The sequence below is a fragment of the Gopherus flavomarginatus genome, chromosome 6, assembly GCF_025201925.1.
Source record: "Gopherus flavomarginatus isolate rGopFla2 chromosome 6, rGopFla2.mat.asm, whole genome shotgun sequence".
NCBI lineage: Eukaryota > Metazoa > Chordata > Testudines > Testudinidae > Gopherus > Gopherus flavomarginatus.
Genome location: NC_066622.1, coordinates 24983668 through 25240276, shown reverse-complemented (window position 1 = coordinate 25240276; position 256609 = coordinate 24983668). Strand labels below are relative to the sequence as shown.

Genomic DNA, 256609 nt, shown 5'->3' with positions numbered 1-256609 from the left:
TGCACAATTCAGAACTGATATGCTCTGCTACTACTTCACTTGCATCCATAGAGACTCTGGAGGCTTAAATTACCATGCATTCAGATAATACTAGCTACTCTACTAAGTACCGCAACAGGAACATTTCAACAAATGACAGAGGAGGTGACCAAAATGTCACAATGCTGTTTCCCCTTCATTATTTTTGTGAAAGCACGTCTGCTACCTAAGCAAAGATTGATTACGTTTTCAATTACTGCATCATAGCAGCAAAAAAGGAGACTTTTTACAATAAAGATAGTATACTTTCCACACATACTAAATATTTTTGATTGCCCACATCTCCCTTCAACCCTCTAGTGGATAGCGGAAGATTTTTGTGAACAAAATATTCTTGCAGTTTGAACACGCAGACTATCTGTAATACGGTTCACAGGAAATGTATTTGCCTGTTACCCTGAAATAATGCCTGGCTGTGTATAGCTTGGGTTTGAGGAAAGTTGGTCTTGGAAAAGTATTGGACTAGGATGCAGATCTCTGTCAATTCCCAGCTCTGCTACAAACTTCCAAATTACCTTACCAAAACAACCTCCCGCATACAATCATCACATTTTTCAAACTGATCTCTCCTCAAATACTTGCAAATATAGATGGAACTTGCAGTATGTGTGGAAAATTAAAACAAAATTTAAAAAAACCACAAAAACCAAGAAATTAACAAACAAAAATCAGGACCTTTTAAACCAGGGTGAGGAGTGAGTTCCAGAATTAGGGGCCCCTCATGGAAAACATTGTCCCACTATCTGTCTCTTTAGAACCCACCGGTTACCACTGCTTTGAAAGCAACACACTAGAAAAGATGCAGACTCTCAGATACAGTAAGCAGGCCCCACTGATGTAAAATAAACACGTGTAAGTATTTGGGAGATTGGGGCCTTATCCATTTCCTCTCTAAATTTAAATCCTATTATTTTCATCTCTTTCCATAAGGAAGTCTCTCCATGCTGCTATTCAATATAATTGCTGATCTCTGGACCCCCCCTGTTTCTGCTGTGTCTTACTTGACATTGGCTGACTATTGTTCCAGGTGAGTGTGTACTACTGGTTTATATAATAGCACTATAATATTATTTTCTACATCATTCTTACACCAGGAGTTCTGAACTTTTTCTATACTGCAGGCCAATTTTCCATATCAGGACCTGCATGTCAGCAGCACCCCACTCATTTAGCTAGGATCAAGCTATAGCCCCTTCCCATTTTGCAGTTTGAGAAAGGCAAGGTGGTTATGACTCCCAGACAAATGCTCACAACTTCCAGTGTGAATACCTCTTCATTACACATCCAAATAATTTGTTTGCCATTTTGATCATCACTGTACAATAATCAGATCTTTCCACTCATAACACCCAGATCTTTTCCCTGAATGATTACAGTTAATTTGGAATTCATGGGAGCCACTGCAGCAAAAGATGCTGAGATTTTGAGGCAGTCCTTAGGACCTGAGAAACTCCCTGATATCCTGAGACATTTAGACCAGGAGGTTAGGCAGGTGTGGACATGACTCAACTGCCACTTAATTCCATCGGCCTCAAATAAATACCAATTGCCTAGGAAGAGAAATGTTATTGTGCTCTCCTTTCCATTTCCGTCATCCAATATGGTTATATAGTGTGGCGTTATTGCCCTTAACTATGATGGCTGTCATCCATAAAATTCTATGGGCTTCCTGACCTTAACTAAGATGGCCACTAAAATGGCCACATTTGCCAATACCTAATATGGCTGCCAAATCTTACTGCCTTTTATGCCACAGTGTGGCAAGGGGTGGTTTGCCTACATTAAGCATGTGCCAGCCAATCAGTTTTTTTTTTCCTGGCAAGCAATCTACAACTGCACATTCTGATGGGTATTGGACATCCCTTGTAAAATACCCATCCACCTGTTTCTACCCTGGACCTAAAGAGGGACACTTTCTGAGAGGTACAGAACACCTCATAAAATACCCACATGGTGGTTTTGTTTGCGTGGCCTCCCTAATTCTGCTTTACTGAAAATATTTATTTTTATTCATTTATTTTTGTGTGTTTGTTTTGTAAGTAAAAAGACTGCTATCTGGATAATACCATAGCAGTGGATGTTTTAATTAGCTACTACTGTAAAATTATAAATATGTACATTGAACTTAAATATGATAATTAATGGAATTTCTCCACTACATGTTATTCTCCATTCCATTCTGCCATTTTCCTTTACATCTTTCTTCTATTTCTTCATCTCGATTAACTCAAATGCCTACAACACCAATGATTTTTCTCTTCAATTCCTTCCTCAAACCCTCTTTCCTTTCTAAGTAGGATCTTTCTAAAAAATTCAAAGAAAAAAAGCTATTTGGCAGGAATTCTCTGCTCACACCCTTCTCTCCTTTTCATCATCAGAATTTCCTCCGTGTGATGGGACACACCCACATCCCAGTGATAGGCTACCAAGTATTCCTGTACCCAGGTAGTGCCAATTACGTGCACCTGCAGAACATGTGCCACTTGGAAAAGGCAAAGGTGACATTCTCTCTTTCCCCCTTCGACAACGAGTGCATTGCCCAAAATAGGATGACCAGATAGCAAGTCTGAAAAATCGGGACGGGAGTGGGGGGGCGTAATAGCCTCAGGAGGCCATATTTAAAAAAGCGCCAAACATCCTACCCCAGAAGGAGAGGCTGCTAGGGAGCTCCAGTACTAAAGGGAGCCCAGCCTGAGGCAGTGGCTAGCCTTTCCTCTCTCCATTCCTCTTTATCCCTCCCCAACACTTTGAGGTACAGACTAACACTACAATCCTGATACAGTGAGGGACCCAGGAGGGCTGCTCCTAACTTGTGTCAGGACCCGGGAAAAGCCACCAGTGACTAGAAGTAATGGAATTCAGAAACGATGTTGGGAGCGAGCTGAACTCCTGCTGGGAACAGAGAGATTGCCCAGGACTGGGGGCGCCCATAAGAGACCCAGGGGCAAGAGACTCAAAGAGATTTTGGTAGAGCCTAGGCTGAGAGTCGGACAGCTACACTCCTTTGTCTCCTTTTTTACCACTCTTTCTATCTTTAAAATGTCCTTATTATCTGGTTCTCATCTCTAAATCTCTTTCCTCAAATGAATCTGAATTCTGTTGCACTTTCTATCACTTCCTCCCTCTCCCTGGGCCCCTTTATTTCCTTCTTACTTTCATACAGCATACCTTAATACAGTAGCCTAGATAATAAAAACTCCTTAGAGAACTGATTTTCAACTTGTGGTGTGTGGGCCTCAGTCATATGGTATATGGGTAAATTTGAGGTATAGGGTAAGAATAACAATCTACTAAAAATCACTGATGACAATTATGAAGGTGGTATGCCAAATACTTTTGAGTCTTGAAAGTGATATGCAATGTTTTGAAGTTTGAGAATCAATAGTGTAGATCCATCTTGCTTCTACTAGGACATACCTATTACACTTTTATTTCCAAAAACATGCCCTCTTATTTTTCACCTTAGATTTGACTTCCCTGTCCCTAGCTCCTTATTTAATCTACTATCTCCTGGCTTCTGCACCACTCCACTCAGATCACTTTTCTTGCCAAGTACAAAAACCTTATTGTCATTTTTTTTCTGCGTTGACCTTTCCGTTACTGTCAATCACTCCCTCCTCTGCTTGGGCTTTTGATTCATCCAGTTCCTCCCAACCTCACTGATGGTTCACTGTGTCTCTTTCAAATGGTTGTTTCTCATTCTCCTCACCTTTCTCCAATGGTATCCTTCAAAGCTCTGTCCTTGATTCTCTCTTCTTTCTATATACCCTGCCATGGAATGATCTTATCTCCCACCATGGCTTCAATTTCTAGTTCTTTAACCATCTTCTGCTAGATTGCTTTAGATAGGAAACATAGCCAAGTGAATAAACCACTAGACTGGGACTTAGGAAACCTGGATTCTCTTCATGACTCTGCAATCTTCCTTGCTCTGTGCCTATCTGTGAAATGCAGATAAAAATGTTGACTTCCTTTCTAAAATGCTTTTAGATAGGCTTATGAAAAGCATTATATAAGAGATAGGTATTATTATATTGCTGATTAAGACTATGAGTTTGGTATGGAAATTTGTAGTAAATTTTACAGCAGAGGTGTGGGGAACAGAAGTTTCCCCAGGAATTGAAATTAGGGGGGGTGTTCGAATTTACGGGGGGGGTGTCAGGGCCAATGAGATATATCAAAAAGCTATGAATAAAGTAAATATTTTGTTAGGATAATGCAAATTTAACATAAGGATAATGCAAGTTACACCAAAACACATAACAGGTCTAGATTTCTAAAAAATATAATTAAAAAAATGTATTTAATTTAAATTGACTTTTGAACAGTAAGCCATCATGGGATAAGAGGGAAGTCCTCTCATGGATCAGAAACTGGTTAAAATATGGGAAACAAAGGGTAGGAATAAATTATCAGTTTTCAGAATGTAGAGAGATAAATAGTGGTATCCCAGAGGGGCCGGTACTGGGACCATTACTATTCAACATACTCATAAATGATCTGGAAAAATGGGTAAACAGTGAGGTGGCAAAATTTTCATATGATACAAAACTATTCAAGATAGTTAAGTCCAAGGCAGACTGCGAAGAGTTACAATGGGATCTCACAAAACTGGGTGACTGGGCAACAAAATGGCAGATGAAATTCTATGTTGATAAATTCAAAGTAATGCACATTGGAAAACAATCTCAATTATACATACAAAATGAAGGAGTCTGAATTAGCTGTTAACACTCAAGAGAGAGATCTTGGAGTCATTGTGGATAGTTCTCTGAAAACATCCACTCAATGTGCAGCGGCAGTCAAAAAAGCAAACAGAATGTTGGGAATCATTAAGAAAGGGATAGATAATAAGACAGAAAATATCATATTGCCTCTATATAGATCCATGGTATGTGTACACCTTGAATACTATGTGCAGATCTGGTCACCCCAACCCAAAAGAGAGAGACTGGAAATGGAAAAGGTACAGAGATGGGCAACTAAAATGATTAGGGGTATGAAACAGGAGGAGAAATTAAAATGACTGGGAATTTTCAGATTAGAAAAGAGACGACTAAGGGGGGATATGATAGAGGTCTACAAAATCTTGACTGGTATGAAGAAAGTGAATAAGGAAATGTTATTTAATCCTTCACATAACACAAGAACTAGCAGGTTTCAGATTAGCAGCCGTGTTAGTCTGTATCCGCAAAAAGAGCAAGAGTACTTGTGGCACTTTAGAGACTAACAAATTTATTTGAGCATAAGCTTTTGTGGGCTACAGCCCACTTCATCAGATGCATATGTAAGCAAAGTCAGGATGAGCTCTACCCTGACATCTGGTGGTGAATTATGGAAAGTGTGGAAAGAATTTCAGGAAGTGTGAAATCTCAGGTATTTGCATGGGCATGCCCGCATAGCCCAAGGCAGCCTGGGATGGTTATTTTGACAGCTCTGGTATCCCCAATTTCTTTGTTATTGGGGCAGGATAAATAAAGTGTTGCCACCTGATTATGTGAATGAGGAACTATGAGACTGCTTTATGACAGAGATGTTCTCAATATAAATTAAGTGACACTTGCTAGACAAGGGACATGGGTTCCAAACTCCAGTGAATTGAGAGAGGTTGGGGATTGGTGTGTGTACCTGATGGTATGGGCCCCTTTTGAGGGCCTGGAACACCAATTGCACATCCTCCTCTCTCCACTATAAAAGAGTAGAGCTAATTTTAATTCCATTAGGAGTCCATCTAGAGACTGCTGAGCTGAATTCATGTTGGGCCAATGGTGCACCAGCACCAGGGCTCCCCTACTAAGAACTGAAAGACCTGAGATCACTGAGTGCTGTGTTAACTAGTAGGGGAGCCTGAAGACCTATCGTTAAGCGGCTGGCAGAGCGGACCAGTTTACAGCATGTTGGAGCAGCCCATGGAACAGTGAGCGGAGTGAAGCGGTTTGCAGGGATGGCTGGAGGAGCAGCACAGCTGGTGTAGTGGAGCTGGTCGTGGTGAAGGCTGCAGCAGAACTCCACGGAGAGACGGAGCAGTTGGCCCTGGCCCACGTAAGGAGCCCCTTAACACCTTGTGTGGACTTCTCCTCCCCATTTCCACCCAGGCTGAGGGGTAAAGCTCTGCAGATAAACTTTTCCTTCCTTTATTAAAAGGATTTTGCTACACTCAGACTCCGTGCTTGCGAGAGGGGAAGTATTGCCTCCTAGAGGCGCCCAGGGGGGTGTGGTATGTAAGTGTCCGAGGTCACTAGGTGGGGGCTCGAGCCAGTTATGCATTGTGTTATTGAAACGGAACCCCTGGATGCTGAACCTGGCCCTTGTTGCTGCCAACTCAGAGGGGCAGAACGGTTACACATAGAATGGAACATATAGGGAGGAGATACATATATGTACAGAGAACATGAAAAGGTAGGAGTTGCCCAATCAACTCTAAGGCCTTGGCTACACTGGAGAGTTGCACCGCTGGTGGTGGCTTTACAGTGCTGCAACTTACTCACCGTCCACACTTGCAAGGCACATACAGCGCTGTACCTCCCTGGATACAGCGCTGGCTGTATTCCTCCTCTGCCTGGGGAATAATGACTGCAGTGCTGGTGATGCAGTGCTGCTCCACCAGTGTGGCCACCAAAAGCGCTGTTATTGGCCTCCAGAGGTATTCGAAGGTATCCCAGAATGCCTGCTCAGCCACTCTGCTCGTCAGTTCAAACTCTACTGCCCTGGCCTCAGGTGACCCATCCTTTAAATGCCCTGGGAATTTTAAAAATCCCCTTCCTGTTTGCTCAGCCAGGTGTGGAGTGCAATCAGTGAACCTTTCCAGGTGACCATGCCTCCACGCGCCAAACGAGCCCCAGCATGGAGCAATGGCGAGTTGCTGGTCCTCATCAGTGTTTTGGGGGAGGAAGCTGTGCAGTCACAGCTGCGCTCCAGCCGTAGGAATTATGATACCTATGGGCAGATATCAAGGGCCATGCTGGAAAGGGGCCATGACTGGGATGCGGTGCAGTGCAGGATTAAAGTGAAGGAGCTACGGAGTGCCTATTGCAAAGCCTGTGAGGGAAACCGCCGCTCTGGTGCTGCCCCCACGACCTGCTGTTTTTACAAAGAGCTGGACGCGATACTTGGGGGTGACCCCACTGCCAATCTGAGGACCATGATGGACACTTCAGAGCGGGGGGGGGAGGTGGAGGAGAAGGAGGAGGAGTAAACTGAGAGTGAGGGTACTGGGGTGGGAAGAGACACCCCAGAGTCCCAGGAGGCATGCAGCCAGGAGCTGTTCTCAAGCCAGGAGGAAGGCAGCTAGTCGCAGCAGCCGGTACTTGGTGAAGGACAAGCAGAGGAGCGGATTCCCAGTAAGCGGCTTTTATTTTCAGGATGGAAATGTTTTGGGAGAGGAGGGAGGGTTAGGGCTGCATGCATGCATGCCTAGATGTGGAATAGCCCATTGATGTGGTCTATTACGTCGCGGTAATCAGCCTTGGTAATCTCTTCAAAAGTTTCAGCCAGAGCGTGGGCAATTCGCTTCCGCAAGTTTATAGAGAGAGCCACTGTGGTCCTTGTCCCAGTCAGGCTAACGTGTCCGCGCCACTGTGCCACGAGGGGTGGGGGAACCATTGCTGCATACAGGCAAACTGCATAGGGGCCAGGGTGGAATCCGCATTGCTGTAGAAGACCCTCCCGCTCTTCCCAGGTGACCCGCAGCAGCAAGATATCTTCCAGGATTAACTCCTGTGGAAAATGTTGGGAGAGTGTTCACTGTAGGTGTCCCCTGCAGCAGTTTGCTTTCCCCAACGCACAGAAACCCCAGCACAGCCTGAAGCAATCATTCCCCCTTCCCAGGTGACCCGCAGCAGCAAGATAGCTTCCAGGATTAACTCCTGTGGAAAATGTTGGGAGAGTGTTCACTGTAGGTGTCCCCTGCAGCAGTTTGCTTTCCCCAACGCACAGAAACCCCTGTACAGCCCTGAAGCAATCAATCCCCCTTACTCACCATTTCGGGGCTCCTGTGGGTTATGTGCGCTCTCTTTGGTATGGGAAAATTATGCTAAAGTGAAGACTGTAAACTCCTTCACTGTCTGGGAATAACTGTCTGAGATATAAACAATGCTGCGTCTGTTAACTGTAGCCTTTTTTTCCTTTCCACAAACGACTTTGAGTTCTCAGCTGCCCCTGTTAACAGCGGCTCAAAGACTCCAAAACCTGTGGAAGAAGCCGCGAAAAAGCAAAGACGACCTGCTGCAAACAGTTACGGATCACTCTGCCAGAGAGAATAAAAAACTGCAGGATTGGAGGGAAAGGGAAAGCAGGATCCGCCAGAGAAACGCAGCGGCCAGGAAGAAAAGCACAAAGCAGCTGATAAGCATCCTGGCACGCCAAGCGGACTCTATCCAGGCGCTCGTAGCCATGCAGGCACCGCCCCCCCCCCGTCCCAAAGCTCTTTCCCTTGTGCCCCAATGTCAGCTCCAAACCCCCTTCCCCAGCATCCAGGTTCTTACCTCCACCAGCTGCCTCCAACACCTGTACGTTCACCAACCAGCCCTGAGAACTACGACCCTTACCCTCTGCGCTCAACCCCCATCACCATGCAGTATAGGCATCCTGAAGTGCAGCAGTCATTGCACAGCACTCCAGACATGACATATTCAAACCTGTGACTGTACAGTTCCCCACCACACCCCCCTGCCCTTTTAGGTTCCCAAAATGTTGTGTGTTTGTAAATAAAGTTATTTTCTTTTCAATAAATGAATTCTTGGCTTTGAAAACAGTCTTTATTATTGCAGAAAGTCAAAGATACCTTAGAACAGGAAAGAAACAGGCACTGCAAATCAACTTAGGAAAAACAGATTCCTACTAACATTGTAACCACTGCACTTCACTCCCGTGAAAGTCACCAAACATTACTGTTGGTTTTCAGCCTCAAATTCCTCCCTCAAGGCATCCTTGAACCTTGAAGCCCTGTGCTGGGCCTCTCTAGTAGCCCTGCTCTCTGGCTGTGCAAATTCAGCCGCCAGGTGTTGAACCTCAGAGGTCCATGCCTGACTGAATGTCTCACCCTTCCCTTCACAAATATTATGGAGGGTACAGCACGCGGATATAACCGCAGGGATGCTGCTTTCCCCCAAGTCTAGCTTCCCATACAGAGATCTCCAGCGCCCTTTTAAACGGCCAAAAACACACTCCACAGTCATTCGGCACCGCCTCAGCCTGTAGTTGAACCGGTCCTTGCTCCTGTCAAGCTTCCCTGTATATGGTTTCCTAAGCCAAGGCATTAACGGGTAAGTGGGGTCTCCAAGGATCACAATGGGCATTTCAACGTCCCCTACTGTGATCTTCTGGTCTGGGAAAAATCTCTACCTGCTGCTTCCTGAACAGGCCAGTGTTCCGAAAGATTCGTGCATCATGCACCTTTCCAGGCCAGCATGTGTTAATGTCAATGAAACGCCCACGGTGATCCACAAGCGCCTGGAGAACCATAAAGAAATACCCCTTCCGATTAATGTACTCAGATGCTAGGTGGGGTGGTGCCAGAATAGGAATATGCGTCCCATCTATCGCTCCTCCACAGTTAGGGAAACCCATTTGTGCAAAGCCATCCACAATGTCCTGCATGTTCCCCGGAGTCACGGTTTTTCTTAGCAGGATGCGATTAATGACCCTTCAAACTTGCATCAAAACGACTCCAACGGTCGACTTTCCCACTCCAAACTGGTTCCCGACCGATCGGTAGCTGTCTGGAGTTGCCAGCTTCCAGATTGCAATAGCCACCCGCTTCTCCACCGTCAGGGCAGCTCTCAATCGCGTGTCCTTGCGCCGCAGGGTGGGGGCGAGCTCAGCACACAGTCCCACGAAAGTGGCTTTTCTCATCCGAAAGTTCTGCAGCCACTGCTCGTCATCCCAGACTTCCATGACGATGTGATCCCACCACTCAGTGCTTGTTTCCCGAGCCCAAAAGCGGCGTTCTGTGGTGCTCAGCATTTCCATCAAAGCCACAAGCAATGTCGTGTAGTACGCGTTAGGCGACTCGCAATCATCGTCAGACTCCTCATCACTTTGGAGCTTAAGGAATAGCTCAACCGCCAAACGTGATGTGCTGGTGACACTCATCAGCAAAGTCCTCAGCAGTTTGGGCTCCATTTCCCACAGAAATTGCGCTGCACAGAAACCGTTGGGGGAGTCACAGTGGCGCCAAACGTGGACGGAAAAACAGGGACTGCTGGGATGCAAAGCGATGCATCACGGGGCGTTGGGACAGGAAGCGGAATGACCCGCACCCTTCCGTCCCCTTCCCACAACCCACGGTGCCAAAATGGGACGAGGTGATCTGTGGGATAGCTGCCCATAATGCACCACTCCCAACAGGGCTGCAAATGCTGCAAATGTGGCCACGCTGCAGCGCTGGTAGCTGTCAGTGTGGCCACACTCCAGCGCTTTCCCTACACAGCTGTACGAAGACAGCTGTAACTCCCAGCGCTGCAGACCTCCAAGTGTAGCCAGGCCAAAGAGGCTAATTAATTAAGATGAGCTATTATCAGCAGGAGAAAAAAAACTTTTGTAGTGATAATCCAGATGACCCATTTAAGACAGTTTGACAAGAAGGTGTAAGGATACTTAACATGGGGAAATAGATTCAAAGTGTGTAATGGCTCAGCCATTCCCAGTCTCTATTTAAGCCTAAATTGATTGTATCTAGTTTGCATATTAGTTCAAGTTCAGCAGTTTCTCGTTGGAGTCTGTTTTTGAAGCTTTTCTGTTGCAAAATTGCAACCTTTAGATCTGTTACTGAATGGCCAGAGAGGTTGAAGTGTTCTCCTACTGGTTTTTGAATGCTATGAATCCTGATGTCAGATTTGTGTCCATTTATTCTTTTGTGTAGAGACTGTCTGGTTTGGCCAATGTACATGGCAGAGGGGCATTGCTGGCACATGATGGCATATAACACATTGGTAGATGTGCAGGTGAACGAGCCCCTGATGGTGTGGCTGATGTGATTAGGTCCTATTATGGTGTCACTTGAATAGATACGTGGACAGAGTTGGCATTGGGCTTTCTTGCAAGGATAAGTTCCTGGGTTAGTGTTTTTGTTCTGTGGTGTATGGTTGCTGTTGAGTATTTGCTTCAGGTTGGGAGTGCTGTCTGTAAGCAAGGACAGGTCTGTCTCCCAAGATCTGGGAGAGTGAGGGATCATCTTTCAGGATAGGTTGTAGATCTATGATGATGTACTGGAGAGGTTTTAGTTGGGGGCTGAAGGTAATGGCTAGTGGCGTTCTGTTATTTTCTTCGTTGGGCCTGTCTTGTAGTAGGTGACTTCTGGTTACTCTTCTCGCTCTGTCAATCTGATTTTTCATTTCTGCAAGTGGTTACTGTAGTTTTAAGATTTCTTGATAGAGATCTTGTAGGTGTTTGTCTCTGTCTGAGGGATTGGAGCAAATGCGGTTGTATCTTAGAGCTTGGCTGGAGACAGTGGATCGTGTGGTGTGTCCTGGATAGAAGCTGGAGGCATGTAGGTAAGTATAGCGGTCAGTAGGTTTCTGATATAGGGTGGTGTTTACGTGACCATTGCTTATTAGCACAGTAGTATCAAGGAAATGGACCACTTGTGTGGATTGGTCTAGGCTGAGGTTGATGGTGGGATGGAAATTGTTGAAATCATGGTGGAATTCAAGGGCTTCTTTTCCATGGGTCCAGATGATGAAGCTGTCATCAGTGTTGAGTAGGGGCATTAGGGGAATGAGAGCTAAGGAAGTGTTGTTCTGTCAGCCATAAAAATGTTGGCATAATGTACCCATAGCAGTGCCGCTGACTTGAAGGTATATATTGTCCCCAAATGTGAAATAGTTGTGTGAGGACAAAGTCACAAAGTGCAGACACCAGGTTTGCATGTAACTAGTTCACAAAACTGGGGTGGGGTGGGGTTTGGGGAAATTCAAGGGGGATGTAGGGAAATCACTGGTGGGAAAAAATAAGTCACAGAAAAGTCACTAAATAATGTAGGTTCTGCTACATTAACATACACAAGAATATAGCACAGGTACTGAAGGTGAGGCTGGAACATGTTGGAGAGAGAGCTCACCTCACACTAATCCTGCAGCAGAGGCTCCTGTCCCATGCAGCTAGGCCTTGCTCCCTGCTCTGGGAAATGCAACCTGGTGTATGGGGTCACATCACAGCACCATTCAGGTTTGGCCAGCCTGCCCCTATGGAGATGTGAACAGGCCAAACCTGAGTGGTGTTGTGACCTCATGTGCCAGATCTCAATGCCACTCAGTTTGGGAGGCCTAGTCAAATGTGTTTTTTACAGTCATTTCCAATATTTCACGGACAATTCAAATTCATGATTTCTGTGACCACCATGACCTGTGACAAAATTACAAACGTATTTGATGACTCACCAATCTCTGTCCTCTCCTGGCCTTTCCTCTTCAGTTCAGTCATGTCAATGTCTTTTCCACATCTTATTCTGTAGCAATCAGAAGCTGTGATTGCAGTGAGAGATTCCAAAATATAGACATATTGCACAACATTTAGCAAGTAAGCGCTGTAGCTTTCATATCATGTTGGTAAGAACATAAAAATTGAGGCTAAGGCAAGAAGAAAAAGACACAGGAGATCGTAACAGGAGGAACTAAATTTTTATGTGCATGAAAAGTACACTTAGGTTTATAAGTGCAGTCCTGCCTTACAGCTTTATTTAAACTAAGATGGAATGCAGCCCCATGAAATGGGTGACTTTTTAGCAACTACCTCACTGTGTGTGTGGAGAAAGGGCACTGGGGCCCTGCTCAACCACACTCACTTTCAGGAGCAGCATCTCTGAGTCCCGACTGCTCTACTTTCGTCTAATCCTTCCTCAATGGAACCTCCTTCTCCAGCCCTAGGGCGATGGCTTTTTCCCTCCTCTTCCAGCAGCCCCAGAGCAACATCCCTCTTCTCTGTGAAACATCCCTCCACCAACTCTTCACGGAGGACAACGTTCCCGGGAGCCAACCTCTCGGAAAAGCCTCTCTCGGCCCCGCCCCACGCCCCACGCTCCACGCGCCGTCCCGCTTCCCCTCGCTTCTCTCTCTCCAACCCGGAAGCGGAGCCCACAGGAGACATCAGGGTCAGGGCTGGGGAGCAAAGTTCCGCCGAGGCTTCATAGTACATAGCACGCAGGTGCGCGCGCTCCACATCTGCGCACTGCTGTGCGAGCGAGATCGACGCCTGCGCAGGAGAGGGTAGGCGGTCGCTGGCTGAGCCTTCGGTCAGGCCCAGTTCAGAGCGGCTCCTCCCTCTCCCGGGTGCCAGCCCCCTCCTTCCTCTCCCCGGCAGCGCTGCTGCTGCCGCTACTACACCGGGTAGGTTTCCAGTCACTATGGCGGCTGGGGCTGGGAAGGTAAGAAGGGAGGGAGAGGGGCGCTCGCTTGCTCCTCTGCCGGTCGCTGGGCAGGGGAGTCCCGGGCCGGGGCCGGGGGCCGCCAGGCTGGGGCTCAGCCTGATCGGGTTTGTTTTGGTTTTGCAGGTCAGAAGAAAGTTTTCGTTGTCGGCGGCCGCCTCAGAACGACACTGAGCGGGAGGCATCCGGGCCCGGCCTCCAGGCCTCTCCCGTAGCCGGAGCAGGGCCAGCCCCGCTGGGCCAGCGGAGACCCTGCTCCCCAGGAGAGAGCGACAAACGGCATCCCGATGCGCAGCCACCTGCGGAGACCCTGAGGGGAATAGATCCCTCCCCCTTTGGCCGGGCGGCGGGAGACCTGACTTACTGTAGCTAGCCCCCGTCAGAGACACCCCCTGCCCTCCTAAGGCAGCCTTCCTCACTGAGACATCCCGCCCCTCTGAGGGGCGATTCCTCCTTCTGTCAGTCCAACCTTCGTGAGCTCCTGCAAACCCCCTGTCTGCCACCTCTCCTCAGAGTTGAGGAGGCCCTCGCCCCTTCAGTTCGTCCTGCAAGACCCTTCCTCTGTTTCTCCCCGGGTGGAGAACAGTTTGAAGCCCTTCTCCACCCTTTATCAAATTCCCTACCTGAGTGACCGATTGAAACTCTAGCCTCGGGTCAGTTTTTTTCTGGTGTAGGGGAAGAGAACAGTGTAGCTTTGCTACCTCTGGTCGAGGACCACCCATCCTACTTTATCTTACTGTCTGAAGAAGATGAAATGTGGACTGTCATGTGGATCAACTAAACGGACTGTCTTTTGTGGAGCGAATGCTTCATACGCATTCTCCAGCTCTTGATCTGGGCTCTGAGGCTGGCTAGACGCTAAACCTTTTTTATCCCTTGACCCCAGCCCCCTAAATCTTTCCTTGCTTTCATGCTGCATTGGTCAAAATTTTGGTAAGTGCTGTTTACGGAATAAAAAAAAAGAAGGCAGTCTAAATCCCCAACACAAGTATTTGTGTGTGACTCATCTACTTGGATTTAAAGACATCTCCACCTTCTTCTTCTTGCTTCTCATCTGCAAAGTCAGATGTTTGTTCCTGTTCTTCCTGATGAGCATGGATTGAAAGTTGCACCTTCTAGATTTTTTTCAGGGTGCCGCTGATACTGTTAAAGGACATAATGGGGCTTTTTCACTGGATTATTGCCAGAATCAGTTTACACACTGCAACAATGAGTTGTTAGGCATGTACAGGTAACATTTGTCCTGCTTTGATGTAAAATTGCTGGGGAGATTTGGGATAAAATTTTGTGGAAGGCAGTCTGGATCAGGAAGAGTTTCTCTTCATCCCTGTTTGGCGTGACATCCCCAATCTGTCCTCGATGCCTTCAGCCTTGGCTATCTTCACTTGCCGCCCGAACTCTCACCCATTTCAGGAGCGCCATGTCTACCTGGACGAGCCTGTCAAAATCGGCCGTTCGGTGGCTCGCTGCCGGCCAGCTCAGAATAATGCTACTTTTGACTGTAAGGTGCTGTCCAGGAACCATGCTCTTGTCTGGTTTGACCACAAGACGGGCAAGGTAAGTCCATTTGTGTTTGTAAGGGAGAGAATAATTAATGAAATGCTAAATTATTTTAATCAACGGTTGGGTTTCTGCAAATTCCTGTAAATTGCAACTGGCTTTGGCCTGCTAGTTTCTCTCTAAATAGTCAGTATGGTCACATTTGAAGCAAGTAAGGTGTATGTTGTTATCAGGAATTCTGATTTTCAGTTAAATTGATAAAGCCCTGCTAAAGGAAAAGCTTGAGAACAGGATTCATTAAACATTATAAAAACAAAATTGTTAGCAGAGGGAACTGGTGGATCCTGAAGATTTCCCTTGTTCATTCCTGCAAAAGTATGATGTCAGAAGTCTTATTCTATGTAATACAAAAACTGAAGTATAAAACTTGAAAAAGTTATGGTAAGCAAATACTTATTTTGGAAACTTGTTACTTTAAATTTAGGGAGCACTTCTCTAAGAGAATTGTTGCTTTTCCTAAAGCATAGTTCATTGATATAAACAAATGTTTAATCTCTCATATGTACAATGTATTTTATATTAGGTAAAAGGCTCACAATTTTAGTGGTAGAACATGTCATTTTGAGCAACTGTCCCAAAAACAAAGCATTATAAATGACTAAAATCTCTTTTGTATGGTATTCTATGTACTTGCACTTTTGAAGGTTGGACAAAATATTTTAGTATTAACTTTTATGTGCTATCAGCATAACATTACCTGCAGTGATTATAATTAATGGCCTGTTAAATCTGCTCTCATTGCTAGTGAGATGGAGTTAAAATATGCAGTGTGTTATCTTAACCTGGGCCTGGCCTTCTAAAAAAGGCAGGGGGTGAGACTCAATGACCTTGTGGGGGAGGGATAGCTCAGTGGTTTGAGCATTGGCCTGCTAAACCCAGGGTTGTGAGTTCAATCTTTGAGGGGGCCACTTTGGGATCTGGGGCAAAAATCAGTACTTGGTCTTGCTAGTGAAGGCAGGGGGCTGGACTTGATGACCTTTCAAGGTCCCTTCCAGTTCTATGAGATGGGTATATCTCCATATATTATTATATATTAAATAAGGATCACGGCTGTCATAAAATGAAGTTTAGAAGCTTTGTTATACTTGTTTTGTCCACTAGGGACTGACCTGGGTTAAACAAAGCTATTTTAAGCTGTCATGTTAAATTTCAATTGCTAAATAATAGCAAAAGCTGTGCTTTGTTCACAAGTGTCGGTCACTCAAAAAGCAACGTGCTTTAAAAATGAGTATTAAAAATTTCCTGGCCTAGTGCTTCCTTATTTACTATTCAGTTTTGTACTCTGATGCTTCTCTTATTGTATATGTCCTTCTATGAAGTACTTTTCAATAATTCAGTTCATTGTAATAGAATAGTCATGTAACCAACTGTTTTAAAGTGTGACCCAGCATAAGAAACAACATGGTACAGTAAGAGTTCTTAAATCTTCTGATAATTACCATATGTTATTCAATACTTAGACATGATGGGACAAGTAAAGAGTTTAATTTCTTAAGGCTGGGTTGTGTCATGACTTTGAAGTTGCTTACACATAATTATCATGAACTACTATTTATGTGAATTAATATTTTACTGGATTTTTTTTATATTCTGCATAATGCAGTATATGAGATACTTGTCACATTGGAAATAGCCATTTCGGATCATAACATCAGTCTATAAAACTTAATGTTTTCAATTTGAGATTATATATGTGGTCTTTCCTGTTTGACATAGTGGGTTGGACTCAGTCACCTAAAATGTTTGTTCCAATCTAGTCTAGCATTTCTGACATACATTTTTGGCATATAATGCCTTCCATCCTTTCTCAGTGCTTTGCAAACGTAATTAAGCCTCACAACAACCTTGTAAGGTCAGTGAATGTTTTTACAGATAGTTAAACTGATGCACAGGGTGACTTTGATGTTGGGCAAATCAACTAAATTGATGGCAGAGCTTACGACATAGGCAACTGAATTATTTTTAATCAAGAGTAGTTAGTTTTAGACTCACTAACAGAAATCAAATAAATGAGTTTTTAAATTGCTTTATTTTCTTTGCATGACTCTGGATTTGTAATGGTTTACTTAAACTTTCATTTTTAAGTTACAGGTCTGGATTTGCCCAGATTGGTAGTGAATAAAAGATGTAGGCATTTGATGGTGGATGGGCGTATAACATACGAGGAGCTGGCCTTGGTTAAGTACTTCTGGACAGATGTCCACATAATAAACCCATCACCGTAACTGGTGATTTCATTGGTAGTTTTGGCAGATACCCAGGAATGAATGGAGAATCCACTACATTTTCTTTCTTGAAGGTGGTCCTCTTCTGAAACAGGGTTGAAGCATGCTGGTGTAACAACATGGGGCACCTTGAATTGTATACCGGTATATGGCTGAATGGAGGATTTCAGTCTCAGGGTCTGCTTGGATTCCTATATGAGCAATAAATTGCAACAAGTTAAGATGGTTTTTTTGAGGGTGGGGGAGAAGAGAAATGCTCTGTAAGAGAATGTAGTTTTAATGATATCACAATATGATTGCCTACATCTGGGTCCCTTACAATCTGGTCTAGCAGTTATGACTGGGCTGGTGTCCCCAAGTCATGGACAGTCATGTGGTCGTAATCAATGAACAGGGGTTGCAGTAATTGCTAGAGCTGGGAAGGACAGGCAAGAGTCAGGATCAGCATCAGGCTGGAGTTGGAAACTGGAGAATAGAAAGTGAGCTGAACTCTGGAGTTAAACTTCTGGCCTACTGCGTAGTTGTTTAGACAACATTCTGGGACACCATCCAGGATCAAATAGTGAGCATGGGCCAATCAGAAGGCTGCAGGATGCTGTCATTCTGGACCTTTTGGGCAACACTTCCTATGGTGTCTAGTCTCTACCATGCTCCTTGGATGTGGCTTTGTAGGGCCTCTAAGTGACGATGTGATAACATCAGCTATCCTAAACTCTGCAGACTTGGGTTCTAGTCCCAAGGATTCATGCAACAATAAATACAAACGTAGTGAAAAGGCAGCTGGAAGACAGATACATATAGCCCTTGAATTTTCCTTTATGATCAGTCACAAAAATATTCAGCTATATTGCTTATAATTCCTTACTCTTACAAAACCTGCAGTGCTTGCAGAATGCAAACAAAAACACAATAATTAAACATGCTAGTAACGTTTGCACACAAACGCTGAAATAACGAATGGTTAGCAGAGCCAGCCATTATAATAACCACTCTTACCCAGGAATGTCATTAGCCTAAGATCTAATGTCTTTGTCTTACTGATTAACGTAATACTGTAATCATTTCTCAGAAGCTTGTAGATGGAATAGAACACCTTATTAAGTCGACCTTTTGTGACAGTTTAGGCAGCAACTTAAAAAATATTTTATAACGGGGAGAAATTTTCATAGAAGTGCATCGCAAGTGGCATAATGATTTGAGGTATCAGGAAACTAGCCTGATTTTTTTTTAAACAGGAAACCATAATTTCGATAATCATTTTAATTCTATTTTGCATTTGTGCTTTTTAGTTACTTTGCTTTTCTTTTTCTTTTTTTAAAAGTTGATTTTCATCAATTTGTAACCAGTAAAACATATTGATGTGCAAGTAAATATAGTCTTCACAGTAAATTTGGTGCTTTTTGGTAACCAGGAGTCTAAATTATATTTATTTATATTTATTTAAGTAATTATATATCTCAGTATACATTTATTCAGATTTTTAGTTATGTTAGACATGCATCATTCACCATTTTCTAAATAAGAAGAACTTTTTACTTGTAATTTGTGTCAACTCTCTTTGGATGGAAATTGGAATTCAGTGAGAAGTGGACAAAAGACAGCATTTAATTCTTTTATTAGAAAATGACCTTATGTTCTGAATACAAGAAAAAAGTTTATCAAAACATGTTTTACATTTAAAACTGATTTAACTTTTAAAAACCATTTGTAGTCAGTGAATTGATGTCACCATGTCCTTCAGGATTTTATTAAGATGATGTTTATATATATAGTGTGTGTGTGTGTGTGTGTGTGTGTGTGTGTGTAAAAAAAAAAAAAAAAAAAGTGAACGGTACAGGGCGAACTCATCCTCCCACCTCGTTTTTATTCATAGATTGGAAGAAGAAAACAAACTTTTCTGCTTTTTCAATTCTAATTGGTTTCTCAGTTTGGGCTCTCTGTACTTGCGGAAGAGGCTACTGCTGGTTTAGCGCTTGAGCAAGCTCCGATTCCAGGTGCTTAGTCAATGGCTTGACTTTCTTTTGAAACTTGGTGACAAACATACTGCTTGCATATTTTGTTATTTAAATAATTTAAATAATTTTAATAGATTATAGTGTTTAGGCTTTAATTTAAAATTTCAATTTCAAAGTAATTTACATACGGTTTATTTATTTTATTTTTATTTTATTTTTTTAAAGAAAACTTATTTTTATCCATCCTGGATACCAAACTTGTTTGAGAATGACTGGATGCCATACTGGTTTGGGGCTGCTACATGTGCTACACTAAATCACTGTTTAAAAATGTCATGGAACTTTTTGTTGAAAGATTTCAGTACCATACTTTGTATAGTGTGCTTTACATATGTGTGAAAAAGATGTAAGCTTCTTTGGGCTGGCAGCTATGAAAGACTAAAATAGTATTAACAGTTTGAAAAAAAAATGGTGTGTGAAAGTGGGGACAGGTTTTGAGGGAAATCAGTAATAGAAAGCCAAGTGAAAATAGGGATTAAATAGGGTTTAAAGCAGTGGTTTTCAAACTTCTGTACTGGTGACCCCTTTCACATAGCAAGTCTCTGAGGGCGACGACCCCCCCCTTATAAATTAAAAACACTTTAAAATATATTTAACACCATTATAAACACAGGAGGCAAAGCAGGATTTGGGGTGGAGGCTGACAGCTTGCGGACCCCTCGCTGCCCACCTAAAATGTAATAACCTCGTGATGAGAACCTTTGGTTTAAAGGGTCACATGTAACTAAAATCTGCACTTCTGTCTGAAAAAAAATCACTGTTAGAAGTTGCAATGAAGATCACTGTAACAAAAAGGGGATGGAAAAAAAATCTTAGAAAGTTTCCTTTGTATTTGGCAGCACTCTAAGAATAGCCAGTTTTACTGTTTTCCTTGGGTAGACAGTAATACCCTGCTTTGGTTGTGCGGTTTCACTCAACAGTAGAGAGGAAAGAGAAACATAAAGTTGTTAAATCATAAAAACTGGTCTTAAGCTTTTGGGAGCAAGTACTACCTGAAACTACTTTTAACTTATTTTTTAAATATTACAGATTGAGTCATCACTTTAAGGAGGGCTTGGAAAGAGAGGGTGGGTTACTTAACACATGGGAAGCGGCAGTTTGTCCCAAATTTAGGGCTGGTATAAAAGGAGGTCTGAATTAGGGTGAGAGAGGAAAAAGGTGTGCTAAGTCTATGAAATTCTTAATAAAATAATTGTTCAGCATCCTTTTACTTCCACTCCTAAAACATATCCATAATATATAAACTATTCACATGTAAAAACTTTTTTAAAAATCTGTTTACTTTTAATACTATCTCAAGCCGTGAACTACTTTTGCCTTGAAAAATTGCAACTTCAAATACTGTAGAACTCTGAGTGTGACTTCCTCCTGGCTGAAATGTTGGAACACTTCCAATTTAGAGTCCTTGGTGGAACCCTGAACTTCCCTTCAGATACTTAGGCTTTCAGAAAGGTCCTTTCACCAGAGGCTTTTAAAGGAACTAAGTAGCCATAGGGTGAGAGACAAAGTATTGTCATGAATCAAAATACAAATACAAAATACAAGAGATGGGGGGGTGTCAATTTTTCATGAATGCAGAAACTGAAGTGGGTTGCCATGGAGTTCAGTACTAGGACAGGTGGTGGTTAATGCATATACAGTCTGGACAAGGGGTTGAATAGTAAGGTTACAAAGTTTGCAAATGTCAATTATTATGTTAGTCAAGTCCAGAGAAGCCTAGGAAGAGCTTCAGAGGGACCTAACCAAGCTAAATGAATGGGTACTGTGATGGTAGGTTAAGTTTTAATGCTCATAAAGGAGATCATGCTAGATGACCTGGTCTTAAAAATCTGTGGGGAAAAATGAGAACTAATAATAAACAGTATCCACTCCAGTAAAGGATCTGGGCATCACTGTGGACAGATGAGTGAAAATCTCTGTCTAGTGGGAGCTGAGGCTTAAAAAATAGCAAACAATGTCAGGATACCTAAGGAATGAAGAAGAATATAAAAATATTATAATATCATTATATAAAGCAATTGGAATACTATGTTGAGTATATATCACCCTGTATGAAAAAGGATCTTGCTGAATGAGAGAGCTCTTTCAATGTGTCTGCTGAATATTCAAAGCTTCAAAAATGGCTTTAGTTAATGCTGTGAAAAAGGAAAGAAAAAACTCTATCCCGTGCAATTGACTATAACGAGTAGTATACATATAATTAAAAAAACTGATTGTAGTACAATAACATTTCAGAGTATTAAAACCGAATAGTTAAAAATAGGCTTGTTTCACTATGTTTGCAGTTAACTCTGGGTTTCTGTAAATATAACCTATGAAAAAACGTTGTCATTTTCGTTTCAAATCACTTTTATACTTCCTGGTTAACATGTGGTCTTCGGATTGTTGTTTATATTGGGATTACAAACACTACAGGTGGATGTTCATTTGCAGGAATTTCAGCCCATTCTCACTGGGCAGAAGATGCCCACACACATTGCTTTTCACCCACAGCATCTCCGTCACCAGTCTTAGGGTAGGGAAAATGAGATGGTGCTGACTGTTCCTTGCTAACAGCTCCTTTCCCTTATGCAGCTCTTTCTGTTTGCAGTGGAGGAGCTTATTATCTAAAAATGTTTCCAGCAGTGCATGTTCAGCAACTCTGGTAAACAGGTGACCCTGTAGGAATGATAAACAAGTAATGGTAGTGCAGTGACTGTTCAACTGCATTAGACACTAAACTAGATTTTCTGCAGGTAATGTCAATTTTGTGCATATATTCTGTGAGTGGGCTTTCAAAGGGCTGCAGAATCACTTCGGGTACGTCTGTATTGCAACTAGGCACCACAGCTGGCCTGTGCCAGCCAACTTGGGCTTGCCCGGCTCAAGCTGTGGGGCAGTCTCATTGCAGTATAGGCTTCTGGGCTTGGGCTGGGCCTGAGCTCTGGGACCCTCCCACCTTGCAGGATCGTAGAGCCCAGGTCCCAGCTCAACTCCAGAAGTCTACATTACAATGGAACAATCCTGCAGCCTGAGCCCTATGAGTCTGAGTTGGCTCGCACAGGCCCGCCGCAGGTTTTTGATTGCACTGTAGACATACTCTTGGTGTCTATTTAGCTAATCCAAACATTTTATACAGGGTGCTGTTAAAAAAAATCAACTGGGGCACCAGGCAGATCTCCTGGTTTTGTAAGATCGAGCTTCTGGACCTCATACTTGTTTATAATAACCACTTATTGAAATTTTGTGAGAGACACCTCAGTAGCACTTCTCACAGGCTTTCTTCAGTTCAGCTTTTTGCTTTTCCTTGTTTTGCAGATGTTAGCTGTGATAGCTGACTGAACTGCATTCCAGGTGTGTGTGGGGGGGGAAGAGGTTTGGTTTTTTTTTCTTCCCCAAATGCACTAGATATCAGTCACAACTGCTCCTAGCAATGCTATTCTCTGTTCTGCTAAGTTTTGCTGTTACTTTCAGGTGTTTTGAGGAAAATGCAGCCTGGCAACAAAAAGTGGGGGTGGCATTTAGATTATTTGTAAGGCAAGTTTTCTAAATGTCAACAATTTTTTGTAGTATACATGACTCATTTTACATTTTAAAACTTCAATATTTACGCAGACGGTCTTTAAGAACCAGGTATTTGAGATATTTAGTGTTTTGAGTTGTGTGTTATTGCAGCTGGGAGAAAATATCGTGATCTTGTTGGGGAAAAAAACTAGTAAAGATACTCCAGATTTTTGAAGATGTTAACACATGAACATTTCGTATTGATAAATCCCTTATAACGCTGACTCTTAAGCAGTGGTTCATGGGCCAGCAGTGTGGGTGAGTACTTGGAAATCCCTTTCTGAACACAAGACACAAAGCTGAAATGAGCCTCAGAGCTGTTGCGCCCTCCCACCTACTATCATAAGCACCTCTGTTGTACAATCACATTAATAAATTTGTCCAGCTCTCTGTCTCTAGCAGAAACTTCCTTGTGATTTCCAGCCTGAATTTGTTCATGCCTAGTTTATATGCATTTGTTCTTGTCAACGTTGTCCTTTAGCTTAAATAGCTTTTTCACCCTCCTTGTGTTTATTGCCCTGCTGTATTTATAGAAAGCAATCATATCCCCTTCTGTCATCTTGTTGTTAGGTTAAACAAGTGAAGCTCTTCTAGTTTCCTCTCATACTATAGTCTCTCCATTCCCCTGATCATCCTGCTAGCTCTTTTTCTGTGCCTGTTCCAGTTTCAATTCATCTTTCTGAACACGGATGAAGAGAATTGTACACAGTATTACAAATGAGATTTTTACCACTGCTTTGTGCAATGGCATTAATATTTCTCAGTCTCACCTGATGCATCCTAGGATCACACTGGCGTTATTCACAGCTGAATCACATTGGTGGCTCATAGTTGTACAGTGATCGAGCAACACACCCAGGTCTGTTTTCTCCTTTGTCATTTCCAACTGATGAGCCCCCAGCTTGTAGATGAAATTTCTTATTATTAGACGTTTCACTTTTGTACTATCAAATTTCATCCTATTTCTGTTAGTCCAGTCTTCAAGGTCATCCAGATCTTCCTTTATAATTTTCTGCTCCTCCTCCTCTGTATTGTTGAGGCCTTCCAGCTTTCTATCATCAGCAAATTTTATTAGCATATTTCTACTCTGTATGCCATGGTCATTAATGAAAATATTGAATAAAATTGGTCTCCAGACTAGTTGTTGAAGAACTCCCCTAGTAACTTTCCTCCAGTCTGATAGTTCACTTGTCAGCACAACTCATTGCCTTCTCCCCTTTGGGTAGTTCTTTATCCACAGTATCATTCTTGTGCTAATTTAACTGATAATTTCCCATGTGGTACCATGTGAAATGCTTTACTGAGTCCAAGTATGTTAGACCTACAATAGAACCTCTGAATTATGAACACCTCGGGAATGGAGGTTGTTTGTAACTTTGAAATGTTTGTAACTCTGAACAAAATATTACGGTTGTTCTTTCAAAAGTTTACGACTGAATATTGACTTACTATAGCTTTGAAACTTTACTATGCAGAAGAGAAATGCTGTTTTCTCTCTTTTTTTTTTTTTTAAGTAATTTACATTTAACACAGTACTGTACTGTATTTTGTTTTGGATTTCTTAAGTCTCTGCAGCTTCCTGATTGTGTACTTCTGGTTCCAAATGAGGTGTGTGGTTGACTGGTCAGTTCATAACTCTGGTATTCGTAACTCTGAGGTTCTACTGCACTTCATTACCCTTATCTAAAAATTGGTTGTTTTATCAAAGAAGGAAATCAGGTTTGTTCGGCATGATCTCCCTTGGCAAATCAGTGTTGCATCAGATCCCCTTTACTGTTTGTTTACATTCATGGGCATATTCTTTCCTTCACAATTTGTTTTAAAGCCTTGCATGCTACTGAGGTCAAACTAATAGGACTGTAATTGCCCAGATCATTTCCCCCCCGCCTTTCTTAAATATACAACATGAGTTGTTTCTCCAGCAGTATGCTGCTACCTCTGAATAAACAGATGTATTAAAAATCCTTGCTACTGGACTAGAAATCTCATGTGCCAGTTCTTTCAGTATTCTGGGATGGAAGTTATCTGGTCCTTCCCTTCTCTCCCCAACATCCCCGATTTGAGCTCTTTAAGCTTTCATTCCACCTCAGATGTGTTAGTTTCCATTTCTATATACTTGTTTCCATCAGCTATCCTGCCTTCATGCCTGTGTTCCATATGATCATCCTTAGTGAAAACCAAAGCAAAGTATTCATTTAATTTTTGGGCTGTACCTATACTATCTTTAACCTCCATCACATCCACTGAATAGGGTCCCAGCCTCATCCTTCCTTATTCTCTTTTTACTTATATAACTAAAAAACCTTGTAATTTATTTTAGTTTCCTTGGCAAGAGCTCATTCAGCGTCACTTTTAGCAATTCTCACTTTATTCCTACATTTTCTAACCTGCAGTAGGTGGCTTTTTGTGCTGATCAGTCTCTTTTTCCATTCCCCAAAGCTCTCTAATACTCACCTGGATGAATAGCCACCTGCAAGAGAGTGTGAAGCTTTCCTCTCTAAGTTGTGTGGTTGACTGGTCAGTTTGTAACTCTGGTGTTCATAACTTTGAGGTTATACTGTACCTTTACTTAAAAATATTGATTTGTAATTTTTAAAAAGAATATGTATATCCAATTTTATCCCTCCTCTAGTTTTTATGTGGTGTTTGTCTGATAATGTAAGCTCTTTGGAGCAGGGACTGTGCCTTTGTCAGTCTTTATAGAGAATGTAGAATAGGAGCTCCAGTCCTGATTGTGAAGACTCTGGGTGCCACTTAATAGAAATGTTAAATACGCAACCTTGTCTTGAACTTTCAAAACTACTGGGGCTCAACATATGTTCTCTTCTGGAATTTAAAATAGTATAGAAACAGATGCTGTTCATCATCTTGCTAAGGTAATTTCCCAAAGACATAATGGTTGCTAAAAATTATGCATCCTTTTCGGAAAGCAATAATATCCAAATAGCACTCTTCAAATATAGTGTTACTGTGATTGGTTATCTTATTTGAAACTCCTTCAAAGAACAGAAAAGATCTATAAAGACAAAAGGCTCATGTTTTCTCTTAAGGCAAATTTGAATTGTGACTTGTTTACCTCCTGATACTGACTTGCATTTCTTCATAACACAAGCTGAGATGACTAGACAGAATATGCTACTATCATAGAATCATAGATCTGTTATGAATATCTTAACTGTAAGAGAGAGTCAGTCAACTGCATTTTTGTAAAACAACCTTCTACTACTTAAGCTGCTGTAGCATTTCAGTGTAGACACTACCTATGCCAATGGGAAGGATTCTCCCATGGGTATAGATAATACACCTCCGTGAGAGGCAGTAGCTAGGTTGATAGAAGAATTCTTCTGTTGACGTAGCGCTGTCTACAGCAGGGGTTAGGTCAGCTTAATTATGCTGCTCAGGGGTATGGATTTTTCATCGTTAAGACAACTTAATTTTCTCCTGTAGAGCAGGCCTTAGAATCCTTATGAAAGTAACTGACTTTTTTTATTTCAAACTACAGTTATTTTTAAATGGAGAGAAAATAAGCTCTTTGGAAAGGCAACTAGAAATGCTTTTGACATTAGGCTTTTTCCCACCATATGGATTCTTGGGATGGACTCTTTATTTTGGTATCTGAATTGTATATCCTCCATTTTACTGTAAAATCATTTCTATTCAGTATTTAAGATCTAATTATCTACATAATGTAAGGTGAACTGTGAATGGAAACCAGTGAAAAGTTCTTAAAATCTCACTTGGCATTTAAGCCACTTGAAATTTCTGTACAGACATTATGCAAATGGAATCTGACAATGCTTCAGTAAAGTGTACTTTATGAAACACTACATATCAGTAAAGTATTTTAAATCTCTTTTGTTGAAACTGAATTATCGAACTAGCATATGCAAAGTGCAATGCTAATTTTATTTTTTGAAATGTGAGAAGAATAGTATTTGGTTATGAAAGCCTGTTGTGTAGACAACATAACTTTTTGAAAAATCACTGACCATGGTAGACATCTCTAACTAGCGATAAATTTAAAATGTCATTTCATAGAGCTCTTTCATTAACTCTTACTAAAGTTGTAGGAATTTTTCTCACTTAAATGTGAAATGGCTTTGAGGATAAGTAGTTTTGGTATTTGTATATTATTAAGCTCTAGAATATACAGTGTGACTTGAGGAGCTTTCATTTTTGTAACTTTTCAGGTTGTTTATTCATTAAAAGCTTAGTTACGGTGTCCATCCATTTTTTAGAAGTCATATGTCCACATTGCAACTCACCACCACAACTGACTTCTTCGGTAGTCTTGTCAGAGAGGTCAAACATTGAATGAAAATGGAGACAGAATCACCCTAAGTGCTAAAGGATTCAACCAGTGCAGACTCAGACATTCTAGTAGGGCAGCGTAGAGAAGCTTGTGTTGCCATTGCTTTGTATGCTTTTTCCAAGGATATAGGACTTTAGGCCTATAGCTGTTTGCCTGGCAGGAGCAGCCCTGGAAGTTAACCCAGTTAAGCAATATCATTTTCATCATTTAACCAATTAACTTTTTTAAACACTATTTATAGCCCTAGTTTCTGCTAAAATTTACTTGATGGAAGAAAATGAAACATCAAATGATCAAGTTCTGTAAGAGTGGAAATAATAGAGTACTTTCGCTTGATGGCTCTCAACCACTACTTCCTTTTTAAATATTCAAGGGGAAACTGATTTTTTTTTTTGTCTTCCTCTTCATTTGAACATTTTTTCCTAGACTACACATGCTAGAGAGAGGGCACAAAAGCCAGGAATACACATCTACACCAAAAAGAGAGAGAGACCTTCACAATCTCTGAAGCAACAGAAAAAACTTAAATGTAAGGGTAGCAAGTTGACATTAGATACAGCCACAGTAATGGTTGAGCGGGGCATTTCACAGAAATACAAATTCTATCTGACCCTAAGTCAGCTGTTTAGAATGTGAGTAGGGATCTTAGTGCTTTATGAAAGGGAGACATAGTAAACCTGTGTTTCTAGTGACTATTAAATGTAATGGTACAGAATTTATAGTGCATGTGTCATAGAAACCCATGTTCTGTGTTACCGATATTACTGAACATTTGAAGGCACACTTCTTCCTACGGTCTTTCCTCATATATTCATCCTAACTTTCAATTAAATTGTCTTCCAGACAGTTGATTGGAACTCTTAAAAATATCTGTATGGTATACCGACACCCTCTGACTTCCAAATTTGAACACAAAAAGGAAAATGGAAGAGGTGCTGCTCATTGATGAAAGTGGAAAACTCCGTAGTTTTACCTGAACAAAATGTATGCACTGACGCATTAACCAACAGCTTTCTCTCAAAACTTGAATTCTGTCTGCTCTTGGATATATATGCAAAATTTTCACTGATTTCAATGGGAAGTCTACATTTATATGTAAGAGCAGAATTTCGTCATTAATATCTATTGTCACAAATTGGTGGACTTTGTTTTATCCGTATGTTTCTATGGGGCTAGTCAACTGTAATATGCTCCACTTAGGGCCAACTCTGCTAATGGACTATCACTTGGAAGTTTTTGTTAGTGCAGAATGTGTTTGCCTGCCTGCTTTCTGAATATTATAGTCCAACAAGAACATAAAATATCCACCTAATGCACAGGGTGCTGGTTATCTTATAAATTAAATCCAGGTGGTTGTCTCCAAACCCAGGAATGGTGTAAGTACTTCAAGCTGTCTTACTTTTAACACACTTAGTATCTGCGTTCATCTGAAATGTTTACGTGCTCTTTCCCTAGAGTAAATGTGAAAGGACCCTGAAGCAGTGTATTTCCAGTAACAGGCCCTTGAAATGCATCTAGGTATCCGGAATTCATCTAAACTGTAGTCTGAGTGCATTTGGGAAATGCTGTCAGACGTCTCTTGAACTAGACTCTCTCTTTTTTCTAGCTCTTGGCTTCGGTTCCCTTACTTTTCTGCCCTGTTGACCGTGTGCATGGGCTTGTCAACACAAGGAAATAGATCAAAATAGCTAGTTATTCCTCAGTAGCTGTCTCAGAATAGCGCTATATTTGGACACTCGAATTCAGAATGAAAGTCACTTTATTCAGAGAATAATTTGTGCTTCCAAAGTGAAATAATTATTTTATGGAATAAAGTGACTTAGGCTGATGAGCTGACCTGCTGGCCAGGGACAGTAAAACCATGCCCCAAAGCTACTGCTCCACCTTTTTTCACAACTTTGTTATTGTCAAAGTTCAACACAACGCAGATGCCTCATAGCTCCTTCGGGTCTTATCCCACTCTTGTCTTCCAGGCTTTGCAGCCCTTACAGGCTTGCCTTCAGGGTTTCACGCTCTTCCTGGTTGAGACTTCTCCCCACAGGCAGCTGCTGATTCCTACAGGTGTTTCTTTTCCAGCCTTCTGCCTGCCAGCTGCAGCTCAGTGGTCGCCCTCTCAGCTGCTGTACCTAAAAGGCAGGAAGTCCTATATATGACTTCCTGTACGGCACATAACTAGGAGCAAGCATTTCCATTTCCATCTATTACAAAATGGGAAGAAGGTGGGCAGGGTAGTACAGGCTTAGGCTGTATGTTAATACTAAAGTAGTATTCTGCCTCTCTGCTATTGACCCTAATGACAACTCCTGTTTTTGAAATCTAAAACTAGTATTTTTGGCAACTACACCTGCGTACCCCTTTTTCTTTGTGACTGCAGTGTTATGTTTACAAAGGCTGCAATATGAAATCTTCACTACTTTTCTGTATCTTTCAAAACTACATCTGTTCAAGGGTTTATGAATCTTACTTTATAATAGCCTTAACCATACAAAACAGTTTCAGAGATTAGATCTTGTTGGTAATGTCATACCTCATGTTTTAACTTGCTAGCTGATGCTTAAAAGCAATTTTTATAATGCTGCTGTAACAATTGGGAGCAAAAACTTTAAATACTTTGCAAGATTTAACTTTGTATTATTGACTTTATTATTCTGTTGTGTGTTTATTCATGTATTGAAGCAGAGTGGAGACTTTAGTAATCCATTGGACTCTTATACAGCATACCACTTTTCATGTAGAGGCAAGTTTTTAATTAATAGTGAGTGGTCCTTATACTGGTGTACTTTTATAATTGTGACTGAGAAATTACGCTAAACATTGAATACAATAGGGGTTTAATGCCCAGTGTAGTGACCATATGGGTTTATGATTACTAGTATTGCTGTACCATCTAAGGGTATATCTACACCGCACGCTAAGCCCAGGCTCTGACTCAAGTTTGAGTCCAAACCCTCCTCCTATGCACACGCAGATCAGTGTGATTGAGGTCAGTAAGCACTCAGGACCATAGTGGGCAAGTTATGTGGGCCTATGGTGCCTGTGCTCTATCAATATTTAGAAACGTGGGCCTGGCTCCACCAATGTGTGGGATTGCTGTGCTTTGGGGGGGGGCCACGCTTCAGGGGGATGCAGAGTCCAGAGTAGCCTGGGGGGGTTGCGGGGAGCCCGGTGCTGGCAGCAGCGTGTGACTTGGCCCCAGCACTCCTTGTCCCGCCGGCCCGGGGCGGTTGTCCCAGTCTGTCCTATGGATGTTCTGAGCACCACCAAAAATTATACAAACCTGGCACCCATGCTCAGGACTTGGGTCCTAGGACCCTGCTGGCAGGGTGGGTCAGAGCCTGAGTTCTTCTGTGACTTGGGTTCAAATCTGGTTGTTTTTCATATGGATGTAGCTGAAGCTGCAGACTGGAATCTGAAGTCTCCATAGTCTAGTATGGACATGTTAGCATGCCGGAGACCTGAGTCCAGCAATTTTAAACCCAGATTTACAATGCGATGTGGACATTCAAGCATGGGCTTGGAAGCACCAGGTCTACGAGCCCAGGTGTCATAAACAGATAGCTAAGGGTTAATGTCTCTTTCACCTGGAAAGGAGTAACCTGAAACACCTGACCAGAGGACCAATCAGGAAACAAGACTTTTTCAAATCTGGGTGGAGGGAAGTTTTGGGTGTGAGTTCTTTGTTCTTTGTCGTGTGTCTGACCCTCTCGGCTATGAGAGTGATTTTTCTATCTCCAGCTTTCTAATCTTCTTCTGTTCCCAAGTTGTAAGTACAAAGATAGGAAGACCATAAGTTTGTTTTTTTGTATTTACATGTGTGTAGTTGCTGGAATGTGTTAAATTGTATTCTTTGTGGATAAGGCTGTTTATTCATATTTCTTTTAAGCAATTGACCCTGTATTTGTCACCTTAATACAGAGAGACCATTTTTATGTATTTTTCTTTCTTCTTATAAAGCTTTCTTTTTTAGACCTGTTGGAGTTTTTCTTTAGTGGGAATTCCAGGGAATTAAGTCTGCAACTCACCAGGGAATTGGTGAGAGGAAGAAGTCAGGGGGAAAATCTCTTTGTGTTATATTTACTAAGCCTGACTTTGCATACCCTCTGGGTGAAGAGGGAAGTACTTGTGTTTCCAGGACTGGAAACGGGGAAGGTGGAGTCCCTCTGTTTAGATTCACGGAGCTTGCTTCTATGTATCTCTCCAGGAACCCAGGGAGGGAACACCTGGAAGGGAGAAGGGGGGGGGAAATGGTTTATTCCCCTTTGTTATAAGACTCAAGGAATTTGGGTCTTGGGGTCCCCAGGGAAGGTTGTTGGGGGGACCAGAGTGCCCCAAAACACTCTAATTTTTTGGGTGGTGGCAGCTTTACCAGGTCCAAGCTGGTAACTAAGCTTGGAGGTTTTCATGCTAACACCCATATTTTGGACACTAAGGTCCAAATCTGGGAATATGTTATGACACCAGGTCCTACAGACTGGGGTTTACCATGCAGTGTAGGTATATACAGTAGTCATGGACTGGGACTCCAGGTCCCTTTATAGCCTTTAAGTCAAGGTCCACCATCTGTATCTGGGTCTGAGACATGCGCTGGCTACCTATGTGATATTTGTACCTCCTCATTACTGCTAGTAGATTTATTTACTGATATCACTGGGATTGAAGCTACTGCCAGAATTTTTTGTACAGAATCAGAATATTATGCCACCACCACGTTTGCAGCAGTGCTACATGTACAAGCCATTTTGCAACAATATGATGATCTAATTGACTTGCAGCGTACCTGTGCTGTGTCTTAACTTCAGTAACACCTGAAAAATTGTACTATAGGTTGTCTGTCTGTGAGACAACAGTCAAGATGACTTTTTTTAAAAAATATCCACTTCATGAATTGTAATTAACACAGTAGTTTGTCTCTGACCTTCCTATTAAAAAAATTAAAATATTGTTACCGGTTAATACTTTCATGTTGTTTCATGATGCAGCATGATGTGCTTCTGACTTATTGCCTATTTCAGAATTGCATAGTTTTAGAGCTATGTAGAAACTAGCTTGTTGATTTCATTAGATGAGAAGGGAAGATTTTTTTTCATAAACAAGGTGTAGATTTGGTGACATGAGTGCAGTGTTATCAGAATTTCAAATAAAGCATAAAACAGTGCACTCTCTGTGACATGGCTCTGAAAGTAAAAATAAAAGGACAAATAATGTTTGAGTGAAGAGCTTTTTATAAAGCTTATGTAGGTTTTCAATGTTTCAGTTCTAGCTTTTTTAAAATATTTGGCAACATGTGTTAGTCTTTATATTCTATATAATTCACAAATATGAATTACTCCCACTGCTGTGGCATGCTGTTCTTCCACATTTTTTCAGCAAATATTGCAGTCGTCTCTACTGTTCACAATGAAAACTTTTTTTTTTTTTCTTGAAGTTTTTTGATTCATGTGTATTGTGTACTGTGTGCTCCTTTACTCTTGGAGAAGTGCAAGTGCTTAGAAAACATACTTTAAAAATGCCTTGACTTTTTGCTTAATGAATTGTTATATTTTGCATTTATCAAACAGAATTTTTTTTTCTATGGTCTGGACCAGGATTCGGCAGCGTTTCAGAAGTGATGTGCCGAGTCTTCATTTATTCACTCTAATTTAAGGTTTCGCGTGCCAGTAATACATTTTACTGTTTTTAGAATCTTTCTATAAGTCTATAATATATAACTAAACTATTGTTGCATGTAAAGTAAATAAGGTTTTTTAAATGTTTAAGAAGGTTCATTTAAAATTAAATTAAAATGCAGAGCCCCCTGGACCGGTGGCCAGGACCCGGGCAGTGTGAGTGCCACTGAAAATCAACTGGCGCCTTCGGCACACGTGCCAAATGTTGCCTACCTCTGGTCTGGACACTCCTGTTCTCTAAAAGATAGATAGATACAGTGTGGTGGTTTTTTTTTTTTTTTGTTTTTTTTTTTTGGTGGACATTATCAGCAGATCATTGTAGTCATTTTAATAAAAATAGCATTTGCTGCTGCTTAGTGGAAGATAACAGAATTAGGACTATCTAAAGAAAAAAAGCCTTCTTACAGACAGATTGAAAGCTTGACTGCAATACTGATAACACACATGCACGTACTCTGAAGTGGCAGAACCAAAGGGAAAGATTTGTGAATTTATGTATGTAGTCAATGGTTAGTTCATCTTTCAGAATGACTACCCAAGAGCGTAGGTTTTCAAACAGCATTACTCCTCTTGGAGAACTTGATTACCTGTATTATGCAGTATTTTACCAGATGTTCTTACACTACATCGGATGACAACATGCTAAGATTCTCTTCTGTTTAGGTTGTTGATACTGAACTAATCACTATGTATCATCTGAGCAATTTACAGGTCAGTCTCTCCATATTCAAATAAATCAATTATTCCTTTTTTAGGTAACTAAAATTACTGTTAATTAGATGAGAACAACCATAGGAACACCCCTCCCATCCACCCCCCCAAAAAAAGAGAGAAATCAGATTAGTACAATGAAGGGATTCTTTATTTCATTTGGGAGTTGAGTCTCTAACTCAGCTGCAACTATCAGCCAATTTACAAAGTGGATGAGGTAATATCTTTTATTTGACCAGCTTCTTTTGGTGAGAGAGACAAGTTTTCAAGGTTTGAGTGCTCTGACTGGAGCTTGGGTGCTGAGCCTAGGGAAGGGATGGGCTTCAGATCTCAAGCCCCAACTTCAAAGCACTGCCTACATAGCTACAGTATTTTTAGAGCACTAATACAAACCACGCGAATCTGAGGGTACGTCTCCAGTACGAAATTAATTCAAAATTATTTTATTCGAATTTTCAGAATCGAGTTCATACATTCGATGTTATGTGTCCCCACTAAAGCGCGTGAATTAGGCAGAGTGCGTCCACAGTACCAAGGCTAGCATCCAATGGCGGAGCGTTGCACTGTGGTAGCTATCCCACAGTTCCTGCAGTCTCTGCCACCCATTGGAATTGTGGCTTAAGCTCCCAGTGCATGATGGGGCAAAAACATTCTTGCAGGTTTTTCTGGGTGTGTGCCGTCATTCACTCCTCCCTCTGTGAAAGCTACGGCAGACGCCATGCTGCCAGCAGACGGTGCAGCACGGTGCACTGCCTGTCTCCTGGTACCTTGAATCCACTTCGAATGTTCTCTCCTTTTTCTATCTACTCTTTCATCTAACCATTTCCCGCTGTTTCTTGGCCATCATGAACAGAGGCTCACAGCTTCCACTGCTTTCTCCAGATTGTCTGTTCTGGGCTCCTATGGAAGCTACAGAAGGCAACAATTCCCTGCTGTTTCTCTGCCATCGTGAACAGAGCTGCACAGCTTCTGCCACTAACTCTGCTTTCGCCGCTTTTTCCATGTTGGTGGTCCTGGGCTCCCATGGAAGCTACAGAAGGCAACGATGCCCTGCCGTTTCTCACATTCTGCTGCAAACTCTGCTCATGTTTCCACCGCAAACTCTGCTCTTGCCACTTTTTCCATTTTGTCAGTCCTGGGCTTCCATGGAAGCTACAGAAGACACCAATGCCCTCCTGTTTCTCGGCCATCGTGAACAGAGCCGCAGAGATAATCTGGAGAAAGCGGCAGAAGCTGTCCTGGGCTCCCGTGGAAGCCACAGAAGACAACCATTTACTGCCTTTTATCAGCCATCTTGAACCGAACAGCTCATATTGCGCCCTTTTTCAAGGATTACCCATGCAGGCGCCATTGCACGGCAAACATGGAGCCCGCTCAGATCTCTGCTGCAGTTTTGACCATTGTAAATACCTCGCGCGTTATCCAGCAGTATGTTCAGTACCTGCAAAACTAGGCGAGAAAATGACGACAGTGCAATTTACTATACTGATGGACATGGACAGAGATGTTCCTAGATGCATGGCATGTGGCGATTGGGAGATCATGATGGCATTGGGCCAGGTTCATGCCGTGGAACACCGATTCTGGGCCCGAGAAATAAGCACAGACTGGTGGGACCGCATAGTGTTGCAGGTCTGGGATGATTCACCAAAATGAGAGCAGCCCTCACAGTTGAGAAGCGAGTGGCCATAGCACTGTGGAAGCTTGCAATACCCAACATCTACTGGTCAGTCGGGAATCAGTTTGGAGTGGGCAAATCTACTGTAGGGGCTGCTGTGCTGCAAGTAGCCAATGCAATAATTGGCCAGCTGCTATCAAGGATAGTGACTTTGGGAAATGTGCAGACCACTGTGGATGGCTTTAATGCACTGGGGTTCCCTTACTGCAGTGGGGCGATAGACGGAACGCATATCTCCGTCTTGGCCCCGGCACACCATGGCAGCCAGTACATAAACCGCAAGAGGTACTTTTCCATGGTGCTGCAAGCACTGGTGGATCACAAGCAGGGCCGGCTCCAGGGGTTTTGCCGCCCCAAGCAGCCCTGCCGCCCCTCCCCCCCAAAAAAACTCCAAGATCGCAATCTGCGGCAATTCAGAGGGAGGTCCTTTGCTCCGAGCGGGAGTGAGGGGCCCTCTGCCAAATTGCCGCCAAATACCTGGACCAGCCGCCCCTCTCCGGAGTGGCCACCCCAAGCACCTGGTTGCTAAGCTGGTGCCTGGAGCTGGCCCTGATCACAAGGGATGTTTCACCGACATCAACGTGAGATGGCCGGGAAAAGTGCATGACGCTTGCATCTTCAGGAACTCTGGTCTATTTGAACAGCTGCAGGAAGGGACTTACTTCCCAGACCAGAAAATTACTGTTGGGGCTGTTGAAATGCCTATAGTTATCCTCAGGGACCCAGCCTATCCCTAAATGCCATGGCTCATGAAGCCGTACACAGGCAGCCTGGACAGTAGTAAGGAGCAGTTCAACTATAGACTGAGGAAGTGCAGAATGGTGGTAGAGTGTGCTTTTGGATGTTTGAAAGGGAGCTGGCGCAGTTTACTTACTCAGTCAGATCTCAGCACAGCCAGTATTCCAACTGTTATTGCTGCTTGTTGTGTGCTCCACAGTATCTGTGAGAGGAAGGGGGAGAGTTTTTATGACGGGGTGGGAGGTTGAGGCAACTTTCCTGGTGTTCAGTTTCGCACAGCCAGACAACAGAGTGATTAGAAGAGCACAGCAGGGCTCACTACGCATCAGAGAAGCTTTGAAAGCCAGTTTCATGGCTGGCTGTGGTGTGACAGTTGTGTTTGTTTCTCTCGAAGTTACCTGCAACCTATATATATGAATGGAAATAAAGTCAAAATTGTTTAAAAACTGTTCTTTATTATTTGATGCACAAGACGTTGAGAGAAATTAGAAGGTAGACTGTGGGGGGAAGGGGGTTTGAGTTAGGGGTTGGAGGAGGAGGGAAGGACAAGTCCAGAAATGATATCAAAAGTTCGCATATGCCAGCTTTCCGGTGCTTGGACGATCCTCTGGGGTTGAGTGTGTGGGTCCCCGTAGCCTCCCCCCTCATGTTCTTGGGCATCTGGGTGAGGAGGCTACGGAACTTGGGGAGGAGGGAGTTTGATTATACAGGGGCTGCAGCGGAAGTCTGTGGTCTTGCTGCCTTTCCCGCATTAGATCCACCATACAGCGGAGCATGTCAGTTTGCTCCCCCATGAGCTTGACGATAGTGTCCTGCCTCCTCTCATCGTGCGCCTCCCTCCTCTCTTCATGTTCCTGTAATGCTTTATGGGACTCTGCAGTTGTTTCCTCCATGCATTCAGCTGGGCCCTATCAGTGTGGGAGGACTGCATGAGCTCGGTGAACATGTCATCCCGAATTCGTTTTTTCAGCCTTCTAATCTGGACCAGCCTCTGGGACGGAGTAAATAGGGGCTGTGTTGAGACATTTGCACCTGCAGGAGGGGAAAAAGGAAGGATAGTATTTTAAAAAATACACACAGAGAACAAAGGGGGCACTTTGGTGTGAGTAAGCCATCACACAAGTGCAGGCAACTGAATTCATCTTGCAGGCAGCCCCTAGGGGCACGTGGGGTTCTGCTTCTTCTACATTCATTTCAATGCTTTCAAGCTGCTGGGCCCCCTTTTCCACAGCAAGCAATCCCTGGTGGGTTTGCCATATAAAAGGAGGGCCGGTGGGCTCTCTGGGATGATCACTGCACACAACAACCACACTCCCTACCCCTGCCCCCCGCTACATGGCTCTGATCAGGCTCAGAGCAGGGATGAGCCATTTACACTAAACGCGAACAACCCAGCGTGGCTGGGTTCCCCCCCCCATCCCCCACCACGTGGCTCTGATCAGGCTCAGAGCAGGGATGAGCCCTTTACACTAAACGCGTGGCTCCGATCAGGCTCTCACTCACCAGAAGTACCTTCTCCAGGGTCATGGAACAGGAACCTGCCTTGGGAATGAGAGGAGGCTGTTGGATCCAGTGTTAAGATTAATTCCTGGTTAGGAGGGAAAACGGATTCCCCACTTGCTGCCTGTGCACTGTCCTTGTCCAATGTCTCTTCCTCCTCGCTCTGTGCAACTCCCCCCTTGCAGGTGTCCATGGATAGTGGTGGGGTAGTGGTGGCATCGCCCCCCATAAGTGCATGGAGCTCACGGTAAAAGTGGAATGTATGGGGCTGTGACCCAGAGCGCCCGTTTGCCTCCCTGGCTTTTTGGTACGCTTGCCTGAGCTACTTGATTTTTGTACGACACTGCTGTGTCCCTGGAGTAGTCTCTTTCCGTCATGGCCCTGGAGACTTTAGCGTAGGTATTTGCGTTCCTTTTTTTGGAACATAGTTCTGCCATAACAGACTCATCTCCCCAGCATGCAGTGAGATCCAGTACCTCCCATTCAGACCATGCTGGAGCTCGTCTGTGAATCTGGGACTGCGTGATCTCTTGTGATGTTGGACTCTGCATGGTCAGCTGTGATGTTGGACTGTGCTGCTGGTCACCTGTGCTGCTGGTGACCGAACAGGAAATGAAATTCAAAAGTTCCTGGGGCTTTTTCTGCCCAGCTGGCTAATGCATTGGAGTTGACAGTGTTGTCCAGAGCAGTCACAAGGGAGCACTCTGGGATAGCTCCCAGAGGCCAATAATGTCAAATTGCCTCCACAATACCTTTAACCCAGGATTGCGATGTCGATTTAAGCGCTGCTCCACTTGCCAAGGAGGTGTACAGAAATCCCTTTAAATCGAAAAAAACTGTTTGGTCATGTGGATAGAATCATTTTTTTTTCTGAAGTAACTTGGCTAATTCCGAAGTAACAGGCTAGTGTAGACCAGGCCTGAGTCTGTCGATCCAGGCTGAGAGACTTGCTGCCGAGATACTGGTTAAATCAGTTCATAAGTGTTACTATTCTGCCCAGTGGAACAGTAGAGAGACTCCTCACTATTCCAAGGTAACTCCCACTCTTATAAAATACATTTGTTGTTTAATGTCTACAGATACAATTTCTGAGGTCTGGTCTTGTGTTGAAATTTTCACATAATTTATGTTCCATACAGTTTATCATCTTCCTTGAAGACCTGACCAATCTTGTCTATATTTGAACCTATGGCTTTTATGGAAATCAGGTAATTCAAACTGGATGTTTATTTCTTTAGGCAAATCATCCCGTGAAGTCTAACGGCTCAGTTGCACTGTGTGTTAATTTTCTCACTTTCTTCATAAATCTGCATCTCGCATTCGTTCACTTCATTTATTTTCTAAGCATCTCCCCTATTTGGGTTTTGTAATAGGTGTTAGAACTAGTAGACACAAAGGTCTGTTCTTCTCTGTGCAGTGCTGATCTGTTTCTTCAAACTACAAGAGATTTAGTATTTGCTTTCAAAATATAAATGGCATATACTGTACAAACCCTAATCCTCAAGGCCTCTTCTGTTCTATTCTCTTTCCATAAGAGAGAAAACTCTAGCACAGAAAAGCTATGTGATTTGCCTGGGAGGCACTGTGTAGACCAGTGGATTAGTCATAAAAACCTGGGTTCTAATTCAGCTTTTATTCTAATTTGCAGAGTGAATTTGGGCAAGCTATTTGAGTAACTCTGAACTTCAGTCTCCAAATCTGCAAAATAGGAATAATGTTTACCTATTTCGTAGGGGTATTGTGAGACTTAATGAGTCTCTGTAAAATGTTGTGTAAATGCAGAGCTGTACTAAGACATATCAGTAGTGTAGGTGAGAATGAAACTAGATCTGTTTGCTCTCTTTGCTGTGCTTAATTCAGTAGGCCTAAGGCTGAGGAAAGAAGGGGCAGAGTGAGGGTTTTTATATCATGTCAGTGTTTTAAGGCATTTAACTATGCATTGAACAACTTGTTAGCTGTATCAGCTCTTATTTGCACTCCTTAGTGTAATTGAAGATTCTTCTGTATATTTAGGTCTACGTTTTCCAATATTTAACACTCAGAAAAGCTCCTGTTACTCAGGGGCTGTTTACATGCCAATTTTGGGCTGTATCTTGCATATTTAAGGCTTGTATATTTCAAGTAAATTTTTCAGTGTAATACACACTTCTTGTTAACTCCACTTAATACATATAAAAATGTTTCTCTTTTGAAAGAAAAGAACTGAATTTGAGAACTTGAATTCTGTGTCTTAAAATAAAAATGCAACTAGGGAAAGAATGAATTAAAGTCTGGCTGGGCTAGGATGGCTTTAAAACAGTTTAAGCAAAAAGTGGGTTTCATAGCTTCATTTTGCCTCTCACCCCAACAAAAATCAACAACCCCACAATAAAATACAAAAAAATCTAGTAGAAGGAAACCACTAAATTATCAAGAAAAAATAATGTCCTGAAGTGGTTATGTGTAAAATTGCTTGGGAAGTGAATAGGATGAGATATAGATTCTGCTGCTGCAGCAGCAGCAGCAGCAAGGGGAAACTGACTTGATTATTTATTCTGCCATATTTTATTATATCGAGTGAATTGGAAAGGGGAATGCTTTTTAAATCTTTCTGAAAAGGAAGATAGATTTGTACTGTAAACTAAAAACATGGTCTTGAAATACAGATGGCTATAAATTATTGGTTAGGAAGGATGAAGGAGAATTTTATCTAATGGTTGACATGTATGGTATCTAACAGCCTCAAATGTTTCTGCTAATATTGTAATTTTTAGTGGTTTGTTTTTTATGTAGCTGAATTGAACCTCCCATGTTCATAGTTTGTCTAAAACTGAGTATTTTTTAATAGCTGAGAGAGTGGGAGAAGGGCAAAAGGGAGAAGGGAAAAGGTCATATCGCAAGAGAGGACAAAGAGGAGGAAGCGAAGGGGTCAGTAAAGGGGAATACAACTCTTATTCCCAAAACAAGAAATTCAGGCCTTGGAAGTGCTGGTAGAGGGGTGAATCAAAAGGCAAAATATTTTTTAAAAATAATCAGAGCATAGTGGTGTTCTAACTTTTTTAAATCTTTGTAACAGTGGGATACTGCCACTTTCTTATAAAATGTTGACATGAACCATGAGCAGTGAAATGTGCTGAATTTGTGTGAAAACTCAGACAGATTTATTCTTTTTATTATTTTGGATAGTTTACAACTCATGTTCTCAGGTTTGTTTCCAAGGAAGCTGGGGCTGTGATACTGAGTGGGAAGAAACTAACCTTCTACTTTTTCACCACTTCTTCCTTTACAGTCTGTCTCTCTTACTTGAATAGTTAGACATGATCTCTAATTCTAACAGCACTTCTCACTAGTAGTGTTATGTGTGATTGTCGGTGGGACATCATATTTCCCTGAGACAGAAACAGGGCCAGCTCCAAGCACCAGCTGATCAAGCAGGTGGTTGGGGCAGCAACTCCAGAGTGGGGCGGCACTTTCAGGTATTCAGCGGCAATTCGGCGGAGGGTCCCTCACTCCTGCTTGGAGCGAAGGCCCTCCCGCTGAATTGCTGCAGATCACGATCGCGGCTTTTTTTTTTTTCGGCTGCTTGTGGCGGCAAAACCCCTGGAGCCAGCTCTGGACAGAAGGGTAGTGATAAACTTTCATGATGTCAGTTAAGGAGGATTACAAGCACTGTATATGATCCTGTATCCTGAAATGAACCCTGTCTGCTTTAAATTTACCAAGTAAATGATCTGAGATTTTTCTGTCCCAGTTAGTGTATAGGTTGCATATATATGCATAGTATAGCACAGATGACTATGTGGTATGACTTAGGGTGGTGGAGTGAGGCTCCTATCTTTTCCTTATTGAATGTCTTTGTGTGGTTTAAGTTCTAGTGGAGTAAGAACTCCTTACACTACAGCAGAATATGGTATCAGGAAATCAACTATCAGCAATATTAGGAAAAGCTAGGAAAAAATAAAGCAATTTGCGAAAGAAGCCAAAGACGACGGAGCAGTAAAAAGCAGGTATATTATATGCAAAGCTGCTGCTGATTTTGATAAGGCAGTGCATCTGTGTTTTGCACAAGAGTGATGTAAGGTAGTCTTTCACAAGTGGAACAAAGTGTTTAAAAAATAGCAGTTGGAGAAAATACCTCTATCCCTCCAAGCACTGCACTGGCTGTAGTAAGTAGAGTTGACATAGTGATGTTTGCAAAGGAGCAAGATTTCACACTTTTGTGAATGAATACCAATGGAAAAGGGAAATCCCCACTGGCTTTAGCAGTAGCCATCAGAGTGACCTGATCTTTACAGGATTTGAAATTCTTTTCTGATCTGTCTGTCAGAGTCTTGTTTGGAAGCAGGCACCAGTACAGGCCCATCTAATTGCAGTTAAACATTTGGTTCTGGGTAAGTTCATGCTTATTCAATAAATGATTTGAAAGTGTTTTTAAAACTCACCGGCAGCATTCAAGTCAGTTGTCGTAGACTCTCTTCTATATCTCATGCCGATTTTTTTTTTCTTAAATACCAACAGAGACACCCTGTGCTTGCTTTTAAAGTGGTCCTCACCTTTGTCTGGATAACCTTTGCCTTTTTTGTAACCGTCACACTGCTTATAGGAGTGCCTTTAGATCGCTCTTATGCAAAACACAGATGCATTGCCTTATCATCATCATCATCATCATCATCATCATCATCATCGCATATAATGTACCTGCTTTTTACTGCTCCGTCGTCTTTGGCTTCTTTCGCAAATTGCTTTATTTTTTCCTAGCTTTTCCAAATATTGCTGATAGTTGATTTCCTGATACCATATTCTGCTGTTATGTTGCTGAGGCTAACACCATCATCGAGGTTTTTTTTAATATTTGTCAGTTGAAGGTATGACATGTTTGTGCTTCTCGCTGCTTGCCATTTTGCTTAGTCATACAGTACAGTACTTGAAATCATTTCAGAAGCCAGTGAAACTGCCATCAGATGTTTTACTGCAAGGTCAATAACATGTCAGATTAAACTTCTCAAAAAGCTTCCTCATGTGATCCCATCTAAATACAGCCTAAGAACTATGGGTAAGACTTTCAAAGGCGTCAAAGAGGCTGAGTCGCTTGGGGAAATGTTCTCCCAATACTACCCCTGTGCTCTTTTATATACTCTGCAGTCAGTGCCTTTCAGCTGTGCTTACTTTTAAGATTTAATACTGGTGGCACTGCTTGGTTTGCAAGGAGCTTCCTGCCCTATTCCTGTTTCTTGCCTTTGGGATGTGCGGGGCAGGCCTACCCTGCACTTGTGGTGCTACAAGCCCCAGCCCTCGGCTGCCTCTCCCCAGGTGTGCACTGCCTGCACTCCAGAGGCAGCACAGAGCAGGGAATGGCCACCAGCCTGCCACTAGTGCCTCTCCCTCCCCTGTCACTCATGCTCCCAGATTTGCTGGCAGGACCTAGGTACGCAGCCGCGGGCTAAGCTTGGGCTGCATCAATGGGTATGCAGTGCAGGCTTTGGCCCTTTACAACTGAGATGCTCCTCCAGAGTGCAACAGGCCGGCGGTTCGTTCTCCAGACTAAGCTTCAGTCGCAAAAGCAGCAGCTCCCGCCCCAGTGCTGGCAGCTTCCTTGCAGCATCAGTAGCTTGGGCTGCAACAGTTTCTTTCCCAGGTTCAGACTAATCTTGCAAACTTGTCCCCCTTCTGGCCGAAGGGGTGGGAGGTGAAAACGGGAAAGTGGTGCAGACCCCACAGTGCTGTTCTTGCTCTGCCTGCTTGGGCTGTGGAGGCTTAGCGAACCCTGCTGCTCCCCGGGAAGTGGAAGAGGGCTGCCTTCCTGTGCCAGAGTGAGCAAAATGGGATACTCTTCAGGGCGAACTGCTAGGATCGGGGGCTCACAGCAGTGCTTGCAAATCTCAGCATTTTCACCTCCTACCTGTAAGTAGCTGCCTCATGCATGGCGAGTGGGGGTGGGGACAGGTAGCTGGTTCTAGCCTCCTGACTGCAAGGATGATGAGCAAGGCACCCTGTGAGGTATGTGCTCCACTTCCCTAAGGCCAGTCGTGCATCTGGATAGACTGCAGACAGCAGGTTCAGATTCATCTCCTTAAGGAGAGCGCTGTGAAAGTCCAGACGTGCCTGCATTTAAGATGTAACACAGTCACGGTACGGTATTTGCTGTTTTTGTCTCCGCTGCTGCTTGATTGCTTACTTCCAGTGCCACATAGTGTGTGGTTGACTGGTGAGTGTGTAACTCTGATGTTGGTATCTTTTGAGTTTCTACCGTAGTACTTTGGGGACCCCACAGTGGAGAGTTGGACGAGAATCTTCTGAAAGTGACTCTAAAGGAAGAATTAGAGAGTTGGGAGGTAGAACTAGTTGACCTAGTCATGAAAACCAATGGAGGGTTAGATATTTTGATAAGGAATATGTAATCAAAAGCAGCAGAGAAGTTAGTGAGGAAAAGGATAGAGCACAAGCCCTTGAATGTGGCTGAGAAAAGATGAGCAGATCTTTTGAAAGCAATTTTGGTGAATGGAGAGAAGGAAACCAGACTACAGGAGATCCACGATTGAAATGGAGTAAAGGAGCATGAGGCATTGGTTGAAAATATCAAGTTTTGAATTTGGAGACAAAGAAAAGAAGGGAAATGTTGCAGAAGTAGATGAAGTCAAGAGTGTCTTTTGAAGATTGTGGGGGGCAACACTAAGACATGCCTTATGGGGAACTGCCCAAGAGAGAAGAAAAGGTGGAGAAGGAAGAAAAGAGGGTGAAAATGGAGGCAAGGGAGCTAGATACCTGGTGGAGAGCAGCTGGGAGAAGTAGTCATTGATGCTGATGGGGAATAGAAGTGATCTCCTTCATCTCTCTTAGCAGTTATCCTAACAGATCCTGCTGATATTTTCAGAAAAAATATCTACAAGATGTTTAGCAAAGTGTGGGAGGTTATCGCAGATTTGTCTGGCCTCCCCTTGATGGTGGTTTGCCAGATTGGAGTGAGGATCCAAACACTGAATTCCCCATGTGCTTTAAGCTTCTTTGGGTCTCTGTAGACTGTAGCACTGGTCCTCTCTGGTACGCTCTGTGGGCACTAAGAACAGGAGTACTTGTGGCACCTTAGAGACTAACAAATTTATTTCAGCATAAGCTTTCGTGGGCTACAGCTCACTTCTTCGGATGCATAGAATGGAACACACAGACAGGAGATATGCTAACACGGCTGCTACTCTGAAATCTGTGGGCACTGACTCTTATCTCTTCACAGAAATGGGGCTCTTTAGACCACTTGCCTAAGGTGGACTAAGGAGCCAGTGCATAACCCTAACTCAGTAGCTTAAGCACACCCTTTCCCAGTACTCTACTGAAAGGTGTGAGCCTTCTGGCTTACCTCAAATGGGTGGGGCATGGGGGAAGAGGGCACATGGTAACTGTGGCATACACAGGTCTGTCTCATCTTACGCTGGGGTTACGGTCTGCGGTCAGCGCATAAAGTGAAAACTGCGTATAGTCAAAATTACATGGAGTGTAATGGCGTGTGGAATCGCCTGCACTACAGGAACAGTATTTCAATTGTTATTTTTCTTTTTTTTTCATTTTTGCCAACTGCGTAAAGCTGAATTCGCACATGTTAAATGCGCACAAGACGCGACAGACCTGTACTATGGCAGTGTTTCTCAAACTATCGTACTGGTTACCCCTTTCACATAGTAAGCCTCTGCGTTTGACCCTCCCCCCCCCAAAAAAAATTAAAAACACTTGTTTATATATTTAACACCATTATAAATGCTGGAGGCAAAGCGGGGTTTGGGGTAGAGGCTGACAGCTTGTCACCCCTCGCCCCATGTAATAACCTCGCAACCCCCTGAGAGGTCCTGACCCTCAGTTTGAGAACCCCTGTATTGTGGGCTTCTGATCTTAGATTTAATCAATAAACACCAATAAGGCAGTCTGATAGAAAAAAGAGAGAAGTTGGTGTTTATTGGATAAATACTGGAAAAATACCAGAAATGGTTACTTGTGTCTAAGGGCTTGTCTACACTGATCAGTAATGTGAACTACAGGGGTGTGATTTCTAAAACACACCAACATATTGCCCATTAATTGGTCTGTGTAGACCCTGATGGTAAGCATTAAAGGCTCCCTAATACACTTTAACATAATGCCGTTTGAAACAGAATTATGTTAAAAGTCACTAGGGAACATTACAAAGATTACTCAGGACAGTATATAATGTATAATATTACTCAGTTCAGTATGTAAAAAAAGAGCCTCAAAGCTCCCTAATTTTTGGACAGCTACATAAAATTAAAATGGCTACAGAATAAACCTGGAAAAATGAAATTTAATAGCTCCCCTTGCCCGCCCCCCCCAAAAAAAAAAGCTATGCAGGTGACACACACTTTGCACAGAAGTCTAACACATTATTACTCTTTAGTTAATCACAAAATATATACAGAGTATAGATCATTTAGAGAACAACAAACAAGCTAAATGCAGTGCCTCTCACTTGCTCACCCATTCCTTAGGAGTCCTGGGTAGTCATCCGTGTTCAGGAAAGCCGGGTTCCTCTCAAGCTGCAGCCTGAGCCCAACTGTCTACATGACAATTGAACAGCCCCACAAGCCTGAGTTGGCTGGTGCAGGTCAGCCACAGGTGTCTAATTACAGTGTAGACATACTCTTAGTTTGAGCTGGTGAAAATGGCTGAAGAGGGCTAAGAAATTAGCTCCTGTCCTCTTCTTTAAACTTTCCAGAACCTCAGGTGATCTCCTGGTCAGCCTCTACAGGTGACCTTGTTGCTAGGTGACCTCTCCACTGCCAAACCAGTTCCTCTAGGCAGGGATAAGCCTTTTGTCTAGTGGCTACATTTCAATGGATTAACACTTAATTCAGTGACTCTTTTTTGTTAGCCCTTTGCCACTCACCCTTGGAATTCTAGTCCAACATGAAGGCAGAAAAACAGAAGACATCTAGCTCCCATTCAACATGGATTTTGCAGCTTGGTAAAGATACGTACTAAGAGTTGATAATTTGACACAGAGTTAATAAATTGGGCAGAAAGATTCTCAAAATCATCACAGAGGAGGGGTGTGCACAAGAGGGCAAGCAGGGGCACCGACCACCCAGTTAGTGGGGGCACAGAACTCCTCCTGGGCCGGGATGGGGAGAGCGAGCACCTCAAGTCCTGGGCCGGACTGGGAGATCCAGTTCCTCCAGCTGCCGGGGGAGAGCGAGTTCCTCTGGCCGCCAGGGGATGCGGGGAACAGAAAATAACCCTCCAGAAGCAGCCAACTTTTTATTCCTGTGCATGCCCCTATCCCAGAGGGTGTCAAAGATAGCAAATCAAATGAGGTTGTGGATGTGTGAATCAGTGACGGTGTCTGGCAAGAAAGGTGTTAGAACAAACCTGTAGCAGCCCTGTGACCACACATCCTTCTCTTTTTCCAAAGGCGTTAAGTGTAGTTACTGGAGTGGAGGGAACAGATGTTGAGATATGAGCCAGACTGGAGGTTGAAAAGAGGTGTTATGTTGTGGGAGAGAGTGTCAAAGGATTGTGGAGTGATGATGATCCACAACTGAGTTGGGAGTGGAGGGTACTGAGCAGTATAGATATCATGCACTATAATTGATTGGAGGTTACATAAGGACCAGGTGGAGGCAAGTGGACAATGTTGAAGGAGGCAAAGTGGTGTTAAGAGAGGAATAATGAAGACTTCAAAACAATTAGGATTGCAGATTCTAGATTGCACAGCTGCTTAAAAAACACACACACAATCTGCACTGTCACTTCCTCATTTTAAAACACGTCTGCCATTAAGGTTAGGTGCTTGAAGAGCAGAATTGCTTCTTGTTAGGGAGGGTCTCAAGAAAAAAGGTAATCTAATATTAAGGTAATGGGATTTTTAATTGGAAAAAAATGCTTAATTTACTAAGAGTTAGTTGTCTACATAACTTGTTTAAGAATGTATATTTCATTTCACTTTATTTCACTTGGCTTAGTTGTGTGTAAATGTAGGGTTAATGTGGGAAATAATCTCTCTTATCAATAAGAGATTCACAAGCAGCATTTGTAATATGCCTTTTTACAGAAGAACAGTAATGTTGTTAAGCAGTTCCACAGTTGGTTTGATTTATGTACCAATGTAGTTGATCTCCAGTGAAGGATGTTAGAATTAACAGTTTTATGGTATTTCTAAAATGAAATCACTGCTGAATTCAATAAGAAATAAGGAATGCAGATTCTTTGATTGTTTGTTTTTTTTAATCATTTGAACATGGACTGAATAATATATATTGGACCAGATTTGGACTATTACACTCTTTGGAGACTTTCATGTAGTAACTTTTAACTGTTTTAAATCCCACTTTAACAGATTAAGATGCAAACTTTAAAAATTAAAAAAATGGGTTTGATAGTTGTTTGCATTGCTGCTGCATTGCTATTGATTTGCATTTTGACTATACGCACAGAACTACTTCTGTTCACTTGCATATTACTCCATTACAACTAAAAATTTTATCAGTGTACACTTGATGTGTTTTTTGGATTCTGTAGTTTATGCAAAAATACACCAGGCCATTATACAGCATGGTTCAAAACTTCTAATTTAAATTAAAACAAACATGCTTTTAATGGGGAGCAACTCTTATACTATGGAATAAACTTGATTTGTTTATAAATACCATTTTGAATACTAGAATCCTGTAATCTGGGCATTTGCTAATCCATTTATTATTAATAACTATAAAATGCAAATATATTTTTCAGAATAAGCATTGCTTTGACCAATTGTTTTCTCCATTGGTATGTACTTGTAAAATTCTAATAGATTAATCTAAGCTTTAAAAAAGATACATCACTTGTTAACATTTTCAGGGAAAATATTAAAAGGTAGCTTGTCAGAATTCTTGGTTTACTGATGTACTAGCAAAAATCCTGTTAAAATCCACTTATTGAACAAAGGTGAATATTTATAAATCAGTTTAAGCATGGAAGAAATAAATTACTCAACTTTTGCTTCTAATCCAGGGTTAGGTCATCTCTTATTTTACAGTGAAAAACATTATACTCTAGCCTTCCTGCTCACTGTTGATTATCCCCAGGCATTGCAGACTCAAATATATTTCCTGTTAAGATTCCCTCCGAGTCCTTGACTCATTGGGTGCAGCTCCTGCTATGAGGGTGGGGCAAAAAATATTTGTAAATCACTCCCAGCAAATGAAGCTAAAAAGAAGAAATAGCACAGGTGGCAATGATTCTTGGCTGCACTTTATTCCTGCTGAGGCAAGTACCTAACCCATGGAGTCAGTTATGTTGGGTCACAGGCCTGGTGTAGCTATACCACAGGGGTAATGAAAAAATATTGCAGTGTCTGATAGCTGTTGTTTCTCTTAGATGTTTACTGTAGTGTCTCTTCCTGATATTATCTCCCTTAGGAGAGTAACACGTGAAAACTGAGCAAGAAATGTATTCTATGCTCAAAGTGTGTGTATTTATTTAGAGGAAAAAAAACCAACCTGGATGAAGATTAAGAAAGTCCTTAAATATTTCCTAAATTGTGCCATAGTCAAAGTGTTGATGAAACTGTCTGCAAATGCTTGTACTAACATATGAATTTAAACTAAATGCACATTAGTAAATATTTAAGAGAAGATAGAATTCTGGTAGAGTTGTGAAAAGCCCCCTTTTTTTTTCTGCTGGAAAAGAGTTTTTTAGGGGTTTTCACTCTTAGAATTAGTCACTATGGAGTATTTATGGGAATATTTAAAATGAAGTTTCAACTGTTGTTAGAGATTAATGTTTCTAGTATTAAATGTGCAAGGAAAAACTTCAGAGGAAGTGAAGAGAACATCAAGGTTCCTCATATGCCTATTAGGAAACAAGTTTTAGAAAAAGTGGGGGAGGGGAATGGGTGAGACTCTTGATAATGAATGAGGTGTGTGCTTTGTGGGTGAAATCAACTGTCACTAGCTGAAGAGAGGTGACTAAGGCCACGTCCAGACTAGGGGAGGAAAATTGATCTTAGATACGCAACTTCAGCTACGTGAATAACGTAGCTGAAGTCGAATTTCTAAGATCGAGTTACTCACCCGTCCAGACGGCGCGGGATCGATATCCGTGGCTCTCCGTGTCGATTCCGGAACTCCGTTCGGGTTGATGGAGTTCCGGAATCGATGTAAGCGCGCTCGGGGATCGATACATCGCGTCCAGACTAGACGCGATATATCGATCCCCGAGCAATCGATTTTAACCCGCCGATACAGCGGGTTAGTCTGGACGTGGGCTAAGTGGAGTTATAAAAGCAGCAAAGAATCCTGTGGCACCTTATAGACTAACAGACGTTTTGGAGCATGAGCTTTCGTGGGTGAATACCCACTTCTTCAGATGCATGTGGTGGAAATTTCCAGGGGCAGGTATATATATGCTAGCAAGCAAGCTAGAGATAACGAGTTCAGTTCAATCAGGGAGGATGAGGCCCTGTTCTAGCAGTTGAGGTGTGAGTTATGTGGAGTTATGAACTCTAGGGAGGGTAGGCTTGCTAGAATCTAGCTACTACTTAGAAGCTGGAGACGATTTCTAATAACTTGTTCCTATATAAAGCTAGCTAGTTGAATTTAATTTTTCAGTTTTGAATTATAAGTGTTACTCATTCTAATTGTGATATATGCAAAAGCTGCGTGTCAATACTGCTAATGATATTCATAGTTACCAAGCAGCATTCATTTATCTGACAAAACTTGAAGAAAAATGGTAGGAAACAAATAATGGAATGCAAAGAAGTAAGAACAACAGAATTATTTTAAAATGAAAATATTTTCAATAATTAGGTAACAGGATTTTCACTCACTTGAAAAAGTGCAGAAATTGTTTCTTGATATTCTACAAGATCCAACTCTACTAAATTGGAAGAGCAGAATATAGAGTTGGATCCTGCAAGTAAGATGTTTCCTACACTGTTGTGATGTACCAGTGATGATTTAGGTCTTTGTTCTCGGCTTCCAGTGGCTGATTCATTCAGGAACAGTGTATTCATCTGACAATCAAAGGAAAAGATGAACAATTATGTCATTAAAAAGCTGAAAGGCAAGACTTGAACTAGAGCAGCTCAGTATAACACTACATCAGCAGTTTAAAGAAATTATAGAAGCACTTTACACTGTATATATTCTTCCAGATTAATTTTAGATCCACTACTAGATGTTGTAAGTAAACAAAAAAAAAGGGGGCGATGGGAGGGAGGTCTGGTAGGATGACAGTTAATCAAGGATGAAAAAGGTTAAATATTATAAAGGTTAGATATACGTATACAGAAGTAAAATGTATTCTTTCTTTTCATATCTGAAAAAGAAACTGCAAATTAGTGTGTGAGCTGGTGAAGATGCCATAAAAATGCAGAGAAAAATATGGCAAAAAGTTTTTTTGTCACTCAGTGAAAATAAAACTTCAGCACACTATTAAACCTCAATGAGAAAAATAATCCTAATACATTCCTAAGTAACTTAGACTCATAGACTTTAAGGTCAGAAGGGACCATTATGATCATCTAGTCTGACCTCCTGCACAATTCAGGCCACAGAATCTCACCCACTCACTGCTGTAACAAATCCCTAACCTATGTCTGAGTTATTGAAGTCCTCAGATTGTGGTTTGAAGACCTCAAGCTGCAGAGAATCTTCTAGCAAGTGACCCGTGCCCCATGCTGCAGAGGAAGGTGAAAAACCTCCAGGGCCTGTGCCAATCTGTCCTGGAGAAAAATTCCTTCTAAACCCCAAACATGGCAATCAGTTAAACCCTGAGCATGTGGGCAAGACTCACCAGCCAGCACCCAGGAAAGAATTGTGAAAGATGGGGGGAAAAACCCACCAAAAAACCCTCAAACACTTGTCCATCTTTATGATTGGTTGGCTGGGAAAAAAGCATGATTGATTTCCCAGATGCATAATTACACTTGGTAGAATGCAAGATTCTGGGCTTGATTGTCCTTTCACTTTTACAACTGTAACTACAGTAGAGTACTCAAATGACAGGGGGCCAGTTAGGGTGTAAACAGGCATTTTTAATTTTTGGACTGATGGCTGCAACTTTAACACTTTAGACAAGGTATCAGACAGTAACTCTAGAGACAACCCATCTGGACATCAGTACAAGGAGAAGCAAGCAGAAGACAGCCTCTACAACCCTCCCTAGAAATTGAAATGCAGAGCCTCTCAATCTCTCTAAACTAAAGATTGTCCAACTCACCTAAAGAAGCCTCATGTGAATCTTTTTATTTAGAGGCTTGCCAAGGTTGAGATCCTGGGCATGCTGCTACCAAGGAATTATCAGTGTCTTCTAAAAAAAAGAACAGGAGTACTTGTGACACCTTAGAGACGAACAAATTTATTTCAGCGTAAGCTTTCATGGGCTACAGCTCGCTTCTTCGGATGCATAGAATGGAACACACAGACAGAAGATATTTATACATACAGAGAACATGAAAAAGTGGAAGTACGCATACCAATTGGAAGAGTCAGTGTCTTCTAACATTGTTCAAGAATCCCTCACTCTTCCCCCAATACTTGGGCAGGTGAGGGGTTTGATGCCTAACTTGCAGTGGGGGTGGATGTGCTTTCCCTCAAGCCCTTTAGTCCCATGCCCTCCCTCCTTTACTAGCCACACTTTAAGAAGTGGAATTCTTCATCCTAACTGCCAGGACCTACTGCCCACAGTTCAAATTGTGTGAATCAAATGCATAACAGTGTCAAAGACCTGTATCACAATCCTAGCCTTGACACCAACTCTTAGCCCAACTGAATCCATAGATAACATTGCAACTTCACCCCAGTATGTCAGGAAGTCAGTTAACAAATCTCACCTGTGCAGTTAACTAACACATTGCAGTTCTGCCAGCGCAAACTGAGAAGTGTCTTGAAGTCCAGATGACCCAAAAAGAATAATAGAATCTAGAATCTGAACCATGCCATGTTACTAGTAATTCAAACCTGTTAAACAGCCCCTGTCAGAAGCTGTTACAGGTGAGGAAGGATAAGATTTGAGGTGATGCGAGATGAAGCAGGAGAATGACTTACTGCTTCTTTGCATGCACTCTATGCATCTGAAAAAGTGGGTTTTTTAACCCATGAAATCCTATGCCCAAATAAATCTGTTAGTCTTTAAGGTGCCACCTGACTCCTCATTTTTGTGGATACAGACTAACACGGCTATCCCTCTCATACTTGCTTCTTTGCAAAACCCATTATGGATAGACCCATCTTGGTTCGTGTTACAGTTGATGGAAATTGTGCAATGAGGAGTCTTCTCATAAGAGAGCCCACCTGCCTGGCCACTGTGGACAATGCCCCTAAGCTGCGTGATCTGTTTTCCCGAGTGCTGGCTGCAGTGGCTGGTGTTTCTTTACTGATGTAAGCAACAGAAATACTTAGGTAGTCCTAAAGGCCCCAACCTTGTTGGGGCTCTGTTATGGTAGGTACTGTGCAAAAATAGAATAAGAATGCTGCCCTAAAGGCCTAGGCTGTCCTAAATTTGTATCTAACTACTGTCATTATATTGAAATTTGTACTATGTGAGAGAAGGACTTTGATCAAAACATAGTTCACGTTTTACACAAAGGTCACTAAAGGCACTTAACTATTGAAGGATGTTTCAATAGAGAATTTACAGATTACAGGCTGACACTGTAGTCAGAATTTCATTGGAAATCTGTGAAGGCGCTTATATCAAAGATCATTGTATCAGAATTGAGGAGAAGTTTAAGTAAAATCATGGAGGACAAGACAATTTCAGAATTTTCGTAATGTTTTAAAAAGATGTGCTCTCTTTTGAACAATCTCTAACAAGTCAGACATATTTTTAGCACATGGAAAGCTGATTTTATCAAAATGTCATCATAGACACATGCAGCAAAAACAAATAAGTTGGGAATTGGTATCTAGTGCAAATACAAAAGGATAGGCCCAACTAGTTAATATGCCAGGAATTCAAGACATGAGGACAGAATTACTTGGACAATGAAGACTTTTCATTTTGGGCAATATGCATGTATCTTTATGGCTTGAGGAATAAATATGTTTATGAAGTTTATACAGAAATTAAATATAGTGTGTTTAATTTCCTAAAAGTTTTGTGGTTTTTAAAAAAAAATGTTTTTTCCTAGGGTGGGGGCAATTGGGTTCTTCTGGGTTGAGGGAAAAAAACTTGGAATCCACTGAAGCATAAACTTGTGAGTCATGGGTTATTGGAGTTAATTAATGGTGACATTTTACACTGAGAAACCCTGATTCCCAGCATCAAGGAGTTAATCCTGTTTGTGTCATAGAACAGGCTTTCAGTTGAATTAAGCGCTAAAACAAAGGCTTAGGTGCTTCTCTTGTATCCTTTATCGCATACAGATTTATCTATGTATAGTAATGCTTATGTGGAATGGGGTAATGGAGAACTATTTTAAAGACCAATACGGTATGTAGCAGAGTTTTAGCTGTTACTGGGCTATTTATAAGTCTGTACCAAAGTTAGCAATTAGAATATATTTTAATCAGTCAAAATATCTTAATTTCTGCATCATATCATGTAAATATACCTATTATGCTGACAAACGTGAGAGCTGCTAAATGCATTTATGCATTGTGAAGTATTGTCTACAGTTGACCTAGTTAATGCATTTCTATCAAATATAAGAAGGGTAACCGTGTTAGTCTGGATCTGTAAAAGCAGCAAAGAGTCCTGTGGCACCTTATAGACTAACAGACATTGGAGCATGAGCTTTCATGGGTGAATACCCACTTCGTTGGGTGCATCTGTTAGTATATACGGTGCCACAGGACTCTTTGCTGCTTTTATCAAATATAGTCACTTTTTGTGTGAATTTTGTTTTTAATTAGGAGAGCATTACATTAAATGGAAAAATATACGTAATATTGATTACTTGAATTGATAGCACCTAGGGGCTCCAGTCTGGTTTAGGAACCCATCACAGCAGGCACTGTACAGATGTATACTAGGAGACAGTTCCTGACCTGAGGAGCTTACAAAGTACGTTAACAGAACAAAAGGTCTGAGGGAAAACTGAGGCATAGAGAAATGAAGTGACTTTCCCAAAGTTTTCGAGGGTTTGTATGTGTAGGGATGGTGAGGTATCAGTGATTTATAGCTTTTGCATCTTTAACTTTTATAATATAAAAGGATTAAATAACTCACTGTAGGTGTGGCTGGTAGCACCACTTCTTGAGATCTCCAGACTCTCTTTTCTCACTGTAATGCTGTGTGTTCAGTTCTTTATAGTTTTATCTAACTTATTAAAAAAAATTGTGATTAATCACATTGTTAATAATAGAATACCATTTATTTAAATATTTTTGAATGTTTTCTACGTTTTCAAATATATTGATTTCAATTACAACACAATACAAAGTGTACAGTGCTCACTTTATTTTTCATTACGAATATTTGCACTGTAAAAAACAAAAAAAATAGTATTTTTCAGTTCATCTAATACAAGCACTGTAGTCCTATCTCTTTATCATGAAAATTGAACTTCTGAATGTTGAGTTATATAAAGCCAGTCACTCAAACAATTTGTTTATATTTGCAGGAGATAATGCTGCCTGCTTCTTATTTTCAATGTCACCTGAAAGTGAGAACAGGCATTCATATGACACTGTTGTAGCTGATGTCGCAAGATATTTACATTCCAGATGTTCTAAAGATTCATATGTCCCTTCATGCTTCAACCACCATTCCAGAGGGTATCCATCCATGCTGATGATGGGTTCTGCTCGATAACAATCCAAAGTAGTGCGGACTGACGCATGTTCATTTTCATCATTTGAATCAGATGCCACCAGCAGAAGGTTGACTTCTTTTTTAGTGGTTTGAGTTCTATAGTTTCCACATTGGAGTGTTGCTCTTTTAAGACTTCTGAAAGCATGCACCACACTTCATCCTTCTCAGATTGTGGAAGGCACTTCAGATTCTTAAACCTTGGGTCGAGTGCTGTAGCTATCTTTTGAAATCTCATATTGGTACCATCTTTGCATTTTGTCAAATCTGCAGTGAAAGTGTTCTTAAAACGAACAACACGTGCTGGGTCATCATCCAAGACTAGTAAAGCATGAAATATATGGCAGAATGCAGGTAAAACAGAGCAGGAGACATACAATTCTCCCCCAAGGAGTTCAGTTGCAAATTTAATTAACGCTTTTTTTTCAACGAGTGTCATCAGCATGGAAGCATGTTCTGTGGGATGGTGGCTGAAGCATGAAGAGGCATACAAATGTTTAGCATATCTGGCTCGTAAATACCTTGCAATGCCGGCTACAAAAGTGCCATGCAACCGCCTGTTCTGACTTTCAGGTAACCTTGTAAATAAGAAGTGAGCAGCATTATCTCCTGTAAATGTAAACAAACTTGTTCGTCTTAGCGATTGGCTGAACAAGAATTAGGACTGAGTGGACTTGTTGGCGCTGAAGTTTTACATGGTATTGTTTTTGAATGCAGTTATGCAATGAAAAAAATCTACATTTGTAAGTTGCACTTTTGCAATAAAAGTGTACTATAGTGCTTTTATAAGGTGAATGGAGAAATACTATTTCTTTATCACTGATAGAGTGCAAATATTTATCAAAAATAATATAAAGTGAGCACCATACTCTTTGTATTCTGTTGTAATTTAAATCAATATATTTGAAAATATAGAAAAAGATCAAAAAATATTTAATATATTTCAATTGGTATTTTATTGTTTAACAGTGCAATTAAAACCATGATTAATCATGATTACTTTTTTTAATTGTGATTAATTTTTTTGAGTTAATCACATGAGTTAACTGCAATAAATTGACAGTCCTACTTTTAACTGTTTGGGTTGACATTTTCTAGCTGTCTCTGGTTGAGTTCTTTGGGTAAATTTCCGCTGAAACAGTTCAGCTGTTTCTGAAAATTAGGCTAGGAAAAATTGTGATGTTTTGCCTATGTTAAATTTTGGTAACCGTTCCTTTGGAGCAGGGATGTGAACTTTGGCAAGGGGGTAGCCTTTTTTTGCAGAAATGTGTCTTTTGCGATTCTTGTAAAAATCTGTCTAAATTTGGCCTTTGAAAAATTGACAGCTCTCATGTGCACAGTAGACTTCTTAGATTTTTAGTAGCTAAATTTCCTGAAGATTCGTTTCACACAGGGCATGCCCCAGCCCTGGGCTGAGCAGAACTTTGCAGTTCCAACTCTGGGTTGCTTTGGGCTGTGCTGGGTCCGGGCCCCTGAACTGAGAGCAAGGACTCTATGCTGTGCTCTCAGTGGTCCACTGTTGAACCCAGGTAATCTGCAAAAGAAAGGTACATGAATTGATTGCAGAAGGGATGAGAGCTGGATGCGTGGAGGGCAATGTGGGAATAGATGGGGGCAAGGAGCTCAATTGAGGAGTGTGTGTGTGTGTGTGTGTGTGTGTGTAGACTTACGCCAGCTTGGAAGGAAGAAGTATGTGTAGGGAGGCAATTTACATGTTCCTGGAATACCTGACATTCCAGCACTTCCAGGAACAGTGTAGGCTCATCCCTGCCAACATAGCCTTGTATGCATGGTGTGTGCAAGATTGTGCCCACACAGGCGCTGCTGTTTTCCACAGCATACCACTCCTTGAGCCTGACCTCACATGCACCATGTGTACAAGGTCATACTGGTAGGGCCAAAGCATTGGCTGTTCAAAATGGCATCCTCCATCTGATACTGGACAAAACCATGTTCAGTACTGGACAGGTACAAACCAACCAAAAAAAGGACTGTTTGGTATAAAACTCTACAAAGATGTAGAAAACTCTCATTAAAGATATGCTGGTGGTGGGCTTACAACTGGAGGCAAAGTTGGCAGTGGGGGAGAAACAGGTTGGCTGAGAAGTTGGGATAGGAGAATTATGTAGACAGAGACTGGGCCTCAGACTAGAAGCCTAAAGAATGGAGACTGTCACTGGCGAGGTGAGGAGAATGGGACTGGGACAGGGAGACTGGTAGGGAAGAGAAGGCTGGGACAGGTAGGAGGGAACTGGGCAGAAGGGATTACTGCTGGGGGCAAAAGTCTCTACCTACTAATCTTCAAAGAGTGGAATGGCACCCGAGATGCCTCATTTAGGCATTCCTCTGCTGAGAGCATATACCTATGAAATGCACTGGCAAAGTGTCTTCTCTCTAGTATTGGTCCACATGGAGAATGACAAGGTTACCTCTGCACCCTTAATTTGCACCCCCCATATGCATACACTGATACACTCTTGAATTACATGATCACATACTATTTTTTCCACAGGTTCCCTACTTCATTCAGTACATAGGGTGGGACCTGCAGGGCTGTGGAGTCAAGGAGACTGTTCTCTGTACAGAGCCTGCTTCATTTGTTGCCTATATGGCAATTTCTTGCAATATCACTGAAAAAACATTATTGAATTAAGTTTAAGTAGCTTTGGAGTCCGTTGTGTTAAATATGCGAATTATATGTATTACCATGGCATTGTATGTAACTTCTGTATAGGGGAGATGTGACCAGTATAAACGCTGGCAAGCATTATGAGCTTCAAAGGACTATTTGAGACAGTGTGCCAGACAAGAAGAAACATGTGGAGTAAACAAAGTTATGTGGTTTTCCCAGGAAATCTCTAGAGGGAGATGTATGCAAATGTACCACCTCCAGTTGTGAAATAATTGAATATTTTGCAGCTTTGCCCTGAGGAGACCTTTCTCTGCTGATCAACTGTCACATCAATACCAAATCAAAGGCCCAAACTGTATAAAGGAAAGAGTGAACTATTCACGTGTGTTCTTGTTCTGAGCAGAAAGCTGTTATGAACTTGTAACCACAGAAAAACCCCTTGGTGTAATGTGAAGGACTGACCACCTACCCGAGTCCTTGCTGGAGTTGAGGGTGATCTCTGGTAAGCTTTTTAGAGTTGCATGTAGGTTATTGTATTGTTTTTCATTTGCTTTCTCTGTAATATGTACATCTTTAAGAATAAATTTGTTTGCTTAGAAAGAGTTGTCTGCGAACTTATAACTGGGCAATTACACTATAGCCTCTAAGGAGAAAGTAAAGTGCAGAGGCAAGCCTGTAATGAGGTCCACAGATCCAACCCACCTTGAATGGGCTGTTTGTCGGGTAAAGATAAGAGGTTAAAATTGGCTTTCAACGTTTGTTCTTTGCAGCATTGTTCTACTTAGTTGTAGTGTTTTAATTTTCCTTGTCGATGTATTGGTTAGGATTTTCCTAGGCTATGGAAGTGTCTCAACCAACAGTTTCTTAGAGGTGGAGGTTTAGTCTCTCTAAGGCTGCATTGAGCAGAGACCCAGTGTCATGGACTAATGAGGTCCACAAATCCAAGAAAGGAAATTTTCAGTTAAGTCATGGATTAATTGCTCAGTTCCATGTTTGGAAAGAAGCAGAATGGTGTACTTGTATCACATGAGGCTGATGAGGTACTTTCAAGTCAGTTAGTAACTAAAGCTGAATGCAATGCAATGGTTTGTAATATCCAAGAGGTCAGTCTAGATGATCTAATGGTCCCTTCTGGCTTTAAACTCTGAATCTGTGAATGAGGAAAGAAAAATGAATAGCTGTTCACTAAGTAGCACAGGCCATTTTGTGTACTGAATGATGCAGGGGTGCTCTGGATAACGGTGCAGATGGATGAACTATATGATCATGTAATTAAAGATAGTATCATAACGCATAATACACAGAAGGGGACTGAATTAAAATTGAACAGGCGACTGTAATTCTGGCATTTCTTAACTTTTGAGTGCTTGACTTTGCAATCTTAATGTTCTTTCAGTGTAATTTTTTGTGTAAAATATAACTTACCCAACAAACTTCATTTTAAAATGGGGTTTCTATACACAAGATATACTTGACAAACCCTGCAAAAGCAAGAAAATGAAAAGTTAAGCTACTTAACAGCATATACTCTGTATTTTCTTCACTCACAGGCACATACATTACTTATAACTACCATATCCCAAAGACAAGGCACTGCATCCTCAGCCTTGGGCACCTTTTTGCCCTTCTTCACACTTACCTTTACTGGATTATGTTCCCCTCCGTGTTAGTAGATGTGCATATTCGTACTAATTTTTATTGGGAATGGGTAGTTTGGTAAAGGACTGTGAGTAGTAGGGCTATTAAAGGGGGTGATGGAAGGCTGACCTCCGTAAGGGGCAGAGTTATAGTTGTGATGTCTTCTGTAATGTGTGGTAGTTGTGGTGATGGTAAGATGGTAATGGTAAGGTGTGTCTCTGTGTGTGCAAGGGTTGAAGATATGTACTGCTAAATGGTTTAACATTTGATTTTCTTGCCTTTGTGGGTTTCTATCAGGTGTTTTGTGCATTCATTTGCTAGATTTTATTTTTAATGCTTAATTGAGAGTAAGGATTGCATTGGGGCATTGGAGTCAGACGTATAGGAGAAGTAGGAGTGCATCTCCTGATGGAGATGGTGCATGAGTCCTTCTGTGTTGTTGGGTTAAAGATGACAGAAAAATGCACTTCCAGATAGTGAAGATTTTAAGGGCACCTGGCTACTATCAATGTTTCAGACTTGCATGGACAGTGGATAAACTTCGTTATAATGTGAATATAGGCTAGAAACAATCCTAAATCCAACTTTTATAAAACTCCAAAGCTACCTATTGCATCAGACTTAGGACTTGACTTTTCTCCAGATTTTGTGTACATTGATCAGCAGTGAAAAGTAGGACTGCTAAGGAAAAAAATTCAGTCCAAATTCAAAGGTTTCCTAATGATAACATTTTATGGAGAGAAAACAAAACCTAAAGAATGCATATAAAGGTCACAAAAATTAAAACTAAAATTTTTCATCGGTTGGCCATTCATTTTAAGAGAAGAAACAGATTTATGCCCAATTTCAAGCCCATTTGAGAATCCAGCTGTAACTATGGAGGTATAATAATACATATATACATACACAAAAAATTGTTGAACATTATTTAGTTTGTAAAGTCAAATAATCGAAAATTAGGAAATCTCAGACTGACTGTTTTGCCTGTGCAATCTTAATTCTCCAGCCTGTGCACTAGGAGTCCTGTTGAAAAAAATAGTTGTAATTACTGATTAGACACTATCATAATGCCTGTGCCCGCAGGGAGCAGAACTAAGTTTGCTCTGGCTATCTTAAAACTGATATTTCCTAATTTTTAATTGATTGACTTTGCAATCTAAATGTTCTTTTAACATAATTTTTATATGAAATGTAACAGGACTTTTAAAGGGAAAAAGCTAAGAAACCTTCTATTTACAACGGTAACAACCCCCTCAATCATCACCTGTAGGGTTTGAAACCTGAACCTACAATGCAGTTTGAGCTACAGGCGTTAATTACCTTAGCTTGCAGCAGAAGAAGGCTGTTATTCCAGAGGGTCGCATGTGTTTCTGTCTAGGGCAGGTGGAGAGCCCAGCCCATCTCAGCTTGGCTTGGCTTCCAGCCCTCCCATTTCACCCATCTACAGCTCTCAGGTGTTCCCATTGTGGTAGCAATGGTAGTGTTGCTGCTGCTCTTATTTTGGTGGTCACAGGAGAACCCAGTTCTTACCAATGTTTGTGTTCAGCTACTAATTTTGGTGATCTGAAAATTTTCCCCAAGGGATGCAAGGAGGGGAGGGTAACTTATGAACAGTTTAATTCAACTAAACCTGAATAGAATTTCCTGGGACAAAGAAAAGACACTTCTCTAGCCCGAGGGATTACTCCTTTCCTAATTTCAAAGGTCATCTGCAAACAGTGGAGGTACTGGAGCTTTTTCAAAAAATTGCATAAATCTTTTATAGTGTAAATTTAGGCAACCTGAATATAGGCATCACCACCAGCTCTCCCCCTATGAATATATACACACGCACATTCTGAACAAACAAATTTTAATGTATGTATTTTCAGTAATTATATAGATATAATTAATGAACAATCTACTGGTTGTCACTTTAATATTATTATTATTATTTTGGCTTTGTTCCAAGTCAAGCTGTAATAATTAAAGAAGAAAACCAGAGTTTGCAGCGTCCAAAGCTAACTAAAGCTTATTAAGACTCTGTATAAATACTAATTTAATTATAGGTAGCACAAAGGATTAGCAGACTTTCTTTGATCAAAGTATAAACAGTGTCAAGTGCAACTGTTAAATTTAGGATGCTGTGAGTAACCAGCATGTTGAAGTGTTGAAAAATATTTAAATAGTCAAATATAACACATTATGGAGGTATTGTCTAAATTGTTGAGGGAAATTGTTTTATTTTAATTTTGAGGACTAAGATATTATCACGTCATGGACCATATAATATGTAATTTTTTGTAAATTAGGAAAGCATGTTAAATCACAACAGAATTAATCACCTTTAATACATGTTAGTTGATTCAGCACTGTCAACCACCTGTGGTAATTTTGAGTGAAAGGTTCTGTTCTTTCCTTAGCAAGTGAGAGGCACTTCATCCGCATACTGTTTAATACCCTCTTTTTTGGAAATGTATTACAACCAAAATATATTTCTTATAGTGGCTTCATTGGGAACCCATCTCTCTCACAATGTCTCAGAGCCTGGGCTCTAGTCGGAGCCTAAACATCTTCATTGTGGTTGTATAGTCCGGCAGTCCAAGCCCCGTGAACCTGAGTCTGCTGCAGATCTTTTATTGCGGCGTAGATGTACTCTTAGTTACCATGTGTCTGGTTTCCTTCTCACTCTCATCAGTGAAAATCATGAGTCACTATATTTGAAGTCAGTGGTGTTGCACCTGTGTAGAACAGTATAAGCAGTGGGAGAATTGGGCCCTTTGGTTCCAGGTCTAGGAGAAAAAGAATAACTAAGGCCTTGTCTACAACTGGGGATTTCAGCCATAATTCACCAGTCCTAGCTGTGTCAGGTTGGATTCAAAATAGAAAAGGCAGATGTTGAAGCGTCTTAGAGATTCGGAATGTGAGAAGCAATGCAATCAGAGACAGATCAGTGGGCAGTGAGATGGTCAAAGGTGTGTGGTAATTGTAGTCTTCTCACATGACTACCATCGCCACGTATATAAGGTGTGTGTGTGTATATATATAATTTCATCCTTAATCAGGTTTCAAAATATTCAGCCACGTGCTTGTCTTGAAGTACTTTGTGATCTCAAAGGAAGTTCCAGAATAATTTGCCTTTGTCCAGGGATGCTGGGATCCTTTTATTGCTTACTTTAAGAAAGTCTTGATCAGGAGTTGTTTCATCAGATCTAACCTTCTAGCAGATTCTCTTCACCCTTGCTTTGTTGGAGTTATGGGAGGAAATGTTAAACTTCCAAATGTCAAATTTATCTTCTGTGCTGGAAAATCAGTTCTACATATTTGCAGCCACACCCTTCTATGACTGAGGTCTCTTTCCAATTAATTATGTTCATCTGTTCTGTGGAATGCTGAACTTTCAGAATACTGGATGGATGGAAATTTCATGAAGAATGTGATGTTTATAGCAAATCTCCTTTCCAATAATAAACATTTACATGGTACTATTTTTTTAAATTAGTAGGCTTAATATCAAAACACCTATATAGGTGTTTAGATTTAACATAAAACTTTGTCACTATCCTCCTTTGTTTATAACCCTAAAGGGGTGCTAACTCTCCCCAGAGAGTACATTTACTTTTGACTGAAGTTGCTGTATAGACTTGGATTTTTCTGCATTAGGAAAGCTTTTGAAAAAATTGCCACAGTTGCAAATACTGGCTATCACTGCTTTCAGCATCATGACTCTTAGGCCTTACCTTCAGTGGATTTCAGCCACCGCCATAGCTGTATTGGAATTGTCCTGGCAACACAGGAAGAAAGACAAGATCCAAGCAGTGTGGTTTAATTAGGCTGCAGCTTTAGTAACTCATCTAAGAAATACCTGACAATAAATCATACAGTGTAGGTTATCACACTTTCTTAATTGTTCCCACCTCTTTAGGGGCTGCTGTCAGCTTGTCCCTTGCCCATTGCTAGGACCCTACTGCCTTCCTCCTCCGTGAGGGTTAAATGGAGCTGGGGAAAAGGGGGGTTGATTCTCTGCTCTACCAAATGTTGAGTCCCCACCGTTTCTCTGACTTCCTTAGGAAGTGCCTTCCCCCAAGTTTGCTTCCAGCTCTGGTTTAGTTTATTATGGAACTGGACGCTCTGTGGAATGAGTACCTGCTCTAGACACCTGCCACAAAAAGGCACTAGCAATTAGCTTGACTGCCTCCCCCCTATCCTGAGGCAAGTACATGGATAGTTAACATTGCCTTCCTAATAGTGGCCCAAAAATATCTGCTCCCCAGTCAGATAAGTGTGCCTCATTGTCCCTAAACTCAGGTTCCCATAATGATATTTCTTGATTGCTAATTACTGATCTTCCCCATTCAGGTATAAATTTAATCATCTCATGGTTCACACACCTTCTACTTTTGTCAGCTGGTGGAGGCTTGTCAGCTCCCTGCTGTATTCTTCAGTGTAACGTTTTGGATGAAATTATAATTCACACCAGGAAAAGGTCCTGGATCTGCCTCAAATCCCTCGATGATCAAGTCAACCCCTGTACAAATTTCCAAGAGATTTTCATGAAGGTGGATGAAAATTGGTGGCTGCTTCCCGGCTTCCAAAGAATGTGCAAGGGGCATCAGCATGTTCGAAGAACATGCACCTCCTTCCGTGTCAACTCAGGATTGCTTCACCGCTAAGCCCCAACTATAAACCTTGAGTTTAGCTGGCACACCCACTGTTGTGCCTAGTGTACAATACTGTGTCTGCAGATCCCCACACCAGCTCACGTGACTTGTTTTCTGATTCTTGAAATTGAATATAGTAAAATTAGCTATTTACACTACTAGACTCCAATCTTCCACCTGAGACTTCACATTTGTCCTAGACACATTTTGAGTATTTACCTGCCTGAGCCGCTCGACAAAAGTTGAGCAGCTTTTGCTGCCCTGATCCTGAATGAGTGGAAATAGAATTCATATGTGTTTTGCAATGATGGGGTTCCCTATTTGCAGTAGGGCAATAGATGGCATGCATATCCCTATCTTAGTACCAGACCACCTTGCCAAAGAGTACATAAACTGAAAGGGATACTTTTCAGTGGTGGTGCAAGTGCTAGTGGATCATAGGAGGCATTTCATCAACATCAACGTGAGATGGTCACGAAAGGTGCATGATGTGTTCCTAAGGATGTGCACAGGTTTGTTCAGAAAGCTGAAATCAGGGACTTTCTTTCCAGACTGCGAAATAACCATTGATGTTGAAATGCCAGTCATGATTCTAGGAGACCCAGCCTACCCCTTGCTTCCATGGCTTATGAAGCCATGCACCGGCCATCTAGATAGTAGTAAAAAGCGGTTCAAAAATAAGTTGAGCAAGTGCAGAATCATGGTAGAATGTGCCTTGGGGTGTTTAAAAGTTTGTTGGCAAAGTTTGCTTACTAGAGTAGACCTTAATGAAAGCAATATCCCGATTGTTATCACGGCCTCCTGTGTGCTCCATAATATCTGTGAGGCAAAGGGAGAGATCTTTTCACAGGGGTGGAGCGTGGAGGCGGATAGACTGGCGGGTAATTTTGAGCAGCCAGATATCAGGTCAATAAGAAGAGCCCAATGAGGAGCTCTGTGTCTCTGGGAGGCTTTAAAAACCTGTTTCAGTAATGAGCCAGAGTAATGTGCACCACTTATCTGCACTGTGCCTTCCCTTACCATCCTCTCCATTGCATCAGTTTCCCTGTATCTCCCTCTCCCCATGCTTGGATTAAATTGAGTATTTCATTCTCAAAACACTGACTTTTATTGCACAATCATAAAGAAATGGGAAGAACAGGAAAATAACTAACTTAACCTTGGGCAAACGGTGTGATAAAATTGGGAGGGGAGAAACCAAGTCAACTTGTCTGTGAAAGCACAGAAGTTTTGCCCATTAAAAGTCTTTGAATGATCACCTTCTGTTCTTAGTACCCTCCCCCAGTGTTGAGTGAAAGAGAGACTGCACCTTCCTCCACGTTCGCTCCCCCCCAACCTCCTGAACATTTCGGGGAGGGGGAACAGGCCAGTATTTGCAGGCCATTGTGCAGGGGCTTCAGAGGGAGTCTAGTCTCAAGCTGTTTTTCTTGAAGCTCAACCAGATGCCTCAACATGTCTGATTGGTCCTTCATAATCTGCAGCATCTCATCCTGCATGGCATGCTCGTGCCCCTGGGATGGTCTCCTGCTCTCCATGTCTATGTCCAGTTTTTCAGACAATTAAATCCTCCAGGCTCTGAGCTCTGAATCAGCTGTCTTGAAAGTGTTCATTATCTCGTTGAACATGTCGCCATGTGTTCTCTTTTTCCATCTTCTAATCTGCTGTAGCCTCTACGCCAATGTGGAGGATGTGCTGAAGGCCAAACTTTCCACTGTAAGACATGGAGAGCACAAGGCAACTATTGTCAGTGCATATCCTGTGTCTGGTACAAGGTTGCTGTTTAAAGGTAACTCACCTTATTACACTTAAGTAAGAGCCAGAACATAATCAAAATCCCTAGCTATTCAACAAACTGGTTTGCTGTTCCAGTCCTGGTGAGTGTGGCCCAGAGGCACTGGCAACAGGTCTTGTGCTGCAACTTGTGGGAAACCCACGTTGGGAGCATAGATGGGTAGGTGGACAATTCCCCCTCCCCTTAGGAACATGGAGATTGCTTTGAGATCAGGAACCAGCATTAAGCCTCCCAAATTGCGAGCTTTGTCCAAGGTGTCTCCGGGAGGGGGAATTGTGGCAATGAGAGAACACAGAAAACCCTCCTCTCCCCCCACTACCCTAAATGTTGCTGGTAGCAGATGTCCTGGACTTGCAGATTCTGAGGTCATTGATGATCCCTGCCACCAAAACCACCAACATGTTGACTGTGGTTAAAGGACCGGAAATCACCATGGGTGGGGGATCACATGCTCTATTGTTTGTGCTATGAGCACTTTTAATGAAAACTTCCACTGTCTCTCCTAGGTCACTCTGTGATATCAGTCTTCTGAGGGTAATAGAGGTGGCAAGGGAGCAGGTGCTGCAAGCATCTGGGTACAGACCTGTTCCTTATGCTGCTATGCTGTGTACTGCAACGATGCCGGCAGAGTTAATACTAGAGTGGCATGTGAAAGTGTCCTACTGTGGTGGAATAAATAATGCAGCCCTCCCCAAAATCCTTGTGCAAAGGATTGCAGAGATCTCCATGGAGGATTTCCAGGCCCTCCCTGTGCACATAAACAGTCTTTTCTGGGAGGCACCCTCTGCCAAACTGGAGTGGCCACTGGGAAGCAGATACCCACTGCACCTGACTTTTTTCTTCAGATTAAACATAAAATATAAGAGTATGTAACTCCTACAGTTTGATTGGACTTGCATACTCACCGGAGGTGCCTTCCCTGGCATCATGTTTGGTCAGCATGCTGTCCTGCGACTGGCTGGACTGCTCCGGGGTTAAAAATAGCTCCTGGTTCTCAGGGAGAATGGATTTCCCGCTTGCCTGTCTCCGCTTCCCCTCCTCTTCCTTGTCCAGAATGTCCTTCTTGTTGTTTACTGAGGTGGCCTGGGACTCAGATTCCTGAGAGGTATCCATGCTCCATTTGTGGGTAGTGGTGGGGTCGCCACCGAGAATCGCATGCAGCTCCCTTGCAATGTAGAAGCAGCATGTCTGTGGTGCAGAACCAAAATGACTGTTCCCTCCCTTGTCTTCTGTTATGCCTGCTGAAGTTCTTCGATTTTTCACACAGCACAGCTGCATGTCCCTAGAGTAGCCCTTCTCCCACATGCCCCATGTGATCTTTTTGTAGATGTCTGCGTTTTTTCAGCTGGATTGACGCTGTGCCTGCACAGACTCTTCTCCCTACAGACAAATAAGATCCACCACCTCCTGTGTACTACAGGCTGGAGCGCGTTTGGGGTGTTGAGTCACTATGGTCAGTTGGGCTGGCAAGCTCACCACGCTGATCAAACAGGAAATGAGAATTCAAAAGTTCCCGAGGCTTTAACAGGGTAGGGACTGTTTCCTTTGTACCTGGCTGCTGTGCAGCAGAGTTGAAAACCATCTCCAGAGTGGTCAGTGAAGCATTGTGGGACATCTCCTGGAGGCCAGTTCTGTAAACTTACACAGTACTGTGCCTAAACTGCCTCTCTGTCGACCCATCAACATGGAATTAAGCACTGCGCCTCTCGTGGAGATGGAGTAATTAAGTGGATGTTACAGGCAAGTTAGGTTGGTGGAAGGGACCTGGGTAGTTTAGACCATATATTAGGTCAACGTAAGGTGGCATCCATCAACCTAAATGTGTGGTGTAGACTAGGCCTCAATATGAAGCAGTATAGCATCTGGAAATGACTTTAATGCATCTGTTCGTAACTTTCCAAACTTGTAGATATTCAGAGCTTTGTGTGCAACTATGAATTGATAGGAATCTCATCTCTTTCATGCTGCTGCTTTAGGAAAGACATAGATAAGTGCTGCAATTGCTCATGGAGAAAGTCTTAAAAATATGAAGGAGGGGTGAAGTAGTTGAGACAGCCCCTTCTCATCCCGTTCACAATCAGGAGATGTGGGAAGGGCAGAACTCGTCCTCCTCTCTCTGTCAGTCTGGAAGGAGGAGAGAGGCTTTGTATTTGATACTGGTAGGTGACTAAGACCAAAAAATGAATCTCCTGAGTAGGATCCAGGTACAGCATTCTGTTATGGTTTTTAGCACTTGATCTTTTTCCAAACATCTTGGGTTGAAGTTGGGGGCTTGGGTTCTTTTTAGATTCTTGCCTCGGACCTCACTGTTGGTGCACACCTCATTTCTCCGATTTTCTTCTGATTAGTAGGTCTAGTCTTCTGGCTAATAGATGCCTGATAATCTTTTAAAATTCTGCTGTATTCATTTGTTATGCAGCTTTTACATTTTAAAAAGAACAGTGGAAAAGATGATTGTTTAATTTGCTTCCTGTTGCAGGAAAAATTAGTTACTCAAACATCTCAAGGGACATCAGGCTTCTTCAGATAATCAAAGTTTTGTAAACTATGAACACTTTTTCTGTACAAGCTTCACATTCTGAGGATGCAGAAAAATGGGTCATGTTAATTTTGGATAATTAGGCTCACCCTTTTTTCCTCAAACACTTATTTAATTCCTTTCATTTGATAAAATTGGGAAAACTCCTGTAAACTGGTTGATGTTTCAGGATTTCCTTTATTAACACATGTAACAGTGTTTGTTCCTCCTTTACCTTCTTTGTCTATCAACTATAGAGTTTCCAGCCTAGGTGCTGGAACTAGGGGTGCTTCTGCACCCCCATGCTTGAAATGATTTCATTTATATTATTATTTTTGGGGGAATTCTGTGCCACTGTGCAATACAGAATTTTGCAGAAATTCACTTTGTGCATGCTGAATATCCTTTCCTCTACAGAAATGGTTTGCAGTACTCTGGATGCCACTAGGGGCCACCGGACCCAGCAGAGCCAAGCTCTTGCACAGAAAACACTGCTGGTGGGAAGGGGTAGGAGCTAAAAGGTTCCTGACAGCTGCAGTTCTCAGCATGCTCTGAGGGGAAGAGAGGGTGGCATGCAGGAAACTTCGTGCAAGCCTGGGACCAAGCATCAGACTGTTTCTCCGTCTGGATTCCTGGGCTCTGAGGGGGAAAGAGAGTGGGTGTTTTGGCTGGGGGGGTCACAGCTGGGCTCGGGGGAGGGGGTGCAGGTATCTGGGTTGGGAGAACCCACAGCTGGGCTTGAGGGGGAGGAGAGGGGTGCAAGTGTATTGGCTAGGGGGAGCCTGCAGCGGGATTGTGGGTGTCTGGCCCCCCGGCTGGGCTTGGCGGGCGGGAAGGGGGAAGAGAATCACGAACTGGGTTGTCATAGGCATTTCTTTAACTCTTGCCTCCAGGGGGGATTTTTGAGCATGTCTGTACTGTTACGGACATACTTGCTGACTGATATTTTGAAATGCATTACCAAAATAATTGAAACTGGTGTAATTATGTAGTTTTATTTTGACAAAATTTGAAGAATTTTATGGAATTTTAAAATATTGTGCACATAATTTTTAATTTTTTGACAGAGAATGTTTAATGTTTTGGTGCAGAATGCCCCCAGGAGTAGTCAGATACATGGTTTACAGTTTAGTTCAATGGCTCTCAGCATTCCCACTATAAATTGTTCCAGCATCCCCACCTTCCAGTGTTTTTTCATAAAATGATCAAGTGTTCCTTTTGTTAAATGTCATGGATCTTCTAGTTCAGTTTAATTCAGTTCACATCTGATTTTAATAATTTCAGACTTCAAATTTAAAAAGTTTCTAGGAGAGATTTGGCGTAGGGACAGTTTCTTAATTTAGAATGAAGCTCTGTCAAAACAAGGTAGAATTCATATCTGACCACTGCCGTCTTAAAAGAAAGACTAATATTTTTAGTCATAGTCATACATTACAATTTACTTAATGCAGAGCAAGTCAATAAAATAATTGTCAGGTTTAACCACTTCCTCTTGGTCATGACTTTAAGATTAGAAAGTTGTTTGCTATCTGAGAGATTTTAGCAACACTTTATTCTCTAGTACAGGAATTCTGTTGAGGTTAGCAACATTTCCCACTGAAGGGGAGAATAAGTTAATTTTAAATCTTTGATACAGTGGTATTCTACCTATGGAAATCAAGTTAAGGACTGAAAGAGCTATGGGGGGAAACTTGTCTGTGCCGAGCTACCTCCCTCACTTTCTCCGTCAAAACCAGCACAGTGTACAATTGAATTTTAGTATTGCTGGCAGTTCAAATAATTTTTACTAAGTGTGTTCATCACTAAAATTTAAACACATTTCACCCACCCGAACCTCTTTCATTTTGTAGTTGCCCATAGTAAGTAATAATCCTAGCTCTACTCAATTCACTACTCAAGTCATTAGAAAGTAAATTGTAAGAGAACACAGCTGATGATAATGATAGCATTATATAATTTCTTGTTTCTTCAAAACATTGTATTTTCCTAGGTATTTAGCCTTCAGAGCTCGGTCTGAGGTTTCTTCTCTTCGGTCTTTTAAAGCTATAGTTGGTCAGAGTATGTCGGCTCAGCCTCTTTAGGTGGAACTGCAGAAAATTTATTTTTGTATCTTTTGAATAAGTCCTTCTTCCCAGGAGCAGTAATGTAAAATACATATTTTGATCTCTTAAATCAGATTTTGCCAATTAAACATTTTGAAGGCATTTCCTCATCAAATTCTCCCCCAAATCATTCTGAACCAAAATTATGTTATACAACAAGCTGATTGGTTATCTCAAGGCCATGTAGTGAATAACAATTTCTCAGGAATTTGGCCTGTGGTTGGATGTTTTATTAATGTAAACTAAAAGGACATTTGCAGTGCGGGGAAGCTCAGACTTGAGCTTAACTAATCCAATTTAAATTAAAAACAAAACTCAGTCTTATCCATGTCAATGAGGGTTGCTTTTTGTTGGTATTTTTTTGATTTGACATATTTCACCTTACATTGTTGCTTATGGCTGGGAATTCAACACCTGCCTCCTCTTCTGAATGTCTGAATGTTAACAGACACAAATTTAATCCTTCATGTTTCCCACTCCTATAAGTACTTTTACTGAAATGATGAAGTGTATCAGCTACCTGTTGTACAAACAATTGCAAGGTTTTATTGACCTGCATGCAAGGTCGAATAGGAGTGGCTACTGCCGGTATTAAGCTGGGTCTTGCTGGGCAACTGATTGTCTGCTCCAAAAGTCTTCATGTATTGAGATCCATTAAGATCTTTTAATGATTTATAAGATCATCAAGACTTGTTCTGTTCACCGTATGACACAGCTAGGGGAACTTGAGACATGATTGGCACTCATACCACCAATATGGTAGCAGTACCCGGGTGAATGTCTTAACAGGCAATTAGTGGTGTCTCCCAGAGATCCTAAAATCTTGGGGAAAATCAGTGCATTGAAAAGAAGCTAGCTAAGCTTAAAACTAGGTGAGCTAGATAGGTGGTTAGGTTTCTCTTTTCCCACCCATGAAGATGCTCCTGACAGATAGTGTCCAAGGTAGTATCTGTCCTCGTATTGTTAAGGTATTAAAGGGTCTCAGTATCCTGTTGGACCCATCATTGTTTCAGAGCAGATTATAGACAACAAATGCCGCCTTCTGTTTTTGACTAACTAAAATATTGTACTCGTTTTTTTCAGATGAAGATCCTAATCACATTGAAACCGATGCTTATCACCTCCTAGTTGGTCTGTTGTTGCACATTCTATCTGGGGATTAAGGTAAAGGGCAGGCAGAAGTAGTCACTATTTTAGGCAAGAAAAATTCATAACATTGTACCAGTTCACTGCTTGCTCACAAAGCTCTCAATTCAGTTTCTGATTCACTTCAGTCCTAGTTCTTACCTTTAAGCTCATGACTAGCTTCTAGCCCATTGCCTTTAAGACTGTTTCTTCATCAAAGAACCACCAAGACAATTTAGCTTGATGGGAATGTAAGGTAGTGTGGTACTTACAGAAGCTGCTGGATGATTATTATTGCCACAGAGGACTGCTTTGGACTTCCTTATCACCGGAGGTCAGTCCAAACCTGGCTGTTCTTAAAGTATGTTGCAAAATTAACTCTTGTATAAGTCTTCTCTAGCTAATAATAGCTTCAGAATGGCCAAGAGTAGAGATGAGGAAGACTAGAAAAAAAATCTTCCTTTCATTAACAGTTTCTTAAATTTGGAAGGAGTGGAAAACAGATATTTTAAATAATATAATTTGGCACTTTATATAAAAATTTCTTATTCAGCCCCTAGATACTTCTACAGTGATATGTTCTTTAGAAATGTGAGTGGTGGCATTTTTACCTTTTTCCCTAGTTCATTTTTTTCTTATAATTCATCTGTGTGATTGCAAATGCTGCTGCTTAATGAGAAAACAAGGTGGCACTATCCTGTGAGAGAAATTTCATGAAATATAATCAGGATGTAAAAGAGCAGTTCTTGATACTCTGTCAGCTGATCTTGGAGAAGCAAGTCTGTTTTGGACCTAAAAATACTTTTCAAAAAAGTTGTGAAGCGGGGAGAGACATGTTCATTGGATTAAAGGCAGTAGTATATGTTTGAATCTCAACACCCTTCTTGCACTGGAGATCTCTCTCCCTATAGATGGAGACAAATGTTGAATACAATGTGAAATTCTGTGGGTTGTCTTGCATACAAAGTTACAGTTTTTAAAATACCATAAATCAGTGTTCGTGTGGCTGTGCTATCAATTTTAACTTCTGCTTAGCTGCTTGAATATTCAGATCGAGGGATTTATATTATGGCTTGCTGAAATAGTGGAGGCTAAACTGACAGGAAATGTTAGAACAGGTTAGATGATTGGCTCTTCAAAGACTTCTGAAGGGAGTGACTGAAGTTGTGGCTTAGTAATGGAATTGTGGGTTTAGTCTCAATGGCCGTGTCTACATTAGGAAGAGTGGGACTGGTAACTATAAAGATAGAAGGGATGATGGTGATCATCTAGTCTGACCACTTCCATGACACAAGCTGTAGGATTTCCCTGAATCAATTCCTGTTTGAACTACTGCATATATTTTAGAAAAATATATAATCCAGATTTTAAAATTTCAAGTGATGGAGAATCCACAACTACTGTTGGTAAATGGTTCCAAAAAATTATTACCCTCACTGTTAAAAAAAAATTGCTTCTAATTTTGAGTCTGAATTTGTCTAGCTTCCACTTCTAGCCATTAGATCTTATTACACCTTTGTCTGCTAGATTGAAGGGCCCTTTGCTATCAAATTGCTCTTCCCCCATTTAGTTATTCATAAATAAGGCTGAGAGTCTGTCACGGAGGCCATGGAAGTCACGGATTCCGTGACTTTCTGGAACTTCCGTAGCTGGCAGATGTGACTGACCGCAGGGCCATCTAGGTGGCGGTCTCGGGCCGCCCCCCCCCCTCATGCCAGCAGCAGTGGTCCCTCCCCCTCCCCGCCAGCAGCGGTAGGGGCTCCAGAGGACACCCCCCCATCATTGGTGGGCCCCGGAGGACACACACACCACCAGCACCAGCGTGCACTCTGGAGGACACCACCTCCCAGCACCAGCAGGTGCACCAGATCACCCCTCCAGAGCAGCAACTTTGCCCCCAAAGGACTCCAGAGCACCCAAGATTTAATCAAGGGTATACAGTACAAATAATGGACAGGGCTATGAATTTTTGTTTATTGCCTGTGACCTGTCCGCGACTTTCACTAAAAATATCCATGAGTAAATCTTAGCCTTCTAAACTTTGATGAAGTCATCCCTTAAGCTTTGCTTGGGTAAGCTAAATAGATCGAGCTCCTTCAGTCTCACTCGAAGTCAAGTTTTCTGATCTCGTAGTCTTTCTCATTGCTCTTCTCTGAATTTTGTCTTACATTTTTCAACATTTTTCTTGAATTGTGGACACCAGAACTGGACGCAGTATTCCAGTAGCGATCATACCAGTGCCAAATACAAAGTTAATTAACCTCTCTACTCCTAATCAATATTCCTCTGTTTATACATTCAAGGATATGTTAACCCTTTTGGCCACAGCATCTTCACTAGAATAAGACAGGAGATCTACTTTACTCACTTCACCTCTCTACAAAGGAAAAAGGACTGTAAGCTGTCTAAACTCCTACCTGCCACATGGGGCCACAACCGTGGTACCCCTAACCCACCCAGCAATATCGTCAATCTATCCAACTACACACTCAGCCCAGAAGAAAAGTCTGTCCTATCTCGGGGACTCTCTTTCTGCCCTGCCACCCCCACCAACATGATACAGTTCTGTGGCGATCTGGAAGCCTACTTTCGCCGTCTCCGACTCAAAGAATACTTCCAAGACAACACTGAACAGTGCACTGATACACAGGTGCCCTCCCACCAACAGCACAAGAAGAACTCCACATGGACTCCTCCTGAGGGTCGAAATGACAGTCTGGACCTATACATTGAATGCTTCCGCCGGCGTGCACAGGCAGAAATCGTGGAACAACAACATCGCTTGCCTCACAACCTAAGTCGTGCAGAACGCAATGCCATCCACAGCCTCAGAAACCACCCTGACATTATCATCAAAGAGGCTGATAAAGGAGGTGCCGTTGTCATCATGAACAGGTCTGACTACCAAAAGGAGGCCGCCAGACAACTCTCCAATACCAAATTCTACAGGCCACTTCCCTCAGATCCCACTGAGGAATACACTAAGAAACTACAACATCTACTCAGGACACTCCCTACACTAACACCAGAAGAAATCAACATACCCCTAGAGCCCTGACCAGGGTTATTCTATCTACTACCCAAGATCCACAAACCTGGAAATCCTGGACGTCCCATCATCTCGGGCATTGGCACTCTCACTGAAGGACTGTCTGGATATATGGACTCTCTACTCAGACCCTATGCCACCAGCACTCCCAGCTATCTCCGTGACACCACTGATTTCCTGAGGAAACTACAATGCATTGGTCACCTCCCAGAAAACACCATCCTAGCCACCATGGATGTAGAGGCTCTCTACACAAACATCCCACACACAGATGGAATACAAGCTGTCAGGAACACTATCCCTGATGATGCCACAGCACAACTGGCTGCTGAGCTCTGTGCCTTTATACTTACACACAACTATTTCAAATTTGATGACAATATATATCTCCAGATCAGTGGCACTGCTATGGGCACCCGCATGGCCCCACAATATGCCAATATCTTTATGGCCGACCTGGAACAACGCTTCCTCAGCTCTCGTCCACTCACGCCCCTTCTCTACCTACGCTACATTGATGACATCTTCATCATCTGGACCCACGGGAAGGAGACTCTGGAAAAATTCCACCACGATTTCAACAGCTTCCACCCCACCATCAACCTCAGCCTGGACCAATCTACACGGGAGGTCCACTTTCTTGACACCACGGTGCAAATAAGTGATGGTCACATAAACACCACCCTATATCGAAAACCTACCGACCGCTATGCCTACCTTCATGCCTCCAGCTTCCATCCCGGGCACATCACACGATCCATTGTCTACAGCCAAGCACTGAGGTACAACCGCATCTGCTCTAACCCCTCAGACAGAGACCAACACCTACAAAATCTCCACCAAGCATTCTCAAAACTACAATACCCGCATGAGGAAATAAGGAAACAGATCAACAGAGCCAGACGTGTACCCAGAAGCCTCCTACTGCAAGACAAACCCAAGAAAGAAACCAACAGGACTCCACTGGCCATCACATACAGCCCCCAGCTAAAACCTCTCCAACGCATCATCAAGGATCTACAACCCATCCTGGACAATGATCCCACACTTTCACAGGCCTTGGGTGGCAGGCCAGTCCTTGCCCACAGACAACCTGCCAACCTGAAACATATTCTCACCAGTAACTGCACACCGCACCATAATAACTCTAGCTCAGGAACCAATCCATGCAACAAACCTCGATGTCAACTCTGCCCACATATCTACACCAGCGACACCATCACAGGACCTCACCAGATCAGCCACACCATCACTGGTTCTTTCACCTGCACATCCACCAATGTAATATATGCCATCATATGCCAGCAATGCCCCTCTGCTATGTACATCGGCCAAACTGGACAGTCTCTACGATAAATGGACACAAATCAGACATTAGGAATGGTAATATACAAAAACCTGTAGGAGAGCACTTCAACCTCCCTGGCCACGCTATAGCAGACCTTAAGGTGGCCATCCTGCAGCAAAAAAACTTCAGGACCAGACTTCAAAGAGAAACTGCTGAGCTTCAGTTCATCTGCAAATTTGACACCATCAGCTCAGGATTGAACAAAGACTGTGAATGGCTTGCCAACTACAGAACCAGTTTCTCCTCTCTTGGTTTTCACACCTCAACTGCTAGAACAGGGCCTCATCCTCCCTGATTGAACTGACCTCGTTATCTCTAGCTTGCTTGCTAGCATATATATACCTGCCCCTGGAAATTTCCACTACATGCGTCTGAGGAAGTGGGTATTCACCCATGAAAGCTCATGCTCCAAAATGTCTGTTAGTCTATAAGGTGCCACAGGATTCTTTTCTGCTTTTACAGATCCAGACTAACATGGCTACCCCTCTGATACTTGAGCATCTTGCTAGGAGCTCAGGTTAAGCTAATTATCTGCCATACCTCCCCAAGTCTTTTTCACAAGCACTGCTTTCCAGGATAGTCTCCCATCCTATAAGGATGACCTGCATTCTTTGTTTTTGGTATATGACTTTGCATTTGGTTATATTAAAATTCATATGGTTTGCCTGGACCCAGCTTACCAAGTGATCCAGACAGCTGTCAGTGATCTCTTCTTTATTTTCCATGTCCCTAGTCTCTGTCATCTGCATACTTTATCAATAATGTCTCTTTCTTCCTGGTCATTGATAAAAATAATGAATAGTTATTAGGCTAGAACTTACCATGATGTAATCTCTAGTGATGTAATTTTGCTCTCTTGAATAAAATGAAATTCTCGTAAGAAGTGCAAAATCTTATAATGGTATAACAGTTATATTTTAACATTGTGTGAGAATTTGCCTTTGGAAGCATAAAGCAAAGTCTAATGTGCCTTCTGAGAAGTGACCTAGAACTTTTAAGTTTGAAGTTGTCAAGGCTGATTCCTCACTCTGGCACTTTGAGTGCAGAGGGTGGGGGCCCGCAAGAATTCTAAAAATTTAATACTGACCACTCCAGGCTTGTATTAAACTCCCCAAGGTTACAGCTTTTCTCTGACCTAGATTTCCAGAAAGCCATTGACAAGATCCCTCACCAAAGGCTCTTATGTAAATGAAGTTGTCATGGGATAAGAGGGAAGATCCTTTCATGGATTGAGAACTGGTTAAAAGACAGGGAACAAAGGTAGGAATAAATGGTAAATTTTCAGAATGGAGAGGGGTAACTAGTGGTGTTCCCCAAGGGTCAGTCCTAGGATCAATTCTATTCAACTTATTCATAAATGATCTGGAGAAAGGGGTAAACAGTCAGTGGCAAAGGTTGCAGATGATACTAAACTGCTCAAGATAGTTAAGACCAAAGCAGACTGCAAAGAACTTCAAAAAGTTCTCACAAAACTAAGTGACTGGGCACCAAAATGGCAAATGAAATTTAATGTGGATAAATGTAAAGTAATGCACATTGGAAAAAATAACCCCAACTGTACCTACAATATGATGGGGGCTAATTTAGCTACAACTAATCAGGAAAGATCTTGGTGTCATCGTGGATAGTTCTCTGAAGATGTCCACGCAGTGCGCAGAGGCAGTCAAAAAAGCAAACAAGATGTTAAGAACCATTTAAAAAGAGAGAGAGGATAAAATGGATGTTCTTCTTCGAGTGATTGCTCATATCCATTCCAGTTAGGTGTGCGCGTGCCGCGTGCACGTTCATCAGAAGACTTTTTTACCGTAGCAACACTCGGTGGGTTGGCTGGGCGCCCCCTGGAGTGGTGCCGCTATGGCACCGGATATGTACCCCAGCCGACCCAGCCACCCTTCAGTTCCTTCTTACTGCCCGTGTCGGTCATTGGAACAGTGGAGTGCAGCTTAGCTGACCTCCACTCCCCTAGCTACTCGTAGTTTCTCGTTCGTTATCGTGTATACAGTTGTAATTCTTATATATATTATATTTATTTATATATAAGAATTTTATATATATATATATAGTTATAGTTATAGTTATACGTTTCTTCCTGATAGCATAGTTAGTTTAGTAATAGTTAGCGGGGTTCGGGGAGTAGCCACTTCCCCGCACCCGGTGCTGGAGCCCATGCCCGGCTCACTGGATTTCAAACTGTGCTCGGCCTGCTACAGGCCGATGCCGACAGGAGATCCGCACAACTCCTGTTTGAAGTGCCTTGGAGAATCGCACTTGACAGCTAAGTGCCTCATTTGCAAGGCTTTCAAGCCGCAAACAAAAAAGGAGCGGGACATCAGGCTTAAACAGCTCCTCATGGAGGCGGCTTTCACCCCTCCACCTTCGGCACCGAGCCTGGTCAGTCGGTGAGCAGAAGCACCTCCGCGGCACCAAACCGCACTGGTACGCCCAAAGACTCTCGGCACCGGACGTCGCTGGTGCCAAAGTCAGCTCCTTGACATCCCTTCTCCCCGAGGTTGAGGAAGGCCAAGACTCCTGCTGCTTCGGCACCGCCCGCACCGCAGCCAGAGAGTATGCCTAGGTTGGATCGCCCAGCGCCGACACCCGCTGCGACACCGACTAAATCGGCACCGTCGATTCTGGTCCCACAAGGGCTGTCAAGTCCGGCGCCTGTTAGCTCCCCGGAGTGTGCTGCAGTAGAGCTCACCATGCCATCCACCCCAGATGCGTTCTCCGCGGTGAGGGACCTGATTGCCTTGACAGACTCGACACTGCCTCTACCCCCAGCACCGCCGGTGAGGATAATACAATCCATAGGCAAGCCGACCTTGATTAGACCACACTCTGTCAGCGCAGCGGACCGGCACCGCTCACGATCGCAGTCCCGCAGACGTGCCAGGTCCAGACGACGCTCCTACTCTCTACGCCGCTCGCAGTCGTGGCACCGTTCTTCTACATGGCACTGGTCAGACTCGCGGCACCGGTTGGACTCTCGTTCACCGGCTCACTACCCGCGGCACTGCTCCAGTTCTTGGCACTGCTCCAGGCACCGTGCCTCCCGAAGCCATTCACGACGCCGGGATTCGAGATCTCAGTCGACCTCCTGGCACCGATCTGGTTGCAGGTCCCGCTCTTGATCCCTGTACCGATATACGTCCCGGCACCGTCCCCGATACATAGGGGAGTGAGGTCCATTGGGACATCTGCACAAGGCTTCTCCACTCCTCCATGGCCATCCAGACATACGTCGGTGTCCTCCCACGCGGACAGCTACTATGGCCAAGACCGCGATTCTGATGTGCCCCCCGGAGTGTTTCAAGAAGCCTGATTTCAGGACCCAGGACCTCACCAGTAGTCCTTTTGGACACCTTCGGCGTACCGCTAGGCCCAAGGTGCTCTGCTAGTTCCGGCCCACTCCGCTTCATCAGAGCACCGAGCACCAGAGGCCACAGTTAGCCGTCCTCCTCCACCCGGGACGGAGGAGTCATTAGTTCACCCACCCGGTTCCCTGGTGCCGCTGGAGCAGGAACCGGCACATGAGCAAGAGGCCATACAGGACCCGCTTGTCCCTGGCATCTCATTCTTTTCCTCTCCAGATGAGGCAGTGGCAGGGACTTCCTCCTCGGGGCCGCCTCCAATAGACCTAAGAGCCCATCAGAACCTCCGCAGGAGAGTAGCGCTAAACATGAACCTCCATGTGGAGAAGGTCCCGGAGGTCGACGACCCTGTACTGAGCATCCTGTCATCAGATACCCCCACTAGGGTGGTTTTGCCCTTTTTATCAGGACCATCCAGGCCACTGCAGACAACTTATGGCAGTCCCCAGCCTCCATCCCACTTACGGCAAAGGGAGTCGAGCGTAAATATATGGTACCCTCTCAGGGGTACGAGTATCTATATGTCCACCCTCCTCGCTAGTTGTCCAATTGGTTAACGAGAGGGAGCGCCATGGCCAACAGGCGCCAGCCCCAAAGTCAAAGGAGGCTAGGCGAATGGACCTACTTGGCCGCAAGGTGTATTCGGCAGGCGCCCTGCAGCTCCGGGTGGCAAATCAGCAGGCTCTACTAAGCCGTTATAGCTACAATACCTGGGCAGAGGTGGGTAGATTTACAGAACTACTCCCCCTGGACTCCCACCAGGAATTCACTGCATTTCTAGAGGAAGGGAAAAAGGTGGCCAGAACCTCCCTCCAGGCTTCTCTAGATGCGGCCGACTCAGCAGCCAGAACTCTGGCCTCCGGTATCACCATGAGACGCATCTCATGGCTACAGGTTTCCAACCTCCCGCCTGAGTTACAATATACCATCCAGGACTTACCCTTTGATGGTAAGGGTCTGTTCTTGGAGAAGACTGACCCCAGGCTACAAAGCTTGAAAGACAACAGGGTCATCATGCGTTCCTTGGGCCTGCATACACCTGTGACCCAACGCAGACCTTTCCGTCCCCAGACTCACCGCCCGTACTTTGTGCCCAGACACAGGCAAGACTTTAGCAGACGGTGCGGGTGGAGTGGCCGTAGACGCCAGTCCGGACCCCAAAGGGGCCAAAACCATGGGCCCTCAAAACCACCAGCGGGTCTGCCTTTTGAAGGTACGCCCGAGGACAGCATACCAGGTTCAGGACAGGATCCTTTTCCTCCCTTCTCCAACCGCCTCTCCTACTTCCTCCTGGCATGGTCCCAATTGACCTCAGACCTCTGGGTCCTATGCATGGTGAAACAAGGAAACCACCTCCAATTGTTTCATCCCCACCTTCCAACCCAGTCCCTCTTCAGGGACCCCTCTCACGGGCAGTTCCTCCTACAAGAGGTGCAGACGCTCCTCACTATAGGAGCAATAGAGGAGGTTCCACAAGACAAAAAGGGCAAAGGATTTTACTACCATTACTTTCTGATCCCCAAGTCGAAAGGTGACCTCAGGCCCATCCTAGACCTTCGAGGCCTCAACAAGTTCATGATAAAATTGAAGTTCCACATGGTCTCCCTGGAGACCATTATCCTGTCCTTGGAGACTGGTATGCTGCACTCAATATGAAGGACACATACTTTCACATCGCCATTTTTCCTCCACACAGGAGGTATCTTCGCTTTGTAGCCAACCACCAGCACTTCCAATTTATGGTCTTCCCTTTTGGCCTTTCCACGGCCCCAAGGGTGTTTGCAAAGTGTATGGCCGTAGTCGCCGTACACCTCCGCCAATGTCGGATACACGTATTCCCATATCTGGATGACTGGCTCATCAGAGGGACCTCCGAGACACAGGTCAGGCAGCATGTAGGCATTGTCAGGGACCTATTCACAAGCTTAGGCCTGATGCTCAATACGGAGAAATCCACACTGGTCCCCACACAAAGGCTAGACTTTATAGGAGCTACCCTGGACTCCAACCTAGCCAAGGCCTACCTACCCCAGCCGTGATTCCAGGCAATGGCAACGATCATTCGAGGTCTGCAGAACTTCCCGATGACCTCAGCTCACACCTGTCTCGGTCTCCTGGGTCACATGGCTGCCTGTACTTATGTGACCAAATATGCCAGGCTCCGCCTCCGACCCCTCCAAACGTGGCTCAGTTCGGTCTACCTCCGGGCAGGGACCAAATAGACACAATAGTCACCATTCTACCAAGCACCCTACGCTCCCTCGACTGGTGGCTAACCCCCTCCCTGGTATGTGCAGCGTTACCGTTCCATCTACCACAACCCTCACTGTCCCTGACGACGGACGTGTCATCTCTCGGATGGGGGGCTCACCTCGGACACCGTCGTACCCAGGGCCTTTGGTCATCGCAGGAGCTGACGCTTCACATAAATGTCCGAGAGCTGAGAGCGGTCCGTCTGACGTGCCAGACATTCCAGCAGCATCTACACAGCCGTTGAGTCTCAGTGTTTACAGACAACACAACGGCCATGTATTACATCAACAAACAGGGAGGGACTCGATCTTCCCCCCTCTGTCAGGAGACCATCTGACTCTGGGACTTCTGCATAGCACACTCGATAGACCTGGTAGCGTCTTTTCTCCCAGGGGTTCGGAACACTCTAGCGGATCAGCTGAGCAGATCCTTCCTCTGTCACGAATGGTCGATAAGACCAGATGTTATTCATTCGGTCTTCCAGAAGTGGGGCTTTCCCCACATAGACCTGTTCACCTCTCGCACAAACAGGAAATGCCAAGCGTTCTGCTCCTTCCAGGGTCTTTCACCGGGATCAATCTTGGACGCATTCCTCATGTCGTGGAAGCACCGGCTGCTCTATGCCTTCCCACTGTTCCCGCTGGTTCACAAGATCCTGATAAAACTCCACAGGGACAGAGCGCACCTAATCATGATCACGCCAGCGTGGCCCAGACAGCACTGGTACACGACACTGCTCAACCTGTCCATAGCCAGCCCAATTACCCTGCCTCTCCACCCGGACCTCATAACGCAGACCACGACAATCTTCACCACCCGGACCTGCAGGCCCTTCACCTCACGGCGTGGCTCCTGCATGGCTAAACAGATCGGAGTTACTCTGCTCCGCTCCGGTACAACATATACTCCTGAGTAGCAGAGAGCCTTCCACTCGGTCAACATATCTGGCCAAGTGGAAACGTTTCTCCTGCTGGTGTGAAATGCAGAATACTGCTCCCTCTCAGGTCTCGATCCCCACTATCTTGGACTACCTCTGGTCCCTTAAGCAGCAGGGCCTGGTGATATCTTCTCTGAGGGTGCACTTGGCGGCCATCTCCACATTCCATCCAGGAGAGGGTGGCCACTCTGTGGTGTCCCACCCTGTAGTTACTAGATTTCTCAAGGGCTTGGAGCGCCTCTACCCCCAAGTACGCCGCCCTGTCCCTACCTGGGACCTCAACCTAGTCCTAAACAGGCTTGTGCTTCCACCATTCGAGCCGTTGGCAACTTGCTCGCTACTATACCTGTCCTGGAAGACAGTTTTTCTAGTAGCCATCACATTGGCCAGACGGGTCTCTGAACTTCGAGCGCTTACGGTGGACCCACCACATACTGTCTTTCACAAGGACAAGGTACAGTTGCGACCACATCCGGCGTTCCTCTGCAAGGAACATCTTCCTTCCGGTCTTCTTCCTGAAGCCTCACTCATCTCGATGGGAACAGCAGCTACACTCCTTAGATGTCCGTAGGGCGCTCGCTTTTTATATCGATCGGACGAAGCCCTTCTGAAAATCCCCCCAGCTCTTCATTGCAGTGGCTGACCGGATGAAAGGCCTACCTGTCTCCTCCCAGAGGATCTCCTCTTGGGTGATGGCGTGCATACGCACATGCTATGACCTGGCTTATGTTCCCTCGGGCCATCTCACTGCACATTCTACCAGAGCTCAGGCTTCATCAGCCGCCTTCCTGGCCCATGTACCAATCCAGGAGATATGTCACGCAGCTACCTGGTCCTCCGTCCACACCTCTGCTTTGCACTATGCTCTGGTCCAACAGTCTAGAGATGATGCAGCCTTCGGCTCAGCGGTTTTGCACTCTGCCACATCTCACTCCGACCCCTCCGCCTAGGTAAGGCTTGGGAATCACCTAACTGGAATGGATATGAGCAATCACTTGAAGAAGAAAAGACGGTTACTCACCTTTGTAACTGTTGTTCTTCAAGATGTGTTGCTCATATCCATTCCAAACCTACCCTCCTTCCCCATTGTCGGAGTAGCCAGCAAGAAGGAACTGAAGGGTGAGTGGGTCAGCTGGGGTATATATCTGGTGCCATCGCGGCGGCAGTCCAGGGGGTGCGCAGCTAACCCACCGAGTGTTGCTAGGGTAAAAAAGTCTTCCGATGAACGTGCTCGCGGTGCGCGCACACCTAACTGGAATGGATATGAGCAACACATCTCGAAGAACAGCAGTTACAAAGGTGAGTAACTGTCTTATATCTTATCGCCCTTATAAATCCATGGTATGTCCACATCTTGAATACTGTATACAGATTTGGTCTCCTCATCTCAGAAAAGATATACTGCCATTAGAAAAAGTTCAGAAAAGGGCAACTAAAATGATTAGGGGTTTGGAACGGGTCCCGTATGAGGAGAGATTAAAGAGGCTAGGACTTTTCAGCTTGGAAAAGAGGAGACTAAGGGGGGATATGATAAAGGTATATAAAATCATGAGCGGTGTGGAGAAAGTGAATAAGGAAAAGTTATTTACTTGTTCCCATAATATAAGACCTAGGGGCCACCAAATGAAATTAATGGGCAGATTTAAAACAAATAATAATAATTTCTTCACACAGCGCACAGTCAACCTGTGGAACTCCTTACCTGAGGAGGTTGTGAAGGCTAGGATTATAACAAGGATTAAAAGAGAACTAGATAAGTTCATGGAGGTTAAGTCTATTAATGGCTATTAGCCAGGATGGGTAAGGAAAGGTGTCCCTAGCCTCTGTCTGTCAGAGGGTGGAGATGGATGGCAGGAGAGAGATCACTTGATCTTTATCTGTTAGGTTCACTCCCTCTGGGGCACCTGGCATTGGCCACTGTCGGTAGACAGGATACCAGGCTGGGTGGACCTTTGGTCTGACCCAGTAGGCCTGTTCTTATGACCTTGGATGGGTAGATGCTGCCACCACCCAAGTGCAAAAACCCTTGGAAAATCCAGGAAGGTGCACTTGGGAATTCCTTCCTGTGAGGTACCGTCAAGCCGTTTCACCCCCCGCCATCCAGGGAAGAGCTGAGAAAGAAAACAAAGGAAATCAGCTGTTGCTACCAGTTTATTAAACAAGGTGTGCACAAACCTCTTAGGACACAAAATCCAATCCTGTTCTTAAAAAAGGTAAATTTTATTTAAAGGCAAAAAAAAAAAAATTATATATATACACATTGAAAAACTCAGGCTATTGCTAGATTTAAAAAACCCACTTAAAAATTAAGCATCAAGAATAACCCCCTTGGCAGGGAGAGGGATAGCTCAATGGTTTGAGCATTGGCCTACTAAACCCAGGGTTGTGAGTTCAGTCTTTAAGGGGGGCACTTAGGGATCTGGGGCAAAATCAGTACTTGATCCTGCTAGTGAAGGCAGGGGGCTAGACTTGATGATCTTTCAGTGTCCCTTCCAGTTCTTTAAGATAATCATTTGGGGTTAGCACAGAGGAGTACACAAGCCATAAAGAAATAAACCAATCGCGTCTTCCTAGACATTTCCTGATCTACTTACATATCTGGGGGTTTCAAGTGAGTAGTTTCTGGGTATAATTCGGATGATTTTTCGTACCTGACCCCAAGCTTCTTACAGCATAGTTCCAGCCTTATCTCTGCTTCTCCCCTGAGAACAACAGAGACAGACAAAGTGGAAGTTTTTTCCCAATCTTAAAAAGTTCTAGCCTTTCCATTGGCTCTTTAGGTGCCCACTCCCTTCCTTTTACCTATGCAGGGAGACTTTTTAACCCTTTACAGGTAAAGCAGGGAGAGAACAACTACTAAGAGGGATTTTATAGCTAACTGGGTGGGTGGGTGTCCATAAAAGGAAGGCACCCTCTCCTCTCATTTATCACAAAAGTAATGAAAAATAAATTGAGACAAAGGGATGGCCTTGAGGTTAAAACACTAGGCTGGAATTTAGAGCATTTGGAGTAATTCCTAGCCCTGCTACAGATTTTCTCGTCTGGCTTTGGACAAATGATTGAATCTCCTTGTGCCTCAGATTCCTGTCTGTAAAACTGAGATACTTCCTTTCTCCCAACTTTTTGTCTTTTTCTATTTAAATTGTACGCCATTTGGAAGCCTCTTTCTGTGTGTATGTGTACAATGCTTAGCTCAGTGGGCCCTCTATCCCAACTGGGGACTTGAGGTACTATTGTAATATAAATGTGTGTTGCTCTCTGTGTTGCTATGGACTTTGCCTTTTATAATGGTATAATTTATTTTTAGTTAAAGCAATTTTCTGATATTTAAACGTTCTTTAGCTTTAAGTCTAAGATCAGTTTAAATTACTCTTATCCAAGAGAGTTTTATACAATTAGTACCACTTCTAATTTGGAGCTTTTTCTGTTATCCTCTTCCTGGGTGGAATTACATCACTTCTTCTGAGGCTGTTAATCAACTTCCATAACCTGTTTTGTTTTCTTTGTGGTTTGTTTAGAAAGGGAGAAGTTAGAATGTTAAGCAACAAACTTTAAGAATACACTATAAAGAAAAGGAATTGAATTTGAAATTAATACTTGTATTGACTCTGCCCAGCATTTGTAGCAAAAGGTTAATTTCCCAAAATTCTTATGTGAACCACAATGACAAAATTAAGGAAGGAGAGATGTTTAAAAAGTAGTAATTAGTAACTATGGTGACATATGTCTTATTGCAGCAAGTCAGTCAGCTATATATAAACTAAAGTACTTGTAAATTAGAACTCCTCCTCTAGATCTGGCTGTCTTCAAAAATATGCCTTTTACATCAAAATTAGTGACATTGATGTTAAAAGAAGTCTATTTTTGTAAAGTGTTCTCATATTTTCTGGTAAAATGTTTTATCTTTTTGGAGGGGAGGGTGAAGTATCACACGAAACTGTTCCTTTTAATATCTGGTCGCTATTTGCAATTTAATGGCCCTACCTGAATGATGCAATGGATACCTGAATTTTTTGGAAATTTTACTTTCTGAACTTCTGTTTATATTCAGCACTTTAGTTTTTCCAGAGAAGAGTGGTGCCAGGTTGTCCCAGCAGAGGAGCTTGGGCTGAAGTTGGAGCAGGGGGCAGGAGGAAGAGCTGGGGCTAGAGAGGGAATGATGACAGAGCTAGGGTCGGGGCAGAGCTGTGGCTGGGTGGCACTCCCTGCCCCCATCCCCGCAGCGTGCCCCCCAAATGTTCCTCCATGCCCCCTCAGGGGGCGCATCCCACAGTTTGGGGACCACTGATACTGAAAGATTATTTTTCCTCTATAAGAGGAACAACATTATTGTTTAGCATGCTATTGGGGAGAGGAAGACAGCCTCAGGCCACATTTTTCTCAGTGTCTCTTTAATTTTCTTACTGGATTGACAGTGATCTTATGTGCTGCCTTAATGCAATTCCAGGTGTTTGGGAATCATTCTTCCACAGTTTGGTTGCCATTTTCTGATTCTGCTGATTTTGCCGGTTGGATAAAGTTTACATAACCCAGCTTAAAGAATGAGGAGTCCTTGTGGCACCTTAGAGACTAACAAATTAATTTGGGCATAAGCTTTCATGGGCTAGAACCCACTGCATCGGTTGCATGCAGTGGAAAATATAGTAGGAAGATAGATATACATAGAGAACATGAAAAAATGGGTGTTGCCATACCAGCTATAAAAAGACTAATCAATTAAGGTGGGCTATTATCAGCAGGAGGAAAAAACCTTTTGGCCATTTATCATTACTGATTATCACTACAAAAGTTTGTCCCATTTTCCACACATTATGGAGAAATATAAAAACTATAAACAGCTGTTACACAAAAATATTGGCCTGTATACTAAGAGGTTAATAGTTTATGACCACTCAGATATTCTTCTCAAATGTTTCAAGCTTAAGCATTACTTCTTTGTGTTTTGTAGCAGCAGCAGTTGGGTTCTTGATTTAAGAGGATAGGGCTGATTTGCACAGGATGGTTTACGTTTTCCCTATGCAGTAGCTGCAAAGCAAGCAGTCTTATTTGACTTGCTCTTGTAAGTTTTAATGCAGTCTCCAAATGAGAAACATGTTAGATCTTTGGAGTAACCTTGTCATTTTCTAAGTTTGGAGAGATGGACAATGAATTCTGCACACACTTCAGTAGAGTTGGGTTCTGTGCTAACTCTTTATAGAGCAGCATGTGAGGGAGGCTGAGTTGTGGCTCCTAGGGCCAGTGGTAACAACGGGTGTGCGAGGTTGCAGTTCCTTTTTAATCCGTTAGCTATAAAATCAGCCACTGAGCTGTTCTTTGCTCTGCCTGGAAATTAGGGAGTTGATTTTTGTGCCCACCCAAACCCACTTTACTTTGGTGTTCTGTAACAAGTGTTGTGTAAATCTGACACACAGAAATCAATTGAGAAAAACCTAATACCATTTAGATTAATCCTCCAAAGAGAATAGCTTTATTGTATACCAGCTGTCTCAAATCATAAGCTGAGGAAAACTGTCCTACAACAAGAGAAAGGAAACAAACATTGCCTTTCAATAGCCAGGTACAGAGATTCTAACAGAATGTCAACCGACAGCAAAGTTCAGATCATCAGATGAGCAAAATGCTTTCTTATATCTCGGGAACGTTCTCTTCACTCTGGATTTTTGCTAGCTTACAAAGTGTTTTGACTGGCAGAAATTTCTTGATTGGACGTTAGTTTAATCACTTGAGAAATGAATTCAAGACTTAAAGTTGGGAATTCTGCTTCCTTTAATTCATTCATTACAAACTTCAGGGTCCTGTGCTCTGTTCTAGTAAGCACTTCTGCAAAGTTGAAGAAACTCAAAATCTGTGGAAATAACAGGAAATCTTTTAGTAACATTCCAAGTTGGCAGAAGTATGGTTAAGGTATTCCTGGGGGAATTCTGCACCACTGGATGCACCACTGCATGTGTGCAGAATTCATGGTCTCCCTCCACCCCCCAGTTTTTTCTATGGATTCTGCTGGTGAAGCGCTGTAGTTACATCTTTTGCCCCACCAGGGGCTGCTGTGGCACTAGAAGAGAGGGCAGCCAGCAAAGAGGCTGTGTTCCTCACAGTGGGGCCAGGTGAAGAGGCACAGGATGGACAGAGCAAGGCATACAGCGATGCTGGGAGGTCACAGATTGAGGTTCAGAAAAGCTAGTGGGGGTGACAGCATTGAGCCAGAAGCTGAATGGGAGTGGGGCTGCAGGGACACAGGGATGGGAGAAGGAGGCTGCACAGATACAAGAGGGACGGGGGCAGATGTGCCTTACTGAATGGGAGGGATAGGGGTCATCCAGGATCTTCATGGTGGAGACTCAACTCCCTAACAATCCACAACCTCCACCCCCCAAAAATGTGTTCCATACTTCTCCCACCCACACCCAACAACCCTCCAGGTTCACTTCCATGCTCCTTCCCTCTCCCTCAGCTTCTCCCATTACCCCCCGAATCCCCCCAGGACTTTGCACTGCTTTTGAGGAGTGCGAGAAATAGTAATTCCTTTAAACTACGGTACAGAAATCTGAGAGTCCTGTATTAATATCTTAGTAAGGAATCTATTTGTGTATGTTTAAAAAAAAATCCTTAATCTTTTTTTTGTTTGTATTGTTATAGACATATTTGCTGACAGGTATTTTTAAATAAATTACCAAAATAATTGATACTGGCATGATTATATTGTGTTATTTTGACAAAAGTTTGACAGAATTTTGCAGAAGTTTAAAATACTGGTACAGAATTCCACCAGGAGTATTAAAGGCTCCTTTTCCTCAGAAGTATGCTTGAAGTCTCCTTGATTCATCATGTATGCCAAGCTTTTGCTAAGCAAACCAGTTAACATCTGCATTATTGGTTACCAAAAAAGTGTTTTCAGCTTAGTTCTTGGAAAGAAGGTTTGTTTTTAAATGTACAGTTCCTTCACTCAACATTTTTAGAGGTAATAGTATAAGCCTCTGATCATTTTCAGCATTAGACCTATACAGTATTAAGGCTTCTCTTAATTCCTTGCTAGACTTCTAGAAAAGTACCAGCTTATACAATGACTTAAATCCAGAAAAAGTTTCCACAGGTTAAGATAATTTTTCAATTGTACAACCACAACCCCGCACCCACCCCCAACCACACACACACATAAGGGACTGTGTGTGTTTTAGGTAGTTTGTCTCCATCAACTCGAGGACACAGTCCTGAGCAGGCTCTTGTTAGAATAAAGGTGTCCTTGGAGGCTTAAGGGCAAAATTGATTTGTCCCATGCTTCAGTGTGCAGCTTTCCTTGCAACCTATATGAGGTACCAACAGCTTTAAGGCACTTGGTCCTACTTGCAACAAACTATGCGTTCTCAGTCTTCCAGCATGATGACTCCAGGAAGAGTCAAACCCCATTCTGGTGCGAGGGGAATTCTGCTGCTCATGTCCAGTTCACGTCCTACAGTGGTAGAAGTTCTGTGGGAAAGCTTAGACTCGAAAGATGTACACTGTGTGGGATACTCCCTTTTGGGAATATCAATAAGTAGGGAGCCCTACAAGGGATACCGTCTCAAGGGAATCAGCTTTCCAGAAGCATGAGAGGGCTGAGGAGCCCCAGAGCAGACTGCCTATCAGTCAAAACTCTGTAGATCTACTTCAGAAAGGCTCCATGCTTATACAAGAGGAAAGGGAGGATAAGATAGAGGCAGGGCCATCCCTAGGGTGGTGTAGGCCCCGGGGCGGTGAAAGCTGGTGAAAACCCTAGATTCAGTTATACTGGAATGAAAGAGCTTTTGCTGGTATAGTTTATATCGCTTGCCAAACCAGAATAAACTATACCAGGTGGGCAACCTCTGGCACGCGGCTCGCTAGGGTAAGCACCATGGCTGGCTGGGCCAGTTTCTTCACCTGCTGCGTTGGCAGGTTCGACCAACCGCAGCTCTCACTGGCCGCAATTCACTGTCCCAGGCCAATGGGGGCTGCAGGAAGCAGTGCGGGCAAGGGATGTTGTCATAAACAGATAGCTAAGGGTTAATGTCTCTTTCACCTGAAGCACCTGACCAGAGGACCAATCAGGAAACCGGATTTTTTCAACTCTGGGTGGAGGGAAGTTTGTGTCTGAGTCTTTTGTCTGTCTGCCTGCTTTCTCTGAGCTTTGGAGAAGCAGTTTCTACTTTCTAGTCTTCTGTTTCTAAGTGTAAGGACAAAGAGATCAGATAGTAAGTTATATGGTTTCTTTTCTTTGGTATTTGCATGAATATAAGTGCTGGAGTGCTTTGATTTGTATTCTTTTGGAATAAGGCTGTTTATTCAATATTCTTTTAAGCAATTGACCCTGTATTGTATCATCTTAAAACAGAGAGACCATTTGTATGTATTTTTCTTTCTTTTTTTTATATAAAGCTTTCTTTTTAGACCTGTTGGAGTTTTTCTTTACTTCAGGGAAATTGAGTCTGTACTCACCAGGGAATTGGTGGGAGGAAGAAATCAGGGGAGATCTGTGTGTTGGATTTGCTAGCCTGATTTTGCATTCCCTCTGGGGGAATAGGAAAGTACTTTTTGTTTCCAGGATTGGGAACAGAGAGGGGGAGTCACTCTGTTTGGATTCACAGGGCTTGTGTCTGTGTATCTCTCCAGGAGCACTTGGAGGGGGGAAGGGAAAAAGGATTATTTCCCTCTGTTTTTGAGACTCAAGGGATTTGGGTCTTGGGGTCCCCAGGGAAGGTTTTTCAGGGGGACCAGAGTGCCCCAAAACACTCTAATTTTTTGGGTGGTGGCAGCAGGTACCAGGTCCAAGCTGGTAACTAAGCTTGGAGGTTTTCATGCTAACCCCCATATTTTGGACGCTAAGGTCCAAATCTGGGACTAAGGTTATGACAGATGTGCTGGCCGCGGCTTCTTGCCACCCCCATTGGCCTGGGATGGCGAACTGTGGCCAGTGGGAACCGTGATGGGCTGAACCTGCCAATGCGGCAGGTAAACAAACTGGCCCAGCCTGCCAGGGTGCTTACCCTGGCAAGCCGCGTGCCAGAGTTTGCCGACCTCGAACTATACCAACAAAAACACTCATATGCCAATATAAATTGTCTGTGCTAGGAGGGTTTTGCTGACATGACATTTTTCATTTTAAAACTATCTAGCCCTGGTGGTTGTGCAGAAAACCTTCTAAATGTGAAACCAAGTGTAAAGCAAAGCACTGTTTTGTTTCTGTCTACTAACTCTGGAAAATTAGTGTGTGAATTTGTCTTTTCCTGTCCTCTCTGCTAACCTCACTGGGATGTTAACTCTAAAACCTAATGATATTTGTAATATCAGCATTAACTATTCAATTTCTGATCATTTTAGTGGATAGAACAAGAAGGGGACCAAGAGTTACTGAATGGAAGGAAATGCAGGGGGAACACAGAAACAGACAGGAGGAAGGAGAATAAAAGGGCAGAAATGAAAGTGGTCCTAAAGATAAGCATATTTTTCCATAGAGAATTGTCTTGCTATATGAAGGTAATATTCTACCTTTGATATTTGTGAGAACTTCCTGTTGACATCTGTAGGAGTTCTGCTGTGGATTGAGGTTAGGTTACATACCCAAAACTCTGACCTACTGATCATAATTAAGAATAGAATTGTAACCTCCACAGAATGTTTGACATTTCTGATGTATGAGTAGATTATTCCATGATAGAGAATTGTGGGGATTTTTGCATTTCTGAAGCTTCTGATGCTGGCCGTTTTTTGAGGAAGGGTACTGGGTTATATTGAACAGTGTTATCGTCTGTTAAATCCATTAGTATGCTCCTAAAAGGTCTTGAAGTTAAGTCAGGAGGTGACATACTTTAGAAATCTTACTTTCAGGCAAGAGGTAACAGACATGCATCTCCCTTTCTGGCTAGTTTTCTGTATTGTATGCTTCACACTGTAGGCCTATTTACCTACAGTTGAGAAACTGCAAAATTTGCAAGAAAGGCAATCTACAAAATGTAACAAACAGCACAGGGTGTCCTGCTTATTAATAAAGACAAAGGGTGAGATTAGTATTTTTAGAGAGTGCAAAGAAACCTACTGAATCCTCCACGATAGAGGGCAAGCTGACTGTATGCCAGTCTCATGAAAGGAGGATCACAGCCAGGCTGATTGCGAAGTGCTGCAAGGATTTTGAGTGAGCATTACACTACGAGACATGAGAGTAACCTGTCAGTTAAGTCTGGACTCTAGAATGCATGCTATCGTTATGTTTTGTGTATAATCATTTGCTTCCAATACTTGATTTCACTATAAACATATCTAAGTGCTGTGTATTAAGCGGAGTGGTGATCTGAGCTGAGACTGGTAATCTGGGGTGTATTCTTTCTTTGGGAGCAGCAAATCTGTGAATATTGCGAGTATCCAGTGGATTAGGGGCTGCATGGTCTAGGGAGATGCTTAGAGGTCTCAAAGGTTGGAGTGTGCCTATCATTAACCTGTTAAGTAACAGTGGCTCCGAGGAGAATGCTTGTTACCTGTGGCTTATGGCATGGGGGAACACAGCAGGCACAGATAAGGCTTCCTCACACTAAGGAAATGTGGTAGGGAGGCACCTTACAACCCTGGGTGCCCCGAGGAAACATTACAATAGCTAGTGGGGTTTCAGAAAAAAGTCTCCCTTTACTGCTTTATTATGTTAAGGGTTTGTTATCTCTAATACTCTAGAGCTAGAGATTTAAAAAAAAATTGAAGTTTCAATAAAACATCACCTTTTTTTTCCCCCCAATCAGTTTTACTCTGGAAGTGAGGGGAATAGGGACTTTCATTATGTTGTACCTAGAGTAGGTTGCTCATAGGAGTTTAGCATGGAATTCCATTAAATTGTCAAACTTTTTAATGGAACATTTAAACTTACTGGGAACTACAAAAATCAGTATTTATGGAACCCTTGTCTTTTTTTAGTTTGTATGTGAAGAATTATGCAAAAGTAATATTTCAGATATCCTTAGCAATTGTGTATGGAAGATTTGTTAGTTTAGATTCTTGAAGTGCACTATCTGCAGTCTTATAAATGCTATATTACTTTAGGGTGTTAATTCTTTCCTTAGAAGTCAAGTATTAAAATGTTAATGAAATGTTCCTCTGCTTTAATACTCTTAGGATTTCATTAATTTCTGTCTTTCGTCCCCAGTAAGCTAATAAAACATCTTGAGAGAGATTCTGTAGGCAACTAGAACAGAGGTGATAGAAAGTAGTCCTGAAAGCAAGAGACTTCATACAAAATTTCTGTGGTCTGCCAGAGTATGGAAGAAGTCTCACCTGAACTTTAAGGCTGATCAGTGCTTTCTTTTAAAAGAAAAAAATGGCTTGCAGAAAAAAACCCAACTTTGATAAGGTTTCATGTTTGAACATCAGATGACTGAGTGGGGTGAAAAGAGGTTGGATATGAGCAGGAAGAGAAGCAACAGTTAGAAACATGCATTTTCCTCCAGAAGATATAAGCTCACTCACCATCCTAACTTGGAGAAGAGAGAAGTATCTAGTCTCTCCCATCATAGACTCTGGGATGGGCAGAGACCAAATTTCCTTTCCTTCCCGCCCTACCAGTCAAGAAAAGAACCTCTAGAAACTTCTCCAATAACGTATGTTATTATGTATATGCATATTAGATGCAGTACTCTGTCTCCTAGCAAATTGCTGCTGTCCATTGAACTAGAACCGTGATTCTCAACCAGGGGTTTGTGGAGGTCTTCCAGGAGGTGCATCAACTCATCTAGCTATTTGCTTGGTTTTACAACAGGCTATATAAAAAGCACTAGTGAAGTCAGCACAAACTAAAATTTCATACAGTGACTTGTTTATACTGCTCTATATATACACTGAAACGTAAGTACAATATTTATATTTCAATTGATTTATTTTATAATTGTATGGTAAAAATGAGAAAGTTAGCCATTTTTCAATAATAGTGTGCTGTGATACTTTTGTCTTTTTACGTCTGGTTTTGTAAGCAAGTAGTTTTTAAATGAGGTGAAAATTAGGGGTATGCAAGACAAATCAGACTCCTTAAAGGGGTATAGTAGTCTGGAAAAGTTGAGAGCCGCTGACCTAGAACACAGTGAAACTTTGTTTACCTTGACTTGTTTTGTGTTTAAAAAAAAATCTACCATTCTTTTGTTTAAGTTGCAAAACTAGTGGATGACTGGGAAGGCGAAAAATGTAATATCTAAACTTTACTAAGCAATTAAATCATTTCTCATGTAATATTACTGGGAAAAACAAATTTAAATTAGTTTGACTCCTACTCTCACGTGTTTAAAAAGTGAAGGACTGTATGCAAGAAACACGATAAATGGCAATGTGTTGAGTTTGGGTGTGTGTAAAGTCTGGTTTTATTTAACATCTTTATAAATTATGTGCAAGAGAGAAACTAAGCACCACATGTAACTTTATTTGCTGCTAATACATAAATGAGAGGAGTTACCAACACCTATGAGGACATTTAAAGAGGAAAAAAAAAGGTGGGGAGCGGGGCTTGAGAATTGAGACATGGGCAGGAAATAATATAATTCAGCCTGGGAAAAGGTTTTAGTTTTTTGAATCTCATCTGAGGTAGCAGATAATAAATTGGATACCAACTTCTCAATGTGTGTGTACATGGGAGGAGGGAAGAGTGGGGGCATGGCAGCACAGTTTTGAACTACATATATAGACCTCACCATCTGACCCAGGAATGTCATAGTTCTTTCTATGGCACAAGAGGAAGCCATTGGGAATACTGTGTACTGTTTGTGTGTGTGTCTGTACTCCAGATTGGTGTGTTAAAGACGGAATTGAGAGAGACAGTAAAAGTGATGGAGGGATTGAACTGTTAAGGAAAGATCATTTGAATAGTATAAAAATACACTGGAGAAAAACACTTAAATTTATTACTATATAAAGAATAAGCTAAAGCTGGCTGACTGGACTACATTATTTACTAAAAGTCTTAAAGAGAACATGACCAAGGAGGACTTTGTATCTCTAATTCTGTACATTTAGTTTGTGCATCTGCACTTCAGCTTCAGTTTGATGAGAATAGATACAACTGATTGATTATCCTTTTTACTAGTTGCACAGAACACATAAATGATTTTTATTGCCTCTGAGTTTTAATGAGGTTTTCAGTTTAAGAAATTCAAGAACCTTTAATTTTTTAAAATAAAAATAGGTATGAAATGAAAACTAGACATTTTTTATTTGAAGGGACACCAATTTGAAAATTGCATTTCCACTTGAAAACATCTTCTTGTAACACCTAAGGTTACTATAAATGTAAATATTGGAGAATTTTTTTAATTGTACATCTGAGAACACTTTGTCATCATTCTCATGTACAGCTCTGTAAGATTTAAAATAGATTTAAAAAAAATTAAATTTAAAGGATTATTTCATTATAAATAAGATTTTTATGTGGTAAGTTTTTTCTTCCCATTTTATAGTCTTAAATTTAGTTTGTTTTGTACTTGTTTCTTCAGTTTTCTAATTGTTAATAGATTTTAGATATTACATAGAATTTTTTTCTCTTCTGAGATTTCGTACTTAGACTTTATATTTATGCTGAAATAGACAAATAAAGGGGCCTTAGTAACATGCTTAGCATGAGAACAAAAAATGAAAAAATGTTTTCTCTAGGCTGTACTCAACATTTGAAGTTATTTGTAGATGTACTTCTAAGTCATTTATGTGATTTTGAAAATCCCACCCTTAGATGCCTAAATATGGCCATAGGCGCCTATTTTTATGTCAGTATTTTTTTTAAATATTTGAGAGGGGTTGAGAGCTGGTCTTCTGCAGAAGTATCTCCATTCTGCATTTGGACTTGCTTCTCTCACCTTCTTGGCCTCATATCTGTTTCCTGAGTCTTCATTTTTTTCCAGGCTTTTCTTTTTACCATCACTGCCCTGTTGTACAACATGGCTAATTTGTATCATAGAAACAGATTTCTTGAGGGTGTGCCTACCACTTTAAGGGTTAGATGTGTTAACTAACATGATTGTGAATTTTAGAATAGACTCTGCAAAAATGCTTTTTGCTGGTCATGCTTAACTGTTTAAACACAACTAGCAACAATTGTTTGTGTAGCAGTTATGCTTGAATTTACAGTAGGGTTCATTAACAGATATTAGTGTGTGTTAAAACACAACTAAAATTCAAGTATAGACATAAAATTCAAGTATAGATGCATTTCTTATTCCTAGCTTGTGTATTAACTTGACAGTCTGTAGCAGAATGGAATTTGTCTGTAGCTTCCATTTAATCAAACTTTCTTCTTGCAGATAACTTATTGCAGTGTAATTTTTTCTTTACAGTTCTATCTTCAAGACACTAAGAGTAGTAATGGTACCTTCATAAACAGTCAGAGATTGAGTAGAGGATCTGAGGAAAGCCCACCATGTGAGATTCTGTCTGGTGACATCATCCAGTTTGGTGTAGATGTGACAGAGAACACGCGGAAAGGTAAGGGTACGGATCACCTTTTTTTCATTTCTATTTTTAACTTCAATTGTCAAGTATACTTATTGGGAAAATTGTATTACACAGAAAACTTCAATGGGAAAAACAAACAAATAGAAAAGTTTTAAATGGGCTGTGGTATTGTAGGTACGGAAATCTAGGGGTTCCTTTGTGTTTTTTACCAATATTTTTACTCTCCAGATAGGAGAATCCCACACTATTTTCAAACAATAGGATGATGCTGCTGCAGATGGTAGTTTGCATCAAATATTTCTTGATGGCATGGTCAGCAGTAGTTTGATCTTGCTGACTGACTCTTCTTTCCGCCCCCTGCTGCTATTGCTACTGGGAGCACTCTGAAATTGAGAGGGAATAAGATAAAAAGATGATGGAAAGCTAGAGATATGCTGCTGCTAATTTAGTGACTGTTAAATGAAGAAGAAATGCTTCATCCTCCAGCTTGAACTTGTGCTCTCCTTCAAGCATGCACACTCAGGAAAGCCCTGTATTAAGATAAAAGATGCGTCTCTCTGCATTAATTGATAGACTTGATGTCCCTAGCCCCTTTCTTCTGCATTTATGTACAGTTCAGCTTATTTTTCTAATAGTGATTGTAATTTCTTGTTCTTTGTTAGGCTTACTCTAGGCATGAGCTTGTAATAGGCTTATAATATGTATATCCTCATGAAATTTCTTAAGAAAAAGAGTGCCCATTAGGTGACTTACACATCAGAATTCTGGCCATTCTTGGAAAGAATGCTGCATGAATTACTTATTCAGCAACACAAAGTTTGGCAAGAAAAATCAAGTGCCTCAATGGAAGCATAAAGTTCGTCTCTACTGCTGTACCAAAATTCTTCACTTTCTTTATAAAGATGATATTCAAAATCCTTATTAGGAAGAAGAGAATATTAAGATAAATTGATATTTGAGGGAAAATACTGGATTAACTGCAGATGAGATAGTATCCTACTCAGTACTATCCCAGAATAGCAGAAATTTTAAAGGGCATAAGGTGAATTGGATGAGATGATGAATTCATGCTGCTGGTTAGTGTTTTTTTGTTCTTTTCCCCCTATATATTTGTCTGTGTGTGGCTCTAGCCTCGCAGTTTATATTGGACACTAAAATATTATAAAAAATGTAATAGGGAATTAAGGAATATGTTGTCAAGTAATTGGGAAGTAATTCAGCAAGGCATTGGAAAGGTCTTATAGTATTGTAAGTTACCTTCAGAATAGAGTGAGAGTAAAAGTCATCCAAATGAACTCTGCTTTTTACTTCCATCCCACATATTCCTACTATATATATCCCCTGAGTTTCTTTCTGAACTAAACATATTGTTATTTTTTTTGGTACTAAAAGAAAAAAAGTAGAATGAAGTTTAAGCACCATTTTGATGATTTGAAGAATTTTATCTGCCCAACTTGAAATTTTATCAAGTGTCCTTCAGTCTTCTGCAGACTTGATTTTGATGAGGAGCCAGTGTTGTGGGTAAAAAATGAAGCAACATTTATGCATTGCAGACTTAGCTGGGAATTATTTTAAAATGCCATTAGATCTACAATCAGTAAATGCCATATATAATGCATTCCAGGAATATGTAGAATGCACTGTACCATAGAGTACACTCCACCGTAAATAAACTCAGGAATGTTATACTTTTGACAAAAATTGCTACTTACACTAAAAGATCAGGTGCTAAAGTTTGGAGTATCTGGGTCCAATCAAAAGGCCACTTGAGCTAGTTGAAGAGAGCACTTTGAACTTTCATGTTGTGAAAAGAAAGGTGAGTCTCAATTACTTGTGTCAATATCTACAATTAAGACAAATTATGTAAAATCTTCTGGAGAATGCAGCTAAGGAAATGCGTTCCAAGTATGGAAAGAGTAAGTATTTTCATAGTTTTAAATTCTTCCTTCAAAATACCACAGTATCTTATACTATATTGCAGTCCAGTCACTCACTAATTTCATTTTGGTAAACCTAAGCTGTTCCAAAGATGGGTTGTTTGAAGGAAGTTTATTTAAAAGCTTCTTATGTACTGGTTGCATGCATAATTTTAAAAATAAGTTCATGTAACCCACACATTCTTGTATTCATTTACAATGACCAGTATATGAGGGGAGAAATTGACATTCAGAACAGATGCCTGTCATTCATTTGTTTAACTTGCCGTTTAAAATCCAGGCTGAAAATTTAACCCTATCTTAAGCCTTAAGGAATATATTTAAGTCAAGTGACAAGTACATACATAACTTGTTGATTTACAACTGAATCTAAGTGTTTATGCTAACGTTTCAAAAGGAACACTGTCACTTAAATTTTTTGAAATCGACATATTAAAAAAAAATTTTTATATTGTACCCTTTATATAATATGCTCTGAATTTTTTTTATTTTTTAAAATGCAATAATTTTTTTGCTGATATTCATGCTACTTTCCAGTAAGGAGGAGACTGGGTTAGCCAATGATATCACAAAATTTGCTACCTGCCTCCATTCATTGGCTTGGAGAGTGAAGAAGGGTAGGGTTCCCCTGCTGCCTTCCCATTTCCTGTTCATCCCTAACTTTATGCAGAAGTCCAAAATAAGGAGACTCTGAAGATAGAAACCCCACCCATTGCACTGCTGTTACTAATGAACACCCCCATGCAGTTCCTGGGGAAGAACTTACACATTAGCTCCCTTCAGAGCATGAATGAGAGTGACATCATCATGCCAGTGCACATGATAGGAACTACAGCTGAACAGCAGCATAATGAGCTAGAATCCCTGATATAGGCCAGAGATGAGTTCTTCCAAACTTTTTTTTTCCTTATTAACCTGACGAGCAAAGTTACGCTCTTCATTACGTTATTGATGAGCACCTAGGCCTATTCACTTTTTTCCTACTTAGGGTGAGCAACAGAGTAAACATGCACTATCAATATTTCTCTGCATGTTGCTTTGTTTAGTGATGGCTTGCTTTCTGTTATAGCAGTTATTTACATTCCCAGTAAATGTCAAAATATTGCATCCATGTACTCTGTGTACCTGATAAATTGAATTATATTATAGTGGTTCTGAGAAATAATCTGGAAGTGATCCATTAATTCTCTGTTGCTCATATTTACATGTTTAACAAAGTAACCATTTCTTAAAGGGACACACTCAATTTGAAATCGAGTCAATACTAATTTCCATTTTAAAGATGGGGATTAACTATTCATAGCATAACTGTATTTATGAAAGGGAGCAATGGATATTTCATGTTGTTTGGTCCTGACTGGTTATGAAACCTAGTCAATTAAAAATAAGTTTAAAGTAGCTTTACATCTGCCTCAGAATCTTCCTGCCATTTTTAAAATTGTATTTTTCTATTATAAAAAAATCTTTTTTTTTCTCATATTGCTATGTTGATGGCCCCACATAAACGGGGAAACTGACCATACATGCTGCTGTCAAAAGTACAGAATTGTCAAACTGAAATGAAAGAAACTTATTTCTTGAAATAATTTCAGTTACCATAGCTATTTTTACACTAATAGGTAAGAAGAAAAATCAGACAAATGCATGTCCTTCTTAGTACATGACACAAGCTGCACCGGAGCTCTAACTAAGCATTTTAGTGCTCGGAGTGAGCAAGCATATTTGCTCTCCCTAGAAGCGATGCGTGGGGGGTACATGGAGTGATGTACCCTCCCAGATTTCTGCCTTCCATTTAGCACACAGGTTTTCAAACTATGGGATGCGTCTCCCTAAAAGGGGAGACACCACAATTTAAAAACTGTCGCCTTCTGCCAGAAGGCTGTATGTAATGTGAAAAAACACTGACAGATTATGCTACAAGTAGCAGTTACTGACATCCATAGATGTTCTCTTTTTGCTGCATTGTCACGGTTTGCTACTTCCTGTCTCATTGTTCCATGAGTGGCAAATTCTGATAGAGGGGACACCTGTCGCAGTTGGCTACCTCAAGCTTTCCCATCCTCAGTTCATGAGAGCATGCTCAGTATGAGCCAAGCAGCACACTCAGTGCCCTGTCTGCCTTTGACGCGGGGAGAGCATGTTCCAACCGGGGTCACTGGGCTTGCGATTGCAGCGGGGCAGGGGATGCGGAAGAGGGAAGGGCAGTGATGAGCACTGCCACTAGGCCCAATCCTGCCCTGGGGGAGTGAGGGGGATACTGGTGGGCTAGGTCGGTGGGTGGGGTGGGGTGATGCTGCAGGGTCCGATCCTGCACACCGCCCCATTTTTGCACCTCTGCTGGCTCGGTGCCCTGGGCGGCTACCGCACTCATCCCGCTCTAGTTATGGCCCTGAGCTACAAAACACCAACATGTATTATGCATCACTTTTAAGTTTGATCATTCATTGAGTAACTGAATGGAATGTTATGTGGCTATCTATTTTTCTTTTTTGAACATTCAGTATCGGAGAACATGAATTGTGCAATTACATCTCCATTTCATACAAAAACATTTCAAAATCATTATTCTGCACCTGAGAAACCAGCAAATAAAAGTTACAAAACAAATTAAGCAGCACTAGTTACCCTCTGCTTCCACTTTAAGTGATATTCAGAATAATGACATAAACCTTTGATTGATGAGTTTGTTTTATTTGAAACTTGGCAAAGTTGGTGTTTCATATATTTGGGTATCTATTTTTGTGTTTCTCCTGTGCTTTGAATGCTGTGCCACTATTTGTTTATAGACAAGATCAGGGGTGGCCAACCTGAGCCTGAGAGAGAGCCATAATTTATCAATGTGCATTGCCAAAGAGCCACAGTAATATGTCAGCAGCCACCGTCAGCTCCTCTCCTCCCCCAGCATCTCCCACCCACCTGTAGCACTGCCGATCAGCACCTAACTCTCCATCCTTGCGCCTCCCGCCTGCCACGATCAGCTGTTTTGTGTGCAGGAGGCTTGGGGGTGGAGGGGGAAGGAGGAGCAAGGTCGCATCAGATTTGAAGGAAGGGGCGGGGGCATTGGAGGAAGGAGTGGAGTGGGGCTGGGGGCTGAGGCAGAGCCAGGGGTTGCGCAGTGAGCACCATGTAGCAGATCTGAAAGTTGGCACCTGTAGCTCTAGCCCCGGAGTTGACGTCTATGCAAGGAACTGCATATTAACCTCTCAAAAGCCCCACGTTTGCCACCCTTGGACTAGACTCTTCCTTCTTCTGTACACTTCTCACTTGGTAGTCTGTAGTAGTAGCTGGCTAATCAGATGGTTCAAGCTTTGACACCCTCTACTGCTGCCACTCCCCATTGCTACTGTTTAGAACATAAGAACTACCATACTGGCTCAGACAAGTGGTTGTCTAGCCCAGTATCCTGTCTTCTGACAGCGGCCAGTGCTTGATGTGTCAGAGAGACTGAACAGAACAGTAATTTTGAGTGAAGTCTGAGAGACCAGGGATGGGCTAGGGGGCAGAGGGTATACTTAGCAAGAAGAATACATTACTGCTTTAGAAGTAAAACAGAGATCCAATCTGTGGCTCGCAAAATGAAGTCGCAAAAGAAGAATTCAAGGAAGACAAAGACATCACAGAGAAGCTAAATTAATCCTTTGCATCAGTCTTCACAGCAAAGATTGTGAGGGAGATCCCAACACCCAAGCCATTCTTTTTAGGTGACAAATCTAAACTGTCCCAGATTGAGGTGTCAGAGGAGATTTTGGAACAAATTGATAAATTAAACAGAATAAGTCACCACGACCACATTGTGTTCACTCAAGAGTTCTGAAAGAATTCACATATGAAATTGCATAACTACTAACTGTGATGTATAACCTCTTGCTTACATCAGCCTCCATTTCAGATGACTGGCAGACAGGGCTGACTCCAGCTTTTTTACCGCACCAAGCGGCGAAGGGGGGGAAAATAAAAAGGCTGATCAGCGGCACTTCTGCAGCAACTCAGTTGCGCCGCTTCGTTCTTCTGTGGCAATTTGGCAGCGGTCCCTTCACTCCCTCTCTTCCTCTTCAGCAGCACCTCAAAAAGGAAGAGAGGGACTGAGGGATCCGCCACCAAAGACTTGGATGTGCCGCCCCAAGCACCTGCTTCCTTCGCTGGTGCCTCGAGCCGGCCCTGCTGGCAGATAACTAATGTAACATTGACTTTTTAAAAGGACTCCAGAGGCAATCCTGGCAACTACAGGCTGGGAAACCTAACATATGTACCAGGCAAATTAATTGAAACTATACTAAAGACCAGAATTATCAGACAGATAAACATGATATGTTGGGAGGAAAATCACCTACGTAGACTCTTCTAATGGGAAGACATGCCTAACCAATTTATTAGAATCTGTGAGGGTGTCGATAAGCATGAGGATAAGGGTAATCCAGTCAATATAGTGTATTTGGACTTTCAGAAAAGCTTTGACAAGGTCCCTCACCAGAGCCCATCAAGGAAACTAAGTAGTCACGGGATGAGAGGCCCTGTCTGCCAGTCATCTGTCTTCTAGTCTTGGCTTCTGTCAGTCAGAGGTTTGGGGACACCCAAAGCATGGCGTTATGTCTCTGACCATTTTGGCTAATAGCCATTGACAGACCTATCCTCCATGAATTTATCTAATTCTTTTGACCTTCACAACATCCTCATGCAACGAGTTACATAGATTGGCTGTGCGTTGTGTGAAGAAGTATTTCCTTAAGTTTGTTTTAAACCTGTTGCCAATTAATTTCATTGGGTGACCAATAGTTCTTGTGTTATATAAAGGGCTAAATAGCACTTCCTTATTCACTTTCTCCATACCATTCCTTTCCTAGTGATTCCGAACATTAGCTTTTTTGACTGCCACTATAAATTGAGTGGATGTTTTTAGAGAACTATCCACGATGACTCCAAGATCTTTCTTGAGTGGTAACAGCTAATTTAGACCCCATCATTTTGTATGCATAACTGAGATTGTTTTCTGTGCATTACTTTGCACTTATCAACATTGAATTTCAACTGCCATTTTGTTGCCCAGTCACAGTTTAATGAGATCCCTTTGGAACTCTGCATTCACCTTGGAACTTAACTGACTTGGGTTTTTGTATCCTCTGCACATTTTGCCACTTCACTGTGCACCCCCTTTTCCAGATCATTTATAAATATGCTGAACAGCGCACGGGTCACAGTACAGATCTTTGGGGGGTCCTACTATTTATCTCTCCAGTTTGAAAACTGACCATTTATCCCTACTCTTTGTTTCCTATCTTTTAACCAGTTACTGATCCATGAGGACTTTCCCTCTCATCCCGTGACTGCTTAGTTTCCTTGATGAACTCTGGTGAGGGACCTTGTCAAAGCTTTTCTGAAAGTCCAAAAACACTATATTGACTGGATTACCCTTGTCCGCATGCTTATTTACATCCTCACAGATTCTAATAAGATGACTAGGCATGTTTTCTCATTACAAGAGTCTAGGTAGGTGATTTTCCTCCCAGCATATCATGTTCATCTGTCTGATAATTCTGGTCTAAGGAGAAATTAACTCTCTTGTTGGGTTACCTTTCCCTTAGTTTCAGCTTCCATTGGGTAGCTGTCTTAATGTTGTTCTGAAACATTTGTTCACCTCTGTTCAAATCCAGGTTCACCAGATCTCTGAAATTATAAGCCTTGAAAGTTAATAAGTGTTGATATTTATAATTTGTGTTTTTAGGTGTGTGATTTTGTGCTTAGTTGACCTATCCTGTGCTTATTCATAGTTAGTTTATTATAAGAAAATGTTTCGAACAGTCCATACCTTCCCATCCCTATTACCCAGGAGACTTCACTTACCAAATCTGAAGAATCATACAGAAAAATACAGATGTTACGTGGATATCGGCAGAGCCTTGGAAAGATCTTTCTTGATAAAACCAAGTTGTGAAGAATATCTGAGAGAGCGATTGTTCCTGATGTGGCATAAGTGAAATATAAATTGGATTTCTATATCTTACTCTAAGTGGTATCTTTAGTTCAAGGGTAATTAGACTCTGCTCCTCTGTGTGTCTTCTTCTTTCTCTGAAATGTGAGAGGGCTTTGAAGGGTGGTTTCATGGTTCTTACTACATAGTTCTACAAGAATTCCAGAGCAGAGATTCTCTCTCTGTCCTTGCATGCAGCCTTCAACAAGTGCATCCTTAGGAAGATTATAAACAAATAGCTCCTCTGTGCTACCATCCTTTGTCCTCTTTGAAACAGGGATTGCTAGGCAGATCCCAGGTGTTAGAAATTCATGACTAGGAACATGGAAATATTTATTTCACCTGTTAACTTCTAATCTCCAGATACACTCATACAAAGCTACCCAGTAAACAGAGGATGGTGCTCAGCATTTTCTGTATTTCCAGAATTTCCGTTCCTGTCACCTAAATTCAGTTAAGACATATTCCCACTTTTTGCCTAGTCTCGCATGTTATCAGTGTTATGTTTTGAAATCTGCAATTAACTTGTTTGTCAGGGTTCCCTCCCCACTCTGAGCTCTGGGGTACAGATATAGGGACCCGCATGAAAGACCCCCTAAGCTTATATTCCACCAGCTTAGGTTAAAACTTCCCCAAGACACAAATTTATTTCCTTGTCCTTGGATGGTATTGCTGCCACCACCAAGTGATTTAAACAAACATTCAGGGAGGGGACACTTGAAGCCCTATCTCCCTCCTACCCCCACCCAAGTATCCCCCCAAGCCCCTTCACCCCCTTTCCTGGGGAGGCTTGAGAATAATATACCAATCAAATTGCTTAACAAGGTACGCACAGACCAGACCTTTGGGTTTTTAGGACACACAGAACCAATTAAAAGAAGAACTTTATTATTAAAATAAAAAAAAATAAAGGTAAAAGAAGCAGCTCTGTAAAATCAGGATGGAAGGTAATTTTACAGGGTAATAAGAAGACTTAAAACACAGAGGGTTCCCCTCTAGGCTTAACTTTAAAGTTACAAAACAGGAATAAACTTCCCTCTTAGCGCATAGAAAATTCACAAGCTAAAACAGAAGATAATCTAACGCATTTCTTTGCTATTGCATCTAAAATTCCAGAAATTGTAAGTATTATTTTAGTAGGAGCTGGATTGCCTGCTTGGTCTCTCTCTTTGACTCAAGAGGGAACACAAAGAGAGCACAAACAAAACCTTTCTCTCCCCCCACCCCCAATTCCTCCAGATTTGAAAGTATCATCTTTCCCCATTGGTCCTTCTGGTCAAGTGCCAACTAGGTTAATGGAACTGATTAACCCCTTACAGGTAAATGATTCTATACCTCTGGCCAGGAGGGATTTGATGTTACTGCATATGTAAATGTTGTTACCCTTCCCTTTATGTTTATGACAGAGCTAGTTGTCTGGAAAAAAAAAATGTGCCAGTACTATTGGGTGTGGAAGATCCAGAATTGGAACTACACTGTAGGTCAGGAATCAGCACACGGCATCAAACCTTCAAGTTTCTGATTGGCAGCTTTTTGCTTTCTCATGGGGAGATATGAGCAGGCAGACCAAGACATTAGGGGTCAGTGCTTAGAGACCTCCCCTTCCTTCTTTTGCCCATCCACCTCAATGTTCCTTGATTGTGAAATAGCTGCATATTTCCTTAAACCATGTTTGCACTTCCATTAAATAAATAATGTCTTATTAACTGATTACTAAGACTCACAGTTTTCTTATTTCTTCTCAGTTACCCATGGATGTATAGTCTCCACAATAAAACTATTTCTCCCAGATGGTATGGAAGCCCGGTTACGGTCAGAGTAAGTAGAATTAAGTATTTATTAATATCTACCGAAATTAGAATATTTTATGAGGATTTTTGTTAAGTATATTCCTATTATAATAACATGTAACATATTGATTTATATACGACTATAGGTATGTTGTACGTAACATATAAGATCCCTGCCCCAAAGCATTTATAATCTAATACGCACAGGTAATATAGTGATTAAAAGCAGCACTCATTCAAGTGTGAGATCAGTGGCATGACAAAAGTGGGAGAGGAAAACATTCTCTTGGTGAAGACATTTATATGTGGTGGTTCATGCTCAAGTTACAAATATATATGTTAAAATTGTTCTTGTGTGTGCTTTGCTTAGTTAGATTAAAAGCAGAGAGGTATGATCTTGTATCATAAGTGGAAACTTTGTTAATGCACAATTAAATTATATGAACTTGAATGGTTTTAATTTTATAGTAGTATTCAGAAAAATAAATAGAATGGAAAACTGGATTTGTAAGTTGTGTTTTTGTGTCTTTACATGAATACTTATATATTTTTATGCATCTGTAAGTGTGAATGGGAGTCATTTTTATGAATTTGTTGAGGTGCCATTTAGATTTTAAAACAGAAATCCAGCAAACTAGATTTGCCAATTTGGTAAGTGTTATAGCCAATATTATGATGGAATTTAATCAGGATAACTTTTGAGTGCAGCGAGCATTAGGTTACTAATTTTAGCACTAATTTCTTTCAGAGTCTTTTACTTTGGATGGTATTTCTCAGATCAGTATACTAGGTTATTCTTACCTAACCAACAGTTTGTGTACTTGGGTTCTTCTTGGAGAATAAACAGTCAAAAGTTCATCACTCAAGTGTAGATAAAACAAATGTGCTAGGCACGTACTGAACATAAAATACACATGCAGGTTTGTAAGTGATTAACAAAAATCAAAAGTGTGGCTGTGACTCTGTCATAGTATAATTCCCAATTCTGAACCTTAGAGTCCAAAAGCTGGGGTACTAGCATGAATTCCTCTAAGCTTAATTACCTGCTTAGATCTGATAAGCTGCAACCAATCAGGAATTCCAGTGCCTGATACACTCTGGTCCCCCCAAAACCTTCCTTGGGGACCCCCAAGACCCAGACCCCCTGGATCTTAACACAAGGAAAATAAACTCTTTCCTTCACCAGTGTCTTTCCTAGGCTTCCCTCCCTGGGTTACCCTGGAAGATTACTGTGATTCAAACCCCTTGAATCTTAAAACAGGGAGGAATGTTCCTTCCCCCATCCCCTTCTCCCTCACCCAGAGGCAATACAGATTCAAGCTCCGTGAACCTAAAACAAAGGGATTCCATCTTCTCCTTTCTTCCTCCCAGATCTTTCCCGCCCTGGGTACACTAGGAGATCACCGTGATTCAAACTCCTTGAATCATAACACAGAGAAATCAGGTGGGTTCCCCCCATTTCTCTCCCCCTCCCTTCTCCTTCCCTGTTAAGTACAGACTCAATTCCCTTGAGCCTCAACAAGGGGAAAAATCAGACAGGTCTTAAAAGCAAAATTTTTAATAAAAGAAAAAAAAGAATAAAGAAAATGTAAATTCAAGATGGAATATTACAAGGTCTGTCAGCTTCTAGAAACTGGAGAAAAAGCCTCCTCCAGCAGAAGTACAATTTAAAATACTTCCAGCCAAATACACATTAAAACTCTACCAGCCAGATACACATTTGCAAATAAAGGAAAAACAATCAAAAAAACTAAACCTAAACCGCCTTTCTACCTTCTATATTTACTAAATTTGAACAGAAGATTAGAGAGCCTGTAGGTACGTGTGGTTACTCTCAGAATCCGGAGAGAACAAAACCAAACCCAAAAAACACAAACAAAGGCTTCCTTCCACCGAGATTTGAAAGTATCTTGTCTCCTGATTGGTTCTCTGGTCAGGTATTTGGTTCCCTGTTTGTTAACCCTTTACAGGTAAAAGAGACATAACTCTTAACTATCTGTTTATGACAGACTCTCGGGGCCCCTCAGTGCCAACTGGCAGAGAGCCTACCATACTGAAACTCACATCAGGCCTGTCACACTCATTGCCCCAGCATAGTGTTGTCATAATATGTACCTAAAAGGTGTTATGTAAGGTGGCATATGTGAACTGGTCCTGAAAATTGTGGCATGATATATGTACGGATGGTGTACAAAATTGTGGGGGTGTGCTGGAAATATATTTTTTAAATGTGTTTGGGAATGCATAAACCCAGGCTGCTGAAGGCAAAGGAATGTTGGTTTACCTGTCTTACTGGCTTGATTACTGGAAGAGGACAATGAAAGTACATTTACATATACAATAAACAAAGTGAACAAGCAGCAGCTTAATGCACAGATGGCAGGGACAGAGTCTGCACTCCAGGAATCCTTCCTGCTCTTGAGACAGAGACAGTGAACTTTGAGTAATATAAGGGGAGAAAAAAGGCATTTTAGTTATCCACGACTCCAGGAACAAAGGGAACCAAGACCCTTTGATTCTGTGAACATTGGGTCCCTTGGTCTGGAGGGCTGGATATGCCGGTAAGTAAGAAAATTGCTCAGGCAAAGATTGTAACTTGCTAAGATTACATTTTAGTCACTAGAATGCATGTCACTATTTCACTTTGTTTTGTTTGTAAGTATACCTCTCACTTTCTCTTGCTCAATATCACTTCAATCTCTGTTAATAAACTTATTCTTGTTTTATTACAAAACTTATCACAGTATTGTGCATTAAAGTGAAATGTGAATCTTCACCTACCCTAACGCGTTGATGCATGCTCTTTCATTGGAGGCTGCCAGCATAATTTCTGGGAGAGGGAATGGACACTGCAGGCTCTGGGGAGCTCGGAAACTGGGATTCACTGACTGTTACCTGCAAGGCCTAGTTTAGACTGGTAGAGTCTTGAAGAGTTTACTGGCAAGGTAGACAGACTGGTGTGTCAGGGAGCTGACACACAGCTTAACAGCAGCAAAGCTCTCACTCTTGCTAAGGCAGAGCGCTAACACAGAAGCTCACAGTTCTGGGTGTCCTGAATGGGACATCACTGGGGCCAAGCAGCTATACCAGGGAACAATATAAATCACCCAGATTTTGTAGTACAATTACTTATAATCATCAGTTATCTATTCTTTAATACCTCTAATACATATCACTCTTCCAGTAATTCTCCAAGGAGCAAGGATGCACTTACTTTAAGTGGGCCTGCTGTTAGAATTATTTGATATGAAAGGAACAAGTTTAAGCAATTGTTGATAATTTGAAGTTATTGTTTAAGTCTCTCTTAAGCCAATGAGTGTGGGCTTATAAAGGAGAAATGTTCATATGGCATTACTTAAATTAAAATCTGAAATAAGGTTACTTGAGGTCTGACTGGAAAGAGTGTAGACTCAGCAAGACAACTTCCAGTTACTGTATTTCTCTTTCTATTCTTTAATATAATCTCTGTAGTGAAATCTTACTGCTGCTGCTTAGTCTTGTTAACCTGGGATAGGGAAGAATCTTTCTTACGCAGCTGGTCTGAGTGGCAGTAGAATTTCTTGATTCTGAAGCTTCTTTGTGGGATCAGTCAAATCATCTTCTTGGTCCTGTAACCCTAGAGAAAGGAATCCCTGTGGTGTGGGATTCATAAGACTCTTGAGTCCCACAAAGAGACCTCAGTTTTTATATACCCTGATTTTCCATGGGAGTTGTCATGGTACAATTCCCCACTCTGAACCTTAGCGTCCAAAAAGATGGTGTACCAGCATGAATTCCTCTAAGCTTAATTACCAGCTTAGAACCTGTAGCGCTGCCACCAACCAGGAATTACAGTGCCTGGTACACTCTGGTCCCCCCAAAACCTGGCCCGGGGACCCCCAAGACCCAGACCCTCTGGATCTTAACACAAGGAAAGTAAACCCTTTCCTTCACCGTTGCCTCTTCCAGACTTCCCCTCCCTGGGTTACCCTGGAAGATGACTGTGATTCAAACTCCTTGAATCTTAAAATGGAGGACAATTCACCTTCCTCCCTCCTTCTCTTTCCCCCTCCCAGACTCTTCCTGAGAGAGAAAGTAATCCTGACACAGAGAGAAATTAGCCTTTCTCTCTCCCTTCCCTCCTTTCTCCCCACCAATTCCCTGGTGAATCCAGACCCAGTCCCCTGGGGTCTCACCAGAATAAAAAAAACAATCAGGTTCTTAAACAAGAAAAGCTTTTAATTAAAGAGAGAAAAACAGTAAAAATTAGCTTTGTAAATTTAAAATGAAATAGGTACAGGGTCTTTCAGCTATAGACACTGGGAACACCCTCCCAGCCTAAGTATACAAGTACAAATTAAAATCTTTTCAGCAAAATACCAATTTGAACTCCTTTCAGCCAAATACACATTTGAACTTCTTCCAACCAAATACACATTTGCAAATAAAGAAAACAACCATAAGCCTAACTCGCCTTATGTACCTAGTACTCACTAGTCTGAAATTATAAGAGCCTGTATTGGAGAGAAACCTGGTTGCACGTCTGATCCCTCTGAGCCCCCAGAGTGAACAACAACCAAAACTAACAGCACAGCACAAAAACTTCCTTCCCTCAAGATTTGAAAGTATCCTGTCCTCTGACTGGTCCTCTGGTCAGGTGACAGCCAGGCTCACTGTTCTTGTTAACCCTTTCCAGGCAAAGAGATATGAAGCACTTCTGTTCTATTAACTCTTACTTATCTGTTTATGACATGCCCCCCAAATCGCTGACAGTGTGGAACCACACTGGCAGTGATTTCTCCCTAGAACTCTAGAATAAACAGATTAATAAACACCTGCACCCTTACATATGCTACTAATTATGGACAACTACAAAATTCTTCACATTGCAAGGACAATTTTTAACCAGTTGATGTTAGGGAACTTTTACGGGAGAGTGCATTAACTTCTTGATCTGTTGCCGCTGCAGGCGTTTCTGGGTTTTGGAGAGGGTTACCTCTCCCATGTCACCGTTACTTTTCCCTTTGTCGTAGACACTTTCAGGCCACTCAGCATCGTCTCCTCCCTGGGCTGTGAACTGACAAACCTGTAAGTCTCTGTAATAAAAGGACTTGAGATATTTAATGTGGTACACTCGGGGCTTTAGGGAGGAATTGGGAAATGCTATGAGGTAGTTAACAGCTCTCAGGCTCTCTTGAACCGTGAATGGCCCTTCCCATGATGCTTCCATTTTATGGGCCTGTTGCGCCTTCAAGACCATAACCTGGTCTCCTACCTTGAAGGAACGCTCTCTGGTATGTCTGTCATACCAGGCCTTTTGCTCTTTTTGAGCATCCTTTAGGTTTTCTTTAGCAAGGGCTAAAGAGTGTCGGAGGGTATCCTGTAGGTTGCTCACAAAGTCCAGAATGTTAGTTCCTGGAGTGGGTGTAAACCCCTCCCATTGCTGCTTCACCAACTGTAATGGCCCTTTAACCTCGTGGCCATACACAAGCTCAAATGGTGAGAACCCTAAACTGGGATGTGGTACAGCCCTGTAAGCAAAGAGCAACTGCTGCAACACTAGGTCCCAGTCATTGGAGTGTTCATTCACAAATTTACGTACCATGGCCCCCAAAGTTCCATTAAACCTTTCCACCAGGCCATCGGTTTGATGGTGGTACGGGGTGGCAACTAAGTGATTCACCCCATGAGTTTCCCACAGTTCTTTCATGGTCCCTGCCAGGAAATTTGTCCCTGAATCCGTAAGGATATCGGAGGGCCAACCTACTCTGGCAAAAATGTCTATTAGAGCCTGGCACACAGTTTTAGCCCTAATGTTGCCTAGAGCTACTGCTTCCGGCCATCGGGTAGCAAAGTCCACGAAAGTTAATATGTACTGCTTTCCTCTGGGTGCCTTTTTTGGGAAAGGACCCAAAATATCCACAGCTACTCGCTGAAATGGGACCTCTATTATGGGGAGTGGTTGGAGAGGGGCCTTGAGCTGGTCTTGGGGCTTTCCCACTCTTTGGCATACCTCACAAGACCGGACATACTTGGCAACATCCTTGCCCATCCCCTCCCAGTGGAAGGACTTCCCCAACCTGTCTTTGGTTCTGTTCACCCCAGCATGGCCACTGGGATGATCATGGGCTAAGCTTAAGAGCTTCCCCCGGTACTTAGTTGGAACCACCAACTGTTTTTGTGGATTCCAGTCTTCCCGGTGTCCACCAGAGAGAGTCTCCCTATATAAAAGTCCTTGTTCTATAACAAATCGAGATCTGTTAGAAGAACTGAGAGGCGGTGAGGCGCTCCGTGCCACCGCCCAAGCTTTCTGAAGGCTGTCATCTGCTTCCTGCTCAGTCTGGAACTGTTTCCTGGAGGTTGGAGACACCAGTTCCTCCTCAGACTGTGGACTTCGGCTTGGTCCTTTGGGAAGCGATGTAGGTGATGGGGTTGTTTTCGTGGCTGGTGAACCGCTCTCCGCTGGTGCACCAGGTGGTATTTCAGGCTCTGGCTGAGCCTCTTGTGTATGGTTGTCTGCTGTTTCTGCCAGTTCAGACTCGCTGGCGCCCTCTGGCATTGGGGTTGAAGATATGTTTGCAAGCGCTGGCGTCAGTGCTGGCAATGGTTCTGGTGCTGGTTGCGTTTCCAGGTCTGGGTCTGGGACTGGAAGTACTGTGGCTGTTGCAGTCGTTGGCAGGGAATCCGGGTCCACTATCTTTGTCTGGGTCTCTGCCAACACAGACGGGGCCTCTGTGGACGGTTCAGGAACAGGGATGGGTCTGGAGGCTTGCCTGGCTTGGCTGCGTGTAACCATTCCCACCCTCTTGGCCCACTTTACCTGGTTGGCCAAGTCTTCCCCCAGTAGCATGGGGATGTGATAATTGTTATAGACTGCAAAAGTCCACATTCCTGACCAGCCTTTGTACCGGACAGGTAGTTTAGCTGTAGGCAAGTTTACCGCTTGTGACATGAAGGGTTAAATTGTCACTTGGGCCTTTGGGTTGATGAATTTGGGGTCCACCAAGGATTGGTGGATAGCTGACACTTGTGCCCCCGTGTCTCTCCACGCGATAACCTTCTTTCCGCCCACTCTCAACATTTCCCTCCGCTCCGGGGGTATTTGAGAGGCATTTGGGCCTGGGGATCTTTGGAGTGATGGAGATATAATGAACTGTATCGGCTGGGGTTCTTGGGGCAGTTAGCCTTTATATGTCCCAGTTCATTATACTTGAAGCATCGCCCAGCTGACTGGTCACCTGGCCGAGGTGGGTTACTGGAGATCGGTGAGGTGAGAGAATAGGGAGTCGGCGGCTTTCCTGGGGTTGCAGGTGGGGTCTTGGGTTGTCCTCGGATATAGGGTTTATTGTCGGTGTGACCCCTGTGATATTCGCTCCCCTTGATAGTAGCTTTTTTCTTTTCTGTCACTTCCACCCATCTGGCTCCAATCTCCCCCGCCTCAGCTACAGTTTTGGGCTTCCCATCTAGGATGTACCTTTCTATTTCCTCAGGAACATCCTCTAAGAACTGTTCCAATTGTATTAGGAGGTGCATGTCGTCCAGAGATTGAACATTGGCTCCTGATATCCAGGCATTATAATTCTTTCCAATGTGGTAGGTGTGTCGGGTGAATGACACATCTGGTTTCCACCTTAGGGCTCTGAACCTCCGACGGGCATGCTCAGGTGTTAGCCCCATTCTGATTCTGGCCTTGGTTTGAAAAAGTTTATAATTGTTCATGTTCTCCTTAGGCATTTCAGCTGCTACCTCTGCTAGGGGTCCACTGAGCAGTGGCCTCAGCTCTATCATGTACTGGTCTTCAGAGATGCTGTACCCATGGCAGGTCCTTTCAAAATTTTCTAGGAAGGCCTCAGTGTCATCACCTGCCTTGTAGGTGGGAAATTTCTTTGGATGTGGAACAGTAACTGGAGAAGGGTTGTTAGGGTTGACTGGAGCATGCTGCCTAGCCTGCACTAATCCAGTTCATGCTTTCTCTCTCGGTCCTTCTCTTCCCTCTCTCTGTCTTTTATCTCCAGCTCTCTCCTGTGGGCAGCCTCTCTTTCTCTTTCTCTCAGCTCCATTTCTTTTTGTTTTATTTCTAGTTCTTGTTGTTTCTTTTCCATGTCTCGCCTGTGGTCTGCGTCTTTGATTTGTTCTTCTGCCTCCAGTTTTGCTCGTTCCTGTTTCAGGGTGTCTTTGGTAGTCATGGTTTCTGCTTTCTTGTGTTGGGACGCCCTCTGCTGTTTACTGCCTGAAATGCTGCTTCTCTGTTGCCTCCTTAGGGTTGCTTAGCAACAGAGTCGTTGTTTTTTTAACTCCTTCTACCTAGCTATTCCCGACAGAGTTAGAAAGAAAAAAAAATTCATTTGCAAATGTGTTTTGCTGGTGTATGCTGACTCACAACTGGAGTCCCTTTGTTTAACAACGATCCTTGTTAAACCCTAGTGCCTCTGCCTTCAGAGTACTCAGAAGGAAGAGACCAAAAAACCTGCAGACCTTTGCTTTTAACACAATCTCCTCTAGCCTGCTTTATCCACAGCTAGCAGGGAAAGAGAGAGAAAAAATCCTACTGGCTTTTGCTTTTAAACCCAAACCTCTCAGTCTGCCTGCAGATAGCTAGCTGGGAGAGAAATAAAAACATCACTGGCTTATTGATCCTGATCCCACACGCTGCCTACCGTGTCATGGTATAATCCCCACTCTGAACCTTAGCGTCCAAAAAGATGGGGTACCAGCATGAATTCCTCTAAGCTTAATTACCAGCTTAGAACCTGTAGCACTGCCACCAACCAGGAATTACAGTGCCTGGTACACTCTGGTCCCCCCAAAACCTGGCCCGGGGACCCCCAAGACCCAGACCCTCTGGATCTTAACACAAGGAAAGTAAACCCTTTCCCTCACCGTTGCCTCTCCCAGGCTTCCCCTCCCTGGGTTACCCTGGAAGATCACTGTGTGATTCAGCTCCTTGAATCACAAAACAGAGAGGAAAATGCACCTTCCCCCCTCCTTCTCTCTTCCCCTCCCAGATTCTTCCTGAGAGAAAGTAATCCTGACACAGAGAGAAATCAGCCTCTCTCTCCCTCTTCCCTACTTTCTCCCCACCAATTCCCTGGTGAATCCAGACCCTGTCGCCTGGGATCTCACCAGAATAAAAAAAAAATTAGGTTCTTAAACAAGAAAAGCTTTTAATTAAAGAAAGAAAAAAACAGTAAAAATTATCGTTGTAAATTTAAAATGGAACAGGTACAGGGTCTTTCAGCTATAGACACTGGGAATACCCTCCCAGCCTAAGTATTCAAGTACAAATTAAAATCCTTTCAGCAAAATATAAATTTGAACTCCTTCCAGCCAAATACACATTTGAACTTCTTCCAGCCAAATTCACACTTGCAAATAAAGAAAACAAACATAAGCCTAACTCACTTTATCTATCTAGTACTCACTATTCTGAATCTATAAGAACCTGTATCAGGGAGATTGGAGAGAAAACTGGTTTCACGTCTGGTCCCTCTGAGCCCCCAGAGTAAACAACAACCAAAACTAACAGCACAGCACAAAAACTTCCCTCCCTCAAGATTTGAAAGTATCCTGTCCTCTGATTGGTCCTCTGGTCAGGTGACAGCCAGGCTTACTGTTCTTGTTAACCCTTTCCAGGCAAAGAGATATGAAGCACTTCTGTTCTATTAACTCTTACTTATCTGTTTATGACAGGAGTTATTTAGGGTAATAAACTTTTTCATCAATCCAGAGTGCCTACAACCTACATCAGAAACGAGCACAAAGAATTATCATCTTATTTTGCAGAAAAGACCAAGCACATTTAGGAAGACTTCTCAAACAGCATGATCTGCTCTGCCTGTATTCACTTACCAACAGCCCATCTGCATTCCCAGAGTTCAGCACATTCACACATCAAGAGGTTCTGAAAACTGTGAAGAAGTCTCGACCCATGACTTGTGCATCCAACTCATAGCTTTTCTGGCTTGTGAAAAAGAGCTATGAACACCTAGTGCCACTCCTGACCTTTGAAATAGCGAAGGAATCCTTCCTTCCTCCTTCAAACGTGCAATAGTTTGAACAGAATTGTAGAAACCAACCTTGGATGCATCATTTCAAGCCAACTACAGCCCAGTGTCAGAATTCCCATATCTGAGCAAGATCATAGCAAAACTAGCCAAAGGCCAACTACAGGTTCATCTGATTGAAGCTAATATTCTAGACCTGACACAATCTGATTTCAGGCCAGGATAGGGAACTGGAACTGTTTTGATGGCACTTCGGGTTAATCTTCTCTTGTCAATGGCTAGAAGGCAGACATGAATTCTCCTCCTCCTCCTCCTCCTCCTCCTGAGCCTCATTAAAGTTTTCAACACTGACTATGAGATACTACTCTTTCATCGGAGACTGGTGGCAGGGGTCCAGGACAATACAGTAAAATGGTTTTGAGCCATGCCTGGAGGAGCAGACCCAAGTAGTAATGGTGGGAAACTGCATCTCCCCTTCTAGACCCTTGACTTGCAGAGTCCCATGAGGATCAGCTCTGTCTCTAGTCTTTTTCAGCATCTACATGTATTACTCCTGAGGGAGTTCTACATCAAAAAATTGAAAATTCTGCACACAATATTATAAAATATTGACAAATATAATTTGCAGAATTTTGCAATAAATAAATGTGGCTCCAGCATGGTTGTGTGGAGCACAGGCCACTGGCTGCATTGAGATGGGAGTTCACACTGAAGCTCCCGCATCCTCCGGTACAGGGACTCAGCAATGAGGCCACACCTGACCCTGACACAGTGTTAGGGCTGGACCTGCGGTGCCCTGCCCCTTTGTGCCAGGTGCACCAGGTGTGGCCGGGCTGGCTCAGCCTAGTAGGATCCAAGTGTGGAGGGACTCAGTGTGGGGTTCCGGGTGCAGGGCAGTGGGATTCTTCAGGGGATCCAGGTGATGGTGTTTGGGCTCAGCAGGGATTTCTAGGTGTGGGAAGATGGGGCTTGGCAGGGGGTCTGGGTGGGGGGGCAGTGCTGGGAGAATGGGGCTTGATGGGGTGGGGGTCCAGGTGCAGCTGGATAGGGCTCAGTGAAGTGCGGGTCTGGATATGTGGGGCTTGTCAGAGGTGTCTAGGTGTAGTGGGGTAGGGCTTGTCAGAGTGAGGGTTGGATGGGCCTGCTTAACAGAGGAGCCCCAGCTGCTGCCGAGGTGATGCTGCATGCCGGGCTCCTGCTTCCCTCCATGATTCCCCTAACCCCTTTTCTTCTCCATCCCCTTCACATCATTCCCAAATTCCCCTCCCCTATCCCTATTCCACCCCCTTCCTTCCCCACTGCGTCTTCCCTCCACTCCCCTTCCCTCATTTCCCTCATGCCCCCTTACTCAGCCACAACGTGGGCACTCACTGTTCCACAAAAAATAGGAGAACTCCCAGCACACAGAAGGGGAGCACAACTGGCACTGGGACCCAGGAGGCTGCGTTCAGTCGCAGAGTCAGCGGAGCTGGAGAGACAGCTTCCGAGCTGGGCAGTTGTGCATTTGTGGAAAAGGGGGGGAGGAGAGAACAGTGGCATGTAACCCCATATACCCCCCCATACCTTGCCTCTTTTTGGGGGGAAATCCTCCTGGAAAACCTGCACACATGATGCCCCCCATGCAGCTTCCCTTTGCTTCCCTGCAGTTTTCTGCAGGGAAAAGCAGGAAACCTGCAGGGGCGAGTGCTGTTTTTTGCTGATGTGCAGTCCCGCAGAATCCCCCCAGGAGTATTGTGAAGTGGTCAAACTACATGGACTCAAATGTCTGCAGTATGAATGTGGGAGTTGCAAAATGGTTTGAAAAAATGGAGAAGCACAAATAAATGGACATCTATTGTGAAACTGTACAATTGCTTATTCTCACCTGCTTTTCTCTCGCTGCTTCTTAGCCAAGCGATTTAAGGTGCCATCCTGGAGCTGTAGTAACCTTGATGAATGGCTCTGGCAGTGAAAGAGGGGTTGAACCAGACTGTTTCTCCGTTAATTAAAAACAATTACCTGCAGTTTGAGGGGGTGTTAGTTGGTAACTGACGACTGCAGCCTTAGATTTCAGTCTTCTGACAAAGTTTTCCTGTTGCTGTCCTGTAAAGTTGTGGTGACAGGAATCATGGGGCTTGGCTCCCTATAATTAGGAAATACTACCTTTTGTAATATTAACCAAATACCCTGAATACAGCACTGATAGAAGCTATATGAAGATCCATAACAAATAAATGAAAAACATTTTAAAACAAAACTAATGGATTTCAGAATTCACACATTTTGTTTTCATTGCAATTTACTGAAATTTTGTGGCAAATTGGATATCTGTGATGATTTCCAATAGGAAACGTGCCTGTGTTTCGGCAGTTTTTTTTGGTCAAATCTATAATTCAGGAAAACTTTTCATTATAGTGAATTAACGTTTTCCGAAGAAACTGTTTTGTTGGAAAATTTCCAAGCAGCTCTGCTTGTAATTGCTTCTATAATTGTTTTTCAGATGCCATGTTTTATTTTTAGTTTGATTAGGTGATGAAATAAAATATTCCTTTCATGCACAAAAGATGTGCTTTGAAATTTCTGTTTTGGCAAACTTTTTAATATTAAGTAAAAATACATGGTCCAAATTTAATGGTGGTGCAACATCACTATTGTATTTCATAAAACATAGTTTTTTGAACTTTCATATTAAATCTTTTTATATGGTGGTACTTGGATATTTACTACTGTACTGTGGCTTAAACATCAAATTGAATTTCATTCTATTAATTCATTGTTTTCTAATATATGAAAACAATGTACTTGTTTGAAACTTGGTTTAACATGGTATTCTGAAGTGATTCAATTAAGTCAGCATTACTTAGTGTGGGAAAATATTTTTTAGTGTAATTTTGACTTCTAAATCTCAACCTCAGTATCAGAATATGTGAGTCTGAACTGTCATTTCTGGTTAAAATTAGAGAGACCAGGTGGGTGAGGTAATATCTTTCATTGGTCCAACTTCTGTTGGTAAGAGAGACTAGCTTTTGAGCAAAGAGTCCTGTGGCACCTTATAGACTAACAGACATATTGGAGCATGAGCTTTCATAGATGCATGCATCCAATGAAGTGAGTATTCACCCACGAAAGCTCATGCTCCAATACATCTGTTAGTCTATAAGGTGCCACAGGACTCTTCGCTGCTTTTACGGATCCAGACTAACACGGCTACCCCTCTGATGCTAGCTTTTGAGTTTACAAAGAGCTCTTCTTCAGGTCTGGAAAACTAAGGGCTTGTTATGGATATACTTCGGATATAGTGCTGCAGCGACACAAATGTGCCCCTGTAGCGCTTAGTGTAGACGTTGCCTATGCTGATGAGAGCGCTTCTCCCGTCAGTGTGAGTACCCTACCTCCCAGAGAGGCAGTAGCTATGTTAAGAGGAAAAGCCCTCCTGTGAACATCATGCTGTCTACACCAGGAGTTCGGTCGGTGTAACTGCATCGCTCAGGGGTGTGGATTTTGCACACCCCTGAGTGACATAGTTATATCGACATACTTCTGTACTGTAGACCAAGCCTGAGGTCTGGTCTATGCTACAGGCTTGCATCACTATAACTACGCCACTCAGGTGTGAAAAACCCACACGCCCGAGTGACAGTTATACTGAACTAACCTGCCCCAGCAGCGCTCTGCTGTCAGCTCACAGTGTCTTCATTAAAGTGCTGCAGGGATGCTGCAATTGCACTGGTGCAGCTGCGCTGATGCACCATTTTAAATATAAACTTACTCTCGGAGTGTCACTGCTAAGTAGGAGGTAGAACAGATTGTTTTGCATAAGTAGCTAACACATTTCAAGGGACCATTCAAAATGAAGTGGCCCATTTTCACCCCTCCAGTCTTAGGGAGGAAAGGAAGGGTGGGGAACAGCTAGGAGGGGTTTGTTAGTCGGTCACAGATCGTTGTAATAAACCATAAATCCAGTGTCTCTAGTCAGTCCATGATTTTTAGTTTCTAGCATTGTTATGGGATTAAGCTCTCCGGCTCATCTTTGGAAAGTGTTGTGTAGGTTTCCTTTGAGGATGAGAACTGATAAGGCAGATATAGAATGATTGCTTTGTGAAAAGTGTTCACCCATAGGTGATGTGGTGTGTTTCTTATTGTTTTCCTATGTGAGTTCATTCAACAGCATAGTGATTGTCTGTCTTTTTCCACCCATATAGTTGTTATTGAGACATTTAGTGCACTGGATGAGGTAAACCATATGTTGTGATAGACATGTATAGGACCTAGGGATCTTGAAAGATGTGTTGTGGGGGTGTTGATATGTCTGCCAGTTTGCATCTGTTGTTCTGGCAGGGTCTGGTTCTGCTTTGAGTAGATGTATCTTGGTCTGTGGGGAGCTTGCTTCTGATGATGAGCTTTGAAAGTCTGGACGAGTTGTTTGAAGGCCAGAAGGGGAGGGTTCAGGAAAGATTTATTTATTTTTTTAAAGGATGGGATCTGAAATTCATAACTTTACTAGACACTAATAATCATGGATTGAATTGAGAGACTGGATTTATGGCTTATTGCAACAATCTGTAAGCCATTAACAACTAGTTCCGTCCAGCTGCTCTCCCCCACTTCCTTTCCTCCTTATGACTGGAGTGGTGTTACCAGGCCACTTTCCCTTGAATGGTCCCTTGAAATGTGTTAATTACTTGTGCTAAATAATCCCTTTCACCTTGCATTAACAGTGACACTGAGTACCTTTTCCAGTCCCGAAGAAGAGCTCTGTTTAAACTGAAAAGCTTGTCTCTTTCACCAACATAAGCAGATCCAATAAAAGATATTACTTCACCCACCTTGTGTCCCTAATATCCTGGGACCAACCAGGCTACAACATCACTGGTAAAATTAGGCAGTTATGTAAATTGATCTTGTTGTTCAAATGTGAAATTGTTCAAAGGTAGCTGTTTCCTTGGACAAGATTAGTTCATTAAACTTTTTGTATAACATTTTCTTTCTTTATCAATAAAGATGTATATTAGGATGATTTATCTAGTGCCTGTAAGTGCATGTTTTTGTGCATGTAACTCATTTCCACATAGAAGTTGTATTTGAACCTTAACAAATCTTTGTTTTCAAAAATGTATACAATATTAAGGTTTTAGAAGGTGGCTCACTGGTTTGTTTAATTTTTAGATTAGAACTGAAAACTAAATCTGAAAAATCTACTTCAAAGTACAATTTCACAAAATGGTACTGAGCAGAAGATGTAAAAACAGTATTTTTTTTAACTTCAGTCACTGTTCTCTAAGAATGAACTTAAAAATGAAGAATGTCTTAATTAAGTTAAACATTTACAGGGATACTGATAGTTTTGTGGATTTTTGAACTGCTGTTCCATACTTAATGTTTACTCGCATAATTCTGTTACTGAACAAATTATAAGTTGTTTTTGTTTTTGTTTTCTTTTTTCAGTGTCATCCATGCTCCATTACCAAGTCCTGTTGACAAGGTAAGTCATTTGTACTCTGTCTTTTAATTAAAACGTTGAAAGAATGAGAAAAACCTAAATACTTGTAGGTGTGCCTTGCATTGGATTACTTTACATGGTTTAATATTTTTACTGTTTTAAAAAAATTAAACATTAGTCATTCCTTCAGTATCACAAGTATATGCATGGCAGGCTGAGTTTTTATGGTATGGGAATACTCTACTTTTTCCACTAGTGATCAGGTGTGGAAACGGCAAAATAACATGAAGCACGACAGGCTTGGGTGAATCAGGACGGGCTGAATTACAGAGCATCAAAGGTGGTAACAAGAAGGACGTGATACAATAGGACAGAGGCAATGAGAAATTCAAAAAGGGGAGTGACATGAGCAAAATAACTAGTATGGAAGATGGTTTTTGCTGCAGTATGTTCTATGGCAGTGGTGGGCAAACTTTTTTTGGCCTGAGTGCCACATGGAAGTTGTGCAACCGTATGGAGGGCCGAGTAGGGAAGGCTGTGCCTCCCCAAACAGCCTGGCCCCCGTCCCCTCCCACTTCGTGCCCTCTGACTTGCCCCCCTCAGAACTCCCAACCCATCCAACCCCTTCTGCTCCTTGTCCCCTGACAGCCCTCCCCCGGGACTCCCACCCGCTGTCCAACTGCCCTCTGCTCCTCGTCCCCTGACCACCCCCTCCCAGGGCCCACCACCCCTAACTGCCCCCCAGGATCCCACCCCTTTATCCAACCCCACTTGCTCCCTGTCCCCTGACTGCCCTCCTGATCCTTATCCACATCCCCGCCCCTGGGACTCCCACTTCCAACACTCCCTGTTCCCCATCCCCTGACTGTCCCCCACCCAGAACCTCCGGCCCATCCAACCGTCCCCTCCTCCCTGACTGCCCCCCAGACCCCCCCACTCCCTTACCCAAGCCCCGCTCACTTACCAGCAGCAGGAGCTCGCAGCTTCGCTCCCCATGCTGCCCAGCGGGAGCAGCGAGCCAGAACGTGGCCCGCATGGTGGCGTGGCTGCAGGGGAGGGGGGCAGTGGGGGAGGGGCCGGGCAGGATGGTCCTGCGGGCTGGATGTGGCCCGCGAGCTGTAGTTTGCCCGCGTCTGTTTTATGGTTTGGAGTGTGAGACAATGTGAAATTTTTTAAGGAGGACTGAATGTTGTATCCTGCCGCAACTACTGTGACGTCTTCAATTGTAAATTTAAAAAAATAAGGCAGTGGTATCCCATACTTTAAAAAAAATTGTTATTGAGCCCTTTACTCAGTGGATAAGAGATAATTAGATAGGAACAGTAAAGTGACAACATTTTTTTCTTGACTTTTATTATAATAAGTTGGTTGACAGTTTGGGGGATGCACACATGTACCTCAAGCCTCTACCTGCCCTGAGCCAAGGCTATACGTAAGCTGATGTCTATTCCTCTGCCTGCCAGACTGTCTTTATGAACCTGTTCCTTTTCACTTTTGTTTGTCTGACAGTGTTTTTTTAATTACTATTATTATTCCTGTTTTAAGTATTTCTCAGATATTTCCCAACAAAACAAAGCCGCCAACTTAGTTGAGATCTCTCCACCAGTTCCGAATCTTATGGCAGATAAGGTATTGAAGCAAAGGTGCATCTCTTGTTCCCATGAGTTTTCAGCTCTTGGTGGGTCTGGAGAGAGTATAGCATGATTAGGAGAACGACTTTCTGCTGTTTCGTAGGTCTTTCTCTAAGTTGGCTCAAGCCAGACTCAAAAGCCTCCTTATGCAAGAGTCATTGTCAGACAAAGCATTAGAGAAAATTTTGGGGTCCTTGGCGTGTTGCAAAACATAGGTCATAATGAGGCCTCACCCAAAATTTTTGACTGAGTTGTTTTTACCTTTTCATTTGAATCAGTCCATTGCTGATTTATTTCCATGACCATTCAGCCATGCTGGGGGGACATCAGATGATATTAAGAGCAGTCAGCTACTATTTAGATAGAACTTTTCAAAAATCGTACTGCAGATATGTGGCTTGTACTTTTTCTGTGTGATGGAAGAACCTTGTGCAGACTGATGCTTTGTTTAGAATAGAATATATCATAGGGAGGTAGCATGGTCTAGTGCACAGGGCCCTGGACTAGGAGTTCGGAGACCTGGGTTTCATATCCAGCCCCTGACCTGCTGTATGATCTTGTGCAGGTGATTTCACTTCTGTGCATCTGTTGCCTTTCGAGCCTTTGTGTGTGTGTGTGTGTGTGTGTGTGTGTGTGTGTGTGTGTGTGTGTGTGTGTGTGTTTTAATTTAGATCGTAAACTCTTCAGAACAGTGATTTTTTTTTTTCAGTATCTGTTTGTTTGTACAGAGCCTAGCACAATTGGGCCTCAGTCCTGTTTCGGGCTTGTAGATAGTACTGTAATACATACAGTAAAGGTAGAATAGTAAAGGTGCTAAGAGGAAAAAGAACTGGTAGGCAGTGATCTTCCTTAAATATTTACAGATACTTTGAATTGTCTGAGTTTGGTTAGAATACCCAACATGATTTTGATGGTATGTTCCTATTTCATAGGTTGCTGCTAACACTCCCAGTATGTACTCTCAGGAACTGTTTCAGCTTTCTCAGTATCTACAGGTAAAATTGTTTTTCTATGAAGACATTCCTTTTTTTACTCATTAATTTGATAGTTTATGCAAATAACACAACCAAGTAGTTAATCTTTGTTCAGAATGTAAATCTTTCATATGTATGTGTACACCTGTGTATGTTCAAAGTATAATTCAGTTTATAAACACTAACAGTTAAGAATTAACTGACTTTTCTGTTGAAAACAACGTAAAATATATGGTCATTGCCCTTCTATGGTATTTCTTTTATGAATATTTTTACAGATAAATTGTTTGGCTTGTATAAGTATAGAATTCTAGATATGCACATCCTTGGAGACTTGACAGTGGTTTCATATGCTATATGAATCGGTATAAACATGAATCTGGTACTCCCTCACTTTTCTTAGAATTGAGAATAGGTTCCAACCTTCTTGTATTTATAATTCTGCTTTGGAATCATTTTAATACTCGAAAAATATTAAAGGGCTGTCTGTGAAGCTTTTTAGTAGTATAACAAGAAAAAACTCATAGGAGAATATGAATGGGAATTATTAAAATGCATTAATATATCACTCTGGATTTTTAATTAAATAATTTTTATCTATCACTTAACCATTTTTTCTTTTAAATAGATTTTTATCGTTATTTTCGTTCCCCTTTCTACAAAATGTAGTATAAATATAGGTTACGTTGATTGGTTGGTTGTAGGAAAAATTACAATTCCAGTGAGAGGAATAGGTACATTAAAGAAAATTCTAGCTTTTGGAAAAGATGAAGGGAAAGGGATGATGGATTAACTTGCATGTATGGCATATTTCCTTTTGATTCTAGAACTAGGAAGTAACATTTATGTTCTGAACTGTGAATCACGATCTGAGAGGTTGATAATGATAGTTGGATTTGTGGAACTATGTGTATTTTTAGAAATGCTTCCCAAAGTTCCTCTAAGGCATGCAAAAGCATCTTGCTACCTTCTTGCTGTTAGAGCCAAATAGGTCTGGTAATCATAAAGCTGCTCTGAGGTAAAAGGAAAATAGGTGCTTTGTTGCATTCCTCTGTTAGAAGGGAATGTGGATTTCTCCATGTCAAACTGATTTTGAAGAGAAAGTGCCAGGAGTAAGCAGAAGTGGTTTGACCTATAATTTGGACTGATACCACCTGGCTAGCAGTGCAATAGACATCTTATTTCTGAATCTTTACATATTCTGTTTTAGGCTTCACCTAGTAAATCTTGCAGTTCTCTAAAAATAGAAAAGGTTTAGATAGCCTCTTACGGTTTAATCTAGTAGAGCGTTATAGGAATAAAACACTTATACACTTCATGGTCAGAAGGGACCATTGTGATCATATAGTCTGACCTCCTGCACATTGCGGGCCACAGAACTTCACCCATCCACTCATGTAATAGACTCCTAACCTCTGGCTTGAGTTACTGAAGTCCTCAAATCATGATTTAAAGACTTCAGGTTACAGAGAATCCAACATTACACTAGTTTAAACCTGCAAGATCTCTCTGCCAATCTGACCTGGGGGAAATTCCTTCCCGACCCCACATATGGTGATCAGTTAGACTCTGAGCATGTGTGCAAGAGTTAGGATCATCAGATAAAATACTGCTCACTCACCTATAAGATCATCCATCAGGCTATGTAAAGATTTTCAGAGAATAAGTCTTTAATCTTTGAAAATCTTGTGATTTAGATTTCTTTCTTGGGAAATAACCCAGTTTATGGCAATTAACTTTTTCAGAAAGGTAGTTGCATTGCAGATATTGGTAATTATTTCATTTATTGATTATATTGAGCATGATCTGTGTGTACTATAAATGTGTACACTCTTATATTGATATAAATTTTCTTGCAGATTGCATTCTTTGAGAATCTGAGGCTAGAGCTTTCTTCTTGCCAATTGATAAATGTGGCTCCAAGCCACTCTGAATAGAGAAGGGTAGACTGCACCATCTAGTGGCTTGAAGGAGAATTTTAAAAACTATTTGTTTAGAAACTAGTTTTTCACTTAAACTTGATTAATGGAGTAGCTAACTTGTACTAGAATGGGCAAGGTGCCTACTGTAAACTTGTTTGTTCAAGACACACAAGGCCTGACTTTGTTCTCACTCACACTGGTTTCACAGCAGTGTAACTGATTTCAGCAGTTATTCCTTGTTTACTCTGGTGTGAGAGCCTGCTCAGGCTTTTTGACTCTGTTACATAATTCATTTATGTTCTATTTTGGTAACCATTTATAAAACCAGTACTTTTCTGGTGCTCAGTTAACATAATTTACGCTACTTTCCTCCTTCTGCCTTGCTACATGTAACTAGATTTTAATATGGCACTGAATTGCTTAACACCTATATTTACTTTACTGAGTAGGCTGTGACATGACTGGGAATATACCGGTTAACTTATTCACTCTGAAACAGATAGCCACCTTTGCTGAGGGACCTATGGACAGGCCACAAAATAGAGGGCTCATAGTATCCAAATAACCCTTTTTAAAGAGGGATTGTAGAAATAAATGTTTCTTTGAAAATAATGTGTAAATCATCCCTACTGAAAATTCTCTCTCTACCTTCAATTACATTTTTGCCATTTCTGTTTTTAGTTTACAGGTGGTAATTTTGAATCTTGTTTAGACTGTAATCTCTTTGAAGCAGGGACTGAGTTTTTGTTGTGTATGTACAGGGCCTATTACAGTGGGGCCCTGTTCCCTGATTGTGCACTCTATTTGATAATGAAATGCAAGTTCAAGACGGCATAATGTTCATTTAAGGAAACCAGTTCTAATAGGTACAGTGGAGCATTGCCCATGCATATTATTGTGTATATTTAAATAAAACTGTGCCCACTCTGTACATATAATTGAATCAAGGTTTGGTTTTACATGGTATATATGGTTGTAAATTAATTCAGAGGACTAATGAAAATTTGTCCCTTAGAAGTAATGTTTAATAAAAGGTTAACCACATTATAGATCTATTTTAAAGAGTGTGTTGCCTTTTAGAGATGATCCTGATTGTACATTTCAGTGTATAAGTGTTCTTAGAGGGTTTACTCCTGGGGAATTCTGTGCCAAAAAAATAAAATTGCTGCATACAGTATTTTAAAATTGTGCAAATTCTATTGGTCAAAATAACATTATATAATGACACCACTTTCAATTATAATAATACAGACACACTCAAAAAATCCCCAGTAGAGTTAAATAAATCTCTATGATAGCCCAGTTCCTGCTTCTCTGCCCTCCGCTTCCCCCCAAGAGCCCAGTTGCAGGGCCCCCCCGGCCCAGATACTCATACTCCCTATCCCCCTAGAGTCCAGTCATGGGGGCTTCTGCTGGCCCAGAGGCTCGCACCCTTCCCCCCCAGAGCCAGGAATCTGGTGGGAGAAACAGACTGATGCTGGGTCCTGGGATTGCATGGAGTTTCCTGCATGATGCTTCCTTTTTTCAGGGCATGCTGGGAACTGCAGTTTCCAGGAACCCTCCAGCTTCTACTTCCCCATCCCCCGGCAGTGTCTTCTACTTGCAAGCTGGGCTCTGCTAGGTCCACCGGCCCCTAGTGGTGGCCAGCAGCTCTGCAGCCTATTTCTGTTGGCGGGGAGAGGGAAATTCTGCACGCACAACATAAATTTCTGCAAAATTCTGCATTGCGCAATGGCGAAGAATTCCAATGGCACAGAATCATAGAATATCAGGGTTGGAAGGGACCTCAGGAGGTCATCTAGTCAAACCCCTTGCTCAAAGCAGGACCAATTCCCAACTAAATCATCCCAGCCAAGGCTTTGTCAAGCCTGACCTTAAAAACCTCTGAGGAAGGAGATTCCACCACCTCCCTAGGTAACCCATTCCAGTGCTTCCCCCCTAGTGAAAGTTTTTCCTAATATCCAACCTGAACCGCCCCCACTGCAACTTGAGACCATTACTCCTTGTTCTATCATCTGGTACCACTGAGAACCAGAACTAGATCCATCTTCTTTGGAATCCCTTTTCAGGTAGTTGAAAGCAGCTATCAAATCCCCCCTCATTCTTCTCTTCTGCAGACTAAACAAGCGCAATTCCCTCAGCCTCTCCTCATAAGTCACGCTCCAACCCCCTAATCATTTTTGTTGCCCTCCGTTGGACTCTTTTTCCAATTTTTCCACATCCTTCTTGTAGTGTGGATCCCAAAACTGGACACAGTACTCCAGATGAGGCCTCACCAATGTCGAATAGAGGGGAATGATCATGTCCCTCGATCTGCTGGCAATGCCCCTACTTACACAGCCCAAAATGCCATTAGCCTTCTTGGGAGCAAGGGCACACTGTCGACTCCTATCCAGCTTCTCATTCACTGGTAACCCCTAGGTCCTTTTCTGCAGAACTGTTGCCTAGCCACTCGGTCCCTCGTCTGTAGCAATGCATGGGATTCTTCCATCCTAAGTGCAGGACTCTGCACTTGTCCTTGTTGAATCTCATCAGGTTTCTTTTGACCCAGTCCTCTAATTTGTCTAGGTCCCTCTGTATCCTGTTCCTACCCTCCAGCGTAAACAGGTTTCCTGAGCCTCGCCATCTTCGAAAGAGAGAGAGTTTATCCAGAGAGGGAAGGGAAAACTGGGGTTGGGTGGCTGGATGGGGGAGGGCAAAGGCCAAGGGCCAGAGTTGGGGGGAAGGGGCAGGACCCAGGGGAGTGCAGGACATGGGTGAGGCAGCAGAACTAGGGGGGCATAGCAGAGCCTGGAGCTGGTGGCACAGGGATGGGACTGGGGTGCAGGAGGGATCGGGGGGTTCAGGAGGGATCTGGGGCCCTGGGGAGGAGGGCAGGAGCGATCAGGGGGCCTGTGTATCCCCACCCCCTCCAGCCAGCCCTTACCACTCAGCAGACACCAGAAGATGAGGCTGCCCGGTGTGCACAAGCTAGAGTTTTGCCCACCCTCTCAAGTCCGGCTCAGTATCCGTCCGCCTGGCCAGCCGCATCCCTCAGTCCTGGTGCCGCTGTGTCTGTGTGATCTGCACTGCTGCCCCAGTCTCTAGCGCCCTGCCCATGCCTAGCCCAGTCATGTGCCTTTGTTCCAGCCCCAGCTCTGACCCCACTTAGACTTGCCCCCGCAAGGCACCCCCACACACACCTGGTTCGACTCCTTCACTCCCAGCCTGTGGATTCGGATGGCTCCAGCCCTGCCTGCACTCTGTCCTGTATTTCAGGTGCCTGAGTGATGCTCCGGGCCACTGCGGCAGCACTACACCTCTGCTCAGATTTGGGTGGGCCTGGATGCTAAGTGGGTGAGCTGCAGCTCACCCAGCCCCACCCATGGCTATGCTCCTGCTTTCAAGAAGCATTAAATTAAGCCTGGATATCCTCTATCACAAGAGGGAAGATTTTGTGGAAGAGAGCTGCGCCTCCATTCTTACACAACCCGCTGAAGTGGCACTTCTTTCCTAAGCTTAGAGTCCCCTCCGTTCATGGAAAATTTAATAATAATTCTGTTATCTGAATCAATCAGTAGCATCACCCAAGTTTCTCTAGCCGTGAATAAGTGTTAAAAATAAGTGCACGTATAGTATACATAATAACAAGCTGGATCTAAATTATGTAATAAGATTTCTACAGCTCTCTAGTGTTAAGTTCTGTAGAAAGCTGAAAATTCTGAGGCAGATGTTAAATGTGAAAAATGGAGGTTGTGAATTATGAAAATTAATTATCACTATGGTATTACATTTATTTTAATATTAAAATACTTATGCTGCCCTTCCCTCATTTTGATATTTTCATTCTTCCACTGTTTGTTTTTTTTAAATATTGACATAGTACTAACTTCAATGTAGAGGTTATTTTGGCTTTTAGAGAAGGGCAAATAGATATGAACAGGAAGTTTTAACAAATGGTATAATGAAAAATTGGAGCATTTGGTACCTGTAAAGATGTGGGAAGGAGTCTAGGGGTTTGGGCTTCCAGGAAGTGATTGAAGGTTTTGTCACTAGTGATGACATTTAAATGCTGTTTCTCTTTCCTTGCACCATGTGGGTAGATGCAGGATTGATTTGGGATTTGCAAGGATGGGGAGAGCTTTGCTTCCTAATTTTTCACCCAGCAATCAGCTGTCCTATTGCCATAATCCAACAGAAATCATTGCATTGAACAGCGATGGATAAGCACACCACTGACTGTTCCTGCTATAAAGGGCTCAGCAGTAAAATAGTTAACATTGACATTTAAACTGTTATCATGCTTCAGTTAGCATTCAGAGATGAGTGGAGCAGGTCAGACCTGAGAGCTTATTGTTGCTGGCTCAGAAAGACAAACACTGCTGTAGTTTATATTCAGTTGATATTTTAAAGATAAGCTAATGCTAGATCCTTACTTATAAATATAAACTGAAGTGAAAGTCCCAGTCTGGGACTGTGGCTTAGTGTACTATGTTCGGAAATAGCAGTATGCTAAGCTGTACTCAAGAACTTTTACTGGATTGTAGCAGTGTCCACATGGGATGTTACTGTGCAGCAAACTGGTGTTCTATAGATTCAGCCCAGGTTTGCAGCATAGTAACTTGCCATATAGGCAAACCCGTAGTGAACTCAAAATGATCCTTCCATCAGCGGAAAGAAAAAACATAGCCTACCTTTTTTTGTAGTTTGGCATTTTCATGTAATTTAACAGAAAAGATAGTTAGAATCTCCTATATAATACTTCATATTTAAAATATTACCTGGTTCTATGAAAAACTTGCTCTTGACTTCATTATATGTATTGCTATTCTTCACATGTTGTATGCACATCAATGTATGTATTATTATGCTCTTATTTTTGTCAGATATAATTGTACAGATTTATTATGTGCTTGTTTAAATATTACCTACTGCTAAGTTAATAGTAGCTCGCAAGTAGAAGTAATAAAAGTATTGCCTTTTAAAAATCAGTATTTGCTGGCTTAATTTTTGATGTGGAGCAGTGAATATATCAGAATGTTTTGCATTGTATCTAATTACATTTAAGAGTATTTATATCTTAAAACCGTTTAATAAAAATTAGCCCATAAGGTACACCGAAAGTCTTGAAAAACTGTTCTTTTTTGTAGTCCGCTTCTCCAAACAAATTTACAGCAAATGCATGATGTGAACATAAGCAGTCTTCTCCTGATGTCACCACTGAGTTATTTTTTGTTTACTATTAAGCTAGCTCCTACACAGTATAAAAATTGAGTGTCTCTCTCTATTCATCTGTAGTTGTAAGAAGCAAAGTGTCATTATGTCATTACTCTTCTAATACGTACAGGTTGGAGTAGAAGCTGATCCATGTTATTGATTAATGTAACGTAACTTTTTCCTAAAGCATGTACTTTAGGCTTCAGATACTAGTTGGCAGGTATCTGCAAGATTTCTCTTAACGTACAGGCCTAAGAATTTAATATAAAGTGGGCTATAAACTGAAACTTTCAATTTACTATAATAAATAAAAGAGTAAAAGTTGAAGGTTGGTTCTCTCCCTTAAGTGAGAAGGAGATGTTACTCCTGATAGAATATAGTTGTAACTGTCTGTAAAATCTAACTTTTGAAAGGTAAAATGAAGTTTTAGTCCTTCATTTCCAGCATAATCTCACAAAATCACTTTTAATAGGGCTTTATCCTCAGCCTTTACAAATATAGAACCCAGCAATAAGTTGCTATTGAGACTTTGTCAAAGTGTTCTTGCACCGAATCTACATGTCCTGCAGTGTATCTAGAACTGGTATGAAAAGGATGGCTTTAAGAATCTAAGCTTGTAGTATAACATCTTTTCACTTAAACATTTACAGGAATATGTATAAATAAAAATGAATTTAAATTTGCTAGTGCATTGCTATAACTTAAAATGATGGAACATATGAGTTAAAATCTGCCAATCTTTTCACCTCCTTTTTTCAGTTTAACAGTATTTGGTTATACATTGCATTGCTTCTGTTTTTCCCAATAGTTAATTTGAACTGACCTACTTGCATTTATATTTTCATTGAAGGAGGCCTTACATCGGGAACAAATGTTGGAACAGAAGTTGGCCACCCTTCAGCGACTGCTTGCTGTCACACAGGAGGCTTCAGATACTAGTTGGCAGGTATCTGCAAGATTTCTCTTAACGTACAGGCCTAAGAACTTAATATAAAGTGGGCTATAAACTGTAACTTTCAATTTACTATAATAAATAAAAGAGTAAAAGCTGAAGGTTGGTTCTCTCCCTTAAGTGAGAAGGAGATGTTACTCCTGATAACCTAAGTGCACACTCACATTTATCCAGGGCCGGCGTTACCATTTAGGCGACCTAGGCAATGGCCTAGGGCACCAGAATTTTTTGGGGGGGGTGCTATTTTGTCGGGGGGGCAGCACGCGGGTCTGGTGGACCTACCGCAGTCATGCCGGCGGACAGTCCGCTGCTGGAAAGGCTCTGGTGGAGCTGCCACAGTCATTTTGGCGGACGGTGCTCTGGTCTAAAGGCTCCGGCGGACCTACCGCAGTCATGCCTGCAGCAGGTCCACCGGAGCCTTTAGACCAGCGGACCACCCGCCGGCATCACTGCGGCAGCTCCACTGGAGCCTTTCCAGCAGCGGACTGTCCGCCGGCATGACTGCGGTAGGTCCACCGGACCCGCGGGGGGTGGGGGGGGCGCGAAATGGCCGTCCACCTAGGGCGTCAGAAACCCTTGCGCCGCTCCTGCATTTATCTTAGAATTAACCAGTACTGCCAATTGCTTCCGAAGTGAATGTCTCTAAAGGAAGTGATATTTACCCTTTTCAGATATTTAATGTCTAGAATTTTCTTATGAAATGCAAGAACAGTATAAACTTTTTGTTTTATTCCATTAATTTAAATTTATTATATTTTCCAACAGGCTTTAATAGATGAAGACAGACTACTATCAAGGTTAGAAGTCATGGGAAACCAATTACAAGCCTGTTCAAAAGTAGGTAGTTCACTTCAGATTAATTATATAGTATTTAGGAATGTTGAATGGCAGTGTCCTCCTGAAATTTTTCAAAATTAGGAAGTTGTTATGAAGCAAACTTTCAGTGCAGTTGGAGCACAAACTTTCAAGTGGGCTCCCTGAAGCTTCAGTGTGGTGGGATTTTGGCTGGCTGGCTGCCTTGGGTTTTGAAGAATAGACAGGAAATAGGTGGTAGTGCTCTGATAGAAATGAGTAGATTTTGTTTTTATTTTTGTTATTTTAGTAATCAAATCTCGTTCTAGAGTCTGCTGCCCTAAACATTCTAGCCAATGCCTGTCTCATACCAGTTTATACCCAGGTGGACGAACAGCCACTGAACATTTTGCCCTTAAGATTTTGTTACATTTGTCAAAATTGTTACTCTATTCTTCTTTGCAAAGTAGATCTTTAATGGTAGTTTAATATAGAGCACTGCTACATGTTAAACAAAATGTTAACCTACACTAGAGTGTTGTTTTGAGATATAGCTCCACTATCTTAAACTTCTACTTACAGAATCAAACAGAAGATAGTATACGAAAGGAACTTGTAGCATTACAGGAAGACAAACACAACTATGAGACAACAGCCAAAGAGTCCCTGAGGCGGGTCCTTCAGGAGAAAATTGAGGTGGTCAGAAAACTCTCTGAAGTGGAGGTATTTAAATGTTGTTTATTTTATAATCAATGTTGTAGCACTATTTGAATATGCTGAACAGCTAGTCCTTTACTCTATTCTAGCACTTGCACTACAACACCATATGTTTATTTTGTATTAGTATTCTAGGAAATACTGGAAAGTACTGGAGATGTGTGTTTGGCCTGTTATACAGTATTTTAAGCAACAAGGAAGAAGTTAATGCACAGTAATGAAAACAGTGGTAGATCAGTAACTAAAGTCCTTAGTTTTCATTTTTTTAAAAACTCAGTGAAAGTGTTCTCCAGTGTTCTCCATGCGGAAATTAGAGTGCAGAATAATTCCTGTTTCCTATATGACATACTTCATATATTTAAAAAATATAGTTTGACGATAGTTTCAGACTTTTAAAATGAAAGTTTAACTGGTCATGCAAAATACCATTTAAGAATTTATTTTTTTTAATGAAATTTCATTGGCCACCATCTACTGTTTTTTTAATTCCCTTCCTTCAAATCCTTCCTCAACAATTGCTTTTTCCTTACTTTTCACCAGTGATCTCTATCTATTCCTTTCCTCTTATCCAACTTAATTATCATTTTAAAAAGTAAAAGAATTTAAACTCTATTCACAATATAATTAAACCCACTGTTTTACTCCTTAATTTCTGTTTTTCTTATTCCTTTCTTTATCTTCATTTTCTGTGTCAGCTTACTACAATGAATAATTTGTGTTACTGTGAGTAGTCTCATGGCTTCAATCAAATTATTCGTGTGTATAAAGTTACTCTCATGCATCAATGTTAAAATTGAGCCTCTAGATTTGTAAACTCTTTCGGTATGACTTATCCTTTTTATGTATGGAAGGTATTATGAAATGTTACGGCACTATAATAAACTCTTTTTTTTTTTTTTTTGCAAATTTGCTAAGCTCTAAAAGTCCTTTGGTATTTGCAGATGGAGTTTGTAGTTGAATGCTTTTGTTGTTAAATGTGCATTTAACTCCTTTCTTGATGATGTAGTTACTAGGGGAATCTAAACTCAGATGCTGCTTCAGGTTATTTGGTAAAATAATCCAACAACTCAGGTTATTGCTGTGTGCACTGTTGCCAGAGTTTTTTCCCTTTGTGATATCTGTTGGGCTGGCTCTAGCGCCCTCTGGAGTCATGCATGTATGCACTGGTATAAGGGGTCCAGCCAGCTGTGCACTCTCTCAGTTCCTTCCTACCACCCGTGACAGTTGCTGGAATGACCCTTTCTTGCTATGGCAAGATTTCTTCCCGCTGATTTCAGACTCTTTCTTCGTTCATATTGTTAATAGTTTAATGTATATAGTGTCTGCAAATTGTGACAGTGTATATAGTTAGTGTATATAGTTCCTATCATCAAAGGACTTTTTGCCCCAAGGGCCTGGCATGCCCAGTACCCGGGCTACAAGCCTTGTGCCTGTGAGTAACCCACACTTGAGTTGCTTAAAGAGCTTGAGAAAGACACATGAAAGACAAGTGCAAAATCTGTTGGGACTTCAGGGCCATGCTAAGGAGGATTGGGACATCAGGCTAAAGGCTGTCCTCATGGAAGCTGCCCTCAGACCTATCTCAGAGCTCAGCTGCTCCAGTTCAGTGCTGGAATTGGTGCGAAGCTCCCCCAGAACCAAGCTCTTCCTGGCACCATTCTCCATCCCCAGTGCCGAGGAAGAACAGCAAAAAGCAGCGTACTGAGAAAGGGTGCTCGCCAGTGCAGAAGAGAGACAAGCAGGGAGAGGGAGTGAGACCTGTACTGGGCCACTGTTCTACACCTGGATCCACGTCGGCACTGTCGATTTCACTAAGAGCATTGAGTCCAGTGTGGGACCCTCCACTGACACCAGGGAGCTACGGTGGTACCAATGGACTCAAGATGCTATCGACCCCAGTTTTTTCAGGCAGTTTGGGACCTTTTCTTTCTTCCAGTCCCTCCAGCCCAACAGGGCATCTGCCAACTCCAGCATCCGGAAGTGGGAGGGAACAGAGTGCATCAGGTGCCTTCCTGGCATGAGGTATCCCAGCACCATCTAGGGGCAAGCCCCACCTGATGCCAGCGTCCTGCTCCCTGGCACACCGTAGAATCCCAGCACCATATGGAAGTGGAAGCAGGTATTGCACAACTGTGGTTCCCAAGAGAGGAATCCTCTTTGGAATCCAAAGGGGAATCATATGTACTGCCAAAAGCCCATTATTGGTACCCAGCCTATGCCCTAGCAGGCCTCACTGCCAGTCCCCTGGTGGACACCTGGCCAGTAGGTCACTGGCTAATGCAGTGGCTCTACTGGAATCCCTGGGGGTTTCCCCTGGTAGCAGGGCCTACCTCCCACTGCTCCTACTCAGTGGCTTCTGAGGGACAGGCCACCACTCCTTCCCACTCAGATCTAGACTTCAATATCGACCCCACTATTGAAGTCCAGGAGAAGCCTCTAATTGATACCGTTGAGGAAGAGGAAGGAGCCCCTCCACTGGTGCAAACTTCCTCTTCAGCCTGCCCAGATGAGGCTGTTGCTGGTCCCAGCAGCCTACTTCCTCAGTATAATTTCAAGGCCCCTCAGGACCTTCTGAAGCGCTTCAAACCTGGGTTTGGCTATCCAAAGTGGCCCTGCCCATCAATGAGGGTGGTGATGGGACCAGTCAAAGCCTTTGGCAAACTCCTTCTTCTCTGACCCCACTTCAAAGAGGGCAGAGAAAAAATACTATTTGCCAGCATGCAGATTTAATTACTTATACTCTCACACTCCCCAGGGTCCCTGGTGGTGGCTGCCGCTAATGAAAGGGACAGGCGGGGCCAATTGAGTGCTACCCCCGAAACAAAAAGACACTAAGAAACTGGACCTTATCAGGGGGAAATAAGGTTTATTCCACAGGTAGCTAGAACTGCGTATTGCCAATCAGCAAACTTTGCTGGGGAGATACTATTTTAATCTGTGGGACTCCCTGAATAAGTTCAAAGACTCCCTGCCTCAAGCGTCGAGTCTGGAGTTTGCCACCCTCCTAGAAGAGGATAAGATCATGGCCAGGACCTCTCTTCAGGGGGCTCTGGACCCTACTGACTTGGCAGCCCAGACAATAACCTCCGCAGTCACCATGAGGCGCTGTTCCTGGTTCCAGTCCTCACAAGGTCCAACAGTCAATCCAGGATCTCCCATTTGAAGGCTATTCCCTTTTCTCAGAGCAGACACACATAAGACTTCACGGACTGAAGGACTCAGGGCCACCCTATGATCCTTATGCCTGTCCAATGTGCCGTCTGCCTTCAGAAAACACTTGAGGCCCTAGCAGCTTCCTTAGTTTTTGGGACCCTCAAAACAGGAGCCCTACAAAAGAAAAGGCAGAGGTTATAGACAGCGCCAACCGTTCCCATCCACCTCAGCCTCCCAGTCAGGGCCTCAGAGATACTCCAGCAGGCCCAAGCAGGCCTTTTGAAGGTGCACTTGTGGGTGCTGTACCAGTCGCCATTTCAAATCCACTGCCATTTTATTTTTGGACCATCTGTTGCTCTTCAGCCTCGCTTGGGCATCCATAACATCAGACAAATGGGTCCTGAGTACAGTGACAGACAGATATACCCTTCAGTTTTTCACCACTCCTCCTTCCCAGCCCTCTTCTGGGACCCTTCTCATGAGCAGCTCCTTGTCCAGGAGGTGCAGTCCCTCCTACATATGAGGGCTGTGGAGGAAGTTCCTCAAGACTTGAGAGGGAAGGGATTTTACTCCCAATATTTCCTAATCTCAAAGGCAAAAGTGGGGGGTTTGGTCCATCCTGGACCTGCATCACTTCAACAGGTATCTCAAGAAACTGAGGTGGTTCTTCGAGTGATTGTTCGCGTCCATTACACATTAGATGTGCACGCGTTGCATGTACGGATGTTGGAAACTTTTTCCCTTAGCAGCTCCCGTCAAGCCGGCAGGGGAGCCCCCACCAGAGTGGTGCCTCCATGCTGGTGCATATATACCCCTGGTCCGTGGCAGAGTTGGAACAACTCCTTATCTCTTGTTTGCAAGTGATCCCTTAGCATAGTTATCTGTAGTTACAAGTTACCAGTCTTTAATAGTTCTCAGTAGTTAGCACTTCTGAATAGTAGATAGATAAGCTTCCTTTGTTTTAGGTGTTTGGAAGTTGTTTCCAGCACCAGCCCTGGGCTGCGGGGCATGCTGCTGGCCCAAAGGTTTAAGGCTTGTGCCACATGCCGCAAGCCTATGCCAAACAGTAATCCCCACAACTCATGTCTCCGTTGCCTGGGGGAATCACACCAGACTGAGCGCTGCAAGATCTGTAAAGCTTTCAAGCCAAGAACCAAGAAAGAAAGAGACTTTCACCTCAAGCAGCTACTCATGGAGGCTGCGCTGCAACCTTTGGCCTCGGACCGTCCGGCTTTGGCGCCAGCGTCCTCAGTGTGGAGTGCCCCGGCATCAGTTCACGATCCGACACTGGCAGGTCACCACAAGCATACGACACCGAGGCAGCAGGACAGACCCTGGCACTGTTCGACCTCGCCGGCACAATCGAAGGGACGACCTAGAGACCAGTTAAACTTTCCTTTTAAAAGTCTTAAACTATTGTCAAACTGTATTTTTTAAATATATGAAGTCCCTACTGGTGAGGAGCCGTTCCCCAGCCCGCCGACGGCACCATTTCACAGCACCACTTTGGCCTTCGAGGTGGACTCAGGCCGCTCCAGTATGCCCATAGAGCACCGGATAGCAGAGCGCCCCAGACTGTGTGGCATTCCCAGTGGGGCCTGCCAGGTCAGTGGCCCTTTTGGACACCATGGGCCTATCACCAGCAGCAAGGGCACTCCTCCAGAGCCTCGAGGTCTGGCTACTCGGTGCATCAGTCCTGGTGCCCATGTGGGCACCACTCCACACCCAAGGAGGCCACAGTATCCAGGCCACCAGGTGCTTCTCCAGAGCACCAGAGAACGGAAGTGGCACCGAGCCTGGTGCTGTCCCAGGGTCAATCAATTAGGATCCGAACGAGCCCCCGGCATACAAGGAAGGGCAAGAAGGATTGGCGGAGGAGTTACAGCAGCCCTTATCTCCTTGTCATCCCCGGACAAAACTGGCAGACATGGCGGTGTCGGGGCCTCCCCCAGTTGACCACAGAGCGCAGCAGAAGCTGCTCCGCGGGTTGCCCAGAATGTGAGCCTACAAGCAGAGGAAGTGGTAGAGCAGAAGGATCTTCTGGTGGACATCTTAAGCCCCGAAGGCTCCTCTAGAATTGAGCTCCTGCTCATAAAGACAGTCCAGTCCAATTGCAAGACGGTCTGGCAGACCCCAGCTTCTAGCGCGCCGATGGCAAAGGGCGTGGAGAGGAAGTACTTTGCCCCTTCCAAAGGATATGACTTTCTCTTTTGTCATCCAGCCGCCTGTTCGCTGGTCATCTTGACTGTCAATGAGCAGGAACGTCATGGTCAGCTAGCCCCGGCCCCCAAGGCAAAGGAGGCTAAACGCCTGGACCTATTCAGGAGAATGGTCTGTTCCTCTGGGGGCCTCCAAATGAGGATTGCCAATCAGCAGGCGATCCTGAACAGGCACAATTTTAATCCCTGGGCGGCAGTTTCCAAATTTAAAGACTCCTTACCCCAGGGCTCTCATCTGAGTTTACGGCCCTGGTGGAAGACAGAAAGGCAGTAGCCAAGACCTCTTTGAGGCCTCTCTGGACTCGGTAGATACAGCAGCCAAGCCAGTCGCCTCAAGTGTGGTGATTAGGCGCTCAATGTGGCTCCAGGCTTTGGGTCTCCCGCCGGAGGTCCAGAATACCCTTCAGGACCTCCCCTTTGAAGGGTCGGGTCTTTTTTCGGACCAAACGTATGCCAGGCTGCATAGTCTAAATGACTCCAGGGCAACCCTCAAGTTGTTGGGGATGCACACCCCGGTGACTCAGAAAAAGCCTTTCAAGCCCCAGCCGCCGCAGTAACGGCAGTACCAGCCTCATTCTAGACAGGAGCCTTACTGTAGGAGACGCAGAGACAACAGCCGTAGGTGGAACAACATGCCTAGTCTAGGTCAGAGCCAGGGCAAAGCCCAACCTGGCAACAAGCAAGGGTTTGAAGGTGTGCTCAAGGACAGCGTACCAAACCAACTTCTGGATCCTTCCCGATGTTTCTTGAATCACTAGTCCCACATAACATTGGACTGTTGGGTCTTACTCACAGTACAAGTGAGATACACGCTTCAGTTCTCCTGCTTCCCCGTCCCTCTTCAGGGACCCCTCTCACGAGCACCTCCTCATGCAGGAGGTACAATTGCTCCTCAAGGCGGGTGTGGTGGGGGAAGTCCCTTGGGAACTAAGGGGAAAAGGGTTTTATTCCCGTTATTTTCTCATTCCCAAAGCAAAGGGGGACCTTCGGCCCGTTTTAGACCTGCGCGGGCTCAACAAGTTCTTAGTCAAGGTCCGCTTTCTCATGCTCTCCCTTGGTATTATCATTCCATCCCTAGATCCAGGGGATTGGTACGCTGCCCTTGACATGAAAGATGCATACTTTCATGTTGCTATTCATCCCGCTCACCGGCGGTTCCCGCGGTTCATCATAAACCAGCACCGCTACAATTTACAGTCCTCTCTTTCGGCCTGGCGGCAGCCCCCCACATGTTCACAAAATGCATGTCAGCAGTGACAGCCTTTCGGTGAAAGAGGAGAATACGAGTATACCCGTACCTCAACAATTGGCTTCTCGTGGGTCGGTCCGAGGAGGAGGTCCATTCCCATGTGATGGTGGCCCTGGACATATTCCGCAGGCTGGGTCTTCTAGTCAACATGTCCAAGTCAGAAGGTTTATTTCAGAAGGTTGAAAAAGCTACTGAGGGGAAGCTATTCTAGATTTGATTTTAACAAATAGGGAGGATCTCACTGAGAATTTGAAAGTGGAAGGCAGTTTGTTTGAAAGTGATCATGAAATCATAGAGTTCACAATTCTAAGGAAGGGTATAAGGGAGTACAGCAAAATAGAGACAATGGATTTCAGGAAGGTGGATTTTGGTAAGCTCAGAGAGCTGATAGGTAAGGTCTCATGGGAATCAAGACTGAGGGGAAAAACAACTGAGGAGAGTTGGCAGTATTTCAAAGGGACACTATTAAGGGCCCAAAAGCAAGCTATTCCGCTGGGTAGGAAAGAGAAAATGTGTCAAAAGACCAGCTTGGCTTAACCACGAGATCTTTCATGATCTAAAAAATAAAAAGGAGTCATATAAAAAAAGGAAACTAGGACAAATTACAAAGGATGAATATAGGCAAACAACACAGGGATGCAGGGGCAAGATTAGAAAGACAAAGGCATGAAATGAGCTCAAACTAGCTACAGGAATAAAGGGAAACAAGAAGACTTTTTATCAATACATTAGAAGCAAGAGGAAGACCAAGGACAGGGTAGACCCACTGCTCAATGGGACCCTAGCCTCTTGCTGTCTTCTTCACTTCTCCTGGAAGGTAGCATTCTTGGTGGCCATTATGTCTGCGAGGAGGGTGTCTGAGTTGAGGGCCCTCACGTCAGAGCCTCAGTATACAGTTTTTTATAAGGACAAAGTGCAGCTCAGGCCACACCCTAAATTCCTCTCTAAGGTAGTCTCACAATTTCGTATGGGGCAGGACATTTGTTTGCCGATGTTCTTTCCTAAACCACACATGGACCCCAGTCACCATAGCCTGCACACTCTAGACGTCCGAAGGGCCCTGGTGCTCTATCTAGAGCGAACTAGATCTTTCCACAAGTCAACACAGTTGTTTGTCGCTATCGCTGAGAGAATGAAAGGGCTTCTGGTCTCAGCGCAGCGTGTATTATCGTGGATTGCGGACCGCATCCGTGTGTGCTACGAGCTTGCCAGGGTGCCAGCCCTGCCGATCACGGCTCACTCAACTAGGGCCCAAGCATCCTCAACAGCTTTCCTAGCACAGGTCCCAATCCAGGAGATCTGTAAAGCAGCCACCTGGTTGTCGGTGCACACATTCACAGCCTACTACGCAATCAATCAGCAGGCCAGAGATGACGCGGCACGGGGCTGTTCTCCAATCATTTGTTCCATGACTCCTACCCTCCTCCTATGGTAAGCTTTTGAGTCACCTAATGTGTAACGGATGTGAACAATCACTCGAAGAAGAAAAAACAGTTACCTACCTCTCATAACTGTTCTTTGAGATGTGTTGTTCACGTCCATTACACTTCCCACCCTCCTTCCCCTCTGTCGAAGTCATTTGCAAGAAGGAACTGAAGAGGGGTCAGGTCAGCAGTGGTATATATGCACCAGCGTGGAGGCGCCACTCTGGTGGGGGCTCTCCTGCCCGCTTGACAGGAGCCGCTAAGGGAAAAGGTTTCCAATGTCCCTGCATGCGACGCGCGTACCCCTAATATGTAATGGTCGTGAACAACACATCTTGAAGAACAACAGTTACAAGAGGTAGGTAACCGTTTTCTCTGCATGGCCTCCTTGCCCTCCAACATTCCCTCCCTGGACCCAGGAGACTGTTATGCCACCCGCTACCTGAAGGACTCATGCCTTCACATCTCTATACTCTGGGGCCACAGAAGATTTCTCAAGTTGGTAGTCTGTCGTCACCACTGCCAATTCACTGCCCTTTCCTTCAGCCTATCATAGCTCCAAGGGTTTTTATGAAGAGTATGGCAGTTATAGCAGCCTCCCTCAGGCAGAGAGGCATTCAAGCCTACCTGTACCTTGATGACTGGCTGATCAAAGGTTGGTCACAGGCTCAAGTGCAAGACAGCATCGGTGCACAGTCCAAACCACCTTCAGAGTGCTGGGTCTGCTGATAAATGAGCAGAACTCAACTTTTTCCCAGTTCAGGAACTTATTGAGGCAGCGCTCAACTCAGCCCAATCCAGGGCCTTCCTGCCAGAGGCCTGCTTCCAGACCATGGCAAACCTGATATCCAAGGTCTTGGCCCACCCAATCACAACAGCTCGAGTGTGCCTCAAGCTACTGGGTCACATGTTTGCTTACATGGTGGTTCAATATGCAAGGCTGCACCTCAGGCCTCTTCAGATGTGGCTAGAGTTCGTATACTCCCCTAACAGACACCACTTGAACTCAGTACTTACAATCCCTCCCCTGGTCCTCAACTCCCTGGGCTGGTAAAAGGAGTCAAGGTCGGTAACGAAGGGGGTGCTCTTTCTGGCTCCACAGCCTTCGGTGTCTTTTAGTCTTGGATGTGTCAGACCTAGAGTGAGAAGCCCACCTCAACAACCTCAGTACTCAGGGTCTCCAGTCCTGGGAAGAACTCTCCCTGCTCATAAGTGTCAGGGAGCTCAGGGCAGTGCACCTGGCATATTAAGTGGTCCCCAGCTCTCAGGCAAGGTGGTTCAAGTTCTGACAGACAATACAGCAGCCATGTTCTATATCAAGTATCAAGGAGGGGCCTAAGCCTCTGCCCTGTGTTAGGAGGCCTTGGTCTATGGTACTTCTGTGTTAGACACTTCATTACTCTTGAGGCATCTCACCTCCCGGGAGTCCAGAACGTGTTGGAGGATCACCTCAGCAGGTCCTGCTCCTCTCACCACAAGTGGTCTCTTGCCTGGAGGTTAGTGTGATCTTCCAAAGGTGGGGGCCTCTGCAGGTGAACCTGTTCACCAGGCAACACAGAAAATGCCATCTGTTCTGTTCGTTGCCTGGGCACAGTACAGGCTCCCTTTCCGATACCTTCCTGCTCTCGTTGGCAGGCCACCTACTGTACCCCTTTACAATGATTGCCTTGGTTCACAAGGTTCTCCTAAAAATCAAACGGGACAAGGCAAGAGTTATCCTGATAGCACTGTTATGGCCATGCCAGCATTGGTTCAGCATGCTTCTGGACCTCTCAGTGACAGCTACACTCTCACTGGTGTTCTTCAAGGACAAAGTCCAACTGCACCCTCATGCAGCCTTCTTGCCAAAAGTGGTGTCACAATTCCACCACAACCAGGTCATTTTTCTACTTGTCTTCTTCCCAAAAACCTCTCAAAAGCTGTGAGGAACCATGACTTGTACATTGGGTGTTAGGCAGATCCTCACTTTTGTATTGAGAATACAAGCCCTTCAGCAAATCCATGCAACTCTTCATGGCAGCAGTGGAAAGGATGAGAGGGCTACCTGTGTCAGCCTAAAGAATCATGTATGGATAACCACCTGTATTCAGGCTTGTTATGAACAGGTGAATATCCTGCCTGTAATTACTATGACTGCTCATTCCACAAGAGCCCAAGCTGCTTCAGCAGCATTCCTTGCGCAGATACCAATCCACGACATCTGCAGAGCCATGACCTAGTTGTCTCTTCATATCTTCAATTCATACTGCATCATCATCCAACAAGCCCAGGACAATGCCAGTTTCAGGAGAGCAGTGTTGCAGTCAGCATGTCCATGGATTCCAAGCCCACCTCCTGGGGAACTGCTTGTGAGTTACCTAGCATGAAATGAACATGAGCAAGCTCTTGGGGGAAAAAATGGTTACTAACCTTTCGTAACTGTTGTTCTTTGAGATGTGCTGCTCATGTCCATTCCATGACCCACCGTCCTACCCCTCTGTCGGAGTTACCAGCAAGAAAGAACTGAGAGGGTGCAAGGCCGACAGCACCCCTTATATTAGTGCATAAGTGTGCAACTCCAGAGGGCACTAGAGCCAGCGCAGTAGATACCAGTAAAGGAAAAATTTCCAGCAACAGTGCACGTGGCATGCACACAGCTAGCATGGAATGGATATCAGCAACACATCTCGAAGAACAGCAGTTAGAGCCTACTCTAATTTTTTCTTGCACACACAACTTGTTTCTCCACTTAATGTAGGATTGTAACATTCAATTTAAATGAGAATAAAGGTGTTTTTAAATAGGTAATATTTTTTGCCAAAACTTGATCTATCCATTTGGCCTTTATTAACAATTAGAAGCAAGGAGATTTTTAGATCATATTTCTTGTCATAAATTGAAACATTCAGTATCAAACTTCAATATCCATAAACTGTTGCTATTTTTTGGTTTTCACATGCACTAATTTTTTCCTTTATAGCGAAGTTTAAGTAACACTGAAGATGAATGTACTCACCTGAAAGAAATGAATGAGCGGACTCAGGAAGAATTAAGAGAATTAGCAAACAAGTACAATGGAGCTGTAAATGAAATTAAAGACCTCTCTGACAAACTAAAGGTCAGGACAGAACTTTATCTAACCTTCTGCAATTGTTAGCAATGCTAGAGTGCAAGGACAAAATAAAAACTAGTACACCTTTACCTCGATATAACGCTGTCCTCAGGAGCCAAAAATATTCTTACCGCGTTATAGGTGAAACTGCATTATATCAAACTTGCTTTGATCCACCGGAATGCGCAGCCCCGCCCCTCGGAGCACTGCTTTACCGCGTTGTATCCGAATTTGTGTTATATCAGGTTGTGTTATATCGAAGTAGAAGTGTAATAACATTCTCATGGTAACTTTTTTTTTTTATTATTATTATTATTATTATTATTATTATTATTATTTATTATTATTTTACCACCAGAGAGGAAGTGACATAGCTCTCTTTCAAGCTGGTAAATGACAATACAGACCTTTTTCATGAACCTAAGCATTTTGATTGGTGAAATGAGAAACTGAAGCAGTTAAGCTGTCCTAAAAAGTTCTTTGGACATCTGTGCTGTCCAAATAAAACTGAGATGTTTGTTCTCTTTTACTGTAAAATTATTGAAATTAGATTGTAAAACAAGGTATGTCTAGATGGACAGAGGCTTCTAGGACAAATGATGGAATAAATTGTTGTGGAATTACATTAAAGAAATGCAAATACAGGAGAAAATATATCCATATGAAATAAATAAGGTTTCCATGAACTTACTTCTGGAAATGGCTTTAAAGAAAATGTTTACAGATGGGTATTAAACTTACTTTATCAGAGTGGCTAAAAAGGGAGTCCCATCTGAATGTTCACTCACATGAAAATTAAGTGCATCATTGTCTTATAACTATTTTTTTCTGACATTTGAGCAGGTGGCAGAAGGAAGACAAGAGGAAATCCAACAGAAGGGGCAGGCAGAGAAAAAGGAATTGCAACATAAAATAAATGAAATGGAAGAGCGAGAACAAGAGCTTCAGGCAAAAATAGAAGCTTTGCAAGCGGATAATGATTTCACCAATGAACGGCTAACTGCTTTACAAGGTCAGTCAGCTAGTCAAAAATGCTTTGATTATATCTTTTTTTTCTTTTATTCTGTGAAATATCTTTTTCTTGGAATTCTGTTTACAGTACGGTTAGAACACCTTCAAGAGAAAACTCTTAAAGAACACAACAGCTTAGGTAGGTGTGATATTAATGTTCTTTGCTTAAAGCCGGATTTCATCTTTAAATTCTTTATCCTATTAATTTATATTATAGCAATTCTTATAATCTAAGTATTGCTGACAATAAGAAAAAAGCGTTAAAATTATGCGTTTGGCTGTTGTTTCCTCTTAATTGCTCATCATTAATTGCATCTGACGTGTTAAAAGTGAAAGTAATATCGATGTAACAAAATACCGGAAGAGGGCACTGCTATTTAAAATGTTCATTAAGTTTTTCTTTTGTTTATGGCTAGCTTGTGAACTCAAATATGTTTGTGTAGGAAATTGTGGTTAAAAAAAAAAATTACTTAATGGATGGTAATTTTTGGATGATAATTTTTGACACATTTGATCAATATGTGACAGGATCTGTCGTGCAAGAAAGTATTGTTAAATTGTATCATGTGTCCTAACATAGATTATTTGATTTGATTGTTGCTTCAATACTTAGGATAAGGAGGCAGTATGGAAAGCCAATTACATTTCACAGTGCTCTACATAAAATACTTGGCTTGAATCTAGAAATAATACCCTTTCTTAATCGTAGGCATACAAGTTGATGACTTCATACCTAAAATTAATGGGAGCGCAGAAAAAGGTAGTGTATCTTAAATAAAGACTAACTTTTTTCTTATAGTTTCTGTTTAAATTTGAACAAATTATATTTATTCTCTAAGATTTTGTTTTTAATATTTCCTGTTACTTTTTTTAAAACAAAAAAAAATGTAAATTGTCACCTGTTAAAAAGACAATCTTTTTGGTTAGATTCCAAATCTAGGTTTTGTAATAAGGCTTTTCAAAACCTAATGAGCCAAATCAGGAAGTAATAACTGAACTTTTCTTCAGATGGACTCCCACTGAATTAACAGGAAATCTGTCTGCCTAAGATGTCAGGATCCTGAAACTATGTTAGCAGAAATAATTTCATTACTTTTAATAAATCAGTGTAAACATTTTTGTACTTGCTTACTACCCAGACATTGTACCTTTCAGCTAGTAAGTCAGAAGAGGTAAGTAAATAGGTCTTACTAGAAGCAAGTGAATGTATCAAAGTCTACCTTGAGTGAAATATATAAGTATATAAACAACATAACTGGTTAAACTAAATAAGATTTTTAAAATGCAGTTTTTATTTAAGATGTTAATAAAACAGATACAGTAACCTCTTTTTTCCACAAATGAATTTAAAATGATTTTTTATGACCTGTGTCCCTTTAAGTTAAATACACTTTTTAAAGCTTTACTTTTTGGGGGTTTAATTACCTATATATTTAAGACTGGGATTGCTTTTTCCTGCTGTCAAAAAGTGTTCATTATCGCACCATATATAGTAATCAGCCCTAGGCTTTGACCATATACAGAGTGGTGCTCGTGTATGAGGCTAGAACTGGGCCTAGAATAGTTTATTATAAAGTGTTGGAAAAGACTTAAAATTTGCAATAAATAATCATAATTTAATTTTTTTGTCACATATATGAAAATATATATTATAAATGGTGCTAAAATGGAAAAAATATGTTTGCAGTAAAGGACTTCTAGAATAACCTAGTCTGGTGAATGCTGAAGATGTTCTTTTATCTGCCACACTAAATATTGATAGTTTGAAAGCATCATTGCTTTTGGTCACTAATCTTATTTAATAAACTGGTACATATTGGTTCAGATCCAATGCTTTTTAAAAATGTTCGTTCACCTTCTATAGAGTCAAAAAGATTGTTACTGCTAATACAGTATTTATTTTTTTCCTAATGGAATGAATTCTTCTATAGGGCTTAATCTTGGGAGTTTCGTTTTGCTTGCATATTAAGTATTTGTCATAACTTTTAGCATGCAGACTTATTTTTGTCAATAAAGCCCTCCATCATCTTTCAAGCATGAATTCTCCCTTTACCATGCTTAACCTTTCCCCCAGTGCTATTCCAGACAGGGTTCTGAAGTTCTACCATTTCCTCCTTTTATATTTATTGATGTTCTCTCTCCACTAATAGATTTCTTGCTGCCGTTAATGTACTTACTATATTGCATGACCTCCATGGAGATTGGTGATACTGTGAATTGTCCAGCAGAAAACACTTGTGTAGAGAGTTTGATTGACCAATGTCTGCAGCCTTTATAAGTGCCATATGCATTTTGAGGCAAACTTTAAAATAATATATACTGATCCTTTATTAGATTTGAATATAAACAGAGGCTTATTATATGAGGTTTGTAGCTGTCTCAGAATGTATGAAACACACATGGGGAAAACTTAGAGTAATACCTAAAGAAAGTGAAAGTGTGATGAACTTTACTTGTATGCTAAAGTCCCCTAAGTACCAGTTATCTCTCCTAACTCCATCCTGAATTCCAGATCCTAACTATGATGCACATTGTCTCTTATTCCTTAATGCTAACATCTTTTGTATATTTCTCTGACCTACTGCCAAGTCACTGGATTGGTTGTAAATTATTTTTTTTAAATGATGTAGGGTTCTGTCTTAGTGTCTAGAGTTTCAAAACTTTGGGATTTTAACCTTAGTGATATTTTAATAATTGTTTAAGAAAGCTCTTCAGAAGTAGTGTTGTTTTGAATCTCTAGAAAGCAATAACAATTTTTTTGCATAAGAAAGTGCATTCACATTTTTTAAAGTGAAATAATTGTTTTAAAACTGAAATGTCATGTTCAGTTATTGAAATTGTCATGTATCCTGTAGGAAACACTTTTGTGCACCATGGTTACTTTTAATCTTCATGCTATCCAAACCATGAGAAAATTGAGGGTTAGAATTTTTTTCAGAAAGTAATACACTATTTTGGACAAGAGTAGCTTAAAGCTAAGCTGAAATGTTTGTTTTTTTGTTTGGGGCTTTTATTTTGGGGGTGTGTGTGTGTGTGTGTGTTTTTGGTTTTTTTTAATTGTGAACTTCCAGATTACAAATGTATGTATTTTAGAACAAAAAAGTTGAAAGGAACTGTGTCAAATCTAGAAATTTTTCAGAGTAGTTTCAGGTAATGCACACACCAATTTTTATGGTTTTACAGCCATATTTTCATTTTAAAAATTCTCTCCCCATTGTTGTGACTGCAGTGCCACCTCTAAGCACTGAAAAATGATGAGCCAAGTCCCCAAATGTAAGAGTCAAATTGGTTTAAAAATGATATTTAGATAGATAAATTGTTGTTTTTTTGCTGGCTGTGGGTTTTTTCAACTCTGTGGGGAAGCCTCGCACCCCCAATTTGTACATGGTGATTTGAGGTTCAAAATTTAATCTAAATACATAATGGTTCCTGTTCGCCCTGTGCATACACCCTGGGCTTCTTTGTGTCCCTCTCCAAGGCCATGTAGGGCTCTGTGGGCGATCTGCCCTCATTTCCTTGTCAGTCACCTTGGCCTGAGATGGAGCATTAATGAGCCTTACTTTCTAAGTCTATTTAGCCTAGTTACCCTTCTTTATGATTTGATTTTTTTTCTTTAGTTATTTTATTTATTGTTATTTAGAAATTTAGGAGGACTTTCTCTCAATCCTTTTCCCCTTTGCGGAAGGGGACATTCCGCTCTGAATACTATTGACCCTGTTTCTGCAAGGCTCTCCTGGCTTCAGGCAGAACACCTCTTGCTGGGAGGCCATCCCAGTCAGTGACAGGCATTCCCATTGTATCTGGTGCTTGGGAGAGTCCCATATCTCACAAATGTGTTCCATCTGCTCCCCATTTAAAGGCAAAGCAAGGAGAAAGTGGGAGCTAAAACTGAGTCTCTTAATGATGAAGCATTCCTTCTATCCGGCCTCCGATCCAGACCAAGAGATCCCCCTGGACTTTGATTGCTGGAACACAGTGCTCCATCAACTATGGCATGTTCACCTTGATCTACCCAAGGTAAATCCATGGAGAAGACCCCTAGAAAAAGGAGTTATTCCCCACAGAAGGAGTTAATCTAAAAAAAAAATCTTGGTCCCTGCAGAGCAAGACCATGGCAGTGACCTCTCATCCCACTCTGGTTATGGCTGAGGCTCCAGATACTCTTGATACAATCCTGTGTCCAGGGCTCTAGGCTCAGCAGAGAAAAATGACCACAAGCATGCCTCAGTATTGAGACCTTCAGTGCTGCACAAGCCAGTCACTGCATCATGGAAGCCTCCCACCTCTGTGAGAATGGTACCCACAACTCCTTCAGTACTGTCTACATTTAAATTGGTCACTAAGATAACCTTGGTAGCGGGAAGACACCGTCATTAGTACCATCTACTTAGACCAGAGTAGACCTGCCAGAGCAGCATATAGCCTCAGTACTGACCACGTAACAGGGCCCTGCTCTTCAAATCCACCTATTACTCCATGAGTTCAGATTCTCAAGGTGTCTAGTTTTGAAGGAACTAGAGTCTCCCTTGTTAGTTGGTACTGAACGGTTATCAGTACCAAAACAAGCATGGTTGCTGAGGTCTGACCTTCTCCAAGTGCTGCTTGACTCTCCAACACCTTCAGAGAGTGATGAGGTCCACCTCTTGAAGAGGAGGAATTCCCCTCTGGTTTGAATATTTCCATAAACAGTTCACTGGCACCTCAGACAAAAGGATTTCCATCCTGACTCTCTTGACAAGAGCGGGGAGCTACACCAAAGATGGTCTATGTTTTCCCAACTTAGTTCAAGCACCAGTGGATACCACCCCCTATGAATTTTGGACCTCCTCAATGTCTGTACTGGTATCCTTGGGCTGCATAATGTCAGCAATTTTCCAATTACCCTAGTCTCTCCTGTGGGAATACAGGGAGAGATGCTCCCCTCCTCCAGTTGCTCTTCCTCCGCCACCTTCAGCACAAGAATCCTTTTGAGCAGCAGGAGGCCAGGGCAGATAGAGGTTAACAAATAAATATTTCTTAGTGTTCCCCATATGCAATGGTTATGCATCAGCTGTGGCTGATGATGCTTGCCACTTCCAAGCGTTAATGAAGCACATCATGGATTCTCACCAGATCCCCTTGGAAATGGTCAGGGAGTCACAACATAAGCTCTTGGACATTTTCCAAAGAACTCCCTCTACCTGTGTTGCCCTACCTGTTAATGAGGCCCTGTTGGATCCTCCTAAATCAATCTGGCACACCCCTGCGACAGTTCTGCCAATATGTAAATGGAAATATTATGTGCTGGCTTAAGACTTTGAATATTTGTTGTCTCATCCAACACCGAACTCCCTGGCTATGGAGGCAGTAAACCAATGTGGCAGACAACATAATGCAAAAGCTGCACCATATTATAAGGACCAAAAATGCCTGGATCTATTTATCAGAAAGACCTATTTATCCACGACTCTTCAATTTAGAACTGTGAAACTCTCCTGGTGAAATGCAATCCCTCAAATATGCTAAATTCACCACCTTTATTGGGCGCTTGCCAGCTGATCTGAATGACCCATTTCAGGCTATTATTACGAAGGTCAGTTGTTAGCTAGAGCATCACTACAGGCCTCATTAGATGCAGCCAATGCTGGAGCTAGATCCAAGATGCCAAACTGCTCAAAGATCCCACTCCACTTCATTCTCAGAATTTCAGAGACCTTATGAACCACCCAGGAAAAAGTCAAGGTTCCAGAGTACAAGACAACTTGCTTCCTCTGCACCCACTACTGAACTATCATTATCATCTGAGCATTAGTTTTGACAGTCTGCTCGAAGACCTGGAAATATCCGACAATATCAAGCTGCATATACATTTTACTGACCTTCAATACTTTGGAGGCTCTCTCCCATGCAGAAAGAATGTGGGAGAAACAATCAGATCAGACTAATACATGCTGGAGGTTATATCAGGGTTCGCTATCCATTTTACCTCCCTCCTCTATATTCAGCCCCCTTCCCCATCGCTCCTTAGGCCCCCCTCTCACAAGCATCTCTTAAAACAGAAAAGTTGATTCGCTTCTGCCAGTTGGTGCTGTACAAGGAACTATTTAGCACAGAGGAAAGGGGTTGTACTTCAGCTATTTTCTGTACCCAAAGAAGAATGAAGAATCAAGATCGATTTTTAATCGACGACAAACAACTTTATCAAGTCACAAAAATTCAGGATAGTGTGTCTCAGAGCTATAATTCCATCATTTTCAGTAGACCACTTGAAGTATCGAGTGCTTCCACTTGATCTTTCATCTGCCCCAAGTGTGTACTCAAATGTGCTGGCGGTGGGGCGCAGCTGACCTCTGACATCTGGGGATAATCATTTTTCCATACCTTGATGACTACTTAATGGCCGATCTTACAACTAGGTTTCCAGTGCCACAAAGATGATGAGATCACTGTTCTGCAAGCTAGAGTGGCAGCTTAACATCAAGAAATCCTCATTTGAGCCTGGTATTTGAGGGGAAAAAAAAAAAGTATATAGGAGCCTCCTTAGATGCTGTATCAGCCAGGGATTGTCTCCTTCCCACACCCCAACAGATTCTCAACATTGGTAAATCTCATCTCAAAGATTCATATCAGGCCACAGACATCAATATGACATTGTCTTCAATTACTCAGATACATGGCAGGCTGCCTTTGTGATGCCATGTCCCAGGCTCTGCCTTCAGTATTTCCAGGGTTGGTTCAGAACTGTGTGTTGTTTTTTTTTTCTGAACAAAGACAGCCTAAACAAGTTAGTGTTGGTCCCTCATCAGATACAAGACTTTCAGTTGCTGGAGGAACCCAGATAACGTCTGACCAGAGATTTGGTTTGTTCAGCCTCCTCCCTGTATCACCATAATGACAGATGCATCTCTGAGGGGCTGGGGGCACACTTAGGGACCTTCAGCACCCAGGGCAAAGAGTCTTTCCAAGAGAGACAACTACATATTAGGCTCTTTGAGCTGAGGGCAGTCAGAAATGCCTGTATCCACTTCCTACCATTAATCAAGAGCAAGTCCATAAAAATCCTCATGAACAACATAGTTTGCATGTTCTATATCAGCCAACAAAAAGGACCAGGTCCCCCTTCCCTTTGTGATGAAGCAGTTAAGCTCTGGAACTGATGTATAGCCAATTGCATCCTTATTTCAGCAATTTTACCAAAACAGGACAGGTTAGCAGACTGCCTCAGCAGGCATTTCTCATAGGAATATAAATGGGATTTGGAACCTCTGATTTTTTTCAATCAAATTTTTCTGACTTAGTGGGTTCCAAAAATAGATCTTTGCCATTGTGACCAACAAAAAAATGCAAACATTTTTCTCAAGGAAGGGGATTGGGTCCTTTTCTCTTTGGGAGTTGGCATCCTTGTTCCATGAACAAAGAAGTCTTCTATATGGTTTTCCCCCCATGTCCCTGATTTTGAATGTAATGAACAAGATCAAGCATGACAAAGCCAGAATTGTATTAATAGTCCCAAAATGGCCCAGACAGATGTGGTATCCTTATCTGATTCACCTAGCCATCTGTCAGGCAATCAGCCATCTGTCCATTCCTCATCTTCTTTCCCAGGATGCCAGCCTTACTCTTCATCCCAACTTGAAGATACTCTATCTCAAGGGTTGGCTCTTTGATGGTTCATGGGACTAGAGTCAATTTATTCTAAGGAGGTACACCAGGTATTACTAAGAATAGGAAAGATTCCATGAGATACTTACCTCTAAAAGAGAGAGAGTTTCAGTCTGAGGTGTGTCCAGAGAAGTGTTCCACCTGTTGATTATTCCCTCGCAATCATACCTTGATTACCTCCTAGACTAGAGCTAAAAAAGAGGACTATCCATGAGCTCTATCAGGGTCCACTTGGTGGCTATAACAGCCTTCTATTCAGCGGTTGAGGGATTCTTAGTCTTCTCCCATCCTACAACTGTAAGGTTTCTGAGAGGATTGGGGAATCTTTTCGCCCAAGTTAAGAAACCTACTCTTATTTGGGATTTTGATTTAGTACTTTGATACCTTATGGGCTTTCCCCCCCTTGAGCCAATGACTACCTGTTCTCTTGTTAATTTATCTCCGATGGCAGCCTTTCTGGAGACCATCGCCTCTGTTTCTAGGGTTGGAGAAATAGGGGCCCTAATGACAGATCCTCCATTTTGCAGTATTTTTCAAGGACAAATTTTCATTACATCCCATGCCTAAAATTTTTACCCAAGGTTTCATCTGAGTTTCACATGAACCAAGCTTTCCACCTTCTGGTTATTTCACAAAGTCCAGAGAGGATGTCATTTTGCACACTTCGATTGTTAGGAGGGCATTAGCTTTTTATGTGGACAGAACTAAGTCATTTAGGAAGTCACCCAGACTGTTCATGTCTATTGCGGATAGCTCCAAAGGTGGAGACTCTCCAAGTGGATTTCTGTCTGTATCACATTTGCTATAAATTTACAGACATATGAACTTGTCCTAGAATGTTGGCCCATTCCACAAAATCTCTGTCTACATCTATGGCATTGCTCAAGAATGTTCCTGTTCTGGATACGTGTAAGGCTACCGTGTAGATTTCCATACATACCAGTTCTTCTTTGAGTGCTTGCTCATATCGATTCCAATTAGGTGTGTGCGCGCTGCGTGCACGATTGTCAGAGAATTTTTACCCTAGCAACACCCGGTGGGTCGGTTGTGGAGCCCCCTGGAGTGGCTCCTTCATGGTGCTGGATATATACCCCAGCCGACTCAGCGCCCCCTCAGTTCCTTCTTACCACCCGTGACAGTCGCTGGAACTGTGGAGCGTGGCATAGCTCTCCACTGTCCCTAGCTTTTACTTCCCGGTTTAGATATGTTCTTGTTCTTAGTAGTTATATAGTTATAGATTTAGTGTAATACAGTAGTTGATAGTTATAGAGTTATAAGTGAAGTTAGCGGGCTGGAAGGGGTCCCTCCCTGACTTCCTCCCGGCGTGCCACCTGGGCTAATGCCCAGGGCTCTGGGCTTTAAGCCGTGCTCAGCCTGTTCGAAGCCTATGCCAACGGGAGATCCCCATGACTCTTGTTTAAAGTGCCTCAGGGAGTCTCACCAGACCAAAAAGTGCAAGATCTGTAAGGCTTTCAGGCCTCAAACCAAAAAGGAGTGGGACTTTAGACTCAAACAGGCGCTTCCTTCGCTTTGTGGTAAACCACAAACATTACCAGTTTGCCATCCTTCCCTTCGGGCTGTCCACGACTCCAAGAGTGTTCACCAAACGTATGGCCATTGTGGCAGCCTACCTTCATCGACAATGAATACAGGTGTTCCATATCTCAATGACTGGCTCATTCGGGGCCACACCAGGGAAGAAGTGCAATCCCACGTCCAATTTATCCTAGGCACCTTCCACCAACTGAGCATCTTACTCAACAGAGAAGTCAACTCTGGAACCATCCCAGAGAATAGAGTTTATCGGGGCAGTCTTAGACTCCAGACTTGCCTGCGCTCTCCTGACGGACACTCATTTTCAGGCTATCGCAAACATCATCCGCAGCTTCCAAAGCTTTCCGACTTCCACGATAAGGACGTGCCTCGGCCTTCTGGGGCACATGGCATCATGCACTTATGTAACCAGACATGCCAGACGTTGGCTTCGCCCGTTTCAGGCCTGGGTATCAATGGTGTATCATCCAGGTTGGGACAGCCTGAACATGATGGTCACGGTTCCGGAATCGGTCTTGACCTCCCTCAGCTACTGGCTGAACCACATGTCGGTGTGTGAAGGGGTACCATTTCACACCCCACAACCTTCCTTATACCTTGTCACAGACGCATCATCTCTGGGCTGGGGCACCCACCTCGGGGAACACCAGACGCAGGGCCTTTGAACCGCATCCAAACTAACTCTGCACATGAATGTTCGAGAACTGATGTCTAGCATGTCAGGCGTTTTGCGGTCTCCTACGTGGCCGTTGTGTGGCAGTCCTCACAGACAACACCATGGCCATTTTCTACATCAACAAGCAAGGGGGAGCTCGGTCGTCCCCCCTATGCCAGGAGGCCATTCGCCTTTGGGAGTTTTGCATAGTCCACTCAATACATCTGATGGCGTCATTTCTCCCAGGAGTCCAGAACACGCTGGCAGACCGTCTCAGCAGGTCATTCCAAACTCACGAGTGGTTAGTTCATCCAGATGTCATCCACTCCATCTTACGGAGGTAGGGGTTTCCCCAGATCGACCCATTCACGTCGCGCATCAATTGGCACTTCCAAGTGTTCTGTTCTCTCCAAGGACGCTCTCAGGGCTCCCTATCAGATGCTTTCCTACTTCCGTGGACAGACCAGTTGTTCTGTGCCTTCCCTCCATTCGCCTGGTCCATGGGGTCCTGCTCAAGCTGCGCAGGGACAAGGCATGCATGATTCTGGTCACACCAGCATGGCCAAGGCAGCACTGGTATACCATGCTCCTGGAGTTGTCAGTAGAGCCTCCGATCACGCTCCCACTGTGGCCAGACCTGATCTCCCAGGACCATGAACGACTTTGTCACCCCGACCTGCAGTCGCTCCACCTTTCAGCTTGGATGCTATATGGCTGACTCGGGCGGAGTTACTGTGCTCATAATCCGTGCAGCAGGTTCTATTAGGCAGCAGGAAACTCTCCACACGGACCACCTACTTAGCCAAATGGAAGCGCTTCTCCTGTTGGTGCGAGCATCACTCAATGCCCCCCTTGCAGGCATCACTACCACTTATACTGGACTATCTCCTATCCCTAAAGCAGCAGGGCCTGGCATTATCATCTGTCAGGGCGCACCTGGCTGCTATTTCGGTGTTCCATCCAGGAGAACATGCTTCCTTGGTTTTTTCTAAGCCAATGGTCGTTAGATTCCTAAAGGGCTTAGATCGACTATACCCACAACAGCGTCAACAGGTTCCGGCTTGGGACCTTAACCTGATCCTTTCCAGGCTCACGGGGCCCCCGTTCGAGCCAGTGACTACATGCACACTCCTTTATCTATCTTGGAAGACAACCTTCCTTGTAGCCATCACTTCAGAGCCATCACTTCTGAAATCAGAGCCCTCACATCGGAACTTCTGTATAGTCTTCCTTAAAGACAAGGCACAGCTTCGCCCCTACCGTGCCTTTCTCCCCAATGTGGTATCAGCTTTTCATGTGAACCAGGATATCTTGCTCCCAGTCTTCCATCCAAGCCACATGCTGCGCGGCAAGATCAGTGTATGCACTCTCTGGATGTTCGCAGGGCCCTCGCATTCTATATCGAGCGTACGAAGCCGTTTAGGAAGACGACTCAACTTTTCATTGCAGTGGCTGACCGGATGAAAGGCCTACCAGTTTCCTTGCAACGTCCTTGGATCACGTCCTGTATTTGTGCTTGCTACGACTTGGCCGGTGTCCCGATGCCATGCCTCACCGCCCACTCCACAAGAGCTCAAGCCTCCTCAACCGCTGTCCTGGCACAAATTCCAATCCATGAGATCTTAGAGCGGCGGTTTGGTCATCCATTCATACCTTTGCCACTCACTATACGTTAGTACAGCAGTCTAGAGACGATGCCACATTTGGCTCAGTGGTTCTGCACTCAGCGATGTCTCACTCTGACCTCACCGCCTAGGTAAGGCTTGGGAGTCACCTAGTTGGAATCGATTTTAGCAAGCACTCGAAGAAGAAAAGACTGTTACTCACCTTTTTTAACTGTTGTTCTTCGAGATGTGTTGCTCATATCCCTTCCAAACCCGCCCTCCTTCACCACTATCGGAGTAGCTGGCAAGAAGGAACTGAGGGAACGCTGGGTCGGCTGGGGTATATCCAGCGCCATGAAGGTGCCACTCCAGGGGGCTCCACAGCCAACCAACCAGGTATTGCTAGGGTAAAAATTCTCCGATTGTGCACGCGGTGCGCGCGGACCTAATTAGAATGGATATGAGCAACACATCTCGAAGAACAACAATTACAAAGGTGAGTAACTGTCTTTTTTCTAAATCAGATACTGCTGTTAAAAAGGTTGTATTGTCTTCAGTCATAGACTTGATGCTGAAACTCCCTCCTTCCGCTGGAGGTACTGCTTGGTAGTCACCTGAAGTGGAGCGCCCAAAGGGACACTACTGGAAGAAGGAGGGGTTAACTCACCTTTATGCAGTAACTGGAGTTCTTCAAGATGTGTGATCCTGTGGGTAATCCACCATGTGTCCTCCTTACCCTCTACCTTAGAGTTTTCTCTGGGGACTTCATAGTAGAGAAGGAACTCTGGGCAGTTTGCCCACACAGCCTTATATAACTTCGGAGTGGGGCACAAAGTCCATGCACAGGCCAAATAGGCACTACTTCTAAAAATCTCTGATTAAAGGTGCAAGAGGTATGAGCACCCCTGAAGTGGAGCACCCATAGAAGGACACAATTCAAAGAACTCCAGTTACTGCACAAGGTGTGAGTAAGCTCTCCTTCTTTCCCTCTATCTATCTAGAAAAGATAGGCAGCTGCCCCACTCACATTCTCCATCATGCTTCCCCCAGTCGCCTGTCATCCACTTCCGCTCTGTATTCACTATTCCTCCCCCCATATTTCCATTCCTTTTTCTGTAATACAAAGAATAATAGAGGCCCCAACAGAGGTCAGAGCCTTGTTCCATGTGGTACTATTCGTATGTAATAAAAGACAGACAGTGCCTGACCCAAAGAGCTTACAAGCTAAACAGTAAAGATATTGTGTGAAGAAGGAATTATTATTATCCTCATTTTATGTACAGGGAACTGAGCCTTGCAAGAACTGTGATTTGACCATGGTTACAGAAGTCTTTGGCAGAGCTGGGAATTGAACCCACTGCAGGACATTACACACAAGACCATTGTGTTTCAAAGAAATCTAATTGTGTTTTATTGTGTTCTTTTGGTTGGAGTCTCATTACAAGGAAAAATAACATTTGCCAACGTAAAAAAACAAAACTGATTTTGTGTGTATGTGTTTTCAAATTTTAGGAGGGATTACAATTGAAGAGTAAAGAAAAAAATCACTTTCGCTCTAAAAGGACTTTTTAAAATGAGGATAAACATATTCAAATTAAGAATAAAATATGTAAAATTGTTTCTTTTTTCTCTTAGTGCAAGGATTTAATATCTTTTTTGTTCAGAACTAATAGTATACTCATGGTAGGGACTGCTTGCCTCTCAATGCTATGGGGTTTGATATTTCAGTAAACTGCACTGTAAGAAAGTGTCGAGGATTGCATCATCTTGTATATTCTGAATTGATTTTTAATTTGTCTGTTGGTGAACACTGAGTTAAATCTTTTTGATGCAACTATAAATTTGCCAGTGGAGGGGGGGGAGAGAGAGAGAGAGAGAAATTTATGACCTAGCTAAACTGAAATTGGTGTTCTAGTTGCTGCTAAATGTAGGAATTTTTGTAAAATGAATCAGTTACTAAACTTGTTAAGTAAAGATTTTTAGAAATAGTATTATAATTCTTGAGGTAAATATTTTTCATTCATTTTCATTAACAACTTTCATAGAGTTTAGTATTAAAGTTTACACTTTAAAAATTGAACATACTTTTAATTGAATATACTAAGGATACTTGCCCAATATTTTCTGCAACCAGGTCTAAAAAACAATGTATATAATTTCTAATCTCCAAAAATAATTCTTAACTATTTCAACAGAAAATGTCTTGTCTGCTTGTATATTAGGTTGATCCACTATAATGAAATCTGAGAATAACGCCGAATTTACAAATATTTTAATATATATTTCAGATTTTATAGTTAAATCAGTTCTAAGATGATGAGGACATGTAAACTGAAGTGTTTCTTTCTTTACTAGAGCACTTTCTTTCAAAGAGTGGAGGGGACTGCACTTTTATTCATCAGTTCATAGAGTGCCAGAGTGAGTACAGAGCATTCATCACGTTGACTTTAAAACAAAAAAACAAAATATCAAAAATGTTACTTGAAAAATACATTTGTCAGTACTACTTAATATTTCTGCAGTAGTGGAAATGTGCTGTAAGTATAGAATTATGGCATTATGAACTCCAGCAAAACTGACTCTCTTTAAGAGTAGGAGATATCTTTGTTGCTTTTGTAAAGTGCTGAGCACATGATCTGTGTTTAACACTTAATCTATGATTACTTTCTATCAGCGAGAGAGTGTGAGTGCCACAATGTTGCCGTGTGTGTGTTAAGATTGACCTAATTTTGTAACATTGATGGAAAATAAGAAAAGCTGGAAGCCTGACTAACATTGCCAATTAAAATAAACATTGCAGCCTGCAGCAGACAGATAGGGATGAGGTAATGGTGCCTGTTGTCTCTTCTCTGTTTAGCATTATATATTTAATTTCTGATAATTTTAAAGTTTTATAATGCAGCTTGCGCTAGATAAAGTGTGACTGCAAGAACAAAACTATAAGAGACTGGTATTTTCATGTGGAAAGATAAGATTTTCCATAGCATGCAAAGAAATGGAGCATAAGTGCTTACCACTGATCTTGTAGGGGGTCAGGTAATTTTTGTGCTTGAGGTGAAAAACTTGCTTTTCAAAGCAAATGACTTTGAGGATTATTAGTAGAGAAGCAGTCATGTCTGCATGGAGCAAATTTTTAAGGAAAAACTCCATTTCTTCTTAGTTTGTTCTGTGAGCTGGGACAGGAGCACCAGTTGGGGGGAAACCTGAACGCTCTATGAAAGCATAGCTGGAATATAGAACTTTTTTTAATAACATGGAGACCCCAGAAGGAACAATGCTTCCCCCTCCCCCCTACTACTGTTGCGCTAGGAAGGATTTTACAAAATTTGTTAGGTGTAACTTTAAACATTTAAATTAAATTATGAATTAATAGAGCTGAGAGAAGTGCTCAGAAACAGAAGTGAGGCAATAATTTTCTTTGACTACAAAAATCAATTGTTATGCATGTTGACTGCTGTTGTGTTTCTTAGATTCACTGCCAAAATGTAATGAACATCGCATAGTATGACTTTATTGGTGTGTTTCTGCTTTTTAAGGCATGGAATACAATATTATAAATTTTATTTATATCTGAATACTCTTAATGCCCATTTCAGAAGACCTAAGAAAAATTATCAATAAACCAAAATACCAAAAAGTAAATACAGGTTAATTCCTTTTAAAAATGGCATGGGCTGTGTCTTCCAAAACTTTTGGGACTGATCCAAAATTTCTCAAGTGGAGACTTAAAAAGAAAATTATCCTCAGTAGTTTTAAGCTTGGTAGAGATTCCTCAAGGCTCCTCTTTCTAACAGAGGGCATAATAAAAGTGAGCTTGCTCGTCTAATTGGTGAAGTCAACTTCATTTTCAGTGGTATGATGTATGCGCTGTTTGTTCTTTTAGCTAATTAAAATTGTATATTAATTGACATCTTAGCACGAGATGTGCAAACTAAAGTTGATGAGCACTTCTGTCTATAAGGATACAAAAGTGATCATCTTGATTTAACTACAAGATTTCAACATGCCTTTGAAGTAAGCGAGAGAAGAAAATAAAAGATAAAACTTATTGAAAGTGGGGAGAATCTGATAGCTGAAAACACCAAACTTCAAGAACTCGATCAAATAGAGGAGCCTAAGGGAATTTACAGCAAAATCCTCATTCAATTACAATGGAAATTAGGCATCTAGTTCCCTTAAGCTCCTTTGAAAATCCCAGCCTCTGCTAGCCTTAAGATTTGGGTCACACTATCTGAAAAGTTTTTTGTGAAACCCTGTTTTGAATGGTCTGGGAGGAACAGTAGCTTGATATATTTGTTGTTTGCTCCTCACCTATTCCCTCCATTTCTTGCTGCTTTTTGTATTAACTGCTGGACTGCTTCACTGTATTTATAAGATGAAATCCTGGTCACTTTGAAGTCAGTGGTAAAACTCTCATAGATTTCGGTAGGGCCAGGATTTCACCTTTTCAGCCTTTTGTTAGGTGTGTAGTGATACACTGCTGTTATTAATGTGGGACACTTAATTATACCAAAAGTGGTGAAAACACTATGCAGATAAGAGAAAGTGATGCAACGTGCAATTTTCTCCCTATTTTAAGCTTCGCCTCTTTTTTCTCCCATTGGTATTTTAACCTTTGCTTCTGTGCTTTTTTTAAATAAAAGTGGGTATATTTTATATATGACTAACTTTTCCCTTAAACTTTTAACAAAGTTTTTTATTTTTAAAAGTGGAAATTTCTTTTAATTATTTTAATGGTTATTTCTAATATTTTCATAAATAACATATGGGACATATTAAAGGTGACCTGCAAAGGGGAAAATTGGGCTAATGTCCTTTTGCTTCTTTCTGATTTATTAAATGTGCTTGAAGTTTTGTCTACCCTGGAAGACTCTCTAATGCTTTGACTGAATATTAATAAAATGATGATGCTTTAAGAGTTACTTGTGAGCAATTAAGAGGGGAAAGGGTTTTTAGTCAGACTGCAAACATGTGGGATAATTTTTTAACTCCTATATAACTTCAGACACTGGCACTTTGGATAAAAGGTGTTCTTGTTAAAAATTGAACATGTTTATTGTGCGCTGTTGCATCTGAACTGTTCTGAGCAACAAAAGACTACTTCTTCTTCGAGTGATTGCTCATATCCATTCCAGTTAGGTGTACGCGCCGCGCGTGCACATTCGTCGGAAAACTTTTACCCTAGCAACTCAGTGGGCCGGCAGGTCGCCCCCTAGAGTGGCGCCACCATGGCGCTCGATATATACCTCTGCCGGCCCACCCGCTCCTCAGTTCCTTCTTACCGCCCGTGTCGGTCGTTGGAACAGTGGAGCGCGGCTTAGCTGACCTCCACTTCCCTAGCTACTCGTATTTCTCGTATATAGTTACGCAGTTATAACCCTTTTATTTATATATTTGTATAGTTATACGTTTTCTTTGCTAACATGGTTAGTTTAGTTAGCGGGGTTCGGGAAGTAGCCCCTTCCATGAACCCGGTCCCGGAGCCCATGCGGGGCTCACCGGTTTTTCGAATGGGCCGGCGTGCCAGAAGCCGCGGCCGAAGGGAGATCCACACGACTCCTGTTTCAAGTGCCTCAGGGAATCACACTTGACAGCTAAGTGCCCCATTTGCAAGGCTTTTAAGCCGAGAACAAAACGGTGTGGGATTTTCACTTACCCCTCCACCTGGGGCGCCGAGCGATGATCAAGCGGCGGGCAGTAGCGCCTCCTTGGCACCGGACCCCGCCGATACTACCAAGGCCTTTCGGCACCGGCCGTCGCCGGCACCGATATCGGCTCGGCACCGCTCCCTTCTTCCGAGGTCGAGAGAGCCTACGATTCCTGCTGGTGCCTGATGGCTCCCCGGCACGCGCCGTGGTTGAGACCCCCTGCTCCTGCTGCTTCCGTGCCATCTGCATCGCAGCCAGGGAGCTCGTCTAAGTTGGATTACCTGGCACCGACACCTGCAGAGGCACCGATGACGTCGACACCGTCGTTTCCAGTCCCCCAGGGCCACGGAATCCGGTGCCTGGCAGCTCCCCGGCACGCGCCGTGGTAGAGCTTACTGCTCCTGCTGCTTCCGTGCCAACGGCACCGCAGCCAGAGAGCTCATCTAAGACGGATCACCCGGCACCGATGACGTCGGCACCGTCGATCCCGGTCCCACGAGGGCCGTGGAATCCGGTGCCTGACGGCTCCCCGGCACGCGCCGTGGTTGAGCTCCTGCTCCTGCTGCTTCCGTGCCAGCGGCACTGCAGCCAGTGAGCCCGTCTAGGTCGGATCGCCCGGCACCAACACCTGCTGAGGCATCGACGACGTCGGCACCGTCGATCCCAGTCCCGTAAGGGCCGTAGAATCCGGTGCCTGACGGCTCCCCGGCACGCGCCGTGGTTGAGCTACTGCTCCTGCTGCTTCCGTGCCAGCGGCACTGCAGCCAGTGAGCCCGTCTAGGTCGGATCGCCCGGCACCGACACCTGCTGAGGCATCGACGACGTCGGCACCGTCAATCCCGGTCCCGTAAGGGCCGTAGAATCCGGTGCCTGACGGCTCCCCGGCACGCGCCGTGGTTGAGCTACTGCTCCTGCTGCTTCCGTGCCAGCGGCACCGCAGCCAGAGAGCTCGTCTGAGTCAGATCGCCCGGCACCGACGCCTGCTGCGGCACCGATGACGTCGGCACCGCCGATCCCGGTCCTACGAGGGCCGTTAGGATCCGGTGCCTGACGGCTCCCCGGCACGCGCCGTGGTTGAGTTACTGCTCATGCTGCTTCCGTGCCAACGGCACCGCAGCCAGAGGGCTCCTCTGAGTCGGATCGCCCGGCACCGACGTCTGCTGCGGCACCGATGACGTCGGCACCGTCGGTCCCGGTCCCACGAGGGCCGTTAGGATCCAGGGCCTGAGGGCTCCCCGGCACGCGCCGTGGTTGAGAGCCCTGCTCCTGCTTCCGTGCAACCTGCATCGCAGCCAGAGGGCTAGTCTCGGTCGGATTGCCCAGCACAGACGCCTCTGAGGCACCGACAATGTCGGCACCGTCGATTCCGGTCCCACAAGGGCTATCGAATTCGGTGCCTGACGGCTCCCCGGCACGCGCCGTGGTTGAGCTTATTGCTCCTGCTGCTTCCGTGCCGACGGCACCGCAGCCAGCCAGCTTATCTAACTCGGATCGCCCGGCACCGAACCTCGGTACCGTCAACCCCGGTCCCACAAGGGCCGTCGAATCCGATGCCTGACAGCTCCCCACTATGCGCTGTGGTTGAGCCTGCTGTTCCCTCCACGCCGGAGACGTTACCGACGGCGAGGAATTTCATTGCCATGACAGAGTCGATGCTGCCTGATACAGTCTCTTCAGGTGACCGTCCTCTGTCAGCACAGCAGAGCGGCACCGTTCATGATTACGGTCCCGCAGGCACTCCAGGTTCTGTCGACACGCCCGGCACCATCGGCAGTCCCGATGCTGTTTCCTCATCGGTACTGGTCACACTCGCTGCACCGCCCGGTATTCCGTTCGCCGACCCGCTGTCGGCACCGTTCCGACTCCCGGCGCCGCGGCGGATACCTTGACTCCTGTAGTCTCTCCCCGAGCCTCGAGATCTCGGTTGACCTCCCGGCACCGTTCTGGTTGCGGGTCTGGATCTCGTTCCAGGTACCGGTACGCCTCCCGGTGCCGGTCCCCGGTGCCGAGTTGGGCAAGGTCCGAGTGAGTCAGAGACTCTGCCTGTGCCTTCTTTAGTACCTCCGTGGCAGTCCGCACACGCATCTGTGTCATTCCATATGCGCAGATTCTATGCTCAGGACCATGATCCTGACATGATGGCCAGCGGGCGCCCGCCCCAATGCCGAAAGAGGCTTGGCGCATGGGCTTGCTTGGCCGCCAGGGTACTCTGCAGAGGCCCTACAGTTCTACGTAGCAAAGCAACAAGCCTTGCTTAGCTGCAATACTTATAGCACCGGGGTGAAGGAGTTTTTCCTTCAGACCTCCCGCCAGGAGTCCGCTGCCGTCTCGGAGGACAGAGGAAAGGAGGTTCCCGGAGCGTCCCTCCAGGCCTCGTTGGACGCAGCAGACACTGCGGCCAGGACTCTGGCCTTGGGCGTCGCCATGAGGTGCATGGCTTCAGGTTTCAAACCTCCGACGGGAGCTGCAGTTTGCCATTCAGGATTTACCCTTTGTTGGTAAAGGCCTCGTCGTGGCAGGGACAGCCCCAGGCTGCGAAGCCTGGTGGTCAATGGGCTCCTAATGCGCTCTCTAAGCATGCATACGCCGGCGATTAAACGCAGGCCTTTCTGGCCCCAGCCGCCATACTCTGTGCCTAGCCAGAGGCAGAACTTTGGCTAACGGCAAGGCCAAGGTGGTCGCGGACGAACGTCAGGCCCCCTAAAGAGCCAAGGTCAAGGTCCCTCGTAATTACCACTGGGACCGGAGACGAACCTTCCAAGGTGTACCTGGGGACAGTGTATCACCTTTAATTTGCTCCAGCCCTGTCCCCCTTCGGCGGGCGAAAGGGGCGAGGGGTTTTACTCCCGTTATGCCCTAGTCCCCCACGCGGGCACAGGTCAGACCTTCCTGGTCCGGCACGGACTCAACCGGTTTAGAATGAGGTTGAAGTTCTGCATGGTATCCCTGGGAACCATTATTCCATCCTTACCTCCTGGGGGCTACTATGCCGCCCTGGATATGAGGGACGCGTACTTTCGTGACGCCATCTTCCCTCCGCACAGGAGGTACCTCCGCTTTATAGCCAACGGTCACTCTCCTGGCCTACGGCCATAGTCGCCGCCTACCATCGATTCGCTTATCCGAGGAGACTCTGAGACACAAACCACTCAGTGCGTGGACATCGTCACGGTCTTATTCACAGGCCAAGGCCTGATGGTTCCTATAGAGCAATCCACTCTGGTTCCCACGCAGAGGTTGGGCTTCCAAGGGGCTATCCTGGTCTCCTACCCAGCTGGAGCCTGCTTATCACACCTGCGGTTTTAGGCGATGGCAACAATCATAGGAGGTCGAAGGGCTTTCCCAACGACCTCGACTTGTTCTTGTCTCAGTCTCCTGGGTCCATGGTTGCCCGCAAGTTTGTATCCAAACACGCCACGTTCCGCCTCCGTCCTCGCCAAGTCCGGCCCACCTCGGCGTACCGCCCGGACAGGGAGCCAATGGTCATGGTGGTCACCGTTCCCTCGAACACCATAGACTCCCTAGAGTGGTGGCTACCTCCCTCCCTGATGTGGGCAGGGATGCGGTTTCATCCGCCCCAGCCCTCACTGCCCGGACGACGGACGCGTCATCTCTCTGCTCGAGTGCTCATGGTCACCCCCGGGCTTAAGGCCTTTGGTCTTCTTGGGAGCTGGCATTCCACATCAATGCCCCAAAAATGAGAGTAGTCCGCCTGGCGTGCCAGGGGTTCCGGCGGCAGCTGCGAGGCCGTTGTATCTCGGTGTTTACGGCCAACACAACGGCCATGTGCTTCATGAGTATCCGGGGAGGGACATTGCCCCACCCCCTTTTTTGTCAGGAGGCCATCCATTTCCGGGTCTTTTGCATGGCCCATTCGATGGAGCTGGCGACGTCCTTTCTCCCAGGCGTTCGGAACGTCTTAACGCTTTGCCTCAGCAAGTCTTTCTGGTCTTACGAGCGATCACTCTGCCCCATGTGAGGCGTTCGGCTTTCCGGAAGTTGAGATGTTTCCTCACACAGACCTGTTCGCTCACTGCGAGAGCAGGAAATGTCAGATGTTCTGCTCCTTCCGAGGTCTCTCCGCAGGATCGATCTTGGACGCATTCCTGATGCCGTGGAGAGGCCAATTGCATTATGCCTTCCCACTGTTCCCACTGGTCCGCTAGGTCCTGCTCAAACTCCGCAGGGGCAGAGCGTGCATCGTCATGATCACTCCAGAGTGGTCCAGGCAGCACTGATTTACCATGTTGCTCGGCCTGTCAGTAACAGACCTAATTACCCTTCCACCCCACCCAGACCTCATCACTCAGGGCGACAACGGGCTTTGTCGCTCGGTCCTGCAGCTGGTTTACCTCACGGTGTGGCTGCTGCGTACCTGAGTCGGGGTGACGGGCAGCCTTCCACCTGGTCAACGGTCAGGGCCAGGTGGAAGTGTTTCTTCTACGGCTGCAATACGCTCGATCTTGCTCCTGCTGAGGTCTCGATCCCCTCTATTTGGCCTGCCTCTGGCCTTCAGCGGCAGGGCCTGACGGTATCATTGCTGAGGATACACTTAGCAGCCTCTCTACCTCCCAGCAGGCTAAGGTGGCCGTTCCCTGTTCTCACGATCTATGGGTTCGAGGTCCCTCAAGGGCTTGGAGCGCTCGCACCCTCGGGTGCACCGCCCAGCCCCGACCTGGGAGCTCAGCCTCGTTTTAACCAGACTTATGTCTCCCTCAGTCGAGCCGTTCACGACTGGCCCTCTGCTATGCCTGTCCTGCACGACAACTTTCCTCGTAGCTGTTACGTCTCCTCCCTAAGGGGTTTCGGCCTTTCATGTTACCCACAGCTCAACGCAATGGGCATAACCATTGCACTCCTTGGGCATCTGTGGAGGGCTCGCATTTATATTGTGCTGACAGACCCATCTCCTAAGGTGCCCCGGCTCTGTCGCGGTAGCGGGCCAAAGGAAGGGCTTGCTTGTTTTCCTCTCAGAGGATCTCATCTTGGGTGATGGCGGACATCCCCACTTGTTATGATTTGGCTCATATTTCACCAAGCCACATCACCATGCATTCTACCAGGGCTCAGGCTTCGTCTGCCGCCTTGCTGGCTCGTGTACCTACCCACGAGATCTGTCGCGAAGCTCCATTGGTCCTCGGTCCATACCTTTGCTTCGCAGTATGCCCTGGTTCAACAGTCAAGAGAGGCTGTGGCCTCTGACTCGGCAGTTTTCATTCTGCCGCATTTCACTCCGACCCCACCGCCTACGTAAGGCTTGGGATTCACCTAACTGGAATGGATATGAGCAATCACTCGAAGAAGAAAAGACGGTTACTCACCTTTGTAACTGTTGTTCTTCGAGATGTGTTGCTCATATCCATTCCACACCCGCCCTCCTTCCCCACTGTCGGAGTAGCCGGCAAGAAGGAACTGAGGAGCGGGTGGGCCGGCAGAGGTATATATCGAGCGCCATGGTGGCGCCACTCTAGGGGGCGACCTGCCGGCCCACTGAGTTGCTAGGGTAAAAGTTTTCTGACGAATGTGCACGCGCGGCGCGTACACCTAACTGGAATGGATATGAGCAACACATCTCGAAGAACAACAGTTACAAAGGTGAGTAACCGTCTTTTACTACTAGTCGTAGTAATAATTACAGGGCACTATTGTGCTATATGCTGTATGAACACAGTGCCTTGCACAGTGGGGTCCTAGTCCATGATTAGGTATGATTATTGCAGTAATACAGATAATAAGACAGTCCCTGTCCCAAAGATATTAAAAAGACAAAGGTAGAAATATTAATTCTAAGGTAGAAAAACAAGCAGAAAACCGTAAAAAAGCCCCTCAAAACCCTTCAGACCACATTCATTCATCATAAAGAAGCAAACAAAAGTGCAATCTACCTTTAAAATAATTTCCGCTTTACCTCTGAAGTACACAGTCTCAGTAAATAATTCTTACAATAAACTAGAATACTGTACTAGTGTGCCAGCTTCTTGAGGAGCAGTCACTGGAGAATATCAATTCTGGGATGGTAATCAAAAACTTTAACAAATGCATAAACATATTCAGCCAAAAATATGGATATATCTGTGTTTATTCAAATAGTTCACTTTGTAAGCCGCTCTCTCTAAAATAAATTTCTCAAAAATATACAGAGAGGAGTACTTCAAATTCTTTAACAAATCCAGTGTCTGCTAGCCTTACTCATGTTGAGTAGTAACTTACTGCAGAATTGTGGAATAAAGTACCAATCTTAAGTAAAGATGGCAGAATTTGGTCCTGTGTTTTTTTCTTTGCTTTCTTGCCACTTCCCTATTTGGGGTTGCAGCTTTTATAGACGTCTTCCAAAACTCATGATTGTATTCCAGGCTGTTGTACAGATTGGTCTCTCTGAGGTCGACTAATATCCAGTCCATGTATCAAGACTTTGTTTTCCTCCTTGGTCATCTTCCACCCACAACCATTGCAAGAGCAATCATACCAGTATAGCTCTCAGGTCTCTGCTGAATATGCTCAAACCAGCCTAGTTTTCCCCAACTTATTTTCAATTGGAGCAACCCCTGCATTAGGCCCCTAACAACCTAATTTTGTTTCCCATCGTGGAGTGTCCTACCATTTGTCCATCTCAACATTTTCATTTCTGTAGTGGAGAGTGTACTGAAATCTTTTCTAGTGGCTGGCCTAGTCACTGTCCCGTATATTAGGATGGCTCAAATTAGTTTTATACACTGTACCTTTTAACATTATTGGTATCTTCTTGTCACAAGGAACTGGAGTCAGTTCTCTCCATTTGAACTTGTCATAGCCTCGATTTTTACCAATATTGACTCTAAGTCCAGCCTGCTCAAAACTGTGTTGCCACATTCCAAAGTTGGCTTGCAAGGTCTCAAAATCTTCTACGTATGTCACCAAGTCCTGTGTATTTATTATTATATATAAATATGGCCAAGTCAAAACAAACTTTTCCATTTGCTTTGAATTCTGTTGATACTTCATGGGATCTTGCATACTGTTGTTAAATTGTTGTACAGTATAAAAATGGAAAACATCAGTAGCAGCTTTTAATCAATCAGTTGTATTCATGTGTGATGTAGGGTTTACTGAAGAAGTTATGTCAAAAATCAAATTGTGTTCTGCAAAGCCTGTATTAAACTTATAAACTGTCTCCACACACATGAACACACTATGAATCACTGTGGTGGAGGAAATGTTAAAAATTAGGTTTTTTCATCAGAATTCTTAATAAAAAACATGCAGACAATACACTGCTGAAAGCAGTTTGAGTTGGCCAGGAATATAGACCAAGGTCAAAAAAGACCACCTTCTTTTTTTACACTAATTGTAGACTGCTTTTAGTTTTGACCATGCATGGATTTGTGCAGAGTCCAAAATCTGCAGCACATTTTGCTGCCATAAACTAGTTACACACCCATTCTAACTAATTGTTTTATGATGTGGCTGCCACCATTATGAATGGAGTCGTTCTCATCTATAAATCAGGCAGGTGGGTAGCTAATGTGGATGCAGGATTCTTATGTTCAGCTCCTTCTCCAGGGGTGCAGGCAGACTGCCTCAGGTGCTTTTTTGCCTTGCTAGAAGAAACTGTGGCTGGTATATATGTGAAATCCAGTCTTCTTTCCTGACCTCTGTAGAGTTCTGTAACAACATGGAACAAGGAAAGACAGGACACTTCTCTTTTCTGCCCTGCTCCTCCTTTCCTCTTGGCCCCCCCCCCCCCAAAAAAAAAGCCAGGAAAGAAGGGTTGAAAATGCTTCAGGCAGTGGATCCATTGTGCTCCCCCTTATCCCCCCCCCTCCACAAAATCTACCCACCATGGCTTCATACAACTGCTGTAGCTCGGTCTGAATGATCGGTGCGGGGAAAACTAGTTGTGAATTGGCAAAAACTTGTGCTAAATGCCAGCTGTCCAAGCCTATGCTCATCATTCCACTCTTTTTTTTGTGTGTGTAAATGGCTTTTCTCATGGCCATCTATGTGAGCATCTGGTCACAGAACTAGAAGTGGAGATCTGGGGAGGCTATAAATTCAAAAACTCCACTTTCTGATAAATCTAGTTTTTTCTAAGAAGCTGGTAAATGCTGATTGTTCTCAGTTTGACTTTTCAGTCATATATAAAAAACCTGTAGAATAACTTTACAAAGTAAAATTAATCCTTCATTAACTAGCTGAAGTATTTAAGAATGGATATTATTAAATAGCAAAAGCAAATACTTAACATAATTTCTGCTGTCTTCATTATGCTTTGCATTATAGCAAAGTTATAGTTAACTGGGTGATCATCTGCTTCATTTCCCATGCCAGAATCAAATTTTTGTTCAAGCAGGGATATGGAGTAATACTGTCCTCTTTAAATTTGGTCATGGAATGTGAATGACATAGACGTGCACAGGGAAATGCTTGCTGAATTTGGACTTGGATAGTAACGTTTATTTTGTTTGGCAGACAAGTTCATAGACGAAGGACGTCTAACCAAAGTGGAAGAAACAAAGCTTTTGAGAGGTTAGATTTCTGATTTATTTAACTCCTTTTGAAGCATGTTTTATTAGTGGGTGTATTTAAAATAAGTTTCTGATTTAAACCAATAACTTAATAATTTTTTTGTTAAATATTGGATATACAAGGTAATTTTTTTAACAAGTCCACAAAGAGAGTAAATATAGCTAGTGTCCATTGATACATCACTATATAACTATTTTACGGGGAGAAATCGTAAGGAAACTACTTTGAGGAATGGGGGTGTGTGGAGGACTGGTCTTGACTGACTTCTCACCTGTGTATTTCTCATCCAAAGGTTTTTTAAAAAAGAATTTTTTGCAAGCTTGTTTAAAATCTCTCACTACTAAATAAATTTCAGATTGAGTTTTTTCACTTAGCAGAACCAGAATATATTAGTTAGTCTTAGTTAACAGCTAAGAGGAAAAAGGTGTGGGTTTTTGTAAATAATCTATAAATATCCTAACACTGTTAACATGAACCCTAATCTTATAAACCTGCTTTTTTAAAGATAAAACATGAATGTGCGACCCTTTAAAGTTTGTCACTTTCTTATTTCATGATCTTCTTATAAGGAAAACTAAAATACAAATATTTATTTGTGGGCAACTTAAGTCTCTTAATATTAATGAGCCTCATGTTGCAAAGCCAAAATCAGGAGTGCTACAGATGTTAGTAATTTATGATAGTTCCAACATTGAGCACAATATTAACATTTTAATATTTTGTTTCTTCAGTGGATATAGTGGTAAAGTGCTGACATTTAACAATTTTTTCCATCCTTTTCATTAATATTTCTTAATATATCAGAGTATTGATTTCTGCTCATCTGTCATCATAGATATTGTTACATTTAAACATATTTTGGTCGTTCTGGATTCCAGCTTTGTTTTTAGAATTACTTCATCTTCTCTGTGCAACTCCATTTTAGCTTGTTACCAAGCTTGTATAAACTCCAGACTACATGCCATGTTTGGCAAAAGAATGCATACAATAAGCCTAACTGAAATTTAACACTTGCATGCCAGTATTATCTTGCAAAATGATAAGCTATTTTTAGTATTTATAAATACTGTAATGAGTATAGTGTCAACACATTTTAAAATAGACTTTATTTTATTATCTCATGCATTAAAGTAACTCACTTTCACTATTGAAAGTGTGAAAAAATTGAAATGGAAAAAAAAATCCCAGGAAAGAGCTTTGTGTTACCAAACTGTGGTATATAAAAATTAGTCAAATTTTTCATAAAAGTGCAATACCTGCAGATTTTGGAAAAGTGAGCTTAGTATACATGAAAGTAGAGGACTACACTAAAGAGTTGTACAAGTAGCTATTGGGCCAGATTTTGATCACAGTTACATTGTGGTAAGCTCTGAGTAAATGAGATCAGAATTGGACTACTGAATGAATTTCTGTCCTTGAGTCTGCCACTGCTCCTCCTGAAAATACCCCTATTACTTTTAATATTTGTTTTAGGCTTTTTAACCAAGGGTGACCAAAAAACTACCTAAACTTTGTGGCATTAGACCCAGGCAAATGTCCATAAGAAAGTAGGATGAGACCACTAAAGTAATATGTACTTGTTGAATTCTGGTTTCCAGAATAGAAATCTAGTTCCTCAACCTACCAAGCTACTTGGGGCTTGCCACATAGTAACTCACTATGTAGATGAGCCAGGGTGTGACTCTGTATTTACCAGCTTGCCATGCAGTAATTTACTGCGTGGACCTGCAGTGAAAGTCCTGGAGCAGTTTAGCATTCTGTGTTTTCAAGCTGCAGTATGCTAATCCACATTCCAAGACTTTCACTGAGTTACTGAGCAGCAACCTGGTCTGTGGCAAATTCACATCCTGGCTTGTTGCGCAAGAATTCACCATCTAGGCAAGTCCTTAGTCACTTTGACTTCTACCATTTCAGATGCACAATCCTGCACATGGTGTCTCCTAAAATCCAGTAAAGTCTAACTCTGATTATGGATCCTGTGTGCGTGATGGAATCCAGGGTCTAGAACTTGTACCTTTTATCCTATTTTGCATAGAGCAAATACTAGATATGCTATATATGGAAATGGAGTTACCTGATGTAAACTTGCTCATCTTAATATTTCTGGAATAGCCACTGACATAAACAACATGGGACAAACTTTTAGAGCCTGAATTTGACAGTGCTAGTCTAGCCACCTAGGTTTTAAAGCAAATATGTTATTTTGGTTAATGCTTGTCAGAGCTCCAAAGGCAATTTTATGGACTGGATTATAATTATTTGGTAGTTACTATGTGCCTTCTATCCAAGTACCATGAAGTGCTTTAAAAAGATTAATGAATGAAATCTCTTATCCCTGTAAGGTAGGGAAGTACTTCTCTCACTTTACAGACAGGAAAAGTTAGACACTGAGGTTAAGTAACTTGTCCATGGTAAGTGTGAAGCAGAGCAAGGAAATAGCTGCCAGAACTCATGAACCATTAGTCTTAGGGGAAGGCATATGTTGATGGCTACCACCTTCTTTCTTGACTAACATCTGTTAACAAAAATGAGGTACCTTGTTTGTTTGTTATTTATCTTCTGTTGTGACTCACACATCTGGATGTTCCTCTGACATGATGACCTGGTGCAATCTTTTTTACCTTGTCCTGTATGAAAGGGAAAAGCATATTCTGTTAAACTATCTGTGTCTTACCCTTTGACCACTTGTCTGTTTCCCAGAGCAAGGGTGTTAGTTTCTGTTGAATTTGTTTTTGCTTTTCAGTTCCACGGAGTCTTTGTCTGACAAGAAATAACAAGTTCACAATGTCTGATAACTTTCTTTTACATAATTCTGATAGGTTTCCCATGCACTTATTTGCCTATAACTGCATATTCTTTCTTCGCTCTTCTGCTAGATGGTTTCTTTAGGGTTTTTTTGGGTGGGGGGTGGCACGTACATTAAATATCAGCAGGTGAAGACAGGATTTGTGTTGACAGTGCTTCATGCTGATATGGAAGGAAAGACTTTATACTGGGAGCATTATAATAGCTATCTGTGTATCTAAATCCTTCATTACCTGGCACTTGTGCCCAAGGAGAAGAGTCCACCAATTTGTGGGTAGACAACAGTGCTATCCAAACAAGCCAGAGTGCAATGAGCCAAGAATACTTTTATGTGTGTCCTCAAGCCTTGATGATGAGGGCATGATTCATAATTCTTGTCTTTTGGTCCGCCGCCATTGTGTCTGTGTGCATCCATCTGAGCTAAATTGAAGTTCAGAGATAAAATTAAGCTATTACAGGCACATAAAGTGAGTCTTTGGCCTTGGTGAGTCAAGCGAACTGTTGCATGGGAAAAGGATGAATTAGGATAATGAAGTCCACTTCCCTTCCCGTTTTCTCTCCTTGTGAGACCTCTAGACCTAGCCAAAAAACTGCTTCCATGGTTCCATTAAACTTCATGTAACTATCTAGAGGACAGAATATAGAAGGCTGATGATCCATAAGCCCTTTCAGAGGTGCTTTTGTGCAAGCATTTAGACCATTTCCTATTAACATAACCTAAACGTAAAACTATTTTAAAAAAACTAGTTAAAATACTGATGATTCGCATTACTAAGATTAATCTTTGTTCATATTTCATTTCAAATTTATATTACAACACAATGCACATACGCATCTATTGCTGTTCTTTTACTTAGTCAAAACGCTGCAAAATCAAGTTTTGTTCTCAGCAGCATTTTCTTTCCATCATGATACAATATCTGTATTGTTCTGGAAATGTTGCTGCTGTTTTTTCTGATTTGTTCCCAGAAAGACTGAACAAAACAACCAGCTTTTACACTGGGTTCCAACTGGCAAGAGTACAGCTTTAAACAAAAGCCGAGGCTATCTATGAGGCAGTTACCATCTCATGTTAGACTGTAACATTAAATATTTGATCCTACGGCTGTTTAATTCATTTTGGAGTGGGATTTTAAAGACACAAGAAAAACACTGGCTTTTATTAAAGCACAAGTGTAACAGTTTTCTTCAGTTCTGCACTTTAAGCAGCTTCTAGCAGTAGATCTAGAATTTATACTAAGGGGGGAGGAAAGCCATAGGGAACACACACATTTTAATTGAGGTTCTCCTTCTCTCTTACAGAAAATCAAGCAAGAGCAAAAGAATCTGATTTGTCAGATACTCTTAGTCCAAGCAAGGAGAAAAGCAGTGACGACACTACAGGTAAATTTGGGTGTAAATTTCTGCAAAATGGCTTTGGTATCGTAAGTATGTTACGGTTTGCTATTAGAATCTAGAACATAAGCTACATTTCATATTTAGCCCAGCCAAATAAAGTGTAATTAAAGAACAACATGAGATACAGTATTTTGCTATCTTGTAACCAGTTTGTGGATGCGGGGAGAGAGAGGACAGTAAAGGTTTCTCTGATCTGTTTGTAGAACTTGACTCTAGTCTACCTGCTGTTTTAAAGCAATTTAACTTTTTTGTTTTAGATGCTCAAATGGATGAACAAGAACTAAATGAACCTATTGCTAAAGTATCTCTTTTAAAAGGTAAACAAATTTACATATTTTTTAACTTTAAGATGTAGTGTGACATCCACATTCTGAATAATACATGCGTGTTTTATTCTAGGACTCTGTATTTCTGTCAGATGAATATTTGTAGTTAAGTGAGAAGTGCTCCAGTTTAAATATTTAAATTACTTTATTAAGGAAGTATGTTTGAAAAGAAATTGTGATTCATTCATCTGAAATAAAATAATGTAGCCAAGTGATAGTGTAGAGATAAGTGACATTTTAAAATTAGAGTACTCTTTTTTTTTTTTCTCCAGTTCACACCAGTGCTGCTAAAATAAATCTTCATGTGTAACTTAAAGCACAAGTCAAGAAAATAATAGTTTTTCTTTGTGTTCTGTTTCTTGGTTGTTAATCTGTGTATCTCTTCTGGTCATTGTTACCCAATAATGCTTAAAATGGCTATTATCTGTGTAAATTGTTTCCATCAGTGATGAAAAAGTCTCTTTAGTTTGTAATTTTGGTATTATTTGTATTTAGAGAACTGTTAAATCTTCAATTATGAATATATTTATGGTTTATCGTAGATGTTACGTTAGATTTTTCAGGATTTGCTAAACAAAACAGCCTATATTGGATATATTAACTTTGGACATTGAAATTAGAAAATCAGATTCTTCTGCAGGAGACCTTCATACTGCAGTCAGACCTAAAAATGTATTTACTGTTTAACAGAAAACTTGCCGTGTTCAGCAAATTGATTTTTTCAAATTGATCACATGAATACAAGTGATAAAATATTAATATACCATTATATTTAACATGTTGAAAGGTAAACTTTTGCTTCACTTCTGTAATTGACTTTTTTCTTTTATGGTCAACAATGATACAGTTCTTATGTTGGGTTACAAATGAAAGGAACACTATTAACTTTGTTAGCTCAAAAACTTGGAAACCATACAGAAACTAACATAAGATCACTTCCTCAGTTGTATATATTTTCCCAAATTTTTACTGGAAAAGATGAGAGATTTTTATATCTGAAGTACTTCAGAGCAATTACAAAATGTTCAGTGAAATAGCTAACCAACAAAAATATATGGAGTATAGCTTATTTTGGCAGATTAGAATCTGGTGAAACAGTTTAAGAATTCAAATGTTTGAAAAGTCGAGGACATATCAGTAAGTTTGGTTTGGTAAATGTAATTAATGCCATTAATGGGAACTTAGATATATGCACTGACTTCATCTGCCAATAGATAAAATTTAATACTGTCACGTTCCATAAGTTAACATAATTACTTTAATATTTTTAGTAGTAAATTTCAATATGTGGAATGTGTTGCTTCTTTCAAAGAAAAGCTACATGAATATTACTGGTTGTGCATTTTATCATAATATGTTGTTGAAGCAGACAAACCTTGAAGTACAAAATATGTGTGTATACTTCAGAATGTGTGTTTATCTGCAGTTCTTCTTATGCAGGACAGAAAGCCAAGAAATAATTTGCAATAGCAAATAATAGAACAATAGCAAATCCCTGTTCACCCACATTTCAGATAAATATATGTATATATGTAATAAATATATTTATTTTAACCAGAAACTAATTTTGAATGTTGAAATATAATTCATTAATCCCTTTGTATTTATTATATTAAATATTGTCTTAAGTTTGAAGTATTATAATTCAACTATGTAAATGAGTTCAAGGCTGAAATTTGTAAAACAGGGTATCAAACTACAAAAGAATTCACTTATTTAAAAATCAGTTTGTCTGCCTTTTAAGATATGCATGCTGTACTGTAGGCAAAAAATACCTTATTACAAAAGTATTACTTTTCCCATTCTGAAACAGTTTATTTTTTTAAGAGCAATTCTGGAAGTCAACATGATTTTAATCATGTTTTTGGTCAGGGAAAAAAAAGTAATGGTGGCAAAGAGCTGTCAGACCATCTAGTTCCCTTTCCTATAATATGCAGGTGGGTTCCTATTGATATGTTCATGAATGCTTTAGCTACTCTCTATCTGCTTATGTCATGTGAGACGGGAAGATTTTGGCCAATCAGATCCCAGCAAAATCAAACATTAGTTCTCTCAAACAGCACTAAAACCAGAGATCTCAAATCAGTCACATTACTTTACTTAGGCCACTCCTGCAAACAGGGATAGTTATTCACACCTGTGAATTATTTATATGGTCTATAACAACCTTTCCACAATTGAAAACCCAAGCAGTCATCAGTACTGAACTTCCAAATTGTTTCCAGCAGAAAAGTAATTTCATTTTTTACATTTTAGTATTTTGTCTTGCCATACAAGAGAAATAATACTGCTGTTGAATTACACATTTAATAAATTACTTTAGACATTGACCAACCTCATTGATTTGCATGCTGAAATTATTTATTGCTCCTTACAGTCCATTATTATGAAATATCTCTTAAATATCTTCAGCAATAAATCATTAACTTCTGTTAAGTATCAGAGGGGTAGCCGTGTTAGACTGGATATTTAAAAAGCAACAAAGAGTCCTATGACACCTTATCGACTAACAGACATATTGGAGCATAAGCTTTCGTGGGTGAAAATGTGTGTGGGCTGTGTCTGACGAAGTGGGTATTCACCCATAAAAGCTTATGCTCCAATATGTCTGTTAGTCTATAAGGTGCCACAGGACACTCTTGTTGCTTTTTAACTTCTATTGTAATAATTTCACACACAGCCTGTAAGCCAGCAATTTTATTCAACAAACTTTTCAGAGTGCTGCATTAGGCATCTCGCTTCCCTCCCTACTAAAGAGAATCTTATTGTTAGAGTAGGACTTAGTAGAGCCATGGGAAGACAAAAGTTTATCTGAACTAGAAGCTGTTCATGGGGCTTCTAGGAAAATGCAGATGTGTCAGATGGAAAACTAGTATTTCAGTTGGTTTGATTATTTACTGGAATGTAGAAAACAACCTAGGAAGTTACTATAATTCATGGAACAAGAGGAAGGTGATACGTTTAATTCTGCTTCTGTTTCTTTCATGTGTGTTTTCTATCATTAAACTTCAAATTTATTAATACTGTTTCTACTTTATACAAGCCGAAGTGTGGGGGAAAAAATCCACAATACTTTTGTGCATTTGCCAGACTTTGTTTTGTTGATGAGGTAATGTATTTATCAACTACTAATAGAGGTTTCTTGAAATTTGCCTTTTAAAGACAGGCTAAGTCTGTCAGTAGCTGATAATTACAAAGAAAAGTTGAAGAATTAAAAATAGGTGTCTGTGTCCAACAAATACAGCAGCAGGAAACAATCAAGGCAGCTAGCACTGATAGTTGTTATCATCAACTTCCTAATGTTTCTTTAGATTACAAATGATGCATTCAGTTGTTACGTAATACAGTTTGCATACTCAGTGTTTCATGAATTTGACAAAAATGTATGTGTTTAATCTAATTTATTTGATTTCAGTAGAACAATGTTTTTCCCCAGAGGGAGGCTCACATTGGATAGGGTCCTTCAAGAGCTCTGGAAATGAGCTAGAGGTGCCTCAAATGAGAGCTGGGCAAATGTCTTAATTCATGAAATTGCTTCCACAGATTCTGACTCTTATGGATGCACATGGATATGGGACAACTAAAAGGCAGAGCCTCTCAGGGTTCTGTGCTTATATATGTACAGTAAGACCACTTCTGTAAAGGCAACCATATAGGTGGAGTTCTCATGGTGCCTTTTTTTCCTGCCTGCCGTCAGATTTGGCAGTGTTGGTCTGTTTTTCCTGTAATGACTTTCTAGGGTCTTAACATTTATTTGATGGCAGATTCTGACATTAGACAGATAATTTCAGTTGTGTGGAAAATGTTTCCACAAGTTGTCTCTCGCAGACCATCATAGAATATGTCTCACATTTTTGTGACATGGCTCACGGCCTTAAGAAGAATATCCGTGTTCAGACTTCTTGCCTTGAACCAGATTGGTGAAGGAACAAGTGTCTCATGCGTTGGCACAAATTATGCTAACTTTTACACAGCAGTTCTAACACTATCCATGGAGACAAACATAGAAGAAGTCCTTGATATTTAAGGGAGTGATTAACTTATTCTTTCAGTGCATTGATACTTTGATGTGAGGCACAGGCTTTAAGGGTTGGCAGATATATTGGAGCCAGCATTGACTTCTGTGCCCCTGGCATTCTGATGATCTTAAATACAGATAATCTCAGTCACTTGTCTTGAAGCTATTTTGAATGTTGCCCTTTGCACCTTTTTCTGGTTTCAGTATATAGCAAGTTAGCCTGCCTGATATCAGCTGAAGGCTTTCTGATACTTAAGAGTGTAGTTTGTCCTCTTCCTCTAGATGTTTTGGAAGTTGGATGCCTTCTACACTTATGATGGTGATTTATTCTTCCTTTTGGATTTGCTGATATATGAATAGTTAAGGGAATGTTTTGGGCAAAACTACTTATTTCTCACTTTTCAGAACTCTCATCCTTGCCACTCTCAAAGAGATGTGTCTATATAAACTAGAAAATTTGATGCCCTTTCTTTCCCTATCTCACTTCACTTTGTGTCGGTGTCTGCTTTTGGGAGGAGGGTTTGTCCTATTTTTATCTTTGCCTTATTAATTCTGTTATATGTCACAGCTATTTGTGAGATCAAGAAATATTGTTTTGATGAAGAAACTTAAGTCTAGATAAATATTCTAAAATATTTTGTTTTTCCTTTTCACTTTCTTCCCACATGAAATATTAACTCTTAAAGATTGAAGTGGTTTACTACTAAGCAGTCTTCAAATACTTTTTGTAACTCTCATATCACTGATAAGTTTACATGAATTCCTTCTGCAAATCTTTGTGTGGCAATTAGAGGGAAAATTGTGCAATATTCATTTTGGGATGAGCATACTTTAGTCCCGTTTAGACTTAAGAAAATATCTTATGCTATTCTAGATGTGGAAATACACATTCCACAAATTTTAATAGAAACCCTTAATTAAAGCTAGAATGGCCAAAACATTAAGCCCAGCCTTTTAGAATTGCTTGTTGCAATTTTGCATGCAAGGGAAAGAGCACGTAGACTGTGTGTTCCAATTCCGATTCAAGTTGTTCTGAAGAACAGTTTGCAAAATTATACATTTACAAACTAATTGCCACACAGTTCAGTAATCTTTGATCATTGTGTAGAGTTGGTTGATAACTTTTTGATGAAATTTTCTTTGTTGGACAATATTGATTCATAAAAACTGGAACTGTTTGAGACATACTGGGCTTGAAGAAACTATGTCAAGAGAGGTTTCTCAGGTTCTGGATGGAATTTCTGGTCAAAATAAGAGCAACTGACCCCCTGAAGAGCCTGGAAGGTAGGGCAGTCATTTGGAATGTGGGAGAGTCAGGCTCAAGTCCTTGTTCTACCTGATTTTGAGCAGGTACTTGAACCCAAGAGTCCCACGTTCCAGGTGAGTACCCCTAGTCTTTGGGCTGTAGAGTCAATTTCTCTCTCTTTCTGACCCAATTAATATTTATTTGTATGAAGTGGAACAGCTCAAACAGGAGAGAGATCTGAGTTCAAGCCTCTGCTCAGGATCAGTCTCCTATTTGAGCTGTTCCACTTTGTATAAATAAATATTTGTTTGGTCCGAGGAGGGTGGGGGAAAGAGAAAACCCACAAAAGTATGGCTCGTGCCTTCTCCCACTCTGTGGACCTGTCTGATAACTTGAATAGTTATCCAGCTCCTAAGGAACAGTGTTACTGTTAAAATAGAATCTACAGTTGATGGGAGAGAAGCTGTTCACCAGAAATCTTAGCTGAGATTTCTACTCTATCTATCGGTGGGGCACTACTTCTTTACCATACCTGACCTGAACATGACTTGTTTTCAGCACATGAATGAAAAGGTTGGCAATCTCATTAGGCACGAAAAAATGTCCAACTACACAAGCTTTTATCTCTGAGAGACTGAGAACAATATCTCTGTAATAACGAAAAACTGTGGTTAGAAACTCCAGTTGATCACAGAAGAAAATAGTTTGTTCAATTTTTTCAGTTTTCCCATTTTATCCTTTTTTATAATCCCAGTATGTAAAAATCTAAACATTAAAAATGTGTGTTTTAAAGAAGCTGGCATCATTACTTCCCCATCCACAAGGCAATTGCTGTGGAAATTAATTGTAGCACTTAATTTTTGTACCCTTGTAAGGATCAAAAAAGCTATTGTTACATTTCTCATCTCTGCTGGAGATGTTGTAATGGACATCTTTCCTATATTTTGAGGATATAATAAGACACAAACTTGTGGACACACACAACATGAAATATATATTAATATTCAGTTTGACAAAAATCCAATTTGTTATATTTTAGGGGAGACACCTGCAACAGTGGTCAGCCACAAAGAAAGATCCATGTTGAGGATGTTAACTGCCACAGCATGGAAATGTATAACGCTACTTTGGCGTTCAAGGGGAAAATCCATTAATATGTGGTTAAAGAAATTGCAAGAGATCCAAGACATGGAGTTTATTACTGCACGAATAAGACAAGCACAAGATATTTTTCTGGAGAGATGTGATATGATAAGTACTTTGTGGTGGTATGGTGAAATAACTAGCTTATTTAAGAAAAATAATAATTTGAGACAAGGAACTAACTAGAACAGTTATTTCCTTGATCTAATATAAAGCTAAATAAATAAACAAGTATAAACAATATATAGCAAAAGTAAAAACTTAATAATGAACAATCATTAGTAGTTTGTCTGGACTCTCCAGTAGAAGTATCTCTGGGTCTTGACTAGGGTTTTTCTTCTGCACAATATAAATTAATTTTTGTTCTGTATGGATTTTGGGATTGTCAGTTTATTAACCATAAGCTATGTAATACATGCTTCTTTTGTTTCTCATGTCGGATAGCTGGACTGTCTTGTTCTCTCTATTTTTCTGCAACCAGACAATTGACTTGAATTCCTTGACGTTTCTACCTTACATATATTACATCAATGGAGTTTGACATTGTCTGTTTCCCTATAAGGTCCTGATTCTACAAACCCTTACGTGAATAACACTTACATGAGAAATGTTAAATGCGTAAGAGTTTCAAGGATCACATTCTAAGACTGAAAATTCCTTGGAGCTAGAACTGTCTCTTTCTCCTGTAGTCCGCCAAGTCATACTACTGATACTCAGTTATTAATAGACAATGGAATGATATGCTGTTATTAGTTAAGGTTTTTACACATCTCTTTATATGTTTCTCTTTTCTGCTATTTGAGTATTCAATAAATTCAAGTTGAAAAAGTATTTTGTATTTCTTTCAGACAAATATGAATATTTCTAGTCCATTGGCACAGATTATTTCTTTTTGTTCCTTGAGGTCTTTTATTTGTGCAATTTTATAAATAATACAAAAACTTTGAGATGGGGAAGATCAGATTTGAAAAGTTTTATGTATTGTAATTCATATACTTACCATTATTTGAGCTAAAAATACATCCTTAGACATGTTCTCAGATTAAAGGAACTTTTAATATTTTCAGAGTAAGATCACAGTGAAGATAGGGGTTTTTTAGGCCAAAACTTGGCTGGACTTTCAGTTGGGCCTAACATCTGCTTTTCATGTTGACTTCAAATGCCTTGCTTAGAGTTTCTGTAAAATCAAGGTGCTTTCATGTAAGTGCCTACCTTTAGACACCCAATTCAAAAATGTTAGCCTAGGTATGGCATTATAAATAATGTTGTGTTTTATCATTGTTGAAATTACATACTGAATTTTTTGTGCTAGCAACTTGTGAAGTTGACTTTCAAAGAAACAGTGTACATTCTTTATACTTTATAAATTACTTTACATGCACAAAAAGAACTTTTTTAATGAAATATCGGCAACATAAGGCTTCATGAATATAATCCTGAGAGATGCCAATTCTATACAATATTTTAAAAAAAAAGTTTAAATTTCACTAAGTGTTATGTAAACTGGGATTCCTTATATATGTGTTATGTTTTTTTGCATGTTGGATTTAACTATGATTGTTTATTTTCATTTCCCTCAAGATTAAAACAAACTGATAAATAAATTAATATTTTTTGCTAACTTCTACCTAACCCAATGATAACTATTGTGGCTAATGTTGCATGATTGAATCCAAAAACATTGCCTGTCTTTAAGTGGCAGTACAAATAAAATTGCTATGTAAACTTATGCTTTAAAAGAAAAATGTTCTTTTATCAGATGAATTGCAGGGTGCTCAATCAGAAACAGAGACTAAACAAGAAATTCAGCAGCTGCACAAGGAGCTGATTGAAGCCCAAGAGCTGGCTAGAACAAGTAAACAAAAATGCTTTGAACTTCAAGGTGAGACGGAGATAAACAAAATTTGAATGACCGCCCTGCAGAATCAAATTTAAGTGCAAATCCAATTAATTGTTCTTAAATAAATATATCAGTTAATCTTAAAAGGGGATGCTTAAACCAATTTTGTCTAATACAGTATATGTTTTTTGTTTTACTGCCCATATGTAGAAAAAGGTATCTTTAACCTGCCAGTGTCTCTAGCTTATAAGTAATCTTTTATACAAAACCTAAATTTTGGGCCTAAATTGACGTGATAGTCTGCTTTGAGCAGTACCACAACTTTTAAGTGAGTTAATGAAATGCAAAATTTATTTATCTGTGTGTATTCTTTGATTCATCTATTTTAAATGGATAATTAAGATAGTTAAATAAGTTCACAGATAGCTAGATAATTTTTTAGACTCCCCATCCATACATCCTGTTATAATCGTAGCAGTGCAAATAGCAAAAGTATTGGTTTGTTTTTGCAGAAAACCGTGTAATGTAGCTCAAACTCATTGTAGTCGACATTCTTTTGGGAAATCTCTACAAATTTCTTTCTATCTGTTTCTCCCTCACACACAATACAGTTGCATTTCCAAGACAAAACGACTGGCAATATTAATTATTTACAATCTGAACTAATTATACTACTACCAAAAATCATTTGAAAGTATTAACTTTTTATTAAACTACTTACATATGTATTAGCTTTGATGATTTGTTGAAATAATCTGATTATCTTAATCTTTCAAAATCCATTTTGGGGGAAATAATTTGATTTTGAGATTAACTTTTATATTATTAAACTAGACAGCTGAACATTTTTTTAAATTTTTAACTAATTACAACTTTAGGCACATTTCCACTTTCATTTATAGCACTACTGGAAGAAGAAAGAAAAGCATACCGGCTGCAGGTTGAGGAGTCCACCAAGCAAATACAGTTTCTGCAAGGTATGAAATAATTGATTTTTCTCTCCATTCTTTATACCTCAGGCATAAAAGAAAATACTTCAATCACTTTTGGTGGCATCGGGCAGCCTTTATAAAAGGAAATAATTGTCGATTAATCTTAGTCTAATTTCTCTTCTTGAGAGTTGAACTGTGTCAATTTATGCTTCTCAGTGATTCATACACTTCTGATTCATTGTATTTTCTAGGTTTTATCAGGAAATAATCTCTAGTGTACGTTTTTTCTCTCTCCCTTTCACTTTTAGCTTCTCCAAAAAGGCCTGTTGTGCTACCTTACATTGTCTTTTGACAGGCATTCTGAACTTGACAGGCATGCTCAATTCTTAGTGTTTTAGGGTTTATGCCTTGGTCAGTTTCTTTCCTTATTAGTAAAACTTCCCTAAATAAGTTCTTCTTCTCTCCATTCCAAAGTAACTTTCAAATTCAGAATCTGAAATAATAAAAATTTTAGTGGAACCACTGCCTATACTTTTTATGAAGGAATGGCATTACTAGCTGTTTCCACCTGAGGTAAATAAGCAAACCATGAGTTTTCCAGCCCACAAACCTGGTAGACCCATGGTGAGGCTCTGTGTCTCTGCTTTAACTCTTTTCTTCACTGTCTCCCTAGCTCCTTGCCGGTTATGCTTTACAGTGAACTCTCTGGTTTCACTGTCCCCAATGACTCATGGAAGATGTTCCAGTATATTTTCTAGAAGATCTGCATGGGGTTAGGAGAGTGGGCAGTGGTCAGACTCATCACACCTCTGTCCCTCCACTCTTCCTTGATCCCCATCTGTGATGTCCAGAGAAGAGTGGGGGATGAGAATGGATAGTTCCACAGAAGCAGCTGAATCCCTACATTCACAAGAGTGGTGCTCCCTCCATCTATGGATAGGAAGAATAGGGGGACTGTGAGGGCCCATGTAATTAGTCATTGTACAATTAAAGGGTTCGGCACAGATGAGGTGTAATGGTTTTTGTGTGTTGCCTAAATAAGAAAATGTGTCATGGAAACTTCATTTGATAGCTCTCCAAATTACACCCAGTGTTTCAGAAACCTTTCTCACACTGGCTGACAGCTATTGTTACAATGAAGATTACCCTACAGCATGATCATTTTTTCAAATGCTAATAGCTTTCTGAAAAAATATTCGCTGGATATGAATCTTCCCCTATTTGACCCTAGCCCAAAGGATTCTGAGACCTTTTTATTCATTAATAACTGAGACTGCACTAAAATTCAAAATTTTGCAAGAAAAAATATTCCTTACTGAAGGAATATTTATTGGTCCTTTGCCAGGTTTGATGGGAGAATAAAAACTAAGAAGTTACGCTAAATTTATCAAAAAGGTTTTCGCCAGAGAGACATCCGCCAATAGCCTAGTGGTTGGGGCATTCACTTGGGATGTGGAAGACCCAGGTTTGAGTCCCTACTTCACTGAATATTTTTACAGAGTGGAACAGCTCCAACAGGAGAGATTGGGAGAGACCAACCCTAGAATAACAAAAGCCTGATAGTTAGGGATGTAGACAATGGCAGAGATGGGACTTGAATCTGAATCTCGCAGGTGAGTACCCTAGCCACTGGGATATTGGCTATTCTGGTGTTGGAGAAGGGGTAATTCTGACTCATTCTTACTTAGACCAGAAAATCCATCCTGGACTGGAGAAACCATTCCTGTCCAAAGTTTAATCCCAACTATAAAATTAAATCTGGAACTGAGGTGCTAGAGGTGTCCTCATTAATCTACTTAGAATATAGTGCTAACAGAGAGAAATCACCACTTGTACTTTTAAGAGCATAATATTTGTGAATGTAATTATTTGAATCACGTTTTTGTTTTTTAATCCATTGAGCTTCAGTTGGTTAAAGGAGGAGTTTTTTCCCCTCTAGGTTTTCTTCAAATGTAATAAATATAGCTTAGAAAAATCTATACTGTACTTGTATACATTACTTTCCAGCCCAGCTGCATAGGTTGCAGGAAGATATTGAGCATCTTCGTGAGGAAAAGGAAAATGAAATTTCAAGCACTCGAGATGAATTGCTAAGTGCTCAAGATGAGATTCTGCTACTTCAACAAAGGGCAGAAAAAGCTGCATCAGAACGAGACACTGATATTGCTGCTTTGCAAGAAGAGCTGCAGGAGGTGTGGGCTGAACTTGAACGTTGGCGAAAAGAAGCCTCAGAATACGAAAAAGAAATTGTCAATCTTCAAGCCAGTTTCCAGCTGCGATGTCAGCAGTGTGAGGATCAGCAGAGAGAGGAAGCTACTCGTTTACAAGGTAAGAAAGTCATGGCTCATCCTGATGGGAACTGTCACAATCACTTTGAGATGTCTGAGTGGCAAATATTTAGAATTAAATTACTCAGGCCATTATTATTCTGTATTTTCTTTACCATCAAAATCCATAGGGTAAACAAACAAATCTGAAATTTAACTAGAAACTTTGCATGAATACACTACAGAATAATTCTACACTGCTTTCTGTCTCTTAAATAGCAGTTTAAATTTTGTTTAATTATTCCTATAAGATATTAGTTATAAACTTAGGTATGCTTTTCATTGAAATAAGAGTGTAGTGGCAATAGCTGAAAAGCATGGCAAACTCCACATATTATAGGAATATACATTACCACAGGAGTTGCAAAGTGCTCAGCAAACCTCCGTAGCTGTAATCTTCTAGACATTTGGCTAAGAGGCCTGGACAATCCACCGACTTCCAGCCCACTTCTGCTGCCAGTTCAAGGAATCAATCCTTTCAGTGCAGTCTATCAGCTGTCAAGACAATTGCATTCATATTCAGCAATACAGGTTGCAAACCATGATAATGTGAGAGCAGGCAACAAGGTGTTTCTCAGAGGAGGGAATCCAGCTAGGGAACAAATTCCCAGGAGAGAGAGAACTAATCTGGAGTCTGGCACATTTAGGCCATACTTCAAGATCTCTCTCTTTCACAAAAGCTTTTCCACGATAACCAGAATGACACAACTACTTCTCCCACCAATCTCTCTCACTGCAAGAGGATTTTCCTTTGGTCAAAGAAAAATTAAAGAGAGCTAGAGACTCCCGAAGTTCACTAGGGATCTTGTGCCAATCTGCTAACCTACGAGGTGCTCAGATACTACAATGATGGGCACTAATACAGAAACAATATAGATGATGAATGGAACTGCATCCTACAGTACTGCACTCCAGTAGCATCTTCCAGCGTCAACTCTAATTCTGGTGTTTATCTTGAACCTATGTTAGAGTGATACAAGCTTCCTATACTGACATCTACATTAAGAATTTCAAGGAGCTCAGGATACAGATTACAATATACAGTAAGAGTAGTATAAATTATACTTGTACTGACATTTCTTCAGTGGTGTGTAGATGGAAGTTGGTACATACACAAAATTTAGAATTCTGCATTAATTACATTTTGTGAAAGTCTCAGAGATATGTCTACACTGCAATTAAAAACCTATGACTGGCCCATGCCAGCTGACTCAGGCTCAAGCTGCAAGGTTGTTTATTTGCAGTGTAGATGTCCAGTGTAGATGTCCTGGCTTGGGCTGCAATTCAACAGCTCCGCAGCCCAAGTCAGCTGGCATGGGCCAGCCACGGGTGTCTAATTGCAGTATAGACATACCCTGAGAGGGCTTTGCCTAATCCAGTCTCTTGTCACTACATCCCCAAGACTTCCTCTACTAGTTGCACTGGTTGCTGATTTTCACAGATTTGATTTCAAGCTTCCAGTGTTTGCTTTAAATACTTTGTTACGTGGCTCTAGGACATGTATGGCATCTAGTAACTTCTGATTCTCCTGAACTCTACTAGTACTAATAATTTTGTAGTTAGATGTCAGTGGCTGGAAAGCAGATGCTTCAAATAAACTTTTCCATAACTTTTTCAGTTTTCAAAATCTAGTAGTAGACCTCTAAAGACCTTTTTTTTTTTTTTTTTTTTTTTTTTTTACTGTCTTGAGTTTTTATAAGAAGTAGCAGCACTAAGAAATAGTGTTAAAATTGCAGTTCTGCAGAAAAGGACCTGAGATTACAGTGGACAAGAAGCTGGATATGAGTCAACAGTTTGCCCTTGTTGCCTATTGGGCTGCATGAGTAGGAGCCTTGCCAGCAGATCAGGGGAAGTGACTATTCCCTTCTATTTGGCACTGATCATGTCACATCTGGAGTATTGCATCCAGTTTTGGGCCCTCCACTACAGAAAGGATGTGGACAAATTGAAGAGAGTCCAGTCGAGGGCAACAAAAATGTTTAGGGGGCTGGGGCACATGATTTATGAGGAGAGGCTGAGGGAACTGGGCTTGTTTAGTCTGCAGAAGAGAAGAGAGAAGGAGGATTTGATAGCATCCTTCAACTAGCTGAAGGGGGGTTCCAAAGAGGATGGAGCTCGGCTGTTCTCAGTAGTGATAAATGACAGAACAAGGAGCAGTGGTCTCAAGTTGCAGTGAGAGGTCTTGGTTGGATATTAAGAAAAAGTATTTCACTACGAGGGTGGTGAAGCACTGGAATGGGTTCCCTAGGGAAGTGGTGGAATCTCCATCCTTGAAGATTTTTAAGGCCCGCTTGACAAAGCCTGGCTGAGATGATTTAGCTGAGGTTGGTCCTGCTTTGAGCAGGGGATTGGAGTAGATGACCTCCTGAGGTCTCTTCCAACCTTAATCTTCTGTGATTCTAATCTAAGTGTTTGTGTCTCAAACTATTAATGTTGGTTTGTAATTTGATATATGATATATACCAGTTCTGTGCCACAAAACTTGTACAGCATAATAATCATCTTGACAAGTTACAGTTTTTACAAGTCGTCTCAGATTTTTCCTTGTTACTTTTTGAGGGCACATGAAACATTATTTCTTTGACTGTTTTACTCAGAGTAACGTTACATTGTTTACAGGTGAACTTGAAAAGTTGAGAAAGGAGTGGAGTGATCTAGAAGCTGAATGCCTCTCCTTAAAGAATGAGAATACTTTGCTTGCATCTGAACTTCAGCGACAAGAGAAGGAGCTTCATAGGTAAGAGCTACTGACTCTAAAGGTTACAAATGGCCTTAGCTCAAAAGGATTCTATAACAGCTAAAAAGGACTTTAAAAATTAGGGGTCAATTATATTTTTTGTTTTGTTTTTTAAATAGCTTGTACACAAGAGAGCGGGAATGTATATTATGCGTTTTATTAACTTTTGATTTACAGTTAGTTTTGGTCAAAGAACAGTTCATATTTACAATTAGTTACATTTACACATTTTGTGCTCTATTTTTTTAAATATTTGTGTATTACTAATGAACATAAAATATGCTTCAGATGACACATCATATATTACATTAAATTTTGACTCTTTAATAGGGACTTAGTAAAGGTTGTCTTCCTTTACTGCTCAAAAGAAGAAAAATATGTATAAAAACTTGGATTAGAAAATGCTCAACATTTGGAGCTTGCAAATAACATTGAAATAGGATTGCAGGATCCTCTATTCTGTCACATCACTAATGTTCATGGTTAAGGCTACGATTTTGTCAGAGGTCGTGGAAGTCACAGAATCCATGACTTCCAAAGACCTCCATGACTTTAGCCCCGTCAGCTGGGAGCTGCAAGGTCCCACCACCTCCCACAGTGGCAGAGAGCTGCGGATTATCCCCACCACCTGAGGCAGCGGACCCCTAAGCTCCCAGCCATTGCAGGCAGGGGGGGGTACCCCACAGCTCCTGGCTACTGTGGGTGACAGGGACACTACCAGCCGCCATGGGAGGGACAGGAAGGCCCCCACAGCTCCTCACTCTGGTGGCAGCAGAGGAATTCCTGCAGCTCCCTGCCACTGGGGAGAGGGCAGGGGAATCCCAGAGCTCTGAGCCCCCACTGGTGGTGAGGGACCCAGGTTTGTAAAGTTCCTAGGGCTAAAAAGTTCTTTATAAATCATGTAAATGTTTTATTTTAAAATGTGAAGCATGAATTGAATATTGTTTTTTAGTTCTCAGAAACAGAGTTTAGCGCTAACCAGTGATCTAAGTGTTCTTGAAATGACCCGAAAGCAACTTGAAAATCAAGTGGGATCTTTGAAGGAACAACATCAACGCGATGCAGCTAGTCTAAAAACTCTACTCAGTGAAGCTGAGAATCAAGCAAAGGATGTTCAGAAAGAGGTAAAAGGAAAGACATTAATTCGTGTTACGATTGCCTCCTATGACCAGCAACTGATATTTATGCTAGCTAGATGGAAATACAGTGAAAATAGCTATGACCTTAAAACTTCTGAAAATTATTATTAATAAAAATGGTTCTGTGTGAGTGGGACTTAATGCACAAATGAGAAATTTGTTAACCTAAAAGGGAAGCTCAAGTAAGTTGTGTGTATGTTTGGAAACTTTCTAAATATTTGCTTTGCAGGCAAAGTGCACTGGTTTTCACGCTGTTCATGGGCAGCTTTCACGTATGAAGCCTGGTCTATACTATGTGTTTAAACCGATTTTAGCAGCGTTAAACTGATTTAACACTGTACCCGTCCACACTACGAGGCCCTTTATATCGATATAAAGGGCTCTTTAAATCGGTTTCTGTACTCCTCCCCGACGAGAGGAGTAGCGCTAAAATCGGTATTACCATATCGGATTAGGGTTAGTGTGGCCGCAAATCGACAGTATTGGCCTCCGGGCGGTATCCCACAGTGCACCATTGTGACTGCTCTGGACAGCAATCTCAACTTGGATGCAGTGGCCAGGTAAACAGGAAAAGCCCCGCAAAATTTTGATTTTCATTTCCTGTTTACCCAGCTGGAGCTCTGATCAGCACGGGTGGCAATGCAGTCCCAAATCCAAAAAGAGCTCCAGCATGGACCGTACGGGAGATACTGGATCTGATCGCTGTATGGGGAAACAAATCTGTTCTATCAGAGCTCCATTACAGAAGACAAAATACCGAAGCGTTTGGAAAAGAAAATCTACAGGCTACACAGTGCTGTGTGACAAGCGTCACGGGAAGCCAGAGACTCAAATGGACGCTCTTGGAGGGAGGGAGGGGATACTGAGGACTCCAGCTATCCCACATTCCCCAGCAGTCTCCGAAAAGTATTTGCATTCTTGGCTGAGCTCCCAATGCTTGTAGGTTCAAACACATTGTCCAGCGTGGTTCAGGGAATAGCTCATCAATGTACCCCCTAGCCCCCACCACGTGAAAGAAAAGGGGAAAAAATCGTTACTTGACTTTTTTTAATGTCACCCTGTGTCTACTGAATGCTGCTGGTAGACGCGATGCTGTGGCAGTAAAGAGCAGTATCCGCTCCTCTTCCCTCCCCGGTGGCAGATGGTACAACATGCTTGATAACTGCTGAATATCCCTGGCTGGCCTCAGGGGCGCCTGGGTAAAAATAGGAATGATTCCTGGTCATTCCCAGTAGATGGGACAGAACGGCTGGTAACCGTCCTCATCATAGCAACTGGGGGCTGAGCTCCATCAGCCCCCTCCCTTTCCTGTGTAAAGAAAAGATTCTGTACTGCCTGGACTATTATAGCAGCGGCATGCTGGGCTCCTCTCCTCCGCACCACTTAATGTCCTGCCTGGACTGTCATAGCACTGGGAGGCTGCCTCCCCCTCATTTTATCCCACTAACAAGTCACTGTTTGTTATTACTGCATTCTTTTTAACTTCATGACACAAATGGGGGGGACACTGCCACGGTAACCCAGGAAGGTTGGGGGAGGAGGGAAGCAATGGGCGGGGTTGTTGCAGGGGCACCCCCATGAATGGCATGTAGCTCATCATTTCTGCGGGATCTGACACGGAGCAGCTGTGCTCTCTGATACACTGATTCTCTAGTACACTTGCCCCATATTCTAGGCAGGACTGACTCTATTTTTAGATACAACATAAGGGAGGGATTGACTTGGGGAGTCATTCCCAGTTTTGCTTTTGCGCCCCCATCCAATCTCAGCCAGGGGCACCCAAGATAGCAGCAGACAGCACAGAAGGACAGATAACTGTCATCTCATTGCCAAATTACACTGGCAGCAGACGGTACAGAATGACAGGTAACCGTCTCTGCTATCATGCAAAAGCAAATGAATGCTGCTGTGTAGCGCTGGAGTATCGCCTCTTTCTGCGGCATCCAGTACACATACGGTGACTACAAAAAAAAAAAAATGCTGAACAGGCTCCATGGTTGCTGTGCTATGGCGTCTGCCAGGGCAATCCAGGGAAAAAGGGCGTGAAATGCCGTTGCTTTCCCAGAGGAAGGAATGACTGATGACATTTACCCAGAACCACCTGCGACAATGATTTTTGCCCCATCAGCCACCAGGCTCTCAACCCAGAATTCTCAGGGGCGGGAGAGACTGCGGGAACTATGGGATAGCTATGGAATAGCTACCCACAGTGCAACGCTTTGGAAATTGACGCTAGCCTCGGACCATGGACGCACACCGCCGAATTAATGTGCTTAGTGTGGCCACGTGCACTCGACTTTATACAATCTGTTTTATAAAACCGGTTTATGTAAAATCGAAATTATCCCGTAGTGTAGACGTACCCTGACTACCATTGAGATGGCAGATAGGCAGTCATCTTCTTAACCACAGCATTAAATTCTCAGTAACCTGTATAAATAGTTAACAACTGTTCTGAGACAATGCATGTACTATATTAGCCACACCCATTTTTCCTAAGTATTAGGAATTCACATCCTCTGCTAAGATGAGTGTCCTTCCTATTTAATAAAGCCTCGCTTGGATCCCCAGGATTTTTGAAGGTGATTAAGAAGTGCATATGATAAAGTTAAAACCCTTCAGATGAGGCTGCTGAAGCACATACTCTATGGGGGAAAAAGCTGCAATAGTTAGTTCTTCTTCGAGTGATTGCTCACATTCATTCCAGTTAGGTGTGCGCGCCGCACGTGCACGTTTGTCGGAAACTTTTTACCCTAGCAACTCCAGTGGGCCGGCAGGTCACCCCCTGGAGTGGCGCCGCCATGACGCTCAATATATATCCCTGCCGGCCCACCCGCTCCTCAGTTCCTTCTTACCGCCGTGTCGGTCGTTGGAACTGTGGAGCGCGGCATAGCTGTCCTCCACGTCCCTAGCTCTCCTTGTTATCTCTCGTTATTGTTATAGTTGTTAGTTAGATCGTTAAGTTAGTTAGTAAGTAATTAAGTGTAAATAGGTTGTAAATAGTTGTTAGCCGGGGGCTGTAGCCCTTCCCGGCACCCGGCACCGGGCTCATGCCTGGTTCGCCGGGCTTTAAGCAGTGTGCGGCCTGTAAAAAGCCTATGCCTACCAGCGACCCCCACGACGCGTGCCTGAAGTGCCTGGGGGAATCGCACAGATCGGACAAGTGCCGCATCTGCAAGGCTTTTAAGCCCAGGACAAAAAAGGAGAGAGACCAAAGACTCCGGACTCTCCTTATGGAGGCGGCACTTGACCCGGCGGCTTCGCAGGCCGTGATCTCGGCGCCGGCACCGGATCGCACCGGCACCGGAAAGACTCCCCGGCACCGACCTTCTCCGGCACCGGGTGCAGAACCAAGACTGTCAGCGTCTGCTACTCCAGCCAGGCAGACCCGACTGGAGCGCCCAGCCTCAACATCGGCCACGGCGCCGCCGGCACCGTCGACTCCAGGCCCGGCGGGTCCGTCGAGTCCGGTGCCGCCAAGCTCCCCCATGAGATCTGGGGTTGAGATTTTGGTCCCATCCACGCCGGAGACCTTCGCCTCGGCACGGGACCTTATCACCTTGACAGAGCCTACTCAGCTGCCACCCCCGGTACCTCCGGTGCGGGTCGCATCTAGAGGCAAGCCCATGATGTCGGCACCGTCTCGGGACTCGCGCTCGCGGTCCAGGTCCCGACGTCACGGCAGGTCAAGATCTCATCGCCGCTCGCAGTCCCGGCACCGCTCCCCTCGGCGGTACCGGTCGCACTCGCGGCACCGCTCGACCTCCAGACGGTCGCGGTCTGACTCCAGCCGCCGATACCGGCACCGTGACTCCAGGAGCCAGTCCCGCCATCACTCGCCGCACCGGTCGACCTCCCGGCACCGAGCTGGTGGCAGGTCCCGGTCCCGGTCGACCTCCCGGCACCGCGTCGGTGGCAGGTCCCGGTCCCGATCCCGGCACCGAAGCGGCGGCCGGTACCGGTCCAGATCCCGGCACCGAGACAGAACCCGGTCCCGGTCCCGATCCCGGCACCGCTATGACTCCCGGTACCGATCCCCGGCACCGAGAAGATCGTCGCTGCCGACCCGCGCAGAACCTTACCAGCCAGGGTCGGCCCCGCCGTGGCCTTCTAGGCAGCCGTCGGTCTCTTCACAAACGGACAGCGGGTATGCGCTGGGCACCGACCGGCAGGCGGCGCTCTTTTCAGACCCGCCACAACAAGACCAAGGCCCGCAGCAGTGGGGGTTTTGGACCCCGTGGGCATACCATCAAGCCCAGGGCCCCCAACAGCTTCCTGCTAGGCCTGCGACGGCGGAGCACAGGGTGCCGGAAGCCTCGTTGTCTCGCCCCCCTCCCTCCCCGGATGGAGAGGAAGGGTCCAAGCAGCAAGACTCCGCTCTGGCTCCTGAGACAGAGGCGAGGGCCGAGGGGGACCCCCCATTGGACACTTTCTTGCCGGGGGTCTCCTCATCCTCCTCCCCTGATGAAGCGGTGGCTGGCACCTCCTCCAGTAGCCCACCCCCCCCCCCCCGCTGGATCTCAGGGCGCACCAAGACCTCCTTAGGCGAGTAGCTCAGAATCTGAGCCTACAAGCCGAGGAGGTCTCGGAGATCGAGGATCCAATTGTCACCATCCTCTCCTCGGATGCTCCCACCAGGGTCGCCCTACCCTTCATAAGGACGATCCAGGCCAATGCCAATACCATCTGGCAGTCACCGGCCTCCATCCCCCCTACGGCGAGGGGCGTCGAGAGGAAGTACATGGCCCCCTCTAAAGGCTATGAGTACCTCCATATCCACCCGACACCGTGTTCCCTGGTGGTACAGTCGGTAAATGACAGAGAGCGTCATGGGCAGGAAGCTCCAGCCCCCAAATCCAGGGAGGCCAGGCGTATGGACCTCCTTGGACGCAAAGTATACTCGGCTGGGGCGCTGCAGCTCAGGGTTTCGAACCAACAAGCCCTGCTCAGCAGGTACGCTTTCAACTCATGGGTGGCAGCGGACAAATTTAAAGAGCTGCTGCCACAAGACGCCCGCCAAGAATTTGCAGCCATCCTAGATGAGGGCAAGAAGGTTGCGCGTACATCATTGCAAGCTTCTTTGGACGCTGCAGACTCGGCTGCCCGCACCCTCGCTTCGGGGGTAACGATGCGCCGTATCTCCTGGCTGCAGGTCTCTGGCCTTCCTCCGGAGCTCCAACATACCATCCAGGACCTCCCGTTCGAAGGCCAGGGCCTGTTTTCGGAGAAGACAGACCCCAGACTTAAGAGTCTAAAGGACAATCGGGTCATTATGCGCTCCTTCGGGATGCACACACCGGGAACGCAGCGCAGACCCTTCCAGCCACAGCAGCAACAGCAGCGCAGACCATATCCCCAGTTCCGCCAACGGCAGGACCTTAATAGGCGCCGTGGCAGGAATGGAAGGCGCAGGCATTCGGGGAACCAAGGGGGGCAGAATCAAGGCTCCTCTAAGCCCCCGCCTGGACCCAAGCCTTCATTTTGAAGGTGCGCCCGAGGGCGCAGTAACAGTTTCCCCCACGGATCCTTCCCCCCCGTTTTCCAACCGCCTTTCATTTTTCCTCCCGGCGTGGACCCAAATAACATCGGACCGCTGGGTCTTACGCACGGTGCAGACAGGATACCGCCTGCAGTTTATATCGTTTCCTCCTTCCCACCCCCCTTCCTCGTCCCTCTTCAGGGACCCCTCTCACGAGCAATTCCTTCGGCAGGAGGTACAGGCGCTCCTCAGCAAAGGAGCTATAGAGGCGGTTCCGGAAAACGAGAAAGGCAAAGGGTTTTATTCCTGTTACTTTCTGATCCCCAAGGCCAAGGGAGGCCTCAGGCCTATCCTCGACCTGCGAGAGCTCAACAAATACCTGGTGAAGTTGAAGTTCCGCATGGTATCCCTGGGGACCATTATCCCATCCCTGGATCCGGGAGACTGGTACGCCGCCCTCGACATGCAGGATGCTTATTTTCACATTGCCATTTGGCCACACCACAGACGTTTCCTTCGTTTCGTGGTGGGCTCCCTTCACTACCAATTTGCAGTCCTCCCATTTGGTCTTTCTACGGCCCCGAGGGTATTTACAAAATGCATGGCAGTTGTTGTGGCACATCTTCGGCGCAGTCGTATCCACGTGTTCCCTTACCTAGACGATTGGTTAATCCGAGGCACGTCGGAACTGCAAGTTTGCAGCCATGTCTTCGTGATCACCGGCCTGTTTGCTACTTTGGGCCTCTTGATCAACATGGACAAGTCCACCCTGATCCCCACGCAGAGGGTGGAGTTCATCGGGGCCGTCCTGGACGCCACCGTGGCCAGGGCTCTTCTGCCGTTGCCGAGGTTCCAGGCATTGTCGGCGATCGTTCAACGACTACGGGCAGCCCCCTTGACTTCAGTGCGGACATGTCTAACCCTGTTAGGCCACATGGCAGCATGCACGTTTGTGACCGGTTATGCTCGGCTCCGCATGAGGCCCCTCCAGTTGTGGCTCATCGAGCATTACCGGCCGGCAAGGCAGCCGCTAGACATGCTGATCACGATCCCCCAAGGGGTGTTAGATTCTCTCGACTGGTGGCTAGACCAGTCCGTAGAGTGTGCGGGGCTCCCTTTCCACCCACCTCAGCCCTCGGTGTCCCTGACAACGGATGCCTCAGATCTCGGCTGGGGGGCCCACCTGGGAACCCTGAGAACGCAGGGCCTGTGGTCCCCGCAGGAGGTGAGGTTGCACATCAACATGCGGGAGTTGAGAGCGGTCCGCCTTGCTTGTCAGACGTTCTGCCACCAGCTTCGAGGTCGTTGTGTCGCGGTGTTTACCGACAACACGACGACCATGTACTATATCAACAAGCAGGGCGGCACCAGATCCTCTCCCCTGTGTCACGAGGCGATGCGACTCTGGGACTTTTGTGTAGCCCATTCCATTCATCTCACGGCTTCCTTCCTCCCCGGAGTACGGAACACGCTGGCGGATCGCTTGAGCAGATCCTTCCTATCGCACGAGTGGTCCCTTCGCCCGGACGTCGCCCTCTCCATCTTCCAGAGGTGGGGTTATCCCCGTGTGGACCTCTTCGCGTCCGGGGGGAACGAAGTGCCAGGCGTTCTGCTCCTTTCAGGGCAGGGAGCCCGGGTCGATAGCGGATGCCTTCCTTATTCCGTGGACGACCCACTTGTACTACGCGTTTCCCCCGTTTCCTCTGGTTCACAAGGTCCTTCTGAAGGTGCGCAGGGACAGGGCTCGCGTGATCATGGTAGCCCTGGCGTGGCCCAGGCAGCATTGGTACCCCATGCTGCTGGACCTGGCCATAGCCGACCCAGTTCCCCTGCCCCTTCACCCGGACCTGATTACCCAGGAGCACGGGACTCTCTGTCACCCGGACCTGCAGTCGCTGCACCTAGCGGCGTGGTTCCTGCGTGGCTGACCGGCTCTGAGCTGCGCTGCTCCACACCGGTGAGGGAGGTGCTTTTGAGGAGCAGGAAGCCTTCCACGAGAGCGACATACTCGGCCAAGTGGAAGCGTTTCTCCTGTTGGTGCGTGGAGAGAGACCTCCGCCCTATGGAAGTTTCGGTGGCCAATATCTTAGACTACGTTTGGTCCCTCAAACAACAGGGTCTGGCGATATCGTCGTTGCGAGTCCACCTGGCAGCTATCTCCACCTTTCACCCTGGTGGGGATGGTCGCTCTGTTTTTTCTCACCCGACGGTGTCTAGATTCCTTAAGGGACTGGAACGTTTATACCCTAACGTCCGACTCCCTGCTCCAACCTGGGATCTTAACCTGGTGTTGTCTCGGCTCATGGGGCCCCCCTTTGAGCCGTTAGCTACTTGCTCCCTGCTTTACCTCTCTTGGAAGACTGCCTTTTTAGTAGCTATCACCTCAGCTAGGCGGGTGTCGGAACTCCGGGCTCTTGTGGTAGACCCCCCGTATACAGTCTTCCACAAAGATAAGGTGCAGCTGAGGCCACACCCTGCCTTCCTCCCCAAGGTAGTCTCGTCCTTCCACATCAACCAAGAGATATTCCTTCCGGTTTTTTTCCCCGAAACCTCACTCCTCAGGCAGGGAGCAGCAGCTCCACTCGCTTGATGTCCGTAGGGCTCTCGCGTTCTATGTGGAGAGGACCAAGCCCTTCTGCAAATCCCCCCAGCTTTTCGTGGCGGTAGCGGACCGCATGAAGGGGCTTCCTATCTCCTCCCAGAGGTTGTCCTCATGGGTAACGTCCTGTATCAGGACCTGCTATGACTTGGCCCACGTCCCTACGGGCCGGTTGACTGCGCATTCTACCAGGGCGCAGGCGTCGTCGCTGGCTTTCCTCGCCCGTGTACCCATCCAGGAAATCTGTCGGGCGGCGACTTGGTCATCGGTCCACACCTTTGCTTCCCACTACGCCCTGGTCCAGCAGTCAAGAGAGGATGCGGCCTTCGGATCTGCAGTGCTCCATGCCGCGACTTCTCACTCCGACCCCACCGCCTAGGTATGGCTTGGGATTCACCTAACTGGAATGGATGTGAGCAATCACTCGAAGAAGAAAAGACGGTTACTCACCTTTGTAACTGTTGTTCTTCGAGATGTGTTGCTCACATCCATTCCACACCTGCCCTCCTTCCCCACTGTCGGAGTAGCCGGCAAGAAGGAACTGAGGAGCGGGTGGGCCGGCAGGGATATATATTGAGCGCCATGGCGGCGCCACTCCAGGGGGCGACCTGCCGGCCCACTGGAGTTGCTAGGGTAAAAAGTTTCCGACGAACGTGCACGCGCGGCGCGCACACCTAACTGGAATGGATGTGAGCAACACATCTCGAAGAACAACAGTTACAAAGGTGAGTAACCGTCTTTTCCTTTTCTCATGAACACAATTAGAGAAGCTTTATCCAGTCACTGGGTATTTCTCATTATTGTTTTTGTAATACTTTTCCTTGATTTGTCATAAATTAATCACCATGATGTTATATACCATTTTCATATTTCAGAAAAAAATGTAAATTAATGTTAACATGTAACTTTATAACTATAGAAGTTCTATATCCATAAAGGAGCTGCTACTTTTAGCTCAAATGGTAGAAACTTCTGTTTTAATGCTTAAAGCTAAGGTTTCTAGTCCCCCTCATGTTCTGTTGTGAGGGTTGCCTTGTAGCCTGTAAAATAATTTGAATACCTATAGACCTTGAATGATAGGGACAAGCTTCCCTTGACAGAGGAATGTTTGACACATTGTCTAAGCATTTTTAATCACATTGTTAAACAATAGAATACCAATTGCAATGTATTCAGTATTTTTGAATGTTTTTCTACATTTTCAAATATATTAATTTCAGTTACAACACAGAATATGAAGTGTACAGTGCTCATTTTATATTTTTTTATTACAAATATTTGCACTGTAAAAATGATAAAAAATAGTATTTTTCAATTCACCTTATACAAGTATTGTAGTGCAATCTGTTTATCGTGAAAGTACAACTTACAAGTGTAGATTTTTTTTTGTTATATAACTGCACTCAAAACCAAAACAATGTAAACCTTTAGAGCCTACAAGTCCACTCAGTTCTTCCACTTGTGCAGCCAGTTGCTCAGACAAACAAGTTTATTTACATTTATGGGAGATAATGCTGCCCACTTATTATTTACAATGTCACCTGAAAGTGAGAACAGGTGTTCTCATGGCACTTTTGTAGCCAGCATTGCAAGGTATTTACATGCCAGATATGCTGAACATTTGTATGCCCCTTCATGCTTCAGCCACCATTCCAGAGGACATGGTTCCATGCTGAAGAAGCTCATTTTAAAAAAATGCATTAATTAAATTTGTGACTGAACTCCTTGGGGGGGAAATTACCTGTCTCCTGCTGTTTTACCCACATTCTGCCATATATTTCATGTTATAGCAGTCTTGGATGATGACCCAGCACACGTTGTTCATTTTAAGAACACTTTCACTGCAGATTTGACAAACCAGAAAGATGGTACCAATGTGAGATTTCTAAAGATAGCTACAGCACTCGCCCCAAGGTTTAAGAATCTGAAGTGTCTTCCAAAATCTGAGAGGGATGAGATGTGGAACATGCTTTAAGAAAGGTTAAAAGAGCAACATTCAGATGCAGAAACTATAGAACCTGAACCACCAATAAAGAAAATCAACCTTCTGCTGGTGGCATCTGATTTAGATGATGAAAATGAACGTGCATCAGTTCGCACTGCTTTGGATCTTTTCAGGCAGAACCTGTCATTGGAATTAACACGTCCTCTGGAATGGTGGTTGAAGCATGAAGGGACATATGAATCTTCAGTAAATCTAGCACATAAATATCTTGCAACGCCAGCTACAACAATGCCATGTGAACACCTGTTCTTACTTTCAGATGACACTGTAAACAAGAAGCGGGCAGGATGATCACACGATTAATTGCGATTAATTTTTTTTAATCGCTTGACAGCCCTAATTATTGTCCATCTAGATTACTGAGGGACACTGTAAGCACGTTGTGTTTGGTGTGGCATGTAAGTTGAATATGTTCAGGCACTGCTGTCAATGTAGTTGGCCACCAGCACACTGTAGTTTCACATGACACACTATAGTGAATTCACCCCACTTGAGAAGTGCATAATTCCTCACCCTCCCATCTATGAAAATATTTTTGTTTGTCTGTGTAAATAAATGATAAACTCCAGAATTAGTGGACTATCTCAGAATATCCTAGGCAACTAAAATCATTCTAATGAAGAATCACTGCTGATTATATCACAAAGAGAGCAGGGTCTGATCTGATTAGCAAATGGATGGAAGACCTACAAAGAAAAACCTCTGAGTGTTCTAGGAAGTAGATTGAGTTATTTAGTAGGAGAAATACGTCTTAGAGTCTGTTCTGAACTAATGCCCTAGTATGTCCATAAGGGACATACTGTGGTTGCATGTGCTATCTTTTGAATAAAATGTAAAAGAGTTACTGACGTTGTCATTAAAGTTTGCATATCACTTTATATTAATGTTAGGGGAGGGTAGCCTCAATTTCTAGGCAACATTTTGATTTGTGGTGTTATATTCTTCCGCCTTAAATTCCCCAGGCAGTTTCATTTGGGTAATGGTGGTCCTTACTTACTTTTTTAAAATGTAGTGCGGTAGTGTACACTGGTAGTTGCTGCCTTCTATCCAAGAAGAAGGCCGCATTCTAGTGGTAGGTAAAGTAATTTATGAATATAGCCTATGTTTATAGACTCATAGACTCTAGGACTGGAAGGGACCTCGAGAGGTCATCGAGTCCAGTCCCCTGCGCTCATGGCAGGACCAAATACTGTCTAGACCATCCCTAATAGACGTTTATCTAACCTACTCTTAAATATCTCCAGAGATGGAGATTCCACAACTTCCCTAGGCAATCTATTCCAGTGTTTAACTACCCTGACAGTTAGGAACTTTTTCCTAATGTCCAACCTAAATCTCCCTTGCTGCAGTTTAAGCCCATTGCTTCTTGTTCTATCATTGGAGGCTAAGGTGAACAAGTGTTCTCCCTCCTCCTGATGACACCCTTTTAGATACCTGAAAACTGCTATCATGTCCCCTCTCAGTCTTCTCTTTTCCAAACTAAACAAACCCAATTCCTTCAGCCTTCCTTCATAGGTCATGTTCTCAAGACCTTTAATCATTCTTGTTGCTCTTCTCTGGACCCTCTCCAATTTCTCCACGTCTTTCTTGAATTGTGGTACCCAGAACTGGACACAATACTCCAGTTGAGGCCTAACCAGCGCAGAGTAAAGCGGAAGAATGACTTCTCGTGTCTTGTTTACAACATACCTGTTAATGCATCCCAGAATCATGTTTGCTTTTTTTGCAACAGTATCACACTGTTGACTCATATTAAGCTTGTGGTCCACTATGACCCCTAGATCTCTTTCTGCCATACTCCTTCCTAGACAGTCTCTTCCCATTCTGTATGTGTGAAACTGATTGTTCCTTCCTAAGTGGAGCACTTTGCATTTATCTTTATTGAACTTCATCCTGTTTACCTCAGACCATTTCTCCAACTTGTCCAGATCATTTTGAATTTTGACCCTGTCCTCCAAATCAGTTGCAATCCCTCCCAGTTTGGTATCATCCGCAAACTTAATAAGCGTACTTTCTATGCCAACATCTAAATCGTTGATGAAGATATTGAACAGAACCGGTCCCAAAACAGAACCCTGCGGAACCCCACTTGTTATACCTTTCCAGCAGGATTGGGAGCCATTAACAACTACTCTCTGAGTACGGTTATCCAGCCAGTTATGCACCCACCTTATAGTAGCCCCATCTAAATTGTACTTTCCTAGCTTATCTATAAGAATATCATGCGAGACTGTATCAAATGCCTTACTAAAGTCTAGGTATATCACTTTATTTAGTAAAGATGTTGGTATCATGCAAGATAAGGCACTATATAAATAAGACTTTGTTCTCCATTAGTTATACCTGCAGTAGGATGTTATGAGCCTCTTTGCTATCAAAAAGGCATATATGCAACTAGTTCTAAGCCTTCAACACAAGGGGGAGAAATCCATAGTAAAAAGAAAACTTAAAAGACTGTTTCAGTAAGAATGGAAAAAAGATTCTTTGTTGTAGTTTTTCTTTGGGATATAAGATGGTTTTAATTATCATCCAAACAGATCTCTCATCTGCTGTTTTTATATGGAACTGCTAGTTCTGACCAAATTGTCTTGAAACGTGATCGATAAGGACGGTTTTGTTTCTGAAGCTTCATTGACTTACTTTAACAGAATTTAACACCTAATGTCCAATTTAAGATGAGTCTGTAGATTACTTTTTTTTTGCCTTTAGTATGAAAAGACACAGACTGTACTCTCAGAGCTGAAGCTGAAGTTTGAGATGACTGAGCAAGAAAAGCAATCAATCACAGATGAGCTCAAACAATGTAAAGACAACCTGAAGCTGCTACAAGAAAAAGAAAACAATGTAAGTCTGTACAAATTATGTGTGGGCCTCTATGTTTGCAAGTCTCTTGTTGATTGTGAGAATATCTGAGTGTTAAATGGTAAAGACCAGGTTTTCAAAAGGGATGTGTACAAAAATCCACTTGCAATTGCATACCTAATGTGTGCTGCACTACTGTCTTTGTACATGCAAGTAACCATTTAGATTCCTGTGTATTTGCATGCACAAATATGCAGATTGAATACACAATTGCAGTAATTGTGCTCATAAATTAGGTGCATAACTGCATACACAGTTTTACACATGTCACTGTGCTTCTGCTTTCTTTAAAAATCTGGACTGATGGCTAGCAAACAGAGCCAGGTAAAACATTTTCACTTCACAAACAAATGCAAAAAATTCTCTCTGAAAATCTTCTGCACAGAAGCCAAAAGACCTGGACACAAACAATTTTATTAAAAATAACAGAAAAACAGATCTTTCCCAGGATATTTTCCTTCTGTGTGGTAGTCCGTTCAGTAAATGTTATCCTCTGACTGTCTCCTGGTCTTGCCTCTTAAGGACAAAGGTCCCTGATAGGCTAGTGCTGCACACATTGAGAACACTGTTCCCTCTAATTTTTCCCACCCATGTGCGGAATGAATTTTGTTATATGCACCAATATGGAGATGGTGTATGACACATGAGCTTCATATTGGTGCACATAACAAAATTCATGTGGTGGGGGGTGGGGCTGAGGGGTTTGGAGTGAGGGAGGGGGCTCAGGGCTGAGGTAGAGGCAGAAGTGAAAGTAAGCTGGTACAGTCCAGTACGGCGTAACCGCAAAAGCCAGTATGCCATGCCGGACTGGACCGGCTTCTGCGGCGGTGATTTAAACAGCCTGGTGCTTCTGCTGCTGCGAGGAGCCCTGGGCCCTTTAAATCCCCGCCAGAGCTCCAGCAGCTGGGCATGGGCGGGGTTTTAAAGGGCCCAGGGGCTCCAGCCACTGCAGGGAGCCCCAGGCCCTTTAAAGCGCCACCAGAACTCCAGCAGCCGGGCTCCGGTGGGGATTTAAAGGGCCTGGGCTCTGGCCATTGACAGGCCCTTTAAATCCGTGCCGGAGCTCTGGCAGCCGGGCTCCTGTGGTGATTTAAAGGGCCTGGAGCTCCGCGGTGGCTGGAGCCCAGGGCCCTTTAATTCGCCCCTGAGCCCAGGGCTCCCAGCTGCCTCTGCAACTGGTAGCTCTGGGGTGATTTAAAGGCCCTGGGGCTCACAGCCAGAGTCCCATGGCCTTTAAATCTTGAAAGGCCCTGCCTCTTCTGGTTGAGGCCACGCCCCCACTCAGGACTCCGGCATACCGGTAAGTCCTTTAAGTTACTTTCACCCCTGGGTAGAGGGTTGGGGTGCAAGGAATGAGGGCTCCAGCTGGGAGTTCGGGCTCAGGGGTGGGGCAGAGGGTTGGGATGCAGGGGTTGAGGGCTCCAGCTGGGGGTGCGGGCTCAGTGCTGGGGCCGGGGATGAGGGCTCAGGGCTGGGGCAGAGGGTTGGGGTGCAGAGGATGAGGGCTCCAGCTGGGGGTGCGGGCTCAGGGCTGGGGCAGAGGGTTGGGGTGCAGGGAGTGAGGGCTTCAGCTGGGGGTACAGGCTCAGGGGTGAGGCCGGGGATGAGGGGCTCAGGGCTGGGGCAGAGGGTTGTAGTGCAGGGGGTGAGGGCTCCAGCTGGGGGTGCGGGCTCAGGGCTGGGGCAGAGGGTTGGGGTGCAGGGGGTTGGGGTGCAGGGAGTGAGGGCTCCAGCTGGGGGTGCAGGCTCAGGAGTGGGGCCGGAGATGAGGGACTCGGAGCTGAGGCAGAGAGTTGGGGTGTGGGCTCTGGGGTGAGGCCAAGGATGAGGGGTTTGGGGTGCAGGAGGGTGCTCAGGGGCTATGGTGGAGCGAGAGGACTCCCCGCAGCTCTGTTTCCCCACAGCAACACCTCGGCTCCAGGGAAGGGGCACCTCTCCCGGCTGCAGCACCTCTGGGGTTGCAGCTGCAGGATAGGCACCCCTCCTCCAGCCCCAGCAGGTCTGCGCTGGTGGAGGGCTGCCCTGGCTAGGTCCGGGCAGGGGGAGAGCTGGCCGCAGCCAGCCTCGTGCTGCTCCGGCCACGATGCCCCAGCAGGTCTGGGCTGCTCCAGCTGTGCCTGGTGCGGTCCCTGGCCATTCTGCCCCGCCCCAACCATGGGTGGGCCCAATTCGGCCATGCCACCCCAGCACAGCAGGTTGGGGGCTGGGCTATGTGGCAGGGGAGGGTCACCCCTCCCTCGGCTGCGGCAGGTCCCTGGGCGAGTTCCTTGAGCGCCTGCATGGCACTAAATAGGCTGCTGCTGAGCTGCACAGCTTACTGGGAACTTAGGTTGGGAAGTATAGCTCAAATGTACTACGCTTTCCAGCCTGAGTAACTGGAATGCTCTTTTTTGTAGTAATTAATTTTAAATACATTACAGGATTGAGTGTACTGCCAGAGACAGCTTTTGGTGCCTACAACACCGACTGAATGCCACCAACACTGTTAGAGCCAATATAACTACCCTACTCCGCTGTAGACCTCTTAACATGCAGCAGAACTGGGAAAGGAGGAAAGAAAAGGGGAGACCATATTCACACTCTTCTTGTTGCTTTATGTGCTATTTGTGGTAATCTCACACCAGTTTATTTCCTGCTTGGAATCCTTCCCCAAATTTTTAATGACACACCACACTCTGGTGGTCCCTTTTGGCTTTAAGCACTATGTGTGAGAGGGAACAGGAAAAAGTATTCCCTGATGAATCAGGCCCATTAGGGGTATGTCTGCACTGCATTATAAACCCAGGTCTGTGGCACCCACATTCGTGGACTAGGTGTTTCCAAGCCCATGCTTGAGCGACCACACTGCATTCAAAACTTTGGTTTACAATTGCTGGACCCCCCAGGTCTCACAACAGTCCTAACACACCCATGCTGCACTATGCAGACTTTCTGACTTGGGTCTGTAGCTTGATCTGTGTCCAGACTGCAAACTAACAGAGGTAGGACCGAAGTCTCAACAGGACTTGGGCTCAGACCCACCCCCCTGATTGGGTCCTAGAATTTGGGTCCTGAAGTGCTTGCTGACCTAAGTCAGATAGATTTATGTGTGGATGGTGGCGGGGTGGGGCTCAAACCTGAGTCTGAGCCTGTTTTTAATTCCCCTGAGTGGCTGGTGGTAAGTAGTAGACTCCTTACACTTAACCTTTTAGGAACCTGGACCTCAGGAAGCAAACTAAGTATGTCAATGAGAAACTAGGAGGAAGGACTGAGGGGAAACAGAGAATGGGGAGGCTGGAGGAAGACAAAATAAGATGAGCAACAGCAAAGAGTGTATGGAGGGAGGGACTCCTACGAGGAGCCTCAATTCGATTCTCATGGGGTGACATTTTTAAAACTTTGAAAATTCAGCTAATTTTGCTAGGTGACTCAAAAAATCCTGGAGCTTCCAAGGAGCTAGAAATGTTTTCCAAGTACCACTAACCTCTTCTTGTGGCTGAAGCCATCATCTTTCACTTCACCCTTGGCTAAGATTTTTGGAAGAGAGGATGCCAACCGTGGAACTTCCTCCCTTTTGTGGCCTGCCAAAGCCTGAGTTTACAGATCTTCAATCATAATATTAGGGGCGCATGTTTTTGATCAGACATTGGTTTGACAGGAGGACAGCAATGAAGAAACTTTCATTACATTTCAGGGTGGTGTGGGGAGAGAATAAAAAAGTTGTCTTGTCTTTTTGTGGGCAAGTACATTTAATGTGGTGGTTGCTTTTAATGTATGTCATGCATGTTGTATGGGTGCATGTAATGATAGCTAAAATAAAATGCAGTAGACCATTCTATATGCTATAAATGCTAGAGGAGAGAGAATTCCTTTACTCCATTTGCAAACTCATATTGGAAATCCACAGGATTTTTGTGTTCCTCTTTCTTTTGAAGGGGTGAATATTTAATTTTAAAAAGCAATGTTATTTTCTAAAAGCATAGACCTATGGAGCTACATGTATTTGCATGTTTGTAGTTTGTTGATGATTTCCTGGGACTTTAAGTGATGGCCCTATCCATGTGAATGGTTCTGAGCATGTAAGGTGCTTTGATGAATTTGAAATCTTTTGGCACTTTTTTGACACTGCATTGATTATTTCTACCACCATGCTTCTTGTGGGAAGATGGCATTTGGATTTACAGCACAAATGAAAATGCCTTGATTATAATTACACATAACTTGCCTATTGGATATTGCTTTGATTTAAAACAAATTTAAATTAGCATAAATTCAAGGCATGTATTGCACAGGGTAGAACACCTTCTAAATTTCATATATACTGACCTTTATTTAAAGTTATGCTTGAAATGCGTGTATTACCTTTTTAAAAAAAAAAACTATTAGTAACTTATTCTGTGAAGTCTATAAACATGAGTTTAACTCAGTTAGCTGACGATATGAAATCAACATGGCTTCAGCACAAAAAAGCACTAAAAAGACAGCTAGCATGATCTGAACTTACTCCTGAGTATGTGTGTACACACACATATAGCCAGAGAAACAGAAAAAGCAGGAGTCTTCTCAGGATAGTTTAAAAAATGAACTTAATTACCAGTTCACATCACCTATGTCAGTCACTCCTTTTAAATTGAATTGACCAATTCCTGACACAGGATAGAGGTTATCCAGCCAAAGCTCGAAATAAAGAGGTGTATTAGTGTCTATTAAAACGAATTGAACAAGTTTGTGTGCAATTAAAACATTGAGACAACAAGGCATGTGTTATGCTGATGGCCTGAATTTTATCTAAAAACACAACATTGTCACAACATGAGATCAAGATGTAAGTCCAACTTTCAGATTTTAGCAATTTGAGCTATCAGAAGCTGATGAGCTGGTGGAGATTTTCATCTCCCAGGGTCCGCTGATGGATATGTACTCCATCATTGTGATACACTTCATTGCTAATGTTGAATAATGTTGCAGTCTCATAGAAGTGTCTTGACCACAGGATTTGCATTGTGATATAATTGTAGGCTATTCATAGGAAGAGAATTTTTCCTTGTGGGCAGGAGGTTGAAAATTGCTGAGTGTGAGGAAATGGATGAAGAATACGTAGTGCTTCTTGGACTCTTATATTTTTTATATTAAAATACTCTCTGGAAGCCCTTTTCATAAGCCCCCATCAGAATTAATATATTTTCAAAAATGAAAACATTTAACATTGGTTTTTGAGTTGAAATGCTGATGCAGCCATTGATTGTTTTCTTTTCTTCAGGATCTTAAATATCACGTCAATATAGTGTCATCAATTCAGAATATGCAGAGTCCACTGCCTAGGGATGCCTGGATGAGGTTTCATTGTGTAAAGGAAAACCCATGCTCAGTCTCCCCTCCTTTTTTTTTCCCCTCCTTTAAAAAGGAAGACACTAATATGATAGATTGACGTCAGACTAAGCTTCATTTTGACCTGAAATCCTAAATTCTAAGTGGTGACAAAAGGCTTCCTTAGAACATTTTTCTGCTTACTTCATCTTATTTTTAAATATCCATGTTCATTTGAGTAGAGTGGTGTACTAACTTTGTATACCGAATTAGATCATGCTGTATCACGTTAGATGTCTTTAATACATTTCGATTAAAACAAAACTCACTCTTCGACTTATTTTCCCCCATCTAAATCATCTTTACCTTATTGATTTTATAGCAAAAAATGATTTTTAATATCCCTTCCCTTCTTTAGCCTTCCATATTACAACCCGTCCCAGCCGTATTCATCGGCCTAATCCTGGCTTTCCTGTATTGGTGTTACGGCCCATTGTGGTAGAGAAAGGTACAAGCACTACTGTTCAGTCAATGTATGTTTGTCCCTGTCGCCTGTTTGTGCCATTTTTGTAAAATAGTGCATGGTGAACTGCTCACGGATATTTATTTACCTGAAGCAAACCCTTCATTTAATATGCCATAGTGGTGATACTGTCAAGCTGAACAATCGACTAATCATTTTAACATCTGTGTGGTTTCTTTGTGATATTTCTAACTATGAATTAATTCTAACCTAACCAGTTTTGCATGTCTCTCTTCTAACTTGGTCTCAGTTTGTCTTTAGCAAAATGGGGCAAATTTTGTGAAATACTGCAGTGACAGGACCTGAAAGAAAACCTAGTTACTTAATCAAATGTGGAAAATGAAGAGTTTGTCTGTTTAAATTGAAATTTGGTCCTTTATTTCTTATTTGTGGATTTAGAATTTCCTCTCTGGCTTTGAACACTTTTTCACTTTTCTCACTACTGCTGTGAAGAAGGTGGAAAAAGGTCGAGATGGGAATAAAAAATAGGTGGTGGGTTTGCATTCTTAACTTTAAGCTTGCACTACATTTACAGTGTCTCCCAGTATGTCCGGTGTAAAATACTTGTTACTCTTGATGTAAAATAATAATAAAAATTACTTGATAGGATCCACTTAGAACTAATCTCTCAGATCTGGCTTAAACACACAAAGCAAAGAAGTTAGATGCTGTTATTGCATAGCATAGGTCTAGCAGTACTTTTGCACAAACAATATTATAAACATCTTAATCCCTCAAAGGTTTAATAGAAGATATAATCTTAGGTGCACATTGTAACAAAATTGGAAATACAGTACGACTAAAGAGACTTATGGTGACATGCCATTGTGATGACTACATCTCTTGGAGTTCCTTGTGGAAGGCCAAATATGGTTTAACCCCTTGGTGTCAGGATTTCCCAACAGTAAGGGTTCATGGGAAACATATTAGTGATGTTTATCAACAGGTGCTCAGGACTTATTGGAACCAAGGGGTAAACTGAGTAGTGTAAACTAGAACAGAGATGATATTGATTTTTTTTTTTCTCTCCATACAGAGACAATGGCCTTGGATGCCTCTGATGGCAGCTTTGGTTGCTGTAACAGCTGTGGTGCTGTACTCAGGCCTAACCAGAGCTTCTCCATGAGAACTGTTGTTGAATCCATTCACCGTCCTCCCTTTAGAAGCTGGCATCATTCACATACTGGGGAAAAACAGATTATTTCTCTTCCTTTTTACCTCTTAATACAACAAAGCTCTTCGTGAGAACAGTAGTAGGGTCATTGCTTTAAACTGTATAAAATGTATCTGTCTATAAAGAGGGAATAAAATTATGACTTCATTCTACTGTGAGCAATATTTTTGCTTACAATTTCATGTAATTTTTAAATTAGTATGTTGGGATTCTAAATACTATTATGGTGGCCTAAAGTAGGCTTCTTGGTACCAAATTATTTATAATGGGTAGGTTTGTGGATATTTTACTTTAGAATCTGATTGCCAAATTTAAAAGAAAAACACATTTCTGATTTGGATGCCCATGTCAAATAACCTTACAGATACTTGGAAACAGAGGCAGTATGCTCAGTGCCTTTCAGTTTGAAATATTTTTTTTACATTTATGTAGCATTTTTACTTACTGCAAGTCACTGAGCTAGTGGGAACAAGACTTAAAATAACTTCTCTTTCCAGGCCTTTTGAAGCAAATAGATATTTTGCTTCAGTAATGATTCTGCTTTATTAATAATTTTGGGAATAAATACAATTCATTTCCAGCCTTAAAGAGACAGATAAGACATTGGATGGCAAACACCTGCCTAGGATATTTTGTGTGTGCGTGTGGGAATGTGTGCTTGTGTGTGTTCTTGAGTGAACTAAGGTATTTCTGGGAGCAAAATCTTGGTCATTTGATGGACGTAGTGCAGTGATCCAATTTATATTACCTTTAGTTCGAATGTAATTTATTAAATTTCATATATTTAAAGAGAGACATTCTTTAAAATTCAAATATTTTCGCACATATCACATTTTAGCAACTTATTTTTTCAGTCATTTAGTACTTTCAAAACTGAACTGAAGAAATAATATTTGTCTATTTAGGTAAGTTTTTGTTGAAAACTTCAATATGGGAGGTGCTACAATGCATCTTTGGGTAACTGAAAAAATCCAAGATAGGCAAGCTGTTGCTAAGTTAGAGTCATCTAACTGGTCGTGTATGCATCAAGTTAATAAGCTGAGAGTGTTTACTTTTGGTAATTAGAAACTTTTGCATCAACATTACATGACACAATATGCATAATATAGCTTCATACAGTGGTCCCCATTAAAAAGTTTATTTCCTAGTTGAAGGGTGGCAACTGTTGTTAGTTATTGACTTTTTGATTGGGTAACCACTGTAGTTAAACATTGAATTAAGTGTTGGCTATAGTTATCTTGTGCAACTCAACAGTTCAGTTAAAAAAGTTTTATTAAGGTTCTATATAACATACTAAAGGATTGCAAAGTAAAATGAATTCATCTAATGGAAATTTAAGAATAGGAAGATAATCTCAGCAAAGATTTAATTGGCTTTAAAATATTTAATGGCAATCAACAGATATAGTTGAATATTTAAATAGAATTTTAGCATATAATTTGCCTTGTGAGGTTTTGAGGGTCATTGTCCTTTAATTAAAGGTTCTATCTTAAAATACTTGGGATTTGCTAATGGGAGGATTATTAGATTTATGGAAGAATAAGTCCACAAGTGACTTTTAGATTATAATATTGGGTCACCTAGTTAACATTTCATCTTTTTCAGTTGCAGGAAGCCACCCAATCACAAAACACTCATATGCCAGTGGTACTCTGTACCTCTTGTATATAGATTATTGCAAATATTGTTCTGAAATGCTTTACTTCAGAATTACATTTTTTAAAGTAAATAATTGTTTTAAATCTATTTTGTAAAGGTATAAAAAGTACAATAGAATTTCTCGAGTACAGATTAAACTATTTGCACTAACACACGTGATGTGCATGATTTAATAAAATAACTTTACTCTCCGTATGCATGTTTGAGTTGAATCTCATTTGAAAACCACACATCTGTGTTAAATTCATTGTGTGCTAGGGATTACTACAATGTTTGCAGCATGTTTGATAATCGAAAAGGTTTTACTTTTCATTTCACATTGGTTTAAATTTAAATCTCTCTCCTGTCCAGGTCTAGTTTGAAGCAGAAAAGGAATGGGAGCACGAGGGGTTGGGGTTTGGTGCTGTGGAAAAATCTGGAAGAGAGTTTTTTTGTGGTGGAGCTTGTTAGGGTGCTTATAATAGGGATGGAAAGCCGGTGGAAAGGTGGTTATGGACAGTGCAGAGAGCCTGAGGCAGCTGTGAAAGGAGTTGTTGAGGGTAGTGCAGGAGCTTGAGGCAGTATCCCTCCTTCTCCCACTAGCTTCTCTAGTTCTGCCTTGTTCCTTTTTAGCCCTTTTCTCTTCCCCACCTTGCTCCAGTCACCTTCCTACCACTGACTGCCTCCTCCCTGGCGCTGGCCTCCATGCAGACCTGGTGTCTGCTGAAGGAGAAGAGAGGCAGAGAGGCCACATGAAACATGAGGCTATAGTAGCTCCTGGTGGCCAGATGGAGGAACTGCAATCCTTTCCACCTTGCAGCCCAGCTAGATTTAGCATGACGGGGCTGCCAAATTTGAGTATCCTCTGAGATGCCTGATCATTGGCAGCCCTCACTATTTTCACAGCACTATTTTCTTTACACAAATACAAAAATTGTGTGAGTTTTCAGTAGTCTTCAAAACATCAAACAGCGGATAATGTTAATCTAGCATGTCTATTTAAAATGAGAAAAAAGTACCTAACTTGGTGAATGTATGTGCATGTATGCATATTTATATTCCACTTTATATACACAGACACACATAATGTGTATACTTTGCATGGATATGTGTGTTCAGTATATGCATCTGTGTCCAGATATACAATACAGTATTTCCCATAGCACAGTGCTTTTCCTGAGAATTGTTAACTTATGCATGTTTAAAAGATGATCAAGAATACATTAAGATGCATAGTTCACTCTCCTTTTAGGGAATACCTGGAAGAGGATTGGTTAGTGTCTAGGAATTTTCTAATCTCCAGGGTTTTTACAATAAAAGAGAAAGTGAATAAAAAACTTTTCCAAACACAGCCACCCAACTGAGCACAAACCTGCCTTCCCAGCTGACTGTTACTACATATGTTTGCAGAATTATCTATATGAGATGCACATTTACAACCCTTTTTTGAATTATAAGGCCTGAGAGTAACTACAAACTAGCTCTGTCTGGGAATTATTACAACAAAAGATTGGGGAATTTTTTAAAAAAAAAACTAACAAATCCCTGATACAATGAGAGCTTGTCAGAAGGTGATGAGCACCCTCAACTTGCATTGAAGTTGAGAGAGGCACTCAGCATCTTGCAGGATTGGTTCCAGAAAACTGTTTCATTGGTTACACACAACTGACACATTAAAAACATGTCTCCTCTAACCACATTATATTACTCTGTTTTAACATTTTTAGTTTACTACTGCAGTCCTTATTGATACAAAACTTTGACTTGAGTGAGTTTTACCTGTATAAGGACTGCAACAGTAGACCTTTGATTCACAACCTAAAGAGGAAGTATAATTAAAAGAAAATACAAGCTTTTTATCTGTACCACGTTTCTGAATTATATTAAAGTTGACCTCTCTTCTGTAGTATGGTTGAAGTCTACTTGTGATCAGATCAGTGAGCTCATTTTTGAACCATTTGTAAATTTTTTGCCAAAGGAAATTGTCAGGATAACATTGGTGATAAATGAAGACTGAATTTTATGGAGACAGACAATATTTTGTAGAATTATGTCATAAAGGAAACAAGCAGTCTTATCCCTGAAGAGTCCGTGCCAGATTGATTGCTGCATGGTAACTGGGGTCAATGTAGCTATCCATCTCAACAAGTAAACTTGTGAATCCCTACTTATTTTCTGTCTTCTGACCAAATTTTCTAGAAATGTCATCAGTAACGACTTTCACTGACCTTCACATACCCATTCTGTCTGGTTCCAGGCCCTTCAAAAAAATCTTGAGTCATCAGTGTCACTCGGACAACTACAATATTTTGTGGGAAAGTGGCATACTTTCTGTAGTAATTTTGGAGTTACAGATATACTGATATATAGGTTTGTCATTTAAAACATACACACGCATATGCATGCACACATATTGTGCATGGCTATTTATGCTATATCTTAATTTACTTATTTGTCTAAAACTATTTTTTCTATCTTTCTTTATATCAACTCCTCCAAGCACTTTCTCCAGCTTCAAAATCAAAGTATTTTCTTTCAGTAGTTCTTTACCTTCCTTTTCATGTAATGAAGGTGGAACTCTTACACTTTAAGGCCAGAAGGGACCATCATAATTGTGTAGTCTGACCTTTTTGGCAGATAACTTATTTTATTGGCCATCTTTCTCTAAGATTATCCCTCTCTCAGTTGCAGCTGTTTTGTCAGTTAAGAGAATCTGCTCTTGTTGACTTTTAGAGACCTTTACCCCATTCCATACCACCCAAAACAAAAGAAGGTGTATCCTTTTGATTTAATGTAATTCAGTTTCAACTACTTTTACCATTTTCTAGTAAAGATGACTGGGTGTGTATTTATCATTGGGCTGTAGTTACTCTTTGGTATGACTTTTGATATGACTGACTTTGAGTGGTCCTCTTTTCATCCAGGGAGAGATGGCTGTATAGCTCTGCTCCCTTGTTTCTGGAAGCAGGAATATGCAAATTAATCTCTCCAGCCACCAGCCCTGGCCCTTGAGCCAGTTATGCCAGTATAGTTAAACCAATATATAATACTAGTATAACTATCCATGTGGAGACTTATTCAAAAGAATGGCTTTTTTGGTTTAGTATAAACTCCTTGTGAGGTGACATAAGCTAAACTTAAAAATCAAAACAAAAAAATACCACTCATACTAGAATAAGCATCCACTCAGGAAATTATACTGGTATAGCTATCAGTTTAAATTCACACTTTAGCTCATAGCAGTATAACTTTCCTTTGCATATACAAGCCTTGACATATGTCTCCAACTCTTCCTTTAGCCTGTAGAAGAGTCGTATTGCTTGGGACAATGGCTTCTTTAGCTTCACTCTTCCCCAGGAACAGCCTATGTTGCATTGACCTTTCCTAGAAGCACTGTCTGGTTGGTTTGAAGCATGAGTTCACTAACATGGCATTTGGCAAGCTGCCAATGGTTGGAGCTTGTGTGTATAAGTTCCACAACTAGGCCTGATGTGTTGCCACTCAAAGCCAGTTCCTCTAATTGTCCTTTCAGCCCGCAGGAGCTATTCCAGCAGGAACCCTTCCAGGATCCTGTGTTTGGGTCCGTGTAGCATTATGCGATCTGACAGAACCAGAAACTACATGAATGGGAGGAAATCAAATCAGCAGGTCTGCAGGGTCAGTCAGAAGATGCAACAACTGCTTTCTCTTGCCCTAAAGCCATCTACCTCAGAATCGGTTTGTGAGACTTGCTGTTCCCTACAACCCTTACCACATCTAGTTCCTCAGATCCAGCTGACCTTCCCTTACTAGTCCTCCTTTGGTTGTGCTTTCAGACAGCCCCCAGAATTCTGTAGCCCCTCTTGGTGACCTCTTTTACTTTCTCTAATTGGAAATCAAATCACAACATTAATTCGTACATGTCTGCTAGGCCTAAAGCTCTGCAATCCTTTCTAGCTATTCCTTAGGACCATCCTCCATTCCCTTGTCAGGTCCTGCTTTGCCCTTTAAATTTTTCCTCCCACTCAATTTGGCATGATTACTTGCAGTTTTGAGAAATTGGCCCTTTTAAAGCACTAAGTATATTACTGGTTGGTATCATATTATGTTGGTACATGAAGAAAATGGTCATGATCACTTGCATCTGGCCAGCCAGCCATTTTTAGTTGAGCAATCAATTCATCTTCATCTCTCAAAATGAGGTGTAATATAGAATTATCCCACTTTGGCTGCAATACTTTTTGTCTTAGAAAGTTCTCTATGATTTTTAGACCTCCAAGGTTATCAAGTAACGAGATACAATTTGCCTATTAATAAAAAAGTTTAGATGTGTTCTTCCCTTAGTTTATTTATAATTATACTTTATACTGTTGCATCTTTTGTACAAATAATAAAGTACCATTAATGTGACAGCATGATAATCCTTTCACGCACATTCATTGCTAGAGCAATGCTTTGATACTTTAGGATGGGTGCAGATGCCCTTCCCTGAATGAAAGCTTGGGCCCAATGTTAGGTGGAATGCAAATTTTTAGTTTAGTACCCTGGCATTAACACAGCCTGCACTTAAGTGCTTCAACTTGTTTAATAATCTCACATGCCTAGGATATCTCTCACATCTATCCAAAAGACATTTCCACCAGCCCTAGGCCATCTAGTGTGATGCTGGAGCATTGGTTCAGTACTGACTCAGATGGAAGGACACCTAGTAATCACCAACACCTCCTTCTGCAGCATCAAGGTTGTTAATGAAAGTTCTCTTATTGAGGACTGGTATTTGCTTAGCTTTTGTGGTCATCTAGGGATGCAATCTGGCTCCCGGCTATGGCACAATGTGTCACATGAATCTACAGCTGGCACTCCAGCTGTCTCCTTTTATTTCTGTTTTTCCCTGGAGAAAAAGGAAAAACTCTAAAACATGAACAAAGTTAAAGCATTTTAACAGTCATGTAACTGACAGGCCTGTTTATTAAAATAATAATTATGTTGAATACAGATGTATGGTGGTTATTCATGTTTATTACTGGTGGCAGAGTCCATGCCTAGCATATATCACTTGCTTCCTCTCAAATCCCTATCTGCCAACACTAGTGCAAAATACCTTTCCTTAGGGCATGGAGGCAAAAAATTAAAAAAATTACATAGAAGATTCCCTTTAACATAGATAATACTATACAATGGCATGGAAGAGAGTAGCACAGCTAACTCATGCCTACTGGCTCCCTATCACCTGATATCCTACCCAGGCTTGCTGTGCATCATGTTAACTAATGGGAAGACCTGTTTGTTTCTTCATCTTGTATGTGTCTATTGTAGAATATGATTGCAATGTAAGCATAACTGGGGATTTTTCATTCAAAATATTTTTCTATGTATGCTAACTAATGGTACAGGGAGATTGGGGGCGCGGGGAATGGTGGTTCTTCCTGCACTTGCACATTTGCCTTGGTCAGATATTGCTGTGTGAGCACTTATCTTCTTTAAATCAAACATTGCATTAATGACCTATGTTCCCTACTAATTCTGTTCTAGTTATCAAAACTTGTAATTTTGTAGTTTTATTTGACAGCCTGTTTACACAATTCATTTCAAAGTTGTAACTCCTTTGTTTCCCCTGATATGCTGTGAAGTTTCAGTCCCTTCATCATGTCCCAGCCAGCTTCTTTCAATTGATTATAGTAATCTCTCTAATCAGTACTTCATGGGGCAAGTCCACCCTCATAATACTCAAATGCAGTTTCTCTGAGCATATTCTTACTCCTGTGTAGAAAGAATTTTAGTAGACACTAGTGAAGCAGTGTGCTAACTATATATAGCTTCTCTCAAATCTAGAGATGGGTGGTAGTAAACTAATCCCTGGTCTACACTACAGGGTTAGGTCGAATTTAGCCACATTAGGTCGATTTTGTAATGAATGCATTTACACAAGCAACCCCGTTCCGTCGACCTAAAAGGCTCTTAAAATCGACTTCTGTACTCCTCCCTGGCGAGGGGAGTAGCCCTAAAATCAACCTTGCTGGGTCGAATTTGGGGTAGTGCAGACGCAAATCAACGTTATTGGCATCCGGGAGCTATCCCAGAGTGCTCCAGTGTGACCACTCTGGACAGCACTTTCAACTCCGATGTACTAGCCAGATACACTGGAAAAGCCCCGGGAACTTTTTAATTTCATTCCTGTTTGGGCTTGGCAAGCTCAGCAGCACAGGTGACCATGCTGTCCCCCCAGAATCACAAACAAGCTTCAGCATGGAGGGAATGGGAGACACTGGATCTGATTGCTGTATGGGGAGAAGAATCTGTGCAGGCAGAACTCTGATAAAAAAGAAGGGATGCTAATATATATGCCAAATCGCACAGGGCATGATGGACAGAGGCTACAACAGGGACACACAGCAGTGCCGTATGAAAGTCAAGGAGCTCAGACAAGCCTACCAAAAGACAAAGGAGGCAAATGGTCACTCTGGGTCAGAGTCCCATACCTGTCGCTTCTATGATCAACTGCACGGCATTCTGGGGTGGGGAAGCCTACCACTACTCCACCACTGTCTGTGGACACCTGCAAGGGGGAAGTCTCATGCAACATGGAAGAGGATTTTTTGGATGAGGAAGAGGAGGAGGAGAATGCGCAGCAGGCAAGTAGTGAATCTGTTCTCCCCGGCAGCCAGGACCTTTTCATGACCACAGAGCCAATACTTTCCCAAGGTGAGATCCCCGAGGCAGAGAAGGCCCTTCTGGTGAGTGCAGATTTGTAACTACAGTACAGGGTTTAAAAGTAATAATGTTTAATGTTTGATTTGCTCTGAAGACGTAGGATGCATTTGCGGTCAGTGCAGCTACTGAAAAATCTGTTAACGTGTCTGGGGACAGAGCAGGAATCCTCCAGGGACATCTCCATGAAGCTCTCTTAGAGGTACTCTGAAAGCCTTTGCACAAGGTTTCTGGGGAAGGCTGCCTTATTTCGTTTTCCACAGTAGCACACTTTACCATGCCAAGTCAGGAGCAAGTAGTCCAGAATCATTGCAGCACAAGGCATGGCAGCGAGTGGTCCTGGGTTTTGGTTGCCTTCAAGCAACATTCAGTCTATATCTTTCTGTGTCCGCCTCAGGAGCGTGATATTCATGGTCACCTGGTTGAAATAGGGGAATTTTTGTAAAGGAACAGTAAAAGGACTCCGTTCATGCTGGGCTGTTTGTGCTTGGCTAAAAGGGATCATCCCTGAGAACAGCCACGCAGCTGGGGGAGGGGTGAAAGGATCATCCCAAATAGCCACGCGGAGGGGTGGGAGGAAGTATGAGCTACACATCCACCCTAAAATCACATCCCCTTGTTTTAAATGGCAAACCCAACCGACATGGCTTGCTATGGGAAAGGAGAGCGCTGCAGTTTGAAAACATTCCCACGTTATGAAGGTGTTAGAAGCCAAACCCACATACCCTTTGGCTTACCAGAAACCGAATTCTATTGCCCAGCCGTGTGTGATGTGTCACCATACCAGCAGGTGCTCAATATAAAAGGCAAGATGCAACCTTGTACCTAAAGCACATGTTCTGTCTGCTGTGAATTGCTTGATTCACTGTGAAAAAGTCTCCCTTTTGTTCTCAGAAATGTATCATCTTAAATTTTACTTTCCCTTTTTATCTCCCCACAGGTGCAAATTTTTCTATGCTCCCCCTATCATCTCTGTCCCTGAGGTTATCACAGATTAGAAGGCAGAAAAAAACGCATTAGTGATGACATGTTTTCTGAGCTCATGCAGTCTTCCCACACTGATAGGGCACAACTGAATGCATGGAGGCATTCAGTGGCAGAGTCCAGGAAAGCATTAAGTGAGCATGATGAGCAGAAGCAGGAGCCAATGTGGAGGCTAATGGGGGAGCAAACGGACATGCTCAGGTGTCTGGTGGAGCTGTAGGAAAGCCAGCAAGAGCACAGACTGCTGCTGCATCCACTGTACAACCACCTGCCCTTCTCCCCATGTTCCATATTCTCCTCACCCAGATGCCCAAGAACACGGCGGGGGGAAGAGGCTCTAGACAGCCAGCCACTGCAGTCCAGAGGATGGCCTAAGCAACAGAAGGCTGTCATTCAAACAGTTTTGATTTGTAGTGTGGTTATAATAAGCAATGTGGCCTTGTCCTTTCCTCCTCCCCTACCCCACCCAGGGTACATTATCAGTTATCTCCCCCTTTTTTTTTTAATTAATTAATAAAGAATGCATGGTTTCAAAACAATAGTGGTCTGTGCCAAGCTGGGGCTATGCATTACGTCTATCGCCCCACCACAGTTAGGGAGCCCCATTGCAGCAAAGCCATCCACTATCACCTGCACATTTCCCAGAGTCACTACCCTCGATAGCAGAACGTCAGTCATTGCATTGGCTACTTTAACCTCAGCAGTCCCAGCAGTAGATTTGCCCACTCCACATTGATTCCTGAGTGACTGGTAGTAATGTGCTGCTTCCACAGGGCTATCGCCACTCACTTCTTAACAGTCAGGGCAGGTCTCATCTTGGTATTCCTGCACTTCAGGGTGAGGGAAAGCAACTCACAGAGTTCCAGGAAAGTGGCCTTACACACGTGAAAGTTTCATAGCCACTGGGAATCATCCCATCCCATCCCAGTCATCCCGCACCAATACTAGGCGGTCCCACCGGGCTGTGCTTGTTTGCTGGGCCCAGAATTGGCATTCCACTGTAGCAACCAGCCCCACTGGTGCCATGATGTCCCAATTGCCACAGCCCTTGCTTTCAGGAACGTCTCTGTCCATGTCCTCATCATAATTGTCCTCATGCTGCCATCTTTTAGACAGATTCTGCACATACTGCAGTATAATTCATGAGCTGTTTACAATGCTCGCAACAGCAGCAGTGAGCTGAGTGGGCTCCATGCTTGCCATGCTATGGTGTCTGCATGGGTAACCCAGGCAAAAAGGCACAAAATGATTGTCTGTGGTTCCTTTCATGGACGGAGGGAGGGAGCAAGGGAGCGGAGAGTGACAAGTGATGACATGTAACCAAAACCATCTGCCACAATGTTTTTGCCTCATCCGGCATTGGGAGCTTAACCCATAGTTCCAATGGGCAATGGAGACTGCAGGGACTGTGGGATAGCTTCCCACAGTGCACCCCTCCATGAGTCAGTGCTAGCCACGGTAGTAAGGATGCACTCTGCCGACTTAATGTGGTTAGCGGGGACATACACAATCAACTGTATAAAATTGATTTCTAAAAATCAACTTCTATAAAATCGACCTAATTTCATAGTGTATACATACGCTAAGCTTGTTAAAATCTGATTCCTGCTGCTTGGTGAAATAAACTGGTGTCAGTTCAATCACAATTCCTACTTACCCTTGTTAGCAGCCTCAGCAGAGGAACCAACTTAAAAAAACCCAAAACCCTGAAACTTTTTAAAGCTGAAAGTGTGCCTCTGAGATGGCTGTTTGGTGAGCATTCAATAATTTTCACAGATGCATAGGGTCTTGCATCTATATGGAATACATATTTATCAGAAAAATCGTCATTATTTGCTGTCCTCAGAGGGGCAGAGAGATTAAATCTAGCAGGGCCAGAGGCCGGAACCCCGGCTGGCAGGGGGCTGCGTGGCTGGAATCCCAGACCAGCAGCGAGGTGGGTGGGGCCGGTGGCTGGTATCCCAGGCTGGCAGCAGGCTGAGCGGGGCTGATGGCCAGGACCCTGGCTGGCAAGAGGCTGGCAGTTGGAATCCCAGACCGGCAGCAGGCTGAGTGGCTCAGCCCGCTGCTGGTCGGGGGTTCTGTCCCCCAGCTCCTGCTAGCTGGGGTCCTGGCTGCCAGCCCCGCTCAGCCACTGCCAGCTGGTAGTTCCATTCACCCAGGCCAGCGTCCAGAACCCTGGCTGGCAGCAGCGTGCCAGTAAAAATGAGCTTGCATGCCGCCTTTGGCACACGTGCCACAGGTTGCCAACCCCCTGGAGTAGGGTGACCATATGTCCCATTTTTAAAGAGACAGTTGCATATTTAAGCTCTCCTGCAGGTGTCCCAACTTTTTCTTTAAAATGGGCAAATTGTCCTGTATTTTGTGTCTCCCCTCCTCAACCCCCCATCAGTCCTGGCAGGTCCTGCTGCTGGCCAGATCCCTACTCACCAGCCCGTCGTCCACCAGCAGTGAGTGGGAAGCTCCAGTGGCCAATGAGGGTGGGTGTGCAAGGCTGGTAGTGGGGCAAAGCTGCAGCATACGGGGCTAGCCACTCCCCTGTTGGTCCCTCAGCACAGCCCCCACTGCATGCTGGTTCTTGGCCAGCAGGGCCCCACCCCTGTCCCAGTTCTTGCCAGCACTGGCTGTGCACTGTGAGCTGCAGTGGGAGAGGCACCAGGCAGGGACCAGCTTCGTGTCACCTCTGCTGCCCACTCATCGGCCCTTTACATACTCCCCCTCTCTCTGTCCTCTCCCTGCTTTACCCCTACACATGCACACAACCAGCCTTGCTGCTCCTCGATATCCCCCCCACCCCCCGGCAGGGCATATCCCACTCCCAGCGCTGTGCGGAGAACCAGCCCCTGGTCGGAGCGCTCAGCTCATCAACAGCCTGGCCAGCAGGCTCCTTCGTTCCCGTACTGTCTGTGGCTGGGTCAGTACCCAAGGAAAGCCCAAGTCCCTCCGGCCCGGGATGCTGGCCAGGAGGAACCAAGCCCTGCATATGCCAAAGCCCTGCGCAGTGCTGGCACGGGGCAGCCTCTCTGCCCCTCAGTTAAGTTCTGGCATGCCCGGGGGCGGGAGGGGGAAGCGATTTCCAGCCTGTTCACACCCCAGCCCTGCAGGCTTCACAGCAGTCCCCAGGCAAGGTCTTAGCACCCTCTTCACCCCCTCTCCCTGGGTCCTGCCCTCAGGGAGTGCGGGGCCGCTCCATCCTCTAGGCACCCTTTCCTCTTTGGCCAGGTTTGCTGAAGCCCCTGCAGTTAGATTTCCTAGGCCCTGGTGCACAATGCGTCCTTAGGGCTTAACCCCTTCCTGTGCGTGCTGTAGCTGGGTGACGGGAGGTGGCTGGGTTATGTTGGTGGCCAGCAGCAGCCTGGAGGTGTTAGCTGCCTTTCCTCACTGTACAGGCAGGAAGGGAGCACGGAGGGGGGAAGAGATGAGCTCTACAAGGACACAGGCCAGGTCATCCCTTCCCGCCCACCTCCCCTGTGGCTGGAAGCAGCTCTTGTCTCTTCCCTGCCGCACAGTGCTGAAAGGCTGCTGCTGGCCACATTCTGGTGTGAACCCTGACAGAAATCTGGGGAGGGGAGGCATGTGACCCTGCATGCCCCCCCACATGTTGCCTCGGGAAGACGTGGCTCCAGGTACCAGGAGGGGCGGGTCTGTCTCAGGGGCCCAGCCAGGCATGGAGCGTGGAGAGCGCTGGGCAGGGAGGGGAGGTTCGGTCAGTTACTCCCCGCCCATCCAGTGTGAGAAAGGTGTGTGTGTGTGTGACCTCTCCCTGTGTGAACCCTAAAGCCTTAAAGATAAGAAGGTAAATAAAAACGATCCAGCTACACAGTATTTCTTTTTAACAGGGGCTCAGTCAACTTGATGTTTAGTTTAAATGTTTGTACTGCATAGTTGTGATTGATTGCCATTGAACTCACTTGAATAGGAATAATTTTACCAGGTGTCCCGTATTCAGCATAGGGAAATATGGTCACCCTACATTTGAGTAAAGATAGAAACTGTTTAGTCCTGTTGGTTGAAACCTTGAAAATATTAAATACAAACCAATTTACAGATTCCTGCCTGCATCTTGTTGAGCCTGAAACACGAGCTCTGAGAGATGTGAACTGCCCTATTCATCTCAATTAGATTTAATTTTGCTGCCCAGTGATAATTAACTATTTTGCTGCTGTCAAAGCATGTGAAAAAGTAGAGGGGGGATCATATTATGAATCTACTGTGAGTGGTGTCTCATTTTGGTACCATGAGAGGATGTCGGTAGGGAGACAACTTAGCATGGACAATGGGGTCAAAAAGAAGGAGGACCACCCCTGGTGTGCATCTAAACCCTACCAAGGTTGAGTCAATTCCATAAAGCCCATCCAAGCTTTACAACCAGCCAAACCTACCTTGCTTGAAAGCAGCCAGGATTAAGGGCTATTCTGATGGTGGTTGTGGGGCCAGGAAGCTGCTTTCTTGGCTCTGTTTGTTGCTACTTTACCCGCTGGAGGCTGTCTGCAGACTCAGGCAGATGTCATGCCATCAATTACTCAGGTCACATTTTCAAACTTTCCTTTGCAATCATGAGCCTAGAAATATTTTTTAATGAAGACTTAAGATTCTGATGCCATCATAAAAGTGGCATCTTGGGCTTTAGGCATGTGATTAATGTGGTAGGTCATAACCTGGCCTGCCAATGGGTTAGGGTGACCAGATAGTTAGTGTGAAAAATCGGGATGGGGGTGGGGGGTAATAGGAACCTATATCAGAAAAAGACCCCAAAATCAGGACTGTCCCTATAAAATCGGGACATCTGGTCACCCTACGATGGCTGTAGCTTTGCCTTGCTGAGAGGAAGCCAAGCATCAGGAGCCTAGCAAGACACATCACATTCTGAGAAACTACACAATCTGCTGAAAGTAGTGTCTCATTTTGGCAATCTCAAGTGCTGGAGTTTGGCTTGTGGGCAGAGTGCAGGAAAATTCCATTGCTACTTCTGTTCCAATCTGAGCCCTGCCTCATCATCCCCTTCCTGAGCAATCGCAAATATCTCCTCCTTGTCCACCACCACCTCTGGAGAAATTAAAGTATCTGGTGTTATCCTAGGGCTGGTGATAGGATCTCTGCTCAATACAGCATTGAGCTCTGCGTAAGAGACAGGTCTTGGGGGTGACTCCAGATGTCGTATTCTGCTCCTTAATGTTTTGGTAAACCTGCATCAGTTCCTTTCCTGTTGCCTGGCCTTGTGACTCAGGATTCCCCATTTCTTTTGAAACGAGTGCCCTCTCTGTGCTTGTACACTGCTTCCCTCACAGCCTGAGAAAATCAAGATCTCCCCTGGTCTGTGCAGCAGCACAAAGAGAAGGTGTAGCTGTGCTTGTAGCATGGAGAAAGGCAGTGAGTAACAGGAACAGATGCAGCTGCAAACTATGTGCTGGACATATTAAATAGGAAACATATTTATGGTCACTGTGACCCCTGGGCAGCTGAGGCCAAAACTTTTATCAGAAAGGTCACTGGTGAAAGGAATGCTGGTGGAAGTCTGCTTATAGTAGTATAGGTATGTGTACCAACAGCCCTATACTGGTGGAGGACTAATATCTCTTGGAAAGGGGAATAACTGTGCCAGCAAAAGCGGAGGGTTTTGTCAGTAGGACACACAATTAAGTGTAGATGCATGTGGTATCTGTGCCAACTAAAGGTGAGTTTTGCCAGTAAAACTTTCTCTAGTGTAGAAAAAAAAATTTTTTTTATGTCAGCATCTCCTTATGGTGTCTTGAATCAAGGCTGTATCACTCGGGCTAAACCATTGTACATGACAGTTGAGAGACATATTTACTTCATTGTTCATTACCTAGAGCTTGCCTAAAAGTTTCCTATTATTAAAAAGATGGACAAGGATTCCTATGAAATTGAAAAGGAATCTTGTCATTCTGCCCTCTTTTTCTCACACACATTCATTCACATATACGTGCGTGTGTATGAAAACAGATACCAACAGTTACTTGAGTAGTTTGGGCATTTTCAATAACAAAGGCAAGTAGAAAATGCTGGTGAAATGTCTCCAACAGCTCGGAAGATTCAGAGAACAAACATTTAATGTTTAATAAAAGTAAAATCAAAATAGGTGTGATGGCCTCTTACGTTATGAGTAGCAAGAAAGGTCAAAGGCAGTAGACATTTAAAACTTTGCACAGGCTCTCTTTGGCCTAAATACAACAGTTGTTTAAACGGTGTGTAGCACAAAGACTGCACCTTTGAGCTTTTATTAATTTCATGGTAAGAGTCTCAAGGATTGTGTACAACATCCAAGAGGAGACAACTCCACATTTCAGTGCATTGTGCTTGTTGATGATTTCAATTCTTGCTGTCAATGTATGTGGCCAGGAGACCGAAGTAAGGTCACACCCTGGAACATCAGTTCGTAAGGAAAAAGTAATCCTTCTCTATTCCCTCCTAACAGAACTGCTCCTGGAAGGCAGAAACAAACACTAGTAGTTGGTCTATGTCACTGGAGTCTGTAACAGAACACCTGCAAACATGATAGGAACAAGACCTGCTACTGGATCACTACAGTAGAGTAACAATGAAAGAGACAAAATCATGCATTATTATTTAAAGTGCCATCCGTGTTTTCAGTGCTGGGCAATAGAAGCTATTATTCGAGTTTCCAATTTAAACATCCTGAATGGAAGGACAGCTTTTTCTGTTAGTCTGTTATCTTCATACACCGTGTTTGCAAAAATGCAGGCCACCTGCATTCTTAATGATGGGGATGGGGGTTGGAACCATATCTGTGCTTAATAGAATGTTGATATTTTTCATTAATATTTCTCTCATGTCAAAATATAACTCCAGTACATCAAATTCTTTGAGAGAGTGTGTCAGGAAAATTATATTGCTTTCAACTTGTATAGCCAATTTCCTGTGAATGAAGAGAATATTTTAAGCATTCATTTTTGGGATCAGTTTTTCTTCTTTCTCTGCTCCTATTTGCCTCTCTCACACTTCTACCGACCTGGTAGGAAAATTAATATGTTGCCCAAGAAAAAGAAGATGAGCATCAATGCCCCAAAATAAGCCACATAGCAACACTTATTAACAAATAAAATGAAACTGTCACAGTGTAATGGCAGAATTGAGTCTACAAAAGGAGCTGAGAGAGAGCCCATTTTAGGAATTATGCCCCAGGGAAATATATGATCCTTTTTGAAGCATAATTGTTTAACAAATATGATTTGGTTTCTGTTGAATTATTATTCTGAATCTGATTTAACTTCTCCGGTTGAGATTAAATTGTAATTTGTCAGCAGAAAATTATAAATTAAAAAAATCAAGGTGAAAATTCATACCTGCAATCCTCAGAAGACCATGATACTAGGCATGCAGATGTTAGCTTTTTCCTCAAGCTTGCTTTTGAAATCTGTATTTGAACCCCTGTAGAATCCTTCTGTAAATCATTCATCCATGAAACACAATAACAGTAACTACTGTCCTATCACAGTGACCCACGGTATTCATCAAACTGCAAACCCCATCCACAAAAGTATTTAGGTACCTAACCCCCAGAGTTAGGTGCCTAAATCTCATTTTAGGTGCTACTGTGATCCTGTCTAGAGCTGTAAGTGCCTAAAGTCACTGGGGTGCCCTACCTTCTGCCTCAGCTCCAAAGCAATCCATGAACTGGGGGAAGATATACACTCCTATGCTAAAGTTCCATGTGAGACATTCTCCAGTAGGTGTACTCAGAGGCCACTTAACTCCACAAAAAACAGCTGGAGAGAGGGGGAGGACAACTTCCCATAAACCTTTATCCCAGTGGCTAAAGTACACACCTAGGATGTGGGAGACCATTAGTTCAAGTCCCACCTTTCTGCCTGATGAGGTGAGAGGATCCGAACAAGGATTTGCCACCTCTCAGGTGAGTGCCCTTATTCACTGGACTATAGAGGGAGTCTTGCTCCTTGTCTGGCCTTATTACTATTTAATTAAAGTGGAACAATTTCAACAGGAGTACTTGAAGGACACCCACATCAGAATGTCCCATCGCTAAGTAGTTCGGGTACTCACCAGAGAGGTAGCAACCCGCTCCCTGTTCAAATCTCTTCTACTGAGGCAGAGGGGGGACTTGAACAGCTGCTCACCTCTCTCCTAGGTGAGAGCACTACCCAATGGGCTGAAGATTATAGAGGTCCTCCTTTGCCTATTTTGTGTGAAATTAGGCAGCCTCTGAACATGCCAACTGGCTCAGACCCCACCTGCAACTTAGGCAGAGGAGCATCTATCTTCCCCTTATTCCTGGATTGCTGACACAGATAGATGCCTCCTGTGGAGTGGATTTAGGTGTTTATCTCTGGAGTGGAGCTTAAGACCCACCCCTCCTGTTAGCATCTCCCATTGGCTAGCTTAGATGACTCCTTGCAGTGCAGATTGCATTCTCAGGCTGTCCCCATTCACTGTATAGGAACCTAGGCACCTAACTCAGGCTTTATGGGTCACAGTTTTTCTGTGGTTTTCTAGGTACCTAAAAGTGAGGTGTTGCAATGCTCAGTGTCAAAACACCTCCATTACTTTTGTGGATCTGGGCCTGAGAGTGTTGTTGGTGTTCAGTGAACTGATGAAAAGTTTGTTCGTCTCCGGGAGAAAGGCTATTAATGTGTACTGTACTAGTAAAGATCACCATGATGAGGCTGTGTCTGGTCTGTTTTATATCGCAAATAGGAAAGCCATAGCCTCCTTGTCAGTGCTGTAAAAGTAATGATGCACCAATGCATACCTCAGATTGGTGTCTGTAGTGAGCCTCTTCTATACAGACAAAATCATTAGACTTGGAATACATTCAGCAAATAGCTAGCTCTATGCTGAATGAGTTGCTAATAGCTATATTCCCTTTACGTCTGGATGAGAGATGACTTGCTTCTAAATGGCCTTCCACGGAGGATGCAATCATCCTAACACATCATCCCTTTTCTTTGCCACCCCACTGCACAGTGACACGCCCACTCCTCTGCTACTAGCTGGAGTCTTGCCAGGGCAAGACATGGTTTTCCAGTCTGGTTGAGGCCATTTACTCCAAGCCCTGCTGCTATAGACCAGATAGTGACTCTGGGAAAGGAAAACAAGGAAGGGAGATGGGAGGAAAAGGCTCAGATGTATAGTTAATGTAGGGTTAAACAGGAAATAAAAGTGGAGGCCTCAAAATAAGTGGGAGAAGAAAGGGAAACAAAAGTGTAAAAGGGATATAGGAAAGGGTTGGGTATCTGTTGTTGGAGCCTCTTTGTCCTAGCCTGCGCTATAGCCCCATCTACTAGGAACCATGGAGGCTAAGAGCCCGGAGATTGATAGGTAGACTTGGCCCAATTCACTTGTTTTAATATAATTTTGCTGGATAATATTGATGATTATTTTTAAGCATTTTTTCCATTTTTATTGACTTTAAATTTTCACAATTGTGCAAAATTATGGGTTTTAAGAATTTTATTTTAATTTTATTGATTTAAGTTTTCACAATAGTGGGAAATTGGGGAGGGGGACAGACAATAATTATTTAGTGCCAGTAGATGAGATTCAAAAAGTTACAAGCTTTATAAACATTAAAACACAACTTGTCAACATCACATGTCAAAATATACAAAGTAAATATCCTTGATAAGTTAGTTTGTCCACCTATAAATTTCAATTATTATCGACTGGAAAAAAATTTCTTCAGTCTGTGTGTATGGTGAAATCAACGTTTACTGACATTTACCCATAAAATTCAAATCCTTCCAAGCCTAGGCTGACTCGACCACAGCCCCTCAGTGTCTGTCTGTCTCTCCTTACCAAGAAGCATGTCCTGTGCCTGCTGTATCTCTCTCTCTCTCTTGCCCCTTCTCTGATGGATTCAGTTGAGAGTTGCAGAGACAAAGAGGAGGAAGGGCAATCCATCTAGGAGGGAGCCAGTGTCGAGAGGGACAAACACGTTAGTGTGAAACTAGGGTCTATAGGGTCCTCATCGATGGATGACATTGATAGGGTGGGTGGAGGCATGGCAGCCTGAGTCCAGGCCTAGAGATTACATCAAAGTATGTACAGAGATGAAACTGGGAGGAATTCAGCTCAGAATGCATGTAGGATAGAGGGGAAGGATAGCTCAGTAGTTTGAGCATTGGCTTGCTAAACCCAGAGTTATGAGCCCTAATCCTTGAGGGGGCCACTTAGGGATCTGGGGCAGAAATTGGTCCTGCTAGTGAAGGCAGGGGGCTGGACTTGATGACCTTTTGAGGTCCCTTCCAGTTCTAGGAGATTGGTATATCTCCAATTATATTTATATTATATATTATATTTATTTTATAGTTTATTTTCACCTATCACTAGAGAACTAATAGAGAAGAGCAATCAATCAGACCTATAGCAGAGTCGGAAAACCCAGACCTAGTGGAGAAGTGGGCAGTTTTGGATCAGTATGAGGTGAGAGCAGGGAAGGGGGAGAAATAAATGAGACATTGGTGTTAAAAATGTATATAATGAATGAACAGGGTCGATGCCAATGGTATATGGAAATGCCCTGCTTATAAGGCCCTTTTTAGGATATCATTGAATATAGGACTTATGTCCATTATAAACTAACTTATTTTAAATTTCAGTACAGTTACTGGCTTATGGACTATAGTAACTGCCTTCTGGCAGTGTTGCAATAGCTCGCACATCCCGTCCCTGCTGGTACAAGATCTTTCCACATGGAAACAAAGTGGCCACAAAAGGCTATTGTCAGAGACATTGTCTCTAATTCCTACATCTTTGGTCTATGTACCTTAGTAAGGAAATAAATATAAGGGCCTGGCTACACTTGCAGATGTAGAGCGCTTTGAGTTAAACCAGCCTTCGTAGAGCGCACTAGGGAAAGCGCTGTAGTCTGTCCACACTGACAGCTGACAGCGCACCGGTGTGGCCACATTAGCAGCTCTTGCAACAGCTACAGAGAGCAGTGCATTGTGGTAGCTATCCCAGCATGCAAGTGGCTGCAACATGCTTTTCAAATGCAGGGGGTGGGGTAGAGTGTGACAGGGAGTGTGTTGTATGTATCTCGGGGGGGGGAGAGTGGGGTTTTGGGGGCTGAGAGTTTGTCAGCATGCTGTCCTGTAAGTTCAGACAGCAGCCAACTCCCTCTCTCCCCCCGCCTCTCTCTCTCACACACACAGCATTCCACAGTAATGGTTGCTTCGTCTCGGAGCAGATAAGCATGCCGGACGTCAGAAAAGGAGCTTTCAAAGGGCATATCTGCATTCCTGCAGCGATTACAAAACTTGATTTAAGGGGATTACGAGACATTTCCAGAGGCTGATCAGAGCGCAGTAATGCCACACCTCATTCACACTGATGCCTGGGCATTTCAGCCAATGCGCACCAAGCATTAATCTTCTCTCCGAGGTGGAGTACCAGGAGTGCTCTAGCTCTGGAGTCTGAGCGCTCTACGTGCCTTGCCAGTGTGGATGGGTAGTGAGCTAGGGTGCCCGGGTCTGCTTTAATGTGCTCTAACTCACAAGTGTAGCCAAGCTCTCAGTTTCAAAGCTCATGTTAGATGCAGCAGTTAGGGGAAAAGCTTTAAAATTTCTAATATATTTTATGTATGTATTTATGTATATATTTTAAATTGCTGTGCATTTATACTTTCTCACAAAATATCACACTTCTCAGCAAGTGATCTAGTGGTTATTTAATAAAACCCAAACAGATGCTTAAGCCAGAATACATGAAGTGAAGAATGATGGAAGCAAAGAACAACAATTGTTTGGTAACCAAAGTTTAGTCAAGGTATATTGGGGAAGTAGTGGAAATGGTTTATACCAAAGTCTAAAATTTCTTTCTTTATTTATTTTTTGCTGGTGCCAGAAGAGAGAAGCAAAGTTAATCGCCCATCAATTCTTTTGCTTAAGAAACACTCCCCGAGGTTCCACTAAGGAACTGATTCTGAGATGTTCAGGGAAGCATGAGGTCTTCTCAGTTAAATCCAAAGATGGTTTATGTTCGTGCCATCATCTTCTCAGAGCTTTCCATGTGGTTGGTGTTTGGATGTGGACTCTGTGATGTTTGTCACCCTCCTAATCACCTCTCACTTTCAAAGCTAATGCCCATTTGCTTGAGAGCAGTGACTAATATAGCAATACGCCAACATAATGGGTTGCATCAATTGCATGTTTTCTTGTTGATTCACACTTGTAAACTTTTGTAGGAAACTGTCACACAGTTCCTCCAATTAATTTGGTGGCTTTCCATGCACTCTCTACAGCAGTTTGCTGTAAATTGCCTTAGATATGTACCCCTAATACTTGCCATGTGTTGCTTGCCTTAGGGGATGGTATGTAATGTACTCTGATAGCAAGAAATATGTTATGATGTAAGAGAACTTACTATGACTTTAAAAAATGGAAAACAAAACAAAAATCAATCAATCAAACAAAAAACCCAAATCCCTAACTAGGTAATGAAATGACTTCATGCAAACACATGCATAAGTATTATCTTTTGTCCTAATTTAAAACTCTTTGCAAATTAGTGAAGTTAACAGCGCATTGATAAAAGAACCTACATGCCATAAATCTGTTAGCAGTAATGAAAGAAGGGCCAACTTGAAAAAAAACAAAACAAAAAAACACAAACAAGAAAAAAACAAAGAACAACAAAAAAACCCAACAGCAGCTGCTGGAGGATTGTTCAGCCATCACTTCAGCATACAGTAATTCTAATATTGTAGGAAAAATGTCACTCTCTTATATGGCTGCATTGTTCTGTTTCTAATTATGTTAATTTTAACTCTGAATTATTTTGCAACAGGTGTATATTTTTGCTTTAGAAAGGTGGAAAGAATTACTCTAATTGCAGTGATGGAATAATTAATAGAAGTAGTAATAAAATATGCATTCTTCAGAGAGCAAAAACATGACTTGTGATATAAAGCAAATACTTTATCCACTAGGATACACAGGAAGCAGATATTGAATTTCAAGTGTATTGTTTTTGATACTGCAGGGTTTCTATATTTTTTTTTCACAAAAGAGAAGCATTCAGTGCAATCTGCACAAGAATCTATCCTTAAGAAATTCCTGAAATCTTCCCAGATATACTGAGCAGTTTTGTTTCACTTTCATTAAAGACGAACCCTGTTATGCAGCCAATTTTTGGTACCTCCCTTGAACTACACTTTACATGCTTCTCTCTATTGATATGTGCACAAAGTGCACTAATGCTAAATAACAATATTGACTAAAAATGATTAATAAAAAATGAATATTAAAGGCAATGGAATTCCAGCAGAGTACATTCTGTTTTTAAAAGTAAGAGCTTGATGCATGTGAAATTTCAGGACACTATACTTTAGGGTGCAAAATATATTTACTTCAGCAGAATTTTCATGAAATATTGAGGGTGATTAAGATAATGATGCAATGAAAAAAATAGGTTTTGTTTTTAAGTCAAGATAACTTGCCAGTGTGAAATTAGCTAGAGGTGACTTTCTCCATTGTTCTTGGGAGGCAGCAGATACACAGGACTTGCATAGTATAGAAAGCAGTCAGAGGAGAGACTTTCTCCTGTATAGAGTTCCATCAACATCAGAAATTTTGTATAGGTGACGTGTCTAAAGCGGGAACTCCCTTTGAATTATTAGGCCGTAATGTTATACATATATATAAGGGTACAAAGAGGAGACTAGACAGGGTTTGATATTGGTGGAATTCACCCTCTGCTGAATGCCCTCCACACCACTTGGGACTGCTGCTGTAGCGGGAGGAAGGTCACCAAGTTATGAATGCTTTGGTTGCAGTCTCATTTAAAGTCAGTGGGTCTCCAGTGGAGGGCAGGGGTCGTGTGTCTGCATTTCTTTGCAGGGTGGGACCCTTATTCCCTGCCCTACAAAGCTTGCTATCTTTACGTTTGTACAAAGCCAAGCGTAAAGTAGTCCCATCACCAAAAAGCTTCCAGACCAATAGACAGAGACGTGTTCTCATTCTGCCTCTGGTTAGGGGAAAATTAAAGAAAATAACATATTAAAAACTCTTCTGAGAAGTGACAAAAGCTGTGACCTAATCACTGGTCTGAAGGTATACATATGGCCCTGAAATTCACATTTAGCCGGGCAGGATAGACGAGCACTAATGCCAATCTTCTTATTTCTGCCAAGTCTGCAAAGCTTTTCCTTTGCCGCAGTAGACTTGGAGGGTAGTCCAAGAAAATGCTCACACAAATACCTCAATATTCCAGTTGTGCCACCAATATGGAAACTTTACAGCTGAGATTTTTCAAAGATAGTCTCTTGCACATTAGTACAATGGTCCTTTGCTTGGTTCTATTGGCAGATATAATCTCCTTGCCATAGTTCAAGAAACGGGTTCTGTCTGAGCAGTTGGTTCTAAGAAATCCCTTAACATTGATTAAAAAAATATCAAGTACTCCCCTTGCTTTCCCCTGTGCTGCTGCTTTACTGTTCTCTGATGTGCTAAGAAAATGGACACCCTAAAACAGTCCCTACAAATTACATTCTGGATAAAGGTTTTGGTTCTTTAATCACAACGAGAATGAACTAACAGTGCATCTAGTCATAACACTCTTTGGGTGGTCAATATTTTTTGCCAGCCACCCTGTATTTCATTACGGAAATCCTCTGCTATTCTAGTATCTGAGATTGCATCTACTAGCTTAATGTGCATGTATCATGTTCAAACTTTAGGCAAAGATAATATCAGACCCTGTAACCCAAGTGAATTTTAAAAAGAATCCTAGCAGCACCTTTCCAATCCTAGAGTACATAACAATGCTCCACAGTGCAGCTCACCATAGGAGGTGGTAGAATCCCAAAGCCATTCTAGAAACAGGTGTCCCCTATATCACTGTGTCTTATTTCATTCACAAGGCCACAATATACACAGCCACTGGGCCACTGTATTGCTCTGAACCATGAACTTTAAGTTGAACAGAGCAATATGGTGTGTTTTGTTTGTTTGAATAAGTGCAGTTATAATTAATTAATGATCCAGATTGCACATATTTTATTAATTGATAATCCTCAATTTTAAAAATTAGCAGCCCAGTCTGTTGTGCAAATGGTTTTGAGGCCACAGCTAGAGATTAAACACTTGTGAGTATGAGCTCAGTTATTAAGGCCTTGTCTGAAGAACCCTTACTAAGTGCATTGCATGCCAATATACTGCATTGAGCTGGCTAGCAGATACCTGTACTAGTGCAGTGGTTCTCAAACTTTTGTTCTGGTGACCCCTGACCCCTTTTCACACAGCAAGGCTCTGAGTGCGACCTCCCCTTTATAAATTAAAACCGCTTTTTTATATATTTAACACCATTATAAATGCTGAAGGCAAAGCAGGGTTTGGGGTGGAGGCTGACAGCTCATGACCCCCCATGTAATAACCTCCCGACCCCTTGAGGGGTCCCAACCCCCAGGTTGAGATTCTCTGTACTAGTGCTATTGGACAGCAGCAGAACTGCTGAACTCTGTGTTGAGCTGCCAATAGCAGGTCTCCTTTTGCTCAAATAACAGGGCACTTTGCTTTTAGAGCAGGAGGGAGCTGAATACTATCTCAGCTGTAACAAGGAGATGCCAGTGGCCATAGCATGCAGTTCAGAGACAACTGTGAGGTTTCAAGATGGCTAGATGAATGGCTGATTGGGTGAGCAGACTGCAAGTATGAAAAATCAGGACTGGGGGTGGGAGGTAATAGGAGCCTATATAAGAAAAAGACTCAAAAATCATGACTGTCCCTATAAAATCGAGACATCTGGTCACTCTAATTGCTGAAAATATTAAATAGATTTTTTTGGAGGAATTTTTTATATGAGACTAAAAAGGGTCCTAGTGTGGAAGAGATTGGGCTCCAACTACATGACTAATTATAACTGCACTTGAACTCAGGCACCCTGTCCACTCAAAGCTAAACATTGTCACCTGATTTGTTATATTGAGGGACAGGTCATTTAAATGATAGCAAAACCAAACAGTCTTCCTTTGTATCTAAGTCTAGTTTCTATTGCAATAATGCTCTAGTCTCTGGTAAATGTAGGGTTAGCATGGGCTAGAGGGAATTAAATGGTGTCAGCTAAGGAGATAAGCATCTAGGTCAGGGGTCTCAAATTCAAATGACCATGAGGGCCACATGAGGACTAGCATCTCCCATTGGCCGGGAACGGGGAATCGCGGCCAATGAGAGCTGCTCTAGGTAATTGCTGGGGGAGGGTGGGGGAGCTCGCAGGCCGCAGTGTGTGTGAGACCCCTGATCTAGGTCTAGGATCTGATGTGGTTCCCCTCTGGAGTAATGGCAACATTCACAGTGATTTCAGTGAGAGTAGCATCAGGCCCTCAATCTCCCACGATGAACAACAGCCAAGATCTGGTAATCTGGGCAAAGTAGCACTCTTATTTTGTTCCACTGCAAAGGGCTCCAGGCAAGAACAAATTTTAAAAAAGCCTTTGCACCTCACAAAGAATTGTTCCACTTTACTGTTATGCCATTGAAATCAACAAATGTCCTTGCAGTGTCCCAGAATGTAATGAAGAGACTTTGGCAAGCTTACTTGGAAAGAATAGTGTTCTCTATTCAGCTAACACAATAGCACCAGGAGTGGCATTTGAACAGCAGTTTTAAGGGGATGGTAAATATTTTGTTTGTAATGTTTTCAATGATTTTCCCTTACTCTTGCTTAAAACAGGTGCTTTGAAATGTGAAGCTCAAATTCACTTTTTCACTTTCATTTGTTTTCTTCCTTCACACATCAGGTTGTTATAGGAGGGGTGACTCAGAGGTAAAGGAATGCTTGGGTTGATTTTTTTAAAAACAGGCTTTTTTTAAATGCTGTGTATTTTAAAAATAAAGTCTCCACTTATAAAGTATTTCACTAATTTTGCAAACAGACATTACAGAAAAACTCCAATGTGGTCAAAAGGTGGTGTTACTTGTTCTGAGTGTCTTTTTAAGAGAATTATCAGGAGGTAGCTGTGTTAGTCTGTATCCACAAAAACAACAAGGAGTCCGGTGGCACCTTAAAGACTAACATATTTATTTGGGTATAAGCTTTCATGGGTACAAACAAACAAAACCTTTTTAAGAGAAATAGAATCCCAAAAGCAGCACTTAGTCTTAAAGAGATGTTTCTTGGTATAGTAAATCATTAACTTTCACATGCCATTAAGGCTACATGTCCCCAGTACTGCTAGCAAACAGCTGTGTTTGAACTTAGTTGTTGTTTTAACATGATGTTCCTGAGTAACCTGGAGACAGATTCTTTTTCTGAGCCTTATGCCAGCCCAACAATATTACAGACTCGCCCCTGCATTTTTAGAACACATCTCTCAGAAAAACTAATCCACACTCCCAGTCTCTTCCTTCATTTTAGTGTTAGGACACTTCCTATGTAATTTTCTGCTCTACTTCTGAATATTTGCTTGTCTTAGGTGCAACAAGCCAGCATTGCACTGAGCAATGTCGCATGACCTGGGATAAATGAAATCCTTGGGTGCAGAAATCCATTAATTCTGAAAACAGTGTATCTCTCCACCCCCACTCCCACCAGAAGAAGCCAAGCCTGATTCACCTAGTTTTCTTCCTGCACTTCCAACCCTCCCATTAGGCCAGGAGCCAGTAGGCAGGGCATATCAGGGGTTAGGATGATTTGGCAGTGGAAGAGAATAAGGAGATGGGGACAGAAGCAGTGATAAAATAGGCAGGCAGTACTGTATCAGCACAATAGGGCCTGGTCCATGACTAGAGTTCCTAGGCATGACAGCAATACAAATGAGTATAAGAAGACTGCTAGCCTGCTGGGGATGACAGTGGCGGAAGATACAATCTGGTACTCATTAAGGCCCTGGTCTTGCAATACTTACACATGTGTTTATCTTTACTATTGTGAGTAGTATCAGTGGTTTCAAAAGTTAGCCATGTGTGTATGAGCCTAATCTAAAGCCTATTGAAATTGGACGGCTAGCTCAGTGGTTTGGGCATTGGCCTGCTAACTGTAGGGTTGTGAGTTCAATCCTTAAGGGAGTCATTTATGGATCTGGGGCAACAATCTGGGGATTGGCCCTACTTTGAGCAGGGGGTTAGACTACATGGTCTCCTGAGGTCTCTTCCAACCTTGATATTCTGGGGGGAGTTTTCACACTGACTTCAGTAGGCTGAGTAATTGAGAGGTAGTGATCCTGATGAGATGCACATATGAATATGCTTATTTCCAGTCCCTTAAGCAATGAGCCCTACAAAAATGCCTATTCATCCTTTGTGAGCTGGGGGTTAAATTGTTCCATTTATTTCAGCTTATACTGCACCTCTGTTTTCATAAAAGTGCACTCTTAGAAAACAGATGGCTATGAAACAGTTTAAACACAGTAATTTGGAAAATGTTCAGATTGTCTTGGCTGCGTTATGTATGCACACTCAAGCTGAGACCATGAATATGTGTGATATATTTATGGTCAAAAAATAATACACATTCCCTAATATGTTTTCAGTGGGAGTCTGTGCATCGGCTTTAAATCTGTCTACATTATAGTGGAGGGGTCACTTGGATTTGAATGGGATCAGAGGTGAGACCAAAGAAGTGATGCTTAAAATTCAAAGCAGTCCAACCTGCCCCATCGTGGCTTAATCATATGACTGACTTGCTGGCAACTCACCATCAGCCTAATTCCAGGGAGAGATGTTTTAAATGAGCTTCAAATGGGAAGTTTAAATGATATGCATGTGAGGGAAAAGAAAATAGTGTTTAACTGAAGCACTGTCCGAGTATATATGTTTTTAAGATAAATAAGGCAGATTGGGAGAATATTTTATTCTGCCCTCACTGCTGCAAAGCAAACTTTCCCACAGCGTTTGATGGAGATAATCTGTATTTTAGCCATACTGGTGAATTTGTAGTGACAAGTTTTCATTTTGAATGTTTAAGAATTTCCTGAGTGGTTCTCATGCAATTACTTTGATTAACAATGAGGTTTTCAGACCAAGATGAAAGAGACTTGGAGGCATTCAGAGGACATAGATTCATGCTACTCTCTCTGCTGGGTTTATTTTCCACAGCTTTTTAACACTTGGACCAAGTTCTTTTTTGAAAATAAATAGAGAGAAATATTTCACTTCTCCATATCCTTTGAGCATGAGGTGGTGGATTAACAAGGATTAGAAAACATGCTCATTCAGACACTGAAAACAGAAAAACAAGCTCAGCATTTTGCCCTGATCTACAGTAAGGATACAGATAATTATTTCTATAGGAAAAGTAGATTTTTAACAGAAAAAAGCCAAGGCTTCTGATAATCATTTTTGTTAATAGTGACACATTTAAAACAGGCTGAGATAGTCTGTAGTTTTGAACAACTAGGAAATGTTACCTCAAATTTGGATAATTCTAGTCTTTTATCTTTAATTCTAAAAATATGAGAGCCTCAAAGATATTCAGGAAAAATATCAGTGATGTGGCATTTGCTCATTCTAGTGGAAATTCCGTGGTTTTATTTTGGCCCATTTAAAAAAAATTGTGGAAATCTCCCAACATTTATAAAGTAGCTGATAGTAGGTCCGCATTGTATTCCAACAGCGCAGTGCACCTTGGTGCCATGATAAGATATTAGCTCAGGACATGCCACCAAGAATCATACTCTAGATCTCTATATGCTGCCATGGAAAATCCTGTCTGTGGAAGCTAATGCCATCTGAAAGCTGGGTAAGCAGAAGTGTTGCGTGGAGCCAGTTTTCACTGGATCATGATCTGGTGCAAAACAAGGTAGGCCACACTCACCTTGAGAAGTTTCCACTGCACTCTCCAGAGATCATCAAATCTTCATCCTCCTAGGCAAGAAAGAGGAAATCCTATTTCTGTTCAGTAGAGATAGTTGGTGCAGAGGGTTACCTTGCTACCAGCTACTTTTGTGGCTGTTCACTTCTAACTGAAATGTAGGCAATAGGTAGTGTAACGTAATTTCATTTTCTTCAGCAAATGCTAAAACAGTATTAGAGCCTTTTCCTGACCTAACAAACTCCGTGAACAAGAGCAGAGCCACAGCCAACTGCATCCTCTGCCACAAACGTTTTATCAGCTGGAGCACAATACCGCTGAGAGAGGCACGTAACTCTGTTTCTGGCACTCAGTGGCAACATATGTACCATCGCCAACATGGGAGAAGTGAGGGGTGGACATACCCCTTAACCCGCAGGCCACACCTCCTTGGAGATGTGTGTGCAGGCAGGCATGTAACTGGGCTCTCTTCTAGCATACTCCTGGGTGCTGTAGAGGGTTGCCAGACAGAAAAAAAAAAGAAGATGGCACAGCAACTGCTTCAGGGATTGGCTGTGACCAGCTGTCAATTCACCAAAGACACCTGAAGGGGTAGCAAGTCATTAATCCTTCCCCACAAGAACCAATATCAGGAAGATTAGGAGAGGGATGGTTTGGGGGCCAGAGGGACATGTGGCTTGGGCATGGGAGGGTGGGATACTTTATAATGGAAATAAGCTCTGAACCATTTGGGGTCCTCCATCAATGGATTGCTGTAGAGCTTGGTGATACTGAGGCCAGGTTACAGCATAATTTTTCATGCAATTAAAAGGAACAATCACAAGGGTGAAGTGCCCGCAAGCTGCATGGAGACTATTTAAAAACACCATAATAAAGAGTCATAAATAGACAGCCAAGAGTAGCATAAAATCCCTCCTTTAACTGGAAAGGGTTAAGAAGCTCAAATAACCTGGCTGGCACCTGACCAAAAGGCCCAATGAGGGGAGAAGATGCTTTCAAATCCGTGGGGAAAGGTTTTTGTTTTGTCTCTCTTTGTGTTGTTCTCTCTGGGTCAGTGAGGAATCAGGGCAGGAAAAATACATCTCCCAAAGCCATATCTGAACTAAGCTTCTAAGATTACAAATTGTAAATAATAGGAAGGAAGTGCATTAGATTATCTTCTGTTATAGCTTGTGAATTTTCCCTATGCTAAGAAGGAGGTTTATTCCTGTTTTTTTGTAACTTTGAAGTTTTGCCTAGAGGGGAATTCTCTGTGTTATAAATCTTATTACCCTGTAAAATTACCTTCCATCCTGATTTTACAGAGGTGCTTCTTTTACTTTTTTCTTTATAATGAACTTCTGCTTTTAAGAATCTGATTGGTTTTTAGTGTCCTAAAAACCCAAGGGCTGGTTGGTGCCTACTTTGTTAACCTATTTGGTTGGTATATTATTCTCAAGCCTCCCCAGGAAAGGAAGTGAAGGGGCTTGGGGAGATTTGGGGGGAACAGGAGCTCCAAATGGTTCTTTTCCTTGAATCTTTGGCTAACTCACTTGGTGGTAGCAGCAATACTTATCCAAGTACAAGGAAGGATTTGTGCCTTGGGGAAGTTTTTAACCTAAGCTGGTAGAAATAAGCTTAGGGGAGTCTTTCATGCGAGTCCCCACATCTGTACTCCAGAGTTCATTGTGGGGAGGGAACCCTGACATAGAGGCTGAAACTAAATATGTTCCCCAAATAAAACTGTAGGAGGACCAAAACAGTGCCTCCATGGTTAAACAGCAGAGTAAAAGAGGCAGATAAAGGCAAAAAGGCACCCTTTAAAAATTGGAAGTCAAATCCCAGTGTAGAAAATGGAAAAAAGCATAAACTTAGCAAGTCAAGTATAAAAGTATAATAGGGCAAGTCAAGAAAGAATTTGAAGAGCAGCCATCTAAAGACAAAAACTAACAGCAAAAAATTTTTTTTAAATACAGATACTGGGCTAGATGGACCATTGATCTGGCTCAGTGTGGCCATTCTTATATTCAATGTTGGTGCTGGAGTTGGCATATTTTTTAGCTTACTCCTCTTGGAGTCATAAAGTACACACTATAAGAATCAATCAGGCTTTGAATACACTGTGGGGTCGTGGTGGGAAACGAGCTGCCTTTGTCTCTGATGACACCATAAATAACCAAGAACAATAACCGCTGTGCCCTCAGGCTCAGATTCATATTCCCCCTCCAGCTGCTCAAATTCACATTTAAAGACACACACCTTCCTGGCTGGCATGTGCAGGAACCAGCACAGCTCCCCATGCCACTTTTGGACATGACATCTGAGTGCATATATCCTTGGTCATTCCCACTGGACATAGCCTGAGCCTGTCTGAGTGTTGGTCTATACAATTTAAATGCAGGGGTGATATTACAAGGGTTGCTATATCCCACCTTTTTTCCTCCACTGACCAAAGGAGAAGGTCACATTAATTTTGTGTCAAATTTTAAATACCCAAAATTACAAAACTTCAAGCCAGAAGAAAATTTTGAATGCTGAACTGCAAAATAAACAAACAATTTGAGGGAATATTTAGTTCCTTGAACTATCACAGAAAACAAAAAATTGAGGACTTGAAACCACGTGAAATGAATTTGCAAAAATATTGTGAGAAATTTTTTCCCTCCCCACCCCCCAAATCCCCAATTTTTACCATTACTAAGAATTATTTAGCACAAAAAGATCTTTTATTTAATAGCAAAAGTAGCTAAAGCCTTCAGAGTAGATAAAGCAATAAGAACCAAGCTAAAAATGAAAAATAATATTTTTGTGAGTAGGTTGGTTGAAAGGTTTGCCAGGTCCCAGAACACACTAAGTGTTGGCTAGCGCAATGTTTTGGCTTAGAATAATTGTTTAGGTGGCTAGAGAGTAGGAATCCATTAACAACAACTGAAATGAAGGCCATTCACCATGTCTTTGTCACCATATTTCAAGGCTGACAGCTTGTTTTTGCTGAAGGAAAAAAACTGATATCCATGGAATTTTCTACGTTTCTAATACACATGCAACTAAAAGATCTATAGTTAGCCAACTGTAAGAGTATCGTTTCTTTCACACTGTTTGTGCTGAAAATATAAGTAATGTGTCTGATGGGCTCCCAGTACAACTGGGTTTAAAAAACTCGCTCAATTTTTTAAAATATCATTACCTTTTATTAGTGTGTATTTAAAAGTGTATTACTGTTTCTAATATAGTGTGTATGTATTTTAAAAGTAATTTCCCTGGACTCTAGCAAAACCATTCTAACAGTTTTGTTCTCGAAACAATTTTAACGCATATTTTTGTCTTTTGGTTGTATTTTTGCCCCCAGGCATTACATTTTTTTAAAAATTGCTGGCTAAGTAACACCAGACTCAGGAAAGACGGCTGGCCACCAGGGAGCTCCCAAATGAGAAGCCCTTTCAGAGTGCAATACAAATATGTTCTGTAATGAAAGCAGAAACCCTCTTGTATTTTAGCACACAAGCAAGAGCTATGAAATGCAGAGAGGTTTTGAATCTCAGAAGTAAGGGGATTCTCGCATTCCAGCTCTGGCAAGAATCACAATCATCTCTTATTACATTTTTCATATTTGAAATAGCAAACCCAGTAGCAAGCCCATCAGAACTAGGTTTGAAAAATTATTTAAAACATTGGTATTTAAATCAAATTAGAGAGTGCAGCTGATCTCAAACATCAGATCAAAAGCTGAACTAGCCCATAAATAGGGTATCTGTACTGTGGGATTTTGCTTCAAACTGTTCTCGCTCTTTCAGCGGTGAAATCACAGGAAATGCCATGTGCATAGAATTAAAGATTTGGGCTAGAGACTCCTGCACTCCACAGTGCAAGTCTGCTATGGGGAAGAGGGCATGAAGGGGATTCTTTCTTCTTTTCCCTCATGCAAGCTGCTGAAATGGATCTCATTCTGGTACTCAAGTGAGCACAAGAAAATGATGTCCAAATACTCACATCAACGTGTGCACTATGGCCACAGCTGGGTGTGGTGATCTGGCTGGAGAAATGAGCAGCTCTTCAGCAGGCTGTAGCCTAGTGCTGCATGCTGCTCCTTTATGACGAACCTGCAGAGCGTCCCCAATTGCACACTTCCCACCAGATCCTGGGAGCACTGTGTTGGCCAGCAGGATGTGAGGAGTAGTTCTTTGTTGGAATTCCTCTTCCCCTTGAAAGCACTGACCAAGAAGGCAAAGGGAGACTTCCCCCAGTAGCACAGCACACAGTGGCAGGATGAGAATACTTATACTCAGGAGAATACTAGGAAGGAAGGGGTCCAGGTTACCTTGCCTGTCAGTGCAGGGAGGGTCATGGTCAAGCCTCCAGCTGGTTAGCACATGGGCTGCTGTGTGCTACCAGGAGTGCACATTGTTCCTCTCTTGTAGAAACCGTATGGTATATCCATTTTGCATTCCCCACTACCACAGACCGCTCCACTTTGCACCTCTCTCCTAGGGGCTCCAAAAGTAAAGGCAAAATTTTGCCTTTAATGTAACCCACTGTGCCTAGGTATTGTAGGGGGTTGAAAGACAGTATAATCTGCATGCCATGGAGTCTAGACTGAGCTTTTGAAGTTACACCTCGCTGTGTCTAACCTGAGCACTGAAGTTCTCAATATTCTCCCTTTTGGAATAGTAAGATATACCTCAGCTCAAGGCCATACAGGAGGAGTTTTTGTTATGATTATGTTATTTTTATAGGACCTAAAGTATACTAGGCACACCAGAGTCAGGCATGTTCTCTGCTCCGAGGAGCTTACAAGCTAACCAGATATATAGATGAAGGATACGTGGACGGGATGCAACAGCAAGTGTCTGAGCCATGACGTTAGTGTATGTCTGGTTAATGCCACAATTTTTTTATATTATCTGTTTTGTTCACTCTTCTTCGACAGAATCTACGGTTCATAGGCCCTGTAGATGGACTAAACTCTGAACTCATGTCTGCTGAAGAAAAGTACTTTCCCTCACCCCCATCCTCAGAGAGCAAATCTGAATCAAATTTTTATTCTGCTGCCTTCTAGCATCTCTCTCTGAGGCTTGCCTACACCTCTCCCCATCCCCAAAGCATGAACATTCAAGAAATGTCTCACAAAGTGCCTACTGTCATGGTGAATGCTGTAAAGAGAGCCAGCAGCTTTTAGCCTCAGTGCATGCCCTCTGACTAATGCAGCTGAACAAGTAAATATCTGGTTTATGAAGGTCAAGTCTTGGGAGCTGAGCATAGATATTGGACACTGATTTTATATCCTAGCGCATGGTGGGAAGAGGGGCTGACCTGAGACTGATTTAGCCTGTCTGCAAGTCTCAAATCTGGGCTAAAGACATGTTGAAGAAAAGAACTCTGTGAAGGTGCCATTTCTTTCCTCCTCCCACTGCACCGGTCTTCATGCATTAGCATGAGAGTGGTGGGGAAAATGAATGAAACACCAGAGTTAAAAATGAATGTGACGAACAGGTGTGAATGCCAGCAGTGTATGGGAATAACTTGCTTTCAAGACTGTCTACAGCGTATCACTGAATAAAGACTTGTGTCAGTTATAAAGCATCTCCTTTTATGTTTGGGTACGGAAACAGTGAGGGCTCCACTTGTTCATGGGACCCAGTTCTGCAGCACCGTTCTTTAGGTCTAGGGCGAGAGCCTCTGCAGACTTGGTGAGTCTGTGGACCAGATGCACAGCATTCATCATTCTCCCCATCACCTCCTGGGGGAATCTGCTTATACACTATGGGCTTAATTCTTCTGCAAGGCTCAGCACCATAACTTTATTTGAAGTTAGTGGAAGCAAGTTCTCAACACTTCTGAAAATCAGACTAATACTTCAGTACAGCCCCACATTGGTTCTGAGGAGTGGTCCTTTGGCAAAGGTGAGTGGCGACATCCCACAGAGCTGGATAGGCAGCAGAGAGACCCCAGAGCCAGAGGGGAGGTACAAGGATGCTGCATATGATGGCCCTCACCTCTGGCAGATTCCCAGTGACCTGCAGCTTCTCAGGACCAAATGCCAAGCGACTTCTTCCCTCATGTCCCTCCAATGGAACAATTAGCTGAATGCTTCGTAAGTTGAAGCTGCCAGCACTTTCTGGACCCCTCCTGTAGGATTTTCTGCAGAGATGAAGGGAATGACTGGCCCTAACCAATTGCTTTAAGCTGTAGTTGGATGAGAGGGTGCCAGGGGATGATATCATGCCAACATTGGATCACAGATATTCTCACATGAAAACCTAATTCCTTTGGCTGCTAATAACATCACACTATCTGAGTGTGCATAGCTTCTGCAGAGCCTTTGTCTTGCATGTATCAGCCAAAAAATGTTCCTTGCCTGACTTCCAAACAGGGTGCATGGGAGAGACCTTCAGTAAAAGCAGAGCAAATGTAGAGGGAGGCCCATCTGACCAGAAAAGCAGCACCTAGCAGAATGCACTGCCAGGGGCAAGATGAAACACTTACAGGGGCAAGAGGCTGGCAGGAAAAGCAAACCCCTTTGAATTTGCTACTCAATGGCGAAGCTGAAGCTAGAATAATCACGGCTACAATACCGCTTTTTATTTCCATGAACTGCTGAAATTCCTTAGTGCCAAGCCTGTTGCAAACAGTGAATTTAGCCTCCCAGCACCTGGGTGAGGCAGGGAAGTGTTATCTCTGTTTTACAGAGGGCAAAACTGAGGCACAGCAATTAAGAGCTAATGTGGCTCTAGTTAAGTGCAAAGAGGTGGTGGTGGACATTACAGAGAGCCACCTTCTTGCCAGGAACAGGACTCTCATCTCCTGGCAGCCAGTCCTGTGCCTGTACCCGGTAATAACTATATCACAGTAGCTCTCACAATGTGCAAGGCTCTGGACAGACAGATAGGAAGACTCAATCTCCGCCAGGAAGAACTCACAAAGTAGAGATTAGCCTTCCTCCATATGGGCCAAACAGCAAGGTCCTTTCCACTCGTCTTTCATTCAAGCAAGAACTTACTGAGCTGCATCATGCACCCACCCCCCACTCCTGGTCTATATTTAGCATGCACTGGCATATCTGCACGTGTGCATATAGAAGGTGGGGTCAACAGCCTTTTCAGCACTGTCCCCCATTATCCCTATGGATGCCCCTCTGATCCGAGCATGAAGAGAGTTGGAAACCTGGGGGATGGCTGGGATGACCTCATCCTACCATGCAGCCTTAGGGGCAACCAGGCTGGAGCACCTCTGGCCGCATGGCGTCAGCAGAGGAGCGGTGGAAGTTGGTGTGGAGGCACAGATGCTGTGTGTAAATCCATAGGTAGCTTCAGCAGAAACCCAAAGATTTGGGGCAGGGGGTGTTCCTACGATTCTTCCACTGGAAGCAAACCCCATCATCACCACTATTTCTGTTCCCCATTGGAAGAAATTCAGAGGGAAGCTTCAGAGGTGTTATCTTCCCCAGACTCCTCCTTCAAGCTTTCCCATGGGAAGTCACACTCTAGCCTACTGACTTCACTGGTCTTTGCTGGCATAAGGTGTGTACAAGCTGCATAAGGGCATCAGTATTTGGCTTGATTATGATGAAGGATTAATTATTGATATCAAAATTTAGCAATTGACTTCAGTGCAGTGTTTCTAGATGTAAACGAAACAGAGCAAAATTTGGTCCCAGGTCTAAAAATAGTGTTCTGACTTTCACTAGGCTATTCTGTTAGGCTTTATTACGGTAAAGAGGTGAATGTTACCATACCCTGTACAGTAAGAAGCAGGAAATGGGTTTAGCTAAAACCTGGTGTTCTCAGAGGTTTGGTTTTATAGAGGACATGAAAGAGTTAAACTTTTTTCAGCTGGAAAATGAATTAAAAATAAAACTAGCAGCCTGGTGACCTCCTGCTGCTAAGACAACAGTAATTCAGCAGCCAAAGATCAGCATTTTCATCAGATCCATTTCCAGGAACACACAAGACTGGACAGCACAAGAATGGGGAATCTGTAACAGAGCGACTGAACTTGGAGGAGCAGAAGAGTCAGAGGAAAGACTGCCCTGGAATTCAGCAAAGGCTCCTGGCTATTTCCCTTTGTCTCTTAGCCTGGTAGGTAGAGGGGGAAGATCTTGGAACCGGGATCATGCACATACATTTACTCTTCTACTATGACCCCCGTTTCTATAAAACTTCCCCTCTTATATAGTTTTATCATTCTGTAGGGTTTACACAGCTACCTTTTTAACTAGATGGCACACTCACCTTTATAAAGCAGAAGCGGGGAGTGACAGTCTAACATTCAGATCAAGTTTATTCTAACAGAGTGATCTGTGTTCCACTGAGGGAGAGCAGATGGCTCATCAGTTAATATATCTAAATTGCTGACAATTTTTCCCCAGTGTTAATAAAGTCTGTGGACCTAAAGATTTACCAGACCAGCAAAAGGTAGAACTTTTTAGGTACCTGCTGTTGAGGCACTGCGTGGGCTTTAGAACAGCATGGTTTAGTAAGATAATTCCTTGCATGCAGTAATGGAAGATGCGAGGGGTTTAAACATTTTCCTGTAAGGAAGAAATTAAGGACAAATGTATGCAATCTTTTCCTAGTCTGATGGCAAGCTATTTAAAACTTAAATGCAAACAGCCTGGAATGTTTATTTACCATTTCTAAACAACAGAAGATTCTCTCCATATGACTGTAAACAACCCATGTTGCAAACTTCCACACTGAAAACATCATGGTCTCATTCTGTGTCATATCAGATGTTATCCAATTTTGTCAAGCTTATGTTGTCTTCCCTGTTATACTGGTTGCTGAGCAAAAATAAATTGTAAAATGTAAAGCTCTCATATATCTCAGTGGATCAGAGACACTATTTCTTTAGCATAGAATGCCTGCATATTTTGCAGAAGTTAATGATCTTAGTGTTTATTATGTTTTTTACCATTTATCATATTAACAAACTTATATTAAAATACTCAAGACTGAATGGAGAGACGTGACCTTTTAAAGAGGAAAAATATGCATTAAATTTAATTTAATTGAACAGAAAACAAACCGAAGCACAACCCAATTATCTTTGATATTCACTTCTCATCCATGACAGCTAATGTAATATGAATCTCCAAAAAACACTTATCGGATCTGTTGTTTTTCCTCTATTATCCAGTTACAATGTGGGAACAGCCTAAGACTATTTCAATTTTTTCCTACTGCTGTGATTTAATTGGTTTGTGTAATTTATCATAATAATTTAGTGATCTGTGAGAAGGAAGGTAGTCAGCACTGAGCTCTGTTAAATAGTAGCTTCTGACAAGTGTGAATGGGACTGCAATCAATGTGTTTCAGAATTTAGTCGGAAAAACATAAATTGCTCTTTATTGAGCTTTGTGTTGCTAGAATAAAATTACCAGATTCTGTTTACCGACCACAGTTGAGTCTCTTGAATACCAAAAAGGACAATCCCCCTGCAAGGTATGTTTGATTTGTTCTTGTATGTTACAAGGAAACAAAGTTGTTCTTGGAAAGTGTGAATGTTCACAGTTGTAAGGTGTGGAGAGCAATAATATTGATATATTTAGTATTCTCTGATTATCCCTAGAAAATGTACATTACAATAAAAACAGCCAGTAATATCTTGTAACTGAAGTCAATGACTTTTCATTTAGGCTGTTTAGGTCATATCATGTGACCTAAGTAATGAAAAGCATGCAGAATAAAACAAGAAAAAGAAATAATCAGGGTGATTGTCTATGGGGAAAAAGTTGTGACTGCTGAATACATTAAAAAGAAGCTCTGAAAAGTTGTTAAAAGAGTGTTTGAAATAGAATAGCACTGAAGTGTTCTATTTCCAGCAATACACCAGAGACAGTCCTAGGGTTTCTGTGCAAAGTCACATGCGCAGGGATCCAGGGAAACAGGCAATGACCTGTAGAGCTCCCAGCCTTCTCCAGATCAGTGAAGGCCAAGTGCTCTGAAGTAGGTAAGAAGATGGGGAACTCCCCAGTTGTGGTAGCTGTCATGGAAGGGTCCTGATGAAGTGCTAAGGTGGCTTTACATCACCTTTTAGTGATGGGACTTAAATAGGGCACCATCTACATCTTCTCTTTGTATCCTTTCCAGCCCCTAATTCTTCTTGTGAAGAGGTTTAACTATTTTCCTCCAGGAGGATCAGTGGTAAGGACAGATCTTTCTCCTATACAGGTCCCCACCTGGAACCAAATAGCCCCCTCCTTCTCCCCGAAGGATAGCATCTCTGGAGAGTATTTCTGTGTGTGTTCAGATCAGCAGACCTAGATACATGCTTCTCAAACATAGGGTTCTCCACAGTGAGGGCCCCATGCAGGAGAACCTTCTGCCCGTACCTCCGGCCAGCCTTGCAATACACAATGAAAGTTCTGAGCACTAACAGTGCTCTATAAGAAAGTACTGGGCCTCAGCTTTTGTCTTTTCAGCTACATGCAGTGATAACGCATACTGGGAAGCTAAGGACAATGGCTGAGATTTCAAAGGAATCTAGGAGATTTAGACACATCCTCTGTTCAAATTATATCCCCTAGACTGCTTGGAAAAATCCCAGAGAGCAACCCATTTATAAAACACCTTTAATTTGACAGAGTCCCACTGTAACTTGGAAACATTATCAATACATTTGTAAATATGTTTATTATGTACAGAAATGCATCTACCTCTGGGGTGAAACAGAGTGACATCTTCACAGCACACAGCAGCATGGCATACCAATGTAGGAAACGACAAATCTGGTCTCTGACTGAATTGACATGGAGAGTTTTTGGTGGGTATATTATTAGTCAGTTTGGAGCAGAACTAGGATGAGATGGTAGGTTTTGTACATTAAGAGTTGATCCTATACCACTCAACTCAGTGGGAATTTTTCCATTGAGTTGAATGGGAGCAGGAGCAAGCCCTAATGGTCTTTATGGTACATGCTGCTTTTCCTGACTTTTCATAAAAGTTTAAAACATGCACACATACTCTGTGTGTGTGTGTCTATGTGTGTGTGTGTGTGTGTGTGTGTGTGTGTGTGTGTGTGTGTGTGTGTGTGGTATTACAGTTCAGATCACTCTGCTGTTTCCTGTTTTTGTAAAGATCTTTTCCTTTTAGAAGTAGTAGTGAAAACAAACACGATGGAAAACAATTGGAAAATTTTGTCTGCTTCCTGGAAGATTTTTCTAAAACTGCAGCCAAAAAGGTCCTACTTAAAAAAAGTTAACGAAAGGGAATAGCTAATAAATTAATTAGGAAAATAAATTAAACCATAAAAACATGCGAGAACATGCACAAAGGTCATTTGCCTTCCTGATTTCAGTCTTTGAGTTTGTAGTTGAAAGCCTCTACATATGGTGAAGTCTGAAAACAGCAGTGATAAAAGAACATATGCCTATGCTGTAAATCTGTTATCAGTAACGAAAGGAAAGCCAACTTCACACTACAGAGAAACCCAAGAGCTGCATCTGGGGAATTGTGCAGCCGTCCTTAGTCATCACCTCTGTCTGAAATAATTCTTATACTGTAGTAAAAAAGCTTCCCTTTTTGTAGGGCTGACTGGTTCTTTCTCTAACTAGGCTATCTTTAACTCTAAAACGTTTTACAGGAGATAGACATTTTTGATTTAGGAAAGTGAAAAGAATGACTCTCATTGCAGTGATGAAAAAAATAGACGAGGTAGCAAAATAAGGATTCCTAAAAGGGGTAAAACTCACAACCACTGAAATAGGTAGAACAGATATATTATCCACTAGGATTCATAGATTATCAATCCAGAAAGGACCACTGTGCTTATCTAGTTTGAACTCCTGTATAACACAGACCATAGAATTTCCTTGAATAAATTCCTGTTGGAAGTAGAGCAGATCATTTAGAAAAACATCCAACCTTGATTCAAACAGTTCCAGTGATGAAGAATCCACCACACTCCTGAATAAGTTGTTCCACAGGGTAATTACCCTCGCTGTTAAAAACGTGCACCTTATGTCACATCTGAATTTATCTAGCTTCAGCATCCGGCCACTGGATGTTGTCATACCTGTCTGCTAGATTGTCTAATGTCTATTCCCCATTCAGCTACTTACAGACCGTAGTCAAGCCACTCCTGAACTTTCTCGCTGGTAAACGAAACAGATTGAGCTCCTTAAGTCTTCACTATAAGGCATGTATTCAAATTGTTTAATCATACACGTGGCTCTTTTCTGAGCCCTGTTCAATTTTTGAACATTCTTTTTGAATTGTGGACACCAGAACAGGACATAGTATTCCACTAGCAGTCTCTCCAGTGACAAGTCTTTGATCACATATTTACACATAGAGGAATTATGTTTGCCACTGGAAGGCTCCATATTCTTCTGTTAATAAAAGAAACTTATAGTAGAATCCGTACAAAAATCCATCCTCTTTAGGAAACTTCTCTTAAGAGACACCACTTCCAAATCTCCCCAAATGAACAGAGCAAAAACTATTATAAAAGATCATCTCTGTTAAGCAGCCAAATTTTGTCACTGTCTTCTTGAGTAATGACTTAATCCATTTCTCTGTATTTACATGTCTACAAAACACATGTTTAATGCACAGTAGAACTATTATGTGACTAACCATGATTAATAAGTACAGCTGTTCAGAGAAACTTCAGTGGAACAATATTCCATCAGAATATGAGGTTTCATCAAAAGTAAAATGCTTTCCAAAATTGGGTCTATTTCACTGGAATTTCATTTTGAAGAAAATAGAAAATGTTCTGACAATGTCAGCACAGAATTTCCGACATTTTCAAACCAAATCTTTTGATTTTTTTGCTTTGAAATTACTTCACTTTGAATTTTTTTATTTTCTACCATATGTAAAATTGAAAAAGTCCAAATCAATATGAATGTTTCAAACTAGTCAAAACAGTAAATGTTTTGAAATTTTCTTTCAGAGAGCTTTAAAACTTTCAATTTTTTGCTCTGATTTGCAAGGGCGGCTCTATGTTTTTTGCCGCCCCAAGCATGGCAGGCAGGTGGCTTTTGGTGGCACGCCTGCGGGCGGTCCGCTGTTCACACAGATTCGGTGGCGTGCCTGAGGGCGGTCCACTGGTCACGCAGATTTGGTGGCGTGCCTGTGGGAGGCCCACCGGTGCCGCACCATTGGCGTCCCCGCTGCCCAATTGCCGCCGAAGCTGTGGGACCAGCGGACCTCCTGCAGGCCTGCCACCGAAAGCTGCCTGCCTGCCGCCCTGACAGTGACCGGCACGCTGCCTCCCACGGCTTGCTGCCCTGGGCATGCGCTTGCTGTGCTGGTGCCTGAAGCCGCCCCTGCTGATTTGAAACAAAGCCAGATTTTGAAATCACAAAATCCTCTGTGAAATGAAATGTCCATCCCTTGCACAGCTCTATTAATAAGGAAGCTAAACAAAGTACATTCCCTAGTTTATATTAAGTCCGATGACATAGCTTTACACTCATGAGTATTATTGGTGACACTTTATAAGAACAGCATTGATTATTTCCCTGTAACATATACGAACAAATCAAATGTATGTTACAGGGCAGTTGTACTTGTCCTTAGTCAAGAGACCCAACTGCTCTAAGCAAACATGTCCTGAGTATTTGAATCTGGCAACAAACAGATCAATAAGGGGTGTTTTAAACTTTTGCAACTAAATTCTGAAACATGTTGAATCAACTTTGCATGTGGAATTTCAAGAAAAATGTGTGTAATGCAACATAATATTTTGCTTTAACAGAAGAAATTTATTTTTTCATTAAATGTGGTGTTTTGGGATGATAAAAATAATTACATATTGGAAAATGTAGTGCTTCATTTCATTTGGAGAGAATAAGGCAGAAAGAATGTTCTAAGGAAACTAATGCAACCGTTCTACAGATTTTAAACTTTGTACTTTTGCAGAGGTTTTATCCACTAGGTTTCGGACTTTTGTTAACAAGTCAAGGTAGTTTACTGGTGTTAAATTAAAATGGATTCTGCTATTGTTTCCTGGAGGTAATTGATACACAGGACCTGATCTGGCAAAGCTGTCAGTGCAAACTCAGAGTTATAAGCAGAGCAGTACTGTGCTGAGTTACATCAAAAGTGCCAATATGTCTGTCCTGGTGCTCCCCTGTTTCAAATAGATGAGGGTTTAAAGAACAAAGATTGTTCCCTAGTGCAAACTATGACGTGTATCAGGAATTTCCACAGATATTGAGGGCTGCACAATACCTTCCATGCCAGTTGTGACTGTGCCCAGTGAGAGAAGCAGCCCATAACTAGGCAAACAAAAGTAGAAAGGTTGTCAGGAGGCTTAAAAATTGAAGTGGAGTCTAGGAGGCATCCTGCGCTTTCTGGCATTTTAAAATAATTTAGCAGTGCCGTAACAAGGGCGAGGAGAGTGAGCAGAGCCGCCTCTAGGCACCAGCAAACCATACATGTGCTTGGGGCACATTTATCCAGGGGCGGCATTCTGGCCATCTCTTTTTTTTTTTTTTTTTGCTTCGGGTGGCAAAAGCCTAGAGCCGGTCCTGGCAGCAGCGTGTGGTATGTGGGGGCTTCCTGGGGCCACTGTGGTTTGCGCCATGGGGGAACAGTGCCCACACCTTGAGGCTGGGCCAGGCAGGCTCCAAGCAGGGGACACTCAGGCTGGGGGTCACCCCGCGGGGCACACGGAGCCACCTGCAGGTGCCGCAGGGCAGCTGCCCCCAGCACTGCAGCTGGGGCTGGGTGAAGCAGCCCGAGCCGCCCAGAGACTGCAGCGGGGCGGCCAGAAGGAGCAGCAGCAGCAGCGGGGCCATAGAGGGAGGGGTGCTGCCGTGCGGGGCCTGCGGGGCCTACGTCCAGCTCTCTGGGTCTCTGCTCCCTCTGGGGCTACTGTGCCACGGCTCCTCAGCCTCCTGCTGGGGCAGTTCCCTGGCTCTGCCTCCTGGGTCCTGGCCGGTCCTGGAGGTGGGAACCCTGGCTGGAGGGACCCTGGGCTGAGGCGTGGCCTGGGATCCCCACCCCTGCTGCTTACCCTGACCCTGCTAGCGCTGGACCGGCTGGAGGCGAGGGGGAGCAGGCAGAGTCAGCACTATCTGGGGGGGAGCCCAGGGCCGGAGTGGCAGGGAGTATGGGTGCGGTGGGGGGGGAGATCCCAGGGCTGGGGTGGGAGGCAGCCAAAAATTTTTTTGCTTGGGGCTGCAAAAAACCTAGCACCGGCCCTGCGAGTGAGGCACTTGCCTAGCGCGCACAGAGCAGAGGGGCGCAGGTCTATCGCCATTGGCGGTGCTTCGGCAGCCGCTCTACCACTGCCGCTTCTTCAGCAGCAATTCAATGGCGGGTCTTTCCCTCTGACAGACCCTCAGGGACCTGCCGCTGAAGAGCCTGGAGCCGGCCCTTGTCTCAGGCACAAAAATTCCTTGTTACGGCTCAGTAATTTAGACAAAAACAAAAAAAAATGTTGAGGGGTGAGGGTGGACCCAAACTGCTGTTATCTGGGATTCAAAAACAAATGGCAAATTAAATACTGACAAAAGTGCACCAAAACCCTGGGCTCCAAAGGAGCAGCTGCCCCCCTCGTTAGACACAAAAGCCGTTTTCAAAATAGGGTTGATGTTGGGTCAATAAGGCTGGGATTTTTTCCCACACAGAGCAGCGATCCCCTTCCACTGTACTCAAGAGTCTGCCTCTGGGCTGCTGCTCCACGAAGCAACAGCCCCAGTTATCCCAGCTCCCTGGACAGTTCTTGTCCCCTTATTGCTTGGGTGTCTACGTAATTGAGAGGGGATCCCTTCTGACCTGCGGTGTCCCCTTCCAGAGGCTCAGCTAGCCTATAGACTAGCCTATTATGTTCCCTGAGACTCTCTCTGCCCTATGGGAGCAG

General features: G+C 42.9%; 1 protein-coding gene across 22 annotated transcripts; it reads left to right on the top strand.

Moving 5' to 3' along the window:
• The first annotated feature begins 13262 nt into the window (after positions 1-13262).
• On the top strand, positions 13263-213613 carry SLMAP (sarcolemma associated protein). 22 transcript variants are annotated; one of them, XM_050958437.1, is made up of 25 exons: positions 13324-13399; positions 13526-14956; positions 96771-96918; positions 106536-106608; positions 121988-122024; positions 124546-124608; positions 132556-132651; positions 133423-133494; positions 134032-134172; positions 145171-145308; positions 146146-146314; positions 146402-146452; positions 147023-147073; positions 160123-160185; positions 171864-171920; positions 176028-176108; positions 176381-176440; positions 184616-184738; positions 185599-185673; positions 187636-187956; positions 190575-190692; positions 191645-191816; positions 204624-204758; positions 210481-210570; positions 211622-211720. In XM_050958437.1, the coding sequence occupies exons 2-24, from the start codon at positions 14759-14761 to the stop codon at positions 210562-210564; spliced, it is 2526 nt and encodes an 841-aa protein (XP_050814394.1). In that variant the 5' UTR covers positions 13324-13399; positions 13526-14758; the 3' UTR covers positions 210565-210570; positions 211622-211720. The 22 variants fall into 22 exon arrangements, with proteins under 22 accessions (XP_050814390.1, XP_050814394.1, XP_050814393.1 ...); XM_050958436.1 differs by having other exon boundaries at positions 96771-96924; XM_050958433.1 differs by lacking the exon at positions 210481-210570 and having other exon boundaries at positions 13263-13361; positions 96771-96924; positions 211622-213613.
• Positions 213614-256609: the final 42996 nt, after the last annotated feature.

Bases quoted from the DNA above. Each gene is read 5' to 3' on its own strand.
- SLMAP (XM_050958433.1), top strand. From the start codon at position 14,759: ATGCCTTCAGCCTTGGCTATCTTCACTTGCCGCCCGAACTCTCACCCA. The intron at 147,074-160,122 runs GTAGTGTATCTT...TTTCTTTACTAG, and splicing joins TAATGGGAGCGCAGAAAAAG to AGCACTTTCTTTCAAAGAGT. The intron at 185,674-187,635 runs GTATGAAATAAT...ATTACTTTCCAG, and splicing joins GCAAATACAGTTTCTGCAAG to CCCAGCTGCATAGGTTGCAG.